Source organism: Eschrichtius robustus, chromosome 3, assembly GCF_028021215.1.
Source record: "Eschrichtius robustus isolate mEscRob2 chromosome 3, mEscRob2.pri, whole genome shotgun sequence".
NCBI lineage: Eukaryota > Metazoa > Chordata > Mammalia > Artiodactyla > Eschrichtiidae > Eschrichtius > Eschrichtius robustus.
Window position 1 is genome coordinate 147,983,953 of NC_090826.1, and position 229,385 is coordinate 148,213,337.

General features: G+C 36.7%; 1 protein-coding gene and 1 pseudogene across 3 annotated transcripts; one reads left to right on the forward strand and one right to left on the reverse strand.

Moving 5' to 3' along the window:
- Positions 1–11,589: 11,589 nt before the first annotated feature.
- RPS6KC1 (ribosomal protein S6 kinase C1) lies at positions 11,590–212,606 on the reverse strand. Of its 3 annotated transcripts, XM_068541439.1 has the most exons (15): positions 212,388–212,606; positions 193,143–193,178; positions 186,838–186,958; positions 153,084–153,199; positions 140,391–140,484; positions 127,723–128,085; positions 95,261–95,376; positions 85,397–85,489; positions 52,766–52,813; positions 51,414–51,546; positions 40,238–41,833; positions 39,877–39,966; positions 22,869–22,951; positions 21,679–21,774; positions 11,590–12,556 (listed from the first exon to the last, which is right to left on the reverse strand). In XM_068541439.1, exons 1-15 carry the CDS (start codon positions 212,490–212,492, stop codon positions 12,446–12,448), a joined length of 3,201 nt encoding a protein of 1,066 aa, XP_068397540.1. In that variant the 5' UTR covers positions 212,493–212,606; the 3' UTR covers positions 11,590–12,445. The 3 variants fall into 3 exon arrangements, with proteins under 3 accessions (XP_068397540.1, XP_068397541.1, XP_068397542.1); XM_068541440.1 differs by lacking the exon at positions 127,723–128,085; XM_068541441.1 differs by lacking the exons at positions 153,084–153,199; positions 186,838–186,958; positions 193,143–193,178; positions 212,388–212,606 and adding an exon at positions 148,344–148,395.
- Positions 185,871–186,618, forward strand: LOC137761508 (NADH dehydrogenase [ubiquinone] flavoprotein 2, mitochondrial-like; annotated as a pseudogene).
- Positions 212,607–229,385: the final 16,779 nt, after the last annotated feature.

Consider the following 229,385-nt stretch of genomic DNA (forward strand, 5'->3'; position numbering starts at 1 on the left):
ACTGACACTATCCAATTTAAAGATTTACTATAAAGCTACTGTAATCAAGACAGTGTGGTATTGGTGAAAGAATGGACAAATAGATTGTTAAACAGAATAGAGACCCCAGAAGTATTAATAGAACCACATAAATACGGTTAACTGATTTTTGACAAAGAAGCTAAGGCAATACAATGGAGTCTTTTCAACAAATGGTACTGAAACAACTGAACATGCAAAAAAATGAATCCAGACACAGACCTTACACCCTTCACAAAAATTAACTCAAAATGGATAACAGACCTAAAGATCAAAAAAAAAAAAAGACTATAAAACTCCTAGAATAAAAACCTAGATGAATTTAGGTATGGCAGTGACTTTTTAGATACCAGACCAAAAGCACTTTCCATGAAAGAAATAACTGATCAGCAGGACTTGGTTAAAATTTCAAATTTCTGCTCTGCAAAAGACAATGTCGAGAGAATGAGAAGACAAGCCACAGACTGGGAGAAAATATTTGCAAAATACATACCTGATAAAGGACTGTTCTCCAAAATATACAAAGAACTCTTAAACTCAACAATAAGAAAATGAGCAACCTAATTTTTAAAATGGGCCAAAAACCTTAACAGGCACTTCACTAAAGAAGATACACAGATGGCAAATAAGCATATGAAAAGACGCTCCACATCATACGTCATCAGAGAAATGCAAATTAAAACCACAATGAGATACCACCACACACCTATTAGAGTGCCCCAAATCTGCAACACTGACAACACCAAATGCTGGAGAGGATGTACAGCAATAGAAACTCTCATTCATTGCCAGTAGCAGTGCAAAATGGTACAGCCACTTTGGAAGACCATTGGACATTTTCTTACCAAACTAAACATACTTTTACCATACAATCCAGCAGTCAAGCTCCTTAGTGTTTATCCAGATGAGTTGAAAACTTATGTCCACACAAAAACCTACGCATGGATATTTATAGCAGCTTTATTCATGATGGCCCAACCATCTTGGAAGCAACCAAGATGTCCTTCAGCAGATGAACGGATAAATAAACTGTGGTACGTCCAAACAATGGAAACTTATTAAGCCTTAAAAAGAAATGACCTGGGGACGTCCCTGGTGGCGCAGTGGTTAAGACGCCACCTGCCAATGCAGGGGACACAGGTTCAAGCCCTGGTCTGGGAAGATCCCACATGCCACGGAGCAACTAAGCCCGTGCACCACAACTACTGAGCCTGCACGCTAGAGCCCACGAGCCACAACTACTGAGCCCGCGTGCCACAACTACTGAAGCCCGCGCACCTAGAGCCCGTGCTCTGCAACAGGAGAAGCCACCGCAATGAGAAGCCCGTGCACCACAACTAAGAGTAGCCCCTGCTCGCCTCAACTAGAGAAAGCCTGCATGCAGCAACGAAGACCCAACGCAGCCAAGAATTTAAAAAATAAACATAAGATAAAATAAAATAAAATAAGTTTTTAAAAAATGAGCTGGGACTTCCCTGGTGGCGCAGCGGTTAAAAATCTGCCTGCCAATGCAGGGGACATGGGTCCGAGCCCTGGTCCGGGAAGATCCCACATGCCATGGAGCAACTAAGCCTACGTGCCACAACTGCTGAGCCTGCGCTCTAGAGCCCAGAAGCCACAACTACTGAGCCCACGTGCCGCAACTACTGAAGCCCGAGCACCTAGAGCTCATGCTCCGCAACAAGAGAAGCCACCGCAATGAGAAGCCCATGCACCGCAAGGAAGAGTAGCCTCCGCTCGCCGCAACTAGAGAAAGCCTGCACGCAGCAACGAAGACCCAACACAGCCAAAAATAAATAAATTTACTAAAAAAAAAAAAAAAATGAGCTATCAAACCATAAAGACATGGAGGAGCCTTATAATGCATATTACTAAGTGAAATATGCCAATCTGAAAGGCTGCATCACATATGGATTCCATCTATGACATTCTAGGAAAAGCAATGGAGACAGTAAAACGTTCAGTGGTTTCCAGGTGTCGGGGGTGGGAGGAGGTAGGGAGGGATAAATAGGCAGTTGCAGAGTATTTTGAGGGCAGTGAAAATACTCTTTACACCATAATGATACGTGTCATTATACATTTGTAATGAAAGTGTGACACCAAGAGTGTGACACCAAGAGTGAACCACGAACTTGGACTTTGGGTGGTCATGATGTGTCAACGTAGGCTCATCCGTTGTAATGAATGTACCGCTCTGGTGGGGGATGTTGATGATGGGGGAGGCTACACATGTGTGGGGCAAAGGGCCTTTGGGAATTCTCTGCAACTTCCCCTCAATTTTGCTATGAATCCGAAACTGCACTAAAAGTCTGAATTAAGAAAAATTGTTTTTTAATTTTTAATTTTCATTTTATATTTCTCTTAAGGCATTATCTGTCGTGTTTATTCACTCTTTTGGTCCTCCCAGTTTAATCTTCATTTCTGAAATAATTGTTTAAATTTTATCTCTAAGTCTTTCCTGAGATGTCACATCATTTCTGAGTTTTCTACTTATGATTTACGCTGTTCTCTCCTGTCTTGTATAATTTTCTTAATGTCTTGCAGTGCATTTTGAAATTGTAAATTAATTTTTAATCTGTTTTGTGAGAACATCTTTCCAGAATGCTTTCATTATCTGTTAAGGATGTTATTCTATTCCTAATTCTCTTTTTTTTCTTATAATGACTTTATATGGGACTTGATTCTTTTCTGTTGTGTATTTTTATGTGAAATTAGTTTTCCTAAACTATGAGAATGAAGCAGGTTAAATTTTAAAATGCTCCAACTTCACAGAGCTCCCTCTTCTGTTGTTTTTGTGAAGTGTTTAAAAAAAAAAAAAAAAAAAAAAGAAGTATGACATCTTGCTTTCTGAGATTTCCTGGCCGCCCTTCCCTTCCTTTGAACTGGACCTTTCCCTTGTCCCTACCCTGCTCCGTTGTGATTCCATTCCCAGCAATTTCTCCTCAATGTAGGGCCCTGTACTAGAAAGCTGTTCTGGCAGGTCAATTTTGAGAGTTCAAGGAGCCCGCCCCTTTATTCTCTTGTATTGCAAGCTCTTTGCACTTTACCAGGTGTTTGAGCAGGCAAAACGCCTTCACCTTCAGCTGCTGTCCTCAACGTGGCCCACTGAGTTTCCTAACGAGTACCAGTTGGCTAGCTAGGATTCTCCTGTTCTCCAGTCCAGTCAAAAGCTGCACTGTTTCTTCCTTTTGTTTCCCACACGGATGTGCTTATCATGCGAGTCTTGTGGTTCTTGGTATCTTGTCCCCAGCTGCTCACATTCTGGGACTCCTAGTATCTTGTTACCTAGTTTTGTTGTAAGTGTCGTCTATGAAGTTTTGACTTCGCTTATCTAACTGCTCTGTACGTATATACATGGGATTATGTGAGTAGTATATGCTGCTGCCATCATTACCACCATCTTCCCAGGATCATCACCATCTTTTAATTCAAGCTAGTTTTTTGCTTTATCCTTCCTCTTGATTCCTTCCTTTAGCCTGTCACAGGAAGAACTTGGCCTCAGTTCGTAGAGTCCTTGTACTAGAGTGAGTGTGTGTGTGTGTGTGTGTGTGAGTGTGTTGAGGTGAGATGTACGGGGACAGGGTCACGAGTGAGCAGAGGTTGCTAATTGGGGGCAGATGTGCAAAAAGTTAAAGACATAGTCCCTGCCCTTAGGCATTTATAACCTAAGGGTCCAACACATATCTGCTTAGTGAAGCGCAAGTACAGCTACCCGGTTTTCAATCACAGCTCTTACTAGCTTGCCATGCCAACCGGGGTAAGGCAACTTCTCGGGACTTTAGTTCCTCCCTTTGTAAAACACAGAGCCTGTCACTGCCCTGTCCAATTGTGTAGGTGTGGGGAAGAAATGAAATAATGGGAGCCTATGTAATCTGGTCACCGGTGGCCTGCATCCTGGGTTGGGGGAGGGCCGCAACTCTGTGTTGTTCTCCATCTTTGTCTCTGCTCCGCAATGCCTCAGACAGTGCTTGACACATTCTGAGTACTCAGTATCTGCACCTTGAGAAAAAGTACTAACAGCCCTATTATGTGATAATTAATTTAAAGAGCTCCTTGGCCTCATCAGTGATGACAAGAGTTAATCAACCCTTGTTTGGGGCTGGAGAGGCTAGCCTCAAAAAAGACCCTTCACGTGGAAGCAATGGCCTTCACTCCGAAAGTCAACCGTCAGAAGACAGGGAAGAGCTGAGTTTTTAAAATGCGTGTTTTATTATTCAGCCTTCAGCAGAAATGTCACCTTTCTAAGGCAAGCTGTTATCACGCGCTCACCGTGCCAAACAGGCGCCTCTGAGGAGCAGGATTTTATCTCAACACTTCTCGTGATTTGTGTTTCTCTTTCAAGGAGCTCCATGCCTTAAGGCACCTGAAACACTAACAGCACAAGAAGGTGAGGTTACAGGAGGTGCAGACTCCAACAACATGAAACGGGGATTTTTGCAAAACAGGTCCAGGATCGGCATCAAAGCTCTAGTCTGCAGTCACCCTGCCCAATAATTCATGTCCTCTCCGCGCAGTTCATTGTTTTCTGGTGGGCTCCTTGGTTGAAACCATATTCTCAAAGAAACTCCGTTTTGTGACAGGGCCCCCATTAGCGGGCTCAGCCACATGACAGGCCTAGAAGCAGCCAGCACAACTGCCGGCAACGCTTGCCAAGAAGCCAGATGCTGCCACACACTGGCATCTGGGTCCTGGAATCGCAACCACGCTCTCAGTCTGGCTAGGGACCCTGACCCCAGCTACGGAAGGAGACAAAGGAAGGGAAGAAAGAGACGGAGCAAGGGGAGGGAGGGCAGGCTGGGGAAGAGTCTCCTGGTAATTTCCCTACCGTGGGTTTAGAGCTTCCACAACAAAAGACTCGTTGGAAGGCTGCTACCAACGCTGCCATGGGCGGGAGAGGTAGCGATGGGGAGCATTCTAAACCCAGCGAGCTATTCTGGCACCTGGGGAATGGGGGTGGCTGATTCTAAAGGAGACAGCTGCAGCGGGCAGCCACCGCTCTCCCCTCGGCTCCCTCACGCCACGACAGCCCACAGCGGAAATAAGCTGCCGGACAGGGCTTCAGTCTGCAGCAGAGGGATAGAGAGTGGCAACGTCAGGAGGGCTGTCGCTTTCTGCTTTCTGAGTGCCAAGACTGACCAGCGTCAGAAAGGCCAAAGAAATGGCCAGGGCGAGATCCAGACTGGCAATCTTCAGGGGATCCTTACAGTCAAGAAAGGTGTGATGGGGGTGTTTTGATCACAGGAACAAGGTGCAGGCAAAAAGAAGCCCTTTGCCTTGAAGTGGCCTTTGATGCTAGGGTAATACGAGCCTGAGTGAACTTTCAGGTCCTGCTGGAGTCACGTTAGGTGGAGGTATGACCTGGAGGGGTGAGTTGAATGAGGAAAGTTTAGGGTTTGAAGTGAGAGGTGAGAGAATAAAAAGCAGGCAGCAGATCTTCTTTCTCAAAATACCAAATTCTATCCAGCACCCCCTTTACCCACATCACGCTTGTCGGGAGTTGCTCAGGGCCTTACACTTGAAACACAGGTTAGAGGAGCAAGCGAATGAGAGAGTGACGACACGGTGGGAAGAGTCCGGCCTCTGCGGCCAGAAGACTCGGGGAAACAGCCCCAGAGGACGCTTACCAGCAGGAGGGCTGCTTCTCTCAGGGGCACAGAGGCTTTTTTCTGTTCACCAGATACTGTATTCCCTAACCAGAATCGTGTGGTGTGCCTCTGCTCATAATCAGCGGGGAGAAGCAGGTGTTGGGGGAACCTCTGTCTACCAGTGAAAAGACTTGTGCAAAGCATGTCCTATCAATGGCGGCTTAAGAAATAGTGTCATTTTGGGGGATAGGGAGGGTGGGAGGGAGACGCAAGAGGGAGGAGATATGGGGATGTATGTATACGTATAGCTGATTCACTTTGTTATACAGCAGAAACTAACACACCATTGTAAAGCAATTATACTCCAATAAAGATGTTAAAATAAAATAAAATAGATAACCAAAAAAAGAAAGAAATAGTGTCATTTTTAAGAAGGATAGCACATTACTATTGAGGCTGAGTCCAGGCACAGCAAGAACACAGAGACACATGAAGCCACTGCCAACACTGAAACCCCACCTACTGAAAACATGAAATTATCTAAACATCTTGCAGATGCTCATGAGAGGTCAATATATATTTGGTCAAAATATACTTTATTAATCATCTCATCTAATAACCTTGGTACCTTATAAACAAAAGAGCCTTAATTTAAAGTGAAAAATAGGAAAATAGTGGGTCACCCACATTTCCCCCCCCCCCCCCCCCCCCGCCAACACACACACACACAAAGCCTTCAGGGAACATTTCATACATTTTACTTTACTCCTGTGAAGCTTGGTGCCCATTTTCAACAGGCCAAACCAAGTCCACCGAGAAAGCATCCCAAGCTAAGTCCCTCAGTTCTAAAGAGAACACTGAGCAGCTCTGCTACCCTTCAGAATGAGATGAGAACATTCTGGCATCTTTCTCAAACTTGGTTTAGATTCTTTACATTCAGATTTTGAACAACGCAGGGACTAAATACTAAATTTCCACTGTGGCTCTGCTTAAGAATGAGCAAACAACCCAGCAGTATACAACAAGTAATGAAAAGAATTATGACTATAATGCTTATTCTACTTCTAAATGGATGAGTTCCTCGGATCTCTCCTCTGTATGCTCACCGTACTCTATTTGTACCCCATAACACAACATTCTGCCCTACTTATTATTTATGCTTTATTTCCCGAGTTTTATAAGATCCTTGAAGACAGGTACCATGTCTTTTGTTCAGTGACCAGAGAAACCCATAGGAGGCAGGGTGGGTAGATGAAGAGGCGATGAAGAGAGGAAGACGGAGAAGAATGAGAAAAGAGTAGGAGAGCACAGGGAGGGGACATGTTCAGTTTTATAGTTTTCTTAGGCATTTAGAATGTTTTTGCTGAAGACAGATCCTTCAGATATCTAACACATTTTCTTTCCAGAACAACCCAGACTGAACAGTTGTATAGATTTTTTGTTTTGCCAACACTACACCTCCTTTTCTTCTTATTTTCTATCTATGTCACAACTGAGTCAATTTCATGTCTGTCTCCCATATGATAAGGGCAACATCACACTGCAGTCATTATTTGGGCACTGAAACAGGCTCAAATCCCTTTACATTTGTCAAATCCCCTTTGACATTTGCCTCTTTGGGTGGGGCTGGTCAAACTCCTGCCTTGTGGATTAGCTTTAGGAGGAATTTGATCAACATTCCCAGAAGAGTTACCTTTTTGATATGAAAATTTTTTGAGACTTACAAAAGCAGGATGCCAGCATCTCTAAGTGTGACTAAAAGCTGGTTCATTTGCCATTCTTCCTTACCCCATTCAATAAGAGGTTTTCCTGCCCAAAGGAATGAAAGCAGCTCTTCGTAGACACTCACCAGCTGTCCTCTGCAAGAAAGCAGAGCTAGAACCAACTCTGGATAAGCGTGTCACTTAATTCTTTCCAAAAAGTTAGTTCAGCATCTTTTTTCCTGGGATAGGAGGAACAGTTTCAGTTTCTGCCTAACTCTTGCTGGGGCAAGAACAAAGAATAGCACTTTAAATCTAGCTCAAAAAAACACGCTCTCTATTGCTCCAGATACCTGGGCCAACATGCCTGACAAGTACCCTGCTTCACTTTCCTAGAGTAACACTCAAGTCACTTTCTCTCTTACACCTCCACACATTTTCTCTGCCGCTATTTCTCCCTGAGATAGATCCCTGGATCAAGGGAAGAAGTCATGTGATAGGGACAAAAAATGCAATGCTATGCCATCTGACTACATATCACCGCTATTGTAAATCTTCCTAAAAAAGGAAACTTGTTCTCCGGTTTCCTATTTACTGTCCTTGAGAGAATAAGTGATGCCGAGGCACAAAAACCTGTAGTACTTTGCTTCCCATTTCCCTACGGCTACTAAGTTTACAACTTTACTTAGAAATAGCTGACTTCACAGCTTTTGCCATTTAGTAACCCTTCAACATGAGGACTTGATATGAAATCCTTAAAATGAGCTGAGTAGACATCAAACACTCAAAAGTCCAAATTACCTAGACTGGTAGAGGTTAATGTTCTACATTAAATAGGAACAGAAAGTATCAATTTTGTACTCTGATTATGCCTGCCCAAGAACTGAGTCAAATAAACACATAAAATATGATAGATGAGGGCAATGGGGGTAGGAAAACCACCACGGTTGTTCAGAAAGGTCTAAGAAGTGGATAAATGTAGGTGTGTCCTACCCTCCTTTCACCTCTGTGTACTTCTATCTGGACTTTCAACTCTCCTTTTCCAGCGTAGAGCTGACTGAGAAATAGCCTTTTAATATTTCAATCTATTTTAAATTTTTATAGCCACATAACCACTAAGGGCTATGCTACTGAGTGGGTAAATGGCAGTAACCCAAGTATCTGGGATTACTAAAAAAAACAATTATAAGAAAACAGTTAAGTACCAATTTAAGATTTTCATTAACCTTGTATTTTTACAATGTTGGTTTATCAAATTAGTTCACTCTGAAAAAGAGAAAGGCCACCGTATACTTGGGAAGCTTAGAACTCAACTACCTTTTCATTCTATAGGTGAGGGAACAGGTCTAGAATACTGTTATTTGATTAAAGTTAAAAGAAAAGGCCAGTTAGTTACAGAGACAGGACCAGACACCACTGGTATAGTGTTTTATATAGTTTTATAGTTTTAAAAGACTAAGACTTTCTATTATATTCCACAATCCTCAGAGAAAGAACTTGAAATACGAGGCTTCATTCATTACCCAGAGCATTTAGAAATACCAAAGGTTAAATCAACTACTCTAAGAAGAAAGATAATGCATCTTATGCCTTGGCCTTTGCTATAAAGTAATCCCTAAGTGAGTCCAATAAAGATGCTAGAAAGGGCCCCCTGAGAGGCAAAGAATCTTTCAGTGCTATAGTCAGATTTCTCTCTATTTAGAGTCATAAATTATGAACAAGTGAATTCAACTAAGGCATATTATGTGTAGGGTCCTAACATAATGTTACTGGTCATAGCATGAATATTATTTATAGATTTTAAATTCTTTATTAAATGCACTATATAAAAGCCAAACTCAATCTTGGTTCACAATGACTCTGAAATAAGATAGGGTAGGAAAAGCCTGAGCATCAAAACACAACAGGAAATATAGCTGTTTAAAAAGGTTTAAAAGGCAGGTTTAAGTATGTTAACAGGAGGTCAGTTATTACAACAAGTAAGTTGAAAGGATATATGTTCCAAAAAAGTATTAATCATATCATAGTTAAAACAAACTGCTAGAATCACGGCATTCTTTTTTACTCTTAGGGAGCTTAACTTACCCTTCTGTGAAACAGAAATGGTAGATTTTCATGCCTTGCCTGAAGATAGGTGGCATTACACCAAGTTATTGGTGACCCACTGGTAAAGCTCTCCTATAGAGAACATAGTAACATAACAGTCAAGGACACTGGTACTTTCATATAAAAGTATAAAATCAAAAGAGAGCAAGGACTCAAACAGATGTTTGAACATCAACGTTCTTAAGGACATTGTTTACGACAGCCAAAAGGTAGAAATGCCCAAATGTCCATTGACTGATGAATGGCTAAACAAAATGTGATATACACATACAATGGAATATTATTCAGCCTTAAAAAGGAATGAAATTCTGATATAGGCTACAGTATGGGTGAACCTGGAAAACCTTATACCAAATAAAATAAGCCAGACATAAAAGAACAGATATTATATGATTCCACTTCTGTGAGAGACCAAGAAGAGTCAAATTCATACAGAAAGTAGAATAGTGGTTACTAGGGGCTAGGGGGAGGAAGAATGGGAAGTTATTGTTTAATGGGTAAAGAGTTTCAGTTTGGGATGATTAAAAAGTTCTGAAATGCATAGTGGTAATGGTTGGGAAAAATGTGAATATACTTAATGCCACTGAATTGTATACTTAAAAGTGGTTAAAATGGTAAATTTTATGTTATGTAAGTTTTACTACAATAAAAAAAATCAGATGAGAAAAAAATAAAAACAAGTTTAAAAAATCAAATGAGAAATACTAAGTGGTAAGTTCTTCTCTGATTTTGATATTTCTAATATACATCATCAAGTAAAAACAGACTAGGGGCTTCCCTGGTGGTGCAGTGGTTGAGAGTCCACCTGCCAATGCAGGAGACACAGGTTCGAGCCCTGGTCCAGGAAGATCCCACATGCCGTGGAGCAACTGGGCCCATGCGCCACAACTACTGAGCCTGCGCTCTCAACTAGAGAAAGCCCACGTGCAGCAACGAAGACCCAGTGCAGCCAAAAATAAATAAATAAATTAATTAATTTAAAAAAAGAAAAAGCTTTTCAAAAAAAAAAAAAAAAGTAAACACAGACTTGGGTCCATCACCCCAAAGCTATTTATCCTGTGTGTTTATTACTAATATAATTCATGTCCACCACGATTATGAATGATGTATTTACATTAAGCACAATTCCAAACACAGAGAGAGAGAGAGAGAGAAACTGAAGCAGTGGAATTCTGTCAACACACTAACACAGCAACCATCTGTTAACACTGCCCTTTGAATCCAAGGGACCCAAATCATGTGGTAGGGCTGGGAGCTTCACCTTAGCTGTGAAGTCCTACTTTCATGTCATAGGGCACTTCTGGAAGGAAGCTCTGTAATGGCCAGCTCTAACCACTTACAGATTTCCTACTAGTCCTACACAGGAAGTCATTCTTGTGTCTCACCTGCATGAGTTCCTGTTATGAGGCCAGGGGGCTGGTGAGTTGAAATCCAGTTCCAGGGAGTGATGTCATCTTGACTGAGCTATGATCCTGCTGACCTGCTCCCCATCCCAGTGTTGTTGCAGCACTTCAGCTGGGGTTCAGGTTATAAGGGGACCAAAAAGGAAAATGGGGGAGTAGGATAATAGTGCTTGCACATTTCCTTTGTGTCACTAAAGCATTTTCTGCTTCCATTTAATTTGATGGGCAGACCTGGCCAACGGCAGCTGGAAGCTGTACAGATGCTCTTGGAGTAGGGATAGGCTCTCACACAGATCTCAAAAATACAAAGAATTAAAACATACAGAAAACTTTCATTATGTTGTGGCTCCTAACTTGAAAATGGTGACTTATTCTTTCTTCTTTGGATAAAGTTTAAAAAACAGACATTAACTTACAAATTTTGTAAATTGTTGTAAACAATGCATGACTACAGGAGCTATCTTAGCAACAGAAAGAAATAACGAATACAAGTGTTGGGAGATGTATAAATACTCATGTTCTTTCTATACAACGTCAAGTAGATTAGGAGGTCAAATCTGGAAATCCTGTCAATACATAATAAAATAGGATTGCCATTCAATCCCATTTAGATGAGATCCTTTGGTTCTTAGGATACTAAGCCAAAAAACTAAAATGAAGTCAAGCATAATACGAAGCAGAAATTGCTAACATTCCAAAATGAAAGGAAGAGAGGCCTTTGAAAAAAAAGAAAAAAAATCTTAAGCAATTAAATGAAAGATTTAAATTTTTACCACGTTTATTTTACATGATTCTTTAGTTCTTATTAAGTTGATACAATTTAGGGAAATAAATACTCCCTTCCCTTTTTTGTTGCATATGTATTAATAGGGGTAGGAAGAACAGAATATGACAGAATAGACAAAGGGTGTAGAAAGTGAAAAAATAAAGATGAAGAGAGAGGGAGAGAGAGAGAGAGTGTTCATATGAACCCTTCTGTTAGTAGTATCAACCAACAAAGTACAAAGTTGACAACATGAAGTGTTTTCTTCTCACGTGGACTTCAGAAAGAATGACTATGGGACCATATTGGACATACATTAATTATATAGCATCGTGGTTCAGTTTTCCTATCAGACATGATGTGTATATTCTTTTTTTCTCACTTTTTAAGCTCCATAGATGACATTATTCATGAAGCACTTTTAGTATATTATTCAGCAAATATTATTTGATCATATTAAACCAATCTTGGTTAGCGGAAAGCACTGTCAGCTGCCACGTAAAGGTCCTCCTTTCAAGTAACACTTCATTCTACACTTGGAGCTTCATATCAGAGGAAGGTCTTGAAGGGCATTCCTCTTTTAGTTGAGTTTACAACTCACCTGCAACACTAAATGCAGATAAAATAAAGATCACACCGCAGTTAAAGGTTTGTACATAACAGCCCCTTGCAAATGTAGCCAATATCTTGTCCAGACAGTAACTGTAAAGGAATTGTTCTCTCTCAGGCTTTTTCTTTCTCCATTTCCTCTAAAGATCTTCATCCCAATGCTTGGTGCCCCATAACTGAGTGTAAGGCAGAGCTACCTCTGTGCTGGAGACGCCTGTCATAGAGAAGATCAGAGCGTGTGCAGAGAACCCTGCATTATGTTCATCTCATTAGTTCTGCCCAATCCACAGGGGTAAAAAATGGATGAGATTTGATATCTTCAACACCAGCAACTCCAGCACCAAGACGCTCCACAGGGTTGAACTGTAAGAGCTAAAAAAGAAGGATTTAGTGAATAGTGGGAATCCAACTAAAGAATCAAAGGAAAAGAAAAATATATGAAAGGAAAGAACTTCTAAATTCAACCCCAGTAACAAATGGACTTGACTGACAGCCAACTGACTATATTTCCTTGAAAGGGAATTATGTCTATGATACCACTCTAGCTGTGGGGTGGTGGGGAACATATCTGAATTTATGACTTTTCAACTGATTTGAAATATGACCTTGAGTAACTCACTTTGCTTCTCATCCTCATATAGTACAATAGGATAGTTACACCTATCAATTTCCTACTCCAAAAGTACAATTATGACATTAATTAGATATTGCACCAAATTCTGAGAGATCCAGTTACTCCTTTCATGATGAGAAAGTTTGGGAGGCACAATAAGTCTTTCAACCCCTAGTGAATTATATATGCACCGGGTCTAAACTTTACCTAAGGTCTGAATAAGCCAATTCATATTCCAGAATTGCTTTCTTTGAAATAGCTGACTCACATGGAACAACTTGATACCATGAGTGAAACGTGTTTCGACTTCTTCACTAATAGGAATCAGGTATAAAATAAGTTAATAAATGTTACACGCAATAGGATTGTTAAGTGTGGGAAAATAAAAGTAGTCATATACAATTATAGACGACCCTGGGCATACTGAAAGAATGTGTCTTAAAACATTCATGCATCCCCAAATTTTTGTTTTAACAGCTTTACTGAGGGATAATTTATACAGCATAAGATTTATCTGTTGTAATTGTACAACTTAATGATTCTTAGTAAATTTAAAGAGTTGTGCAACTTTCACCACAATCCAGTTTTAGAACACTTTGATCACCCTAAAAAGTTTCCTCATCCTGTTTGCAGTTAATCCGCACTTCCGTCTCCAGCCCTAGGCAACCACTGATTTGTTTCCTATCTCTATAAACTTGCCCTTTCTGGATATTTCGTATAAATGAAATCATAAAAATATGTTGTCTTTTGCAGCTGCCTTCTTTCACTTAGCATAATGTTTTTGAGATTCATCCGTGTTGTAGCACGTATCAACAGTCTGTTCCTTTTTACTTTTGAACAGCATTCCACTATTTGCATATAACATATTTTGTTAATATATTCACCAGTTAATGGACATATGGACTTTCCAGGTTATGGCTATAATTAATAGTATATATGACTTCCTGCTGACACATATTTTCATTTCTCTTAAGGACATTCCTAGGAGTGGGACTGGTGGGTCTTGTCTTAAGTTTATGTTTAGCTTTTCAAGAAACTACCAAACTTTTCTAAAGTATCTGTACCATTTTATGTTCCCGCCAGCAATGCATGAGAGTTCCAGTTTCTCTACACCCTCATCGATAATTGATACTATCTTTTTCATTACAGCCCTTCTAGTGGGTATTAGTGGTATCTTATTATGGTTTTAATTTATATTCCCTAATGACTAATGATGGTGAGCATCTTTTCATATCCTTCTTAGCCGTTTATATAGCCTCCTTGGTGAACCTTTGCCCATTTTTATACTGAGCTGTCTGCTTACTGCGTTAAAAGGTTCTTTACACATTCTGAAAACAAATCTTTTATCAGTTGCATGATGTGCATATATTTTGTCCCAGTCTGTGGCTTGTCTTTTCATTCTTTTACTGGTATCTTTTGAAATGCAAAAGTTTTTAATTTTAATGAAGCCCACTTTACCATTTTTTTTTCTTTTATGGATCATGTTTTGGTGTCATATCTAATAATTCTTTTCCTAACCCAAGGTCATGAAGATTTTCTCCAATTTTTTTCCTACGATTTTACAGTTTTAGCTCCCACATACAGGTTTATGAGCTACTTTGAGTTAATTTTTGCATATGATATGAATTAAGGGTCTTAGTTCATTTTGGTTTTAGCATGTGAATATTTGATTTTCCCAGCACCATTTGTTGAAAAGATTATTTTTTCGTCATCGAATTATCTTGGCACCTTTACTGAAAATCAATTGACCATAAATGTAACAGTTTATTTCTGAACTCTCAATTCCATTCCATTGATCTATATTGCCTATCTTTGCTCTAATACCACAGTAAATTAAGTAGTTACTGTGGCTTTATACTGACTGGAAATTGGGAGTGTAAGTACTCCTTCTTTGTTCTCTTTCAAAATTGTTTTGGATACTCTAGGTCCCTTGCCTCTTCATATTCATTTTGAAGTCAGCTAAAGGTTTCCCAATTTTGCTGATCTTTTCAAAGAACCAACTTGTGATTTAATTTTTCTCTTATTTTTCTCTTCTATCCAATGAAGATTTTCTCTTTCATTGATTTCTGCTTGCTTGCTTTCTTCTGCCTGCTTTGGACTTACTTTGCTTTTCACAGTTTCTTTTTCTACCTTCCTCAGTTACAAGGTGAGATTTTTATGTGAGACCATTCTTTTCCTATACAGATGTCTAAAGCCATAAATTTTCCCCAAGAACTGATGTAGCTGCATCCTATAAATTTTGATATATCATGTGTTTGTTTTCATTCCATTAAAAACAATTTCTGGCTTCTCTTGGCATTTCTTCTTTGACTCAGGTTATTTAGAAGTGTGTCGTTTAATATCCAAATATCTGGTATGGATTCACCAGATCTCTTTCTGTTGATGATTTCTAATAAAAAGTTGTTATGGTCAGAGTATGCTGTATAATTTCAATCCTTTTAAATACTGAAAGTTGTTTTATGGCATAGCAAATGATCTATCATGGGGAATGTTCCATGTGCATGTGATAAGACTGTATTCTGCAATCATTGTTCTATATATGTCAGAGTTGTTTGATAATGTTGTTCAAGTCTTCTCTATATCCTTGCTGATTTTCTATTAATTATCAAGAATGGGGTATTGAAGCCTCCATTTATTATTATTGGATTATCTATTATTTCCTTCAATTCAATCAGACTTTGCTTCATATGTTTTGAAGCTGTTATTAGAGCATATACATTTATAATTGTTATATCTTTCTATGTATTGATCCTCTCATCATTATAAAACATCTTAGTCCCTGGTAATTCTCTTGTCTCCACATCTATTTTCTCTGATATTTAATAAAACCACTTCACCTCTCTTATGGTCACTGTTTGCATGGTTTATCTTTTCCCACCCTTTTTCTTTCAACCTATTTGTGTTTTTAATTGAAGTGTGTCTATTGCACACAGATAGTTGGAACTCTTTTTTATCCAGTTAACAATCTTTGCCTTTTGTTTGGCATGTTTAGACATTCACACTGAATGTAATTATTGACATGGTGGGTTTACGTTTGCTAATTTGCTACTTGTTTTCTACGTCTACTGTCTTTTTTCATTCCCCTTTACTGCCTTCTTCTGTGTCAAATACTTCTTACTGTACTATTTCAGTTCCTCTATTAATTTTCCTTTACTATTTTTTTTTAGTGGTTGCTGTCAAGATTATGCTTCTTAATTTATCACAGTCTACTTCAGATTAATTCCAGTGACATGCAGAAATTTTGCTCCACTATAGTTCCATTCCTTCTGTCCTCCTTTGTCTTTTACTGTCATTAAATACTATATGTTACATCTATATACATTATAAACCTACAAGCACAGTGTTACAAGTATTGCTTTGTACAGCCTTATGTCTTTTGAAAGAAGTTGAGCAGAGAAATGAGAAAAAACATATTTAGTATTTTCTATTAACTCATATTTATCATTCCAGCACTTTTCATTTCCTCCTATGAATTTGAGTCACTATCTGGTAACATTTAGCCGAAGGACTTCTTGCATTATTTCTTGTAAGACAGGTCTGCTAACAATGAATTCTCTGTCTTTACTTGGAAATTTCTTAATTTCATTTTCATTTTTGAAGGATAATTTTGCTGGATATAGAATTCTTGGCTGACAGTTACTTCCTTTCAACACTTTAAATATGTCATTCCACTGTCTTCTGTCTTCCATTGTTTTTGATGAGAAGTCAGACATCAATGTTCCCTTGGATACAATGAGTTGTTTTTCTTTGGCTCCTTTCAAAATTTTCCTCTTTGTTTTTGTCTTTCAACAATTGGACTACAATATCTCTATGTGGATCTCTTTGTATTCTTCCACATAAGGTCCACTAAGCTTCTTGGATGCATTTCAATGTTCTTCATCAAATTTAGGATGTTTTCAGACATTGTTTCTTAAACATTTTTTGCTGCCCCTTTCCCTATGTCCTCTTTTTGGAACTCGCATTATATTGGTATATTTAATATCATCTTACAGGTCTCTTTATCCCTGTTCATTTTTCTTCAAATTTTTTAATCTGTTTTTCAGATTGAATAATTTACTATCATGTTGAGACGCTCCAGTGAATTTTTTTTCCTCTACTTAATTCTTCACTTCAATTATTGTAATTTTCAACTTGAGAATTTCTATTTGGTTCTTTTTTTCCTTTTAATGTAATTTCTATCTCCTTATTGAGAATCTCTATTTGTTGATTCAGTATTGTTTTATTTTCCTTTAATTCTTTATACATGATTTCCTTTAATTCTTTGAACATATTTATAATAACTGCTTTGAAGTCTTTATTAAATCCAAAAATCTGGGGACACACAGAGTAATTTCTATTGACTGTTTTTTTCCCTGCCTGTGGGTCATACTATCTTGTTTCTGTGGATATCTTACAATATTTTGCTGAAAATGAGACATTTTAGATAATATATTTTAGTGATTCTGGAGTCTTATTTTTTTCTCAAGAAGACTGTTATCAATTGTTGTTGGTTGGTTTATTCTTTGTTTGATAACTTGTTCAGCTAGATCTGTAAATCTGCTTCCCCCACCCCACTGTAACAAGCAGAGGTTGATATCTCTGCTCATTTTTTTTTCTTTTTTAAGAAAAAAGTTTTAAGTTTTCCTTTTTTAAGCTTGGTTTCCTAAGCGTCACCACTGTGTCTGCATAGCTTAGTGGTCAACCAGTGACTGAAAAGGGGTTGCATTCAAATACCTTAGCTACTAAAGCTTCCATCCTATGCCAATGGGCAGGAGAACATATTCAAAATTTAGGCCACTTTCAAGTCTGTCCTGGTTTTTACTTTCCACTGAGATCTTTCCCTGCACATGCATACAGCCTCAGTGCTGGTCTTCATGGCCTACGCCAACCTGGGAGAACCTTCACACCTGACCAAGCAGGGAAGAGAGAATGCAAGTAGCCCCAGGCAAGAATGCCACAGAGTCCCACAATTCTTTCCCGAAGTTCAGCTATTTTTCAAGCATAAGTACTTTCCAGATTGTTGCATCCCTTTGATCAATTTCCAGAGCACAAAGATGGTTATTTTTGCCAATTCTGTCCAACTTTATAATTTCTTTTTTTGAGAAGAGAATTTTCCATATTTCTCATATGGCTATAGCCGTTCAAATTTGAGAATATTCCTATAGCATATAATTTTTTCCACAGAATTTAGTCAACTGCAACTGAAATATTTGGATGATTACATTAATGGTTCTATACCTATAGGAAATCCCACTATTCAAATCAAACCTAAACTTTTATTTCTTCTTTTTCCTTTATTTCTATTTTTCTACTATTCACTAATAATTAATCATTTATATAAAAGCATCAGTTGATTTCCTATTATGTGCCAATCCACTACTTTTTAGACCTCTTCAACCTGTATCACCAGCAGTTGCCTCACTCTCATGTTAGCAGCCCTATACTATAATCCAACTATATGCTTCATCAAATTATAAATTACTACATGTCGTGAGCTTTCAATGCTGCCCTATCAATAATAATAATACAAAACATTTATGTGACACTTACTGTGTGCCAGGCATTATTCTAATTGCTTAACATAGGTTAATTCATTGAACTCACAACAACTCTATGAATAGCTACTATAAATATCTCTGTTTTATAGATGAGAGAACAGAGACTCAGAGAAATTAAATAACTTGTTTAAGATCATATAGGTAGTAGGTAGCAAGGATATGATCTGAATTCAGGTACTCAGTCTCCAGAATCCCTGCTCTTAATCACAACATTACACTGCTTTATGAGTGCGTGATCTGCAAATGCCCAAGAATCTATTACTTCACTTTGATATCACCAAATCCACAAGGGGAATGAAGCATATACTTCAAAAGACTGTACTCACAGTCTTTTCACTTGAAATTACTGTATCTAGCATTCAAAATGACTACTTTTTATCAAAGTGAACTGCTCAAAGAATTTTTATATTAGAAGTTGCTAAACTGTGTTAAGAGAAAAGCTGCTACTATAAAACAAACAGCATAAGCATATCCTAAACATATCAAATCCATTTTCAAAATCAGACAAGTCACACCCACTGATTGAAATGTGGAAGGCATTAAACATTTGAATACAAATCTAAAATATCAAACATTGGTAAGAATTAACTATAACTATAGCATGTTTTTTAATATTTCAGGAAACATATAAACATATAAGTTCTTTCTTTCTTGTTAAAATTGGCTTTCCCGCCCCCATTCTTTCCAAAACATGACCTCATTATGAAATTCCAATAAAAGTTCATATTTTGACTTTTACTAAAGTCAATTTACCTTAGTTCATGGACTCTTCTATAATTTTGCAAGTGTAAATCTATAGGCAAAAGTATAATTGTTTACCCATGACTGTCTTGCTTATTCTGCCATTTTAAATACTCTCCCAGGCCTTCTGAGAGATCACACAAAGATTCTATTGCTAAAAGAATGTGTCAGCCAGTGGCAAAACCAAGACAGTCACTGCCAACCTCCTTTTTCCTAAAGAATAGGCAATAAAGCTGAGCATTGGAGGCACAGAAATTTGTTCTGAAGGTCTTTTTCTCATATAATATCTTTCAACTGACAAAGCGATTATGTCACAAAGAACTAAATGTACACTGTGAAGTACAAACATCCATGCTCTGAGGATCTGTAAAATGTTAATATCTTTTTTTAAAACTGCATTTAAAATGTAACTATGTTTACTTTAGCACCATTCACTTGGACTGAGATGACTAAACCATGGGTACAGGGAATTATGAAATCTAGGAAGAAAGCAAGGAGTTGAAAAGACCAAAGAGGGGAAAATCTCCTCAAAGTGGAATAATTCTTTCCACATAAATCATTTTGTGATTTTTTAAAATAACCTTTATGAACCATGAGGTAGTGGAAGAGGAAAGTCAAAATGACAAATTGCTAATCATGCCAAGAGACCCCTTTTCCCTTTCCTGATGATGTTTCCTCAACATGAGTGGTAGTTTCCTTAGGCAGGCCAATGACAGAATGCTGCTTTAACTATATAAGCTATACATATCTGTATTTGGGAACTTAACATATCTTAAGCTCAGACTCCTTTACAACATAAATTCTGATAGACAGGAGCAACAGACCTTTATTAATTAATGTGGGGAATTCTATTCTCAATATTATATAATAACGACTACTTCTTTAAGAAAGAGAAACAAAAAATAGCAGTTGCTAGCCTTCCTTAAATTAATAGCCAAAAAAATACTTTGAATTTACCTTGCTGTGCCACAACAAAGAATATGAAATCAAACGAGGAGTTGTCCTTTTTGCCCATTAGAATGAAATGTTTTATGTGTCTTTGCATTACCTCTTAATCCTTTTACAAAGTGCTCAGGGTACTCTCATCTCACTATTTCCAACCTGATTATGTTTCTTTAGACTTTACATACTCTGGGCAAATTAATCTTCCTGAAGCACGACTCTGAGCCTTTCACTCTTGTGCACAAAAACTCCAAATCTCAATTTTTTACTGAGTTAAATACTATCATTCTCCCCTGGTGTTCATGATAAGAGAGCCCCAACTTCTCTTTCCATTCTCATCTACTTACTATTACTCATCCTTATATTCATCCTTGTACTCTAGATAAACCAAACTTTTGATTTCCCAAATTGAGTCTTTCTGACTCCTTCCTTGCCTTTGTCCAAGCTTTTCATTCCACCCAGTTATTCCCCCACATCCAACCTTGCAATGCCAAAATTCTGGCTAAGGCTCTGCAAAAATAACACTTTAACAAAAACATTCCTAATACCACCATTGCATCAATTATTACACCTCTTTATCCTGACTCGCCAAAGTATTTTTTAAACCTCTCTGATAGCCTTTATTAAATCCATCTGTGATATAATTATTTGTGAATCTCAAGTTTGTAGCTTATGACACTATGCCTTACATATATTCGTTGAATGGAACAAAAATCACTGCTCAAGAGAATACTAGGTAATACTCTTCTTAATATATTCTCCCCTCCCCTTTTCTCTTTCTTTTTTTTTCACAAATTTTGTTTTCCCTGATTTAAAAAATAATTCATGTTTCATTAAACAAAAATTTTAGTTCTTCATCTTTTTCAAATAACTTTTCCCTTGATATTTTCCCAAAAGCACAGGGGATCACAGTCCTGACAATTCTTGCTGATTTGCTGTGAGCCTATCACACCTCAATGCTAACAACCCTCAGTGTACTCATCAAAACTTACTCTTCAAAGCTAGATGAGCATTTTACACATGGCGAATCAATTTAAGGAGCTCACTAGAGTTCCAAGCCTACCTCTGGGATACTGAACTTTAATTATCAATAGTCTCTTTCTTCAAAGCCACCAGAAATACACCAACTGACACCAATATTCAAGTTCCATGAATGGATCTACAAGTGATCTAACTTGGCAAGATTTTCTACCACTTCTCTCCTAAGTAGCCCATTCCTATGTTTATAAATATAGCCATTCACCATATACTGTCTCGAGACTAGCTCTAAGGAATAAACTCTTTGAAAAGTTAAAAAAAAGAAAAGAAAAGAAAATAGCCATTCACATATGGTTACAAAATGTAATAGAGCAGCTCCAGACCAGCTAAAAGCAATACTTAAATCTCACACCTACACAGATATATGGAATTGACTAAACATTAGCCTGGATTTTAAATAAATAAATAAATAAATAAATAATACCAACAAGCTTTACCTATTCTCTCTGACATCACCAATACTCAGATAATAGTAGAAGCCTAAAGATATACAGTACTAGTTCTGAATTTGTAATTAGTAAAGGGTCCTTCTTGTCCAAAACTAATTTCTTTAAGGTTTTGGAGCCGTGGGCTCTGCTAATTTGCACGGTTGATATACTTGGCCAATAGGTCAATTAAATTACCTGTTGAATGAGTGAGCGAGCCTCTTCAGAGACACATTCTGGCATGTTCAAAGTAGTGTGAGTATTTATTCCTGCTGGATGGCACTCAACCAGAGTCTGAAACAATCAATCAGGTACACTTCTTATCCCAAACAACATCATATTCTGTTCCATCACAGGGTTTATGGACAGTAAATACAGAAAGCTCAACAACCACCTTAACTGGAGGTGCAGTAATCACCACAGTACCCTCTAAGCAGTTTAGGACAAGGGCTATGAGCCCACAGAACTCTAACTGAAATACAGGTAGTCATCAAAATCACATCATAAGCTTAGGCCACTCACCTTTTCCCTTAGTTATAAAGAGAGTGCCTCATAATAGAAAAACTTCCATTATACCCAAAAACTAAAATGGGATTTGATATCTCAAATCTTTTAATGTTCTTAAAAACCTTCGAAGTTGAAAATTTGTTAATAATAATGCTTTATGTATGTATAGCACTTTATGGTTTAAATGTATGTATAGGTGACTTGTATATTCCACAACCATGTTAGGCGCTCAGTATTAACTACATATTTAAGGTAGATGACTACTTACAAAGGTATGACTGTTCATTTCCTCTGTTTTCATCCCAGGAGGCAAACTGCACAATACTCTATTAAAATCTATTAACTATTAATCTCAAATATCTTACTTAAAAGTTATTGATCAGAGAGTATAAATTCTCTCTGATCAAGAACTCTCCGTTAAGCCAGAATGGACAGGAAAAATTGCAGTATTGAGAAAAAAGATAATACTACCTTTAATATCTACATTAATTTTCTAAAATGATAATTCCCTCCTGGTTTCAGACAGGTATTTAAAACATACAGAGAATTTAAATCCTTACATGGACCTTACAGATTTAACTCTGTTAAAACTGACTCACAGAAAAAGAAGAGAAAGAATGTGTAGTCTTATATCTCGCTATGGACTAACAGTGTGACATAACAGAATTTTACCATCAATTTATTCAGTGTAACAGAAGTCAACTTTTTTAAAAATCTGGAATCTTGATAAACATGCATTTTTCTGCCCATCCCCCTTTTTGGTATCAAGGTTTTCTTACTTAGTACCTGACCTAAAAACTAAAGGCAAAGGCTAAATATTCTCAATTTGAAATCAAGGTAGCATCTGGATAAACTTAATAAACCTCCGGGTCACTGCTTACCTTGCCAGTGAGAAGCTCAAAGAGGACAGCACCCAAACTCCACCAATCACAGGCTTCAGTTTCTTCCGTGATTGCTCCAACCTCTAAACACACCAAGAAAGGTTGATATTAAAATTCCAAAGGTCAATTAAACTCTCAAAATTAACATGTATTAGCAAGGTGACCTTTTTAATGCTGAGAGAGCACATACTAAATACTACTGGGTTTTCAAAATTCCTGAAAGTTACTTATCCTTTTGGTCACCTACTGTGGTTGCATTTTTTTATGCAGTCATATATTAAACTGAGACATTTGTTCTTTAGTTGATAGAGGGACACCTTCAAGATGCTATACTTAAAAGTTACATGAATCTACTAGATCAGCATTTTGCTTAATTTTTCAAATTTGAGAATGTACAGCCAACCCTATCTCAGGGGTCATTTTTTGTTTTAGAAATAAAGACTCTAGGTTTCAGAAAGAACTTCAAAAATTATCTAAACCAGTATTAATTATCCTTTGAGTTACAGACTAGAAACCAGAGAGGTGAAATGCCTTGTCCAATGTCATATAGTAAATCAGAAGCAGAACTAGGACCTATAGTATGATCCCTCTCCTAAATAATCAATTGTTTTCAACTAAAGAAGGAGGATGTGAAATGCAAATTTACCCATTTTACTATTCGGAAGTACAGATAGATATGGTGTTTTAAGCCACAACTGAAACTACTGGCTAAGATGAGGGCTTTTAGAATATCTCCAAATTACAGTTTTATCTGTGTTATCCCTATCTCTCACCAGCACAAGTTCCTGAAATGTAATATGAGTTTTCAGGTGTCATCCTTCAGTTTTCTTCACAAATCAGCAATAACTCCTCATTTCACCGTTTTTGAGGCTTTTAGCTCTTAATTCATGTTTGATGTCTTCTTGTCCTTTCCTAATGACATTCAATTAATCACTAAGCCTGAATATATCTGCCCTTTCATTTCCATTAAACTGACAAAACACGCTTATTATTTGTCTACAGGTAGCCCAAAACTCACAACAATCATGTTGAAAAGGTTTTAAGTAGTTAGGTTGGAACGTGGACAATAATAAGTGGAAGTGGTGCTCAGGCGCCCCAGCCTTTTAACCAATACTTAGTGAATCTACTGTGTTGGAGAACCAAAAAAACTCGTAACACAGCTCGAGTTTTAAGTCTTGAAGCAAAGGTCATATGGATCAGAAAAAGAAAAAAAGAGCCACTCCACTCTTACTCCACTTCAGCAACCTCCTTCTTTATCCCTGCACCTACCGTATTCTGGGTTTCACAAGGCCTATGTACAGCTATACCCTTCACACCAGCTCCTACCCATCCTTCCTCTCCTTATTGTGCTACCTGCCAAATCACAACCTCCATTCTCTAACTTAGCTGTTCTCAGCTAGGTGGTAAAAAGAAAACATAGATATTTAACTAACTCATATTATTGTGTGAATGACCAAAAGTCTTCTAATCCTCCGAGAGCCATCTGCATTCATAAAATAGCAGCTTGTTTGAAAAACTGAGAACTATCTTACTATCTAACAATAGAGGTTTAATTATACATGCTTTGACACATGAATTCAATGAACTATTACTACATAAGCATTTTAAATGATGTATTCACGCAAGGTTTAGGTATGTAAGTAAATGTCTGGATATATTAAATTTAAAAATAACTATAAAGCTATAAAACAATAGAATCCTAATTTTAAAAATACATATATTTTTAAAAGACTGGTGAGAAAATGTAACAAAATGTTTTAGTGCTTTGCCTCTGGGATGGTGAGATTTCTATTTTCATTCTTATACTTATTAACCTACACAAATATCTAAGTGGTACAATTTTAAATGTATAGCAAGATGGCATGAAAACATTCAGGCTTGTTGGAGCAGGAAAGATGAAGCTATATAGGCCAGTCCTCCCTAAGAGTCTGTTTGCCTATAGTTTCCTCTACAACTTTACACTTGATCTTAGCCAAAAGGCCACGAAGCGATCCTCTACAACTTTAATGTATCGTATATTAGAGACAGCAGTGCACTAGGAATCAGAAGTCCTGGGTTAAGAGCCTTGAGGAATTCACTTGATCTCATCCATAACACGAGGGTGAGATCTGAGGACCTCTAGGTTAAATTTAGCTCTATAATCTACGATTCTGATACTTAAGGATTCCCTAAAACAGTGATTTTCTTGAAGGACAATTCCTTGGGGGCTCTCATTCAAAGTACTTATGTTACCCCTACCAGATTCAAATACACTGCCCCCAACCCCATTCCCAAGCTCCCCACAGAAAGCCACCATCACCTTTGGAAGTGTGCTCCAGAAACTTTAAAAAGGATGTGTGTTCTTAGAAACTTCAGAAAAGTAGAAGAAATTTACCATAGTCCTGTCATCAAATATAACCTTTTGCACATTTCCTTCCAGTCTAAGGCAGGCAATGGATTACGTCACTTCCCTGTTCGAAATTCTGAAATGGCTTCTCACTGAACATTAAATAACATTCAAATGTCTTGCTTAACCAGGCATGTATATATATTCAGGCCTCTATAATGAGGTCTCAACCTATCAAGATTCATTCAAACACGTATAAGCAGTACAAACTAGGTCCCCTGCTAGGCACTATTCCTCCACAGAACACTATGTACTCACCACATTGCTAAATGATGTGAAACTAAAATCAGTTTTCAGAGTTAATGGCTTTATTTTTAAATATCTTGCTCAAGAATTTAAGTTATGTCATTTTCTTTAATCATAAAGCAAGCAGTATATACTCCTTAGTTTTAGAAAGGTGTTACATGTTCACAACTCAAGACCCCAAATTATTGATCAGCCACCTGTTTTGAATATGCAACCTGCAAGTCTCACTTTCCGTGTCTGAAGGTTGCTAGTAGGCACATATTGTAATAATGATAGTTGCAACAACAAAACAGTAGCTAACATCCGTTGACTGCTTACTATATGTAAGGAACCGTGTTTAACATTGTACATGAATTATTTAAAATTTCCAAGCATCCTTACGGAGAACTTACTTGGGTAGAATGACTTTGGAGGAGAAAGAATACGTATTTGTGTGTTCAGGGAAAAGAGGAATGCCTGACCCAGTCAGCTCAGAGAACGTTGTGAAGATCAGATGGTTTTATAGGGTCTAATAACACGCCCTGAGGAGCTCTAGACTAGAACCACACCCCAAGCCCCTGCTCACAAAGGTTTCCTGTCAGAATTGAGCAAAGGGTTATTGTGATAAGTCTATGCAATGTAATCAATGACTAATATAATTTATAATGGGAGCTTTCAAATTCACCAAAAGGTCCAAAGTGCCATCACCAGTGTAGCCTAGACCACCAAATGCTACACGTTGTGCCTGCTTCCCATATCACTGCTGGGAATGTGCGCTGGGGGTGAAATCTGTCAGAGCGAGCGAGCGAGCGAGCGAGTGAGCGAGCAAGCGAGCGAGCGAGAGAGGGAGTGTGTGTGCGGGCGCGTGCGTGTGTGCGCGTGGGCGCGCGGTGGGGGGAGGGGGATCTCTGATGCTACCATAATCACAGTGCATCCTCCTGAGCATCAAAGAATTTTATATGTGTGGGAGGTGGTAGGATGTTGTTTTATTGTTAAAAGAAACACAGACCCATTATGGAACAGAATGTAAACCTTGCATGGATCTGCAAGATAAAAAGACTTCAGAGAAACTTCAGGATCATATTATTAGTCTCGGAGGTCCCCATTTCATGTCACCTCTACAGTCAGAAGTACTTTGGTAGAAAAGTTTGAGAGGCACTTCAGGAGACAGACAAGGTGTTATTCCTTTTTTGGTTTCTGTGACCTTGCTCAACTAAGGAGTCTAAGAACTAGGTTCACTGGTTTTTATGCTGCTTTGAAATCCCTCACAATTTTCTGCCAGAGTCCTTAACAGGTAGATAATGACCAACATACTGCTTCAAATGTGGATGCTACAGTGTCTGACAAGCACCAGTCTGAACGTGAGGCAACACAGACAGTAGCAAGAGACCCAAGCAGGCCCTAAAGTTAATTTAATTCCCATTTTCAGTCGGCTCGTTTTCTGGTCTAGGATACGGGGTGCACCACGTGGCACCTGATATAACTGCTGGTGACACCCTAGCACCATCAACCTTAGTCTACTTCATCCACTCCCCATTTCTTTTCCCATCTTTCCTTGATCTCCCCCTCTTCTTTCTTCCACTGACAGCCTGCTTCTTTTCCCCTCCCCTTATTCTCTTTTTCCTCCCCACTCTTAGCTGTCATTGGTTAAGCTTTCTAATGGCACTTGGGCCTAAAGAAACTACTGATCCCATCTAAGAAAAACTGCTTCTGAAAGTCTGAAGACAACTAGGCTGAATGTCATCTTTAATCTGACTGGGCTAATAAAGAAGGATAGCAACTCTGAAAAGTTAATTTTTTTCTCATGGAAATCTGGAAGAAAGACACTGAACAAGTTTTAAATCCATCCCCTTAACAGTGCAGCTTGAATCACTTTAAAATGACTTTATATTAAGGATTCATTAATTAATGTGAAACTGACATCATGACCAACTGTCCTTGATTTTAATAGATGACTCTGAACTACAACAAAGAGTTCTATATTTAGATAAGATACAAAGAAGAACTTCCAAACGGCTAAGGAAACTTAAATATTAGAACAACTGGAAGAAGATACTTACATAATTTCTTCTTTAGGGTTTTAAAATAGAATTTCACTTTCTTTTAATAATCAGAATGAAAGATTTTGATTGTCTTTTCAACATCCCTTATAGATCAGTAATTCTTAGATTAAAATTTTAAAGATATACCTTGAAATTGCACTGCCAAAAAGAAGACTGAGGCTGTGTGGCTGTCAAAAGCAATACTCTAAAACTGCTTTACTTGCAAAATCTATACAAAATTTTAAGCATAAACCAAGAGTACTGATTCATATATAAAGCTACATGATAGCTATTACAAACACCAGGTGAACAGTCAGGTATGTTGTGTCCAAAGTCAAAAGCAGAGAATATAAAGAAATATCAAATAAATTTGTGAGGGTTCTTTTAAAGTATAACATAGTAAAGCTGAGAAATCCCTTTAAACTCCCTACCTTGAATTTTTTAAATCTCTGGTGGGAAAAAAAGCAGAAAAAAATTTTAAAGGATAAATTCTCCACTGCTTTGTCAATTTTCAAAATATTTTCCCTATAAAACCCAATGTATTCAGTTCCCATGCATGCCCCTTCCCCTGACACTACATTCTATATTTGCAGTTTCCAGGGTGGTAAAGCAGTATCCTTATTCTCCACAAGGACAGCAGGGCTATAAAGCATTAAGCAAAGGGATCGGGGGAAAAATAAACTATTCCCTAAGAAAACAAACAAATCCTCAGATTATTCCCACAAAAACTCAAAAAGAGACAGTGATATCGAAGAATCCTGAATTTTTGTCTTTGAGTCAAAGAGATGTATTGACAGGGCTCTAGTTCTGCTACTGTTTGAGCCTGGCTGGATATTTTAGCTTCTCTGAAAATGAGGACAGCCAGACCTCTAGCATTCTTTTTACCTGTAATTTTACGATCCTGAAAGTGTTTTCAAAAGCACTCATGAGCCTTTCTCGTAACGTCTTCTCCCTCCATTAACCTAAGATGCCCAAAGAGTGGGATTATGCTAAAATGAGCCAGCATTCCACATTCGTCCTTCTTCTCCTTTCCACACACAGCCACCCTTCCTTTCCCTAAGAGACCTGGTGGCAAGCAAAATGAATCAGTGTCACTAAATCTAACCGTTACCATCTTTTAATGTAATGGAGACACAAAGTCAGCTCCAGATTAGATTTCAACTCATCCAAAATTTTTGGAGGACATCAAATATGTGAGAACAGTTTAGTAAAATTCTAGAAATCCCATTTTAGCGCTATCAATCCTCATACTCTAACACAATATAGAATTTTATGGATTCATACTAATGATTCAAACTATCATAATTCACAAGTGAATAAACAAGTTTAAATAAAATAATAAAGATACCACAAGATAAAAATGTGTCTTGCCTACCTTTGTTTTACTCATGTTTAACACCTCATAGAACACTCTTCAACAAGCCAGGACATCTCTCAGAAAAATAATGCTGCCTTAGTAACCCATACTGTCAAAGGGCTTGCTAAAACATAGACTAAGAGAGTTTTATAGTCCTATGATAGTCAGAGTTTACTAAGTCTCCCTCTTACAGCCAAAAATAATAATGTTAATCTGACCCCAAAACTGTACTATAATAAGCCTTGCTCCTGAAAAGTAAAAGAGCAAAAAAACAGAAAGCCTGGACTCAGGAAACCGTAAAATGTCTCTATCTGTATGAGAAGTGAAGGGAAAGAAGCAAAGTATACACTCTTAGACTTGAGAAAGTCTGAAAGACACTGGAGAGACCATTCGATCCCAGCATTACTGACATCATGACATATACTATCTACTGGCCCAGGCCCTGCCTTTTAGGGCTATATAGTTTAAGCCACATGGATTTGTCAAAGACGTGACTCAGAAATAACTGTAGATAATACTACTGGTGACATCACTTGATTCTCCACTAAGGGAGACCCACACAGGCCCTCACATCCTTCCTCTTACATCTACTGATCACAACAAATAGCTACCCATCCCCATTCCAAAAATCTTTAGAGACAATTCCATGACCTCCCTCTGGCAGTATGTTCTACTGTTGCTGTCTTCCTTTCAGGATATGATAGGAAATACAGTAAGTTCAGAGTTTTCTTAGAAGAGAATTTCACATATAGAGAATTTCTACTTTAATTTAGAGCAAGTATTTAAATACTTCTCTCAAACTCTTTTCCTTAACTATACTTTTTTAAATAAATAGAATCTTAGATGCCTCATTTCTCTTCACTTTCAAAGCTATAGTAACCGTGGAACTGTTATTAAGAGGTCATATAAAACTCAATGAAAAAGCAACAATTGTTGCAAATCATGTGTTTATATAAGTCAAATTAAACCAACATTTAGATGTTGAAAGAATGTCACATAAACGATAGAGCACTTTATCCAAATATCAGAATGATGGAACAATTTTAAAGCCACAAACCTACAGAATACATTAAAATGATAATTAGCAGTAAGTATACTTTCGGGGGGGGGGGGCAATATAGTTTCTAAATGCACAGGGCTTTTTTTCCAAAACAATATTTAAAATTTTGATGTTAAATACCTGATCTTAAGGATTCCAACTCTCTCTTTTAGGAAAAAGAAAAGAAGTAAGAAAAATACATTAGCTTTTAGAATAAAAGAGAGCTCTTTGGTGAATAAGACAATATAAAAATTAAGCCACATTCTTATAAACCTTAAAACTAAGCACCATATACACTTTTATAGTATCAGAAAAAAAACTGTGGTGTCTAAATTTTCCATAAATTCTGTAAGTGTTCAGTAAGATTTAAAACACTATTACAATTAGTTTGTTACCTTTCTTCCAGGGGAGTCAAGACTTCATTAATGGCCTTAGACAGTTTTGTTTTTTTTTTAAATCTGATCTATCATTAGTGACATACTTGGACCAAGGGTAAAAGAACGTCTTTCTTCTGCAATGAGCATTCCATGTTAGCTAGAGCATGCAAACATTAGTCCTGTGTTCCTACACAGTCTTTCCCTGCAGCATCTGTTGCTAATTGAAAGGGACTAGAATTACAAAATTCTAGTCAATTTCTCTCACCAGCTCTTGCTGTGTATAAAGATTTTCTATGCAGGGGCTGAGCATTAGTCTTCCACTACAGCTGATGACTAAAGAGCTAAGAGAAAGAAACACAGAAGAAAGCATTTCTTTTTTCTTTATATATCCAACAATACATGGAACTAAACTGAGAGAAGAGGGACAGCTAAGCATATCTTATGTTAGCTTAGTAAATTACAATTCTGTAAACATAACTATTCACCTATAAAGTCTATTAATGTCCTAGTTAACCAATTGTGTATGTCTTCTGTTTGGACAGTCTCTTCTTTTTATACACATCTTCAAAAGGAACTGTCAATATTAAACCAATTATGTCTTATTTCTAGCTCCTAGGCATAATGCCTGGCACACAGAAGGCACTTAATAAATGTTTGTTGAACAACTATCTCCATCTTGTGTTTTGTAGCACGGTGCAATCAAAACACCTCCAAAGGCCTCATCACATGCATTTTCTTTAAGTCTACTGAGCACAGAGATCTACATCAAGTCCTTCTGCACCTTTACATGTGGTAGGCCAGAAAGTTTTCAACATTATCTAAAGCATACTCTGGCTGCTGGATGAAACGCAAGAATGGAGGTCAGTCAGCTGAGGACTGCAGGAGTCCAGGCAAGAGATGATGGTGGCTTAAAATGGGGTGGTCGAGTGGACACCTTCCAGGGCTCCCCTCTGCAGAGCACAGTGACTGCTACAGTCTGTCCTGGCACGGACGGCATGTAGTAGAGAAAAGAAGCTAGAAAGACCTGGGAGGAGGAAGAAGACAGGACTGGGAGATAAATCAAGGTTTCCTCTGTCCCTGTTCAATGGAAGGAATCTAGACACACAATTACATAAAATGTACTCCAAGTGGGTAAGCTGGCGATAACATCTGAGTAACTCTAGAGCCTGGAATCTGCATTTCCTAGCCCATCCTTTCAAATGGGCATTTTGCTCCTTTTTTCTTATTTTATATTTATATTCATATAGTTCTATTCACATTTCAGAAAATGCTGGCTGCCCAGTTATCTGTTCCACATTCCATAAAGTCCTTCAGCATTGTTACTCAATCGAAGATTCAAATGCTTTATTGGTCGAGTGGAGAATATGAACTGTTTAAAAGCTGCTGGTATCACATTGCTCTAACTCATGAGAGTGTTATCAGGGAAGACCAGCAACAGGGGCGAGCACTCTCCAGAGGGGAGAACCTGCAGCAGCTGGGGCTCAGCGCTCCTGCGCACGCCCCCCACGGTGATGGGGGAGAGGCGGTGCTGCCCCCCTTTCACACGCCTGCCTTCTTGGCTCATCCCAGTCTCTAGGCTTGCTTCCTGCCACCACCACATGACTAATTCAGTTGGTTTTCAGGTAATCGAATTATATGAAACCCGGGGCCTTGGGTTGTACTGCGGAGACATGAACGTAAGTACTAATTCAGGCGAGGTTTAACAAAATTCTGCTTCTCCCACTACCCAGCTTTTAATTCCTTGTTGTCGTGGTGACCTGGCAACCATGTTCTGAGCTTTCCTGCAATTATCTGCACAACTTGGGTCAAAGATCCTTGACTTAACTAGATTCAGCATTCCAGAGCCAAAAATTACTTGTTCGAGGAAGTTTATAGGTATCATTACTATACAGTTTTCTTGTGAGATAAACTAAGAAACAGCTAACTACCATATGACTTCTGGTTGACTGATTATAATTCTGAGCTCTATACAATCTTGCTTACTCTCACCCTGCATTTCTGGTAGGAAAAAAACCAATAGCATGCTCCATTTTCCATTGATCATATCACAACTCCATTCTGAATAGCCATCGGGTGTCACAGTGTTACCCAACCAAAGCCATTACAGTTGATTGATGAGAAAAAGGCTAACTGAAAATTGTGAAAATGACAGGAGCAGTTTTCTCTCTCTCCCTGCTGCTCTGTTGCTGTGTTAGGCAGGCAGAGCTACATGCACTGCTATTAACGGAGCTTCAGGAATTCTATTTGCTTTATCACCAATTTTTTAAAACCTTAGCATTTTTAAACATTTATTTGAAGGAAGTATTTATAAATAATTGTTTAGACGGAGTCAGCCCTGGTTACTTCCTGGAGATTCAAACTGACAAGATTCTACATGGTATAAAAACTGATGATTTGGTCAAAGTAGCTAGCCAATAGTTCTGGTACATAATGTTGAACTCAGCATTATATCTTCTTTGTTAAATATCACAGGTAAAAGATAGTTCACTTCCTTCTTTATAATAATATGGTGGTGAGACCAATTAAGTGAACAGTTGCCAAAAATCCATTTAGACCTTAAAATTAAGAAGCATTACACTGCAGCTCTTACTTAAAACAGTAAGTATCTTAATGTTGTGTTCCTCTTCTAAAAAAGAAATTTGTCCAAGATCATAAAGAAAAAGATGTAGAGTAAATAAGAAGTTAAAATTAACTTCCTTTTAACAATCTAAAGCTTGAAGTAAACCCCTATTCCCCAATACTAGGTAGTACTAGGAAATGTACAGAGATATTGTTTTTATACAGGAGGGGTGAAATACAGTATCAATTCTTTCACCCTGATCAATTCTCTAGTTCTAACAGCTCAAGAATTTCTTCCCTTGAGAGGAATTAATGTGTCATTCACTAAGGTGCCAAATAACAAGGACTGAATACTCTGCTATTACTCTGTCTCATTCTCACCACTAGAGACAAACCACATTCTGGCCTGATGAGAAGTATGGTTTCAGAATGGGTCTATTTCAATATGGAGTGACCTTAATGCAGAGGTGAAGGTGACTGGCCCATTTTTAGGGGGTTTGTGAGGACTCCAGGATATACCCTACCTAGGGATGGATCCCAAGGTTTCAGACCCTCAAACATGTATAAAGGAACCCTTTAATCTTCTTTCCATCAGAAGGGTCTTGCCCTTCTGGACAAGGTTAAGACTTGACTTGAACCTCTTTTTGCTCAGCCTAATATACTCATGGCACAAGCTTCATCAGTATACAGGGGTGGAGCGCAGCAGGGAATTTTCCTCAGTGTAAAATTTCCGCTATTCTATGGCAAACTTGAAAAGATACTGGCTCTCTCAAAGAAGACATAGAGTTAGTTATATAACATTAGGAACTAAAGGCAAAAGATTAAAAGTACTTGCTAATCATTCGAGGAAAACATTAAAACATTTACTATGTACATGGGAGCTACTGTTGAAGTTTTGCTTAAGGGTAAATCAAACAAAACAGTTCCTGTTTGAAACATAACGTTTAAATATTAACCACAAATATTTTACTCTTTTAAAATTATTTCTATAGCTCCCTCTTGCCTTTTTCTTCCTTCTCCTTTGGCGGGGGTGGGTGGGGGGGAGACTGAACCAGGGATGTAGCCATATTTCCTGGTGATAACATTATTATTTCAAAATATACACCTATATTCATTTGCTTTCTCTAACAACTTCACATGCCTAAAATTAGATTCCTCACGCATGGTGAAGTTACCCAGGACCCAGAAATTCTCAGATCTAAATGATTCTTTCTTCTTTTAAACAGCTTTGTTTGTTAAAAATCTTGGCATTTAAATTTCACCCTACTCAAAAGTTGTCTTGGCTTTTTTCCTGCAAATGAAAATAGTTTCCATAAATTCCTCATTTCCATATTATATACTTTATGTACAAACTATAAATGAGTAAAAAGAGAATACTGAGAAAGTCCTCCAAGTGAAATAATTTTTTTAACCTTACTGATGTTAGACAGGAAATCAGTTATTTCTCGGCAGAAAAGTTCTTGCCCTTAATAAGATGGACTTGAATTTTGACATCTGTGACCTTCTTAATATTCAACAAATCTGTTTCGGATAGATATATGATAAAGCAAATATTATAGGATGTTAACTGCAGAATCTAGGTGATGGGTAAATATGGGTGTACAATTCTTCCGACTTTTCTGTATGTTTGAAATTTTTCAAAATAAAATGTTAAGAAAAAAGTTCTTAAAAATCTATTTTACTACTGGTAAATTAAGGCCTAAAAAGTCTTAAATAACTTGCCCAATGTCATGCAATGAGTTAATGGCTGATGTTAGAAAAATATTGAGTTTTGGTAATTCTCAATTTCATCGTAACATTCTAAATCTTAAACCTACGACGCCCTCATGGTATTTTTAAACCATCCATGGTCTGAGTCCTAGATCTAATTATCAAATACATAACTATCACACAGAGCACCATGCTTAAAAAGCAACTAATCGTGTGTAAAGCATGCGTATGAAGAAAGGCAGGGGAGACTATGCCCCAAAAATATATTCATGGATTATTTGATAAAGTCAGGCTAGAAGAGCAAAGAGTAGTAGTAAATAAATGTTATGCTCTAAAACTGAATTTTGCAGACAGTTATCAGCATGATTTTTCTGTTTCACTTTTCACCGTCAGCTGTGAGCTGTTTCCAAGTGTGAAATCGCCTAAGAGAGGAAGCAAAGCTGTCATTTGACATCTGGGAGCGTGGAGATTGGGCTGCGGTAAAAAGCACTTTGGACTTCTTCAATTTACACACATATTCACCTATAAATTCTCAAGTGTGAAAAGTATTCAATGAGAAATATCAATGTAAATTTCAAGCATTTATAAAGGCTCATAATCGGGTGGAAACTAAAGGTGAAGGACACATTCATAGGATACCATATCAACTTGTTAAGACTAGAATGGGAAACTTAAGTGATTATGTTAGCATAATAACTAACATATAAACAATTTTATTCACTTGTCTTAGATTGCATATTAAACTTTCAAATCCAGTCTTTTGTGTTTTATGTGCTTAATAAGTTCTATTTTCTAGCTGCTTTTTTATGATGAGAGACGAGACTGCTAAGAAAAAAATACTGGTAAAAGAAAAAATAAATACTTTCTTGACATTTTATTTTTCCTTTATACTTAAAATACTATAACAAAAAATTTATTCTATATTATGATAAATTAATAGTTCCAATGATAAAGCACATTAAATCTTCTAAATACATGTGTGTTCGTGTGTATATACAAATTGAAGTAAAATCAGAGTAACTACAAGGAAGTCCTCTGGAGAAGAATAACCAATTAACTCCAGTTATTCTATAATTCTCCAGATTATTCTATAATCTCTCATAACAAAAAAACAGAAGAATCTGTCTAAACATCTCTTAATAAAATATCTAAAACTCTCCTCATACGGAAACTAGACAGTGTTATATTTATATCGTCATGCTATATAATCTATTCCCACTTTGGGGACTATTTCTTTGCTCTTTCTTTCCTGAACTCCGTTCTGTGTTTCTGTCGTATGAAAGGGACCCATTTACCATGAATGATGTTTATTTAAAATAAAACCTTTCTAGAGAATCATCCTAGATAACCTAAGGATACAAAGTGAACCTAAAAGGAACGGCTTCTACTTTGAAAACAGGGCTGGGTTTGATCAGTGAATTCGTATTCTCAAGACCCTCTTGATGGGTCTGCAGCTGCAGCCATTTATTTGCTGGCTTTTTCACAGATGTAGACAGAGAAAAAGCTCCATGGTTTTTGTCTTTTTGTTGTTGGATTTATTTTCCTTAATATAAAAAAGTGGCAACTTTTTTTTAAAAAGTTCTTCATTTCACTGTAGAAACTTGTGAACATCGGACATCCTTGGTAGTATACATCGTTGAAATGACTATGACTTTTAAAATCTAAGATCACAAAGTTGGCAGAAACTACACTTAAATAACAGAAGGTGATCATTTGCATTTCAAAATTTATCTATCTTGCTTTTCCCCTCAATTAGACCAAAACATGTTGATTCACAGGTTTCTGTGTGTGTGTTTTCTTTTTTAAACTTATTTATAGAGCAGAATAATGGCCCCCCTGCTAGTTTGGCATTTGCTCAAGTTTCTGTCCATGTAAATCGAATCTGTTACTGGAAAATTTTCTCAAAATATAAAGGCACATCATCCACAAGATAAAAAGATACACTGCTGATATTATAAAGTACAGGGCAGGTGGATAATGTTTTTAGGACAAATGTGTGATAACGATTCCCAGGAGGGAGGCGTGGTAGGGGTAGAGGTTGCATGCTGTTCAAACAGAAGTGAATCGTTCTCATCATAATCTTGTGACAACTTTACTTTCTAACCAAACATCAGCTGCTTAACAGTTACTTGGACAAAAATACTAAGGTTAGAGTTGGGAAACAGGAGAGCAAGGGGATGTGGGAGGAGAATTACTTCAACCCTCAGTATTGCAAAGGACAGATCAAAAGATGACTTAGTACTCTATGTCCCCGTATGTTCATTGATTTGTGATTTTTAAGCATTGAAACATTAGCTTCTTATCATTGCTCCCACCCCTTTGAGAAGAGGAGCAAAGTCTACTTTTATTTTAATCAGTAGCACTGCTATTCAGTTTTAAAACAAACAGTAATTCACAAATTTTTGTTCCAATTCCCTTTGCATTATAAGCAATGGGCAGGAGTACACACACTTAACTGAGTTCTGCTACTCTAGGTTTAAGACCATCTAAATTAGAACACCAGCATCACTTTTCAATTAAGGTCATTACTGATTGAGTTTTATACTGTTGATAAAACAAATTAATAGGCCCAAGGAATGGAGAGACTTCCCACATTGTTCAATGTATGCCATAATACTAGAACACTTTTGTAACTCACAAAGCTTGAAAGTACAATTCTTTTATGCAAATAATTAAAACAAAGCCCTTCTTCAGACTACAGCTTTTTGCAAATGTTAGTGAAGGACAACCTGGATGATGACAGCAAAAATCCATTAATGGTAGACTGCCACCTGCTGGTAAACTATGAGAATTGTGACTTCTGGGAAAAGGCTTAAAAATTAGAACTTGGAAACTGATCGCTATTAAATTCAGTACACAAAACTGTATTTCAGCACACAAAGTTGAAAGTATGTATTTGCTGATGTATGTAGTATGGTTTTATTCCACATATATTAAAATTCTCAGGAGGTCAACATGCTATGAACGTTAAAGTGAACATGCCTATAGTTTGAAGAAAAATAATCTGCTAGAAAGCCAAAGTACAACCTTACAGATAGTTTTCAACAAGAAACTAAGAAGAAAAATAGGGAAAAAAAAGAGTCAGTTATAAACATTAAACTGCCCCATAAACATTTGGTTTTGATGTGAGGTTTATACTGCACTTGACTTCAGGATTTAACAGGTTTTACTTAAAAGAACTCCCAGATTTAATTTTGATCCTAAAACCCTGAAATTTATTATAATTAACATATACTTATTTACATACATTGGTACCTAAAATGTAATTTATAATCAAATTAGAAAGGGGAAGGGTCTGTTAAAAAATAAACCAGATAACCATAATAAAGTGATTTCACTATGAAATTTTTTTGTTATCCCATTAACTAAATCATACTAATAAGATTTCAAAAGCCAGCATAATATTATCTATTTGAGAAAGAAAAAAATGTAGGCATGCTCTATCACCCCTAGGAAGAAATAAAATCAAACAATCCTAATTTGGGGGACGAAAGAGGAAAGAAAAGAGTATAACAGTAAGAAGAAAATCTAAATCATTGTTTTCAGAAAATAGTTTTAGTATATTTGCTTTGCAGATTGAAAAACTGTGCTATTTCTCAATACAGAAATAATTCTTAACAATGAAAATTGTAACTAAAAACAATATAGCTCTTTGCATCCTAATTATAATCATTTCCCATTATGCAGGGAAATAATGTTAGCATCAATAATAACGCTGGTTTGCTAGTAAGCATTAAATACTGTATTAATCAACAACTAAGCGTATCATGTCAATACAATCAGCTTGAACCTCCTCTGAAAGCCAGAGGGTGACAAGTGAAGCAACTTTGGCCATTCAAAGAGGCTGAATGCTAGGCAAAAGGTGAACAAACTTTGGATTCAAACACAGCCCCATCTGCACTGATGACAGACAGAAACTAACTAAAATCCAATTCATATGCTTAAGAGACCTATAATTATCAGCAAAGGATCTAACACCCCCAGAAATAAATCTCTAATTTAAAAAAACAAAGACAATACAGTAAAAGTAAGAGAAACCTGTTGTGTCAAATATTTGGTTATTTCTAAACAAGAAGAATATGCTTCCTAAAATTTCTCAAATATGGAAAGAACTCTTTAAAATCTGCTCTAAAATGCCAGGATGGCGCATCACTGAAGTCACAACATTGCATTTTTTTTTTATTTCAAATTTTATCCATTTTTAGCCTTAGGAATTTTACTCTTTTAGCCATCTACCTCTCACATCTTAAAAATCATCCATTTACTGGGCTTCCCTAGTGGCGCAGTGGTTAAGAATCTGCCTGCCAATGCAGGGGACAGGGGTTCCAGCCCTGGTCTGGGAAGATCCCACATGCCGTGGAGCAACTAAGCCCGTGTGCCACAACTACTGAGCCTGTGCACCACAATTACTGAAGCCCACGTGCCTAGAGCCCGTGCTCCGCAACAAGAGAAGCCACCACAATGAGAAGCCCGCGCACCACAACGAACAGTAGCCCCCGCTCGCCGCAACTAGAGAAAGCCTGAGCACAGCAACAAAGACCCAACTCAGCCAAAAATTAAATAAATAAGTAAGTAAGTAAGTAAGTAAGTAAGTAAGTAGACAGTCCTCTGTGACTATGAATGGATAAAGAAGATGTGGTACATATATACAATGGAATATTACTCAGCCATAAAAAGGAACGAAATTGGGTCATTTGTAGAGACGTGGATGGATCTAGAGACTGTCATACAGAGGGAAGTAAGTCAGAAAGAGAAAAACAAATATTGTATATTAACGCATATATGTGGAATCTAGAAAAATGGTACAGATGAACCGGTTTGCAGGGCAGAAGTAGAGACACAGATGTAGAGAACAAACGTATGGACACCAAGGGGGGAAAGTGGCAGGGGTGGTGGTGTGATGAATTGGGAGACTGGGATTGACATGTATACACTAATATGTATAAAATGGATAACTAATAAGAACCTGCTGTATAAAAAAATAAAATTCTAAAATTTAAAAAAAAAATCATCCAATTAAAGAGGATACTTAAAGGTCCTTTTAAACACTAAGAAGTTGACATTTCTACGAATTCATGGCCAGTTCTAAGAGAAGTATAAACCCATTTAACATCATATACTAACAAATATACATACACACATATACTATGGATTATATAATGATTTTATCCCCCAAATTATCTTTTGTAAAGGGTTAAAGAGATAACCAAATCCAACATATTGTCAACTGCTAGTGAAAATACAACTTCAATAAAGAAATGAGAGCTGCCAAACTACTTTTCCAAGTGAAACATTTTAGGAGATTGCTCTAACCTGGGGCACAGTACATTCTCTCTATGGCATCGCTGTCACAGGAATCTTCAACCTCACTCCACCTGCTAAAATACGTTAGCTGAATGTGTCCTAAAAACAAAACGACAGGAGAAATCAAAACATTTTTCTCTTCCATTTTCTGCAGAAGTGAACTGTAATTACTCCTTTTGTAGCTAAAAACAGTATCATTAAGAATAATGGCATCATTAAGTACTAGAAGCTATTACTGGGGGTGAATTTGCTGCACTGATAATGAAGCTCTAGACAGGAAATGAAGATACTAATTACAAGATAAAACGCCTACTCAGTTAATTGGAAGCAACAGCGAATAAAAAGAAATGCATTTGCAAAAGTTCCTGACCTCTATCATTCAATAAGATGTTGTTTGGGTTCAAATCGCGGCACACAATTCCCTCTCTATGTAAAGCATCAAGGGCTACCACCATTTCAGCTGCCCATCTTTGAATACAGCCCTCTGGGATGTAAAACCTGGAGTTTAGTGCTAATTTTTTATCAAGGTCCTCAAAAATCTGATGTATTTCCTTGTCTCCTTCTAGTGCTAACCCACTCTCTGCCTTAGTCTCAGAGTCTCTCTGAAATACAGTCGGCTCCTCTTTAGCCAAATCATCAGTTTGATCTGTAAACAGCAATACTTCTTCAGTTTTTAAAGTGTCTGTATTTACGTTATATTCATTAGCACCTGAGAGTGGGTCAGAAATATGGAATAAGCTTTCTTTTGCGTTGTTTGTTGTTACTGCCGATGCAACCAAGCTAAGTCCTTGAAACTTAGGATCTGAACTGTGTAACAAAGACATGTCTCCCGCATTACTATGATCATCAGCTGCTACAAATAACATCCCAAGATCTCCCTGTGCGTAGTGTTTCTCTGTGATACTATGGGATTTAGGCCCACAGGGATCACTCAGTTCCTCTGTGCCTTTTTCTTCACGTGCTTGGCACTGTTCAGTACTAAGCCTGAGGCATAAAACATCAGGGGTTTCCAACAGTTTACTTTCTATTATGCCTATATTAGTCTGTGTGAACTTAGTAGGTCCCATTGCTGCACCATCTTTCATTGGCTCCAATTCACCAGGTAGATTTACAAGAAGATCAGGCCTTCCTTCATCAGTACCACTGACATCATCAAAAGCAGCATCTTTAAAAGAAATAACCGGGACTGAGTCATCTGAGCCCCTGCTAATGGTGTCATGAGCTATAAACTCTACCTTGCTTTCACTAGTACTAAAACTCCTGGAAGTGCTGTCTCCATCAGAAAGAGTGAAGAATGGTTTCAAAGGTTCTGACTTTAGACTATACAATTTTTCTCCAAAATCAAGTCCTAAGAGTTCACTAGTGCTATCCTTACTATCTATTCTAAAGAATTCCATGGGGCTGTTTTTAGATCTACTGAGGGAATCTGATGTTCTTGGAGAACTAACTGCTTCCAGGCCATCATCCTCAGGAAAGAACTTCAGCTCGTGGGCTGTCAGCTGTGTGCTGGGGCTCTCACTGTCAGCAGCAAGGTGGGCTGGGAAGTTTTCTATAGCTTTGGTATCAACATCATTCCTTTCAGTCTTTATGAAAGGCTCCTCATTCAAAGACCCTGGTTCAATCTTTTCTTGCCCATATTCATTGCATAATGTTAAATAACTAGTAGTACATTCTTCTTCTGAACTTGAGCCAGAATCTGGCCATTTTGGAGAGCTGTCTTGCCCATCATCATCTTGGTTGCTATCATCTTGAGAGCTTGGAGTAAGACTGGTCTTCAAAGGCAGAACTTTAAGCATGGCTCCACCATCACTTTCTCTGGATTCAAAGCTGCTGCTGTCCTGAGGACTAGATGTTGGCTGTTGCAGCTGAACTTTAGCAAGTGAAGATTTTTTCACTGCTTCGATGTCAAAGCTTTCTTCAGGACTTCTGTTTAGAAACTTACTGATATATGACCAGAGTTTGCCACCTGTGAATAAGCATAACCAAAAACAAAAAAAAAATTAAGAACACCAAATTAATGGTTATTTATTGAAGCCATTACAAAAAAAAAAGTATTCTAATAATCAATCAAAAGCAAGTCAATGATACCCATTAATGTCAAGTATGCTGTAAGAAGCAATTTAATAAAATGCCTTCTTGAAGAATAGGTGAGCTTGGATTTGGGATTCACGACAACAAAGAGTCTAAATAAAATTTTTGCAATTAAAAAAAGAAACTAAATAACTAAATAAAATGCTTTCTTATTATTGCTGACTGGTGAGTACAGTTTCAAGCATATCTCCTAATATCAATTATTTTTAAAATGACAACCTATTTCTTCCTTTGAAGAGAAATTGGTTATAACAAATACTAATATGAAATTTCACAGCTAAAATTCTACTTTAAAGTTAAACATAATTTACTCTAGAAAAGTCTATGTTCTGCTCTGTTTATTAATAATTTTTTCAAGCATGGCCACCGAAGCTCTACTGACTAGAAAGAGTATTACAAAAAAAAAAATAAGAATAATTAAATTTGATTCAGAAATCTTAAAAACAGTAATTGTGGGAGCATACTTTGTAAAGACATAACTATTGCTCCCCAAAATAGGAAATAATACATCAAAAATGAAACCCTGTACTAATAAGGAGAAAGCAATTTTTTCCAGCACATTTTTAAATGTCATTATTAAACATCATGTACCAAGGAGGACTAAATCTTAGGGGAAATAATCACTGACAGTCAATTATATGTGTAAAAAGGTCAATGGAAGCATCCAAAATATCTTTCTCTCCTTGGCATTTCATTTCATTTAGAGGAACTCAATAAATACATAAAGCGCCCAATACTGTGCCCAGCATAGACTAATGCTATAAAGGGTAACTGCATAATATTAATCCTAGGATACTCAGACATCTTCTTCTATCAGTGATCTAGTTAACAATCTTATCCCATTTTGATAATAGTTAGTGGTATAGAACATTGTGGTGTTTAACTTCCCTCTTGCTTCTTCTTAGCTAACTTTCTGTCATCACTAGATTATACTCAGTATCTCATATTTCTCCATATTCAAACTAAAGTTTAAAGATTCATATATGGCTTTGAAATTCACTCACTCACACACAAAAGAAGCTATGCATCGATTCCATCTTTTTTGATTCTTTTGACAACAATAACCACATTCCTCTTATCACAAATACCTCCATTGTGGCACACTAAGAGTAATGCCTGCCCTGAAGCTGGGGTTCTTGTATGCAGTCCAAATAAAATGATGTATATTGTTCAACTGTCCTACTGTGAGGACAGGACTAAGTCTTTTTCATCTTTATATATCTACTGCCTATACAGTGTGCAGGACATGATAGGCATTCACTCAATGCTTGTTAACTCAAATCATAACTTATCAGAATGGGATACGCCATCACAAAGGAGACACTATCTATAGCTGTAAAGTTCCAGTGATCAGCAAGGAACAATACCTAGTAAAGTTCTAAGAAAAGTTGCATTCATTCTTAGGCTAATTCAACCTGGATGAGCTGCTCAAATCTAAAATTGAATGTGCTAAAATTCTTTATTTTTGCTCCCCAAATCACTTCTTCTTTCTGAATTCAGAGCTACTGAGGCACAAAAACTTGGACTATTTTCTCTCCTTTGTTCTTCCTATATCTGACAAGTTTCCAAGTCCTATAAGATCTACCCATGTTTCCCACAGTCTTCCTCTTCTTTTAATTCCTTTGACCACTCTGTGTTTCTTGGAATAATGTTATAGATACAACTAGACCAGTACTTTCAGTCCTTCCTGTATCACTCTATCATACTAACTGCTGCCCAAGTAATCTTCCATTTTAGCACAGATCTTATCATGTCAGTTCTCCAAGAACCCAAACCCTACCCCCACCCCGCCCACCTACTGAATGACGCACCAACTCCATATAGGCATTTGGACCCTTAGTAATACAGTATCAACCCATAATTTGTTCCTCTCCCTCAACTCATCACAAATTTCACCTGAATAGAATTTCTCCACATATAATCCATGCTGGGCTTTTGCTCAAACTATACCTACCACTTAGAATTGTCTTTCTTATTAGTTTCGCCGATATCTGCTTGTCAAAATCCTACCCATTCTTGAAGGTCCTTCAGAATTTGTTTTCTTTTATCAGTTTTTTTTACATACCCTCACTGTATACAACTCCTATCTTCTCAGAATCCTCTGTATCACTTCATCCCTCTTATGACATTTACAACATTCTATTTCATACTAATATTACTTTTATGCTTTCATTAGCTCTTTTACCATACTGCAGGGTCTTCATAACTGCAAGGAGAGGATTCTGTCTAGCATGTAAAATAATAGGAATTAAATATTTATTAAATTGAGTTATAAAACGATGACATCTTTACAAATTTTTTGAAAACCTTTCAAGGAAAAGTTTATACAAATTAAAAATGTCATTATTTTTGGTCATACTTTCTTCTTATTCTAAAACAGATACATGGTTCTATTATTTTTAAAAAAATTTAATATAGAAAAGGACACAGAACAGCAAAAATATCAGAATATATAAATCACCCATAAACACTATTAACCATTAGTACATTTATCTTCTGACTTTTCACAACTAACATCTTATCATAAACATTTTCTAGGGCTTCCCTGGTGGCGCAGTGGTTGAGAATCTGCCGGCCAATGCACGGGACATGGGTTCGAGCCCTGGTCTGGGAGGATCCCACATGCCGTGGAGCGACTGGGCCCGTGAGCCACAATTACTGAGCCTGCGCGTCTGGAGCCTGTGCTCCGCAACAAGAGAGGCCGTGATAGTGAAAGGCCTGCGCGCCGCGATGAAGAGTGGCCCCCGCTTGCCGCAACTAGAGAAAGCCCTCGCACAGAAACGAAGACCCAACACAGCCATAAATAAATAAATAAATAAATAAACTGAAGTGGAGTGGAGTGATTTAAAAAAAAAAAAAAAAAACATTTTCTAATTTCATGAGAATATGAACTTGAAAGGCTATATAGCATATCCATAAGATAGATAGATATGGTGTGTTTAAATGTTCCTCTATTGTTGAACATCTAAGTTTCTTCTAGTCTTTTACTATTAGAATTAAAATAATGTATACTTTAGCTTACAAATACTTAACACCTCTGATTATTTCATCAGGACACAATACCAGAAATGAAAGTAGTAGGTCAGGAAGTATAAATATCTTTAATGCTTCTGATATGTGTCATTAAATTGCTTTATAGAAAAGCTGTACCAGAATCCACTCCTACAAGCAACATGTATTAGTGCCATCTTCATAGCATCTTACCTATATTGGATATTAGCAAGTTTACCAATTTGATTAATCAAACATGGCATCTTATTTAATTCCATTCTTTTCATTATTAGATTAAAATTTTTTAATGTAATTGTTGGCATTTTCTTTATGGAAATTTGTTACTAGCCTAAAAAAGTACTCTAATGTGAAGTATAAAAACTGTGCATTTTCAAGAGAGGAAAAAAAACTGTTTTAGCTCTTTCCATTCCTTTTTGGGGGCCAAGTTAGATTTAATGCTCAATGTGGAGCTATAGAAACAAAAATTTGGTCCTGTGATATACTTTTTTCAATTACAAAATCATGAAAACCACATAACTTACAAAAATACATAATTCCCATGAAGTTTCTTTCCACAGAAGCTGAGTTCTACTTTCTACAGAGTTAAGATCAGGCCTAATACACAAACTTACACAAATGTCAACATTATTATTGTAACATTAATAATATTAACCTAAAAAAATCCTGTTATTGCTAAATCACAAAATATAAATAGAAAATATCTAAAATATTTATAATTTTTAATACTCTAAGAATATAAATGACACTTTTCTAAGCCCTGTTGAAGCACATAAAATTGCATATATTAGCTACTTTAAGCTATGAAAATAGCAATCCATAAGGTTTAATAAAAACTCTTTTTGTCTCTCTTTAGATTTTCATCTATTGGTTTTCTGCAGGATTACAAAGAAAATCTTTTCAATTTACTTGACCAGAACTGGAATTTAAATTTAATACATATGATAAAATATTGATGGACCCATGATCAAAAATCATCTTTTGACCCAGCAATTCTACTTCAAGAAATTTGTCTGACAAATAATTTTCAAAACAAAACAAAATAAAACAAAAATGCACATATATAGGGACAAGTACTGGAAACAATTTAAACAACAGTAGACAGGGTACTACTTAAATCAATTATGGTAAATCTGCACAACCAAATACCTTGTATCTATTCAAAACTAAACAAACAGAAATATTGCAAACACTTAGTGTTTACCATGTACTAGGCACTATTATAACTGCTTTACATATACCAACTATTTAATCCTCACGTCTACCCTCACATCTACCCTATGTAATTATTACAGTTAATTACATAATTATTATGTAATTCTTATTATCCCTGTTTTACAAATAAGGAAACAGAGGTACAGAAAGGCTAAATAATTTGCCCAAGGTCACACAACTAGTAAATTGTGAGCCAGCCTTCAAGCTAACATAGTCTGGCTCTAAGATCCTTCTTTTTTTTCCCCTTAATTTTTATTTAATTATTTATTTATTTTTGGCTGCATTGGGTCTTCGTTGTTGCTGTGCGCGGGCTTTCTCTAGCTGTGGCGAGCAGGGGCTACTCTTCGTTGCGGTGCGCGGGCTTCTCATTGCCGTGGCTTCTCTTGTTGCGGAGCACGGGCTCTAGGCATGCGGGCTTCAGTAGTTGTGGCGCACGGGTTTAGTTACTCCGCGGCATGTGGCGTCTTCCTGGACCAGGGCTCGAACCCATATCCCCTGCATTGGCAGGTGGATTCTTAACCACTGCGCTACCAGGGAAGCCCTAAGATCCTTCTTTTTAATCACTATACCATACCGCCTCTCTCAGTGGACACCTATATGTACTGATAAGGAAAGATGTCCAAAGTACACTGTTAGGGTGGGGGGAAAGGCAAGCTACAGAACAATATGTAAAATCCATTTATGTTTTTAAAAATCAGGGACTTTCCTGGTGGCACAGTGGATAGGACTCCGCGCTCCCAATGCAGGGGGCGCCAGTTCGATCCCTGGTCAGGGAACTAGATCCCATGTGCGTGCCGTAGCTGAGGGTTCATGTGCCACAACTAAGGAGCCCACGCAATGCAACTAAGGAGCTGGCAAACTGCAACTAAGGAGCCCTGGAGCTGCTACTAAGGAGCCTGCGTGCTGCAACTAAGGAGCCTGCCTGCCACAGCTAAGACCCCATGCAACCAAATAAATGAAAATAAATAAATATTTTTTTAAAAAATCAGACAGGTATGGGGGAGAAGTATATGTTTATATACACAGGAAATTTCTGGAAACGTTCACCCTATTTCTAGAGAATAGAAATGGGCATTAAAGTGAATAACGAGGAAGAATTTTTATTTCTACTTTATATACTTCCATCTAGTATGAATTTCTTTCTATATTAGTTTTATAATTTTTTTTTAAAACTAGTTAATAAAAAGAGAATCGTTTCATCCCTTTGGTCCCCTCTTAACTTGAGGAGAAACTCTTTCCCATCCCCCACCCATTTGCTTGGAAGCTTTTCCAATCACTTTCTTGTAACCTAGTCATTCATCTTTTCTTAGTCAGTATTGAGCAATTATACACTGAGCACCTTCTATGTACCAAGCATTCCTATAAATGTTGGGATATATATATATAGTGAATCATAATCCCTAATCTTAGGAACTTAAAGTTTTAATAACACATATAGCACATATTGACTGAATACATTTGCTTCTCCCACCTTTTCTTCTTCAAACAGAGTTAAAATAAGAAATCCATTAATAGGAACAATAAACATTTTAAACCTCTCTCCTAAAATCCTGTCTGGCATATCCAACTGCCTACTCGACACCACCTGGAAATTTAATAAGCATCTCAAACTCACATGTCCAACACTGAATCTCTGGTTTTTCCCTCTAAATCTCCTCCTCCCACAGTTTTCCTCATCGTAGTAAATGGAAACCATTCTTTCAGTTATTTAAGCCCAAAACCATGGCGTCATACAAGGCAGAATCATGTCAGTTCTACCTTCAGAATGCATTCAGAATCTAATAAGCATTTTCTCACCACCTCCACCACTAATGCTTTGTGGAAGCCAGCGTCGATTTCAACTGGAGTGCTGCAACAACCTCCAAACTGGTCTCCCTGCTTTTGCCTTTGCCTTCCTAGATTCTATTTTCCACCAAGCAACCAGAGTAATCCCTACCTTGTCACTGCTCTGCTCAATATCCCCCAGGGTCTTCCTATCCATTCAGAATAAAAACTATGTTCTTAAAGTGGCCTAGAAGACCATGCCGGATCTGCCCACCTGCCTCCCTGCTTCTCTGATACCATTTCCCACCACTCTTCCCATTCTGCTCCAGCCACACTTAACCTTGCTGTTTCTTGTACAGCAAATACACTCTTGCCTCCAGGCCTATGTACTTGTTCCCTCTTGCCAAGATACTCTTCCCTCCCATGTCCACATCTGCTCCCTCTCTCATTTCCCTCAGGCCATTGGCCAAATGTCTCCTTCTTAATAAGGTGACCACTCTATATAAAATAACAACCCCCAACTCACCCTTCTGGCATTCCCTCATATATTTACTTATATATTTGCTTATTGTCTGTTCTGCCTCTATACTGCAAGCTCCATGTGGGCAGAGTCTTTATTTTGCTCACTGCCATGTTAGAACTAAGCCTGTATCCCAGAGAGCACTCCATATATTTCTAAATGAATGAATTAAAAATGCTACGAAAATTAGTCCAAGAGACTCATGCGAATCATGAATAGTTCTGTTAAGCAAAGGGAAGTTAAAGCCCAAATCATAAATATTCAAGGATTCATATTATGGAGAAAACAATTCTTCAGTGTTTACTTTTTCAGTAATAGCTATTCACGTATATGAAAGTGATGTTTTTATGATATATGCACAACCTCCTAATTCACAGAGGTAACAAAGAAAGTACCACTGACATGTAAAAAGATAACACACTGTCCATCAGCCAGTTCACTTGACTGCTCATGCCAAATCCAGGAAATTATCCTAGATTCTTCTCTCCCTAACCTCAAATCCATCCCAGGTCCCACTGACTACCCTCAGAGCAACTCCACAAGTAACCCAGAAGGCCATGCCATCATCATCTCTTGCCCAGACTACTTTATTACCCTTCATTGCTTCTCCTCTTGCCTTTCTATAATCCATTCCACATACAACAGTCAGAGTGATTTTCTTAAATGTAGATCAGACATTGTCACTGCTTAAAATGTCCAGTGGTCTCCCAATGCACTTGAATGAAAGCCAAAGCCCTTACCGTGCTCCTGCCTGCTTCTCCAATAGCTTCATCTACCACCACTGCCTTCACCTACCAGACTCCAACTGAATGGTCTCCTTTCTTGTTCATCAAACATTGCAAGTTTCTTTTTGCCTTCGATTTCTTACACTGATCCCTATACCTAGAATGGGTTTCCCCCTTACATCCAAACGGTTTCTTTTGTCATTCAGAACTCCTCTTAAATGTCACCTTCTTAGAGCGGGCTTCCTTGACTAGTCTAAAGTAGTCCCCCAGTCATTCTCGATTAGAGCTCTCTGTGTTAAAGATGAGTATGGTCCCTATTATTAGCCAATATTATCACGCTTTTGTTTTTCTGTTTGACTCTCCACAAGAAGAATGTTAAGTTTCAAAAAGTCAGACTCTTTTCCTGTTTTGTTCACCTAAAAGAAAGCCTAATAGATAGTACACGCTCAATAAATTTGCTGAATATTTAATGAATCCAGAGTCCCTATTTACACCATAATCCAATATATTTGTATTATAAAATCTTAAAATTAAACAATAAACACCTGAAATGAGTAGTCAAAAGATATTCCTGCCCACCCCCCCACGTTTAAATAATACAGGATAAATTCTATGGTCACGTAACCATTCAAAGTCAGGCATGGTCAACAATAAAGGAAAGAGACTTGGTAAAGATAATCTAAAACAGTGGAAAACTTGAAAGCCACATGTCTATGGCTTTAAAGCATATTATAAACATTTTCTATAGTAGCAAAGTAAAATCAGTTGAAATATCAGCTTTGGGAAGTATAAGAGAAGGTGAGAAGATGGCCCAAGAAAAAATGAAGTATTGTATTTGGAGAAGGAAAAGGAAAAACAGGAAGAAGAAGCTGCAAATAGCAGAGGTACGCTAGGATTGAAAATTTGCCACAGATAATCTCCAACATGAGTAATCCACACTGGGTAATAGAATATTGACTATAATTACATTCATCCTACTGACCTTGTTCTAAATTATTATGGATTATTACTACGCAAGTTATTTTGTTCCACACCAGAGGTGGCTGTATTTCGCTATCAGATGACATGACCTCTAATTCAATAATGTCTGTAATGCACTGGTATCCTCGGATAAAAGCTGTCTATAATATCTGAACAAAGGTGAATTAGTTATCCAATTCACACACGCAATTAACTCTCTTAATACCTGAGAGACCATGGAGCCCCTTCTGAATTTCCTATCAAATACTACATATGGAGGTCTTCCCTCCATCTGTAGTTATCTTGTGCTGTACTTCATAATAAACAATATTAATAGTTTATTGCCCCCGCCAAAAATCTTACATTAGTTATCATACGAGACCTCATTCCACAAAGCAATGACTCATTTTCCTGGGAAAATGCATTCAATTCAAATGTTATGCCTGTTACTAAAGCACAGTAGTTCTTTATTCTCAGTAATGTTAAAATAATAACAACACCTTCATGAAATATGGAAAATAATTTAATTTTCTTTACTATTTTAAGAACACCTCTCAAAAGCCAAAAGGCAATATTTATTTTGTGGATTAATATTTATATGCTGTGTTCATTCTACATAAAAGACTATGTATTTAAATTTAGGTGTTAAAGGGCAAAAACAAACCAAAATATAGTATTTTTTTGCCACCTGTTCCCTTTACTAAGAGCTGAAATTTCACAGTTTGAAGGCAGAGCACTGTGCCTTTGCTTTGTACCCATATGTGATGCCAATGGCTGTATGCGTAAAAACCCAGATCAGAATAACAGGTAATGTCAAATGTTAAGCAAATACCTATGCCTTCTAAAAAAGGAGGTAATTAATTAATTCTTCAGGGGATGCTCTTCATTTTGTCATCTAACATTAGTGTATCTTCTCAGCAGAAAACAAGAGAAATCCCTAAAATAAAACTTAGTTCTCTTAGCACACATTCGCATTAAAGTTCTCACCATATTGGACCAATCCTAGGAGTGAGTAAGTAGTTAAGTATATCTAAGAATGTTACTACAGTTCAAATGAAATCTGCTTCTCGCCTGGGCTTTCATTCTCCCTCACAACTCCAACTAGGGAGGGAGAGCAGAGGAATAAGGAAACAATTTCTCACACGTGTTTCCTATGTTTTATCCGCTCAAGTAATGACAGAAGTAAGAAGGACATTATAGAAACTGAAAAGCTAAGCAGGTGACATTCTTCACTCCACAAACAATTTAAACTACAAACCAACCTTCCGCATGCTGCAGCACAAGAAATACCGACTCCTCAGAAATGATGTACTTGTGCAGACACACCATGTTGGGCACACAGCGGGGGATGATGGTCTTTCTGTTCCTGCTGTATTCACTGCTTTTCCTTAGACCCTGACAGAGAACAAAAAGGTCAGTTGTACCCTCCGTTGCCTTTGGAGCCTGCTGTGCTCTGTGTTTATCAACCAAACTAATCTATCCGAGTTACCCTGGGCTTCAGAGAAACCACTCATCTGCTGCTCTATGCCCCTCAGTCCCTGGAGGCTCTGCTGATGGCATCTGGCGTGAATCCAGAGAACGGAAGATGCCACAAAGCTGCCATTAAAATCAATTACGTGGGTCAGTGTTTTTATTAGAGATGCTCTCAAACTAAGTCATCAGGATGACACACAGTTATTTCTCTGTGACCTTTTCTTAAGTTTTATTTTACTTATGTATATCTTTAAAGCAGGAGACATCGTGAGATCAATTCAAATTCCTGAGACACAAAAGGCAATCCTAGATTAAACGGGCAGTTTTAAAATTCTATTCCAAAAAAGTACAAAGATCATTTTAAGTTTTCTCCAAAGGAACAAGGTATGTGTAGTTTCTGCTGTCATATCCTGGTTTAAAAATCTGAGAAAATGCCAGTGATAAAGGATACTCATAAAAATAAATTTATTTCAGTATATGTCAATGTGACCAACTGCCATGCTGATAAGTAAAAGAAAAAATATCAGAAAAATATAAAACTAATCTGAAATTCATTAATTCTGGATGCTGTGGAAATGCTTAAATTAGGATACTTTTAGAATATGTACTATCACAATCCACTTCAAATATGATTTTGAAATTACAAAATTGAGGGGGTTTTCTTCCTTTATTCATTTAATTACAAATTGAGTAATACAGAGAATCAAAATTGAATTTAGAAAAAAGACAGGGCCAGGGTTGTAGATAACACTTTCCCAAATACCTGCAACAAAGACTTTAAGGCAAAATTTCAGCTCTTAAGAACTATAATCATAATCAAAGGTATGATTGCGTGTGGTCTTCACATACTATGCAAAATGTACTAGAGATGTACTTAAATTATACACTATACATTTAAACAGCATAAAATGAGTCTTCAACTTATCCAAATTATTTCCTCCATACTCTATAACCTAAGCCTCTTTTTAAATGTATGCTATAGAGTATTTATCCACTGTGATGGAAGGACACAAAGTAAAATACAGATCACTGCAAACATAAAAGAACATTCAAACACCCAGAAAAAAATTAAATATTTTCTTTCAGAAGCATAGTTTGAAAATAAATTTCTAAATTCATTAAACAGAAAAATTCTACTTACTTTTAGAATGAATGTCTGTTCTGTCCTTGTGTCCATTACAAGTAAAACCTACATAAAAGACATGAGTAATAATCTCTTTACAATACAATGAAACATGAACTCATAACTTTTTGAAACTATACTTTAAAGGTTTGGGGGAAGTGCTGAAATTGACTCTGCCAAAATTGTTAATTTCTGAATAGATTTTTTTTTTTAAGTCGCCAAATCACAGGATTAAAACAGTCTTATCTAAAAGTGTGTTTCCTTTCTAAAAATGCCATATTTTAGAAACACTACTACATTTTCCTAAATTTATTTTAAAATATATTTCTTAAAAGGAAGAATTATTTTAGAAAAAGAACTTTTCCTCGTGAAACATATATGGTTTAAAAAAAGTTAAAAAAAAATTTTTTTTACAGAAATTGAAGTCTCAGTTTTCTTCCTAAAACCTATAATGTAGCAACTTGCTACAATGTGATCTCAATAACCCAGGCTCTAACCCAAGGCACCCTTCTGGTGCTACTTCTCCCTCCTGGACTCATCCTTAACTCCTCTTTTCCCATCAGCAAATCCTGCCAGCTCTATCTTCAAATTGTATCCAGAATCTGAACTCACCTCACCACTTCCACAGCTATTACCCTGAATGAAACAAAGATTTACCTGGATTATAACAATGGTGTCCCAACAGATTTCTCTCCTTCCATCTTTGCTGCCCTATGGTCTATTCTCAAAATAGCAGGCAGGGTTTTCTTTCAAAAACATAAGTTATATCATGTCACTTCTCATTCAGAGAAAAAGCACACATCCAAAACAATGACCTCAAGACCCCTCATAATCTCACACTTTGCCCCCTCAAACTATCCACTCCCCCTGCACCCATCCTGGTGAAAAAAAGAGTGAATAGAGATAGGGGATTATGCTACCATATTAATATTTATATTTATAGTTTATATTTTATAAACATTTTAATATTTATATTATGTTAATCTTATCATTTTGGAGACACTATAGCAGAGGTTGGCAAACTTTTCCAGGAAAGATGCAGGTAGTAAATATTTAAGGTTTTGCAGGCCCACACGGTCTCTGTTGCAGCTATTCAACTGCGCCGCTGCAGCACAAAAGCAGCCAGAGTCCGAAATGGGCCATGGCGGGAGAATTTACACCACAGAAATCTGCAAACACTGTAAACAGGGCTTTTTTTCCCCACCCCCTCCAGAGAGCTGGGAGTCGACGGTAAAGGAAGATATTAAGCTTAGAAAAATAAAAGAATGGTCAGAAAGAGAAAAACAAATACCATATGCTAACACATATATATAGAATCTAAAAAAAAAAAAAAAGTGTTCTGAAGAACCTAGGGTCAGGACAGGAATAAAGACGCAGACGCAGAGAATGGACTTGAGGACATGGGGAGGGGGAAAGGGAAGCTGAGACAAAGTGAGAGAGTGGCATGGACATATATACACTACCAAATGTAAAATAGATAGCTAGTGGGAAGCAGCCGCACAGCACAGGGAGATCAGCTAGGTGCTTTGTGACCACCTAGAGGGGTGGGATAGGGAGGATGGGAGGGAGACACAAGAGGGAGGGGATATGGAGATATATGTATACATATAGCTGATTCACTTTGTTATACAGCAGCAACTAATACAACAATGTAAAGCAATTATACCTCAATAATGATGTTAAATAAATACATACATAAATAAATACATAAATAAATAAATAAAAGAATGGTGAGAAGAAACGGGAGTTACAAAGAGGAACCCGTTTAAGACCTGATGAATTTGAAGTAATAGTGACAACTTCATCTTTGACCCCTCTTCTGAGTGCTTGACCTAAACTATTTAACTCCATTTAATTTCAATTGAATATTCCCACAGATACCTCCTAAACTCATCCCTTCCTCTTCCCAAAGCCCTGTCCCCACTAAAACTAAAACAAAACTCCGCTTCACCTCTTACCACATTGAATAATACCACCACCCATGGAACGCCCCAAATCAAAAAGCTCCCTAAGTCTCCGTGAATTCTCCCCTGCCCCCCACCTTCATAACCAGTGACCAAGTCCAGTCAATTCTACCTCCTAAGTATTTCTCTCCTCCACCTTCTACTCTCTTTCGCCTACCATGTTTTAAGTGTTTAATATGTGCTATGTTTTAGTCATGTGTAATCACTGTTAATTCTTTCAATTACCCAATAAGATAGTTTTACCATTCCTACTCCACATGTGAAGACACTATAACTTCATCTGTAGAAGCTATAACGGTAGATAATAATAGTATCTACCATTTGTGAGAATTTCAGTGAGATAATCTTTAAAATTGTTTGGTACAGCCAGTTATTACTATTATTGCTATCACTATTATTGCTTCTTCTCCCTGAAATGTTCACCCAGCCCCTTATCAAACACAAAGCCCCTTATCTTTCCATATTCAGCTCAAATGTTACTGACGCTTTTCTTCCTTTGTTCTCCCACTGTATATGGTACCAGCCTCTTCAATTTGGTTTTATTTGGTCACTTGTCTATATCCCAACCAGATTTCAAGCTTTTTATCAGCATGTTGTAAGCAGAATAACAGTCGCCAAAGACACTCATATCTTAATCTCCATAACTTGTGAATGTGTTATGTTACCAGCAAAAAGGACTCTGCAGATGTAATTAGGGTACAGACCTTAAAACAGATTACCCTGGATATCTGACTGGGCTTAATCAAATCACATGACCCCTTAGAGAACTGTCTCTGTCCAGAACTGGACAGTACAAAAATGATACGGCAGAAGGGGAAATCAGAGGGATTCGAAGTATGAGAGGGACGTGTTGTTGCTGGATACAGAGGTCCACATGTAAGCACTGGAAAGAGCCCTCTAGGAGCTCACAGTAAGCATGAGAAGGAGCAGGCAGCTTCTAGGAACAAAGACCAACCCTTGGCTGAGAGCCAGCAACCACAGTCCTACAACCACAAAGAAAAGAATTCAGCCAACAACCTGAATGAGCTTGAAAGTGGATTTTCTCCCAGAGTCTCCAGTAAGGAATGCAGCCCTGCCAGCACCTTGATTTTAGCCCAGTGCAACCCATGTCAGACCTCTGATCCAAAGAACTTTGACATAATAAATTTAGTTGTTTCAAGCTGCGAAGTTTGTGGTAATTTGTAATGCAGCGATAGAAAGCTAATACAGGGCAGAAATTGTATTTCCTCCAACACATAACCTATCCGTCTCCCACAGTAATTGTTCAATAAACATATGCAAATGAATTTAGGTGTAAAAGTTTGGAAGGTAGACAGCAATTTGGGAATGGAGCTTAGAAAATAAGTCAGGACTAAAGATGTACAGTAACTGAGCAATCTCCATAAAAATAACAGCTAAAGACATGAGGAAGTACCCCAATGGAATGCTCACTTTATAGCAGGTACTGTGATGGGGTTTAAGGAATTAAATCACATAATTCATTCAACAATCCAATGAGGTAGGTATACTTTTTTTTCTTCCTTTTTGGCCACGCCACACGGCATGTGGGATCTTAGTTGCCCAAGCAGGAATCAAACCCGCGCCCCTTGCAGTGCAAGCGCAGTCTTAACCACTGAACAGCCAGGGACGTTCCAAGGTAGGTATACTTTTATTAACCAATATTACAGAGGAGAAAACAAACATAAAACTGTTAACCTGCCCATGCTCACAAAGCTAAGACGTGCTGGAGGTGAAATTTAAACCCAGCAATCTGGCTCCAGGGCTCTTCCTCTTTAACTGCTAAACTATACTATTTATGTCTGTGTATACATAGCTGGAATACTGAGGGTATATAACACAATAACAACCAAAAGTACAGTGAGAAATACACCAAAAACCCCAGAAAATATAGTGGTTCGGACATCAGGAAAAGAGAACGCTTAAAATAAGAGTAATCACCTATGCCAAACAACAAAGACAAGCCATGAAGAATGAGGACTAAGAAGGGACTACTGCCTAAGGCAGTTAGGAAGTCACTGATAGCTTTCAATACTACATTATGCAGTCAACTGGTGGGGACAGAAGCCAACCACTCTGAGTTAGTAATGGGTGATAGGAAAATGGAGGCAACATATACATGTCTTTCCAAAGAGAAGTATGTCAGAAGAAGGAAAAACACTAAAATGAAAGAGTTAGTAGGATCATCAGGTTTGAACTATTTTCAGAGAGGGTAGACCTATTTGCCCATAATTTCCCTCGGAGCTATATTCACCACCCATCTTGAACCTCGTAGGCATGGAAGCACATCCAAAGAACTTGAACCTTGACAGTTAAATTAACATATCATGAGTGCAAAAGGGGGCACACCTCTGTAAAGGAAGGCTCAATAAACATCTACTGAGTCTGTGAAGACATTCAGTATTCCTTAGATCTCATCTGTTTTCACATCAAGTTGTGACTCTTTTAAGCTATTCATCAGATTCCAATCCTAATTTAAATAACATACTTCTATGTGAAATAGAAAACGTTTCACTAGGTAAAAGGTAAGGAAGCTGCACAAAGCAAAGAACTTTTTTCTACCAGAAACTTCTTAATCGACTGAACAGAATGTACCTGCATAAATCAGGAGTGATATCTCTTTGCTGGTCTCACATAGCCGTGAAGCATGAAGTGGATCAGATAAAAAGGCCAAATTAAGATCGATAAACATGGCTGAGAAGGGCTGCTTTGTTTACATTTACTTTCTTCTCCTATCAAGTTTGTCTGCAACTAGACAATGTTCACATTGAGGCAATAAACACAAGAACATATGTGATTTTTTTTAAATGTGCCCTTTGACTGTCAATTTCTCCCAAACAGGTGTTGGCTAAATGATTATAAATTGGCCTCTGGATACACCTCTTCAACTGAGCCGTACAGGGCTGGTGATAATATAATTAGACCTAAAAACATCAGGCTGGTGAATGCTTTCCATCTGTTTGGCAATAATGTTTAGTTAACAGTAGTCTTTAAAAGAAGCACCTTCAACTTCAGTTCTTAAAGTTATTTATAGAGCCATTCTTAACACACCAGCACTCCTGCTAACAAGAGCTTTAGCCACTTGGAAATTATTAGCCATACGGCTGTATACAAAGAGAAACGACTGCATTTAACATCTGTATCTTTCCAAATTTACACGCTTCAACCTCATTTAGAGTCATTTCTTAATGAACAGTGCTACGGCGCTGCATTAATATTATAGTTGCATGCACAAAGATCATAAGGAGCCAAACATTTTTTTAATGCCAACAGTAGGCCGATCTGTAATGAAGCTGTCAGCATAAAGGACAAAATAATAGCTTCTTTAACCCTCAAACAGAATTCGTTCATTTGTGGACTAGAACATATCAATTTAAAAACTGCTTCATGGGTTTGCTCACCTTTATAAAGACAAAAATCTAATTTGGTACTAATTTGATACAATTGTCTTTCCAATAAAAGACTCCTAAAACCATCTTTTATTTCATGATAAAACAAGTACTATAACTAAACCTGTCATGAAATAATTATCTTGGATAGCATACCTTATTGAAAGAATACAATTAATGTATTTTTCCCTTTCAGTTTTCACACTTACTTATCAGCACTATATTAGCATATGGTCTAACAGGAGAGATTACTTCATCTTTGCCCTTGGTAATATATAGAATCACTGCTCCTAACTGGGAAAAAAACCACAAAAAAACAGACAACTTATCCCTTCAGGATTAGCCTCATCTGCTCCTCAACTCCACCAGCACAATGATACTTGCCTACTCTTCTTTCGCAACAGTAGCAGGAAAAGCTCCAATTGATTAGAAGTCAATTTTGTTAACTAGAATGGGGAAGGCCCAATATTTAACTAGGTACCACCTCTGGAAAGATAGCAGAGGTTGGGGAATATATCAAAAGTATCAAATGATGAGGTTTTTTTAAGCATATGAAAAATAAATTTGGAGAAAAGAAAAGAGACAAACAGCAATAAAGACACTATGATTGTGGTGAGGAATCATGGATAGTTCCCTTCAGTGAAGATTATGGGCCACCCATTTTTTAATTTTTTTAGATACTTAATTTAAAGGTTGACATTCAAAGTCTGTAAGTCTCTAAAAGTAAATTCAACTCCAATTCCTTTAAAAAGAAAGACCACCTGGGTTATCTGAGGGAATATGTATCTCTACTTTGGTGCCAGTTACTTCACAGGACTCCAGAACAATTAATAAAAGTGTTTTTTTTAATGTTTAAGAAAAGCTTACAGAGATAGCCATACCAGACAAACAGCGTTTCCCTTAACGGTGTCACAGTACCATTCGTGTTGACGGGATGTCATCTAAATGGACTTCAATTGTGCAAGTTATACTGCTGGGAATTCACACATAAACAAACATACCAGAAAAGAACGGGATCAACATAATAAAGAAGCCAGAGAAAACAGAGAAGCCCAATTCCACAAGTTAGAGAGTCTTTTTCAACATAGTTCCAGATAAATAAGATTATACTTACTGTACTCTCTTTTTTAAAAAAGTCCACACTTAACTTGACCATTATTAGATGAGTGATTAACTAAACTCATCTTGGCAGCATTATAGGAGCTAGTAATGTTATTCTTCTGTAGAAATGGTTTTGAACAACAAACCTAAAGCACTAAACCTTTGCTCTCCCTGTCAGTACCACATGATGATAATCAAATGTTATTTATATTTATTGCTAAAACCCATCTCATTTTATATGCTTAGGATATTCAAAATGTATTTCTACTGTTGATTGTTAATTCCATACCTTATGCTCATGAGACAATCTTATAAAAAATTTAACTACCAGAAAACAAAGAGTACTAGGTGACCTTTAATACCAACAATTCTCCCCACTAGGGTCTAACTTTCTCTTTCTTTGACATCAGAAGGCTAGCAATCAATGTTCCCTGTACCATTGCCCAGCAACTCCAAAAGCAAAAGATACTCAGCCTACCACTTCTGTCCATGAGAAGCTGCAGCATCAGGCGCATCAGCATGAACAGACTGTGTAGAGGAACTTCTCACCTGTTATGCCATGAAATCAATCTGTTCTTAATGGTCATATGCTCACAAAAGTTGTTTCACTGATAAGAACTGAAGTATGAAAAGTAAAATTTGACATGGATACTTACAACTCTATCCTAAAGGACATTTTCATTTACTACTCTCAAGACTCTATTTTCAGCAAAGCATAAAAGGTACCCCTGTGATGTAAAGGGAACAGAAAAAAATTACGTGGAGTCTTACCAGTGCTTTATTTGTGCTAGAACTTCCAACATAGCACAATATCATGAACTAAGTGAACAAACAATCAAAAAGGGTACTGCTTTGTGGACTGATAGCAAAGCCAAAACATCACCGACCAACTTAGAGCAAGGAGAAATATCTTTTTGAAGCGGGCTACGTTCTTTAGGCTTCTATATAACCTAGAAATATCTTCAAAGGTAGGAACAACAGAACTAATCTACTAGGATTCTATGGAAATAGTACGTAAGATCCACATTTCTTTCCAATTATTAAATTCCAAATTACCATAAATCAAAATATACTTTACACACCATTGTAAAGCAATTATATTCCAATAAAGATGTTAAAAATAATAATAAAATAAAGAAATGTAAAATTATATATATATATATATATATATATATATATATATACTTTAAGTGTTTATCCAAACACATTTAACTCCCAAAAACGTCCCAGTTCAGTTTACCTAATTCTTTTATCTGCCTTAACTACAAGCATATTGGGGCAGGGGCAGGGGAAAAGAACCACAGTAGGACTAGCAAGCAACACAAATCTAAGCTGGTGGTAAATAACGAACTCCTGTATAAGAAAACAACTAATTTTAGATTTCTTTAAATGCCCAGACATTTACAAAGGTTTGAGTATGCTAATTTTTTAATTAAAAGATATTTCAGCAGCGAAAGCTCTTTCATATGTACTACTGATTCTTCATCAAACGTTAACTTTCCAACTTAACACCAGTATAGCCGGTGGCAGCCTGAAGGTTCACCATCTGCTGCTACCCAAAGTCACTGTGGCCACCTTCAGAACATATGCATCAAAGCCTGGAGATAAGAGACTGAAGGAATACCGCATAAGTCAGCATAAGGGTGATGACAAACCTAGAGGCAGGCAACAGGCAAGCTACCAGAAAATTCAGAACATCACGAACCATCAGTCACCTCTTCGAACACATACCCAAGGTCACAAGGGACTCTAGTGGCTGAACAAAAAGACAAGAGAAATACTACCTCTAATGGAATTTACTTAAGTAAATGTGATGATTTTTCCTTTAAAAAAAGGGGAGAGGTGGCTAGTTTTTTTAAATCCCCTATAATTTTATACAAAGCAAGCATACAATAAATAAAATGAAATATAAATTGAAGGCGTGTTCAGTCTATGAAATAATAATAAAGGTATATATATTTTTTAGGTAGTCATAAAACAAGGTACGTTGCTTTGAAAGGTTTGTTTTCTGTGTACCATCATATCCACAATCCAAATGTTACCCAAGGTAAATGCACTTTGAGATGAGGTTTTATAAAATCCACAAAATAGCAATTAAAAATCCTGATTTCTGGCTACTCAAAAATGTCATTTATTTAAGGTAATGATTATATTCACCACAGTACCTCATGTAGAAACAAAATACTGCGGTGTCTTTTAAATTACTACAAACAGAGAATCTCAAGAACCTGGCTATATATTCATCTTAAAAGAAATGCACTTATATGAAATTTTCTTATACATCATCTTTGATTCCTGGGTTGTTTTTTTTTTGGTATCTTAAATGTAGTTAGAAGAAAAGCAATATAGAAAGTATTTTTTAGAATATATAAAGCATCTTTTAATTCTTGATTTTAAAATGGCAGCAGATACATTTAGTTTGCATTCATTCTAATCTTAATCCTGATTTTTAAAAATTCTTCCAAGCTTCCACAGCGAATTAGTTATACATTAATTTAAAACTAGGGCATTATTAAACATTCATGTACCCTAAGAACTGTCATAACAAAGCCCATTTGTCCTGACCTCTATTTAAATTGAATACAACCTGTTAAGCACAACTATCTACAGTTTCTATAATCAAATACAATACTGTTGTGAGTGTATGCTCCACGGGAACACAATTCATGCCTCTGTATACTTAGCAACTTCCATAATAATCGTGATGATTTTTTAAAAGATCACAGTTTGTCACTGTGATAGCTAAAAGTAGAGTAAATGTTACCAAAGTAACTTTATCTTCCAAGATGTTATGAATATATTATGAATCACAACGTTAAAAAAAGAAAATAAGCATATTTTGGTGGTGCTAAAAGAGATGTGCAAATACAAGTAATTTACTCAAAATTCAAAGGCCAGTCATTCCCACATTGTTTCATTCCTCCAAGGGGCATTGAAATATGGTTGGCAAAGATTGTTTTATCAGGATCAGAAAAGATAAAAAGGATTTTAAAGATGTTCCTCGGGACTTCCCTGGCGGTCCAGTGGTTAAGGCTTCACCTTCCAGTGCAGGGGGTGCGAGTTCGATCCCTGGTTGGGGAGCTGGGCTCCCACATGCCTTGTGGCCAAAAAACCAAAACATAAAAACAGAAGCAATATTGTAACAAATTCAATAAAGACTTTAAAAATGGTCCACATCAAAAAAAAAAAAAAAATCTTAAAAAAAAAAGTTTCTCTGAAAGTCACTTGGCCAACACCTGGATTATTTATCCTTAGGCGAATAGCTAAATCTAGTCCTGCCCTAGGGCAATGCAAAATACATGTGATTCTCCAGAAAATAATCCAGGGAGTAATTATTTCAACCACAAATATGAATTTTAAATCTCATATTCCTGTTAGCCAAATGTCAATGAATATGAGCCATTCCTCAATGATGTCTCATACTAGGATGTGAGGTTAGTGATTTAGTGAACAATAAATCTATCACAGAAATGTCTTTTTTATATATATGAAAAAAGAGTTTTACTTGGTATAATTTTTCAAATCCTAGGCCTATACATCTATTACTTCATAAAACATGCTTCCAAAGGACATGGTGTGTCTTTGTAAGAAAACAGGATATAAATATAGCAGAAGGCAGAATATAAAAAACAGAGAAATCGAGTTTAAAACAGAAATGCTGAAGAGCTAGGAAAAACATCCACTTAGGAGGCTCTTCTCAGATCCAAATGCTTTAAAAGCTAGATCTCTACACCTTTGTCATCCTCATTTTGATTGTCTGTTTTCTGTTTCTGCAAAGCAACTTGCCCAAGGCCACAAAGAGATTATGCTAAAGAGAGGTAAAAACTCTGAAGTTCTGGGTTTATAGGCCCAAGTTCAGTTTATGTCATTCAATACCATAATGAAACCATTTGTTCTGTTTCTTTGGTTTGAATTCTGAAGTTCACTTGGGATAATGACTTGACACTGTTAAATTTAGATGAAAATTAATTCAATTATAAGTATAGTCCACTGTATTTAGCTTTAGATCCTTCTTATTTGCATTTGCTAGAAACACCTAATACTCTGGTGCTGATATAAACTACGTCCATTCATACTCTGGTTTAATATTTTCATTCTGCTGCTAAGTGTGTTCCATAAATATGCTCAAATAAATTTATAGGCCCTGGAAACTGAAATAAGTCCCTAAAGAGCAGCAAATATGTCCACATAGTTTTTATATAGTGTTCAAAATTGGTGCAGTGTGTACTCAGTAAATGCTACCATAAGGATAACAGACGGACACAGAGGCTACATCTTCAAGTCAATCAATACATATCCAACTAAGTTGCCAATGTCAGAGATAGCCTGATTCCAATTCGGAAGAAAATGCTTCAAGGGCAAGAAAGCTTTATATGTTATTACTTTTAAGTGTTTTAAATGAGTTTTGTAGCAGATGGAGTTGAAATTCTGGTACTGGTCAAAATTTAACAATGTTTTAATATGACTAGAAATTTTATTTAGTAGAAGAATACATTGTGTTGATGTTCTAAAAAATTCCAAAATATTTTAAAGCATATATGAAACACAAAGACACAACACTCACTCTCAAATTGACAATTTCATCGACTGCAACAATTTCCCCGCCAACAATCTACAGGTGTATTCTGTGAGAGAGGGTGAAAAAGGGAGGAGGATGAATGTTTTGACAGTTTTCAAAACTACTCTTCTTGCTCTGATCCTGAACGTGTAGTATATTTTGAGGTACAGGCTCACAGAGTATTTGAAATCTTAAAACACATGTACTATCTCTTTTTGTCCCCTTTATAACTATTCAGCAAGCATTTGTTAAATCCTTACTGCATGGACAGCACTGTATTCAGTTAGGCATTATCAGAGAAAATGAAGAAGGATAAGTTATAGTTTCTGCCCTCTAGGACAGGTTAACAAGATATTTAAGGCAACTAAAGGCATACAAGCTAAAATAATACACAACTGAATGCTAAGTTGTGTTAATTCAAAGAAAGGAAAGACGAGTATTACAGTTAAGGCGGAGATAAGCTTTCAGCTTAAGTCTTGAAGAATGGACTAAACATAGGTGGGCAGGAAGGAAAAAAGGAAGAATTCAAAGAGTTGAAGAAGCTAGAAAGAAAGCATGCTCTGAGTCTCCCACAATTCCTTTAGCCTGAAACACTATTCTAGGAGCTAAACCCTACTCATTCCTCATGTCTTTGCTTTGCTTCTAAGAAGCCTCTGGAGAGCCCCAAGCTAGGCACCCCTCCTACATGTTCTCACAATACCCTAGTGTACTTCCTTCACCCAAAGCAGTTTCACACTGTATTGTAACTGCTATTTCCCACTGAATTATAAACTCTGAGAGGGTAGAGATTAGGTGTTTTATTCACCATTGTATCTCCAGTGGCTATTATCACACTTGACATATAGCAGGAGCTCAACAAATATTTGCTGAATGAATGAATGAATGAATGAATGGGAAAACAGAAATGGAAAAGACCTGGAGAGAAATGGTGAGGAGGCAGGCCAATTAGAATAAATGGTTCCTACCATTTTTAAGATAATGTGAGTAGAGAGGTATCATTCATTCATTCATTCATTTTTTTCAATACATATATATTGAGTATCTGCTGTTTTTAAGTCACTATGCTAAATGTTAAAAATACGAAATTAAATAAGATATAGTCACCAAGCTGGTGTTTGACATGTTATAGAGGCTTATTCTCTAAAGACACATACATATCTTCTGCACAGGATTTAGACTATCTTTTCTAACTAATAGATGTCTGTGAATACTGTACCAAAATATATAAAAATGTTAATTTTTAGGAAAGAAGGAGGAAAATACTTGGTATTTGAGGCATATGAAGGCTTGTTGGAGGAGGCACAGAAATAATATCAAAAACTACCATACAATATGGATGAATGCTATGACAGATAGGTTCAAGGCATTAAAAGGACACAGCAGAAGATATTTACATTAGACCGTAGAGGTAAGTAAGCAAGGGAGCCTTCCAAAAGAAGACAATAATTAAGAATGAGACAAATCAAGCGAAGAAGGAAAGGTAAAGTCACTCCAGGTAGAGGGGTACATCATGTGTAAAACATGACACCTTGTGTAACTTACAAGTTCCACAGGGCTGTAACCAAGACAGCATGTTGAGGTGGTCTGGGAAAGGTCTTTGTAGGCTTAGCTAAGAAGTTTGGACATTATCCTAAAATTCTATGTGAAGGTATTAAAGACTTTTAAGCAAGAGAGTTATTCATTTTAGAAAAATCACTTTCCTAAAGCATCAGTTTTATGAATTATTCTGGCAACAGTGTTGATAATGAACCAGAGGAAAATGAGACTAGAGGCAAATAACAGTATGTCTTAAAAGGGGGATAAAGAGAATAGTGTATATCTTTAAACTTACAAATAACTTGGGATGCCTAAATTTTGATTTGAAACAGCTGAGGGAAAGATGGGTTAGTTGTAACTAGCAGTACCCAGAAGGTATTGGGTCAACCTGAAATAATTATTCTAGCTATATGTCATCTGCAGGATTCTTTGTCCTATTTTCTTGAAAAAAATTTGTTAAAAACTTGAAAAAGGTCAACAAAGACATGTTGATCAAAATTATGGATGCCATGAAGCTGAGAGGACTACACAATGTGTTAAATTTAACATTCTCTGAAATACAGATCACTATCCCCTAGAGAAACTGCATTAAATAACAGTAAAGAAATGTTTAAAGTTATATAATAATGACTACAAAGAAAACAAGAGAGGAGATGAGAAAAGATGGAAAAGTTTCAGAAGACAGAAAACAGAATGAATCAGACAGATACTACAGACAGCTACAGGAGGGACTGAAGAGTGCTACTGAAAACAGGGGCAGTATATGAAAACCTAAATGCCAAATTGATGAGGACATCAGTCCTCCTTCAACCACTGGGCTCCCAGAACGCTGGTTGGTCTAATACTAGATCCCTTGGTAAGAGATTTAAAGGTTCTTTTCTAAGAAAACCAAATAGCCTAAAAGATAAGGCATATAGATACTGACATTATTAGGTCTCCTAATAAAACATCTGGATTATTACCCAAATTGAAGGTCACCAAATGCCCAGCTCAACAAATGAAAAAAAAAAAAATCCCACCAAACAAATCATTGTGAAATTTTAGAACAGTAGGGACAGGGAGAAGAGCCTATAGGCCTCCAGCGAGAGAAAGGGAGGAAGAAAAAAAATGGGTCGGGAACTGGAATGCAAGATATTGGATTGGCCAAAAAGTTTGTTCGGGTTTTTTATGGAAAAACTCAAACGAACTTTTTAGCCAACCCAACAGAAGACTGATGAAGAGAATTCCCACAGTGACAAGAAGTGGAAGTGTGATGAGGAAAGCTAGGCAGAAGGCCAAGAGAACAAACCAATCCATACGTAAGCAGAACAAGGAAGGAATCCAAGAGAAAAGACTATGAGAAAACCACTGATCTAATGTACTATCTGAGGTGTCTGACTGCATTGAGACGTTTTAAAGTTTTATCAGAGAGTTTAGTAATAAATAATGATAGGGACAGAGAAAAAAATAAGCAAATGGGGGGAAACGAGGCAATTTATTAACTCTAAGAAAAAAACCAAAAATTTGTACATGGAAAGTCCAAAGATATTTCAACAGATTGAAAGTTAGGCCAAATTTAAGCAAAATAAAACTAGAAGAAACAAACATAAAACACTATCAATTGGAAAGACAACACACTGTGTTGAAATATCTAAAAACTGGTTATTGGAGAAGGGCAGTACTAAGGACTAAAGAGGCAGCATTCGGCTCAAGAGAAAAAAGGACTTTCTAAGAGTTTCAACTGTGTAAAACGGAATGACTGACTCTGAGACATTAAGTAGCTCTGTCTTTATTCACACTTCTTTACAGTCCCTTCCATGCTGTTTTAGAATTTACATACTGACCTATATCTCTCCTGCTAGACTAAAGAGAAGAACCATGTCTTATATAGCACCTAACACAGTGCCTGCTACATGGTGGCATTCAAAACAAGTTTGTTAAATTAATAAATAAAAGGCCCTGAAAAAAATAATTAATAAATAAATAAAAGGCCCTGAAGCTCAACAGCCATTCAACGGGGCACTACAGATGGGCCACAAGATCTGTAATTCACTGGGTCAGATGACCTTAAAGTCCTTTCTAACCCTGAGATTGTATATCCCAAGCCATTAGGAGGTAAAATGAAACTTGTCCTTTTATTTTGAAATTACTTAGGTTCTCCTATTATAAAACTGACCATACAAATATAATATATATTATACAATCATACTTTAAATACAAAAAGAATTTGACTTCTTTGGAACAAAAATACTCTATTAGCCCAATATATTAACATTAATATCGCAGATAAAGGGTTTTGCAAGCATAGAATTCATTTTATACTCTTAATTATAACTAAGATGTGAATTTCAACAATAGAGACAGAATAAGATATTAAAACACTGAACATTATGACACATAACTAAAACTCATGTGCGTGTGTATCAAACATGTGGTTGTCCCTTGTTTTAAAAAAACAGGTATATTAGATGTGGTTCCTTAAAGATGATATTATTAATTATAATCAAAGCCTATTTTGTTTCCTTATATAAAAACTATGGGTAAACTACATTCCCTTAAATTAAGTTTGTGGTTATTAATGTTATCTGCACAATCTAGCTCTATTGTTTACTATTCCTTATCTTCTTGAAGCAGTTTTTGGTTCACAACAAAATTAAGCAGAAAGTACAGAGTTCCCATATACCTCCTGCCCCCAAACATCCACAGCCTCCACTTCTATGATCATCTTGCACCAGTGGTACATTTGTTGAAACCGATGAACTTATTACACCGACACACTATTATCACCCAAAGTCCAAAATTTATATTAGAGTTCACTCGTGGTGCTGTACGTTCAATGGTTTTTGACAAATGTCCAACACGTAGCCACCATAATAATATCATGCAAAATAGTTTCACTGCCCCCCAAAATTCTATCTCTGCCTATTCATCCCTCCTCCCTCCTCCTAATTCCTTGCAATCACTGATCATTTTACTCTCTCCATAATTTTTTGCCTTTTCCAGAATGTCATATAGTTGCAATCACACAGTATGTACCTTTTTCAGATTGGTATCTTTCACTTAGTGATATACATTTAAGGTTCCTCCATGTCTTCATGGCTTGATAGCTCATTTCTTTTAAGCGCTGAATAATTTTCCATTGTCTAGATGTACCACAGTTTATTTATCCATTCATCTCCTGAAGGACATCTTGGTTGCTTCCAAGTTTTGGAAATGATGAATAAAGCTGTTATAAATATACACATGTAGATTTTTGTGTAGATATAAGTTTTCAACTCATTTGGGTAAAAAACTAATGAGCACGACTTCTGGATTATATAGTAAAAATATGTTTAGTTTGGTAAGAAACTGTCAAACTGTCTTCCAAAGTGGCTGTACCATTTTGCACTCCCAACCAGCAACGAATGAGAGTTCCTATTATTCCACACCCTCGCCAGCATTTGGTGTGGTCAGTGTTCCAGATTTTGGCCAGTCTAATAGATAGGTGGTGGTATATCTCATGGTTGTTTTAGGTTGCACTTCCCTGATGACCTATGATATGGAACATCTTCTCATATGCTTATTTGCCATATGTGTGTATATCTTCTTTGGTGAGGTTCCTGTTAAGGTCTTCGGCCCATTTTGTAATTGGGTTGTGCATTTTCTTATTGTTAGGTTTTAAGAGCTCTTTGTATATTCTGGGTAACATTCCTTATGATGTATGTCTCTCACAAATATTTTTCCCAGTCTACAACTTGTCTTCATTATCTTGACAGTGTCTTTCACAGAGCAGAAGTTTTTAATTTTAATGAAGTCCAGCTTATCAATTATTTCTTTCATGGATCACGCCTTTGGTTATATCTAAAAAGTCACTGCCATGCCCAAGGTCATCTAGATTTTCTCCTATGTTGTCTTCCAGGAGCTTTATAACTTTGTGTTTTCATTTACGTCTATGATCCACTTTGAGTTAATTTTTCTGAATGATGTAAGGTCTGTGTCTAGGTCCCCTTTTTTCATGTGAATGTCCATTGGATGTGGTGTTCCAGTACCACTTGTTGGAGCAACTATCTTTTCTCCATGGTATTGCCTTTACTCCTTTATCAAAGACCATTAGACTATATTCATGTAGATCTATTTCTGAACTCTCTATTCTGTTCCATTGATCTATCTATTCTTTCACCAATCCCACACTGTCTTCATTTCTATAGCTTTATAGAAGTCTTGAATTCAGGTAGAATTAGTTCTCTGAGTTTGTTCTTTTCCTTCAATATTGTGTTAGATTTTCTGGGACTTCTGTTCCTCTATAAAAAATTTACAGTCATTTTCTCAACATCCACAAGATAACTTGCTGTGATTTTGACTGGGATTGCACTAAAGGTATAAATCAAGCTGGGAAGAACTGACATCTTGACAATAATGAGGCACCCTATCCATGAACATGGAATATCTCTCCATTTATTAAGTTCTTCTTTAATTTTTTCATTAGAGTTTTATAGTTTTCCTCATATAATGTTGTACATATTTTGTTAGATTTCTATCTAAGTATTTCATTTTTTGGAAGTGCTGATGTAAGTCATATTGTGTTTTTAATTTAAATTCCCCTTATTCACTGCTGATATATAAGAAAGTGATTGGCTTTTATACATTAACCATGTATACTGCAGCCTTCCTATTATCGTTTATTAGTTTCAGGAGATTTTTTGTGCTTTCTTTATATAGACAATCATGTCACCTTAAAGGAAGTTTTCTTTCTTCCTTTCCAATTTTCATATTTTTATTTTCTTTTCTTGTCTTACTGCAGTAGTGAGAACTTCCAGTAGGATGTTGAAAAGGAGGGATGAGAGAGGACATGCTCGCCTTGTTCATGATATTAGCGGGAAAACTTCAAGTTTCTCACTATTAAGGATGATGCAAACTATAGGAGTTTTGTAAATGTTCTTTACCAAGTTGAGGAAGTTTTCCTCTATTCCTAATTTGCTGAGAGTTTTTATCATGAATGGGTATTGAATTATGTCAAATGTTTTTTCAGTCAATTGATATGATGATGTGATTTCTTCTTTAGCCTTTTGATATGCTGGATTACATTAACTGGCTTTCAAATGTTAAACCACCCTTGCACACATGGGATAAATCTCACTTGGTCATAGTGTATAGCTCTTTCTATACATTATTAGATTCAATTTCCTAATATTTTGATTAGGATTTTTGTATCTATGTTCATGAGAGATACTGGTCTACAGTTTTCATTTCTAGTAATATCTTCAGTTTTGGTGTTAGGATAACGCTGGCCTCTGAGATTGAGTTAGGAAGAATTCCCTCCACTTCTATCTTCTGGAAGAAATTACAGAGAATTGGTACAATGTCTTCCCTAAATGTTTGGTGGAACTCACCAGTGAACCCATTTGGCCTGATGCTTTCTGTTTTAGAAGCTTATTAATTATTGGTTCAATTTCTTTAATAGATATAGGCCTGCTCAGATTGTGTATTTCTTGTGTGAGTTTCAGCAGACTATGTCTTCCAAGGAATTGGTCCTTTTCATCTAGATTATCAATTTTGTGTACACAGAGCTGTTCACAGTATTCCTTTCCTACCCTTTTAATGTCCATGTGTGTAGTGATGTCCACTCTTTCATTTCTGATCTTAGAAATTTGTGTCATCTCTCTTTTTTTCTTAGTTAGCCTAGATAAAGGCTAATTCATTTTATTTATCTTTTCAAAGAATCAGCTTTTGGTTTTGTTAATTTTCTCTACTGATTTCCTGTTTTCAATTCCTATGATTTCTGCCCTAATTTTTATTATTTCTTTTCTTCTGCTTACTTTGTATTTAATTTGCTCTTCTTTTCCTCATTTCCTAGGACGGAAACTTAGATGACTGATTTTATATCTTTCTTCAATTTTAATATATGCATTCAATGCTATAACTTCCTTCTAAGCACCACTTTCACTGCATCTCACAAAGTTTGATAATTCGTTTTTTCCTTTTCATTGAGTTCAAAATATTTTGAAATTTGTCTTCAGATTTTTTATTTGGCCTATGTGCTATTTAGAAGTATGTTGTTTAATCTCCAAGTATTTGGGAATTTTCTAGTTATCTTTCTTTCACTGACTTCTAATTTAATTCCATTGTGGTCTAAGAGCAGATATTGTAAGAATTCTATTCTTTTAAAGTTGTTAAGGTGTGTTTTATGATCCAGAATGTGATCGTGGTCTACCATGGTGAATGTTCCATGTGAGCTTGAGAAGAATATATTTTATGCTATTGTTGCATGAAGAAGTCTGTAAGTGTTGATTATGTCCAATTATGTTGATTGATAGTGCTGCTGAGTTCAACTATGTCCTTAATGATTTTCTGCCTACTGGATCTGTCCATTTCTGATACAGTGATGTTGAAGTCTCTAACTATGATAGATTAACCTATTTCTCCTTGTAGTTCTATCAGTTTTTTGCCTCACGTATTTTGATGATCAATTATTAGGCACGTACACATTAAGGATTGTTATATCTTCTTGGATAACTGATCCTTTTATCATTATGTAATGCCTCTGATAATTTCTAATAATTTACCTTGCTCTGAAGTCAGCACTGTCTGAAATTACTAAAGCTATTCCTGCTTTCTTTTGATGCATGTAAATATGGTAAATCTTTCCCTAACCTTTTACCTTTAATCTAATGTGTCTTTTAAAGTGACTGTCTTATAGATAACATACAGTTGGGTCTTGTTTTTTAATCTACTCTGACAAGTTCTGTCTTTTAAATGGTACATTTAGACCATTGATCTTTATGATTATTTACTTCTATTAATTGTCCTGCTTATTTTTCCTATTTTTTTCCTCCCACTCTTCTTCTACCATGTGTGGCTTTAATTGATCGTTTTATATGATTCCATTTTTTCTCCATTTTAGCAAATAAATTATACCTCTTTTTTTACTTTAGTGCTTGTCCTAGAGTTTGCAATATACATTTACAACTAATCTAACTCCACTTTCAAATAAAATTATACTGCTTCTCAGGTAGTACAGGTATCTTATAATAGCAAAATATTCTTAATCCATCTCTCTCATCCCTGGTATCATTGTCATTCATTTCACTTATACAGAAGTACATATAAGCATATATATACATACATGACTATACATAATTGGATATACTGTTTCTATTAATATTTTGAACAAGCTGTTTTTTCTCTTTCCAGTATTCTGATTATGCTTATATTATGCCTTTTATAGTTTTACCACAGTTCTTAGATATCCTGTTCCATTTTTTTTTTTAGTGTTTTTTTCCCTTTGCTTTTCAGTTTGAAGTTTCCACTTACATATTCTCAAGTTCAGAGATTCTTTCCTCGGACCTGTCCAGTCTACTAATGAGCCAATCAAAAGTACCCTTCATTTCTGTATAGTATTTTTTACCTCTAGTTCTCTTTCTTATTCTTTCTTAGAATAAAATTCTTTCTCTCTGCCTACATTATCCATCTGTTCTTGTATGTTGTCTACTTTGTCTATTAGAGCACACAGTATATTAGTCATAGTTGCTTTTAAATTCATGACCTGATAATTCCAACATTCCTCCATATCTGAGTCTGGTTCTGATTCTTGCTCTGTCTCTTCAAACTATGGGTTTTTGCCATCTAGTATGCCTTGTAAATTTTTGTTGAAATCTGTACAAGATATACTGGGTGAAAGCAACTCCAGTTAACACTGTTTTAGTAATGTGGTGGTAAGATGTCAGGAGAGGGGAGGAATTCTATAGTCCTATGATTATGTCTTAGTCTTTTAGTGAGCCTGTGGCCCTGGACTATGAATTTCACAAGTGTCTATCAGCTTTTCCCCAGCCCTAGACGGAACCAGATGGCTACAGGGGACTGGAGTTGGGTATTTCCCTTCCCCTACACACAAAGCTAGAGCCAAACTGGAGTTTGGTATTTCCCTCCTGCCAAGTCAGTTAGGCTCTAATAAGAATAGAATGCTCTGGTGTATTTCAAAATGTCTACTTTTCCCCTTCCCAGAAGTCTGAAGGGATTTTTCTCCAATATTCACTGTGAGAACCTGCTAGAGCTCCAGGAGATAAAACTCACAAAAGTGAGGGTACACCCCCTGGAATTTTTAGCTCTCAGACTTGTCCCTATTGGAACTCTGGCAATTTGTCAGTTACAGTCCAGTTTTATACCCTGGGACTACTTCCCACAGAGGTTTATGCTGATGGGTTTCTACTTCAGTAACCTGTGATCCTCTGTATCTGATGTCTGTCTCTCCAATGTGGGGGGCAACTATTGGCCCTATGACTTTACCTCTCTGGTAGATCTCAGAAGAGTTCTTACTTTCTCAGTTTGTTTAGCTTTTTACTTGTTGTTAGGATGGAGTGGTCCCTTCCAAGATCCTTACATGGCAGACCAAAAGCAAAAAAGTACTATAGTGATTTTTAAGTATTTATAAACATAGGTTTCAACAGCAACATCATTAGTACTATGCTACACACAAAACCATTGTGATGAATTACTTCATTATAAATACATCTACATCTGTAGTACTGCTGAATATACTATAATATACTGAAACTATGATTATATTGTATTTGCAGGTTCTAATTTGAAAATTGTTACTCTATTTTTGCAATATACTATATATTTGAACTACATACTAAAAATATAGTAGTAAACTATATTGTTGTCTTATATATGTGAAGATTACTCTACATTTACTATAAATAATATTCACAGCAGTGATTTCTTAAAAGTTGCAACAGAATAATAAATTTGTCAAAAACAATATGAAAGCATATTGGATTCTCTCACTTTTGTCGTAATATGCAATCAATAAATTATAGCAATAATTATTAATCCTTATCTAGTTTATTAGTAGTTTTTAAAATGTCTTTATCCTATATTACCTCGATTCGTAAATAGAATGAACTATGGGAAATGAATAAACTAGGAAAAATATAATGTTGTGACCTTAAGGATGATATATAAATGGAATCATAAAACATATATTTGAGATTGACTTTCTTAATTTTTGAATTTTATTTTAATTTTTTATACAGCAGGTCCTTATTAGGCATCAATTTTATACACATCAGTGTATACATGTCAATCCCAATCGCCCAATTCAGCACACCACAATCCCCACCCCCCCATCACTTTCCCCCCTTGGTGTCCATACGTTTGTTCTCTACTTCTGTGTCTCCAGTTCTGCCCTGCAAACCGGTTCATCTGTACCATTTTTCTAGATTCCACATATATGCGCTAACACACGATATTTGTTTTTCTCTTTCTGACTTAACTTCACTCTGTATGACAGTCTCCAGATCTACCCACGTCTCTATAAATGACCCATTTTTGTTCCTTTTTATGGCTGAGTAATATTCCACTGTATATATGTACCACAACTTCTTTATCCATTCATCTGTCGATGGGCATTTAGGTTGCTTCCATGACCCGGCTATTGTAAATACTGCTGCAATGAACATTGGGGTGCATGTGTCTTTTTGAATTATGGTTTTCTCTGGGTATATGCCCAGTAGTGGGATTGCTGGATCATATGGTAATTCAATTTTTACTTTTTTAAGGAACCTCCATACTGTTCTCCATAGTGGCTGTATCAATTTACATTCCCACCAACAGTGCAAGAGGGGTCCCTTTTCTCCACACCCTCTCCAGCATTTGTTGTTTGTAGATTTTCTGATGATGCCCATTCTAACTGGTGTGAGGTGATACCTCATTGTAGTTTTGATTTGCATTTCTCTAATAATCAGTGATGTTCAGCAGCTTTTCATGTGCTTCTTGGCCATCTGTATGTCTTCTTTGGAGAAATGTAAATGTCTATTTAGGTCTTCTGCCCATTTTTGGATTGGGTTGTTTGTTTTTTTAATATTGAGCTGCATGAGCTGTTTATAGATTTTGGAGATTACTCATTTGTCCGTTGCTTCATTTGCAAATATTTTCTCCCATTCTGAGGGTTGTCTTTTCGTCTTGTTTATGGTTTCCTTTGCTGTGCAAAAGCTTTGAAGTTTCATTAGGTCCCAATTGTTTATTTTTGTTTTTATTTCCATTACTCTAGGAGGTGGATCAAAAAAGATCTTGCTGTGATTTATGTCAAAGAGTGCTCTTCCTATGTTTTCCTCTAAGAGTTTTACCGTGTCCAGTCTTACATTTAGGTCTCTAATCCATTTTGAGTTTATTTTTGTATATGGTGTTAGGGAGTGTTCTAATTTCATTCTTTTACATGTAGCTGTCCAGTTTTCCCAGTACCACTTACTGAAGACACTGTCTTTTCTCCATTGTATATCCTTGCCTCCTCCGTCATAGATTAGTTGACCAGAGGTGGGTGGGTCTATCTCTGGGCTTTCTCTCTTGTTCCATTGATCTATGTTTCTGTTTTTGTGCCAGTACCATCTTGTCTTGATTACTGTAGCTTTGTAGTATAGTCTGAAGTCAGGGAGTCTGATTCCTCCAGCTCCGTTTTTTTCCCTCAAGACTGCTTTGGCTATTCGGGGTCTTTTCTGTCTTCAAACAATTTTAAGATTTTTTTTTGTTCTAGTTCCATAAAAAATGCCAATGGTAATTTGATAGGGATTGAAATGAATCTGTAGATTGCTTTGGGTAGTATAGTCATTTTCACAATGTTGATTCTTCCAATCCAAGAACATGGTATATCTCTCCATCTGTTGGTATCGTCTTTAATTTCTTTCATCAGTGTCTTATAGTTTTCTGCATGCAGGTCTTTGTCTCCCTAGGTAGCTTTATTCCTAGGTATTTTACTCTTTTTGTTGCAGTGGTAAATGGGAGTGTTTCCTTAATTTCTCTGTCAGATTTTTCATCATTAGTGTATAGGAATGCAAGAGATTTCTGTGCATTAACTTTGTATCCTGAAACTTTACCAAATTCATTGATTAGCTCTAGTAGTTTTCTGGTGGCATCTTTAGGATTCTCTATGTATAGTATCATATCATCTGCAAACAGTGACAGTTTTACTTCTTCTTTTCCAATTTGTATTCCTTTTATTTCTTTTTCTTCTCTGATTGCCGTGGCTAGGACTTCCAAAACTACGTTGAATAATAGTGGTGAGAGTGGACATCCTTGTCTCATTCCTGATCTTAGAGGAAATGCTTTCAGTTTTTCACCATTGAGAATGATGTTTGCTGTGGGTTTGTCATATAGGGCCTTTATTATGTTGAGGTAGGGTCCCTCTATGCCCACTTTCTGGAGAGTTTTTATCATAAATGGGTGTTGAATTTTGTCAAAAGCTTTTTCTGCATCTATTGAGATGATCATACGGTTTTTCTTCTTCAATTTGTTAATATGGTTTATCACATTGATTGATTTGCGTGTATTGAAGAATCCTTGCATCCCTGGGATAAATCCCACTTGATCATGATGTATGATCCTTTTAACGTGTTGTTGGATTCTGTTTGCTAGTATTCTGTTGAGGATTTTTACATCTAAATTCATCAGTGATATTGTTCTGTAATTTTCTTTTTTTGTAGTATCTTTGTCTGGTTTTGGTAACAGGGTGATGGTGGCCTCATAGAATGAGTTTGGGAGTGTTCCTTGCGCCACGATTTTTTGGAAGAGTTTGAGAAGGATGGGTGTTAGCTCTTCTCTAAATGTTTGATAGAATTCACCTGCGAAGCCATCTGGTCCTGGACTTTTGTTTGCTGGAAGATTTTTAATCACAGTTTCAATTTCATTACTTGTGATTGGTCTGTTCATATTTTCTATTTCTTCCTGGTTCAGTCTTGGAAGGTTATACCTTTCTAAGAATTTGTGCATTTCTTCCAGGTTGTCCATTTTATTGGCATAGAGTTGCTGGTAGTAGTCTCTTAGGATGCTTTGTATTTCTGTGGTGCCTGTTGTAACTTCTCCGTTTTCATTTCTAATTTTATTGATTTGAGTCCTCTCCCTCTTTTTCTTGATGAGTCTGGCTAATGGTTTATCAATTTTGTTTATCTTCTCAAAGAACCAGCTTTTAGTTTTATTGATCTTTGCTATTGTTTTCTTTGTTTCTATTTCATTTATTTCTGCTCTGATCTTTGATTTCTTTCCTTCTGCTAACTTTGGGTTTTGTTTGTTCTTCTTTCTCTAGTTCCTTTAGGTGTAAGGTTAGATTGTTTATTTGAGATTTTTCTTGTTTCCCAAGGTAGGCTTGTATAGCTATAAACTTCCCTCTTAGAACTGCTTTTGCTGCATCCCATAGGTTTTGGATCGTTGTGTTTTCATTGTCATTTGTCTCTAGGTATTTTTTGATTTCCTCTTTGATTTCTTCAGTGATCTCTTGGTTATTTAGTAACGTATTGTTTAGCCTCCATGTGTTTGTGTTTCTTACGTTTTTTTTCCCTGTCATTCATTTCTAATCTCATAGCGTGGTGGTCAGAAAAGATGCTTGATATGATTTCAATTTTCTTAAATTTACTGTGGCTTGATTTGTGACCCAAGATGTGATCTATCCTGGAGAATGTTCCGTGCGCACTTGAGAAGAACGGGTAATCTTTTGTTTCTGGATGGAATGTCCTATAAATATCAATTAAATCTATCTGGTCTATTTTGTCATTTAAAGCTTCTGTTTCCTTATTTTCATTTTGGATGATCTGTCCATTGGTGTAAGTGAGGTGTTAAAGTCCCCCACTATTACTGTGTTACTGTCGATTTCCTCTTTTATAGCTGTTAGCAGTTACCTTATGTATTGAGGTGCTCCTATGCTGGGTGCATATATATTTATAATTGTTATATCTTCTTCTTGGATTGATCCCTTGACCATTATGTAGTGTCCTTCCATGTCTCTTGTAACATTCTTTATTTAAAGTGTATTTTATCTGATATGAGTATTGCTACTCCAGCTTTCTTTTGATTTCCATTTGCATGGAATATCTTTTTCCATCCGCTAACTTTCAGTCTGTATGTGTCCCTAGGTCTGAAGTGGTTCTCTTGTAGATAGCATATATATGGCTCTTGTTTTTGTATCCATTCAGCAAGCCTGTGTCTTTTGTTTGGAGCATTTAAATCCATTTACATTTAAGGTAATTATCGATATGTATGTTCCTATGACCATTTTCTTAATTGTTTTGGGTTTGTTTTCGTAGGTCCTTTTCTTCTCTTGTGTTTCTCACTTAGAGAAGTTCCTTTAGCATTTGTTGTAGAGCTGGTTTGGTGGTGCTGAATTCTCTTAGCTGTTGCTCGTCTGTAAAGCTTTTGATTTCTCTATTGAATATGAATGATATCCTTGCTGGGTAGAGTAATCTTGGTTGTAGGTTCTTTCCTTTCATCACTTTATCATGCCACTCCCTTCTGGTTTGTAGAGTTTCTGTTGAGAAATCAGCTGTTAACCTTATGCGAGTTCCCTTGTATGTTATTTGTCGTTTTTCCCTTGCTGCTTTCAATAATTTTTCCTTGTCTTTAATTTTTGCCAATTTGATTACTATGTGTCTTGGTGTGTTTCTCCTTGGGTTTATCCTGTATGGGACTCGCTGCTCTTCCTGGACTTGGGTGGCTATTTCCTTTCCCATGTTAGGGAAGTTTTCGACTATAATCTCTTCAGGTATTTTCTCAGGTCCTTTCTCTCTCTCTTCTCCTTCTGGGACCCCTATAATGCGAATGCTGTTGCGTTTAATGTTGTCCCAGAGGTCTCTTAGGCTGTCTTCATTTCTTTTCATTCTTTTTTCTTTATTCTGCTCCACAGCAGTGAATTCCACCATTCTGTCTTCCAGGTCACTTATCCGTTCTTCTGCCTCAGTTATTCTGCTATTGATTCCTTCTAGTGTATTTTTCATTTCAGTTATTGTATTGTTCATCTCTGTTTGTTTGTTCTTTCATTCTTCTAGGTCTTTTTTAAACATTTCTTGCATCTTCTCGATCTTTGCCTCCATTCTTTTTCCGAGGTCCTGGATCATCTTCACTATCATTATTTTGCATTCTTTTTCTGGAAGGTTGCCTATCTCCACTTCATTTAGTTGTTTTTCTGGGGTTTTAGCTTGTTCCTTCACGTGGTGCATAGCCCTCTGCCTTTTTATCTTGTCTTTCTGTGCATGTGGTTTTTGTTCCACAGGCTGCAGGACTGTAGTTCTTCTTGCTTCTGCTGTCTGCCCCCTGGTGGATGAGGCTACCTAAGAGGCTTGTGCAAGTTCCCTGATGGGAGGGACTGGTGGTGGGTAGAGCTGACTCGAGATTGACTTTTTTATTCAGCATAATGCCCTTGAGATCCATCCGAGTTGATGTGTGTATCAGTAGTTCATTCCTTTGTATTGCTGAGTAATATTACATGGTATTGATGCACCACAGTTTAACTGTTCACTTATTGTAAGACATTTTGGTTGTTTCCAGTTTTGGGCTATTACAAATAAAGTTTTCTAATAGGTGTATAGTGATGCCTCATTGTGATCTTATTTTGCATTTCTCTAATGACAGGTGATGTTGAACATCTTTTCATATGCTAATTTGCCATCGTTTAATCTGGTGAAATGGCTTTTTGTATCTTTTGTTAATTTTCTTGTTGTATTTTTTGGGTTTTTTAATGGTGGCTTTCAAGAATTCTTTATAGATTCTAGATGAGTCCTTTGTCATATATGTGGTTTGCAAATAATTTCTCCTAGTCTGTAGCTTGTCTTTTCATTCTCTTAATGGGTTTTTCACAGACCAAAAGTTTTTAATCTTGATAAAGTCAACTTATCAATTTTTCCTTTTATGAATCATGCTTTCAGTGTCACGTCTAAAACCTCTATAAACCAAGGCTTAGCTACTGAAGATTTTTTCCTCTGTTTACTTTGAGAAGTTACATAGTTTCACATTTCATATTTAAATGTATGATCCATTTTGAGCTAATTTTTGTATAACGTATGAGGTATAAGTTAAGGTTCATTCTTTTGCCAATAGACATCCAACTGTTCCAGCACTATTTATTAAAAAGATGATTCTTCCTACAAGGTCTGCTTTTGTACCTTTCTTAAAAGTCAGCTGGCCGCATTTGTGGGGCTATCACTGCATTCTCTATTCTACTCCATTGATTTATGTGTCTCTCCCTCTACCAATACTACACTGTCTTGATTACTATATAGCTATATGGTCTTGAAATCAAGTAAACTGTACCCACTTATTCTTCTTTCAAAGCTATTTTAGCTATTATAGTTCCTATACTTTCCCATGTAAATTTTAAAGTAAGTTGGCCTATGTCTACAAAAAAAACTAGAATTTGACAGAAATTGTGTTAAAATTGTGTATAGATTTGGGGAGAATTTACATCATTTCCATCATTTCTATGTTGAGTCTTTCAAGCCAAAAAACATGGTACGTTTCTCCAATTATTTAGACCTTTGATTTTTTTCATCAATGTTTTGTACTTTACAGCATAAAAGTCTTGTACATATTTTGTTATATTAACACCTGAGTAGTTCAATATTTTTGCAGTGATTGTAAATGATATTGTATTTTTAATTCCAGTTTCTATGTGTTCACTGTTAGTATATAGAAATATAACATTTTTGTAAGCTGATTTTATATCTTGCAACCTTGCTGAATTCACTTATTAGTTCTAGTTCTTTGATATTTTCCATGTTTCTGTATGTGTAGAACATCATGTCTCCTTCAAATAGGGTCAACTGTTTGCTTTCTTTCCAATTCATATGCCTTTTATTTCTTTATCTTGCCTAGTAGTACTGTCTAGAACTTCCAGTACTATGTTTAATAGATGTGCTAAGAATATGTCTTGTTCCCAACCTTAGGGTAAAGCATTCAGTCATTCATCATTAACTATGGTATTAGCTGTGAAATTTTTATAGATATTCTTAACCAAGCTGAGGAAGTTCCACTCTATTCCTAGTTTTTAGAGAGATTATTTTTTTAAATCATATATCGGTGTTGAATTTTTCAAACGTTTTTTCTGCATCAATTGGTACACTCATACAATTTTTCCTCTTGTTAATGTGGATGGATTACACTGATTGATTTTCAAACACTGAACCAACCTGGCATCCCTGAAATCAACCCCACTTGGTCATGGGACATAATTCCTTTTACATACTGCTGATTTCTATTTGCTAATATTTTGTTGAGGATTTCTGTATCTATGAATATTGGCCTATAATTTTCTTTTTTGTACCGTCTTTGATTTTGGTATTAGGACAATATTAGCCTCATAAAATGAACTGGGAACTGATCCACCTTCTTCCATTATCTGGAAAAGAATATATAGAATCAGTGTCAATTCTTTAAAATTTTGGTAGAATTCTCCAGTGAAACCAGTTGAGCCCCAAGATTTCATTTTAGGAATTTTTTTTTATTGTAAATTCAATTCCCTTAATAGCTATAGGGCTATTCAAATTATCCATTTCTTATTGGGTGATAGTCTACACTTTTCTATAAATTGGTGCATTTCATCTAAGTTATTAAATTTTTTCCCAATAGCAAGCCAACCCAAGAATTCTACCTAGCAAGCATCAGATAAAGTTGGGAAGCTATCTCAATTACAAAATGCCAAGGCACTTGAAGTAATAGTTTTAGGTTTACACTATGTGGCATCTCTTATAACAGTGACTTATAAAGCATCCCACTGAAGCTGTTTTTCAAGGAGCGGCAATGTATTTGGGCAATCCAACCATACCATCCTCACTGGTTAACCTTGTAAACACCATACACACACCACATGCAGAATGACTCTCCAGCTACACACAAACTAGAAGAGTTAACTGGACGTGAAGGGATCACATCTTGGTATTTTTACTCTGATGTTCAAGTCAGTGTTCCTCCTAGCCTTTTTTTTTTTTTTTTTTTAACTCTGTTTAAAACTCAAAAGAAGTTGCAAAAATAACAGAGTCCCATGTACCGTTCACCCAGCTTCTCCTGATGGTGACATCTTATATAGCTATAGCACAATATCAAAACCAGGAAACTGACATTAGTACATTACTAGATTATGGATTCCTTTATCCTTTTTATAGATAAGCTATGTTATAGTGAACTTTCTCAGAAACTCTCCCAGCACTTGGGCATCCTATTAGCAATCAAACTACCAATCCAGACTTCTAATTCAACTGAAAACTACCTATATATAAACAATCCTTCTACACAAACATATACATACTCTATATATTCATACCTCACAGACAGAAACACAAAAGTTTGCATCCACACATGCACAAACTTATATGAAAACAATAGCAATCCCATCCTTCTTATCTGAGTACCGTATTTCACTAATTTCTACTTTCCTTAGCTATTACTACGTGAAGACTATGTGTAAATGAGTCTGAGGGCTAAAAGAAATCTTTAAAAGTTATCTAACATAAAAATCCATCCAATGCTTGATTCCTTGTACAACATCCTCATCAATGATCCTTCAGCCTTTACTTGAGTATTTCTACTGACAAGAAACAAATAAGATATGAAGGAATCCAATCCACCTTTGGTCAATCCTAATTCTTGAAAGGTATCTCTAATCATTAGCCCAAAACTTAAAAATCTGTACTCATTTACTTCTAGTTGTATCCTTTGGGGGATATGAACAAAAAAGGCTTATCCCTCACTGCCTTTCTCCCAGGAAAGACAGATGCCCTATTTTGCCTAAGATGTCCTAGTTTGCATCTATTGCTCTGGCATACTTAATAACCCCTTTTACCCTCAAGATCTGAACGGAACATTATATATTCACTCTATCTTGTATAGCCCTCAAAAATATGAAGACCACACGTTTTTATTAGGTTAACCTCATTTTTCAGCTCTTCTTTGTATGATACAATTTTGAGGGCCTTCACTAGCCTTAATCATTCTTGCTTCTGAATGCACACCAGCTTATTGATATTCCAAGAGCTTAAGTTCCTTGTCCCATATATATATTAATGAAAGATTTTCTAATCCCAATTAAAGAACAGAAAGTCACTTACACCCCTTTGAATTCTAGACCAAGATACAGCATTGCAATTACTGTGCCTCTGGGTAAAGACATCTGAGTGTCTTGAACCATGATACTAGGTAGCAGTCTCACATTATACCAGTAGGTGTCACTCTATATATGATATATTTAAAGTTATTTAAGTCTCAATTTCATTCATTCAACAAATTTTTATTAAGCATCCATTATGTGCCAGGCATGATTCTAGGTGCTATGAGATTATAGAGGTGAACAAGACACGATCTTATTTTCATGGAGCTTACAGGTTAGATATTAATGAACAAATCTGCTTTATTTACTTTATATATAAAAGTCTATAAAATTCTATTCCTAGGGAAATTTTATTTTCCTGAGTTGTTAGATAATAACACTCAAAATAACTCATGAAGAACATATTAATGAAACAGAATCAGAGCGGTACAGGTGAGATTAATGTATCCAGTGTATTTTCTAGCTGTTTGAATTGATACAACGCTTCTCTTCCAAACTTCAAGTTTCTAAAACCCAAATTTTAGGTATCCCTCCTTACAGTGGGGAGGAATTTATCTTAAAAAACAATTCAAAACTAACACAACATTGTAAAGCAATTATACTCCAATTAAAAAAAAATTCAAATTTTTTAAAAATCTACCTATTCATGTTTTTACAAAGGAGAGACTGGTATACAAATTTTTAAAGATTATTTGTAAAGCTTATTAATTCCCAAGTTCATATTTCCTTGTTTCTACTTAGAAAAGTTAAAACGTCCCCTTCTAAATACCAACATACCCCCCAGGTTAATAGAACAAAGACAGTAATGAATTATCCCTCAGCACAGAATTTAGGAATTCTTCCACTGTCAGCATCCTTATCTGGATACATGTGAGACTCACAGCTATTATCAGGACTTAAAGGTGACCTACTCATGATTAGAGCAGAGCAATGAAAGGTCACACTTTGTCAAAATAAACAGATCTAAGAGAAGGAGGAGACACTGTACATCAAAAAAGTATATTTGCCTGCACAGAAATCCAAGAACCTTTCATTAATCCAAGAACTATTTAATTGCTATTTTACTTCTCTGTATTCTCAAATAGAATGTTCTCTAAACTGGAAAGGCTAGGAAAAACATGGTTAAGGAAATATTTCAGGCTCAAAAGTCCTACTGCTTAGAATTCTTTAACTTCAAAATTCAGTCAAATAAATCTATTTGAGAAAAATGATGCTTATAAGAATTTAATAAGACCTGAGAGCTTCATGCAATATCCAACCTACTGTTTATTTTGAAATACCTCAAACTCTTATTAGTTACTGTTCAAATTACCTGAAATATACTGCATATTGTTCAATTTTAGCATGGACTCACATGCATACTTTAGAACACAAGAAGTACTCAATGAACATGAAGTTATAAATAAACACTAAGGTGCTTCATAAAACATGGTTAACATAAAAAAGATTAATTTATACCTAATATTAAGGCATTTTCTTTCACTTTGAAAGGTAAAGTGGCGGTTGACCAAATATATGCAAAACACAGTTTACTGTGTATGATTTTTTAATTACATTTGTAAACTCTCTGACAGGCTCAGTACTGTTACTGTCTGGCATATCTGAGATGTCACCAAATTTGGGGAAACTCAATGGCAGAGACCTCTGTTATCGCAGTACTTTTATTCCAAATATAAAAATGTGTGTGTGCAAAAGGGGGTTTAGTGTATTGGAAAAAGCATAGCTTTTGGTGCCACAACGATCTACGTTTGAATTTCAGTACCACCCTAAATCACCCTAGCTATGTGATTTCTGGGCAAGTTACTTAAACGGTTCTAAGCATCGCTTTTCCACCAACATGCAAATAACAGGTTGGATAGGATTAATACATTGTTTATATTATATAAATGCCTAATACATGGTTTGATACATAGCAGGTACTCAAGAAATGGTATTTATTAGGAGAATGTCATTTTTTTTGACCATTAGATTGACTATACCAGTTAATGTTGAACAACTACTGACTCACTAGTTTTTATAACTATAACAGGTTTATAAAACCAAACCCCTTACTAGATTGAATGCCAACAAATAAGCACCTTCTCCTTTAACACAAGTATATTTTGCATGACCTTACATGAATTGCTTAGATAAAAGCTTTTTCTCTTCTCTTTTGTTATTTTAAAGTGCAGATGCATTTGAGTCATTTTCTCCTTTTGTTTCATATCCTTAAGATCCAAAGCTTCAAAGACATAATGTCAGCATGCATCGATTTATGACTGAACTCTTGAAGAGACACTGAAGAATTACCTTGTCAATCACCCCAAGGACTCTGAAGGCCTTCAGCTCCTCGGCAGGGCTCCTTAGGTTCCAAGGGGGCCTTGAACTTAGTGATCCTGGAGGCTAATGGAAGATATCAAAGATTATACATCAATCAGGGAGGTGCTTGAAGGAAGACTGCCTGCTGAAGCAAATGCCAGGCCAAAGGAACTAAATTTATCATAAATCAGAGAATGGAAAGATGAAAGGAGGAAGTTTCTATTTGTCTGTAATGTAAAATAAAAAAATAATAAAATCAAAAATGAAGAAAATCAAAAATAAAAATTAAGAAAATAGTTGCAAGTAAATAAATCATAACATTGAAAACCAAATTTTTAAAAGAAAAATTAATGAGCTGATATAGTTTCCAGAGCAAAAATGCAATTCAGAACTGTACAGCTGTAATAAAACTTTGTAACAAATGGCTAACTGAGCCAACAATCAATCACAGCCTCATATTTACCCCAGAAGGCTCAAGCGTAATTTAGAAGGAGGAGACTAAAACAAATGTAACAATAGATAAACTTGGGGAGGGAAGGAATATAAGTCATTTTCTCTCATCATAAAACTATAGTCCTTTAATGTTACTTTATAAATATATACTAGGTATGTTAGGGATTGGCAAATTCAAGTTCAATCAGAATTGCCAATAACAGTAAAAAATTAAGAAACTCTGTCATATAACCAATAATTATTAGAACTGAGATTGTGTAAGCCTAGAAAAGAGATGATTTACAGAAGAAAGAAAATATCTTTTAATATTTGAACATCTGTGATGTGGAAAACTTAGTCTGTTCACCACAAAAAGGAGTCCAAAAAAGATCAGTGAATAAGGAAGGGATATTTCAGTACCACATACAATAAAAGAATAATCCTAACTTTCCATCCATCGGTCTTAGTTTTTCCCTATCAGTAAAGTAAAACATTAGACTAGATAAACTCTAAAGACATCTCCATTTGGCATTTACAACCAGAAAGCAATGCTTTATTAATCCTTATATTAAAATGGTGATGCTGCAAAGGATGACAGGACACAAAGAGCCTTATTATACCCTCAAAGCAGACCTTTTTGTTGTTAAAAAATCTGTTAGAATATATAGGAAACATTTATCATCCCCATGAGTAGACGAGAAATATCCTGGTTAACCAAATGTCATGATTACCAGAGTTACTGAATTACGTTTTTGATACTTCAAGTCCTAGTGCAGCTCAGCATCACTAGACAAGAAGCTCCTTGAGAACAGGAAGTATGCCTTATTCGTCTTTATATTCACAGTGCCTAGCATGTTGGTTAGAAGCAAAGAGAAAGAGCAGAAAAGAGAGGAAGGAGGAAGAGAGGAGGGTAACAAGTGAGGGAGGTTGCATAGACAAATTAGGTGTCTTTTACAAACGGGGAAAACTGTCACTTTGTGAAATTTTCTAAAAGCAGCAATCCTAATTGCTTTCAAAATAATTTCTTTTTGTTTTTAGGTTTAGTAAGCAAATACTAACTTCAATATGCCTAAAGAGGTGGTATTTAATTTTTTTTTAAAAAGACAACTTTTTATTTTTTAAAGAGACTTAACTTGAGAATGCTGGTGACAGTGGCAACTGGACAGGATGATAATAATCTTTTCTTTCTTTTAAAGTACATTGCTCTCTTTTTATGTTTTTTTTAATTTATTTTATTTTACTTATTTATTTTTGGCTGTGTTGGGTCTTTGTTGCTGCGTGCGGGCTTTCTCTAGTTGCGGCGAGCAGGGGCTACTCTTCATTGCGGTGTGCGAGTTTCTCATTGCGGTGGCTTCTCTTGTTGCGGAGCACAGGCTCCAGGCGCGCGGGCTTCAGTAGTTGTGGCATGCGGGCTCAGTAGTTGTGGCTCGCGAGCTCTAGAGCTCAGGCTCAGTAGTTGTGGCGCACGGGCTTAGTTGCTCTGCAGCATGTGGGATCTTCCCGGACAATGACTTGAACCCGTGTCATCTGCATTGGCAGGTGGATTCTTAACCACTATGCCACGAGGGAAGCCCAATAATAATCTTTTTAAATCTATTTAATTTCTACTTCTAGGATATGTTTCCAAAAAATTCCTTTTTAATCTCACTTTATTAGGTGCTGAGCTAGATGACATAAAACAAAGATACATCTCTGCCTCCCTAAAATCCAAGGGGAATTTTTAAGGACAGAAAAACATTTAGCAGAGTATTTTAATAGACATATAACAGAAATAGTCTCTTCTCTCTTAGTCTATATATTATTTTATCTTCATACCTCACACTGGCCTGAGTGTAGTACTTACAAGAAGTTATTAATATAATCCCCATTTTACAGATAAATAAAAGGAAGTTCAGAATGGTTGGGTGTTTACCGTCAGAAAGAGCAGTGAAAGATCCTAGGCTAGACCCCAACTCCTCACTCTATTGCTTGCAGTCCTTCTGCTACACAACACATTCTGATAATTAAGAATTCACCTCCCCCTACTCTATTACCAAGTAAGAAATCACTGCTTGTGATTTTGGTGAAAGGAATGATTAGGAAAAGTTATAGGAGGAAAAATAACACTTTAAGTGATAACTTATCCGTTACATTCATCTTTGAAAATACGGCAAACACGTCCAACATCCCTATCTCCTACTTATCATCCCTCTTATTCAGTGATGTCATTGGATCTTTCAGTTTCCAAAGAAAGTTATCAGTTCACTTTAGCAATCCCAACAGCAAAGACAGCAAACCACAAAATCTCTACTGTGCCTTTCAATAAATTACTGTGTGCCCACTATGTGCATGATAACTGAAAGGGATATAAATCATCAAAAGACACCATCCCAGGACTTCCCTGGTGGTCCAGCAGTTAAGACTCTGAGCTCCCAATGCAGGGGGCTCAGGCTCAATCCCTGGTCAGGGAACTAGATCCCGCATGCTGCAACTAAGAGCCCACATGCCACAACTAAGAGCCCGCATGCCGCAACTAAAGATCCCGCACGCCGCAACTAAAGATCCCGTACGCTGCAACTAAGACATGGCACAGCCAAATAAATAAATATTAAAAAAAAAAAAAGACATGGTCCCTAGCTTCAAGAAGTTTACAACTCACCTGAGGAGATAAGCCAAATACATGAAAAGTTAAGTAACAATAAGACATTTTTTAAAAACATAAGACAATAGAGATAAGTCACTAGCTTATCACATGTATGATAAACTGTGGTCTCAGAAAGAAGTGGAATCAAAGGGGATTTTAAATGTTATGTAGGAATTAGGTTAGGAAAGGATATTATACATAGGATTGGGGGGAAAAAAACTCTCTTGGTGGGGAAAAAAATGTTCAAATTGTAGAACAAAGGAAAATAAAATTGCACTTTTAAGGTTGGTCAGTTTTATTGACTTTAACAGGCCTTGAATGCCAGGGGAAAAAGTCTGGACTATGTTCTCCAGACTCTAGAAAACAAGTTTTTGTATGAGAAACAACCCAACGAAAACAGTGATTTAGTAAGGTTACTTTTGCAAAGACAGGAATGGTGAAATTGTAATGGGGAAAGACCAAAGGCGAAGTGATCATTCAAGTTCTCTTTCTACTTTAACCATCTATAAAAGTTTAAGATCAGAGAAATGAACAAAGAAAGATCATGAAATAAAACCATCAATAAAAAATCCTGTATTTCTGATATGCAGTGTTTAAATTGGGTAGAATCCCTATAGATCTATTCCTTTTTTAGATGGCAAAAGGAAACATAAATCCACAGAATTTTAAGAAAAGAAAGAGACCGAGATCAAGTCCAACATTTTTTTTTTTTCAGATGAGAAAACTGAAAAGCAGCAAGGTTAAGCAATTTGTCTAAGATGACAAAACTAGGTAATAGATAAGAGGGGATTAAATCTTATTTATAAAATAATATAACATTGTTTAGGAAAACTTCAGCCACTGCTATTGGGGCAGGGTGGGGTGGAAATATTTCTAGGCAACATGGCTGATTTCCTTAAAGAAAAAAGTGAAAATTTCACTTATTTGTATTGGCTACTATATCAGAAGATGCCTAGAGAAGCAAGGAGTTCAAAACTTAAATACAGAGGGTGAGGAGAAGGGAAAGGCAAGAATATATGATAATCCAACAACCTTCAAAACCAAAGATGGCAAAGTATATATCACTCAACTGCTCAAGCCAATGGCAGACTCTATTAGTCCCACACTCTGTCTTGCAATACAGCCACTACCAGTGGACTAGAGTTAGCACACTAGTAAAACCTATTTACTATTTCTGTTCAACATTGTCTAAATGGTTAAGTGAACCTTACCTTTGTTTTCATTTTTGGGGTTTTTTAAAGCTGTTGTTTATCCTGCCCAGAGTCTCTTTCACTCGATATTATTACCTTTTCTCAATGAGAGCTATCTCAATTCTTGCCAATCTGTTAGTGAGGTACTTTCAAACTTTAACATGCATGCACGTCACCTGAGGACCCCGTAAAAATGGAGATTCGGATTCAGTCAGTCTTTGGTGGAGCCTAAGATTCTGCATTTCCAAGAAGCTACCAGGTGATGCTGTGCTGCTGGTCCACCAACCACATGTGGAGTAGGGTTAGCTACTCATCCTTGAATAACTTGAGAGTAAGTCAGCATTATCTGGGAGGGAACAAGCAATCAAGGACAAAAGGAAAGCTCTACAAAGAACATATCAAGAATCCACGCTCTGAACCATGATAGCTAACTACACTAGTTTCTGAACTTGGCTTCATCTGTAGATTTTTGGCTTCGCCGAGACTTTCATTGGCAACCTATTAACCCTCAATACTCAGTTTCCTAAAAAAGTCTCTCTTACATCACATTTCAAGCACAACTCTTAACTGCAGTCCTATTACTGATTTGGAACGCACCTGATTTCTATCTTTGCTTTGCCCATGTCTCACTAAGGGTGACACAACACTCATTTTAAAATATTTGCTAAAGAAGAATTGAGAAATACCAATAATACCAGTAAACAAAATGCACAACAGAGAAATATTTTCAACATTATAGCAACTATACTCAAAATCCACAAAATATTCAGGAAAGCCATACATTCTACAGTTGTCCCTCAGTATACACAGGGGATTGGTTCCAGGATCCCCACGAATACCAAAATCTGCAGATGCTCAAGTCCCTTATTTAAAATGGTGTAGTATTTACATAGAACCTACACACATCCTCCCATATACTCTAAGTCATCTCTAAGCTACTTATAATACCTAATGCAATGTAAATGCTATGTCAATAGTTGACAACAGGTGCCAAATTCAAGTTTTGTTTCTTAGAACTTTCTAGAATTTTGTCTCCCCAAATATTTTCCATCTGCAGTTGGTTTAATCCACAAATGTGGAACCCATGGGTACAGAGGGCCAATTGTATTTTCATTTGTACCTTGTAATTGCAAACAAAAAAAGGTATTCGTGCTTTAAAAGCTACACAATCCTTTATGTCCTAAACTTTATGTCCTAAACATTTACTGTCTTTTTCTAAATTTCATTGATCTTAAGTTTTAAATGCCTAGAGCTAAAAATAGCAAATAAGCTATTTCAAGTCTTTTCCAGAGAAATCCCCTCTAATACCAATTTTTAAATCATTCAAAGTCACCAACAATTTAAAAAAAAAAAAAAAAAGGAAAAGAAATCCATGTCCTTTAGTTAAAACTGCACCTTCAGTTCAAATAAAGCTCATTTCCTTTTTTTCTCAGACTTGCTCCTTAAGTTTCCTTGGAGCCTTTTAGCAATGAAGTAATGACGAAAAGAAAGAGTAGGAGAGTACTTTTGCTCCTTTCTGTCCTTTTTTGAAAAGGATATTATCACCAACGACGGGGAAATTCGGAACTTTTTTATTTACCACATAAGAGTCTCAAATAAACTCAATGAAGCAAAAGCTTGAACTACCACAGAAAACTCAGGTAAAGTGAGTCATGACCTAGACTGCACCAAAGGGAAAAACAGTAATCAACAAAAAATTTCAAACCCAAAAAGGATTCCTTTATTTTCTTAATCAACCAGACAAGAAAGAAATATTTGCACATGTATTCAAGAAAGAAATAATATCTGCTCTGCACAGAAGTTAAGATTTGCTAAAAATCATTTATATCATTCTCTCATTGTGTTGGTTGAAATTATTGCCCAAAGATGGTTAAAGAAGAGAAATAATAAATTCACCAAGCTCATCCAGAACCTCTAGAAGACATTTAAGTTAAATTACAGATAAAAAATAATCAACCATATCTCTGACCCAAATAAGGGCCAGATTTAATAGAGTAAAATACAAAAGTGAAAATAAAAAGCAAATCCTTACCCTAAAAGAAAAACATCTTGCTCTATCAAGAAAAACTCTTCTCTAACCTCTTTGCCTAAGAACTGAAAAAAAATCCTAGCATATCAAATTTGATTCACTAGGTACCCTTTTTTAACCCTTCCTGATACAAGTTTCCATTATTCTACATGGCTCTTACAATCCTCTCTAACTTTTGTTTCCTCAATTACGTACATATTTTGGGTCCTCAATTATGCTTTAGGGTTTGCAAGAGCAGAGACTGTGCCATATCTTTAATATAACTCCAAAGTATATCTAGTTTGATACTATATACACGCAGAGCCATAACAGATGCTTAATGAATTTATATAAATCTAATACAATCAGCTTTCCTATACTAGATCTCTTTTGTTTTATTTTCATTTGAAGCTATGCTTGAAGGAAAATTCTGACTGCTATACTTCATGGTTCCTTTCTCCAAGTCAAAAGCTATACAGCAGGCTTTATATATTTATTTGCCTAATAAGTTATTGCTCCATAAAATGATTGTGGGGAACTGTAACAGCGGATGCATAAATAGGGAGTTTGAATGAGTAAGTATAAGTAGAGCATTCAAAGTTAACATTAATAGAAAGAACAGAATACTGCTGATTTTGACTCCCTAAAACTTTTAGAATACGGTTATCCCTTGAATAACACGAGGTTGGGGTGCCAACCCTGCCCACAGTTGAAAATCCTAATATAACTTATAGTAGCCCTCTGTATCCACAATTCCTCCTGTATCCATGGATTCAACCAACTTCAGATTGTGTAGTACTGCAGTATTTACTGCTGAAAGAAATCCACGTGTAAGTGAACCCACACTGTTCAAACCCATGTTGTTCAAGGATCAATTGTATTTATATACAAGATGGATTTAGTAAAAGTTCATACAGGCGCATCCTATTTAATACATTTATGAGTACCGCCAAAAATGGATGGAGAATATACACATCAGGATAGCACACAGGGTAGGCTGCCAACTCCACAGAAAATAAGAATTAGATTCAAAGTAATGTTTAGATAAATATTCCATTTAAAAATGATAAAATTCAGGGACTTCCCTGGTGGCAAAGTGGTTAAGAATCCGCCTGCCAATGCAGGGGACATGGGTTCGATCCCTGATCTGGGAAGATCCCACATGCCGGGAGCAACTAAGCCCGTGCGCCACAACTACTGAGCCCGCGTGCCACAACTACTGAAGCCCGCGCACCTAGAGCCTGTGCTCCGCAACAAGAGAAGCCACTGCAAGGAGAAGCCCGTGCACCACAACAAAAAGTAACACGCGCTCGCCGCAGCTAGAGAAAACCCATGTGCAGCAACGAAGACCCAACGCAGCCAAAAATAAATAAATAAAAAATAAATAAATTTACTTTAAAAAAAGATAAAATAAAAAGATAAAACTTAGGGGGCTTCCGTGGTGGCGCAGTGGTTGAGAATCTGCCTGCTAATGCAGGGGACATGGGTTCGAGCCCTGGTCTGGGAAGACCCCACATGCCGCAGAGCAACTGGGCCCGTGAGCCACAACTACTGAGCCTGCGCGTCTGGAGCCTGTGCTCCGCAACAAGAGAGGCCACGATAGTGAGAGGCCCGCGCACCACGATGAAGAGTGGCCCCCGCTCGCCGCAACTAGAGAAAGCCCTAGCACAGAAACGAAGACCCAACATAGCAATCAATCAATCAATCAATCAATCAATAAATCTTTAAAAAAAAAAGATAAAACTTAAATCCTGCCATTTGCAAAATGAATGGACCTAGAGGGTATTGTATGATTCCACTTGGAATCAAATATTGTAGATTGGAATCTAAAAGACAAAACAAATGAATAAACATAACAAAACAGAAACAGACTCATAAATACAGAGAACAGACTGGTGGTTGCCAGAGCAGGGAGGGGGTGTGAGTGAAATAGGTGAGGGAGATTAAGAGGTACAAACTTCCAGTTACAAAGTAAATAAGTCAGCATAAGGAATATAGTCAATAGTATTGTAATAACTTTATATGGTAACAGATGATAACTAGACTTATATCATGGTGATCATTTTGTAATGTATAAAAATATTGAATCACTATGTTGTACACCTGAAACTAATATAAGTCAATTATACTTCAATAAAAATAAATAGTTTTTAATTTTAAAAATTAAAAATAAAATTCAACAGTGAAGCATTAAAGGAAATAATATAACTGAAACAACGATGAAAGAAAACAGGAAAAGATTAGCAAACAGAATACAGAGAGTCACAGTAATTAACAATCTGAAAATGAGTCAGCAGCTATCTTACTTAAATACATTTATTATGTTAGAACAAGTAACAAAAGTATATTACTTCCAAGTTGGAATATATGTTTTTGTTCTAAAAAGATTGGCCAAATGCTTAACAACAAAATTTCTTATACTAATAAGTACAGTTCTGATAACTGTATGTTTTAAAAGGTCACACAGAAAGTGAAAAGGGCTCAGAAAAGCAGCAAAAAAAGTTTTAGTTGCCCAATGAACCAAGATTAAATAATGGGCTATTTTTAAACTAGAAAATTGAGACATTTTATAATTTTCAGAAAGTATAAAAAGCATTTAAAAATGTGGGAAAAGGTATATAAAGCAATATATGAGGGGAGATGAAAAATAGGGCTAATGCTTATTAAGCTAGTGTTAAAAGCTTGGCTTATAGGCTGGTCTTTTTACGAGGTAGGCACTTGAATGTTTACGTGTGTGTGTGTGCGCGTGTATCCACATATGAGTGATTTTTTTTTAACTCGTTTAATCCTAACTACAACCTAGCAAGGAATTACTATTATCCTCATTATTCAGATATAGAAACTGAAGCTAAGAGGTGGAGTTAAGTATCTTGTCCAATCTTCCATGGCTTCAAGGGACAGAGTTGAGACGTGAACAAGCCTGCCTGCCTCTTAGATCAATTAAGAAAATAAACACTTTCTCCCACCTCTAGAAGGTATAACTCTTAAATTGCATCAGAAAAAAAAACTTAGTTTCATATAAAGAAAAAAAGAAAAAAACAGAAAAATTTCTTCCAGAAATTTGCCAAATCCAGATGGACATAACATAAAAACAATAATGATAAACCAAAATGTTTCTAATGTTTTAAACATTCACCTGCTTTCCAGACAAGACTAGGGGTAGCCCCAAATAACCTATATATCCCTGTCAGAATTATACCTTTATAATTCTAGGTGATCTATAGCTGCTACTTGTAGGACTGATGCTTAAATAATTAGTTTTACCATGAATCAATAAACGGTGCAGGAATGGTATAAGAATCATAACTTAACTTTAAAATTTTCAAATAAAATTCAGTATAAATTACTGTCATTCTACACACGGTGATATTAGGTATGGAGTAAAGAATAAGGGGCTGAGAAAGAGAAGGAGAAAGTGAGTCCCATTTTATTCCACTTTTGGTGGTTTGCTTTAATGCTTTTCTTCCCACCAACACCTTGTAAGAAAATCACTGATAAAATTCCAAAGACCAAAATGCTCAAACATTCTAGTTAGAAATAAAACTGAGCGACAAAACAGCAAAAATGGCTAAAGAAAATACAAAATGAAACATAAGACATACCTGAGATACATCATCAAGTTGAGGTTTCACATAAAGGCTAGAGAGACTCTCTGCTCGCATGAGATATTCTGCGGTTCTTCTCTTCACAGCTTCTCGACGAGTAGGGCTTGACTCTCCTACAAGGAAAAAACAAAAGTCAGGACATGTGAAAAATAAACTTTCTTTTATCCAAACTGTAACTTCCTTTTACCCAATTTACCACTTGTTCACACTTCTAACTGAAAAGAAAAGAGAAATCAAAATTGAAACAGACATCAAAGTTACTAATATCAGCAAGGTCTAAATATTACCCAGATGAATTTCATTTATCTAAATTCTGAAACGCCCCTATTTAAATATGTATAGAGAACTTGATGTATTTTATAAGAAGAGCCGATATATAAAGAATGTAATGTAAAAAGCTCTGTGGACAAGCGACTAGCCTAGTCCAAACAGTATACAGTTGTCCAACTCAACAAATAGGACTAAATGCAAGAGACATTTAATAAAAGCTGTGACATGGATGTGATAGGCTATAAAAGTACCACCAAACTGGAGAATAAAATTATTTAGGGTAACTCTAAATTCACTCTGATTTTTGTAAGCATCAGGGTTTATTCATTAATAACAAATTGTCACCCACCTTACAACTGAAAACAATAATGTGATTTAAATCCTTGTAATATATTATGTGAAAGTGAACAAGGATCATTTACCCTGTCTGGCTCTCAGTTTCCCTAAGGAAAGGGTATTCAAAGTGGCCTCTAAGAACTCAAGATCTCAAAAAGGAGGTGTTACACTCCTGGATCTCTCCTCTCCAGAGTGGGATGATCCTATGCTTTTACCCATCTTATATATATACTTGACTATAATATAACATTTCATTTGAAGAAAGGATTCCATGGCTGAAAGTCAAAAAGTCTGAAACCACTGTACTATATGATGTCTAAGGTTCCTTTCATAAATAATATTCATCAATACTATTCATGACTCACTTTTATCAAAGCACTTAATACACAGTACTGTTTTTATAATTCACCCTATGCATCTTCTGAATGAAGTTAACCAAAATGTAAGTATCACACAATGGAAAGTACCCTGGATTACATGCCAGAAACCCTGGTTATCTGAATTCTGGCTCTGCCTCTTGTTAGTCATGTGTCCGATGATAAGTCATCTCAACTCTGTGAACCTCTTCCTCATTCTCTAAAATGGAAATATATAGCTCAAATGACTGTAGAGATTAAAGGAGACAACATACATAAAAGGTACTACAACAGAGCCAGTGCTATATAGGAAGCAATAAGTTGTAAAGGTTTCCAATCTTGGTTTTTCTCTCAAAACCAAATCCTACATAATAATGTCACCTGGTTTGTTGAATTAGAAGTGAACTGAATTACAATGAAGGAGATATTTTCCCCCAAAAGATTACAGGTGGAAAAACCTCTTCTTATTTCTGCATGGAACAACATCTTCTATTTCTTCTGGGAAATGTCCCTTTCTCCTCCCCTTCATACTCCTCCACCTCTTCCCCCAACCACTACCAACCCTTAACAACGTGGTTTGAATGAAAGCTGCTACCTTACTTCACATCTCAGCCCCTCTAGTCACTACTTGTCAGCCAAGGGTGAGCCTCCCTGTCACAGCAGGGCCAACCATAGAACCCCATCCTCTTGGCCACAGTTGGAGAAGGGAGAAATTGGCCCAACACAAACTGGACCAATCAGTCCTTCTGTGTTATTGACGCTGGAAGTAAGAGAGTGGGAACTGCCAGCAGCCATAGTTTCTGCCAAAGCAAAAAAAGAGACACAAATATGAGAGACCAAAAAAGAAAACCTAATGTGACTGGGGTCCCTGATTTCAGTTGAACCTACAATCCTGCCATTCGTTGCCTAAGGTAGTGGATTTTGTCACATGTAAACCAAAGAACCTGAATGAATACAGACCTCTAAGAAAAAGTGCAGGGACTTCCCTGGTGGTCCAGTGGCTAAGACTGCACTCCCAATGGAGGGGGCCCAGGTTCGATCCCTGGTCAGGGAACTAGATCCCACATGCCGCGACTAAGAGTTCACATGCCACAACTAAAGATCCCGCAAACCACAACGAAGATCCTGCATGCCACAACTAAGACCCAGCGCAGCCTAATAAATAAATAAATATTTTTTAAAAAGAAAAATTGCAACAAAGTTGGGATTGCAATTTTGCTTAAATACCTTTCCTTTCACAGCTTTTATCTTACAATTCCATCTCTTCTCTCCTTTATGAGTAGTAATTCACAAATATAACTGGTCTTGGTGAGGGATGAGGATCTCTACTGCCTTTTAACTGTGGAACAATCTATATTTATTAACCCACCAACTCCTCAAACCTCAAATAAAATGTCAGTATGCTTCCTGCCTCTGTCCTTAAAATTTACTTAATTTCTAAACCCAAGGTTTTTACTCAGTTGAAAAATGGATATAATCTGTGAAAATCACCTAACTATAACATATTTTGAAGATAAAATGTGCCACATAAATAAGAAACATTCACTATTTCGACATACTGCTCGTTCTTAGTTTTGAGCTTATTGCTCATAGACTCCAACTGCTACTCCCATTATCATTAGCTCTTCTCATTGCAGGTTATACCTTTCAAGCCCTAATTTAAATCCCCATTTAGAATTTTTGGTTCTTTTTAGGCTCAACTCTAATAGAAACTATGGCAATTTAGGTTTTTTTTTTCTATTTAATTCAGTGTCATTAAGCTTTAATAAAACTTCAAATTTTTCTTTTTTCAAAAAAATCAACTTGAAATTCAAAAATGTCAATTATAAAACACCTAATTAAAGCTAGAGTTAAAACCATATTTTGTAATCAAATTGCTGCTTTTTAAACTTTTGGTACTTCTGTTGCTTTCGAGGCAGTCACCATAGTAACAGAGAAACAAGAACCGGAAGCCAGCAGCTGAAATGGACTCCTGCTGATGATAGTGGTTCCGCTTCCATGGAAACAACAAGGAAGTGATGGAAATACTGGAAGGCTTTTTAAATGTAACCTTAAATATACATACTATGCCTCCTTCCTTATCAGTCCCTTAAAAGTAGGTCACAAGCACTGCTGATCAATAGCAGCAGCCAAGGATGAAAACCACCTCTTGCAGATTTCTGCTGCAGGATACTTACTGAGGTTTTTGACTACCAGAGAGAAAAGATTCATCTATCAATTTCCAGAATAATTCCAAGTAATCAACTTATTCACAAATATGACTTTAAACAGATTTTACTTGATCAAAATTTTTGACTCTAACCTTCTTAATTTCTTAATCTTCATTTTAAGACACACACGCAGCATATAATGATTATTTTTCAAGGAAACTAGGTTACCTGGAATTCAACTTTTAATCCCATATTAGGTCATGTAGCTATTATTTCTTCAGTAATATATCTAGGTAGACACTTAATAAATGCTTTTTAAAATGGATATGTATTTAACATTCTACCTAGGGACCTCCCTGGTGGTCCAGTGGTTAAGACTTCGCCTTCCAATGCAGGGGGTGTAGGTTCGATCCCTGGTCGGGAAGCTAATATCCCACATGCCTCGGGGCCAAAAGCCAAAACATAAAACAGAAGCAATATCATAATAAACTCAATAAAGACTTTAAAAATGGTCCACATCAAAAAATATTTTAAAAAAATAAAAATTCTATCTGAAGATAAACCAATACCTTCAATAAGTTCTCTACATTTCTGTTAATCATTCAGACAGAACAAGAATTTCCACTGTGCTTTGGCATTCAAAAGAGAAAAACTGCTTCCATTATTTATTTACTAACCTTTATGTCAAAAAGTTCTGGTGTACCATAAAAGATGTCTTATATTTATATATTGTGTCAACCCATATTTCTTTACCTCAGATCAAGAGAAAGAATAGAATTAGGATGATCATAAAGCATGATTCATGAAAGAAGAGAGTGTAGCTGAACAGAAATGAGCAATTTCAAAGTTGTCATTGAAAATTTTAGAAAACTGCTATCCAGCAGTCCAGAACACCAACCCTGACTCAATTTACTAAGAGAAGTTATTGTAGAAGGCACAATCTATAGATAATAGAATTGTGAAATTCTAATTTACCCAAGAAATCATCACCATTTGGTACTCCTTCACTATATCAAATTCATTTAATATATTACCTTCCTTTTATAACTAAGGAAATTGAGGCTCAGGGATGTGAAATGCCTTTCTCAGTCACAAAGTTAAATAACAGCCTAAACCTAAACCAGATCTTATGCTACCACGCTTCAGGTAACTGAATTTGAATTAGATTATTCTACTGTTACTGAGAAGAGCAAGAAAAATACAGAGCACAGGACAAGTACAAGCGAGCATGGGAACAAAGATGAAGAGAAAATAAAGGTAAGGAGTTGAGGCAGGAGCCTATCAGACAAGATAGAGTAGAATCAGAGAGAAGGAAAGACTGAAGAAGATAGACAAGGCACACGAGAAAATCAGAGCTATGAAGAGGTATAAATTTCACACTATGTAAAAGAGAATGGCCCTCTCTGAGAAAACTGGGCTCTCAAACATCCTTGTAACCCAAGGATTTCCTTGGAAAACAAAGGTCCTTATTCATTTACCCATTTAAAAAAAAAAAAAGGCATTTTTATTCACAGAAATAATGAAAATCAGTTTCACGAACTAGAATAAAAAGTTAATTCTTCCAATTCTGTTATTCTACCCTTAGTCACTAAAAAGAATATAGCTACTGCCTCATCACTGATTCAACAAAAGAAAAGCAATGTTAAAGGAAGAATTGGCCACGTCAGACTTCTTGAAAGCCAGTATGTCTACGTTTGTACTTTATGGGAAATTTTAAGGGATTTTCAAGAGTATTTTGACCATACTTGATTGTCTCCACATGCACAGAATTTAATCCCCATATAAGACTCTACTTAGTCACATCTTATATTCCTATCTCTACTCCACACTCTCCAATAGGCCCTATGTCACTTTACTCTTGCTCCAGCATGCTTGGTTTTCATTCAGATTTATCACATTAGAAAGAACATCCAAATCAACCTGGGTTTGCTGGGATAAGTTTTTGTTTGTTGGTGCTTCCTTTTTTTTTTTTTAAACAACTTCAGTCACATAAAAGAATATGCCTGTTTGAGATGGCCTTGGTGGTTAGAGTTTTTTTTTAAGTGCTGATTTATTATATTCAATGGGTTTTTTGTTCTTTTCAGGTAAAGCCTACCATTTCTGACTTATGCTAAGTGTTCTGACAACAAAAGGCAACCTTGAGAAGAACTGTAATTTACGGTTCTACACATCACCCACAAATCTAGAGCCATCAGCCTTTCCGTGAATAACAAACCTGGTCAGTCAGGGAATCTGCTTCCCATTTGCATTTACCCAACCCCCTATTAATGTTTTTTCTAAACTAAGTGTTATGTGAACCCTAGAAGTTCAAAGAGTCACCAAAGAATAGTAAAAGCAAGAGTCACAATAATATTTGTGCCCAGGCATTGCCTCAACTATAATTGCTTTCAATGTTGTTTAAGCAGTTTTTCTGCCATTAAAAAATGAAACAAACAGCCCAAAATGGAGCCACTAAGCCCATGTCACCAAACTTTAGAATACCTAACTTAATCGCAGTTTCAACCTTGCCCAGGACTGGAGTCTTAACCAGTCAGCCTGGAACCTCCTCGTCAGCACCAGGGAGGTAACCAGACAATAAACGTTTTTGTCTCCCAGAGGAAGGTGTCTTGCTCAAAATAATCTTTTTTTGTTTGTGACTTCCTTGTCCCATCCCCTCTCTGGCTTTAAAAACCTTTCCTTTTCTGGAGCTCCTTGGAGCTCCTTTCTACTTGCTAGATGGGATGCTGCCTGGTTCAGGAATCAATAAAGTCAATTAGATCTTCAAATTTACTCAGCTGGATTTTGTCTTTTAACAGATATGGTGTCAGTGTCAGGGTCCAAAGTGAACAAACTTCTGATGGCATTTGAGGACAAGAAAGACAGGTGTGGTACCTGTGAACCCCTTTTTGCGTTCACTGTCTTTCTTTCAGCGGTAAGTTTCTCTCAATTCTGAGCTCCTTTCTCTTTGCATCAGGCTTCAGATATAACTGGTTTTCCTTTACAGGGCAAGACAGCTTGAGCTGGCGGACAGTTCTGCCTGGGACCCAGGCCCCTAGCTTTATCATGGACTGCAATTCCCAGGTTTTTGAGTGGAACCCCCAACCCTTAATTCTGTCCCAGGATCCACTTAGGCACTGTTAGTAGCAATATGCAGTTCCCTATTTATGTGGGGCCCCCAGTCCACAGCCTGCATTTGTTGAGATCTGCTGGTTCAATGCTTTCCCCAGTCCAAGGTCCCACATCCCACATTGGGGAATTGGTATGGTACACACAGGGCCTTTTCTTGGTTAGGACTCAGTATATATTAAGGTACACATTTTTTTGCCTTACTTTATGTAGATAAAGGCTAAATGCTAATAGGAATCTCAGAAGTCAAAACAGCCTCAAAATTGATGCATAAGGGTTGAGCATTTAAGATCTGTTAGAATACCCACCACCTAACTCAAAGACTCCCATGTTAGGATAAGTTGGTCACAGAATGGGTTACTGACACTCAGTCACTTGCCAACCTTAAGAAAATTTCCACGCATAGAGGTACACTGTAAAACACCATATAATCCCTAACCCTATGACACACCCCTCTTAGGTATTAGTTTGGCTCCAAGAGACCCAAAGGCCTATCTAAAAAAATAAAAACAATAATGGGATCCTTAAAATCCAAAGAGTTAAGCACACCCTTCTGGCATACCTGCTTATTTTATGTCTAACAACTGTAATCCTGGAAACTGTAGGTATCTACAAAAATGGCAAAATCTTACTAAAAACAACCTAGAATTACAGTGGCCATTATGGGGAACATTCCAATTAGACAAGATCATTCACTTAAGAAGTGCACTTAAAAGTAAGAGTTCCCCAATTAAACAAACAGAATAGGATACATATTTTAACTGGTATGCAGAAGCTTCCGAAGGCTTCAAAATGCCAAAAGAACTTTACTGAAAGTTTCATTACAAAAAGCTAACAAAAAATTAAAGACACAAGAGGTACCTAAAACAAAGGACTATAAGACAGACACAGGACTTCCCTGGTGGCGCAGTGATTAAGAATCCGCCTGCCAATGCAGGGGACAAGGGTTCGAGCCCTGGTCCTGGAAGATGCCACATGCCATGGAGCAACTAAACCAGTGTGCCACAACTACTGAGCCTGCGCTCTAAAGCCTGCGAGCCACAACCTCAGAGCCTGCGTGCCACAACTACTGAAGCTCACGCGCCTAGAGCCCCTGCTCCGCAACAAGAGAAGCCACCACAACGAGAAGCCCGTGCACCGCAATGAAGAGTAGCCCCCGCTCACTGCAACTAGAGAAAGCCCGTGTGCAGCAGCGAAGACCCAACACGGCCAAAAATAAATAAATAATAAATAAATAAATTTATTTTAAAAAAAGAGACAGACACAACTCCTACTGCCCCCTCTGTCTTCCTTCATCAAGTACTCATTCTAGTAATCCTCTGTTTGAATTGTCTTTCCACTCTGAAGAGACTACAAGGCAATAAACAAAAGTCCGCCAAGTTAATGGCCATACAGGAACCCCTATACCTTTGAAAGAAAGACCCTGTAAGGATCTCTCTCAGAGGTAAGGAGACTGAGGATTTTCTGGTAAATTGCTACATCATTCCCTTAAACAACCAAGGGAAAACTGAAATTAAAAATTAATTTAAAACCTTGCCAAATTCTGGTAAATATCAGAGATACATTCTCCACTTAAACCCCACTCAGACCTTGCAGGTGGGATCCTGGAAAAACTGGCAGAAGCCAGCTGAGGGTGAGAATTATTACCAGAGTCAATTCTGGATCTCTGTCTGTAGTACCCAACAAAGAAAAAAATAAAGTATCTTTTGCACCCAATTCGGGGATGCCTCTTAAGTCCAAGGGGTTGTTCAATACTGCCAGAAATATTTACTGTTTATCGAAGCTGGAAACTGACAAGATTTTTTTTTTAATTTTAAGTAGCTCTGTGGTCAAAAGTTGGCCAAACTGGAAGCTAATATACAGAGTCTGCTAATAACTGTTTTTTAAGGCCTTCTCCCCTAAACTAAAATAATGTACCCAGCAGGAAAGAAAAAACTTCTAAAGCCCTTATAAAAAGACTTATGGGTGGATCAACCTATGATGTCATTTAAATAACAACCCAATTCCTTGTGTAACTGAGAGCAACTGTCCTTATCTTAAAAAATCTTTGCAAAACTAGAAATGCAGCTCTAGAGGCAGTCCAAAATTCACCTATTCCTTTTTCCAATCCCAAAACCTCCTCTATTTATCTTAAAAGACTTGTAACTTGCATTCTTTTCTTGTGCCTTTGAGATGTAAATATTAAAGTACAAGCTTCAGAGAGGTAGTTCTTATCAGTTAAAAAAAAGGGGAGGGGGAAGGGGGACAGAGGGTAGGTCATTTGGAACTTGAGCAATTGAGAAATCCTAAGTGTACAGAAGCTATGAGGTCCCTGTTCACATCTGTCTACGTGTTCACATGTGCCTATATACATGTGTTATAGATATATTTTCTAACTCTGGATAGTATTGCCAAAATTAACTTATAGAAGAGCTCTATTTAACTGGCTTACAAAAAAAATTAAGTGCTTATATAAATCATGTATTCATAAAATTCTTAAAAATATAAGAAAAATTAACCCAATGCTTTTGAGGTTCACTCGATCTGAGATAATCTTTAGTAAATAAAAGCTCATTTTAAGTTTGTTGACTTAATTAAAACAGACATGTCTTTAAAGTTATCATACTAAAAATAATGTTGATATACACTTTTTATTCAGCCTAGGCTAACTAAAGATCAAATAAGTTCATGTTATCTCTTACAAAATTTGTCAGCAAGAAGAATGGCTTGGGATGAAGACTGACATTGTCTAATGTCTCATGAAGTTTTTGTGGGCAGTCTAAACATAATTGTTAAAAACAAGTAAATGAAATAGATGTCAGTAGGATAAAAAGTTTTTAGGTGAACTTTCCAATAGTTTCTCCAAATCTTTTTGGTAACCTGAAATTTTGTTAAGTTAAATTAAAGGATAGTCATTAAGTATCTAGATCACTTCCAAACAAGGTAAAGTACTGAAACATTAATTACTGAACACAGGTTTATCTAATTTTTGCTTCCTTTTACAGAGAAATTAAAGGCATTTGGGTCTATTAATAAGCATGTTTTATGCCACACTGAGAAACTGTCTATGAGAAAACACATTTCTAGAAATAATAAGAAGTATTTATGAATCTGCCAATCCACAGAATGCTAATGTAAAAGATAGTTCATAATTGCTTACTTCCCAGTTTTCAGTAGAAATTAAAGGTTTCTAAGGGTTAAAAATTCTCACGTAGGTAATTAAAACTACTAGAAATAATAAGGAAAAGGAATTTTATGTGTGATCAGGACTGGCTAAGATTAGAATGAATGTGATTAAGTTTCAATACCAAAAGTAAGCTGGTGTAAAATTAGAATTTGAGTTTCTCCCTATTAAAAGGGACAAAATTTTCTTGGACTACTGGTCTGCTTTTGATAGTAAGAGATTATAAAAGGTTTTCTTTTACCTTTTGAACAATCTGCCAGGGCCAGGGAGGAGGTGGGGGACACAAAGATCTTGTGTCCTGTCAAAATAATCACCTATGTTCCCTGTTGTCTTTATCAGGTCTTTGATTTCTTAAACCTAGTCCTCTGGATATTAAAAGAAGTAAGTTTTGCTCAGAACTATGTAACCTATATTTGCCTGTAAAGTCTTTGCCACTTTGGTTAAATACGTAAGCATTGTTTCGTAGTGCCCTATGACCCTATTTGACCAAGTGTTTTTAAACCGTTTGATATTTTTTACAAAATTCCCAAAAATCAAATTCTAAAAGAAGTCTTTCTAACCTCAAACTAACTTTGGGATTTTTCCAGAGGGCCCCTGGCATATCTCAAAAGATTTGTTCTCTCCTCTCATAAAAAGATAGATGTTAAACTAATTAGACTTATTTGATATGTTAAATTACATGTGAAGCATTGAGAAATAAAAATACTAGGCCTTCTTTATGTTCTATTTATATAGGTATATAAGTATTCTAAAAATTGTATGAAGTTCCTAGAAATCTGATATATGTTAATATCTGACAGTGTTATAATAAAAATTATAATACATATAATGACATTATATTTATAATAATAACACAATAATAAATCTGATAATGTTATCATTCATAATTCTAGTTATTGTCCTGGAGTGTTGTGTGTCACAGAAATAACCAAATTTCCTTGTCAACTGCGCTGTAATGAACTCTAGTCAGATCTTTAACCATGGGCATTTTAAGTCTTTTGACATTTACAGACGGTTATTGTTTTACTCTTATGCTTTTGCTAAAGCGTTCCTACAAAAGTGTTTCTTCTTCAGAGAAATTTCTAGAAAGGATTCTGACAAGTACTCTAGGATACTAGTTTCTGGTAACTTTCAGATCATAACACCAACTGGTTAAGAATTTATAGAACTCTAACGAAAAACTGGATTCATAAAACTGCTAACAAAAGATGAAGATCAAGAACTAATTACAGTGTAAAGCAACTATACTCCAATAAAAATTAATTTAAAAAAAGAAATAATTACATAGAACTGGATGAACTGATGAAGATGATTATAATTTTTTATGACTTTTTGCTTAAAACATTGCTGGTTCTTTTGTTTTTCCAGGTTTAAGGAAATCCTTTTATCTCTTCTTTTAAAGCTATCAGCAATTTGGTAATATACATTTGTGAACTAAAGTGGAACATTTACTTTTTCTCCCTACTTGATCCCACCAAAATTCAGAAACTCCTGAGTATTCTCTTCACGGCAATAAAGTTCATTATTTGCATAAGTTCAATAAGAATCTGTTCTCATTATAACAGAACACAATTGGAAACACTGGCTATATTACCAAGACTTTAACTAGAATGTCATATTTGACAGAAATGTGTATACACTCAGATATGACCAGACAGCTTTAAGGAACTGCTTGGAAAAATTGGCCTGGTGCCTTACTTACAGGGTTACCGTCAGCCTTACCAGATGAGTATGGAAGGTTATACTTCCTGACAGGCCCAGGAACCTTGAAAAGAGAGGACTTCACTCAAACTGTAGGTATTGCAGGTAAAATCTAGTGATGACCCTTGGATTGGCTTCCTAGCCTCAAAGGCTTTTAAGAGTTCAATCTGAGATCCCCTATGAAAAGTTCCACCAAAGCAGTCTTACAAAGAACTTATACAATCAATCACTATTCTTGCTGCACTTATGTAAATAAGCAGGCCAAGTCTAATGCAAACTGATTAGTTTTACTGTAATTATCCTTAAAAAAAAGAAGTGGGGATAACTGTAGGGAGGAAAATTATGTCTGCACCTTTGTCTATTTTAGAGTAACCCTGTTAACTGTCTTTGAGGTTTGGTTATACACCTATAAACTGAACTAGATCCTAAATTCTTCTAGTTTCCTCAAATATCTGGCTATAACTCTCCAAACTAACATTTCTAATTTTCTCCCACCCTTCTAATTTAAAGTCACTAAAGCCTCTGTTTTAAAGGCTGCCATTGAATCTCCTGTAAGAGACTACAAGGGACTATAACCAGGTCCTCTTCCTGCCCAGACGGCAGTCAAACTTCAGAGACTTGAGCCTCGGATATACGTCTCACAGCTGAAGAAGGCTCCACCTGACCTCTGGTCCTGTACAGACACTAAGGACCTCTGAACCAAATTGTCAAGGAAGAGAAGTAGCTGACATCAAGGTAGATTGCTTCTGCCCATGATGCTGGATCAAGACTTCATACTTTAACAAACATGAAACCCTTTATTCTTGTCTTTCTTTCATTTACTCTGGAATTAGCCTGGAAAAACATTTCCACATCTCCCAGTCCAATGCTAAGCAGAGTAACATCTCAGACTGCTGGATTTGTCACCAAAGATTCCAATCTATCCATGATACTAGAGATCTGCTGGTCCTCCCTGTGACCAATTTTTCTTCTATTCCCAATGTCACTGGAAACTATGATCAACACCCCACTCACCCCCTCTTAGTAAGAAGTCTCTTACCAAGTTCAACTCTTGTGGCCAGAATATGAAATACCATTTTTTACCTTTCTCCAATTATAACTGTACTTCCTCAATGAGACATAATTACCTACATAATTTAGGTCATTTGCCCCCCCACATTCCCATGATTATCTAGATCAGATCTGTCCCCACTCACTAAGAGATCTCACCAGCAGCACCCATCTTCGCAAAGTGGGTGACTCTTTATTTCAGACTAAAAGATTTTCTTTCCGTATGCACTGAAATCCTAACTGACCCCTGGCTTGAACGGTAAACACAGCAGTCCCTGTGAATGGTCCATTAGCAGCATCACTTTAACGGGAATGGTTTGTGCCCCAATAGGGTTTGTCTTTGTTTGTGGTGGTTATCATTCTCCTTGGACCTATGAGTGCCTAGATGGCTAGCGTACAACTGTGCAATGCCTCTTAGGTTATCAAACTGTACCCCTAACTTTCCACAAATGAACTAGTCACCTCATTGGCCAACTCCCATGGATTCACATCAGAAAGTTAGAAAAGACCTACCAGGAGATGTTCGTGACTCAGAATTCACTTCCTTTGGCAAGGCCATGCTTCCCTGGTCAAAAGTAAATGTAACTGAGAATGTGATTTTAAAATTTTCCTTAATTCGTGAAGATATTCTGTTATCTGCTACTGAAACAATAGCTGCCCCCCAAAAATCCTTAGACTCTCTGGCCAAAATTTTTCCTCATAATAGTATAGCCCTTAATTATGTTTTAGCTGAGCAGGGAGGTGTCTGTGCTGTGGTCAACACCACTTGCTATGCCTGCATCAACACTTCTGGGGAAGCTGAAACTCAATTACATAAAATCACTGAGCAAGCCACTTGGTTAAAAAGCTGAATCCTTCAGCAGGGTTGTTCTTTGACTTATTTGATTTTGATTGGTTTGGATCTTGGGGACCATGGCTCCAAAATGCACCCCAAACATGAGAATTATCCTGCTTTTTTATAATCATAATAATCTTTAAACTTTGATCACATTTCTCAGTTAAGCTAAGAGTTTGATCAAAAGGGGAGAATTTAAAAAAAAAAAAAAAGAAAAAGAAACAACATGTCCAAAATGGAGTCACTTGTGCTAAGCCCATGTCACCAAACCAAGACTTAATACCTAGTCTAACTGTAATTTCAACCTTCCTCAGGATTGGAATCTTAACCAATCAATCTGGAATTTCTCAGTCAGGATCAATGAGATAATATGCATGATAAACCCTTTTGACCCCAAAGGAAGGTGACCTTGCTCAAAATAATCCTTATTTTTATTTATGACTTCCTTTTCCCACCCCCTTTCTGCCTTTAAAAACATCTCCTTTTCTGGAGCTCCTTAGAGCTCCCTGCTACTTGCTAGATAGGATGCTGCCCAAGTCATGAATCCATTAATAAAGCCAATTAGATCTTCAAATTTACTCACTTAAATACTGTGTAATACTGTGTGAAAACTAACACATCGTTAGACCATAGGGTGTTAAATGCCTACAGAGATAGTTTTCTCTTAGATTCAACAATTTCTTTCTGCTCCCTAACCTATTTTTGTTTTGCATTTTTAAAGGGGAGAACCCAAAAGACCAATCATTCAATTCCTTCAAAACAACACTGCTTGGACAGTCTCTTTCTGACAATAAACTCTTCTAAGTAAGAAAGTAAATAAATAAACAATCCCTTAAATGTTCCTTATGATGATTGATGATAATTATCCCCTAAGTGTCCCTTATGTTCTAATCAAATGGCTTCTAAAAGATTAAGATAAAAAGATTAAAAGGAGCTAGAGACATATTGAAGGAAAAAGGAATAAAGAATTAAAACCAAAAAGCTAAATTTTGTCTTATAAGATGGAATAAAAATAAGATAGGGAAAAATCTGGAAAGGAAACTCCACATAAACTTACAGTTTTTTATCTGCCACACAGATAAATATGGAAAGTCCCCCAAACCATACAAAAGCTTTTGCTCATTTTTCACTAGTTTTAAGAGACATCTTAAGAGAAGCAGCAAATCTATGGAAGACTCAGTTCAACAATTGTTTTCTTGATGTCATGATATGGAATCACATTTCCTTTGAGAGGATGTAAAATGATCAACAGAAATACTGATTATAAGCAGTTAATTCTTCTCAATTCCGTAAGTTTCATAGCCTCCATTAATGCGTCCCCACCTTAAAAATTAAATTGCCTTAGTGTATACTAGAATTAGAAAAGACTCCATCCCATCTTTCTTCAGACTGATTTAAGGTGAAAATTACATATCGCCACACTTAAACAATTCAAAGTATGTGTCAAGCACTACTCCCAGAGTATATCACATGTGAAGCCCATTTCAAGATAACAAAGAAAATCCTCCCAGCAACTGGCTTTCTTTAAGTAAGGCACAAGAGTGAAAAAGTTCTCCATACCACTTATTCCTGCCTCTCCTACCCCTTTCAGAAGGAAAGATGTCTAATAGTTACTGAACATCTATTATGTTCCAGACACATAGTCATCTCAATGTTTATGGTCATTTCAATGTTGTCATAGGACATTACATATAGAAGACTATCAATAAAATTTTGTTAAACAAATGAATGGAAAAGTAAATGAATGATTTTTCACCAATATTACACAGTCTGATTACAATACCTTCACGCCTAGAGATGATTCAATTATCTCCTTCTATAACTTAGTGCCTTTCATAATAGTCACGTAAAATACACGTCAGAAAATGTGTATAATTATTGTCTTTATCATCTGTGCAGGTGAAATGCATAAAAAAGGAATATAGCATAGAAGTGGCATGGCTGGACTAAAAAGAGAATCTATATTTGGTTTAATTTTATGAAAAATTATCATAACAGTATCCGTGAGGAAAATACACCACAGATATTCTAAGTAATTATAAATCACTGTATAAAATAAAATGAAGCCTATGAACTCTATCGTTTGACAATTACAATTTTGGAAAATGTGATTCTTAACAATTTGTAAAAGTATGATACAATGATCTGGTTATTTTTCAAATGAAACACACTTTGAGACCACTAAGAGAAATACAGTATAATCTTCTGAGAAAAAGCAGATATACATTTTTAATACCTCCTAAAAGAGAATAAATAAGCTGGACTTCCATGCAATTTATAACTAGCTCAATGTTTAATTAAGCTATAGCTTAAGCTGTAAATTATGTAAAAGTATGTAACTCAAGTAAAAACAAAATAATGATTAAATCCTTGCCCAAGTGCCTAACGACCTGCCAGCACTGAAATAGCAGTAGTTTTTCACTTAGGGTATTTTAGTTTTGTTTGGTTTATTTTAAAATACTCGTAGATATCTACATTTCTTCTGATCAGAATCAAGGTTTTTTTCAATAATCACAGGGATTAAACCAACCCTCTCATTTTATGTTTTTAAACTGTGCTGCTGAAGATATTAAAATGTGGTGATGCTGATGACAGAGACCATCTAATAAAAAACCAAAAAAAAACTCGAGAATCCTCATCTCTCTTTTGCTATAGAGCAGCTGTGCCTCACACAGATTCACATGAATGAAAATATTTAGACGAGAAACCACCCACTTAGTTTATTTTCCATATGACTTTCCTGTAATTATTTTGTAAACTGTTCACACAACAATACATAAAAACATCTGCAAAAACAGGTAATTAATGTGTCAAGCCAAACTAATGCATTTTTTATGGTGTCCATGCTTCGTCAACTGTAATTATAACTCTTTTTTAAGCAAATGATGATGTGTTTGTTGCAATGTGCAAGTGGTTATTTTAGATGCTCTGTTTACTCTTCATACAATCTGAATATAAAACTCCACAGCTACTTTACCCCACATCAATGCTTTACCTAGCTTTTTGCAGAAGCAGGAAAGTGGTTCTCTTTTCCAGGCTATAATTTCCAGTGAACACTTTTGTCATTAAAACATGAAACTCTCAACATAAAAGTCAACACCAAAATAGCCAACAATTCAAGAAACATATGCCAGCAGATGATTCATCCAGACTTTCCTCCTTCAGTTGTAACCATGTGGAAAGGCAGCACTTTATGCCCATCGGCTGCAGTACGTTGAGCCTCCTGATCATCAGAGGTTCAGAAGGTTCATTATTTTTTGAATGTATGATATTCATTCCATCTAGACCACCAAACACATATATCTTTGACATGAGACCAACAAATGAAGAATCAAAACCTGCCCAAAGCATACTGCTTCATATTCAATTTATCCTGCTTGAGTTCTAACTACATGAAAGATCATCTTAATTATCATTATTACTATTATTATACATTAACAATATTGCATACCAATAATCGTCCTCAGATGGATATTATTCTAGGCCCAAGGTATGTGATCTCTAAAGTTCTGTTTCCAGAGGTAACAAAATCTGAAATTAAGGAAGAAGCACAACCCTATAATATTCTTATAGTGTCTCTTCTCTTTCTAAAAAGGGCAACTTTTAAAACATCTATGGTGAAAACCTGTAGTATTAAAAAACTGTGGTAATAAAGAACTCTTAGAAAACAAGGTTTTTCTGTTTATTTTCACAATCAAAATTTTTAGAGATAATGTAGAATTAGCCCTTCTGGGTCCAAGCTTATATAACGCTTTATTTTGATACAAATATTTCTAAACTGAGTTACTCCATTCTTCCCCTGATTATTAGCTACTGTGATATGCTACAGGTGTCTATTCAGATGCTAGAATATAGTATAGGTGTTTGTCTATCCCTACCTTGTTCCCAAAAAGAACATGAGAAAAGTATTAGAGTAAATCGCATGACAGTTTCCCAGCTGCCAAGTTTGCATTTTAGGTCAAATGCTAATTCTGGACAATTTGGGGTTGAGTCTAATCAAAACAGAATAGAGTCCTAGTTCCCAGGATGCTGAAATAGGAAAGACAAGACCAAGACAAGGAAAGGAACCAAGACAGAAGCTTATTTACTAAAGCTAGAAATCAAACTCAGGGTCATATTAGCAAGAAATAACACGGAGTTCCCACTACTTAAATAGCTACAAATATAAATGTAATAATGCATATAATTAATGTCATTTCAAATGGATGAATTCTACACCTTGTCAAACTTTCGGGACAAATATACTGATGTCTATGTGGAGTGCTGATGTGCCTACAGGAGTCATGTTAAGCCTATTTGACATTTTCACAAGCTGCCTTAATGCATACTGGCTATTTACTGCACATACTTTAAGATTTCACTTATTTATCACCTCCTCCAGAAGCCTTCCCTACAAGCTTTCTCCTTCCCCCGGTCAAGTGCCCATTTATATGTATCTATAGAATTATTCTCATTCAAAAATATTTATAGAGGATTTTCTATGGAAAAGCCACTATACTAGAAGATACAATGATGAATGAGAAAATTCCTTGCATTCAAGGACATTACAAGTAAACAAAGAGATATTCATTCAATAAATAATTGCATAAATAATTATTTCATTGTAAATATGATAAGTACTTGAAGCAAAACAGTGTGCAATGACAACAAGATTCAGGAAATCTATTCTGGTCTGAATAGAGGTGAGGAAAGGCTTCACTGAGGAACTGTCATTGAAACTGAGACCTGATGAACAAGGGGATATCAACTGAAGCAACACAGAAAAGCACTCAAACAGAGCACAGCTTATGTGGAAGTTCCAACACAGAAAAGACCTTAGTGCTTGCCAGGAGGTAAAAGGCGGCCACTGTGGCTAAAGAAGAATAACTGAAGAGGAGTGGTTCAAGATGAGCCTGGAGAGGGAGGAAGAAGCCAAATCATTCATAGCCTTGTAGACCATAGTATCTTTGGATTTTATCCTCAAAGCAATGAGTTTAATGCAAGAAACTGGCATGATTAGACTATTTTTAAAAGATCACTCAGACTACTCTACTGGTAGAGATAGAATGGATTAACATCAAGCAAGAGCAGATCAGGAAAAAAATTATAAAGTTGTTAGGAAAGCAACGACAGAAGGTAGGACTTCCAGGATATCAGAGAGAGGAACTGGAGAAAACCTCTTCCCAGACAAAACTGGTCAAAATTATCAAAAAACAACAAGTCTGGAAACTGACTACAGACATAAAAAAAATTAAGAAATATTTATATAAGAAAAAGTACTGAACTGCAATAGAGAAGCAAGGGTGTTTTAACATGCAGCTACTCCTACCCAGCCCTAGCCCAATGTCGATAGCAGATGTGAGAATCAACAGCCTTCCTGCTGCCGACGGGAGGCTAGTCTGATATCCACTGAAAAAGTTCCAGGCTATTGAAATCAACAGCAAACAGTGACAACAGACAAGCCAAAAATTTAACAGGAAAATCTGAGAAACAAGATAGTCACAGCGTGCTTTGCTAAGCTCCCATATATTCGTGGGGATCTTGAAAGTTATACACATGCACAGAAAAGACCACAGAGGGCCACAGCTATCCTCTCACTCTTGGTGAACAGGAGACCATGCAAAAACAGAGAGTAAAAACCAGGCAAGACTCGTAAACCACCTGAATTTTGAATGCCCTAGCCCACACACAGACACTCTCAGCAAATGGCAGAAGCCTCACTGACTGAGGCAGTTTAAGCATAATCTCTAAAGGATCACTGTCTGACCACAAACAACAACAAACAACCCTAGAAAAACAGAGGGGAGGAGGTAGAATCTTACAGTTGCTATAATATATTATCTAAAATATCAAGTTTTCAACAAAAAATATGAGACATGTCAAGAAACAGGAAAAGTATGGCCCATAAACAGAAAAAAGAAGCAGTCAGTAAAAACTGTCTCTGAAGGGACTCATACGTAAATCTTAGTAGACAAACACTTCAAACAATTATTATAAATACGTTCAAAGAACTAAAAGAAACCATGTTTAAGGAATTAAAGAAAGCACAAAGACAATGAATCAACAATACAGATTAACAATGAAAACACGGAAATTGTGAAAAAGAACCAAATAGAAATTCAGGAGTTAAAAAGTACTCAACAGCACACTGAGCTGACAGAAAAAAGAATCAGCAAATTTGAAGATAAATGAGTAGACATTATCCAGTCTGAATAAAACTCAACAATAAAAAAAAAAAAAGAGGGAGGGTGTGGGGGAAGAACCAAATTCAGACATAAAGCACACTAACATACAAATAATGCAGTCCAAAAAATAAAAGAGGGGGGGAAAACACAAGAAATGAATATTTTAAAGAAATAATAGGTAAGGGACTTCCCTGGTGGTCCAGCGGTTAAGACGCTGCGCTCCCAATGCAGGGGGCCCGGGTTCAATCCCTGGTCAGGGAACTAGATTCCACATGCCACAACTAAAACAGCCCACATGCCGCAACTAAATGAGCCCACATGCCGCAACTAAAAGATCCCGAACGCCACAACGAAGATCCCGCACATGGCAACGAAGATCCCGCATGCCACAACTAAGACCCAGCACAGCCAAATAAATAAATATAAATATATATTTATATATATACATAAATATTTTTTAAAAAAGAAAGAAATAATAGGTGAAAATTTCCCCAAAATGATCTACATATCTAAGAAGGTCATCAAATACCAAGGATACAACAAACATTAAGAAGGATAAATGTAGAGATTCACACCCAGATATATAATAGTCAAACTGTCAAAAGCCAAAACAGAAAATCTTAAAAGTAGCAAAAGATAAACATTACTTATCACATACTAGGGAATTTCAACAAAATTTAACACCTGACTTATTATCAGAAAAATGAAAACCAAAAGGCAGTGGTATGGCATATTCAATATGCTGAAAAGGAAAAAAAACAGTCAACCAAGAATCCAATATCCAGGAAAACTATCTTTCAACAATAAAGACAAAATAAACATTCTTACGTAAACGTTAAGAGAATTTGTTGCTAGTAGACCTGCCTTACAAGAAATACTGAAGAAGGAAAAAAAAAAAAAAACCACAAGAAAAAAAGAAAAGGAAGTGACACCAGAGAATAACTGAAATCCAAATTTAAAAAATAAATAAATAAAGAGAGTAAGGAAATTACTTAGGTAAAATTTTAAAAAGACAGCATAAATATATTCTTTTCATTTCTTCCCCAAACTGGTTTAAAAGACAAGTAAATTTAATCAATAATTATAAAACTGCATTGTAGGGCTTTTATATAAAGATGTAACATATATGACAATACTAGCAAAAAGTAGAAGGAAAGGAAGGAAGCTATACTGAAGCAAAGTTTCTCTTTATCACTAGAATTAAGGTAGTTTTACTCTGAAGTAGAATGTTTTAAGTTAAAATGTTTATTACTGTAATCTTCAGAAAAACCACTATGGAAAATCATAGTCAAATCAAAGTCAAAATGAGATAGCCTAGGAAAAAAAACAGATAATAAAGGTACCCTAGAAAAATATCTACTTACCACAGAGGAGGTAGTAAAAACAAAGAAGAAATGAGACATATAGAAAACAAATAGTATGACAGCAGACATAAATCCAATGATATTATTAAATGTATATAGATTAAACATGCCAATCAAAAAGCAGAGGTTATAAGACTCAGGTTTTTTTAAAAAAAAGGATCTAACTACATCCTGTCTACAGGAGACAGACTTTGATTCAGACAACCAGGTTGAAAGTAATAGAATGGAAAAACATATATCATACAAAAAGTAATGAGAGAGGTAGATAGCTATACTAACATCCAACAAAAAGATTTTAAGAAAAAAAAAATTTTACTAGAGACAAAAAAGATTGTAATGTTAAAAAGTTAAATTAATCAGTAAGATATAACAGTTATAAAAAAATTATGCGGCTAATGACGGAGTCCCAAAGTAGATGAAGCAAAAACTGAAAGAAATAAAGGGAGAAACAGACAATTCAACATTACTCAGAGCTGTCTCAATAACTGCTAAAACAGAAAAAATCAGCATTCATTTTTTAAATACACTTTCACTGGGTACAGAATTCTCAATCGACAGGTTTTTTTTATTTCCATTATGTTAAAGATGTTAATCAGTTGTCTACTTATTCGCATTATTTATGACAGGAAATCTGATGTCACTCTTTTCTTTGTTCTTCAGTTCATGTTTGTTTTATTTTTCCGGCCTGCTTTTAACTTTAAGATTTTTCCTTTATCACTGGTTTTGAGCAATTTGATTATAATATGCCTTAGTGTTTTCATGTTTGTTATGCTTGGGGTTTGTTGGGCTTCTTGGACCAGCAGAATGTTTTAATTGAATTTGGAAAGCTTTTAGGCATTACTGAGTTTTGTTCTGGGATAGTTATGTTTCTTGGAAGCAGTTTCATTTTGGCAGGTCTTACTTCTAAAGTTTGTTAGGGTGGGCCTAGAGCTAACTATTACTCCACCCTACTGGAGCAAGACTCTTCTGAGTATTCTACCCAATTCCCCATGGTTGAGGTTTTCAAGACTACCTTTTAGGAACAGACACTATTCCCAGCCCTGTGTGAATGCCCAGAATGTTTCCCCTGATCCTTTCAGGGAATCTTTCCATGACTATGGAAAGTTTCTCCACATCCGTGCACTAATCTGTACTCTGCTAAATATTCCAGGGGACACTCTGTAAATCTATATACGGTCATCTCTTCTCTAGATAAAACACTAGACATCAAGTAATGACCCTGCAAGCTCTAACTGCAAACTCTAGCTTTGGCCTTTGTGGACTCTCAGCTCCATCACTTCAACTCAGAGGTTTTGCCATGACCCATCTGGCTTCCCTGTTCCCTGTCCTTGAGCCTGGAAACTCAACACAGTAAGCTGGACAATCATAAGACTCATCACATTTATTTCCTGTACCTCAGAAAACACTGCCCTTTATTACTTAATATCCAGTGTCCTGAAAACCATTGTTACATATACTTTGTCTGGTTTTTTAGTTCCTTCATGAAGGAGAGTAAATATAGTTACCCTGTTACCCATATTGGCCAGTAGTGGGAGTCCTAGTTTTAATGCGGCTAGTGGAAAAATTTAAATGTGTCTTACATTATATTTCTATTATACACTGTTACTGTAGATAGTCTCCAAAACTATGTAATGCCGAAATCATCTAAGAAAGCAGGGTAAGGAGCTTAAGAAGGTTAACAACCAAGAATCAACAAACTTCAACTGTTAAATGCCAAATGGAAAAGAAGGAGCTGGCAAAGTAGATTAGAAAAGGCAACCTAAGAGAGAAAATGAAGAAAAGTGCGGTGTCACTGGAAAAGTAGAAGAGATTTAGGAAAATCAGAGATTGTATGAAACACAATCACTGCAGAGTGTATAGATGTGAGTTAACCAAGGAACATCAAGGATAAGTAACATTATTGAGGGCCCAGTTAAGATTAGTAACAATGAATTCATTTTGGTTAGCAACCTCTGTAAACCAGAAATATGGGAAATTCATGGATACTCCAAAACAAGTGGATAACTTAATCCATAGCTGGGGATCTGCCAGGTAAAAGTGATGTAAGGTCAAAAAGCAAGGGAGATTAAGGTATCTGCCAAAAGACTTTTTGAAATGATGGCTCATGAAAACTAAGATAAATACAGAAATAGAAACAACTGAGAGGTGCTAGAAAGAAAAAGTGGATAGGTTAGCCATCAAGAGGTACTAATAAAAGTAATTTGAAGACTAGGAAAGTACAAAGTAATGGCATTTTTTAAATTGATTGTTTGCCATTCTCTGCCCTCTAATAACTCATCTTTGCCTCTTCTCATTTTTTATTCCTTCAATTATTGCTTCTTGTTGCTTGGATAAAGATGGGCCTTTTATTAGCACTGCAAGTCAAGGCACTGTTCCCCCTCCAAGTACCAAACCAATCAACTACAACAAAAAATCCAATTTGGGGTACTTTGTTTCTAATCTCTGATCCAGCAAACAAGTTTATCCTTTGAGCTTCCTGATACTTGAGTAACTCTCATTCAAAGGAATAAATCAATGGTCAAAACTGTTTTCTAAAGCACTTGAGTATATGTCATTATGACTGCACAGAGACTAGCCACATTCATAGAGCCTGGACATGTTCTAGAACCAACCCTACAATTCTGAGCTAATCAAAGTGACTCAAAGGAAACCTAGAAGTGTATGTAGGTTTATGGTTTCTCCAGGAATTCTATTCCTCACTGTGGGAAAGAAAAATAGTCAAGACCCAATAAGAGACGAAGAATGACATAGCAGTAGTACCACAGCACACTAGGTCAGCTTTTGAAATATGTCTGAACATCCCTGAGAGCCCAGCACACATAGACCCAGGTATGGGGTAAACTACAAAAAATGGTTTGGTACTGCTTATTATACCATTTACCAGGATGAAAATTGCAGAAGATGGTTTGCATCTCTCAGCTAAGTAGCAACATCGTAAGTAGGCTCACAGGTCAAAAATATCAACAAGTTTGACAAAAAATTAGATACCAACAACATCCAGAAACTCTTTTCATCGTGATATTCATAATGTATGCAGGAGATTTAAACAGAAACAGGAGAGGGGAGGGATGGAGAGGGGAAGGGAACGGAGAAGAAGGGATGGGCAGAGAGGAGAGGAGGTCTCATTGTTCAATTTTATATTTTTATAAAAAAACACTGTATATTCACTATCACAGTACCTGCTACATACAAGTAGTAAAAGCTTGTTGAATGGTCAACTGAATGATAGATGGTTGACTGAGCAAAGAAATAAATGGGTAGAAGGAAAAAGAATAAATATGCAAAGTTTTAAAGACACAAGTCTTCTCCAGGAAACTGGAGAAGACTTGTGTTTCCATTTTAAAAAGCTCATTTAATTATGTGTGCGAAGTAGCATGGCAGAGTGGAAAGAAGGCAAAATTTGAACTCAGACCTAAATTTAAAGCCTGGCTGAAACTTTTACTGGTTTGTGTTGCTGAGCAAATTGCTTACTTTATATAAGTCTTAGTCTTCTCCATGTGTAAAATGGGGATTCCAGTATCCACCTTACAAACACAATAAACCAGCAATGTTGGCACCTAGAACAAACTGAACAAAACCAGCTCTCAAATCAACTCTGTAATTCATAATGTAGCCCACAGATGGGTGTTACTAACAATGCTCGCCATCTGGTAGCTTCCTGTTTTAAATAATTATTCTTGCTAACTAGGTGCCAAGCTTTTAGAATCATTATATTAAATGTCTGCACCCTCTAAGTTTTGGTGTCCTTAGACAAAGCCCAGCATGACCAGCCATAGCTCAGCTTATAGGTTTGCTCTGAGGATTAAAAATAACGTTAAGAAAAACCCCTTGTACAGTGACAGGCATGTATTAAATAATAAATTATTGTTATTTAAATATTTTGTTAATACCTTTTGTCATCCATTTGCCACTCTACATTATCACAATTATTCCAATAAGCCCACACTAAGAATACAGATTAGTCATATCAGCCACTTGCAGAATATATAAATAAAACAGAAATGAAAGGTTATGTACTGAAACATTCTCTTCAAAGATTCAAGTTGATTCCTCCAATCTTGACTTTTGGATTTTCCCTCTTAAATCCATAAAAATCTCTTCTGGACTGAGAAGAGTAGAGGGCACCTTAATTTCAAGAGCCATTTCTAGACTGAGGAAATAAGTGTCGGATTCAAAAGGAGAATTCAAAGTTACCACTATCAGGGTATGCTTTTTCTCTGCTGGATGGGCAAATAGAACTGCTGCTACTGTGTTTTGCATCTAACCTCAGCTGTGCAAACACGAATTAAGTAAGAAAAACATCAAGCCATCTTTATCAGATCTCCAAACAACCTAGACAAATTCCTTTAAATGAATAGTTTAGTTAGGATGAATAGTTAGTATGCAGAATAAAAAAATTTGCAAACTCTTAAGAACCCCTTTACAAAGCACTTCTACTTAGCTCTGAAAGATTATTTCTCTGGATTATCAGATATCCAGAAATAGTTATTTTATTAGAAAGCATGCCAATCCAATCTAAGGTCACAGGTAACAATTCTCACAGCAAGAGTTAAATCAAAATGACTCATAGGTATAACTGGTTATAGTGATGTCTCAATAACAGTTGCTCCAAGGACATCTCTTCTGCTCCTAAATGTCAAGTTAGCTCACAAGCTGGAGCCCCCAATTTCCCCACAAATTAAAGAATAAAGTCCATTATACTCAACATCACTCGACAGTGATACGCTGAAACATTCTCCTCTAAGATCAGGAACAAGACAAGGATGCCCACTTTTGCCACTCTACTCAACATAGTACTGGAAGTCCTAGCCAGAGCAATTATGCAAGAAAAAGGGAAGAAAAAAAAAAAAAGGCATCCAAATCAAAAGGAAGAAGTAAAACTCTCTCTTTTTGTAGATGACATGATATTAGATAGAGAAAATCCCAAAGACTCCCCCAAAAACTGTTAAACTAATAAACGAATTCAGTAAACGTACAAGATACAAAATCAATATACAAAAATCAGTGTTTCTACGCACTAACAACAAATTATTAGAAAGAGAAATTAAGAAAACAATCCCACTTCTAAACGTATAAAAAAGAATAAAATACCTAGGAATAAATTCAACCAGGAAGGTGAAAGATCAGTACACTAAAACCTACAAATAACTGATGAAAGTAATTGAAGAGAAAAACAAAAGATATTCCATGCTCATGGATTGGGAGAATTAATATTGTTAAAATATCCATACTACTCAAAGTGATCCACTGATTGAAAGCAATCCCTATCAAAATTCCAATGGCATTTTTCACAGAAGTAGAAAAAAAATTCTAAAATTTGTATGGAACCTCAAAAGACCCTGAGTAGGCAAAGCAATCTTTATTAATCTTAATTTCAAACTATATTACAAAGCTATAGTAATCAAAACAGTATGGTAAGCCAAAGCAATCTTGAGAAAGAAAAACAGAGCTGGAGGAATCAGGCTCCCTGACTTCAAACTATACTACAAAGCTACAGTAATCTAGACAGTATGGTACTGGCACAAAAACAGAAATATAGATCAGTGGAATAGAATAGAAAGCCCAGAGATAAACCCACACACATATGATCACCTAATTTATTACAAAGGAGGCAAGAATATACAATGGAGATAAGACAGCCTCTTCAATAAGTGGTGCTGGGAAAACTGGACAGCTACATGTAAAAGAATGAAATGAGAACACTCCCTAACACCATACACAAAAATAAACAAAATGGATTAAAGACCTAAATGTAAGGCCAGACACTATCAAACTCTTAGAGGAAAACATAGGCAGAACACTCTATGACATACATCACAGCAAGATCCTTTTTGACCCAGCTCCCAGAGAAATGGAAATAAGAACACAAATAAACAAATGGGACCTAATGAAACTTAAAAGCTTTTGCACAGCAAAGGAAACCATAAACAAGACCAAAAGACAACCCTCAGAATGGGAGAAAATATTTGCAAATGAAGCAGCTGACAAAAGATTAATCTCCAAGATTTACAAGCAGCTCATGCAGCTCAATAACAAAAAAACGAACAACCCGATCCAAAAATGGGCAGAAGACCTAAACAGACATTTCTCCAAAGAAGATATACAGATTGCCAACAGACACATGAAAGAATGCTCAACATCATTAATCATTAGAGAAATGCAAATCAAAACTACAATGAGACATCATCTCACACCGGTCAGAATGGCCATCATCAAAAAATCTAGAAACAATAAATGCTGGAGAGGGTGTGGAGGAAAGGGAACCCTCTTGCACTGTTGGTGGGAATGTAAATTGATACAGCCACTATGGAGAACAGTATGGAGGTTCCTTAAAAAACTACAAATAGAACTACCATACGACCCAGCAATCCCACTACTGGGCATATACCCTGAGAAAACCATAGTTCAAAAAGAGTCATGTACCAAAATGTTCATTGCAGCTCTATTTACAATAGCCAGGACATGGAAGCAACCTAAATGTCCATCGACAGATGAATGGATAAAGAAGATGTGGCACATATATACAATGGAATATTACTCGGCCATAAAAAGAAATGAGATGGAGGTATTTGTAATGAGGTGGATGGAGTTAGAGACTGTCATACAGAGTGAAGTAAGTCAGAAAGAGAAAAACAAATACAGTATGCTAACACATATATACGGAATCTAAGGAAAAAAAAAAAAACGGCCATGAAGAACCTAGTGGCAAGACGGGAATAAAGACACAGACCTACTAGAGAATGGACCTGAGGATATGGGGAGGGGGTGGGGTAAGATGTGACAGGGTGAGAGAGTGGCATGGACATATATACACTACCAAATGTAAAACAGATAGCTAGTGGGAAGCAGCCACATAGCACAGGGAGATCAGCTCGGCGCTTTGTGACCACCTAGAGGGGTGGGATGGGGAGGGTGGGAGGGAGGGAGATGCAAGAGGGAAGAGATATGGGAACATATTGTATATGTATAACTGATTCACTTTGTTATAAAGCAGAAGCTAACACACCATTGTAAGGCAATTATACTTCAATAAAGATGTTTAAAAAAAAAAAAAAAAAACAAACAAACAAACAACCCAATCCAAAAATGGGCAGAAGACCTAAACAGATATTTCTCCAAAGAAGATATACAGACTGCCAACAAACACATGAAAGGATGCTCAACATCACTAATCATTAGAGAAATGCAAATCAAAACTACAATGAGATATCACCTCACACTGGTCGGAATGGCCATCATCAAAAAATCTACGAACAATAAATGCTGGAGAGGGTGTGGAGAAAAGGGAACCCTCTTGCACTGTTGGTGGGAATGTAAATTGATATAGCCACTATGGAGAACAGTATGGAGGTTCCTTAAAAAACTACAAATAGAACTACCATACGACCCAGCAATCCCACTACTGGGCATATACCCTGAGAAAACCATAGTTCAAAAAGAGTCATGTACCAAAATGTTCATTGCAGCTCTATTTACAATAGCCAGGACATGGAAGCAACCTAAATGTCCATCGACAGATGAATGGATAAAGAAAACGTGGCACATATATACAATGGAATATTACTCAGCCATAAAAAGAAACGAAACTGAGTTATTTGTAGTGAGGTGGATGGACCTAGAGTCTGTCATACAGAGTGAAGTCAGAAAGAGAAAAACAAATACTGTATGCTAACACATATATATGGAATCTAAAAAAAAAAAAAATGGTTATGAAGAACCTAGGGGCAGGACGGGAATAATGACGCAGATGTAGAGAATGGACTTGAGGACACGGGGAGGGGGAGGGGGAAGGGTAAGATGGGACGAAGTAAGAGAGTGGCATGGACTAATATATACTACCAAATGTAAAATAGATAGCTAGTGGGAAGCAGTTGCATAGCACAGGGAGATCAGCTCGGTGCCTTGCGACCACCTATAGGGGTGGGATAGGGAGGGTGGGAGGGAGACACAATAGTGAGGAGATATGGGGATACATGTATATGTATAGCTGATTCACTCTGTTATAAAGCAGAAACTAACACACCATCGTAAAGCAATTAAACTCCAATAGAGATGTTAAAAAAAAAAAAAAACAGTATGGTATTGGCATTAAAAAGACACAAATATCAGTGGAACAGAATAGAGAGCCCAGAAATAAACCCATGCATGTACAGTTAACTAATTTTTGACATAGGAACCAAGAATATTCAATAGGGAAAGGATAGGCACAATAAATGGTCCTGGGAAAACTGGGCATCCACTTGCAAAGGAGTAAAACTGGACTCCTATCTTACACCATACACAAAAATCAACTCAAAATGGATTACAGTCCCGAATGTAAGACTTGAGACCATAGAACTCCTAGAAGAAAACATAGAGGGTAAGCTCCTTGACATCAGTCTTGGCAATAATTTTTTGGATTTGAAACCAAAAGCAAAGGCAACAAAAGCAAAAATAAACAAGTGGGACTACATCAAACTAAAAAGCTTCTTCTGCACAGCAAAGAAAACCATCAACAAAATGAAAAGGCAGCCTACCAAATGGGAGAAATATTTGCAAATTATATATCTGATAAGAAGTTAATATCCAAAATACACACAAAATTCTCACAACTCAATAGAGGAAAAAAAATTAATCAGATTTAAAAATGGTCAGAGGAAGTGAACAGACATTTTCCCAAAGAAGAGATACAAATGCTTAAAAGGTATATGAAAAGGTACTTAACATCACTCATCGTAAGGGAAACCCAAATCAAAACCACAATATCACCTCACACCTGTCAGAATGGTTACCATCAAAAGGACAACAAATAAATGTTATCAAGGATATGGAGAAAAGTGAACTCTTGTGCACTGTTGGTGGGAATGTAGATTGGTGCAGCCACTATGGAAAACAATATGGAGGTTCCTCAAAATATTAAAAATAGAACTACCACATGATTGAGCAATTCCACTTCCAGGTATACATCCGAAAGAAACAAAATCACTACCTCAAAGATACATTTGACCTCCATGTTCGCTGCAGCATTATTTACAATAGCCAAGACATGAATCAACCTAAGTGTCCATCAGCAGATGAATAGATAAAGAAAATGTGGTGTATATATACAATGGAATATTATTCAACCATAAAAAAGAAAGAAAGAAATTTTTCAGGGTACTATGCTAAGTGAAGTGAGTCAGAGAAAGACAAATACCATATGATCTCACTTATATGTGGAATCTAAAAAGAACCAAACTCATAGAAACAGAGAACAGACTGGTGGTTGCCACAGGCAAGGGGTGAAGGTGATCAAAAAATACAAACTTCCATTTATAAGATTAGTAAATCCAGGGGATGTGACATACAACATGGTGACTATAGTTAACAACTGTATTGTATATTTGAAAGTTGCTAACGGAATAGATCTTAAAAGTTCTCATCACCAGAAAAAAAAAATTTACAACTATGTGAGGTAATGTATGTTAACTAAACTTACTGCAGTAATCACTTCACAATATATACATATATCAAGTCATTATGTTGTACACCTTTAATACAATGTCATATGTCAATTATATCTCAGTAGAACTGGAGAAAACATTTTTTTAAAAATAATGTCCATGGGGGCTTCCCTGGTGGTGCAGTGGTTGAGAATCTGCCTGCCAATGCAGGGGACACGGGTTCGAGCCCTGGTCTGGGAAGATCCCACATGCCGTGGAGCAACTAGGCCCGTGAGCCACAATTACTGAGCCTGTGCGTCTGGAGCCTGTGCTCCGCAACAAGAGAGGCCGCGATGAGAGGCCCGCGCACCGCGATGAAGAGTGGCCCCCACTTGCCGCAACTAGAGAAAGCCCTCGCACAGAAACGAAGTCCCAACACAGCCATAAATAAATAAAGAAATAATTTTTAAAAAATAATAATAATGTCCATGTGTGGTGACTGGTATACTTTTAAACAGAATCCACAGACTAGAAGCACTGCCCTGACATTACATTTAACAACTAGTTAAATGTATAACCATGGGCCTCAAACAGAAGTTATTTTACATTTTGGTTAAAATTAGAATCCTGTGATTGTGGTTCCCACAGTTTGTATGAATAAAATTGAACACATTATGAATAAACAATAGAAGGTTACAAGCAATTAGTTGATTATAACTTTTTAGATTTGATGGCATATTAACCACAAAAACTAATCCCGGCAGAACTGGAGATTGTGCTTTCAGAGAGACAAGCGTAAGTTAAATAGGACAAATATGTTTAAATAGTAACACTCCTTAAGCTAGAGGTTTAGTAGGTTTGGTATCAAGTTCCAGTGGAGAAATAATTCACCACCATAATCACAAAGTAACTAACTAAATTATGTACTTTTTTTGTTATTGGCTGACATGCATCCCTAATTCTCATTTTGAAGCAAAGATTTTTATTTTTCTGGTGCCATCAAGTGGTGACATTATGAAGTGTTCTAAGGTTAAATGCAAGTAACTTTTAGACAGAAAAGTATCACACTGATGTGTTTTATATCAATATATATCACTTTTGTGTTTCAGCACAAAATTATATAGAAAGAAAAGGGCAAAATATCAGAGCCAACTGTTTGGAACTCATCCCCATTTTAAACTCCCAACCGCAAATGAAATTTAAGACAAAGAAGAAAAATGAGTAGATCATTAAGACCAAAATGCTCCACTAGCAGACAAAAAAAAAAAAAACGCAAAAGACTATGAAACTATTTGAAAAACAAAAATTTATATCAAAATGATATATCAATCAAACCATAAGAGATGCTCCCTCCTGAAGTTCCATTAATGTGGCAGTAAAAAAAAAAATTATTTTTAAGGCAAAACCCTGTAAGAACAAAGAGGCTGAGAGAGAAAATAGCAGCAACAAAATTTTAGAAGCTAAAAAGTAGATGGATGAGTGGTTATTGACTTGGGCAACTCAAGGAAGCTGCTTGACTTACACAGCACTTTAAATCTGTCCAAAATTTCAGGAACTAGTGGTTTTAGGTAGCTGTGGAAGTTGAGTGTGAAGGCTAAAAACAAGAGAATTCATCAAAATCCTGGTTAAGAAGTAATTAGGACACTACTACACACACTCCCTCTTCCACTCTATACAGTCAAGTATTCATCTTTAAACTACATTAGAAGACGGAAAGTTTATACTCTAGGAAGAGTAAACAGAAGTCTTCTAGACTATAGGACACCAGGCATAGTGAGGGTGGGAGTACTGTAGTAAAAAAGTATTAGTAATCCAGGAGACTGTGGTAATCTAAATGGTACTAACAAGTCAAAGACTACAGAACAACAATGACAATGATGATTTTTTGGACAGAAAACCACTGGAAGAAGGTCCTATCAACTTTTGATTACTGTGTCCAGAAAGTCAGGTAACGAATTGAAGTATGCTTCAATCTGCTTCCATAAAGAAAAGGCAAATGATAAAAATTGACGCTTAAAAAATAAGTAAATAAAATGCTAAGTTCTACTTACAGACATTCAGCAACATTCAGCTCTACATGTCCCATATCACCCACATTAATTAGCTGAGAATTTATCACAACTAACAAAAACAGAATAGTAGGCAAATCCAAGAACCCTTTACACTCTCAGTTTAAAAGCTCATTTCATCTTGTCTCTTCGGGCCGAGAGTAGATGTACTAAAGAATCTCTGTGAATACTCCTGAGATAGGTGAAGGCTGGTGAACATGTCAGAAAAAAACATTATTATTCATACAAAAGACTAAGAGCCTTCATTTTTTTTAATTGTTTTTGCTGATTAACTGATCAAAGCAGAACTTAACTACCTCTGATACTGTCCTCCGTTTCATGTAACTAAAAGTGTATGTCCGTATTTAAGTCATTTAATCTCCAGTAATTTCTCTTTTTCAGTCTTGTTTTTACATAGGATTATACACAAGCAACAGTTATACATCACATACTTTTTCTTCCCCAGATACCAACACAAGAACATGCCAAAACACATCAATACAGATAAAATTGTACCTTGAACACCTTCTAGGAGTAAGTCAACTCCCTTCCTATAAAAATCAGAAGCAGCTTCATAGTCATTTTCTTCTTCCTTTTTTAAAGCCAGCTTTATTAATTCTCCTGCTTTCTCCAAATAATCTCTCTTGCCAAGCTTGGATTTTAAACTGCCAGGAAAGAGGCCACGACTTTCCCGTTCTTCTTCTGTTTTACTCTGTTCACTGTCAGAAGCAACAGCCCCTAGTGCTGAAGAATCCGAAGAAAGACTGAGACCAAAAGTTCTAATGGGAGAATTTTGATTGGAAGCCATTCCATCATCCAACTCAGCAAGAGAATCCACATCAACAGTAAGAGATATTAGATCACTGTCACTGGAGAAGCCTAGAAATATGATCACAATAGTAAACAGATATTAAACTGAGAATCAGCCAAAAGAATACAAATCATACTGACTATTCATTTTTTCATACTACCCATGTCAATCAGGAAGGGTGTAATTTACTGATGGAAGTCAGTGTCTAGCAATTTGTTTCAGCTTAGTTCATTCATTTTTTTTAAATATCTTTATTGGAATATAATTTCTTTACAATGTTGTGTTAGTTTCTGCTGTATAACAAAGTGAATCAGCTATACATATACATATATCCCCATATCCCCTCCCTCTTGCGTCTTCCTCCCACCTTCCCTATCCCACCCCTCTAGGTGGTCACAGCACCGAGCTGATCTCCCTGGGCTATGCAGCTGCTTCCCACTAGCTCTCTATTTTACATTTGGTAGTATAGTCAATGCAACTCTCTCACTTCGTCCCATCTTACCCTTCCCCCTCCCCGTGTCCTCAAGTCCATTCTCTACATCCACGTCTTTATTCCTGTTCTGCCCCTAGGTTCATCAGAACCATTTTTTGTTTTAGATTCCAAATATATGTGTTACTATACGATATTTGTTTTTCTCTTTCTTAGTTCATTCATTTTTGCGCTGTCTCCCTACAGCTCTAGAAGACAGTCTCCTTGCCTTAATCATCAAACTAAAACTGAGACAAGTCTTTATCTAGCCTTGTTGTCAAAAAGAGCCCTTACCACAAGATCTTGTAAACTATTTATAGAAGGCTGATGCTTGTATACACAGCTGCTGTGAACAACAGCATTATGATAAAAGGAAGAGTAAGAGCTTTAGAGTAAGACAAAACAGAAGTGCCTGAATCCCCGCTCTTTAAAACTTACCGTGTGACCAACAGCGAGTTACTTAATAATATAACTTATCACGCAGGGCTTTAAATGAGGAAAAGAGTTAATGGATGTAACAGCCTATCATTAAATTATAACTATTATAGCAATTACATAATAATTATTTTACAATAATATAATGTATCCTCAGAGGTGTGCTTTTAAGTAACCATCCATATCTGGAAAATGTATGCCACTTACGGTTTTTTTTAACTGAAGTATTTTGAAATTTACATTTCAGCCTCTTCCACAAGCTTTTGGAGGAATCTTTGGTCTGTATTTGCATCTTAGTTTTCTGACATAAAGTGAATAATGGGTGCTACTGAAACATTTAAGCAATGAAAATTACTTCTTCCATTTCATATAACTGACTTCATGGTAAGTGAAGTCATTCTTAAAAATGATTAAGAACCTCAAACAGCTTTTGTTTATATGGATTGTATCTGTAAATATTTACCAATCTTGATATTTTAAAAACAGACTGAATTTTTTTTAACACTAAAGCCCATTACATGTTAACATACTGTTTTTTCCTTTTTTTTTTTTTTTTTTTTTTAATTCATTCTCCTGTTACAGGACCTTTTTATCATTTCAAGTTTGTTTTTTTTTTAATTTATTTTTGGCTGTGTTGGGTCTTCGTTGCTGCACACTGGCTTTCTCTAGTTGCGCCAAGCAGCGGCTACTCTTCGTTGCGGTGCGCGGGCTTCTCATTGAGGTGGCTTCTCTTGTTGCGGAGCACGGGCTCTAGGCACCCAGGCTTCAGCAGTTGTGGCACGCAGGCTCAGTAGTTGTGGCTCGTGGGCTCTAGAGCACAGGCTCAGTAGTTGTGGCGCACGGGCTTAGCTGCTCCGTATCATGTGGGATCTTCCCGACCAGGGCTCAAACTCGTGTTCCCTGCACTGGCAGGTGGATTCTTAACCACTGTGCCACCAGGGAAGTCCCAACATAATTTTTATAAAAATAACTAAGAAGTGCCATTGTGTTACATTTTTGCAAATCTTGTTAACAGAAGATGGCTGCAGTCTCATGACTAATTCTGCACTCAGTCTGTTGTCAGATGTTTTTCTGGTTGGAAAATTTGAAGAAAATGTCACATGGGTAAGTAACTGAAAATGAGGTGAATATTTTAATAGCCTTTTCAAATAATTGTGGCTATTGCTTTTTTGATACTACCAGAAAACTTAACAAAGAGTAGTTTCTTAAAGGTTAGTTTACATGTGGAATATAAATTTCTATCAATGTAATTTCTGTTTCTGTTACATTCAAATCCATGGGTCTGTCTTACACACTGAATGGATCTTTTATCATGCATGAGTTTGTAACATCACACCCTGGTCATTTTGAAAATATTAGTTCCCTGAGTTACACAGATCCTCCAAATGGTGACAAATTTCATTATTACAATATCTCCAAGAAAATCATATTTGCTACTTACCACCACCAACATCATCAGAAAATTCTTTAAGTATTGGAAACTGTCAGGCTCAAAGTGGCTGATACAGGTTCTCCAAAATTCTAATTTGGGACTGAAAACTAGAATTTTATCAGTATTTGGCAACAAATACTGTTAGCTGTTTTGCTCAAAGTGGCTGATACAGGTTCTCCAAAATTCTAATTTGGGACTGAAAACTAGAATTTTATCAGTATTTGGCAACAAATACTGTTAGCTGTTTTCCTTGAAGTGTCAGCTCACTTCATTCATTTTCAAAAAAAAACATTTGCTAAATACCCAAGTCTGAATAATGATAGTTTGTATGTCAATCATTCTTTCAAACAAAAATGGGGTCCCCAGGAAAAAGTAGCTAGTTTATGGCTCAATTGCACAAGTGCTTTTTCTCAAGGCAACCATGGTAGTTCAGTATGCAAAGTGTTTTATGTATACTTCCATGTCATCACACAGAATACCAAGAAGACATGTACCCAAGGGTTGAGATTTAATAAAATTAACAGTTTTTACTGCTTTATCAAGGCTTTAATTCCTAGGTGAAACTACCATTGGTATTACTGCAAGTATGTGCAACAATTACTGTTACAGTCTCATATCACTGTCTTGATTCATGCTCAAGTACATCAGTTTTATCCACCATTGCTTTTGGATCATCAAATGTCAGCAGAGTGGAAACAGCAAATAATTTCCTAGATTATTATGAAAATAGTTTCTGCCTTGGGCATCCCCTGAAAAACATATCAGGAATACCCAGGGGTCTGAAGACCATACTTTGAGAGCCACTGATTTATATCATTAAATAAGATTGACAATAGGGTTAGGCAAAACTTAGGTCTGGGAACAACTATGAGATCTGCATCTCCACTGAATACTGACTGCCAAGTTTCTCATAAAGGAAAATATATTAAGAAGAAAATGACCTCCCCAGGATCATATACTAAGTCAAAATTAAAGGTGGATTTGAGTGTACAATTCTAGATCAGGGACCAGCAAACTTTTTTTCTGAGGGCCACAGGGTGACTATTTTAGGCTTTGTGGGCCATATGACCTCAGTCACAACTAATCAACACTGCTGTTGTAGCATAAAAGCAGCCACAGACAATGCCTACGTGAAAAGTGTGCCTGCGTTCCAATAAAACTTCTTATATGGATGTTGAAATCTGAATTCCATATAATTTTCACATGCCACAAAATAGTATTCTTTTGAATTCTGTCAACCATTTAAAAATGTAAAAACCATTCTTAGCTTGTAGGTCATATAAAAACAGGTGGCAGGCCAGACTTGGACCATGGGCCACAGTTTGTCAACCCCTATTACAGACTCAAATTGCTTACTTCATACGGAATAAAGTAAGTTAGGGTAAAAACATTTACTGGCAGCTAAGCTCAAATTTCAAATCAGCTTTAGACACTACTTTGGCACTCTGTCAATATATCCTGTTTTCAGGGATTTTGGGGTTTTTTTTAATCCTTAGAATGCTCATAAAGTACTAATTTTGTTCCCTAAAAGCAACAGATTTCATTAAATCCACAATATCAGATGAAATTCACTGGACCTAGTGGAAATCTTTTCAATTCTCTGACATTTCAACTGTACAGACAGCACTTAAAATCAAAATCTCTTTATAGCAATCTACAAAATTATTTATCCACTGCTCTGAGCAATATATAAACTTTACAAGAGATTTTTTAAGATAATTTTTAAATATTTTAGATATTCAATACAAATTTATTTCCTTAAATAGTTATCATTATATAACCTGGTCCACTGAAATTAATAAACAGACAAAGAAAAAAAATGTTGTTTATACAGCTAATCACAAAACAAAGGAAATGTTATAGATCTTTTGTCTGCTCTCTGATGTCTTGTCACTATAACCTCCACATCATCTATCACATTGCACTGTTTCATGCTTTGCCTGATTTTCCTTCCTAACAAGAACAATAATACCAAAGGGTAAGAGGGTAAAGTTATGTGTATTCAGTTTCTTGGCTTTTGACCATAAACATCTAGTCACATAGTCATATTTCCTCTTACTTTTCCAACCTTATTTTATTAGCAAAGGAAATTATGATTAAATGAAATTAGATCAGAAAAGTAAGACCATCAAAACACCTAGGGAGAAAGTCAGATAGTAAAATAAAGTAAAAAATAAGTATTCTATACAAATTGTTTCCTTTTCAAATTCTACCTAATTCTAAATGAGTGCTTTTTTTTTTTAATAGATCTTTATTGGAGTATAATTGCTTCACAATGCTGTGTTAGTTTCTGTTGTACAACAAAGTGAATCAGCCATATGCATACATATATCCCCATATCCCCTCCCTCTTGAGCCTCCCTCCCACCCTCCTTATCCCACCCCTCTAGGTGGTCACAAAGCACCGAGCTGATCTCCCTGTGCTATGCAGCTGCTTCCCACTAGCTATCTATTTTACATTTGGTAGTGTATATATGTCACTGCTACTCTCACTTCGCCCCAGCTTCCCCCTCCCCACCCCGTGTCCTCAAGTCAATGCCCTACGTCTACATCTTTATTCCTGCCCTGCCACTAGGTTCATCAGTAACATTTTTTTTTTTTTACATTGCATATATGTGCATTAGCATACGGTATTTGTTTTTCTCTTTCTGACTTACTTCACTCTGTATGACAGACTCTAGGGCCATCCACCTATAAAGGAGGAATGTTTCAAAATAAGCAAACATAAAAACTAGCAGGTTAGGAAGAGGAAATTTTTTAGCCTAAACAGGAGAAGCAAAAGGAAACAAAAAGACTTGTTCTGGTTTAACCTTTTTGGAGGACAACTTGGCAATGCATACCAGATGCAAAACATGCTGGTATCTTTGGCCCAGAAATTCAGCAATTTATACCAGAAATAAACAGAGACATGAAAAAAAGATCCATACATAAGAATATCCATCACAAAAATTAGTGCAATTGGAAATAACAAATTCCTAATGATAGGAGATTATGGCACATCCTTATGATAAAATATTATACAGTTATTAAAAATTGTGTTATAGAAGAATATTTAATGCTAAAGCATTCATGCTCTATTAATCAAAAACAACAAACTGCAAAGCAGTATATATATACTATAATTCTAGTTTAAAACCACAAACACAGAAAAAAATTCTAGGAAGGTACACTAAACATTAACAGTACTTTTCTCTGTATGCTGGGACTGCAGGTGACTCTTATCATATTTGCTGTATGTGTATGACAAGTTCTTAAGGCTCTGTATGTGAAGGATATCAAAGAAGATATAGCAAGAGCTAAAACTGGGAATTTGTTTGTAAATAAAGATATGTTATACAGACATAATTTATAAAATGTAGGCCTGTGTGAATCATGGCCAGCAGCCAGTGCCAAGAAACATCTAACTTAAGAGAGAAGACAGACATGATTATAAAGACAGATCTGTATAAAGCAGACTAACCCCTGACACTTCTTCCTTGCTTATTTTCTTCCTTTAATTCTCCTCTTAAGATGTACCCTAATATACCTGAAAAACCTAACCTTATCATATTTCCTCAACCATACACTGCAACTAATCTAGTATTATCTGATATGTTTCTCTTCCATATTGAAGCAATTTCTACCTTCCCTTCCTCTCAATGAAGGGACTTCCCCAACCAGCTCAAGAAGAACACTCCCCGTCTACCACCTCAGCAATGAATATAAAAATATAGATAGAGGTATGCAAATACTCAGTACCTAGTTTATTCATCTTATATCCTTAATAAATCTACTTAATACAGTGCTTGCTCAACTCCTTGAAATCACAGTCCTGTCATTTAATCTGTTTTTTTACAAAGCTACACATATAAATATCACATGAAATGGACACTAGCTCCCTGAAACCCAGAAAGTTAACAAGTAAGATAGAGAGCTGCAAGCAAGAAAGAGGTTCTCAGTTAAGGTGAGTAGGAAGAACACTGTGGATAAGGCAGGGCAACAACTGACAATACAGAGACTATTTGTCAAAAGTTAAACCAACTTGAAGTCAATCCATGTTTAAAGGGGCCCTCTGGGCCATCATGAGAGTAAAAGGTGCATCCTTTACCAACATCATCAAGTCAAAAACCTAAGCCTTTTTTGGAAAGGGTGGGGGGTGGAGGGGAGTCAAAGGTTCTATGAAAGCGTTCTGCCTCCAGGTTCATATCACAGAGATTCAAGTCTCAGGGCTATTAGAGGGCCCCAGGCGACTGGTTAAAAAGCAGCTACAACAGTTCACCTACCTACCCTCACCTTCTGTGCTTTGAACTGCTCAGAGTAGGGCAGTGTAGTGTAATCTGTCTAGGACACCGTCTCTGAAAGACAGGCACCAGGGGAAAAGGCTGAGTTGCCATAGAATAAATCTTTATACTATAAGCTATCAGAAATCTGTATTTGAAGACCATCTGCAAAAAAGAGATCAGTTTCCTTTAGAACAACAGGTGGTCTCTCATGGCCGACTATATATAAAATACATGGCCTCATTATTATTAGCTGATAGCTTTCACTGAGCCCTGAGGTTCAAGTATTGCCATAGTCAATGAAAGGGAATTTCTACTTTTCCTGGCAGCAATGACTCAAGCTTCACACACAAAGCAAGATTTCTCACGAGCAGAACAAAGGTCACCCTGAGGTAGAAGACATACATATCAATCTCCATTAAGAAACGAGCCCTTATAAATATGATTTTAAGTGAATACCTAAAACTAAAAGTTGATGTTAGTCAAGATTCCTGTACTTGAATAAAGACGCAGATGTAGAGAATGATCTTGAGGACACGGGGAGGGGGAAGGGTAAGCTGGGACGAAGTGAGAGAGTGACATGGACTTATATATACTACCAAATGTAAAACAGATAGCTAGTGGGAAGCAGCTGCATAGCCCAGGGAGATCAGCTCGGTGCTTTGTCACCACCTAGAGGGGTGGGATAGGGAGGGTGGGAGGCAGACGCAAGAGGGAGGGGATATGGGGATATATGTATATGTATAGCTGATTCACTTTGTTATACAGCAGAAACTAACACACCATTGTAAAGCAATTATACTCCAATAAAGATGTAAAAATAAATAAATAAATAAAAATTAAAAAAATAAAAACACCCACAATAAAAAAAGTCTGTACCTGATTACCAACTCATCATTCGATAATAGCTATTGTTACTAAAAAGAACCATTCCTTTGACATTTCACATTTTTATAATGTCCTCGATACATGTCTTTGCTTCACCGTTGAAATTTTATAAAAAGAACATCAGAATATCTACTGCATATTTGCTTTAAAAAAAGAGTAAACTCATAAAACAATAAATCAATCACAATTACAACCCTAATACTGTTACCTTATCATGAACAACAAAGATCTATGAGTTCGCTTCCATTTCTACCTAATGAACTTTTTCTGCTGCTACTCTCCATAATCTACTCTGCAAATCAAACCTGTTACCAGCACATAAGTAACTCGCACTGAGCTTTCTGTACCAAATATGTATTCTCACTGCCTTCCCCTACATAAAATTAAATCTCATTTCAAAATACAGTTCTGTGATTGCTATTAAATATCAGGAGTGCCGTGACTGCCTTACGCACCTGGCTTAACTTCTCTGAAATTCCAATTTTTAATTGCAAGATAAGAGATTTACCTATATCATTCCCAATGTTCCTTCTATTCTAAAACCCATTCCCACAACATATTAATATCATGAATTTTTTATTTGCCCCACCCGACTGCTAAACTCTTAATAGCCAACGTTATCCTCAATAGCCCTAGAGTTGTTAAGGGTCAATACTTAAAATTTGTGTCATTTGTTTTATATGCACACATAACCACAACGACACATTCTCATTTGTGCTTATCTTGAGAATAATAACTTATTCTTTTTTTTCCTATTTATTTTCAACTTCTCCACCAAAGGAAATTCAACTAATAATGGACAGTGAATAAGAGTTAAGTAGATAAGCACTTAAGAGAAAAAGGAACTTCAAACTGAATAAGCACACTCGAAAGTAATACAGGAGGGCCTAGAATTAGCCCAGTAACAAGATTTACAGTTCTCATGGTGCCACCTAGTGGACATTTGCACTAAATTCTACTTTAAATTTAAATTACTTTTAATTAGGCTTTCTATATTTTGTCATCTTTGTGCTTACCTACATAATAGAAATTATTACCCTGCCACCAAATAAATACACAAATCTTGAACTGAAAGTTATTTTAAGAGGTCCCTTACATAGACTAGCAATAGATGCTATTCTCAAAATATACATCTCATTTACTCTAAAAATAGTTAATTCAAGACCGCTTAACAGATCCTTTCTTGTGTCTACAATTGTTACAGTGAGCACTTAGGGAGCTCTTACTCCACAACTTACAGGCAAAAAGAAAAAAAAAGGTAAATTTGACTACTCCAGGAGACATTTAAGAATATTTATTCTTAAAGATACGCTACATATAAAAAGCGGATCTCTCCAGTGGTTATGATCACCTAATTATTTTCTCTTATTTGCTGCATACACCTGGAAAATGTCCCTCCCAAAACTGCAAAAGAAGCCAAGTAATGTACTAGGAAGAGGAAATGACACAGTTTACCAGATGAGCTTATACCAACATCAAAGGCTCCAATACCAAGGCCAACATGGCAGTAAAGCAACCTACATCCTTCCAACAGGCCAACAGATGAGAGAAACATATCAAGAAGCTCAATTCCCATGCACCATTTTGGCCAGGTTTCCACTAATGTCACAGTAACTTTATAGCTAAGTTTAATTCAACAAAAAGATGGAATTTTAAAAAGGAAATAAGATGTTAACAATCAATTAAATCTTCTTTCATCTTTGAGAAAATATAGTTTAATTTCACTGAACAAAGGAGATAAAGAGCAACCAGCATTTCATTTTAAAAACATAAAACATTAACATTTTATCTAAAAACCTACTGAGTAATTTTATAATTTTCAATTTCATATTAGATAAAATACATCTAGCAGTTAATCACCAAATTATTGGTTTTATGAAACCTTAAAGAGGTTTCTTCTATCATACTATACTATAAAATAATGAAATTTTTTTTAAATCCACTAACCCAATTCTTTACGTTTTCCTTAGAAAACTTTCTTTCAAGGTAAATTAAGTAAGACCTGTTGATTGCATTTTATGATACTAATAAAAATGATGATCACTTAGCCTCTACATATGTTCTCTGTCACTCTAACTCTAACTGAAGGACCTTGGCACAGCAGACTATATATTAAGATTTGCCCTTCTGGCTCATTCCACTGGCAAACTAAATCACAAGTATGAAAAATGAATCCACCTTCAAAACACCATTTAAAATACCACACTCAGAGGAGCTGTTATGGAGAAAATCACCTCCTCACATTTTGGCTCTGAATTCAAATCTCAAGCATTTGCCACCACAATCCCTCTACAACCTTCCATTTCACTGCATACCTGTGGGGCTTGGCTGGCTGCCAGCTTTCCCTGCTCTTTTCCTACTAGAGGCCCTCTGCCTTGGTTGTCTCTGTGGTTTGCAGACCTTTTGGTATGAAAGTAAATCTTCCACTTGTCTAGTATGCCAGACAATCTCATGATATTTAAAAGTCATTTTTCCTCTCAAATAACAATGAATTTGCAAGTTGTCTGACACTCCAAGCTGTATTTGTCAACAGGTATCTTTCAGCAGGATTAATTAGCCAGGCATAGAGGCTTTTAAAGGGAGGGGGTAAAAAACATATACATTAACAGCATTTCCAGTTCCATGTTTTTCATTCTTCAAGGATCACAGTGTGTTTTAGAGATGGTAATATAGTTAGAAAACTAAACTATGCACTGAAAGGATAAAATTTCAGTATTACTTTTAGGTACCATTAAGTCTTTTTCTGTGTTTTTAACAGAAATGTTGCCCCCAATTTCCCTCATAAAAGCATATTCCTAAATGATAACTGCTTCCAAGGAAAACTCATCTTTTTGAAGCGTCAAAGATAAACCCTGAAACAAATATACTCTACCTCTGCTGTAGGAAGGATGGCCCATTCACCCAGTTTGCCCAGCTTGTTGGTTTATGCTTGTTGTCTTGGCGTACAATAAGTACAGTAGCATCTTCTTTAATTCTCAGAAGTGTCTCAGTTTGGACAATAAATTATAAGCTCACTCTAGCTTATAAAGTTAGAGCTATAATCTACCTTAGGTTATATCTCCTTTAATATCAATACAGCCACCTTTTTATTCCGAACAGCTTCCACATTTTACAACACCATCCCAAGGAAAGTCATCCTAATAATAATGCTCCTCCCCGTCTCTCCTAAACTAAGGTAAAAGACCTCTGCACCACTCCCATCCCTGATTACCTTATACTCAAATAGGTTTCTGGGACACCCTTCTCTCACCATGGTTGACTCCTACCTAGGTAATAAAGACTTATCAAGGATATCAAAGAATATAACCATCCCCAAATCAAATACTCTTCAATTTCTGCATCAAAAAACAAAGAGAGAAAAGAAACATTCTGTAATTTTCAAGAACTGTACTCCTCACTGAATACTCTCCCACAAATCTTTCTAACTCTCCTACTTGTCCTCTCTTGGACGTCACCAAATCAGCACATTTACAGGCAGAAAATGCCCTCTCCCTCTTTCTCAGGAGTAGGAGTGTATCTCTGAGGCAACACCCAGATCAGGTTATCCCAGGAAAGTCACCCTCCAAGGAAACTAGTTCTAGAAACAGAGTCACCTTAGGAACTCAAGCAGTGATTAGATTTTCCAAAGCCTAGCAAGGATCTCAGATCAAAATAGGTCGTGGAGAATAGACTTTTTTCCCCCCAACAAACCTGATGGACTATAAAATAAAATTACTATCAACAATGTTTTTCTATGACCTTAGCTGATTCAGGACGGAGTCAAAGATATTGAGGACCCAAGGGAGACCCCTGGGCCTAAGGTCCCCCATACATTTCACAGAACAGTAGGTGTAAGTTAATGGACTGTGCTTTTAAGTCAATGCGAGCCATCGTGAAAAATAAGAAAAGCTAATCACTTCTCAATGTGGTACCACCAAAAGAAAAATAAATTTTAAGTGCATCAGCCCACACAATGGATGGGAACTTGTTGTTCCTACCAAAACATGATGGGAATTACTGCAATAGATCTATGTCAATGTGTCTGTCACTGTATGACATCAGTACACATCCCCACAAAAACATCACTACAATGAGATCGTGGCTACCTCCCATGTTAGAGTCATACACCATTCTCCTCTACCATAAATTCTTACTCATGAAAGAGATCAAGAAATATTATCTAGTCTATGATTTTTCTTTTATATAAACCAAACCTAAGCCACCTCAAACAAATCTAATTACGTATTTTTAAAGACTCTCCCCACCCTATCCCCAAGTCTCTCTCTTTTTTAATTCCAAAATATTTTCTGGAAGAAAACTAGCTAAGGAAATTCAAAGACCAAAATATGTATTTTAAATCTTCATAAAAATTCAAAGATGGCTTAATAGAGGAATAAAACAAGAGATTAAGCATTCTTGAATTAAAGTGATTAAAAGTACAAAAATTGCTTTGGTTTAGACTCATGTTATTATAAAATATACCAAAAACACTAAAACTGCCTTAGATTTATTCTTTCTGGTGCATGACTAAACTTTTAAAGCCAGTCTTGGAATTTACTGTCTGATAGTCAGATGCTGCTAAATAAACTTTAGCAAGGCATTCTTATACTAGACAACACAAATTCTGAACACTCATTATACCACATTTCATCAAATCTAAGAAGCCATTAATTGTAGGACAAATCATTATTTTATACATCACTAAGAAAGAAAAAAGCTGTCTATTAAATGTAAGATATCATCAACCCAGTATTATGTACTCAATATCAGTGACGTTAAAACATGAGGTACCTTAGAATTAGTGAAATACTCTCAAATTCCTATATCCATCTAATTGTGGCAATGTAGCTATGATTTATAGTCTGTTGCAATCAAAACCACTGAAATGGAAAAAAAAATTTAAATCTCTTACCTTCTGTAGTACATTCAGGAAAGCTATCAATGAGGGAATCCGAATAAGCTTCAACGGGACCAATCAATTCAGAACCATCATTGATTATTCCACCCTAAAAAGACCAAAGTAACTGTTCTTCATTGTCGATATGAGTATTTTAAAAAATCAGTAATGAGAACAATGGTTATCTCATCTATGTACAAGAATTACAAAAATGTTCATCTATTAAACTAGATTACAATTGCTTTTAAAAAATCAATAGGAATATCAATATTGGTTCATCAAATGTAACAAATGTACCACACCAGGGAAAGATGTTAATAATAGGGGAAACTGTGAGGGAGAAAGGGGAATCTATGGGAAAACTCTATACTTTCTGCATAATTTTTCCGAAAACCTAAACTGTTCTAAAACATAGCCTATTATTTAAAAATTCAACAGGAATTTTACAATGTTTTTAATAATGTGTGGCTTTTTATAAAAGCATGTTATTTTAAATCTACCAAAAGTACTCATTAAAAAAAATGCAGAAAAAGAAAAAGCCCACCAGCTAAAGTGGTGGGTATTACTCAGTATCCTTAGTAGTCACTAGTCTTTCTAATTAATGATAAATGATGGACCCCATTAGGAAGTCATTTAATTTTACCAAATTAAAAACTACAACATACAACACAGCACCTCAAGTGATCCGAGAAGTGCCTTATATTCGAGAATCATTTGAATGCAATGTACATAAGACTAAATAAATTTAAGATATTTTATTAAAGAGATACATTTTTAATAAATATAAAACTGATTTATCCATGTGACCATCATTTTAATTCTATATTTAAGTTTGAAAACTCAGGCCTGAAAAGATTATTTTCTCTTACTCTGTGTGCAACTAGAGAACGCTCTATCAGGCAAGTGGTGTGGTGTGATTTTGTGCTGTGGCTTTATGGACTGAATGCTCCAATCACATATATGAAGGTTTATAACCCTTAAATAACTATAACTAATTAAAATAATAGCTCTTCTGCTCTTTAACATATTTCCTTTTACCTTCCACCAACAGTTCTATACCCCCAAACACTATTACCAGGATAGCAAAACCCAAGAGAAATACAAGACCCCTATTTCCTCTCTGTGTCAGAACAAAGAACTCAACAACTATCCTTCCCCCGCCCCTAACAACTATATTTACCTAATCAAGTCTCCCTGCCAGTTCATCTTTAAGGAAGAGAAATTTGAAATGGTCCCTCTCAAATGATCAAATTTTACTTCCCTGAGTTTTAAGTGAATTGAAACTTTGAAAACGATTATTTTTAGAAGAATTTTTATCACATTATTCTATTTTTTTATTAAAATATTCAAATCACAGATTGCAACTGAATTTTTCTCCAAAAAGAAGAGTATCTATTCTAGACTAAGCCATCCTTTAAACAATATCCAAACCAAACCCTAAGAAAATGTAAAAGTATTCCTGAGAATTTTAATAGGCAAATTTGATTTTAGGTATAATCTCACGTAGTAGAAAGTGCCTTTCAACTACTAACTACCTCTTCCACTAACAGGTATGTGACTTTAAGTTACCTACCTATAAAATGGAAATAATATCTACATAACTAACTCAAAGAGTTGTTAGGACTAAAAGATTTCACAGATGTAAAGTGTTTAGAACAATGTAATAAGCACTCAAATTTTTATTTGTTATTACTAGCTGATACAAGATCTGCTCATAAGATAAAAACAAAATACTGAAGAATGCAAGAAATGTTTTAGCTCATAATCCTACAGAAATTTTACTTACCTAATTTAATAAACAATATTATACAAAATAGATAATAAAGAATAAATCTTTAACGAAACAAAATAATAACAAAAACTGTTCCAGAGGAACTTAAGGGAAGTAGTAGGAAAATATGCCACAATTCTACTTTAAATCTCTAGTTCAAAAACATTAACCTTTTAGTGTTTCTGAGTATGCAGTAAAAAGAAACTCTTATTACACAGCATCTCAAAGGTTTTGATTAATGAAGAGTCAATCTGGGGGGGGAAGGAGTTCAGATATGCTGGAACATCCAAATATGGTGGTAAATCAGCAAATGTCCCCCAAAAGGCAATGATGAAACTAGAGAAAACTGTCAAAACAATTTTACATTTCAGAGCTCTGGAAATTAACCAAAAACATAAAGCAAATGAAAAAGTGGCTATTCATAAAAACCACAGAAGCCCGGGTGAGAACTGTGGGGGTCTGTGACATTCTTGCCTGAGGTTGTTCCCATATTCCCTCCCAGCTGGATTGCCATGGTAATTATACAAGGAAGACAAGCCTTAAAAACAAGTAGATTCACTTGCAGAAGAGGCTGGCATGATTTAGACTTAAGCACAGAAAAAAGTACCCCCCCCAAAACAGTGTTATCAATAATAGTAGCGATCTTAGTGCCAAACAAATGGCAAGAACAGTGGCTCAGCAAGCATGACGTTGTAGTAAGCAAAGGACCAGCACGTTAGCCAGACATTTAGCAGGAAGATCCAGAAAATAACATGGCCATAAGGGTTCTTAATAAGTTCTCTACCTATCCATGCAGGAAAAACCAGAGACAGATCAAGCTATCTGCAAATCCCTGGCAAACCATGAGAGGGTGCGCATGCAGAGAAATGCAAGAGATCCCAAAGGAAAACAAAAGCCAGGGCAAACTTTAAAACTGCTTGAACCTTGAAAACACACAAAGAATCATCAGCATAAGGGAGAAGCATTTAATGAAACAAAGTGTACAAGCAAAGGCCAATCACTGGCTGACCCAAGCTATGCTTATACAAGGCACCTAGCCAGGTTTAAAAATACAATAAAGATTTTAAGCTGAGCAGAGATATTAGCAGTCACACACTGTACATCAAACAGACTACACAGATTTAGTACAGACATGTTACTGAACACACTAATAAAACAATGGCAACAACCCTCAGGGGAAAAAAATTAGAACATAGAGTTGCTATATTATCCAAATTTTTCAGTGTTCAACAACAAAATTATGAGACATACAAAGAAAGAGTAAAGTGTGATGATGAATGGATACACAGAATGTGGTATATTCATATCCACTTAATGGAATATTATTCAGCCATCAAAAGGACTTAAGTACTGATACATGCTACAACACAGATGAACCTTGAAAACATTAAGCTATGTGAAACAAGTCAGATGCAAAAGGCCACATACTGTATGATCCCATTCATGTCCAGAATAGGCAAATCCATCAAAACAGAAAGTAAATTAGTGTTTGCTAGGGGTTGGGGCAAGTGGGGTAGGAGGGGCGAATGCTAACGGATATAATGTTTCTTTTGGGGTGATAAAAATGTTCTGAAATTAGATAGTAATAATGGTTGCATGATCTTGTGAACAAACTAAAAAACACTGAACTGTACGCCTTAATTGGTGCATTTTATGTAATGTGAATTAATCTCGATTTTAAGAAAAAAAGAACCATATGAAAATCCTAGAGGTGAAAAGTATAGTAACAAAATTTTAAATTCACTAGAGAAGTTCACCAATACATTTGAGAAAGAAGAATAACCAAAGAACTTGAAGATCAACAGAAACTATCCAATATGAACATCATAAGAAAAAAACTGAATAATAACAGAGAACCAGGGAGAGCTGTGGGATAATAACAAGCATACCAACTTACATGTAATAAGAGTACCAGACATGAGAGAGGAAAAAGGGCTGAAAAAAAATATTTGAAGAGGTGAGGGCAGAAAACTTCCAAAATTTGACAAAAATATTAATCTACAAACACAAGAAGATAAATTAAACCCAAAATAAAATAAACAGAAACAGATCACCAGCTAGTCACTGTTGAAAGACAAAGGCTAAATTCAGAAAGAAGCAACAGAAAAAGACTTACAGAGTGGAACTACAGTATAATTAACAGCTGACTTCACATAAAAAAACAATAAAGGAAAAAAGACAGAGGAATGATAAATTCAAACTGTTAAAAAGAACTGTCAATCAATAATTCTATACATCCAGCAAACTATTCTTTTAAAATGATGAGTAAATAAAAACATTTCCAGACAAGGACTGGGAGACCCTATTGCTAGCAAACCTGCCTTGCACAAAAAAAGAAACTACAATCCTTCAAGATGAAAGGAGATGACAACATATGGTAATTCAAATCCACCTGAACAAATAAAGAACACCAAAGAAAGGAAATATGAGGGTAAATAAAAAGACTACATAAATATATGTTCTTCTTTTTCCTCCCTTAACTCTTTGAAAAGACATCATAACACTGTATTGTTCAGTTTACATTTGAGGTATACGATAATATAACAAAAAAGGAGGAGTAAATAGAGCTCTATGGAGCAAACTTTCTATATTTTACTGGAATTAAGTTAGTATTCTTCTCAAGTAAATTGTCATAAGTAAAAGTGCATAATTTAATCCCTAGAGCAAACAGTAAGAATATAACTTTTAAAAACACACACCTAAAAAAAAAGAATTTAAGTGGTATAATAAACAATATCTATTTAATACAAAAGGTGGTATAAAGTAGAAAAACAAAAGAACAAAAAATATGAGACATATAACAAATAGCAAAATGGCAGACAAAAATTCAATCTTATCAATAATTAAATATAAAAGGACTAAATACCACAATCAACAACAGCAATTTGCAGACTGAATAAAAAAACAGGATTAAACTATATATAGTGCACATAAGAGTACCCTTTAGATTCAATAATACAAACAGACTGAAAGCAAAAGAATAAAAGAAAGGTACCATGCAACTGTAAGAAACCTTGGGTCTTACTACTAGATATAATATTACTAGAAAGAGGGGCATTTCATAAGGTTAAGAAAATCAATTCATCAGGAAGATATAACCATTCTATGCCAAAAAAGCCCCAAAATAAAGTAAAATTTAACATAACTGAAAAGAAAAATAGAAAATTCAACAATAATAGAGACTTCAATACTTCAATCTCAATAATTGCTAGAACAACTAGACAGAAAATTAACAAGGATAAAGAAGACAACACTATCAAGTAACCTGAATTAACAGATATTTACATAAAACTCTACCTGACAACAAAATATATGCTCCTTTCAATGTTGCTAGGAAATAAATCAAGTCTCAGTAAATTTTAAAGGAATGAAATCATACAATGTATATTTTTTTTTCTTTTTATAAATTTATTTATTTTTGGCTGTGCTGAGTCTTCATTGTTACGCGTGGGCTTTCTCTAGTTGTGGCGAGTGGGGGCTACTCTTCATTGCGGTGCACAGACTTCTCATTGCGGTGTCTTCTCTTGTTGTGGAACACAGGCTCTAGGCACGTGGGTTTCAGTAGTTGTGGCATGTGGGCTCAGTAGTTGTGACGCACAGGCTTGGTTGCTCCGTGGCATGTGGGATCTTCCCAGACCAGAGCTCGAACCCATGTCCCTTGCATTGGCAGGCAGATTCTTAACCCACTGAGACACCAGGGAAGTCCACAATGTATATTTTCTGACCACAACCACAAGAAAACAAAATTAGAAATCAACAACAGATGAAACTTTAAGAAATCCACAAATATTTGGAAATTAAAGAACATGTTTCCAAATAACCAATGGGTCAACAGAAAAATCATAAAAGTAATCAGAAAATACTTTGAACTGAATAAAAGTGAAAATAAAACAAAAGTTTATGGGATGAGGCTCAAACAATGCTAAGAAGAAAATGTATAGCTGTAAATGCCTATGTTAGACAAGAAGAACCATCTCAAATCAATAACTTAAGCTTCAAATTTAAGGAATTAAAGAATTAGATAAAGAGCAAAGTAAACCCAAAGCATGCAAAAGGAAGGAAACAGTTTAGAACAGAAATCAATGAAATGAAATAGAAAAATAGAGAAAAAAAATCAATGAAACCAAGTTGATCCTTTGAAAAGATCAACAAAAATATCAAACTTTTACCTAGACAGGTCAAGAAAAAATAGATAAGACACAAATTACCAAAATCATGAATGAAAGAGGGGACATCACTACCATACCTATAGAAATTAAAAACATTGTAAGGAACACTATGAACAAAGTACAGAATTTAGATGAAAACTCCTAGGAAAATACAAGTTAACAAGCTGATTCAAGAAGAAAGAGAAAATTAGAATAGACCTACAACAAGAAAATGAACTGAATTAGAAATTTAAAATCTTCCCACATCAATTCCACTCCTAGGTATATACCTAAGAGAAATGAAAAAATATGTCCACACAAAAACTTATATGCCAGTATTCATAACAGCATCATTCATAATAGTCAAAAGGAGAAGACAACCTATATGTGCATCAACTGATGAATGGATAAACAAAATTTGGTATATCCATGGATCCATACAAAGGAATATTATAAGAAGTATAAAAAAAGGAATGAAATATGGATACTGGCTATAACATGGATAAACCTTTAAAGTATAATGCTAAATGAAAAAATACAATTCCATTCATAATAGCCACAAAAGAATAAAATATTTAGTAATAAATTTAACAAAAGAAGTGCCAGACTTATACCTGAAAATGGCAAAACATTGCTGAGACAAATTAAAGAACACAAATAAATGGTGAGTTATTTCATGTTCATAGATTAGAAGACAATATTGTTAAGATAACAATTCTCCCCAAACTGAACTACAGATTTAATACAATTCCAATCAAAATTTCATCAGAATTTTCTGTTGATATGGACAAGCTGATACTAAAACATTTTATGAAAATTCAAAGGAATCAAAATTGCTGTAACATCTTTGAAAAAATACAAATAAAGTGGGAAAACTTACACTTTCTGATTTCAAAACATATTATAAAGCTACAGTAATCAAGAGAGTATGTACTGGTAAAAGAACAGGCACATAAATCAACAGAAGATGTCAAAAGTCCAGAAATAAAGCGTTACATGTATAGTCAATTCTTTTTCAGCAACAGTGCCAACATACTTCAATAGGGAAAGGATAGTCTTTTCAACAAACAGTGCTGAGACTATTTGATATTCAAGTGCCAAAAGATTAATTTAGACTGTTACTTCACACTATACACAAAAATTAACTGAAAATGGATCACAGACTTCCAGAAAGGAATGTAGGGGAAAATTCTCTTGACTTTGGGTTAATCAAAGAGGTCTTAGATATGACAACAAAAGCATGATTCAAAAAAGAAAAAAAATGGTAAATTATACTTCATCAAAACTAAAAAATTTTGCACATCAAATGACACCATTAAGAAAATGAAAAGACAAGCCATACATTCGGAGAAAATATTTGCAAATCACGTATCTAATAAAGAACCTGTATCCAGATTACATTTGGAACTCATTAACAAACAACTCAACCAAAAGATGGACAGATTTTAATAGACATTTCACCAAAGAATACATATAGATAAGCACATGAAAACATGTTCAACATCATTAGCCAAACTGAAATTAATACTACCGTGAGATACCATTATACACATACACATAGTTATGATTTAAAAATCACACAGGGACTTCGCTGGTGGCGCAGTGGTTAAGAATCTGCCTGCCAATGCAGGGGACACGGGTTCGATCCCTGCTCCAGGAAGATCCCACATGCCACGGAGCAACAAAGCCCAGGTGCCACAACTACTGAAGCCTGCGTGCCCTAGAGCCCACGCATCACAACGAAGAGTAGCCCCCGCTCGCCGCACCTAGAGAAAGCCTGCACCTAGCAACAAAGACCCAACACAGCCAAAAGAAAATTAAAGAAAAAAAAAAAAATCACACAATACCAAGTGTTGGTGAGGTTACGAAACTGAAATTAATACAACAGTGAGATACCATTATACACATAGTTATATTTTTTAAAGCACACGATACCAAGTGCTGGTGAGGTTATAAAAGAACCAGAGCCTTCATACATTGCTGGGGAACGTAAAATGGTAAAGTCACTCTGGAAAACAGTTTGGCAGTTTCTTAAAAACATAAACTTACCATAAGGCTCAGCAATTCCACTGCTCAATATCTATTTGATATATGTTTTCTTTTTTTTTTTTTTTTTTAATAAATTTATTTATTTATTTATTTTTGGCTGTGTTGGGTCCTCGTTGCTGTGCGCGGGCCCTCCCCAGTTGCGGCGAGTGGGGGCTATTCTTCGTTGCGGTGCACAGACTTCTCACTGCGGTGGCCTCTCTTGTTGTGGAGCACGGGCTCCAGGCATGCAGGCTTCAGTAGTTGTGGCGCACAGGCTCAGTAGTTGTGACGCATGGGCCTAGCCGCTCCGCAGCATGTGGGATCCTCCCGGACCAGGGCTCGAACCTGTGTGCCCTGCGTTGGCAGGCGGATTCTCAACCACTGCACCACCAGGGAAGCCCCTGATATATGTTTTCTATATGAAATGAAATTAGAACATTTTCTCACATCATATACAAAAATAAACTCAAAATGGATTAAAGACTTAAATGTTAGACTGGAAACTATAAAACTCCTAGAAGAATACACAGGTGGAACATTCTTTGACATAAATCATAGCAATATTTTTTGGATCCATTTCCAAAGGCAAAGGAAACAAAAGCAAAAATAAACAAGCGGGACCTAATTAAACTAAAAAGCTTTTGAATAGCAAAGCAAACCATCAACAAAACGAGAAGACAACCTACTGACTAGGAGGAAACACTTGCAAATGACATGACCAATAAGGGGTTAACATCCAAAATACATAAAGAGCTCATACAACTCAACATCAAAAAAACAGTCAACTCAATTAAAAAATGGGCAGAAGACCTGAATAGACATTTTTCCAAAGACATACAGATGGCTAACAGGCACATGAAAAGATGCTTAACATCATTAATCACGAGAGAAATGCAAATCAAAACCACAATGAGACATCACCTCACCCTGTCAGAATGGCTATCATCAAAAAGACCACAAATAATAAATGTTAGCAAGGATGTGGAAAAAAGGGAACCCTGTGCACTGCTGATGGGAATGTAAATTGGTGCTGCAACTGAAGAAAACAGTGTGGAGGTTTCTCAAAAAACTAAAAACAGAACTACCATATGACCCAGCAGTTCCAATACATCCAAAAAAAACAAAAACATAATTCAAAAAGATACATGACTTATGTCATAGAGTGTTCTGCCTATGTTTTCCTCTAAGAGTTTTATAGTGTCTGGCCTTACAATTAGGTCTTTAATCCATTTTGAGTTTATTTTTGTGTATGGTGTTAGGAAGTATTCTAATTTCATTCTTTTACATGTAGCTGTCCAGTTTTCCCAGCACCACTTATTGAAGAGGCTGTCTTTTCTCCATTGTATACTCTTGCCTCCTTTATCAAAGATAAGGTGACCATATGTGTGTGGGTTTATCTCTGGGCTTTCTATCCTGTTCCATTGACCTATATTTCTGTTTTTGTGCCAGTACCATACTGTCTTGATCTGTAGTGAGGTGGATGGACCTAGAGTCTGTCATACAGAGTGAAGTAAGTCAGAAGAGAAAAACAAATACCATAAGCTAACACATATATATATGGAATCTTAAAAAAAAATGGTTCTGATGAACCTAGGGGCAGGACAGGAATAAAGACACAGACATAGAGAATGGACTTGAGGACACGGGGAGGGGGAAGGGTAAGCTGGGACAAAGTGAGAGAGTAGCACTGACATATATACACTACCAAATGTAAAATAGCTAGCTAGTGGGAAGCAGCTGCACGGCACAGGGAAATCAGCTCAGTGCTTTGCGACCACCTAGAGGGGTGGGATAAGGAGGGTGGGAGGGAGATGCAAGAGGTAGGGGATATGGGGGTATAAGTATGCATATAGCTGATTCACTTTGTTATACAGCAGAAACTAACACAACATTGTAAAGCAATTATACTCCAACAAAGATGTTTAAAAAAAAAAGATATATGCACCCCAATGTTCAGAGTAGCATTATTTACAATGGGCAAGATATAGAAGCAACCTAAGTGTCCATCAACAGATGAACAGATAAAGAAGATGTGGTGTATATATACAATAGAATACTACTCAGCCATAAAAAAGGATGAAATTTTGCCATTTGCAACAACATGGATGGACTCGGAGGGTGTTATGTTTAGTGAAATAACTCAGAAAGAGAAAGACAAATACTGTATGATATCACTTATATGTGAAATCTAAAAATAAAGCAAACTGATGAATATAACAAAAAAGAAACAGACTCGGATATAGAGAAACAGTGATTATGACTGGGGAGAGGAAAGGGGGGAGGAGCAAAATAGGAGTAGGGGATTCAGAGGTACAAACTACTATTTATAAAATAAATAAGCTACCAGGATATATTGTACAACACAGGGAATGTAGCCAATATTTTATAATAGTTATAAATGGAGTATAACCTTTAAAAATTGTGAATCACTATGTTGTACACCTGAAACTTATATAATGTTGTAAATCAACTATACCTGAATTTTTAAAAATATATATATGTGGAAAAAGAAACTTTGTTGTATGAGACAAATAAACCCTTTTCTTGTTTAAGATAATATGGTGAGTTTTGCTGTTGTTATTGTTTACTTGGAGCTAAATAACCTTCAAAGACCATATTTACTGATCTCTACGTAAAGAAACTAAGCATCACTGTTGTGATATTACCAAATCACTATCTCTCTCCTGCCAAGCACACTGCTTAAGATATTTCCAAATATTTTCCAAGACTAGCTTGACTTCTCTTAAACTGCCCAATTTTTTCTTCCTTTCCTTTTGTTTCTCATTCCACAAAGCCTAAAAATAAGTGTCTTCCAGCAACAGTTACAATTAGGAATTCCCAGACCCAAAAGAAATAGAATGAGCAGCTAGCTTTCATTTAAATTGTTCAGTCTATGATCTGACCCCTATATCCCTTTTATAGCCCTTGGCATGTGTTAATTTCCGAGACTGCCTTTCACAATTTCTATAGAGCAATATTCTTCTTGCTTAGTAATGCTGCCATGGGATTTCCCTGGTGGCACAGTGGTTAAGAACCCACCTGCCAGTGCAGGGACACGGGTTCGAGCCTTGGTCTGGGAAGATCCCACATGCCACAGAGCAACTAAGCCCGTGTGCCACAACTACTGAGCCTGCGCACTAGAGCCCAGGAGCCGCAACTACTGAGCCCGTGTGCTACAACTACTGAAGCCCGCGCGCCTAGAGCCCGTGCTCCGCAGCAAGAGAAGCCACCACGATGAGAAGCCCGCACACCACAATGAAGAGTAGCCCCCGCTCGCCACAACTAGAGAAAGCCCACGTGCAGCAACGAAGACCCAATGCAGCCAAAAAAATTAATTAAAAATATTAATAATAAATAATGCTGCCTTTTTCTAGAAGCATAGACTCGCTGCCACATAGAAACAGCTGTATTTAGTAAAGAGCTAAATACTGTATCAATTTGACTTGGCCTTTTATCCTAAATATCTGCATTAGGTCATGAGCAGAAGCCAAATTTATCATCTCAGCCGTGTTTGCAGAGTAATGAAAAATTAAGCAATGAAGTCAATCAGCAAGAATCTTATTGCTACTACAAACTTTTCTACTACTCTTTCTATTTCTAAGTCATAAGTTTATGATATCTTTCAAAAGATCAACTTCCTTCAGTAAACTAAAATAGGTCATAAAAAATAAATTCCTTTTGAAGATCCTTTGGTATATCCTTTTGTAAGATCCTCATATACCTGGCTGCCTATATGGTCTAAGAAATGACATATATACAACTGAGTAGATTTTTAGTTAAAGAAGGGAAAAAATAATTATGGCACAATCATCTAGCTTTTTTCTAGAGAGCTAAATGCAATAGGAAAAGACATTAATATTATAAATAAAGACATTGATATTAACCGACAACTAGCACAGGTTCAATACAAAATAAGCTAGAAAATTATTATTTAAAATGATAATGAGGGCTTCCCTGGTGGCGCAGTGGTTGAGAGTCTGCCTGCCAATGCAGGGGACACGGGTTCGAGCCCTGGTCTGGGAAGATCCCACATGCCGTGGAGCAACAAAGCCCGTGAGCCACAACTACTGAGCCTGCACGTCTGGAGCCTGTGCTCCGCAACAAGAGAGGCCGCGACAGTGGGAGGCCCGCACACCGCAATGAAGAGTGGCCCCCGCTCGCCGCAACTAGAGAAAGCCCGCGCACAGAAACGAAGACCCAACACAGGCAAAAATAAATAAATAAAATGATAATGAACTCAGAATGAAGGCATTACGTGTCAAGAAACTTAAAACACTACTATCCAAACATCTGTGGTAATACAACTTGTACTAGTCTACCTCTTTAAGTTGTACGGTGACTATTTTTGTTCTATCTTTACATAGCTTAGTCTAATTAGAACAAATTTAATATAGACTAATAGAAAAGAAGTCTACTACTGAAAGACACCTCAAAAAGTGAAGATAACTACTGGAGTTTCATCATATTTAAACATTTTAATGTATTTGAATTATGATGGAGTGAATTAGATAACCTCTAAACCCTCAGCATCAATTTTTTTTAAATCTGTGAATCGAAAATTATATACAGTTCTACATGAGAAATAGAAGACATGCCATAGACATTGTTATTTAGCTATTAACTTCTACTTATTTCAGTGAATAATGAAATTCAAAAGTAAATGATATTTTGTTTTAAAAAAACCTTGAATCTTGCTTTACTACAAATTAGAAAACAAAGACATTTAATAAAATACAAAATATTCCAGAAAGAACACCAAACCTTGAAAAAATCTTCAAGCTGTTTACTGTTATAAAGAGCAGGAATATTGGCAGAGAACTGTAGCAGATCTTCAGCACACTGTCTCCTCTCTTCAATAACAGTTTCATCAAATCGTCCTAGAATTAAATAAGAATCAACACTTAAGGAAAGAAAGATCAAACACTGATTTATGTTAGTTTACGTTCACAATTTAGAAAGCAGCAGCAGGCCTATCACTGCCTACTTGCTGTGCTTATCAGGCAACCTCCTGAAGTCAAATCTAGTCTCTACAACTGGAATCAGTAGTGCTCCCACCAGAAAAGAAAATAATGTTTCTGATAAAACAAGAGGCAGAGGTGTCAACTAGCAAATAAATAATGCAGTCATAATCTAAAGCCTGTCAATATAAAAAACTTACCATTTAAGAAACTGGTAATTTGAAACTAAAGTTGAAAGGAGAATTAATAAAGAACTCAAATGGTTTTCTATAGTAATTTAATACTGTCATTACTCATATAATTTTCCCTTTCCCACTCTTTTTTGATTTATAAACGGAGCTGAAGAGAGAAAGTTACGAGAACATCTGTATGTCAGTGGGGTCAAAAACCTCAGCTTGAAGCAAAAAGCTTTCAAGCCAAACTCCATGTGTGATGCTGTCAGTGTACATGAAAGCACAGTTGTGAGAAAAAAGAGAACACACACAGCACAGTGAGCTCTGGTTTGCAAGGTGATCGAAAGGTGGTTTTCAAAGAATTTTTTTTAATGATATATACAATTTGAATGCTGATAAGACATTTTCAAATATGACCATTTTGTACTACTCTCAGATAAGATTACCGGTTGGCATCTGTCACATGCCATGTATCATACTGATTGCAATTTAGGTTTAAAAAAATACAAAATCAAAAGAGTACCACATCCCATACTTAAGTGGCTTTGCAAAATCTTAATAGAAAACTGAGGTATAAAGAGATTCCTAGTTATAGGCACCACAACTTATTGGAAATAAGTCAACTTCTTTGCAGTTATCACTACAAAGAAGCAAATGAAAGAAAGGGAGGAAAAAAAGAAACAGATGGATTAAAACAGAGCCCTCACTTGCTTTAGTCAAAGCATTAAACTACATCTGAGAGTACAAAGAGAAAAGAGGTTACTTTTGCAGTGCCACACTTCTTGCAGTAGCTCAATAAGTATTTAATATAACTATAAAGTACGGAAATTTATTTTTTACTAACTTTTTAAAATATCACCTCTATTTTCCACCCACTCAGAAACACAATTAATGATTAAATTTTGGTGTGCTAACTAAATTTGTGCCAACTCTCTACTCTCCCTTGTTTATGGGGAAATCTGTTTCAAAATGCTCAACTCTATTATGAAAGTACATAATTACAAAAAAGATGTTCTAAACTAGGAAATGTCACATCTAATCCAACATACTTTAATTTAAAACCAGTCCTTATGTGTAAGATTATACTATATCCCAGCTAACAAACTTGACATAATAATTAGACTTTGTGGAAAATAATAGATTGAGGTTCAAGCATTTTGATTTTAATCATGCTATCACCTTAAAGTGGTTAACAATGTTTTATAGAAAGTGAACAGGTTTTTAAAAGTCTATGGAATGCAAATAAGCAAGGTAGCATGATCACATTAAAAATGCTTGTCAACCTAAAGATAAAAAAGAGAGAGAGAGAGATTCCTAGTTATATACCCACGGAATTTGAAACTGAACCACTAAATACCTCAGCTCAATGTGTCTCATGCTTATGGTGAAATGTCTACTTCATGATGACTAAAATAAATGGTTTTAGAGTTAGACCTGGGTTCAAACTACTTGCTCTATCTATCATTCACTAGCTATAAAATCTTAGGCAGATTATTTCCTAATTTACAAAACGGAGAAAATGAGCAATGTACTTAAAATGAGCAGTTCCATACCAGGCACATAGTAAGCACTTAATAAACCAATCATGGTGTCTTTAAATCTTCAAGGACCATCATAGTGTTTGGCATACAGAACATGCTAATATATTTTTGTTGACTGTATGAGTGAATAATAAAAATGTAGAAATACTTTCTAACACAAAGAACTATCTTACAGTGGAACATTCTATCCTAAAAGATAGTCATCTTTCACAGATAAGAAATTTTAGGGACTTCCCTGGTGGTCCAGTGGTAAAGAATCCGCCTTCCAATCAATCCCGGGTCAGGGAACTAATATCCCACATGCTGCAGGGCAACTAAGCCGTGTGCCACAACTATTGAGCACGTGTGCCACAACTAGAGAGCACGCGTGCCACAAACTACAGAGCACATGCGCTCTCGAACGCGCGTGCCAGAACTACAGAGCCCACGCACTCTGGAGCCTGCGTGCCACAACCAGAGAAGAGAAAACCTGCACGCCACAACTAGAGAGAAGCCTGCACGCCACAAGAAAGATCCCAAGTGCCGCCAGACCCGACATAGCCAAAAAAAGAAAGAAAGAAAAAGAAATTTTAACAGTGCGTCCATAAACAACCCCCTATGCTTAATGGATGGGTTACAACAATCCTACAAAACTCCACACATATGTCCACACGTACATTTTTCTAGGGAAAAGATCTGTAACTTGTATCAGCATCCTCAAAGAGCCCAGGCCCAGTAAAGGTTAGCAGGCAAGTGGCAATCAATTAGAGGATTCCTAACATTCAGTATGCTACTTTATTTACTTTGGGATAGCCAGTTGCTATCCTCATATCTGTTCTCGCCTTCTTTCTAAGTAAAATAATCCCCAATTTCTAACTAGGTACATAGCGGCCCAGGGGAAAAAAAAAAAGACTATAATTTCCAGCTTGCCTTGCAGTTACATGTGGACACGGACTAAATTCTGGCCCATAACATATAAACAAAAGTTATTTTGCAGATTACCAAAAATCTCTTCAAGAGACAACTGATATACACCCTCACCTCCCCACCTCCCGCTTTTTCTTCTATCTCCTTTTCCCTTTCCAAGAAGGACTATGATGTGGGAGGTTAAAAATGATAAAGCAACAAGGCAGGAGCTTGGATTCCTAATTACTGTGGAGCTGCCCTGCCTCCTATGCTGCCCTGCATAGGCTACCTCCAGAGCTTATGCCACGAGAAAAAAATTGACATCTATCTGGTTTTAAGTTTTGTAACAAGTAACCAAACCTAATATAATCCATTATGCTAAATCTGTTTTCCTATTAGTTCCCAGTTCATATGCAACAATTACATTACATTAAATTCTTCCAATGACAAAAAACACATCTAAAATGACGCTGTTAGCATACCTATCAATAATATTATCTGGAAACAAACTTCTAAGAGCCCTAACACGTAAAGCAAATCCTGTGTCCTGAAAAGAATCTAAGATATTCAATCTTGGGAAAAAAACCGTAGGCCAAACACGTTAAAATGACAGCTAAATGTCCATTATTCCTTGTTTTGCCTAAATAAGAAATTAAGTATGCATCGGTGCTTATGATTACTGTCCAACATATTTATCCTTTAAACAAAAAAGTAAACTGCAGTACCTGGAAATTAGTATTTATGTGAGCATCTGCAATCTCAGAACAGAAATCCAGAAAACACACACATTATATTATGCTTCAACCCACAAGACCACCTGATATTATCTTTAAATGAACTAACAACATGTTGAAAAATTTTAATGAAAAACTTCCTAATATTTGATGACATCCTAAAAAACTCTCATTTACTGGCTGAAACAAATACATAAAAATTTAGCTGCTTTAATCCTAGTGTGATCAATGACTCATCCCACCTCCCTATTAAACTAGATTTAAATGCTTAGGCAACAAGCATATCACTTCTAAATAGAATAAACATGTCAAAAGTGTGTCTGTTATATTTCTATTGATCTATGCATTTCTATTCCACTAAACTTGGACAAGCAGAGATGAATTAGAACATTTTTCAGAATGGAGTAAAACCAAAATTAAAGGCTAATGCATTAAAAGGTTCAATTACACTGAATCCTATCATCAGAACTAATATGATGAAAGATCATGCTCACTTCTTTGTTCCTAAGATATTTCAAAATAACAACAACAAAAAATAGTATTGGCAGCACAAAGAGAAGCAGATGAATTTTAATGCAGTAACTACTGGCCCTAATATATGTTACAAAGCCACCTAATTTGAAAATTAGGTTAAGAGTTAGCAAGATCCTAATGGTAGATAACACACTAGTGGCTATTCTCAAATTGTTAATCTTTTAATATCATCAACCTCCCTTAAAAGGCAACAACAATGAGAAATTAATAAACAGGTGCTTCTCTTATCAGTGCTTTAAATTTCCATTCACAGGAATGGAAGTTTTTTTTATCTTCCAGTGAACAGAGTAGAAAATTTATAGGTAATTGTGATAGAAAATATAAAACAAATTTTTCCTGAGGTTTATTATACAATATTACATATTACATACTATATTATTTGTGTGTGAGTATGTATATATTATCTTTAAGCCACTCCACCACCTCCAAATTACTGAACAATGGTTTGCTACTAAAAGCTGCAAAAGGAAAATTAAACCAAAACCTTCTAACAAAGCTGGTAAAGCGTCGGAAATAACGTCTCTCTCTTTGATTTATAAGCTGCCTTTGAGATTTTTCTCTATGTTTTTTTAATTACGTAGAACAACTCCTGAAAGCAGCGTTCACAACTTTTTAAAATGCAAATGTCGATGACCATAAACTGATTATACAAAACTAAAAGTTATCCTTGACCAGTAAGAAACTAGCCAGAAAAGCTTGGTGCTAATTCTTAACTGTATTAAAAATTCATTCACAGAGGAAAAACAGGGAGGCCAACGTTCTCAGGTGTGAACTCCCTCTAGTCAACAGCACCAAGAACATACCTCTAGTTAAACAAGCTGGATTTAAGACTCCGAGAAAGTATACTATGCGGAACCCTGAGGCATTTCACTAAGAGGGTGTTAGAAAGGACTTAACAGGATCTGAGCTTGTGTTAGGTGCTTTGGGGAAAGATTCAAAGAAGTGGGGCTTTGTTTGCCCTGGCTTGGATGCTGTCAGGAAGTGGGAGTAATTCTATGATTCTGTTAATTCTATCTAATTCTATGATTCTATGATTTTAATAAATCTTACTATAAGGCAAGAAGAATGAAGAGAGGCTATAAGGCTGTGATTTATAAGAAAAAAAGCTGTAGTCATCACGATAGCCAGGATGAAGATACGCTTGATCATTTTTGTGACTTGAAAAATGTTTTTGTCTGTGTTCAGACATGATTACAGAGTGGTCTCGTTTTAGTCTTGATCCAAGGACACAGCGTGGCCTTGTCTAATGTTCCTGTTCTGTGAAACTGCTTACGTTCAACAGAAGAACAACACAGCTTAGCTGTGAATGCCAGGCCAACTTTAAGAAACACCAAAGTCAAACAAATAGGTAGTGTCGGGCCAGTTCTTTCTTAGATCTGTCAGGAACTGCTTTGCCTTTCTCACAGGAAATCATACTGTGAGGAGAGATGTAACAAAGCAAACAAAAAACAATGATCTAATCATGAGAAAACAATCAGATCAAGATTGTGAAACCTAAAAACAACTGTCTCACACACTTTAAAAATGTCAATGTCATGAAAGACCAAAACAAATGCATAAGAAATAGTCTAGATTAAAGAAACAAACCTAGAGGCATAATCCTGGATCCAAAAAAGAAAAAAATCTAAAAAAACCATTTTTAGAATAAATGGAAAAATCTGGATATTGACTACATATTTGATAATAGTATTATATCAATGCTAAATTCCTTGAGTGCTAAATTCCTTGAATAATATGGTATCGTGACTATAGGGGAAATATGGGAAGTAGGGATGAAATGTCACAATATCTGCAACTTATTCTCAAGTGGTTCAGTAAAAAAATGATACACACACACACACACACACACACACAGAGATACAGGAAAATGTGGCAAAATGTTCATCAGTGAACTTGGACAAAAGGTATGTAAGTGTTCACTATTCTTTAGGGTCTTCTGGTAAATTTGAAAATTTTGCAAGTTAAAGAAGTTGGAGAAAAATAAAATGAGTTAAGTGTCATATTGGTGAGATGTAGAACCACAAGGGGAAAACAACTAACTCAGCCTAAAGGAAACAGAACTTCCTAGAAGATGAGACAGCTAAAACTCTTAAAGGCTAACCAGAACGTTCTCAGTGGAACAGTGCAACACTGAAGAAGGAGACAGAGAAAGTGTGGTACATTAGAGGAAAGGCAGACCGAGCAACAGATGAGAGCTAACAGTAGCTGACGTGTGTCAAGCACTGAGCTATACACACTACGGATATGATCCTCAGAACAGGAAGCTATAATCCCTAACTCACCAACAACAAAATAGGCTCAGATGTTAACTTGTACAAGATCACACTGCTAAGTAAATAATGGAGAGAAGATTTGGGCCTAAATCTATCTGACTGCAAAAGGCATGTTCTTTTCACTGTAACACTAGAAGAGTAACTACATATCCAATGGTTCTGTGAATTACAATAGGACTCTCTTTTGCAGCTGAGGCTTATGTACTAAAAATGTGAGAATAGGTAAAAGACAGATGATTAACCAACACTTCCCTCCACACAACCACAGCTGCTGCCTGCAAGGTTCACTGCAACTATAAGTATTACAAATGGACTGTACCATTTATTGAAAGAGATAAATTGCTCACTTACTAAGATTAATAAGAAAATTTCACTCTTTAATATACAAGGATGTGGAGAAAAGCTGAAAATAATCCACTAGCAACAGACAATAATAGCTAAGAACCTCAACCAATTCAGAAGCCACTCCCTTTCACCCAGTGACAAGCTTATTGTTTAAGAAGCCGGGCTGTACATCTCCCAACATTAAAGTTACAGCTACTTGGGTGCAGTTGAATTCCACAGTACAGAACGTATAAGGCAGAAAGTAAAAATATCCCTCCACCCACATCATCATAGGTTATACACATTAGGTATGACTTCACACAAATATGTATGTCTATTTAAACACAGATGGGATCTTACTAAACATATTGCTATGCAACATTTGTTTTCTGTATCTTAAAAGTATATCTTGGACATCTTTCTATATCAGTGTATCTCAAATAGCTGTAGAATTCTATTAATTGGCTAAATTATGGCACATCCATAGAATCACACAGTGAGAAAATTCAGTGTCAGTATTGAAAATGCTGCCAAGGAAACCCATGTGTATATACATATAAGTGTGTTCATATATGTGCTGTGTGTTCTCAAAGTTTGGTCCACAGACTGCTGGGGGTCCCCCCGAGGGCCTTTTAAGGTATCAACAAGGTCAAAACCATTTTCATAATAATACCAAGACAGCAGGTGCATTTTTCACCACATTGACATTTGCACTGATAATCTAAAAGCAATGGCAGTAAAACTGCTGACCTCTTGGCATGAATCAAGACAATGACACCAAACTATACTTATAAGTACTCATCATATTCCTTATTGCCACTCACTCATATTAAATTTTTTTAAATGCCAGTTTCACGTGAGAATGTCCTTGATGAAGCAGTAAAAATTATTAACTTTATTAAACCTCAATCCTTGAGACCATTTCTATTTTTTTTTCTTTATTTTTGGCTGTGTCGGGTCTTAGCTGCAGCGTGCAGGCTCTTCGTTGTGGTGCGCGGGCTTCTCTCTACTTGTGGCATGCAGGTTTTCTCTTATGTAGTTGTGACGTGCGGGTTCCAGAGGGCTCTGCAGTCTGTGGCACGTGGGCTCTAGTTGAGACGTGAGAGCTCAGTAGTTGTGGCACGCGGGCTTAGTTGCCCCTTGGCATGTGGGATCACAGTTCCCTGACCGGGGATCGAACCTGTGTCCCCTGCATTGCAAGGCAGATTCTTTACCACTGGACCACCAGGGAAGTCCCTGAGACCATTTCTTTTTAAAAGTCTATGGGTAAAAATAAACTACTCAGACTTGGATATTTGACAGATATTCTCAAAAATAAACAAACTGAGCCTAACATTTCAAGTAAAACAACCAATGGCATTGTTTTCAGTGATGAAATTCAAGCTGTCAATTCACTATAAGCTTGACAGCTTCGCAATACTTAAAAAATTTCCTTTAGAGATCTGTGATGATATTAACAATTTTTGATATTATATAATGAAATGGGTCAACATTTTCAAGATCTGCATAACTCGAGGAACCAATCTTTTTCAAATGATCAATGCATGATGTTACAAGCTCATGCATAAGTAAAATACCCATTCAAATCTAAGACAGACCAGATGGATTTTTTTTTAATTTTTTACACTTTTTTTTTTTTGCCTGTATTGGGTCTTCGTTGCTGCACATGGGCTTTCTGCAGTTGTGGTGAGTGGGGGCTACTCTTCGTTGAGATGTGCGGGCTTCTCATTGTGGTGGCTTCTCTTGCTGAGGAGCACGGGCTCTAGGAGCGCGGGCTTCAGCAGCTGCAGCACGCAAGCTCAGTAGTTGCGGCACGCAGGTCCTAGAGCGCACGGGCTTCAGTAATTGCAGCGTGTGGGCTCAGCAGTTGGAGAGCACGGGCTCTAGGGCATGTGGGCTTCAGTAGTTGTGGTGCGTGGGCTCAGTAGTTGTGGCTCACAGGCTCTAGAGCGCAGACTCAGTAGTTGTGGCCCACGGGCTTAGTTGCTCTGCAGCATGTGGGATCTTCCCGGACCAGGGATCGAACCCATGTCCCCTGCCATGGCAGGCAGATTCTTAACCACTGCACCACCAGGGAAGTCCCCAGACCAATGGATTTTAATACAACAAAGTACCAAAGGTTCAATGATAGGGTTTCAGATTCCATAATGCAATTAAACCTTTAAGAAATTACTGCTGTGGGGGGCGGAGTCAAGATGGCAGAGTGGGAGGACGCAGAGTTTGCCTCTCTCCACAACTAGGGCACCTACCAGATGCTGGTGGGGGACCTCAACACCCAACGGGACAGGAGGAACCCCCAAGTGACAAGGTAGGACGTAGAGGGGAGCAAGGGGGGAGGAGAAGTAGAGGCCAAACGGGAACAGCACCCCTGAGGCGTGGCTGGGGGAGGGAAGGGGTTCCCAAGCCTTCAGAGACCCTTGGGGGTTCGGAGGATCAGAGGGGAAAGCGGCTAGCATTACCCCTGCCCAATCGGGCCCTGGGAAGCCTGCTGGGGTCCCAGGCCGGGTCCTCTGCCCTCTGGGGCCCCTTCTGGCCATGCGGATCCTGGGGGCATGGGAGGGACGGGGGGAAAGAAGAGGAGAGGCAAATGGGGAGGGACCCTCAGGGATCAGAGGATCAGGGAGGGAACGCAGCTTGCGTTTCCCCCACCTAGGCAGGCCCCGGGAAGCCTGCTGGGCTCCCCGGCCTGGTCCTCTACCTTCCAGGGCGCCCTCCGACCGTGTGAGTCGTAGGGGCATGGGAGCAAAGTGGTGCGGGGGAAGGAGAGGAGGAAGACAAGGGACCCTCCAGGAATGGAGGATCGGGGGGAACGTGCCTAGCATTTCCCCTGCCCACTCGGGCCCGGGGAGCCTGCTGGGGTCCCAGGCCTGGTCCTCGATCATCCAAGATCCCCTCCAGCCATGTGGGTCCTAGGGGTATGGCGGGGGAAGCGGGGGAGAAGAGTAGAGGCGAACGGGGAGGGACCCTCTGGGATGAGAGGATCAGCGGGGAGAAGCGCGGCTAACATTTCCCCAACCAATCAGACCCCAGGGACCCTGCTGATGTCCTGGGCCTCATCATCCACACTCCGAGGCCAGAGGCACTCCAGGGCCCCTCTGGCTGCACTGAGCCTATGCCCTGCCCCCATCCACCCAGGGCCCTTGGGTCCTAAACCTAGACCCCGCCCCTGCCTAATCCACACCCCTGCCTAAGACCCACCCCCACAGCCAAGGCCTTTTCTGGTTGTTTTTCTTTTCCCTCTTTCTTGCTACTGTGGTTCTGTCTTACCTTCTTGTTATTGTTTCATCTATATTTTTATTTTTTCTAACACATCTGTTAGTTTCCTAATCTTATTTTATTTTTTACTCTTTGTTATTGTCTCCTCCCTTTTTTTTTCTTTGCCACCCCGCATGTCTTGCGGGATCTTGGTTCATGGGCCAGGGGTTGGGCCTGAGTCCCTATGGTAGGAGCTCCGAGTCCGAACCACTGGACTAACAGAGAACCTCAGACCCCAAGGAATATTAATCAGACTGAGGTCTCCTGGAGGTCCTCATCTCACCACCAAGACCCAGCTGTACCCAACAGCCTACAAACTCCAGTGCTGGAAGCCTCAGGCCAAACAACCAGTAAGACAGGAACACAGTCCCACCCATCAAAAAAAAAAACAAAAAACAAAAATGAGACGACAAAAAACCATGTTACAGATAAAGGAGCAAAGTAAAAACATATGACCAAATAAATGAAGAGGGGCTTCCCTGGTGGCGCAGTGGTTGAGAATCTGCCTGCCAATGCAGGGGACACGGGTTCGAGCCCTGGTCTGGGAAGATCCCACATGCCACGGAGCAACTGGGCCCGTGAGCCACAATTACTGAGCCTGCGCGTCTGGAGCCTGTGCTCCGCAACAAGAGAGGCCGCGATGGTGAGAGGCCCGCGCACCGCGATGAAGAGTGGTCCCCACTTGCCGCAACTAGAGAAAGCCCTCGCACAGAAACAAAGACTCAACACAGTCATAAATAAATAAATAAATAAAAGAACGTGAATTTCTTAAAAAAAAAAAAAAAATGAAGAGGAAATAAGCAACTTACCTGAAAAAGAATTCAGAGTAATGATAGTACAAATGATCCAAAATCTCAGAAACAGAATGGAGGCACAGATCAAGAAAATACAAGAAATATTTAAGAAAGACCTAGAAGAACTAAAGAACAAACAGAGATGAACAACACAATAAATGAAATTAAAAATACACTAGCAGGAATCAACAGCAGAATAACTGAGGCAGAAGAACAAATAAGTGAGCTGGAAGACAGAATGGTGGAAATAACTGCCGAGGAGCAGAATAAAGACAAAAGAATGAAAAGAATTGAAGACAATCTCAGAGACCTCTGGGACAACACTAAACGCACCAACATTCAAATTATAGGGGTCCCAGAAGAAGAACAGAAAAAGGAAGGGTCTGAGAAAATATTCAAAGAGATTATAGTCAAAAACTTCCCTAACGTGGGAAAGGAAATAGCCACCCAAGTCCAGGAAGCACACAGAGTCCCATACAGGATAAACCCCAGGAGAAACACACCAACACACACATTAATCAAACTATCAAAAATTAAATTCAAAGAAAAAAATATTTAAAGCAGCAAGGGAAAAGCAAAACATAACATACAAGGGAATCCCCATAAGGTTATCAGCTGGTTTTTCAGCAGAAACTCTGCAGGCCAGAAGGGAGTGGCAGGGTATACTTAAAGTAATGAAAGAGGAAAACCTACGACCAAGATTACTCTACCCAGCCAGGATCTCATTCAGATTTGATGGAGAAATTAAAACCTTTACAGATAAGCAAAAGTTAAGAGAATTTGGCACCACCAAACCAGCTTTACAACAAATGCTATAGGAACTTCTCTAGGTGAAGAAAAAGACCCACAGAAACAAACCTAAAATAATTAAGAAAATGGTAATAGGAACATACATATCGATAAATACCTTAAATGTAAATGGATTAAATGCCCGAACCAAGAGACACAGACTGGCTGAATGGATACAAAAACAAGACCTGTATATATATGCTGTCTACAAGAGACCTACTTCAGACCTAGGGACACATACAGACTGAAAGTGAGGGGATGGAAAAAGATATTCCATGCAAACGGAAATCAAAAGAAAGCTGGAGTAGCAACAGTCATATAAGATAAAATAGACTTTAAAATAAAGACTGTTACAAGTGATAAGGAAAGGCACTACATGATGATCAAGGCATCAATCCAAAAAGAAGATATAACAATTATAAATATTTATACACCCAACATAGGAGCACCTCAATATATAAGGCAAATGCTAACCATAAAAGGAGAAATCGACAGTAACACAATAATTGTAGGGGGCTTTAACACCCCACTTACAGCAACAGACAAATCATCCAAACAGAAAATAAATAAGGAAACACAAGCTTTAAATGACACAATAGACCAGATAGATTTAATTGATATTTATAGGAGAGTCCACCCGAAAGTGGCAGAATACACTTTCTTCTCAGTGCACACAGAAAATTCTCCAGGATAGATACATCGTGGGTCACAAATCAAGCCTTGGAAAGTTTAAGAAAACTGAAATCGTATCGAGCATCTTTTCCAACAACAAGGCTATGAGATTAGAAATCAATTACAGGAAAACGACTGAAAAGATCACAAATACATGGAGGCTAAACAGCGTGCTACTAAATAACCAAGAGATCACTGAAGACACCAAAGAGGAAATAAAAAATACCTAGAAACAAATGACAATGAAAACACGATGACCCAAAACCTATGGGACACAGCAAAAGCAGTTCCAAGAGGGAAGTTTATAGCAATTCAATCTCACCTCAAGAAACAAGAAAAATCTCAAATAAACAATCTAACCTTACACTTAAAGCAACTAGAAAAAGAAGAACAAAGAAAACCCAAAGTCAGTAGAAGGAAAGAATTCATAAATATCAGAGCAGAAATAAATAAAACAGAAACGAAGGAAACAATACCAAAGATCAATAAAAGTAAAAGTTGGTTCTTTGAGAAGATAAACAAAATTGATGAACCTTTAGCCAGACTCATCAAGAAAAAAAGGGAGAGGGCGGAAATCAAAAAAATTAGAAATGAAATAGGAGAAATCACAACTGACACCGCAGAAATACAAAGGATTATAAGAGACTACTACAAACAACTATACGCCATTAAAATGGACAACCTCAAAGAAATGGACAAATTTTTGGAAAGGTACAATTTTCTAAGACTGAACCAGGAAGAATTAGAAAATATAAACAGACCTGTAACGAGTAACAAAATTGAAACAGTAATTAAAAATCTTCCAACAAACAAAAGTCCAGGACCAGATGGCTTCACAGGCAAATTCTACCAAACATTTAAAGAAGAGCTAACACCTATCCTTCTCAAACTCTTCAAAAAAATTGCAGAGGAAGGAACACTCCCAAATTTTTTCTATGAGGCCACCATCACCCTGATACCAAAACCAGAAAAAGATATCACAAAAAAAGAAAATCACAGACCAATATCACCGATGAACACGGACACAAAAATCCTCAACAAAATACTAGCAAACAGAATCCAACAACACTTTAAAAGGATCATACACCATGATCAAGTGGGATTTGTCCCAGGAATGTAAGGATTCTTCAATATACGCAAATAAATCAATGTGATACACCATATTAACAAATTGAGGAATAAAAACCATATGATCATCTCAATAGGTGCAGAAAAAGCTTCTGACAAAATTCAACACCCATTTATGATAAAAACTCTCCAGAAAATGTGCACAGACGTAACCTACTGCAACATAATAAAGGCCATATATGACAAACCTACACCAAACATCATTGGTGGAAAACTGAAAGCATTTCCACTAAGACCAGGAACAAGACAAGGATGTCCACTCTTGCCACTCATTCAACATAGTTTTGGAAGTCCTAGCCATGGCAATCAGAGAAGAAAAAGAAATAAAACGAATACAAATTGGAAAAGAAGAAGTAAAACTGTCACTGTTTGCGGATGACATGATATTATACATTAAAAATCCTAAAGATGCCACCAGAAAACTACTAGAACTAATCAATGAATTTGGTAAAGTTGCAGGATACAAAATTAATGCACAGAAATCTCTTGCATTCCTATACACTAACAACAAAAGATCAAAAAGAGAAATTAAAGAAACAATCCAATTTACCATCGCAACAAAAAGAATAAAATACCTAGGAATAAACCTACCTAAGGAGGCAAAAGACCTGTACTCAGAAAACTATAAAACACTGATGAAAGAAATCAAAGATGACATAAACAGATAGAAGAAATATACCATGTTCTTGGATTGGAAGAATCAGATTTGTGAAAATGATTATACTACCTAAAGCAATCTACAGATTCAATGCAATCCTTATCAAATTACCAGTGGCATTCTTCACAGAATTAGAACAAAAAATTTTACAATTTGTATGGAAACACAAAAGACCCTGAATAGCCAAAGCAATCTTGAGGGAAAAAACATGGAGCTGGAGGAATCAGGCTCCCCGACTTCAAGCTATACTACAAAGCTACAGTAACCAAGACAGCATGGTACTGGCACAAAAACAGAAATATAGATCAGTGGTACAGGATAGAAACCCCAGAGATAAACCCACACACATATGGTCACCTACTTTATGACAAATGAGGCAAGAACATACAATGGAGATAAGACAGCCTCATCAATAAGTGGTGCTGGGAAAACTGGACAGCTATATGTAAAAGAATGAAATTAGAACACTCCCTAACACCATACACAAAAATAAACTCAAAATGGATTAAAGACGTAAATGTAAGAACAGACGCTACAAAACTTTTGAGGAAAACATAGGAAAAACACTCTTTGACATAAACCACAGCAAGATCCTTTTTGACCCACCTCCTAGAATAATGAAAATAAAACCAAAAATAAACAAATGGGAACTAATGAAACTTAAAAGCTTTTGCACAGCAAAGGAAACAATAAACAAGATGAAAAGACAACCCTCAGAATGGGAGAAAATATTTGCAAACGAAGCAACAAAGGATTAATCTCCAAAATATACAAACAGCGTGTGGAGCTCAATATCAAAAAAACAAACAACCCAATCAAAAAATGGGTGGAAAACCTAAATAGACATTTCACCAAAGATGACATACAGATGGCCAAGAGGCACATGACAAGACGTTCAACATCACCAATTATTAGAGAAATGCAAATCAAAACTACAATGAGGTATCACCTCACACCAGTCAGAGTGGCCATCGTCAAAACATCTACAAACAGTAAATGCTGGAGCGGGTGTGGAGAAAAGGGAACCCTCTTGCACTGCTGGTGGGAATGTAAATTGGTACAGCCACTATGGAGAACAGTATGGAGGTTCTTTATAAAACTAAAAATAGAACTACCGTATTACCCAGCAATCCTACTACTGGGCATATACCCTGAGAAAACCATAATTCAAAAGGACACAAGTACCCCAATGTTCATTGCAGCTCTATTTACAATAGCCAGGACATGGAAACAACCTAAATGTCCAATGACAGATGAATGGATAAAGAAGATGTGGCACATATATATACAATGGAATATTACTCAGCCGTAAAAAGGAACGAAATTTGGTCATTTGTAGAGATGTGGATGGACCTAGAGTCTGTCAGTCAGAATGAAGTAAGCCAGAAAGAGAAAAACAAATATCATATAGTAACGCATATATGTGGAATATAGAAAAATGGTAGAGACAAACCTATTTGCAGGGCAGGAATAGAGACGTAGATGTACAGAACGGACATGTGGACCCAGGGGGTGATGGGGAAGGTGGGACGAATTGGGAGATTACAACTGACATATATACACTACCATGCGTAAAACTGATAGCTAGTGGGAACATGCTATAAAGCACAGAAAGCTCAGTTCGGTGCTCTGTGACGACCTAGATGGGTGGGATGGGAGGGGGGAGGGAGGTCCAAGGGGGAGGGGATACAGGTAGACACACAGCTGATTCACTTCATTCTACAGCAGAAACCAACACAACGTTCTAAAGCAATTATACTCCAATTAAAAAAAAATTTTAATAAAAGAATAAGAAATTACCGCTGTCTACTCAGTCATAGAAAAGAATAAAATTTTGCCATATGTAACAACATGGATGGACCTGGAAAGTACTATGCTTAGTGAAATAAGGCAGAGAAAGACAAATACTGTATATTTTCACTTATATGTAGAATCTAAAAAATAAAACAAGCAAATGAGTATGACAAAACAGAAACAGACACACAGATACATAGAACAAACTAATGGTTACCAGTGGAGACAAGGCTGAGGGGAGGGGCCATATAGGGGTAGGGGATTAAGAGGTACAAACTACTAGGCATAAAATAAATAAGATACAAGGATGTAATGTACAGCACACAGAATATAGCCAACATTTTATAACTTCAAATAGAGTATAATTTATAAAAATATCAAAGCACTATGTTGTACACCTGAAACTAACATAATATTGTAAATCAGCTAGACTTCAATAACAAAAAAAGAAGGAATTTACCACTGTCAAGCTCTGATGTATCAAAGAATATCTTCAATTATCTGAAGAGCTATTAAAATACTCCTCCCTTTTTCAACTACATCATCTGTGTGACCCTAAATTTTCGTCATATACTTCAACCAAAACCATCACCACAGACTGAATCCAGAAGCAGATACAAGAATCAGCTGTTGGGACTTCCCTGGTGGCACAGTGGTTAAGAATCCGCCTGCCAAGGTAGGGGGCACGGGTTCGAGCCCTGGTCCAGGGAGATCCCACATGCCGCAGAGCAACTAAGCCCATGCACCACAACTACTGAATCTGCGCTCTAGAGCCCGCAAGCCACAACTACTGAAACCTGCGTGCCTAAAGCCCGTGCTCCGCATCAAGAGAAGCCACCGCAAAGAGAAGTCCACACACCGCAACGAAGAGTAGCCCCTGCTCGCCGCAACTAGAGAAAGCCCGCACACAGCAAGGAAGACCCAACACAGCCAAAAATAAATAAATAAAATAAATAAATTTATTAAAAAAAAAAAAGAATCTGCTGTCTTCTTTTAATACAGACATTGGAGGTTTGCAAAAGTAAACTAATACTACTCCTCTAGATTTTTTGCTTTGGAAAAATCATTTTTCATAAAAATATTAACATGTTAAGTGTGTTTTTATTCTTAATTTAGTACAATAATATTTTTAAACTTCTAGTATGGTAAATATTAAGAGATACAACCAAATAAACAACAGTTCTTCAAGCTTCAGTAATTTTTAAGAGTGTAAAGGAGACTTCTGAAGCCAAAGCGTCTAATAATCTGATAAATATCTCCTGTGTAGACATGAGAATAGATGTGTAGTAAAATTTACCAAAAACAGGAAAAGGTATATTCCAAATTGTCCTCCCCAAACTGGTCAAATTTCTACTCTTCCTATATCTATTTCCCTATAGTAGCTATAATCAAACTTTTAAATTTCTGCCATGAGACTGACTTTTTTTTTTCTTTTTTGGGCTTCATTGGGTCTTCGTTGCTGCACGCGGTCTTTCTCTAGTTGCGGCAAGCAGGGGATACTCTTCGTTGCGGTGTGCGGGCTTCTCATCACGGTGACTTCTCTTGTTGCAGAGCACGGGCTCTAGGTACGCAGGCTTAAGTAGTTGTAGCACGCAGGCTCAGTAGTTGTGGCTCGCGGGCTCTAGAGCGTAGGCTCAGTAGTTGTGGCTCATGGGCTTAGTTGCTCCGCCGCGTGTGGGATCTTACCGCACCAGGGCTCAAACCTGTGTCCCCTGCCATTGGCAGATGGATTCTTAACCACTAGGCCACCAGGGAAGCCCATGACTGACTTTTAATATCATTGCCTATAACTACTCCAACTCTTAAATCTTAACTCATTTTCTTTTTGCTCAATTTATTTTTCAAGCATTTATATGTTAGGCATGGTCCTACATGCTGAAGATATATCCATAAGTAAGAATAAAGCAGTCTCTAAACAACACAGCTTAGAGTTGAAAGGGGGAGGAAAAGACAATTAAGTACAACATGAGGGAGGTTTCTTTACTTTCAGAATACAAAAAAAAAAAACTTTTTGATGTGGATTTAGAAGTATGATTCTTAAAACTCCTCAGATTAGTCAATTTTTTAAATTATTTGCATCTTCATAATAAAAGTAGAGTGTCACAAGATTTAAAAACTTGACAGTAAGAATGCCACATCCTAAAGCACTTCTGGATCATGATGCTCACTTCAACTATGAGACTCTAAGTTTCTTAGAAGACAGAGATTGAGTCATTGTATCCACAGTGCTTATTTCTAAAATGTTTCTTGAATTAAATGTGCCTATAAAATTTCCAGATAATTAAGAGCTAAACTGAAATTAATCAGAGAAGACTCCACTAATAACAGATTTGTGGCATGTAACCAGCTACCACGTTAATCAGGACAGGTGTCAAGAAAAAAAGTAGGGAACCATAGATCCTGGATAGTAACTATGAACAAAAGGCAACAGAAATGTGGAGTACCAACGGAATGACTGGACTCAAAGGCCAAAAGCAAGCAGTCAAAGGTTAATAGCCTACGATAACAAAGAGTTTGTGGATCCCCCTAATGCTTAGTAGGAGAAGGGAATGAATGGATGGACCCATCAGGACTAATGGTTCTACTGCTAGTGACGAGTTGCCCACATCCCTCAATTGTTTTTCACCTTTTTAATTATGCATCCAAGATACTTCTTGCTATTACTTATATTTCAAAATATCACTATATATCATAAATTGTTAATATTTAGTATTTATTAAAGTTAAAGAATTGTAGCAAGAAGCTTTCGATGACCACTTTATTCTGGCATAAATGCCACTGATGTTGCTATACTATATAAGATTCTCTGCATCTTGTGCCCAGATCTCAAGGAGCTGTTAAAACGTGCTGAATATCCTGAGGAAGCAGGTGTGAAGCTCAGTTAGTACTGTGGTCCTGCAATCAAATCAGAATGAAGAAATCCCTGTGCCACGTGGACTCTTAGCCAATGGAGACAAGATAACGTCAGATCATCCAGAATTCTTCTAAAATGAAAAGACAGACAGTAGGGTTCAGTCAAGAGATCAAAACCACACAGTAATTGGAACAGGAAAAGTTTAATATAAAGAATTATTAACCATGACAATGGAAAAATGAGAAACTCTAGAGTGAAAAGAGAACTCTAAAGAATACCCCAGGGGGAAAAAAAAAAAAGAATACCCCAGGGTACCCAAGGAAGAAAAAAATTGGAAGGGGGAAGCCCTCTCCAAGGTTAGGACTCAGATCTTCTTGGAAAAGGTATGGTTACAGCCACTGGATGGGGGAGACATTTGCTGGGTTCCCCGGGCCAGAACTGGTCCACAGTTGCCAGGAAAGACCCCTGCAGACTTCAGAAGGGACAAGTCTGGCAGGTGGGCAACGAGAGAGTCACAGTGCTGGGAGCCCACTCACAAGCAAGGTAATGCAAGGCCTGGGGGACACAGTGGCAGTGTCGGGAAGGCCACAGGAAATGACTTTCTGAAGTAATAAAGGCAGGCCAAAGCTGTCAGACATGCATGGAGAAGGAGAGGGGCATCAAGAATCTGTTTGCCTGCAGGGCAACAAGGCCTTAGGTCTACAGTGGCCCTGTCAGGAGGGGTACAGGGTGCTAGCAGGCTGAAGCTGAGAGGCAGGTACACAGAGGAAGTCAGAGAGTCTGAAGCCCATTCTCCAATAGGTCTGGGGGACCTTGGTGTGCTTAGCTAAATGGCCATCAATTGGCTGGGGCTGCAAGCTTATCAGGAGCCTGGGCTCTAGGTATACAGCTGAGGCAGATGCCTCTGGCAACGGTGCAGCAAAAGCAAAATGAAAAACAAAGCCCATAGAACACTGGAAAGAAGAAGAAAAGACCTGACCCTCCCACAATGCCCCTCCAGTGTCCTCTACTGTGAAGCTTAACTGCATACTCACTGTAAAGGAAAATGCTTACGGAGTCCAACCCATTAATGCAGAACGGAAAATGAAAGAAGGGACCTGAAGGGAACTCCCTGGAGGTCCAGTGGTTAGGACTCTGCGCTTTCACTGCCGAGGGCACGGGTTCAATCCCTGGTTGGGGAACTAAAATCCCGCAAGCCGCGCGGCATGGCCAAAAAGAAAAAAGAAAGAAGGGACCTGAAGCTAAGAGGTAATAAATGGATAACTGGCGTGGCTTCTTAAAACCAAGAAGCACCAATGTAAGAGCCCCAGGAATTCCAGGATGATCTTGAAAGGCAGCAATTTCTCCAATGTTGATGAGAAATATAGCTGGTATCAGAACATACTCTATAAAGCCATTATACGAAAATCAACATGGTATAGAAACAGGAATTAATGTAAGAATAGACAAATAAATGCCACAAAAGAAAAAGACCTTTAATTCATGGCAATGCATATGAAAAGTATAACAAAGATTTCACTAGGAAAAATACGGATTACTTAATAAATGCTCTTATAACAGATACCTAACCATCTGAAAGAAGAGTAAAATGAAGCATTGTCTGACATCCCATTCAAATATAAATTCCACATGGATATTAAAAAGAACTTTTTAAGCTATAAAACTCATCTTACAAGCAAATGTAGGTATGGGAGACCTTTCTAATCAGGACCAAAACTGAAAAATCTTGGCAGGGAGGTTAGTGGAGGGGCATGCAAGAATAGACCTGAACATATAAAAATTTGTTTGGCAAAAGCTATCATAAACAACTCTGAAATATGTATATGTATATGTACATGTACATGTATATAAAAATATATGTGTACATATACATGTATATATGCAGGTTTGTATATGAATGGAAGTATGTATTATGTATGCATTGTAATACGTATGTACATAAATACATTGTGTTTCCCAACTATAGCAGCTGAAAGAGCCTAAAAGCAAGCGACCATGAGCTTATCTACTGCCCAGGCAGTCGTCTCTTTCGTCTCTGTGGCAGCCAGAGTCCAGCCAAAAAATGGAATCCACACAGCGATTTGAACAGGAAAAGTCGTATAAAGAATTATTAACTATTTACACAGGATTAACTACTAAGAAGGAATAAAAGAGAACTGTAAGGAATATCCTAGGGTGGAGAGAGAAAACCAAAGGCAGTACTAGTAAGGGGTGCCTCGTCCCCAAGGCTGGACTTCAGATCTCATGGAGACAGTGTGGCTGCAGCACACTGGGTAAGAGAAGTTAGCTGGGCTGCCCGAGCCACACCTGTTCCATAGTAGGAGGGCCAAAGTCGGTGTGCAAGGAACTGCAGGCTGGAACTGACAAACAGGAAACTTTGCTGTGGTGTCAGCAGGCCAAGGGTGGAAGGCAGGAAGCCCCAGATAGGAAATGGCAACAAAATTTGCTAGAGGGTGAGCACACTGGGCAGCCCACACACGCACATGCCACTGGCAACACAGCAAGCAGGAACAGAAGTACACCCAAACCCTATCTCCCACAGGGTCCCTCCAACACCCTCTGCGGATTAAGTTTATACATGCCAGTTGGAAAAGTAGGTCCAATAAGGCAATAAAAGGTGGATTTGGAGCTAAAATGCAATAAATTGATAACTAACATAGTTTCTAAAATCACTCCCCACAAAAAGCAACCAGGGCTCTGTGAAAAGATGGCTGATTCCAGGGCTGGAGCATAATAAATTCAAGATGAGCAATGAACATCTTCTTATGCCTAAAAGTAAGAAGTTCTTTAAAAAAAAAAAAAAAAAAAATTTGATAGGAAGAAGTTACAAGGACAGAAAAGCCAGAGTAAAAGGTCTCCTACTGGTCAAAACTAGGACAATTTGAGCATCAAAATAATTAAGTACATTAATGAATTCTAAACTATTAGGGGAAAACAATAGGTATATGTGTCCAAATAAATAATGGATAGATGGATAAATATACAGACAGATACAATACACAGACATATAGCTGTATAGACAGATAAACAGATACAAGTAAAAAGAAGAATAGTTAACAAAGATACACAGATAAAGTGAGAAGGGAGGATAATCATTAATGTGGAAGGGGTGCTGGAACTGGAAAAATCATTATTTTGTAGCCATCATGCAAACATTGGTTCATGCAAGAATCAATGGATGCTAAATCTAAGAGGCAATTTTGTAGAAGAGCAGGATATATTCATGATCTTAAAAGTTCTGGAAGAAAGGAAGGAAGAAGGAAGGGAGAGAGGGATGGAGACATGGAGGGAGGAAGGAAGGTGAATACATGCGATAGTCTAAAAAATGACCCCAAAGATACCAGGTCCAAATTCCTGGAACTTGTAAATGATATGTTATTTGGACAAGAGTCTTTGCACATTTGATTAAGGATCTTGAGATTATCCTGAATTATCAGGGTGGGCACTAAATGCCATCACAAATGTTCTTATAAGAGAGAAACAGAGAGAGATTTCACAGAGAAGGCAATATGAAGATGAAGCAGACAGAGGTTTGAAGATGAGGGCTTTGAAGATTGACATGATGCTGGCACAAGCCAAGGAACACACCCAGTCACCAAAAACTGAAAGAGGCAAGGAACATATTCTTCCCTAGAGGCTCTAGGCCCTGCTGACGCCTTGATTTCTGCCCAAAGATAACTTATTTCAGACTTCTGGCCCCCAGAACTGCAAGAAAATAAAGTTCTATTGTTTTAAGCCACCACAAAAACAATCCTTCCTTTAATTTCTCCCTCCTCTCACATTTTACTAAAAGCAACAAGAAGAAACCACACCATACTTATTAAACACTCTGGTTGGAAATCTCCTTAGCTACACTACCCTCTTCTTTGGTACATTTTCTACTTTCCAAATAACTGTATGCAACCATGTGGCTAAACTTTCTGCAACTACATAAGAAGGATCCACTACCTTCCTCTAATTTCCAGTAATAGTTACCTAATTTTCCTGCAAACTCTCACCTGCAGTCTTATCAACGACCATGAGGCTTCTATGAATAGCTTCTTCAAGACACTTCAGGCCCTCACACTCTCCTCAAAGCCCATGAGGAGCCACTCTCCACATTTTTTGGTTTTTGTCATAACAGTACTCTACTTACAGGTTAAAAAAAAAAAATCTATTAAGTAGTCATTGCTATGAAACAAACTACCCCCAAACTTAGCAGCCTACAACAATAAACATTAGTATCTCACACAACCTCTGATAGTTAGGAAGCCAAAAGTGGCTTGGCTGGATGGTTCTAGCTCAAGGTCTCTCATGAGGCTGCAGTCAAGCTGTCAGTCAGTGTTGCAGTCACCTCAAAGTTCTACAGGGACTGGAGAATCTGCATCTAAGTTCATTCACATGGTTGTGCCAGGTGTCAGATGCCTGCAGGGTGTTGGCTGTTGCCCTCTGTTCCTCTCCATGGGGGCCTCGTCATAGGCTGCATGAGTGCTCTTACAATATGAAAGCTGGTAAACCTCAGAGCAAGTAATGAGAGAGAGAGAGGGAGGGAACATCCCCAGGAGAGCAGCCATGGCCTTTATAACCTAATCTCAGAAATGACACACTGTCACTTTTCCTTATGCTACTGGTCACAAAGACCAGTCCCTGGGAAGAGAATACACAAATGTGTAACTAGCAGGAGAGGAGGATTACAGGTGGCCATCTTGGAGACTGTCTACCACAAAAGGCATGGTCCAAATATTTAGCAAACCAGCATGCAGCATGAATTTGACTTATCTATGTAGTATAAGGAAAAAAGACTCCATTAAAACTACATTGTCCTAAACGTAAGGCCAGGCACTATAAAACTCCTAGAGGAAAACATAGGAAGAACACTCTTTGACATAAATCACAGCAAGATCCTTTTTGACCCACCTCCTAGAGAAATGGAAATAAAAACAAAAATAAACAAATGGGACCTAATGAAACTTCAAAGCTTTTGCACAGCAAAGGAAACCATAAACAAGACAAAAAGACAACCCTCAGAATGGAAGAAAATATTTGTAAATGAAGCAACTGACAAAGGATTAATCTCCAGAATATACAAACAGCTCATGCAGCTCAATATCAAAAAAACAAACAACCCAATCCAAAAATGGGCAGAAGACTTAAATAGACATTTCTCCAAAGAAGATATACAGATGGCCAACAAACACATGAAAGGATGCTCAATATCACTAATCATTAGAGAAATGCAAATCAAAACTACAATGAGGTATCACCTCACACAGGTCAGAACGGCCATCATCAAAAAATCTACAAACAATAAATGCTGGAGAGGGTGTGGAGAAAAGGGAACCTCCTTGCACTGTTGGTGGGAATGTAAATTGATACAGCCACTATGGAGAACAGTATAGAGGATCCTTAAAAAACTAAAAATAGAACTACCATATGACCCAGCAATTCCACTACTGGGCATATACCGTGAGAAAACCATAATTCAGAAAGAGTCATGTACCACAATGTTCACTGCAGCTCTATTTACAATAGCCAGGACATGGAAGCAACCTAAGTGTCCATCAACAGATGAATGGATAAAGAAGATGTGGCACATATATATACAATGGAATATTACTCAGCCATAAAAAGAAATGAAATGGAGGTATTTGTAATGAGGTGGATGGAGTTAGAGTCTGTCATACAGAGTGAAGTAAGTCTGAAAGAGAAAAACAAATACTGTATGCTAACACATATATATGGAATCTAAAAATAAAAAAAAAAAAGGTTCTAACGAACCTAGGGGCAGGACAGGAATAAAGACACAGACGTAGAGAATGGACTTGAGGACACGGGGAGGGGGACGGGTAAGCTGGGATGAAATGAGAGAGGGGCATGGACATATATACACTACCAAACGTAAAACAGATAGCTAGTGGGAAGCAGCTGCATCGCACAGGGAGATCAGCTTGGTGCTCTGTGACCACCTAGAGGGGGTGGGAGAGGGAGGGTGGGAGAGAGACACAAGAGGGAGGGGATATGGGGATATATGTATACATATAGCTGATTCGCTTTGCTATACAGCAGAAACTAACACAACATTGTGGAGCAATTATACTCCAATAAAGATGTTAAATAAAAAAATTTTTTTAAAAACTACATTGTCACAGTAGTCATCATAATTAAACTTAGAGAACAAAATGTAATTCTGGCACACTACCTGACATAATAATGAACAATATTTACATAGTCATAATAATACAAATGTTACAGATGATGTCTATTAAATTCCAGATTTGAAAATCATTCTACAGATTAAGTATGGAATCTTAATAATGATTATTGAACAGAATACAAATACTATCACCTTTGACAAACGTTAAAATACGCTGAGTGGTGAAAGGGGCTAAAGAAGTAAAAGAAAGGACAAATATGCCCTTAGATTCATCTTACAGAGACAAATGGTATTGTCCATAGTTATGGAACAAGAAATAGAGATGCAGTCAATAGAGGAACTAAAAATATTATGTAATAATACAAGGGAACAGGGTAAGTCAAATTCTTACCTACCAGAGTAAAAAGTCAAAAGACATGTCATAAGCTGTTATGTCAAAGAAAAAAAAGGTATAAACTTACTATTATAGATATGGAATACACACTTAAGAAATGAAAAATAAAAAAGATAAAAGTCAGTTCTCTCTAGAAGCAAAACTGGAAGATGGGTAGAGCGGAAAATTAGGTTTTTTTTTTTTTTTTTTTTGAGGTAACGTTGGTTTATAACAATAAATAGGTTTCTTGTGTATAACATTATAATTCAACTTCTATATACACCACGTGTGCTCACCACAAAAGCCTGTTTCCATCCATCACCATGCATTTGATCCCCTTTACCCTTTTGGCCCTCTCCTCACTTCCCTTCCCCTCTGATAACTGCCAATCTGTATCTATGTATTTGTTTATGTTTCATTTAGTTCCTTTTGTTTTGTTTAGATTTCACATGAGTGAAATCATACAGTATTTGTCTTTCTCCATCTAATTTATTTCACTTAACATAATACCCTCTAGGCCGATTCATGCTTTTGCAGATGGCAAGATTTCATTCTTTTTTATGGCTGTGTAGTATTTGATTGCATATATATACCACATCTTCTTTATCCATCCATCTATCAATGGCATTTGGGTTGTTTCCATATCTTGGATATTGTAAATAATGCAGCAATAAACAAAGGTCTGCATATATCTTTTCAAATTACTGTTTTCATATTCTTCAGATAAATACCCAGAAGTGAAATAGCTGGATCATATGGTATTTCTATTAATTTTTTGAGAAATCTCCACACTGGTTTCCACTGTGGCTGCACAAATTTACCTTCCCACCACCAGTGTATGAGGGTTCCCTTTTCTTCACATCCTCTCCAACACTTTTGATAATCACCATTCTAACGAGCATGAGGGGGTATCTAATTGTGATTTTGATTTGCATTTCCCTAATAATTAGTGATGTTGAACATCTTTTATGTGCCTGTTGGACATCTGTATGTCTTCTTTGGAAAAAGATCTATTCAGATTTTCTGCCCAGTTTTTAATCAGGCTGTTTGGTTTTCTTTGTTGTTGAGTTGTATGAGTTCTTTATATATTTTGGATATTAACCCTGTATCAGATATACGATTTGCAAGTACCTTCTCCCACTCAGTAAGTTGTCTTTTCATTTTGTTAATGGTTTCATTTGCTGCGCTGAAGCTTTTTAGTTTGATGTCATCCCATTTATTTTTGCCTTTATTTCCTTTGCCTGAGGAGACATATCCAAAAAATTATTGCTAAGACTAATATCAAAGAGTGTACTGCCTATGCTTTCTTCTAGGAATTTTATGCTTTCAGATCTGACATTCAAATCTTTAATCCATTTTGAGTTAATTTCTGTGTATGGTATAAAATAGTGGTCTAGTGTCATTCTTTTGCATGTGGCTATCCAGTTTTCCCAACACCATTTATTGAAGTGACTTTCCTTTCTCCACTGTACTTTCTTGGCTACTTCGTTGTAATTAGTTATCCATATATGTGTGGGTTTATTTCTGGGCTCTCAATTCTGTCCCATTGATCTGTATGTCTGTTTTCTGCCAATAACACGCTATTTTGATTCGTATAGCTTTGTAGTATAATTTGAAATCAGGGAGTGTGATATCTCCAGCTTTGTTCATTTTTCTCAGGATTATTTTGGCTGTTCTGGGTCTTTTGTGATTCCATACAAATTTTAGGATTTTTTTGTTCAACTTCTGTGAAAAATGTTGAGATTTTGACAGTGATCACATTGAATCTGTAGATTGCTTTAGGTAATATGGACACTTTAACAATGTTAATTCTTCCAATCCATGAACATGGGATATCTTTCCATTACTTTGTGTCTTCTTCAATTTCTTTCAACAATGCCTTACAGTTTTCAGCGTACAAGTCTGTCACCTCCTTGGTTAAGTTCATTCCTAGGTATTTTATTCTTTTTGTTGGGATTACAAATGGGACTGTTTTCCTAATTTCTCTTTCTGCTAGTTAATTGTTAGGGTATAAAAATGCAACAGAGTTTTGTACTTTGATTTCTTACCCTGCAAATTTACTATATTCATTTAATATTTCTAATAGTTTTTTGGTGAAATCTTTAGGGGTTTCTACATATAAAATCATGTCATCTGCAAATAGTGACAGTTTTACTTCCTCCTTTCCAATCTGGATGCCTTTTATTTCCTTTTCTTGACTAACTGCTCTGGGTAGGACTTCCAATACTATGTTGAATAAGAGTGGCAACAGCAGGCATCCTGATCCCACTGATAGAAGAATACCTTTCAGTTTTTCACCACTGAATATGATGGTAGCTATGAGTTTGTCATATATGGCCTTTATTATGTTTAGATACGTTTATGTTTAGGTACATTTCTTCTGTACCCATTTTATTTTATTGAAAGTTTTTATCATAAATGGATATTGAAAACTGTCAAATGCTGTTTCTGCATCTATCGAAGTGATCATATGATTTTTATCCTTCGTTTCATGAATGTGGTGTAGAACGTTAATTGAGTTGCAGACACTGAACCATCCTTGCATCCCTGGAAGGAATGTCACTTGATCTTGGTGTATGATCCTTTTAATGTATTGTTGTATTCAATTTGCTTAATATTTTGTTGAAGATTTTTGCATCTATGCTCATCAGAGATACTGGCCTGTAATTTTCTCTTTTGTGTGTTGTCCTTATCTGGCTTTGGTATCAGGGTAATGGTGGCCTCATAAAATGTGTTAAGAACCATTCCCTTCTTTTCAATTTTTTTGGAAGGGTTTGAGAAGGACAGGTATTAAATCTTCTTTGAATGTTTCATAGAATTCACCAGTGAAGCCATCTGGTCCTGGACTTCTGTTTTTTGGGGAGGTTTTTGGTTACTGTTTCAATCTCTTTACTAGTGATCAGTCTATTCAGATTTTGTATTTCTTCATGTTTCAGACTTGAAAGGTTGTACGATTCTAAGAATTTATCCAATTCTTATAGGCTGTCCAATTTGTTGGCATATTTGTTCATATCAGTCTCTTATATAATCCTTTGTATTTCAGTGTAACTTCACCTCTTTCATTTCAGATTTATTTGAGCCTTCTCTTTTTCCTTAGTGAGTCTAGATAAAGATTTGTCAATTTTGTTTACCTTTTCAAAGAACCAGCTCTTAGTTTCACTGATCTTTTCTGTCATTTAGTTCTCTATTTCATTTATTTCCACTCCGATTTTTATTATGTTCTTCCTTCTACTGACTTTGTGCTTCATTTGTTCTCTTCTTCTAGCTCCTTTTGCTGTAAGGTTAGATTATTTCAGATTCTTCTTGTTTCTTGAAGTAGGCCTATACTGCTATAAACTTCTGTCTTAGAACTGCTTTTGCTGCATCCCACAGATTTTGGTATGTCTTATTTTCATTTGTCTTTTTTTGATTTCTCTTTTGATTTCTTCATTGACCAATAGCTGTTCAGTAGCATGCTGTTTAGTCTCCACATATTTGTGACCTTTTCCAGCCTTCTTGTGGTTGATCAATCTTCTTAAAGAGACTTGATATTTGTCCCAACATATGGTCTATCCTTGAGAACACTCCATGTGCACTTGAGAAAAATGTGTATTCTGTTGCTTTTGGATGGAATGTTCTGTATATATCTATTTAATAAGTCTAGTCTAATGTTTCATTTAAGGCCAATGTTTCTTTGTTGACTTTCTGTCTGGATGATCTATCCACTGATGTAAGTGGGGTGTTAAAGTCCCCTACTATTATTATGTTGCCGTCAGTTTCTCCCTTTACAACTGTTATATAATTGCTTTATATATTTTGGTGCTATGTTAGATGTATATATTATTAGTAAATGTCATGTCTTCTTGACGGACTGTTCCCTTTATCAATATAATGTCCATCTTTGTCTCGTTATTTTTTTGACTGGAAGTCTATTTTTGTCTAAGTATGGCTACACCTGCTTTCTTTTGGCTGCCATTTGCTTGGAGTATCATCTTCCATCTCCTTACATTGAGCCTGTATTTGTCTTTAGAGCTGAGTATCCCAGAGGCAACAAATAGTTGGGTCTTATTTTTTAACCCATCCAGTAACTCTTTCTTTTGATTGAATTCAATCCATTTACATTTCGGATGATTAGTGACATATGAAGACTTAGTACTGCCATTTATTTATCATTTTCTGGTTGCTCTCTATCTTCATTGTTTCTTTTTTCTTGTGTTTGTGTCTGCCATTTTAGTTTGGTGTTTTTGGGGTTATTTTTTTAAGATTTCTTTATTTTTAATATTTATTTATTCATTTATTTGGTTGCAGCTCGCCGGCTCCTTAGTTGTGGCATGCGAACTGTTAGTTGTGGCACGAATGTGGGATCTACTTTCCTGACCAGGGATCGAACCCAGGCCCCCTGCATTGGGAGTGCAGAATCTTATCCACTGCACCACCAGAGCAGTCCCAGTTTGGTGTTCTTCTGTGATGTTTTGCTCAGTTTCCTCTTTTTTATGTTTCATGTTTCTGCTCTAGATTTTTTGTTTTGTGGTTATCATAAGGTTTGTATAAAACATCTCATAGATAAGATAGTCCTTTTTATGCTGATAGTATCATATCTTCATTTGCCTATACAGTTCCATCCTTTCCCTCTTCCCCTTTTATGTTTCTTTTTTCCCCTTTTATGTTTTTGTTGTCACATATTATCCCCTTTTATGTTGAGTTAATTACCAAGTTGAAGTAGCTAGTTATTTTTAATGCTTTTTTCCCCTTTAACCTTTATGTCACAACTGTGTTTAACAATCTATTCCACCATAGAGCTGTACTTTCTGATTCTATCTATTTATCACCTTACTCGAAGTTTTGTGTACTTTTGCCTTTTCATTTCAGGTAGAAGAGCTCCTTTCAACATTTCTTATAAGACAGGTCTAATGGTGATAAATTGCCTTAGCTTTTATTTGTGTGGGAAAGCCTTTATTTCTCCTTCATATGAAGGACGACTTTGCCAGACAAGCTATTCTTGGCTGACATTTTTTATCTTTCAGTATTCTGAGTATGTCATCACACTCTCTCCCAGACAATAGAGTTTCTGCTGAGAAATGTGCTGAAAGCCCAATGTGGGGGGGTACCTTTGTAGGTTACTATCTTTTTTCCCCTGGCTGTCTTTAAAATTCTTTCCTTATCATTGACTTTTGACAGTGCATCAGTGGGATCACATGCCCTGCTGCATGGTCCCCTGTGGCTGCAGGTGCCATTGCAGCTGGAAGGCCAGAGCCATGTGCACTGCCTCCACTGCTGTTACCGCATTCTCTGGGGCTGTGGACTCAGCCACCATGGCCAGGGGGCTGGAGGTGCAGGTACCACCTCCACTGTTCCCCTGGTTCCACCTCCTCTATGTGCTTAGTCCACTCACCTTCAGATGTAAAAATGTGTGGATCTCTCCAGCATCCTGTTCTGTTAGGCAGAGGAAACTTTGTTGAGTTGTTTTACTAGTTATAGACTGAAGGGGAAAGAAGGGATCATCTCATGCTGCCATGATCCTGACACTGCTCTCCAGGAAACTACTGCTTTTTATTGAACATTCTTCTATTAGCTTTGTTTTGTGCTTTGTTTTTCTATTTTCTTAGCCATACACCTGCATTACTTTGACTTCTAAAGTTATTCCAATGTATAAAGAATACTGATGTTAAAAGTATTTGAAAACAATAATGCAATATGCATCAAAAGTCACAAAAATATGCATACCCTTTGACCAAGCAATTTTGCTCCCACAAATTTATCCTAATTAAATAATTGTATATCTGCATAACAGTGTACAAATAAGAATATTAAGTAGTGTTGTTTATAATAGCAAAAAAACTAAAAATAATATATGAGTAAAAGTGGTTAATAAATCATGGTATATACAAAAACTGAAATACTATGCATCTATTAAAATTAATAATGTAGATTCTTTTTATTGATATGAAAAGACAATCACAATATACCACTGTATGAAAAAGAGGTTTCAAGACTACATTTAGCAAGACTTCAATTTTGAAGTTTATATGTACAGAAAGGTAAAGAAGCATGTGCATACTCAAATGTACACACAAGCACAAGCACACATAGACACACACACACACACAGAGTCTAAAAATTACGCTAAAATGTTATACCATCTAGGAAATGGTATTAAGGTTGAATTTTTATTTTACATAGTTTTCTGTAACATCTGAGTTATTTGCATATGGTACTTTATAACCTGAAAAAAGAACTGTCTAGTTTGAAAAATAACGTCCATATACTTTGACTCTACAACTCCACATGCAGAAATTGATTTTTTAAAAAAACAGGATGGGACTTCCCTGGTGGCGCAGTGGTTAAGAATCTGCCTGCCAATGCAGGGGACATGGGTTCGAGTCCTGGTCCGGGAAGATCCCACATGCCATGGAGCAACTAAGCCCGTGCGCCACAACTACTGAGCCTGCACTCTAGAGCCCACGAGCCACAACCGTTGAGCCCGTGGGCCACAACTACTGAAGCCTGCATGCCTAGAGCCTGTGCTGCGCAACAAGAGAAGACACCACAATGAGAAGCCCGTGCACCGCAACAAACAGTAGCCCCCACTCGCCACAACTAGAGAAAGCCAGCGCACAGCAATGAAGACCCAACACAGCCAAAAATAAATAAATTAATTAATTTTTTTAAAAAATAACAGGATGAATATAAAGCTGTCCATACAAGAAAATTTATGGTAAAGTTATAGAAAAAACAAGAAATAACATTCTGTACTCTATTGGTCAAGGTCCAGTCAAGGGATTAAAAAACATATCAATTATTTTAACAAAGAGAATTTTTCTAACAAAGCATTTAATATAAAAAAAGTAAACCAAGTATGTGAAAATGAAGGCAAAAAAAGGAACACCAAGGTATCAAAATAACAGAAAATAACAAGTGTTAGCAAGGAGGAAGAGAAACTGGAACCCTTATGCACAGCTAGTGGAAATGTAAAATAGAGCAGCCACTATGGAAAACAATATGGTGGTTCCTCAAAAAATTAAAAATAAAATTACCACATGATCCAGTAATTCCACTTTCGGTATATACCCAAAAGAATTAAAAGCAGGAATTGAACTGATATGTGTACACTCATGTTCACAGCAGTATTATTTTTAATAGCCAAAAGGTAAAAGCAATCCAAGTGTTCACTGATGGATGAAAAAATAAACAAAATGGTGTCTACACACACAATGGACTATGTTCAGACACAAGAAGGAAATTTTGACACGTGCTATTGATACAACATAGGTGAATCTTGAGAAATTACGCTAAGTGAAATGAGCCAGTCACAAAAGGACAAATACTGTATGATTTCACTTATATGAGGTGCCGATCCACAGTTGGTTGAATCCATAGATGCAGAACCTGCAGATCCAGAGGGCTGACTGCACAACACCATTTTATATAAGGGACTTGAGCATCCACAGATTCTGGTATCCACAGGGGGTCCTGGAACCAATCCCCCACAGATACCAAGGGACAACTGTATATGAATAATTCAATGTCACCTCATGTTTCTATAGGGTTTTTCTATTTGCTTCATCGGTTAGAGTTTGAGTTGTTGTTCTGGTGCTGTTTTTTCATGAAAGAAAGGAGTAAATGCATTCTGAGTTAACAAAACCACAGCAAGAACATGAAAAAACAGGCGACCTGAAAGGCATGCAGTTTGGCCTGCCATGTTCCTCTCCATGGCACTCAGGCCCACGTGGCCAGCCTCACCGCCCAGTGGGGAAGACATATAAGGAATTTGCATAAGACAGCCATGCAGAATGGAGCTGGAGGAGCCTTATTTGTGCAGAGAGATACTCCTGAGAAAAACCCATATACTCCATTTGATTTCACACCAGAAAACTATAAGAGGATAGAGGCCATTGTAAAAAACTACCCAGAAGGGCATAAAGCAGCAGCTGTGCTTCCAGTCCTGGATTTAGCCCGAAGACAGAATGGATGGCTGCCCATCTCTGCTATGAACAAGGCTGCAGAAGTTTTATAAGTACCTCCAATGAGAGTATATGAAGTAGCAACTTTTTATACAATGTATAATAGAAAGCCAGTTGAAAGTATCATATTCAAGTCTGCACTACTATACCCTGCATGCTTCGAAATTCTGACAGCATACTGGAGACCACTCAGAAAAAGCTTGGAATAAAGGTTGGGGAAACTACACCTGACAAACTTTTTACTCTTATAGAAGTGGAATGTTTAGGGGCCTGTGTAAATGCACCAATGATTCAAATAAATGACAACTAATATGAGGATCTGACACTTAAGGATATTGAAGAAATTACTGATGAACCCAAAGCTGGCAAAATCCCAAAACCTGGGCCAAGGAGTGGACGATTCTCATGTGAGCCAGCCAGAGGTCTTACTTCTTTGACTGAACCACCTAAAGGACTTGGCTTTGGTGTGCAAGCAGGCCTTTAATTTATATTCAACAGTAAATATGTCACTGGAGAAATAAAATAGGAATCTCCTATCTTAAAAAAAGAACATGAAAAAACAACTTCAATTGCTTGAGGCATGATAGGAATTATCTTAATAGGGGCTTCTGACTTCATGGTACAGTATTTCAGTGTTCAGTATATATACATAATTAGCTAATCATCACTTTTCAAAATCACAATTTCAAAATAATTCACTTACCAAACACTATTCCTTTAGCAAATGGAGGAAACAATTCTGAACATCGGAATAAGTTTTTGTGAATTTGCCATAGTTCTTTGTGTAGTTTCTTAAAGTCACTATATCTCTTCCATACAATTATCTAAAGAGAGAAGATAATTAAATGTGTAACTCACAGTGAAACCACAGATATCTGAACAACAATCTTTTTATTAAAGTGCTCAAAATTGTCATGCAAAGGCAAACATATATGTTCTAACCAATATGGTTAACTGTCTAAAATTAACCAATAATATTTGATTTAAAAATATAAAGCAGCAATTCTTCCTCAAACTGTTCTGTTTGGGTTTTTAAATTTCATTTTAAACAAGTACTGTTCTCTTCATACTAGAAAAATATCAACCTGGTACAAAAAAGGTTTACACTACATAAAATGTCACTTAACCTCTTCAAACATTAATTACTATTACCCTGGAAATGAGTTAGATGTCAAAATATATATTCATCTCAAAATATATATATATATATATATTCATCTCAAAAACAGCATGTTTATAAACACAAAGTAGTTTAGACAATTTTTAAACATAAAAAACATACTCAGCACTTGCCTAAAAGGATAAATAATCTGAAAAACACTGAAAAAAAAATGGCTTTGTAGCAAATAATTAACCTAAACTTTTGCATTTCATAAATCTCAATAAAAATAGTAACAAGATTTCTGGACGCAAGGTAAATCCTGATCAGAATACCACTAAAATTAGGATATTTCAAAAAACAAAATGACAATCATTTAGATTATATAACATGTAAAAGTTTACCTTCATTAGTTTAAATTATTGTCTAAACTTATTTAGATTAAATTAGAAAGAAAAAAACATTTAATAAAGAAAAAGAATTTGACACATGGCCTTGATGTCGCTGATTCAGCCCCTCAGTTGCCACAAAATAGGGTAAAACTGAGTTTTAAATTCCATTACCTGGTATATTGGGGCCTTTACTTCTGAAAAACCTAATTATTTCACTTCTAACAAACTCAACAGTGTAATGCTAATAAGCAAATCTTAGGCCAAAGAGGTAACCAAGTATGATTTAAGAGACTTGTCAAAAAATCTACTCCTGCATATAAGAAATTCTTCACTAAACTCTGCCATACTATCAAAAATTCTACCATGATTACTAAGTGTCTTGCTTTAATACAGGAGACTTGTTTTTAATCCTAGGAGACTAGTCAGACTATAATATGAATTAATTTAAACAAACTGCTTCCTCCTGATCCTTCCTTTTATTCACTTACTTGACAACAAAAATAGTCATCAAAACAAATATTTTCATGAGCCTACTTTATGCTAGGCACTGTGCTGGCACAAAGGATGAAGAAATGAGAAACATAGTCCCTCCTTTAAAGAGTTCCCTGTCAAATTAGGAAGAATAAGCCAACACAATAACTACATCACAAGACAGCATGATAAATGCTTAAAACCACAGCCCAAGCGTATTATGGAAGGAGCACCTACACAAAGTATTGCCTTAGGTGGGCATACTGAAGGTACATAATAGCTAGAACAAAAAAAAAAAGAGAGAGAGAGAGAGAAGTGGTTGGGAATGAAGTATTTAAAAGGAGAGTGCGATGCCAAATATAATTACTAAAATTTTGGCTTTTGCAACTGGATAAATGGTAGTGTTATTCCCTAAGGTAAAGACCAAAGGAGAAAAAGCTGTTTTGAGATAAGAACGAAGTTCAATTTTAGACATATTTTATTTAGGTGCATGTGAGGCATTTAATTGGAGTTGTCCAATAGAAAAGACAGGTTTGGAGTTCAAGAGCAAAAACTAAACAAGATGTATTAACTGGGGAGTCATCGGGAGAGAGGTGGTAATCACTCAGAAAACATTTCTCAGCATTTGTAACAAGATGAGGAATCTAACAACTGAATGATGGGGGTCAGCCAGAAGTAAGGAAGAAACCAAGCACAAAGTAAGTATTTAAGAAGCTCAGCTATGCCATGACACAGGACACCTGGATGCAAGAAGAGATTTTATTTTAAATGGGAGTAAACAAGACAAATGCTGACAGCAGAAAATCAACAGTTCCAGTAAAAGACACAGTAAGAGGAACTGAGAGAGCCAAACCAACACTCGAAAAGTAAAAGGTCTCAGGACAGTCAGTGAGATTACAAGTGATTTTAATTTTCACATCTTGCTTCTCTGCAGTTTCCAATTTTGATATATTAACATAATTTTGTCATGGGAAAATAGTGTTATTTTTATATTTTTTAAATAGATCAAATTATGGTGCTACCACATTTGCCAAGGGCTTAAGGGGGAAATGGGTGGTGGGCACATGACAGTAATCTTTTTTTTTTTTTTTTTTTTTGGCTGTGTTAGGTCTTCATTGCCGCACACGGGCTTTCTCTAGTTTCAGTGAGCGGGGTCTACTCTTTGTTGTGGTGCACGGGCTTCTCACTGCAGTGGCTTCTCTTGTTGCAGAGCATGGGCTCTAGGCGTGGGGGCTTCAGTAGCTGCAGCACGTGGGCTCGGTAGTTGTGGCTCGCAGGCTCAGTAGTTGTGGTGCACGGGCTTAGCTGCTCCACGGCATGTGGGATCTTCCCGGACCAGGGCTCGAACCCGTGTCCCCTGCATTGGCAGGTGGATTCTTAACCACTGCGCCACCAGGGAAGTCCTCATGACAGTAATCTTACATAAGGGAAATGCAATCCTTAAAGCCATTATAAACTAGACACAAGAGCTATTCAAAAGACTGAAGCTCATGGAAACAACTAAATCTGCAGATGAAATTTATATTCTAGTTAGGGTCATTTTCAGATAAAGTCAGAGAAACTTAAAGGGCAGAAGTTAACAACTGAATCACAATAAGAATAATAATACCATGGCATATAAACCAGTAGAGAGTCTGTCATAGCAAAAATTAGAGAATCTGTGTTTCTTCGCCATGCCCTAATTTATTCACTCATATAGTCCTTATTTTGGACTCTAAGACTGTAGAAGTGAAATACCTAAGAGCAAATATAAACCCTCAAAAAAGGCAGGAAATCAAAGCATCCCAAAAATGTCACCGTCTACTGCCTCCTTTCTTCTTACTCCTTTTGAGCTTGGACATTTCTAGAAATCTTCAAAATGGAAATGTGAACAAAAGCACACGTCCATTACATCAGCAAGTATGGATGTCTATAACTGGACTATACAAAGTCCCAAAAGATACATGCAAAACATATTTTTTCTAATAATCAATTCTTTCCTATCAGGAAAAAAAGAAAAGTTATATTAACAGCTATTACTCTGCAGAACCAACCCTGCAGAAATTTCCTATTTATTATAGTTACTCTGAATAAAATTCCTCAATTAAATATTAATTCAGTGACAATCATAATAGATTACAAATTTAATAAAGGCTTAATTTTCATTAAAAACACTGCCTTAAATACTTTTTACATAAAACAAATGCTTTCTTTTCAGATAATTTCTCTTAACGATACCAAAAAAACTTTAGATCTTTTACAAAACCACTCAATTCAATTAACTTTGTCCTTTTTACTCTCATATAGTATTTAAGACTAGCTGGATCATCTTTTCCTGTAACATCACTACCATACTATCTGCTTACAGATTTTCTTTCCTCCCCTTTTGAAGAGCCTTTTCTTTCCCTTGACACATTTCCGAATGTGCTCAAATAGCTTTTCTAAAACTATTTTATTTATGAAATGACTTCAACGTTAGAGATTTCTGACATGATACATAAAGAGTTCTATTTTGGTTCTCCTTTCCCACATTTCCCCAGTGAAATTTACTACCTAGAGAGAAACAGAGCTATAGGTTACTTTTTTTTTAAAAAGGTGGGGGGAGGAGGGCACAACATCTCCATCTTTTTCTTTACCTTCTGCAAGTGTTCAGAGGAGCGGTCCCTAACCTTTTTGGCAACAGGGACCAGTTTTGTGGAAGACACTTTTTCCACAGACTGGGGTTGGGGGTTCATGCGGTAACGCGAGCAATGGGGAGCGGCAGATGAAGCTCTGCTCGCTCGCCTGCCACTCACCTCCTGCTGTGCGGCCCAGTTCCTAACAGACCACGGACCAGTACCAGTCCGTGGCCCAGGGGGTTGGGGACCCCTGCTCTAGAGAATCTACTGAACAAGAGGCCACATTAACTATTGCTGTCCCCCTTAAGATTCACCCATGCTGCTCTTAATAAATAAAAATTTAGAGGGAATTCTTAAAAGATAAAAAGAAAAAACTATCCTGGATAAATTTAAATTATTTACTCCATGTGAGTATTTTGGCATCCTTAGGAAGAAAACAGAACTATCTGGTAGCATGCACCAAGGGGTGTGTGTGTGTGTGTGTGTGTGTGTGTGTGTGTGTGTATAAAAGAGCTAAATTTTTCCACTTTTATGAGGATACCATATTATTAGCCCTATACTTGCTTAGACAAGCAGTACATCTACTGACCTTCAATAGCACTTGTGAAGCATGACTAAATTCTAAGCAATAACTAAATGAATCTGTTAACAGAGAAAGAAAGTGAAAAGAAAGGAAACAGAAACAAATTCTAGGTGGTAAAATTCCTCTCCTAAATAAGAATTCCAATGTTTAAATGAAATACGTGGGAAACTAAAAAATGTTGCCATAACTTCAAGGTTATTCTATACTTCAAGAAGCAAGCTAGACAGAAGACATTCTTTTTAAAATTTTATACCATTTCTAACAAAGGACCATGCAATCATCTAACTAAAGGACACTTACAAGAGTTTTCTGATGAATGGTTCACCAACAGTTGTTATTATAAAAGAGATTTCCCCAAAAAAGGATTAAGGAAATGGCAGAGAGTATGTTCATGGATAGGTTGGTTCAGGATTCTCCCTGGAAAAGGGGAACATCAAGCTACAAACTACAGCACAGCAATCAGACAATGTATTCAACGGAAACACAACCCATTTTCAATTCTAACAGAGTTGTAAATTTTCAAAAGCAGAATAGCCTGGTATTGACTATTAATTGAACATAATTAATAGAATTCTAAGGAATAGTTCATACTAATCAACTGACACTTAAGTAGAAAGAGTACTTTATCAATCAAAGGTACAAGTTATTTTCACTGCCATTTTGAAAGGAAAGAGATACATAGATACAGATCTAGACATAGATACAGATATAGCCTTTTCTTCCTAAGTAACAATATTACAATATTCTCTTCCTGGCTATTGGTGGGGGGGTGGGTGAGATATCTTAAAACCCCTAAGGAAAAAGTATGAAATCGTTTTAAAATGTGTCTTTTATTGAACTCTTTTTAACAACAGGACAAAAACAAGTATCAGATCAGATATAGCAAGAAATGGTAATATATAAAAGTTAAAATATTATCTAAACATGTGTCACAAATTCAAACCAACTGGTAGCAAACAATCAACTTAAATCTATGAATCAAGCCAGGTATGTACAGTAAGGAGTAGTGGGGCTTGTGGCTAAATAGATAGTATATAGCCCACCTGAAGACATTAAAATGCAATTAAAAAAAATAACTTGCAGAATCAAGACTGCCAATTTACAACATCTGTTTTAAACACTTTAGTAGGAAGAAAAAAATATAGAGAGATATAGATATATGCTCTTCTAATCCTACTGTAAATAAGCAAGGACCAAAATGAAAGTAAATTTTAAAATGTTAAAAAAAAAGCTAACTCCTCACAGTTAGGATTCCTAAAGGTATATAACAAGGATAAAGTAATTACAAATAGAGAATTCCACAGTTTTAAGCAAAAATATAACAAGCTGTTATTTTAGAAAGAGGGAAATAGTCTGTAAAAGAACTACAAAATTTTAAAAAGAAACATCTACACCCAAAGCAGTTTTCCAACATGTCAACATGCCAACTCAGTATAAAAATGAAAGTAGACAGAAACACATAATTTATTATTATGATCTTTAAAATTAATACTAGTTACCAAATACTTTCTTTTTTTTTTTTTTTTAACCAAACAGCCATCATGATTTTGAAATAGGTAAAGAGGGGCCCTTAACTGATACTGAAATCTTATGAGTGGTAGTTATCAGAAAAATTATCACATTATTAAACGGCACTACAATTCCTGAAATTCTTATTTATATAACTTAACACCTACTGAAACTTAACATGTACTTAATAGGTCTGAAATAAGATACTTCAGCTATTGTTTAATGAATTGCAGACAATCTCCAGACAAACATACAAATACAAAACTGACATACAAATAATTGTTTCCTCAATAAAGCATTTAATTAAATTTTTGTCAAATACATAAAATAAAATTTTCATATGGATAAACATGTTACCTCCTGGACATCCTCTGGATTTCTTCGTGAAACAACCTAAAACAAAGCATACACATAAATCATTGCATTACTTTCAACAGCATTTGTATGAAAAATTCAATTTGCTTAAAGAAAAAGAAATACTATATTATATCACTTACACAGAACTCAGTTATATAATAACTTCAGCATCTGAAACACATACTAAAAAATTAAGCAAAAAGGCAACTAAAATAAAGTCCACACGCTAAAGTTCATGTACTATTACATTCACAAGAGAATGCCTCATGTTTTCCCTCTTACTTGACATAATTCTAACAGCTTGTCTATCCCCCTTTCCAGCCTACATATAAATCAGAAGCATAAAAAGCAACTGCACCTGGACAAAGTATAAAAAGGATAGCACTGTTTTATTTTTTTTTCTTTTTTGTTTTTTTTCTTTTTTTCTGTATTATTTCTTACAACTGTATGTGAATCTACAATTAGCTCAATAAAAATTTCAAGTAAAAAAAAAAAAAACCAGCAACCACAATGCTCCCATACACCACTATCTGTTAGAAGTAATCACTGACCTCCTAATGGTGAAGAAGAAAACAAAAGTAACCCATAAAAAATTATATACATCATCCTCATCCTTAAGGAGCTCCTGGCTGAAGGCATAAAACAGTAAACATGATACGATGGCCATTCTGTAAGTACAGACTGAGATAGGAACAGGGATGGAGGTGCAAATAAATCAGACAGAAAAGGGAAAACATCAAAGATGAAGGACGAGGGGGAGGAGAGGATTCCAGACACAAGAGAAGGAACGCTGGACAAGCTGAAATGGAAGGAGATTTAGGGTCGCTTGCGAGCTGCATTTTACAGTTAAATTCAAATTTAAATTCATAAGACTGACTGCATATGGGCCTTTAAGGTGTGATTGGCACCTGGCATCATCCCTTACTATCCTGCAAGGCCCCAGGACCTGTCCCCATTACCTCTTGGACCCCCACCCCATCTTTCCAACCACACAGATCTCTTTCCCAGGAGGTCAAATTTATCAAGTGTATCCCCACCCCTACCTGAAGGCTACCATGCTCACTGTTCCCTTTGCCTGAAATGCTTTTCCCCTCAGTATTTTCATGGGTTGTTCCTTCATCTCTTTCAAATCTTTACCCAAATGTCAATTTCTCAGCGAGGACTTTTCTGTCCTTCCTATTTAAAATACAGCTCTACTCACACCTGGCATTCTCTATCCTTTTCCCCTGATTTATGGTTTTCAAAATATTATGCCATGTATTTTACTTGTTATCTATTTTGTAACCTGTGTGTGGGCAAGGACTTTTGTCTGTTTTGTTCACTGCTATACTCCCCTGGCCAGTAATTGACTTGTGGTAAATATTCAGTAAATATTCAAGGATTAAATTTTAAAAATTATATACATCATTCGGGGACAAATAATCCTATCAATATTCCCTGAGCAAGGGGGGTGGGGGGGTGAGGCGGTGGATTCTTTCAGACTTCTCTAATGACAAAAGCCAAAAAGTCTAACACCATTTACAAAGAATTCCTCACAAACTTTACAAAAAAGAAGAAGGCTGGGTGCTTAAATCATCAAACAGCATTGCAGAGTGGGAAAATCTCACATTAGATACATAGTACCCTCTATGCAAATGTAAAAATCATGAATTTGATGCTATAACATGTATTTTGCAGAAACAAACAAAAAGATACATCAAACATATTAAAATGGTTGCCTGTGGATGAGAGGAAGAAAAGTCCTTGATGACTGGTGACAATGAACTGGGAGATTACGATCAACAGCACTACTCCTGAGGTCCAAAACAAAAACAAAAAGTATACTATTTAAAGTCAGACAAACCTGGGTTCAAATTATAGTTGCTCCACTTACAGGTTTGATCTCCTCTGTAAAATGAGGATAATACTCCCTAGGTTTGATCTCCTCTATAAAATGGGGATAATACTCCCTGCCTGGCCTGGCTGTAATTGACATCAAATAAGAACAGAGCAAGAACTCCATAATTAAAAAGTCATCTCCCTCTCTCTCTTACTAGATAATTTAACACAAGAATGCCAACAGAGGGACCTCCCTGGTGGCAGAGCGGTTAAGAATCTGCCTGCCAATGCAGGGGACACGGGTTCGAACTCTGGTCCGGGAAGATCCCACATGCCATGGAACAACTAAGCCCGTGCGCCACAACTACTGAGCCTGCACTCTAGAGCCCGTGAGCTGCAACTACTGAGCCTGCATGCCACAACTACTGAAGCCCACATGCCTAGAGCCCATGCTCCACAACAAGAGAAGCCACCGCAATGAGAAGCCCATGCACTGCAACAAAGAGTAGCCCCCGCTCGCTGCAACTAGAGAAACCCTGTGCGCAGCAATGAAGACCCAACACAGCCAAAAATAAATAAATAAATTTATAAATAAATAAATTAAATTAAAAAAAGAATGCCAACAGAAAGGTTTTCAATTTCTTTCCACTCTATTCTCCAATTTTCAGGATATAAAATTTGGTGAAATCTCTTAACAATTTTCATTAATTTACAACAGTGCTGTCCAATAGTACTTTGTCTGGTGATGGAAGGAAATGTTCCCTATCTACACTGTTCAGCACAGTAGCCTCTGGCCACATGCTTCTGTGTGGCTCCTGACCACCTGAAATATGGCTACTGCAACTGAAGAACTTAATTTTTAATTTTATTTCATTTAAATTACATTTAAATAAAAGTAGCCACATATGGCTAATGGCTACCATATTAAACAACAGAGATTTAGAGTAAGAGGTTAGAAAGGTAACTAACAACCATATATTATTCAAATACTGGATTTTAGCTATTACTTTCAAATTCCAACCCTCCCCGAAAAAACTTTCCAAAAGTTTCTGGAAACACACACACCTTTCCAAAAGTATGGTGTTTCACATAACTAAATGATTTAATTTTGCCTCCTATAATTTTTTCTTATATTTTTGTAAAATGTGGTAACGAGAAGAAAGTTAGAGATAATCAATCCACTAATATCCACCCACCAAAAATAATCAACATATGATCACTGGCAATAAGATTTATTCAGGTGTTCCTTACATTCTAAGATGTACCTTTCTGAAAATTTACTAATTTCCTGAATTTACAACTCAATCATTTTATAAACACACTAAAGTACCTTGCTATTTTAAATAATCTTTTTTTACACATGCAAATGATCTTTTTGTGACAAAAGAAATTATTTCCTGGTTTGGTGTATGTATCAGAAGTATCACATTTTAGATTTTCCTCAGGTAAGCCATTCCAGAAATCAAATATATGTGTACTGCAATAAGCAAAAATACATTAGTAATCCCCTAACGATATCCACAATTTTAAAACCATTTCATCAGAAATAACCAATCTGATTATGATTCCTCATCCACACTCTTACTGGCTCACATACTTCTGCTGTGTGCTGGGGCTACAATGGAGAGCAAAAGAAAGTCCCCACCTTCACACCTCCCAGAGCTCACAGTCTGGTGGTGCGCAAGACTGTAGCGTGCTAAGCAACAGAGTAAGAAGTGCTTCATCCTAGACGCTTCCCATGATACTGAATGCTTGCTGAATTCTCCTTGTCCAGACCACAGTGGCATCCCAGAAGCAAACATGAACAGTTTAGTGACTTAAGACTTCCAATGTTTTCATAGTAAGTTACTCATGGTTATTACAGAAAATCAAAGCCTAAGTACTCAAACTACCTAAGTGAAGGTCTTTTTTTTTTAATACTTATTTACTTATTTACTTTATTTTTGGCTGTGTTGGGTCTTAGTTGCAGCACATGGGATCTTTGTTGCAACATACGGGATCTTTCACTGTGGCATGCAGGCTCTTCATTGCAGCGCGGGGGCTTTTCTCTAGTTGTGGCAAGCCGGCTCAGCAGTGTGGCGCATGGGCTCCAGAGCACGTGGGCTCTGTAATTGCGGCACATGCGCTATCTAGTCGTGGCTCGCATGCTCAGTAGTTGCAGCATGCGGGCTTAGTTGCCCCGCGGCATGTGGGATCTTAGTTCCCCGACCAGGGATCGAACCCACATCCCCTGCACTGGAAGGGGGATTCTTAACCACTGGACCACCAGGGAAGTCCCAAAGGTCTTTAATTTTAAGCTCCCAAAAGGAACTTCTCTTCACCCTCACATACTTCTCATATGAAGGGGGGAAAATTTACTTAGGTAGAGTTCAGAAAACTAAGTCAAAAGCTATTTCCTGAGCATTAATTATCCATTTCCCAAACAGCATAAACAAAGCTTAGTGAAAATCATGTCTGGAAAGTAGAGGGCCTGATTCTCCTCTTTCCTCTTTGGTTTTTTTGCTTCTCTCCTGTAGGTTCTTCTTCCTCCTTCTACCCTCAACACTCTGTAATCACTCCAAGAATCAGTCCTAACTCTGCTTCTTAGCCTCCTTTTTAGTATTAAGAGAGAAAGTCCATATCCGTGCTAATACTGTTCAAGGCACTGTGCTAGGCATGTGGTGGGGGGGGGGGGACCTTGACTTTGTACATTTACATTTGCAAAGCATTTTATTGATATATCAGTGTTTCATGTTACTCTCTCAGCAACCTATGAATTAGGCAGAAGTGCTTATTATGAGTCCCCATTTTACCCAACAAGGAAGAGATCCAGAAACTTGTGCAAGGTCGCATGGCTATTCACCTTCAGATTGGAATGAGAACTCGGAGAGTCTGACTCCTGGTTCAGTGCTCTTTCTGTGGTACTCTACTGCATCTGTCCGTTCGTCTGCAGTATTTTTAGCAATAACTAACTTTACTTACTTGCAGAACACCCTTCACTATTAGGTTTTATTTATTCTTTCTCTTACTCATTCAACAAATATCAGTGCCTACTCTGCTGCTAGGTACTGAAGCACAGTGGTGAAAACACTGGGTCTGATTCCTACATCACATTATAAAAATATAATCACTTGCCAAATACATTACCAAGTTCAACCACTTGGTATCCCACTATAAGGGTTCAGTATTCCCATGTGTGTAATCTCACTTAAATGAGTTAACAATGTGTCCTCTGAAATGAAAACCAAAAACACAAATGTATTAGGATAACATGAGTTAAGCCCAAATATCCTTTAGTAGTAACTCTAACTAAATAATTCTCTTCAGCGGGACTGCCAAACTGACAAAAAATAAGAATATCAAATCAGAATCTAAAGAAAAATATGATCATACTGAAAATGAACAAAACTGAGTCCTCAGACCCAGATTTCTATAACTCTTAAAACTATATTAGCAATTATCTCAACAAGTAATATCAATTTCAAAACAAAAATACTGTAATTTCACCCTGATATAGATTGCTAGCATTTAGTAATTTTTTTCTGGGAGAATTTCAATATTTTGTCATAGAATTCAGCCTATAATTTCACAAAAGTTAGAATTTAAAGCAGTGATTGTTTTCATTTAAAGTTCATAAATTTCCATTGCAAGCATTAGCTACCACTGGCTCAGTAAGTACTATACATATCTTGAAGAGCCTTTTGCTATAGAGAATTATATCACCAAGTCATCCTGAAAATTATTATGCTAAAGCTGTGCTTCACAAGCCATGCTGCCACGGAATACGGATATTCTTTAATAATCAGTGCTCTCAAAGAGGCTTAATGGTCAACTCAGTTTACCTTTGTTTTAAAAAAAAATTTTTTTTTTTACAGCAGAATTTCTCAAGGCCTGTAACACATTATTATGCCTAGTAAATCTCCAAAAGGAAAATATATAGTATTCCCCAAGGTCATTTATCCACTCAACTTTTTATTTTTATCATAGGTTGTTTATTTATTATTATTTGATTTATTTAGTGCAACACCTACTAAAATTTGAAACACAGTTGGGAAATGTTACTGCAACGTTTGTAGTCCATCTGCCTCGGTTAATGCCAACGACAAGTTCTGAATTTAGGAAAACAAACAAGGGCTCACAGTGAAGGTTAACTCTCTCTCACTGTGCTAAGAAATTAAATACTTTATTTCATTCAATCAACAAGACAATCTTGCCTGGTAGAATGAGATAACCAAGGACCAAGAGCATATATTAGCATACTAATACTAATCACATTAATCAGTAACAGACAGGAATGGATCTCACAACTCTGTGATTCCAAACAAAGTGCTCTTTCCAGGACATAACAGATCTACCCTCCTAGAGATTAAAATTCCAAGTAATAGTCCTAATGCCTGTTAGGTAAACCCATTTGTCTTTCACAAAGAAATGCAAGTAAACCAAAAAATAGACATTGAAGAAGCACTTCGGCAGATCAGAAGGATCAAAGAAGAGAGTCTGAATACCAGCTCTGGCACTAGCTATAAACTGCTTTCTTGCCAGTTCAGCGATAAACCAAAGAAAAGCAACCTTAAAATGAGCCCTCTTGCCCATCTTTAAAAAAAAAAAAAAAAAAAAATCAATGTTGTGGCTTGGCCTAGCTAAGGCCCATAATAAACAACAAAGCATGCTGTCATTAGGTCCTCTAAATCCTTTCCAGTGCTAACTTACTTTATATACTTCTGAATAAGTTTTACCTAGTTTCCTTAAAAGTCAAGTGAAAAGCACTCTTTTATCTAATTATTATCATCATAATTCATAAGAATGATTTGAAATCAACCACTTAACTCAGACATACACAAAAGAATTGTCTTCTTCATAAGATTAAGAGTAGCTACTGGAAAATAAAACTATAAAATTTATTCAAATCTAGCTATTGTATTTCCTACCAAAAATGATCACAAAATAAGTCCCTTTAGAAACAAATGGAAATCAGTTAAATATAAATTTTAAAAAGCTACTTTTCTGAGCAATTTATTATAATCAAGTCTTCTGATGGCCACTTCACTATTACTATTCAGCTGCTAGTTTACGGTAATAGCAGATCTAAGAGGATAAAATATTAACAAAAGTAACATATTAAAAAAAAAAAACTAACTGTCAAGATACAAATAATCAAACACAACGAAAAAAAAGAGACATGCCCACTCTTTTCATTTCTCAAAGATGTGACTTTCCACACCTACGAATAAACCTGACCAAGGAGGTGAAAGACTTATACTTGAGAACTGTAAAACATTAATAAAGGAAATTAAAGAGGATTCAAAGAAATGGAAAGATATCCGATGCTCTTGGATTGGAAGAATTAATACTGTTAAAATGGCAATGCTACCCAAAGCAATCTACAGATTTAATGTGATCCCTATCAAATACTCAAGACATTTTTCACAGAACTAGAACAAATAATCCAAAAATTTATATGGAACCATAAAAGACCCAGAATTGCCAAAGCAATCCTGAGGAAAAAAATGCACAAAGCAGGAGGCATAACTCTTCCAGACTTCAGACAATACTACAAAGCTAGAGTAATCAAAATAGTGTGGTACTGGTACAAAAACAGACATATGGATCAATGGAACAGAATAGAGAGCCCAGAAATAAACCCACACACCTCTGGCCAATTAATCTTCGACAAAGGAGGCAAGAATATAAAATGGGAAAAAGACACTCTCTTCAGCAAGTGGTGCTGGGAAAGTTGACCAGCTGCATGTAAATCAATGAAGTCAGAACATGCACAAAATAAACCAAAATAAACCAAAAATAAAATAAACCAAAATAAACCTCACACCATGCAAAAAATAAACTCAAAATGGCTTAAAGATTTAAATCTGACACCATAAAACTCCTAGAAGAGAGCACAGACAAAACATTCTCTGACATAAATTGTACCCATGTTTTCTTAGGTCAGTCTCCCAAGGCAATAAAAATAAAAACAAAAATAAACAAATGGGACCTAATCAAACTTACAAGCTTTTGCACAGCAAAGGAAACCATGAAAAATAAATGAAAAGACAACCTACAGAATGGGAGAAAATATTTGCAAATGATGCGACAGACAAGGGCTTAATCTCCAAAATATACAAACAGCTCATAAAACTCAACAACAAAAAGAACAAACAACCCAATCGAAAAATGGGCAAAAAGACCTTAATAGACATTTCTCCAAAGAAGACATACAGATGGCCACTGGGCACGTGAAAAGATGCTCAACATCACTAATTATCAGAGAAATGCAAATCAAAACTATAATGAGGTACCACCTCACACCAGTCAGAATGGCCATCATTAAAAAGTCTACAAATAACAAATGCTGGAGAGGGTACAGAGAAAAGGGAACGCTCTTACACTGTTGGTGGGAATGTAAATTGATACAGCCACTGTGGAGAACAATATAGAGGTTCCTTAAAGATCTAAAAATAGAGGAAACTTCCACATGCCTCATAGAGAGCCTCATCCACCAGAGGGCAGACAACAGAAGCAAGAAGAACTACAATCCTGCAGCCTGTGGAACAAAAGCCACATTCACAGAAAGATAGACAAGATGAAAAGGCAGAGGGCTATGTACCAGATGAAGGAACAAGATAAAACCCCAGAAAAACAACTAAATTAAATGGAGATAGGCAATCTTCCAGAAAAAGAATTCAGAATGATAGTGAAGATGATCCAGGACCTTGGAAAAAGAATGGAGGCAAAGATAGAGACGATGCAACAAATGTTTAACAAAGACCTAGAAGAATTAAAGAACAAACAAACAGAGATGAACAATACAATAACTGAAATGAAAAATACACTGGAAGGAATCAATAGCAGTATAACTGAGGCAGAAGAACGGATAAGTGACCTGGAAGACAGAATGGTGGAATTCACTGCTGAGGAAAAGAATAAAGAAAAAAGAATGAAAAGAAATGAAGACAGCCTAAGAGACCTCTGGGACAACATTAAACGCAACAACATTCACATTATAGGGATCCCAGAAGGAGGAGAGAGAGAGAAAGGGCCCGAGAAAATATCTGAAGAGATTATAGTCAAAAACTTCCCTAACATGGGAAAGGAAATAGCCACCCAAGTACAGCAAGCGCAGAGGGTCCCATACAGGATAAACCGAGGAGAAACACGCTGAGACACATAGTAATCAAAGTGGCAAAAATTAAAGACAAAGAAAAATTATTGAAAGCAGCAAGTGAAAAACGACAAATAACATACAAGGGAACTCCCATGAGGTTAACAGCTGATTTCTCAACAGAAACTCTACAAGCCAGAAGAGAGTGGCATGATAAAGTGATGAAAGGGAAGAACCTACAACCAAGATTACTCTACCCAGCAAGGATCTCATTCAGATTCAATAGAGAAATCAAAAGCTTTACAGACAAGGAAAAGCTAAGAGAATTCAGCACCACCAAACCAGCTCTACGACAAATGCTACAGGAACTTCTCTAAGTGAGAAACACAAGAGAAGAAAAGGACCTACAAAAACAAACCCAAAACAATTAAGAAAATGGTCATAGGAACATACATATCGGTAATTACCTTAAATGTGAATGGATTAAATGCTCCAACCAAAAGACACAGGCTTGCTGAATGGATACAAAAACAAGACCCATATACATGTTATCTACAAGAGACCCACTTCGGACCTAGGGACACATACAGACTGAAAGTTAGGGGGTGGAAAAAGATATTCCATGCAAATGGAAATCAAAAGAAAGCTGGAGTAGCTATACTCATATCAGATAAAATACACTTTAAAATAAAGAATGTTACAAGAGACAAGGAAGGACACTACGAAATGATCAAGGGATCAATCCAAGAAGATATAACAATTATAAATGTATATGCACCCAACATAGGAGCACCTCAATACATAAGGCAACTGCTAACAGCTATGAAAGAGGAAGTCGACAGTAACACAATAATAGTGGGGGACTTTAACACCTCACTTACACCAATGGACAGATCATCCAAACAGAAAATACATACGGAAACACAAGTTTTAAAAGACACAATAGACCAGATAGATTTGATATTTATAGGACATTCCACCCAAAAACAGCAGGTTACACTTTCTTCTCAAGTGCGCATGGAACATTCTCCAGGATAGATCATATCATGGGTCAAAAATCAAGCCACAGTAAATTTAAGAAAACTGAAATCATATCAAGCATCTTTTCTGACCACAATGCTATGAGATTAGAAATGAATTACAGGGAAAAAAACATAAAAAACACAAACACATGTAAGCTAAACAATACATTACTAAATAACAAAGAGATCACTGAAGAAATCAAAGAGGAAATCAAAAAATACCTAGAGACAAATGACAATGAAAACACGATGATCCAAAACCTATGGGATGCAGCAAAAGCAGTTCTAAGAGGGAAGTTTTTAAGTATACAAGCCTACCTCAAGAAACAAGAAAAACCTCAAGTAAACAATCTAATCATACACCTAAAGGAATTAGAGAAACAAGAACAAACAAAACCCAAAGTTAGCAGAAAGAAAGAAATCATAAAGATCAGAGCAGAAATAAATGAAATAGAAACAAAGAAAACAATAGCAAAGATCAATAAAACTAAAAGCTGGTTCTTTGAGAAGATAAACAAAATTGATAAACCATTAGCCAGACTCATCAAGAAAAAGAGAGAAAGGACTCAAATCAATAAAATCAGAAATGAAAAAGGAGAAGTTACAGCAGACACCGCAGGAATACAAAGTATCCTAAGAGACTATTACAAGCAACTCTATGCCAATAAAATGGACAACCTGGAAGAAATGGACAAATTCTTAGAAAGGTATAATCTTCCAAGACTGAACCAGGAAGAAACAGAAAATATGAACAGACCAATCACAAGGAATGAAATAGAAACTGTGATTAAAAATCTTCCAACAAACAAAAGTCCAGGACCAGAGGGCTTCACAGGTGAATTCTATCAAACATTTAGAGAAGAGCTAACACCCATCCTTCTCAAACTCTTCCAAAAAATTGCAGAGGAAGGAACAGTCCCAAACTCATTCTATGAGGCCACCATCACCCTGATACCAAAACCAGACAAAGATACTACAAAAAAAGAAAATTACAGAACAATATCACTGATGAATATAGATACAAAAATCCTCAACAAAATACTAGCAAACAGAATCCAACAACACAGTAAAAAGATCATACAGCATGATCAAGTGGGATTTATCCCAAGGATGCAAGGATTCTTCAATATATGCAAATCAATCAATGTGATACACCATATTAACAAATTGAAGAATAAAAGCCATATGACCATCTCAATAGATGCAGAAAAAGCTTTTGACAAAATTCAACACCCATTTCTGATAAAAACTCTCCAGAAAGTGGGCTTAGAGGGAACCTACCTCAACATAATAAAGGCCATATATGACAAACCCACAGCAAACATCATTCTCAATGGTGAAAAACTGAAAGCATTTCCTCTAAGATCAGGAATGAGACAAGGATGTCCACTCTCACCACTGTTATTCAACAAAGTTTTGGAAGTCCTAGCCACGGCAATCAGAGATGAAAAAGAAATAAAAGGAATACAAATTGGAAAAGAAGAAGTCAAACTGTCACTGTTTGCAGATGACATGATACTATACATAGAGAACCCTAAAAATGCCACCGGGAAACTACTAGAGCTAATCAATGAATTTGGTAAAGTTGCAGGATACAAAATTAATGCACAGAAATCTCTTGCATTCCTATACACTAATGATGAAAAATCTGAAAGAGAAATTATGGAAACACTCCCATTTACCACTGCAACAAAATGAATAAAATACCTAGGAATAAACCTACCTAGGGAGACAAAAGACCTGTATGCAGAAAACTATAAGACACTGATGAAAGAAATTAAAGATGATACCAACAGATGGAGAGATATACCATGTTCTTGGATTGGAAGAATCAATATTGTGAAAATGACTATACTACCCAAAGCACTCTACAGATTCAATGCAATCCCTATCAAATTACCAATGACATTTTTTACAGAACTAGAACAAATCATCTTAAAATTTGTATGGAGACACAAAAGATCCCGAATAGCCAAAGCAGTCTTGAGGGAAAAAAACGGAGCTGGAGGAATCAGACTCCCTGACTTCAGACTATACTACAAAGCTACAGTAATCAAGACAATATGGTACTGGCACAAAAACAGAAACACAGATCAACTGAACAAGATAGAAAGCCCAGAGATAAACCCATGCACCTACAGTCAACTAATCTATTACAAAGGAGGCAAAGATATACAATGGAGAAAAGACAGTCTCTTCAATAAGTGGTGCTGGGAAAACTGGACAGCTACATGTAAAAGAATGAAATTAGAACACTTCCTAACACCATACACAAAAATAAACTCAAAATGGACTCGAGACCTAAATGTTAGACCAGACACTATAAAACTCTTGGAGGAAAACATAGGAAGAACACTCTTTGACATAAATCACAGCAAGATCTTTTTTGATCCACCTCCTAGAGTAATGGAAATAAAAACAAAAATAAACAAGTGGGACCTAATGAAACTTCAAACCTTTTGCACAGCAAAGGAAACCATAAACAAGACGAAAAGACAACCCTCAGAATGGGAGAAAATATTTCCAAACGAATCAACGGACAAAGGATTAATCTCCAAAATATATAAACAGCTCATGCAGCTCAATATTAAAGAAACAAACAACCCAATCCAAAAATGGGCAGAAGACCTAAATAGACATTTCTCCATAGAAGACATACAGATGGCCAAGAAGCACATGAAAAGCTGCTCAACATCACTAATTATTAGAGAAATGCAAATCAAAACTACAATGAGGTATCACCTCACACCAGTTAGAATGGGCATCATCAGAAAATCTACAAACAACAAATGCTGGAGAGGGTGTGGAGAAAAGGGAACCCTCTTGCACTGTTGGTGGGAATGTAAATTGATACAGCCACTATGGAGAACAGTATGGAGGTTCCTTTAAAAACTAAAAATAAAATTACCATATGACCCAGCAATCCCACTACTGGGCATATACCCAGAGAAAACCATAATTCAAAAAGACACATGCACCCCAATGTTCATTGCAGCGCTGTTTACAATAGCCAGGTCATGGAAGCAACCTAAATGCCCATCGACAGACGAATGGATAAAGAAGTTGTGGTACATATATACAATGGAATATTACTCAGCCATAAAAAGGAATGAAATTGAGTCATTTGTTGAGACGTGGATGGATCTAGAGACTGTTATAAAGAGTGAAGTCAGAAAGAGAAAAACAAATATTGTATATGAACGCATGTATGTGGAACCTAGAAAAATGGTACAGATGAACCGGTTCACAGGGCAGAAGTTGAGACACAGATGTAGAAAACAAACGTATGGACACCAAGGGGGGAGAACCGCGGTGGGGTGGGGATGGTGGTACGCTGAATTGGGCGATTGGGATTGACATGTATACACTGATGTGTATAAAATTGATGACTAATAAGAACCTGCAGTATAAACAAACAAACAAACAAAAAAACTAATACTAAACTTTCTTTGGGTTATTTGTATGGAAATATGTTAATATAAATGTTTCAGACATTACATGAAATTTCTAAAAATCTTATATGTTCTGGTTTAATGTTATAAGTCATAATTCTAGTTATTACTTTAAAATGTATATCTCAGAAATAACTAAATTTCCTTGTCAATTGCATTATTATGAACTTTCATCAAATCTTTAACTGTGGTCATTTTTAAGTCTTTTGTCATTTACAGACAGTTCTGGGTGTACTCTGATGCTTTCGCAAAAATGTTCCTATAAAAGGGTTTCATCTTCAAGGAATTCATGGAAAAGACTCCGACAAATACAGGTTTCTGGTAACTGACTATACTGCTGAACTGAATGAATAAGCATTTTCAGAACTCTAATGGAAAACTGATGAATTCATGAAAGTGCTAACAAAAGATCAAGAGGAAAAAAAAAATTAATTACATGGGACTGAGTGAACTGATGAGAATGATTATAGTTTTTGTGACTTTCTGTTTGAATAAAAAAAACAAAAAAAATCCCACAAGGACTCAGAGGTAAAAAATATACAAATCAATTTTCACTGCAAAGGAGCTGTTACAGTGGAGGATTACTGGACTGAATGTCAATATTATGACATAGTATGAGTGTGTTTCGTGTTTGGTAATTGCAATCATTGCTGATTTTGTTGTGGTCATCCATTTACAATGCTTGGTGTCAGTTTATTTATCTCTTGTAAAAATAAAATACAGTGTGTGTGTGTGAGTTGTGGGGGAAAAAAAAAAAGGAAACTTTTAAATTCCTGATTCTGGTTTTGTACAACTGTATAATTAATGGTGATGATCATACTATAAGGGCAGATTTATATGTGTGGGGGAGGTGGTGGTGATGGGGAGGCCCAAATAGAAATTACAAATAAAGGAAATAAAATTCAAAAAAAAAAAAGAAAAAGAAAGGCTTCCTGTAGAACACAGGGCAGGAGCTAACACTTGAGATGAGCAGGGACTGCCAAGACAAAAGGAAAGAGCATTCCAGACAGAGGAAACAGCATCTAACAGAGAGGTATGGAAGAATGCAGGGTGCCAGCATACTTAGAAAACTACAAATAATTATCTTCCCAAGCACAAGCAGGCCATACAAGAATGTGCTCAGGAATTGAAAGCAGGTTCCCTCTAAGCAATACAAATAGTGCTTGAATATGAAGCTTTGGAAATGGCAGCTTTCAGATTCGAGTCAAGCTGAGTACTTCTATTCATTCCTTGCTCCCCTTTGTTCACATCATCCTAATCACTGTAGTATACTTGCATCTATCACTTTTGCCAAGCTACAGTACAGCCACAGCCTCTAACGAAATATGTTTAGGTATTCAGCACAGCACTGGGATTAAAAACCCAGTCTACCAGGGTTCAAATCTAGACTCCACAATTTGCTAGTTGTGTGACCCTAGGCAAGTTATTTAACCTCTCTGTGCTTCAATTTTCTCACAATAAAGTGAGAATAATAATTGCAGCTGCTCATCGGGCTGCTATGAAAAATGTGCTAATTTATATAAAGTGCTTAGAATAGAGCTTGACTCATAGAAAGCACCACAGAAGTGTCTGCTATTTATACTCAGTAAACATTAGCTATGTAAAATAAAGACATGTATTCTCACAGTTTGAAAACAAACCCAAATTACTTTAAGTATGTGCAAGACCTGCACACTGAAAACTAGAAAATATGGTTCAAATTAAAGAGCTAAATACATGGAAGATGTGCGTTCATGGATCAGAAGATTCAATATTGTTTAAAGATATCAATTTTTCTGAAATTGATCTACATTCTCAATGTAATCCCAATCAAAATCTGCGTAGGCATGTTTGTAGAACTTGACAAGCTGATTCCAAACTTTTTATGAAAATGCAAACAATCTAGAATAGTCAAAACAATTTTGAGAAAGAAAAAGAAAGAGGACTAAGACTACCAGATTTCAACTTAGTATAAAGGTATAGTAAACAAAGCTGTGTGCTATTAAGAGAAATAAAAGCCCACATTTGTACAGAGACTTGTATATAAATGTTCATAATAGCTGTATTAACAGCCAAAAACTGGACACAACCCAAATGTCCATCAACAGGTGGATAGATTAATTGTAGTATAACCATACAAGGGAATACTGGTCAGCAATAAAAGAGAATAAAAATACACAACATACGGGACTTCCCTGATGCCGGAGTGATTAAGAATCCGCCTGCCAAGGCAGGGGACACAGGTTCGAGCCCTGGTCCGGGAAGATCCCACATGCCACGGAGCAACTAAGCCCATGTGCCACTACTGAGCCTGCGCTCTAGAGTCCGCGAGCCACATCTACTGAGGCCCGCGCCTACAGCCCGTGCTCCACAACAAGAGAAGCCACCGCAATGAGAAGCCTGTGCACCGCCAACGAAGAGCAGCCTCCGCTCGCCACAACTAGAGAAAGCCCACAGCAACGAAGACCCAACGCAGCCAAAAGTAAATACATAAAAAATAAATTTATTAAAAAAAAATACACAACATAGATGAATCTCAAATAATCATACTGAGTTAAAGAAGTTGGATCCCCCCCCCCAAAAAAAAGCACTGTATATGATTCCTTTTATATAAAATTCTAGAAAATACAGCCTAATCTACAATGACAGAAAACTGCCTAGTGGTTGCCTAGGGACAAGGGGTGGGGAGAGGGGACTGACTGCAAAGGAGCATGAGGGAACTCCTGCAGTGATGTCTGTGGTGGTGGTTACACAATTATAGACATTTGTCAAAACTAAACAAACTATACACTTAAAATTGGTGAATTTCACTGTATATAAATTATGTCTCAATATAAACAACATAAAGTCATAAGGCAAACCGTCTTTTAAAAATAAAAGCGTACCTTTTTCTTTCCATGATACAGGCAAGAATTAACATTCACTTAATATTGTTGAGAAATCTATATTACATTATGAGAATTTTGTAAACTTAGCATGATGAAACAACCAAAAACACTGCTAATGGTTCTTTCATATCTGTGTCTCCTTTAACTAAAGAATCAATGGAATTCTACAAGAGAATTTTCCAATCCTGAACAGAAGTACTTATTCTAGTTGAAAATTAATAAGCAACACAGAGTTTAACTAGGAAATCCATTAGCAAGTTTGTAACTGGCCATAAGGTTATCTAAGCCTGACAGGTTCCAGAGAATTGAGAAAAAAAAAAAAAAAAAGGATAAAGGAGATTTAAGAACATGAAACAGCTCTTATGCTACTCAAAATTTAGCAATGGTACTCCGCATGACTCTAATTCTACTCCTACATAAAGAACCCTGCAAGGATCAAGAATATAGAGATTGTTCCTTAAAGCTAGAAGTCAGTCAGTAATAGGAAACATAAAGAAGACATTTTTATCTCATGAAGTTCTCTCAGGGGAGCACTACTTACCTGATTAATTCTCCTGAGTTAAGCTGTTTTTCTCCTTAAGTCTCAAAAAATAACAAATATTTTACTTATTTTATAATACTAAGTGGTTGTTTTTTAAGTATATATCAGTATTAACCCTCAATCCTTAAAATTAAAAACAAAATCTGTACAATAAGTAATAAATGACGTAAATATTTACAAGGAGAAAAAAAGGCAGTGTAAGCAATTTTCAGTTAAACAACCAAAGCAATATGTAGCATGCATATTATATGGATTTGGTTAAAACAGGCAATGTGCTACTTTACCTTCTAATTTATGTTGTCATGTAAGTTAGTTCACAGCTTAAGGTATTTAAGATCTCAATTAGGTTAACCTTTCCTTTTGTAAAGTAAGAATACAAGTAATAATCATACTCAGTGCTTCCTATTCAAGTTCCACACACATTCACACCTTCAGGCCTTAATGGGCTCTATTCCTTCTACCTACCCTTCTACCTACGAAGCCCTCTCCATTTATCCCACCCATCTAGATTCTTCCCATCTCTCACCACCTATCTTAATTGGTACATGTTCCCTGATCCCTTGAGCCAGAAGCAATCTCTCTGTCTTCTAAAATCCCATAGCTCTTTTCTGTAGTCTCTTCTGGCATTTAACACTTTCTACCCTGTACTATACTTCTTTTAAGTCCAGCAGGAGTATCCTTTTCTACTAGGAGTATCCTTGAAAGGAAGGTCCACACTTTATTCAGCCTTGTATCCCTAGGAGCACGTAGTGCCTGAAACTAAACATTTATTGGGTGTGTTTAGAGAAGAAATAGAGAGGAAAACATTCAACAATATTTTTTTAGGCATTCTGTGCCCCACTGCCTTAGGAGATATAAAAGGAAACAAATACCAATGATAGAGACCTGCTCTAAACCTACTAAGAGACACAGACATGTAAAAAGATTAATACAATATAACTGTGATAAGTGTTATAATAAGAGATAAACAGGGTGCTGTGAGGGGAACATTACGTATGTTGAAGATTGTTCTAATTCCACAAACTATGTTAGGAAACCAAGTCTAGATTTTTGAAGGGCCCAAAGACTAGAAAGGTTTCAAGAGTGGTATAACAAGAGCCCCCTTAATCTTAAAAATTTTTCTTAACCTGAAACTAACACTCCACCTATATAACAACCTTACTTGCAAACAGGGAGTAACAAATTTCTCTCTATTCTTGGTACAGCCCTCTGCAATAACCAGGCCTGGTCTTATTATATTTACACAAATTTGCTCATCTCATCTTCTCACACTTGTCTGAATTGTGCACCCTTTCCATAAGGCATGTGCCATTCCCATGCCCCAAACTCTGCTTATCTAAATCTATTTAACCTTTAAGGTTCTTCTGAAAGCCCACTTCCTAAGCTATCACCCAAGATTACTACATCCCCCAAATGTATATTGTACCATTACTACTATCTATACCTCTCTTTTTTAACAATTAATGATAATGATAAAGTTAATTCTTAACATTTTATACAACTTGGAGTTAAACAGAACTGATCTCAAACCTCTTTTGTGCTACCACCTTCCAACGTGAATTTGGACAAGCCACAACACTCTCTTGAACCTTAGTTTCCTCATTATTAAAATTAGTATTAAATTGGGTGATGTGTACAACATATACAACAATATACACATACATTCATACTACATACATGTATATAGACATTTAATTTTAATATTCTTATTTTATATTTAATATTCATATTTAACTTTATTACTATTATTTTCCAAGAAGGGAGATGCAAACTGTCTCTAAAACTCAAGGCAAGAGCAATGAAACATGAACAAAGTGGGTACTAAAAACTGGATCAATTAGTTGATGTAAAGGAGCCTCACAACTTTTAAATGTGCCCTCAAGACAACTCACACAAGACACCGTCAGCAGAATTTCTCATGTCTCCTACTGAAAACCATGAAAAACTCAGAGGCAGAAAGACATAGACAGATACATAGGTCTTACGACGGTGGCCCTACCAGACATACTTCCCAAGAGTTTACCTTCCTCAGTGCAACCCTGAAGCTGTATAAAAGGTCAAGGGAAGAAATATCTTCTATTACGTAAATCAAATAGCACATAAATTTAACATTTTTTTTAACCTGCGTTATCCCTCGGAGGCAAGCAAAACCACTTCTGCAAATTTCAGCCTCAGAAGAGAAAGTCCAAGTGGGATGGGGCTGAATCATCAATTTAAAATGATCAACGTTTGCCCCACCCTGGAATGGGGACACTACCGCGACCGTTTCCAGCGTTGTCCGGGACATCCCACGCTCTGTCCCCACCCCATCCTTCCTTAAGTCCTCACCTCCGACGCTTGTCCGGGCACTAGGCGCAGCCAGTCCCACCCTCGGCTCTGACCCGGTGTCAGGCATCCCCACACCAGGGTCCACACCCGTCTCTCGTCCCAATTCAGACTCTTACCCCAGCCAGACAACTGCACTCACCCGGGCGGTGACCTTATACACCGTGTAGCCCCTCGGGTGTCGCTGGGGCTCGGTGACAGTGTAGAAACGGGCCAGGTCGGCACCCCGCTCTCGGGGAGAGGTCATCCTCCCGCCGCCTCTGCCGCCGCCGCCTGCCGGGGATCATCAGTGCAACCCGACACCGCCGCGGCCCGGATTCTCTAAGAAGCTCCCAGGCGGCGAGGGGGCGGTAGCTCTGCGGCGGCACTTCCGCCGCAGGGCTCTGCTTCCGGGTTGGCGGGAAAGCTTCCGGGTCAGGCCGGGGCCCCAATCCTGGGGAAGAAGAGATTTCACCTGAGATACGGATCCTAATTAGGGCCTGACCCTGGTAAATGGGCTGGAATCAGGCAGTAGAACCGCCTGTAACGGGATGGAGGGATACCCGAGCCTAGCATCTTCTTTCCTTCCCTACTGACGATCCATCGGTTTAAATACCCACAACACCTGAACTCTCTCCCTGACATAACTCTTCCTTCTTTCTAAGACAAATCCCGTCCACCTGTGCATAGGTCTTTATACCACCACAGCAAGCCCCCAAATGTTAAAAAAAAAAAAAATAGAGCCTGCCTGTTAGAGTTTTACAAGGATTAAGTTGCGACCCACTGCAGTAGCCCACTGACAGTACGCCCTGCGGGGAATTCAAGCTGGGGAAAATTAGAACGTATTCCCTGCTTTGGGTATACTAACCCTTAGATAGTTAAGATGCATATCCAAGGGAAAATTTCACAGGTTCTTGCACCTTTCCATACATAGAAAAGCACTAAAATCATTAACTTGAGATAGCTGTTCTGTGTGATTAGCAGTAATCTTTTGATGCTTGACTTCATGTTTTTCCCAGCAAAAAAAAAAAAATCATATATAACCTGGCTCCTCCCTTACCTCTTTGGAGCAGTTTCTCAGAGCTATCTGAGAGGCTATCTCCTGAGCTATAGTACTCAAAGCGGTCCCTGAATAAAGCTGAAACTCATTATTCTCACATTGTGCGTGTTTTTTAATTGACACAACCCTATATCAGTTTTAAACTTCATCCCCTCATATTCTAAAAGCTGGAATCTGTGTCTGGCTGGGGGGGTGGGGGGGAGGGGGTGGGAATCACCTGACCTCAGAAAGCTACTAGGAAGATAGTTTCCTATCTCAATTCCTTGCTATCCACTGCTTGGCAGTTATTCTACCTTCCCTTGATCAAGATTTTCTCATTCCCCCATAACATTCATTCCAAGCGTTTCCCATTCTCCTCAACTCTCTATTCCTCTTCGTCTTGCCTCCCTACCCTTTGGCCCCTCCATCTTTACAGGGGGAAAAAAATTCTTAGTACAAACCCCTCCATCTTGACACATTTCTATTCCAATCTGAGATATAGACATATCCCTACCTCGTTTTTCAGGACTAATCACTTTTCCTGTGCCCTGATATCCATCCTCATTGGCAGACCTAAAGACATTGTTCCATCAATGACATCCCAACTCTGCTCTCTGTACCTTTAATCTATTCCTTATCACTGGCTCCTTCTTCTCATCCCATGTATGCCTAAATCTATCTATCATTCATTCATTAAACCTGAATTCACCACCTACTATATGCCAGACATCATGCTAATTAGGCATTGGAGTTACAAAGTCCCTGCTCTTAAGAACCATCTAGTAAGAAAAAACAGAGAATAATTAAACTATATTGTTATAAATAGTATAACAGATGTATATATGGAGTGCTACAGAGCACATCTAATTAATATTGGAAGATTAGCTAAGGTTTTTCTGATACAGGGGAAACTATGGTTGAATCTTGAAAGAGAGATAGGAATTAGCCAGGCAGAGAAGAGAATAAAGGACATCATTCTTGTTGTCTTTTCCCCTGCTTCTTTCTTTCTCCTTCCCCTCTTTGTCAAAGTTGTTTAAGTTGTTTTCAAAGTAATCTGCATCAATAGTCGAGTATTCATCACACATTCATACATTCATGAATATCATACATTCATTCCCATATTCACTTCACTACTACACTGCTACTGTGAAACTGCTTTGAAAAAAGTTTCTAATGACCTTATCTTACCCAATATTTCCAGACTTTGAACGTTTCTGATCATTTCCACCTTTTCAAAACTCTTCTATGTCCTTAGTATAGGAGTCAGCATTCTCTTGCTTTTTTCTTTTACACTCTGAGTCATTCACTCCTTTTCAATCTCCTTTGTTGATTTCTCCTCCTTCTGGGAACCTTTAATGTTCTTGTTCCTCAGAATTTTGCCTTTGATCCTTTGTTCTTTATTCCCATTGACTTACAAATCTATATCTCAAGGAGTATCTATTTTCTAGGATTTGACACATTTTCTGCACATCTTTACCTATATATCCAAATACCACTAAAAAAAAACAGATTAAAATCTGAGCTTTTTTCCCTCAAAAGCCTGTTCCTGTCTCAGTGACTGGCTTTACTCTCCATTTAGTTACATTAGCCAGGAATCTAGGAATCACCCTTAGCAACTTCCTCTCCCACTTTCTCCAAATTTGTTTAATTCAGCAACTGCCATTGGTTAAAACTAAAAGAATGGAAAAAGATATATCATGAAAGCACTACACAGAAGACTTTAGAAGAAGACACATTACCAGGTATAAGGAAGAACAAAACTTAATGATAAAGGGTTCAGCTTGTAAAGAAAAAAAAAATGTTGCCTGCCATTCCAGTTCTACAAGAATCAAGCCATTTGCCACTGCAGTTGCCCACTGACAGTGCACCCTGAGGGGAATTCAGGATAGAGAAAAACTGGAAACATTCAGCAGTGCTTTGGATATACAGGCCCTTAGATAGTTAAGATGCATATCTAAGGAAATTTTTCAAATAACCCCAGATTCTTACATCTTCCCATACATAGAAAAACACTAAGATCATTAACTTGAGATGTTTATTCTTTGTGATTAGCAGTAACCTTTTGATGCGTGACATCATGTTTTTCCCAGCCAGAGAAACTCATGTATATCCTGGCTCCTCTGTTACCTCTTTGGAGCAGTTCCTCACAGGTATCCTAGAGGTTCTCTCCCAGTCAATAGTCCTCAGTAAGGTCCTGAATAAAACTTAACTCACAAGTTTTATGTTGTGCATTTTTCTTTCAGTCGACAAATTCATCAAGAAGGCATGATGATTTTAAATGTGCATGTGCCTAATCAAAGAACTTAAAAATGTATAAAGCAAAAACCAGTAGAACTAAAAGAAGAAAAGGACAAATCCATGATAGTAGTTAAGACATTAACACTCCTCTCTCAGTAAGTGATAAAACAGGTGGACAATAAATGATATTTTTAATTTAATTTTTTTTTTTTTTTGGCCGTGCTTGGGATCTTAGTTCCCTGACCAGAGATCAAACCTGTGCCCCTCACAGTGGAAGCATGGAGTCTTAACCACTGGACCACCAGGAAAGTCCCAAATCAGTTTTTTTTATCTCCAGGCATATAAGAAAATCTCTGTCCAGTCATTAGCTGACCACTAAGCTAACAGAACAGAGACTTCAGTGGCCACACACAACAACTAATAGACTTTACAAAACAGTTCAGAAAATGTACTAAACAACAACTACTACAAGCAGTAACAATGAACTCTGAGGAGGGAAGAGAATCTGGTTTTCAGAGTTGTCACATTATGATACTCAAAATGTCCGATTTTCAATAAAAAATTATGAGGTATCCTAAAAAATAAGAAAGTATGGCCCCTACACAGTGAAAAAAGAAATCAATAAAAACCAAGTCCATGAGGAAGCCCAAATGTAAATAAACTATTTTAAATATGTTCAAAGAGCTAAAAAACAAAACAAAAAATGTCCAACCAAAACTGGCTCAAGAAGCAACAGAAAATGTGAATAGACACATAATGAATAAAAATGTTGAATCAGTAATTTTAAAACTTGAACAAATAAAAAGCCCAGGATCAGATGGCTTCACTGGTGAATTCTACCAAATACTTAAAGAAAAATTAACAACAATCTTTCTCAAATTCTTCCAAAAAAATAGATGAGAAAACAATGGCTCATTTTATGAAGCCAGTATTAACTGAGTATCAAAGCCAGACAAAGACATACCAAAAAAAGAAAACTGCAGTCCAAAATCTCTTAGGAATATATGGAAACATCTTCAACTAAATATTAGCAAACCAAATCCCACAGTATATTAAAGGAATTAAATAACATGACTAAGTGGGATTTATCCCAAAAATGCAAGGTTGGTTCAACATATGAAAATAAATGAATGTAATACACCATATTAATGAAATAAAGGGGGAAAACACATGATTATCTCAATAGATAGATACAGAAAAAGCATTTGACAAAATCCAACACCCTTTTGTGATAAACACAAAACAAAGTAGGAATAAAATAGAATTTCCTCAACCTGATAAATGGTACTGATGAAAAAATCACAGCTAACATCATACTCAGTGGTGAAAGACTGAAAGTTTTCTCCCTAAGATCAGCAACAAGACAAAGAGGTACACTCTTTCCACATCTATTCAACATTGTACTGGAAGTTCTAGCCAAGACAATGAGACAAGAAATAAAAAGCAACCAGAGTAGAAAGGCAGGAGTAAAACTGTTTTTTTTGCAGGTGACATGATCTCATATACAGAAAACTCTAAACACACACAGCTGCAATAAAACTGTAATTGCAGGAAATAAGATCAGCACAGAAAAATCAATTTTATTTCTATACACTAGCAATAAACAATCTGAAAATAAAATTAAGAAAATAATTCCATTTACAATACCATCAAAAACAATAAAATATTTGAGAATATATTTAAACAAGGAAATGTAAGACTTGTACACTGAAAACCCTAAAAACCTCATAGAGAGAAATTAAAGCATACCTAAATAAGTAGAACGTCATCCCATGTTCACGGATTAGAATATTGTTAAGATGGCAATACTCCCCAAATTTATCTACAGATTCAGTGTAATCCCCATTAAAATTCTGACCGCTTGGTTTTTGGTTTTTGTTTTCTTTTTTCGGAAATGGAAACTGTTCCTAAAATTCATTTGGAAATGCAAGGGATGCTGAATGGCCAAAACAATCTTGAAAAAAAAAAAAAAGGAATAATTTCCCGATTTCAAATTTTACTACAAAGCTACAGTAATCAAAAGAGTGTGGTCGTGGCATAAGGGTAAACATATAGACAAGTGGCATGGATTTGAGAGTTCAGAAATACATCCATACATTTATAGTCAAGTGATTTTCAACAATGATCCCAAGACCATTCAATGGCTGAGAAGGGTGGAGGAGGGTGGGGAGGGGTAGTAGATAGTCTTTTCAACAAGTGGTGCTGGAAAAACTAGATATCCACATGCAAGAGAATGAATTTGGATCCCTACCTTACGCCATATACTAAAGTTTTTTTAAAAATTAACTCCTGCTACATGCATCAAAAAGGATAAATCTGGGAATTCCCCGGTGGTCCAGTGGTTAAGACTCCATGCTCCTAATGCAGGGGGCCCAGGTTCGATCCCTGGCCAAGGAGCTAGATCCCACATACCGCAATTAAGAGCCCGCATGCCGCAGCTAAAGATCACACATGCTGCAACTAAAAAGACCCTGCGTGCCACAACGAAGATCTCACACACAGCAGTGAAGATCCCGCATGCCACAGCTAAGACACTGCATAGCCAAATAAATAAATTTTTTTAAGAGTTATTCTCTTAAAAAAAAAAGGATGAGTCTTATGCACGTAATGTTCAGCATAGAAGCCAGACATAAGATAATGTACATACTCTATGATTCCATGGATATAAAGTTCAAAAACAGTTAAAGCTAATCTATAGTGATAGAAGTCAGAATAGTGGCTATCCAAAGACGATGGGGATGGGAGGTGCAAGGTACAATGGGTATTGCCTGAGAACCACGTGAGAAACTCTTCTGGGATGCTGGAAAGGACCACGATCTGGTGGTTAGTAGTTATATAAGTGTATACATATGAAAACACCAAACTAAACATTTACGATTTATTCACTTTACTGTACGTATGTTGTACCCTAATCAATAAGTTAAAAAAAAAATTTAAGGAAGTAAAAGTCCCCTGGTCTCCCTAGTCCCTTCCAATCCACCTTTCATATTCCCATTAAAATCATCCATTTTAAAAGCTATGGCATTATGTCACTCCTCTGTAAAATTCTTCAGTGGGTCTTACTGTCATAATTTCTCTGTCATAGATCTTTAGGATCCATCATGCCTCGTCCCTGCTCACCTGTCAGTTTCATTTCTCTGCGTTTCAACCAAATCCTTTGCAATTTTACACCTCCAGATCTTCAAACCATTTGTTTCTCTTGAAATCCCCACCACTCCCAACCAGCCTTCAGGAATCAGCTCACTCAATGACTAATGACTTTCTGAAGCCCTCTTTCACAGTAACTATCTTCCTTTTCAAGGAGTAGTAGGTGCTCCTTCTTCTTTGCTACCACATCTCTATTCTTCATCTGTACTACACACCTATTGCAGGGTAGAGATATGTTGTGTGGGTTAATTTAGGGTTGAAATGTTTTTATCCCACTACACCGTGAACTCCTTAAAGGCAGTCTTCTTTACATTTCCTATTACTGACTGACTTCTAGCTTTAAGGAACAATCTCTATATTCTTGATCCTTGCAGGGTTCTTTATGTAGGAGTAGAATTAGAATCATGCGGAGTACCACTGCTAAATTTTGAGTAGCATAAGAGCTGTTTCATGTTCTTAAATCTCCTTTATACTTTTTTTTTTCAATTCTCTGGAATCTGTCAGGCTTAGATAACCTTATGGCCAGCTACAAACTTGCTAATGGACTTCCTAGTTAAACTCTGTGTTGCTTATTAATTTTCATCTAGAATAAGAACTTCTGTTCAGGATTGGAAAATTCTCTTGTAGAATTCCATTGAGTCTTTAGTTAAAGGAGACACAGATATGAAAGAACCATTAGCAGTGTTTTTTGGTTGTTTCATCATGCTAAGTTTATAAAATCCTCATAATGTAATATAGATTTCTCAACAATATTAAATGAACGGTAATTCTTGCCTGTATTCTTTCCATGAATATAGAAAGAAAAAGGTATGCTTTTTATTTTTAAAAGACAGTGTTGCCTTATGACTTTATGTTGTTTATATTGAGACATAATTTATATACAGCAAAATTCACCAATTTTAAGTGTATAGTTTGTTTAGTTTTGACAAATGTCTATAATTGTGTAACCACCACCACAGACATGACTGCAGGAGTTCCCTCATGCTCCTTAAAGGCAGGTGCTCTTCTTCCTTTGTATTGTATTTGTACCCGGGTATTTGTTGCAGTGGCTAGAAGATAAGAGCTTCAGAGTTAAGCTAGAAGATAAGAGCTTCTGAGTGCTTTAACTCCCGGGCTCTAAAGATTTTTTCCTGCCAATCCAATTAAATATATTAAGTTATAATTACTTATCTTCTTGCCAAAATCATCGACTTATACTGATCTGAGCATCTGACCAGAATGTAATAAGAAATGTACCCATAGGAGCACCTCAATACATAAGGCAAATGCTAACAGCCATGAAAGGAGAAATTGACAGTAACACAATAATAGTAGGGGACTTTAACACCCCACTTACACCAATGGACAGATCATCCAAACAGAAAATAAATAAGGAAACACAAGCTTTAAATGACACAACAGACCAGATAGATTTAATTGAGATTTATAGAACATTCCACCCCAAAGTGGCAGAATACACTTTCTTCTCAAGTGCACACGGAACATTCTCCAGGATAGATCACATCTTGGGTCACAGATCAAGCCTCGGAAAATGTAAGAAAATTGAAATCATATCAAGCATCTTTTCTGACCAGAACGCTATGAGATTGGAAATCAATTACAGGAAAAAAACTGTAAAAAACACAAATACATGGAGGCTAAACAGTGCACTACTAAATAACCAAGAGATCACTGAAGAAATCAAAGAAGAAATAAAAAATTACATAGAAACAAATGACTATGAGAACACGACGACCCAAAACCTATGGTACGCAGCAAAAGGAGTTCTAAGAGGGAGGTTTATAGCAATTCAATCTCACCTCAAGAAACAAGAAAAATCTCAAATAAACAATCTAACCCTACACTTAAAACAACCAGAGAGGGCTTCCCTGGTGGCACAGTGGTTAAGAATCTTCCTGCCAATGCAGGGGACATGGGTTCAAGCCCTGGTCCAGGAAGATCCCACATGCCGCAGAGCAACTAAGCCCATGTGCCACAACTACTGAGCCTGCGCTCTAGAGCCCACATGCTACAACTACTGAACCTAGTGTGCCTAGAGCCCATGTTCCGCAACAAGAGAAGCCACCACAATGAGAAGCCGGCACACCGCAAGGAAGAGTAGCCCCTGCTCACTCAAACTAGAGAAAGCCCGCATGCAGCAACGAAGACCCAATGCAGCCAAAAATAAATAAATTAAATAAATACATTTAAAAAAAAAGAAAAAACAACTAGAGAAAGAAGAACAAAGAAAACCCGAAGTCAGTAGAAGGAAAGAACTCATAAAGATCAGAGCAGAAATAAATGAAATAGAAACAAAGAAAACAGTAGCAAAGATCAATAAAACTAAAAGCTGGTTCTTTGAGAAGATAAACAAAATTGATAAACCCTTAACCAGACTCATCAAGAAAAAAAGGGAGAGGATGCAAAACAATAAGATCAGAAATGAAAAAGCAGAAATCATAACTGACACTGCAGAAATACAAAGGATTATAAGAGACTACTATGAAAAACTATATGCTAATAAAATAGACAACCATGAAGAAATGGACAAATTCTTGGAAAGGTACAATTTTCCAAGCGTGTACCAGGAAGAAGCAGAAAATATAAACAGACCAATCACAAGCACTAAAGTTGGAACTGTGATTAAAAATCTTCCAACAAACAAAAGCCCAGGACCAGATGGCTTCACAGGCGAATTCTGTCAAACATTTAGAGAAGAGCTAACACTTATCCTTCTCAAACTCTTCCAAAAAATTGCAGAGGGAGAAACACTCCCAAATTCATTCTACGAAGCCACCATCACCCTGATTCCAAAACCAGAAATGGATAACACAAAAAAAGAAAATGACAGACCAATATCACTGATGAACATAGATGCAAAAACCCTTAACAAAATACTAGCAAACAGAATCCAACAGCACATTAAAAGGCTCATACACCATGATCAAGTGGGATTCATACCAGGGATGCAAGGATTCCTCAATATATGCAAATCAATCAATGTGAGACACCACATAAACAAATTAAGGAATAAAAACCATATGATCATCTCAATAGATGCAGAAAAAGCTTTTGACAAAATTCAACACCGATTTTTGATAAAAACTCTCCAGAAAGTGGTCATAGAGGGAACCTACCTCAACATAATAAAGGCCATATATGACAAACCCACAGCAAGCATCATACTCAATGGTGAAAAACTGAAAGCATTTCCTCTAAGATCAGGAACAAGACAAGGATGTCCACTCTTGCCACTCTTATTCAACATAGTTTTGGAAGTCCTAGCCATGGTAATCAGAGAAGAAAAAGAAATAAAAGGAATACAAATTGGAAAAGAAGAAGTCAAACAGTCACTGTTTGCAGATGACATGATACTATACATAGAAAATCCTAAAGATGCCACCAGAAAACTACTAGAACTAATCAATGAATTTGGTAAGGTTGCAGGATACAAAATTAATGCACAGAAATCTCTGGCATTCCTATACACCAACAACGAAAAATCAGAAAGAGAAATTAAGGAAACACTCGCATTTACCACTGCAACAAAAAGAATAAAATACCTAGGAATAAACCTACCTAAGGAGACAAAAGACCTGTATGCAGAAAACTATAAGACACTGATGAAAGAAATTAAAGATGATACCAACAGATGGAGAGATATACCATGTTCTTGGATTGGAAGAATCAACATTGTGAAAATGAGTATACTACCCAAAGCAATCTACAGATTCAGTGCAATCCCTATCAAAATACCAATGGCATTTTTCACAGAACTAGAACAAAAAAATTTACAATTTGTATGGAAACACAAAAGACCCCGAATAACCAAAGAAATCTTCAGAAAGAAAAACGGAGTTAGAGGAATCAGTCTCCCTGACTTCAAACTATACCACAAAGCTACAGTAATCAAGGCAGTATGGTTCTGGCACAAAAACAGAAATATAGATCAATGGTACCAGATAGAATGCCCAGAGATAAATCCACACATTTATGGGCACCTAATTTATGACAAAGGAGGCAAGAACATACAATGGAGAAAAGACAGCCTCTTCTATAAATGGTGCTGGGAAAACTGGACAGCTACACGTAAAGGAATGAAATTAGAACACTACCTAACACCATACACAAAAATAAACTCAAAATGGACTAAAGACTTAAATGTAAGACCAGACACTATAAAACTCTTAGAGGAAAACATAGGAGAAACACTCTTTGACATAAATCACAGCAAGATCTTTTTTGACCCACCTCCTAGAGTAACAGAAGTAAAAACAAAAACAAATGGGACCTAATGAAATTTAAAAGATTTTGCACAGCAAAGGAAACCATAAACAAGACAAAAAGACAACCCTCAGAATGGGAGAAAATATTTGCAAATGAAACAACAGACAAAGGATTAATCTCCAAAATATACAAACAGCTCATGGAGCTCAATATAAAAAAAAAACAAACAATCCAGTTAAAAAATGGGCAGAAGACCTAAATAAACATTTCACCAAGGAAGACATACAGATGGCCAAGAGGTACATGGAAAGATGCTCAACATCACTAATTATTAGAGAAATGCAAATCAAAACTACAATGAGGTATCACCTCATGCCAGTCAGAATGGCCATTATCAAAAAATCTAGAAGCAATAAATGCTGGAAAGGGTGTAGTGAAAAGGGAACCCTCCTGCACTGTTGGTGGGAATGTAAATGGATACAACCACTATGGAAAACAGTATGGAGGTTCCTTAAAAAACTAAAAATAGAACTACCATATGACCCAGCAATCCCACTACTGGGCTTATACCCTGAGAAAACCATAATTCAAAAAGAGACATGTACCACAATGTTCATTGCAGCACTATTTACAATAGCCAGGACATGGAACCAACCTAAATGGCCATCGACAGATGAATGGATAAAGAAGATGTGACACATATATACAATGGAATATTACTCAGCCATAAAAAGAAACGAAACTGAGTTATTTGTAGTGAGGTGGATGGACCTAAAGTCTCTCATACAGAGTGAAGTAAGTCAGAAAGAGAAAAACAAATACCATATGCTAACGCATATATATGGAATCTAAAAAAAAAAAAAAAAACATGGTACTGATGAACCTAGTTGCAGGGCAGGAATAAAGACGTAGACAGAGAGAATGGACTTGAGGACACGGCGGGGGAGGGGGAAGCTGGGGCGAAGTGAGAGTAGCATCGACATATATACTCTACCGAATGTAAAAAAGATAGCTAGTGGGAAGCAGCAGCATAGCACAGGGAGATCACCCCAGTGCTTTGCGATGACATAGAGGGGTGGGATAGGGAGGATTGGAGGGAGGCTCAAGAGGGAGGGGATATGGGGACAGGTGTATGCGTATGGCTGATTCAGTTTTTTGTACAGCAGAAACTAACACTAACACTAAAAGAAACTTGATGTTTTGTCAAAGCTTTGCTACCTTGTTGTAGACTTTTCTTCAGTTTCTATTAGATTTTTCAAAATATTGTAATAATTCAAAGATTCTCTTAAATATTTTTGACCTCTAGGATCCCAAACCTCCCAAGTTTAGATAACTATTTATGAACTAAAGATTAATTAAAGAGAATAATGTGAAACAACTTATACCTTGACGTTAGCCTTCATTAAAGGCACATACTGCTTTCAGCTAAATATCTAGTTTGGGCATGGCAGAGTCAAAATACTTGGCAAAATACCATAAAATATCCATGTATTTACTCATTATTTAGACAAACAAAAGACACGGTTTCTGTCCTCAAATGGGTATCAGACAACCACAAAGAGCATTTTTGCTTTTTCTTACATGTAGCTTCCTCATGCGGTCCTCTGCTGTTCCATTTCTCAGCCTCTTCCTTCTTCTCTGTGTCCAAGGAACCCCTGCTGAGATCCGTCCTTGCTCTTTCATAGCTTCCCAGAAAGATAGCTGTAGGAGTCTAAAAACAGACCAAGCCAGGCAGCAAGTTCATCTGTCAGAGCTGAGTTCAGTTCCATAACATTCACAAGTATCTGCACTACAGGGACTCACACACCTGCAAAGGCCTCATTCTGGGACTGAGGGATCGGAATGGGAAAGGGTTTGGGGGTCGAGGGAAAAGATGAGCTAACATGAGTTTTACATCCTGACTACCAAATTTCTATCATTGTACCTCTGTTTTGAAAGCCTGAACATCAAGAGTTCTTCATTTAATCCTCCCATTTACAGGTTAGGAAAGAAATGAGAAGTTCTAGCAAGGACTGGATGCTGTAAAGTTTTCATCAAGGACCACTGCAGAACATATCGTTATGGAGAATTCCATCAGCTTTCCAGTCCAACTTACTGGATATTGTGAGACCGTTTGTGAAATCTGGCCTGCTCCAAATTAAATCTTTAATAAGCCACCACTCTGGCAGGTCAGATATAACTTAGGCTGGAAAAAATTAGAAACAGCATGAAAAAAAAGAAAGGTAAGATTTCATAACCATAAAGAGTTAGGAAGCCACTGTACCAGACTACAAGGTTCTGCAGGGGAGAGAATTATGTCACCATGACAACACGAGATATTTTTATTAAGAGAGTTGGTAGGCTATACTGAAACATGTTCCAGAATTTGGAGGTTGAGAGTGAAGTATAAGAACATGTGTGGGAGTTGAAAGACAAATTTCAACTTTATTTGGATTTTCATCTTTATTTTTTAGCTTTTCCTTGCAATCTACATATTGCCAAATCTTGTTTTTTAAGCACAAAAGGGCAAAAATAATTTTTGTATCCCATATTAATATATGTTATGTACATGTATATATGACTATGTAACTTCACGAATTGGGAGGGGTATTTTTAGCAAAGCATACAAGGTTTCTTGAAGAATTGGACACATTTATATCATCAATAGTTCAAAATAGGTTATTATACAAAATTTTTTATAATTAATTTATTTTTATTATTTATTTATTTATTTTTGGCTGTGTTGGGTCTTCATTGCTGTGCGCAGGCTTTCTCTAGTTGTGGAGAGTAGGGGCTACCCTTCATTGTGGTGCGAGGGCTTCTCGTTGCAGTGGCTTCTCTTGTTGCAGAGCTCGGGTTCGAGGTGCACGGGCTTCAGTAGTTGTGGCATGCGGGCGCAGTAGTTGTGGCACGTGGGCTCAGTAGTTGTGGCTCGCAGGCTCTAGAGCCCTGGCTCAGTAGTTGTGGTGCAAGGGCTTGGTTGCTCCATGGCATGTGGGATCTTCCCGGACCAGGGGTCGAACCCGTGTCCCCTGCATTGGCAGGTGGATTCTTAACCACTGCACCACCAGGGAAGTCCCAAAATAGGTTATTATACATTAGTATACCCATCCTTGTCTTAAAAAACCTGAGAGTATCAGGTGGATACCTTATGTATTGAATTTATACTATATTACTTTTCATTTGATTTTATAACATTTTAATCTTCTGTGTTTAATTTCCTCTGTACTGTTTCCCAAACTGCCTGCATAAAGCTCTGTTACATGTGTATTATCTACTCAGTATATGTAGTTTATTTAACCAAGTTTATGTTCCAGTTTGTTTTGCATACAAAGTTGATGCAAAATAAACATTTCTGCCTGTGTCTTACAACACATACTTCACAGCTATCATTTTATTTAATCCTCACAATATTTCATAAGTATTATTATCCCCTTTTAGAGATGAGCTAACTGTAATCAAAGAGGTGATATATTTGCCCCACGCCACATCTGGAAGTGTCAGGTCTGTTAAATCCCAGGTTTATTTGACACTTACAAGTCTTTCCATTTCCTGTGCTACACTGATTACCAACGTCCTCATGATTCTGGAGGCATATACTTTGAGCTTATAAAGAAATTGTTTCTGATATTACATAAAACAATATGTTTGTACTTCCAGCTAAGATATAAGTTCTTGCATTGAAATGTCCTCTGCTCCAACACATAGCAATGAGAGATAAAATATAAAAACAGAAATTAACAAACAAAACAAAGCCAAGAAACAAACTACCATGCTTGGAACCAATATAAACCTCTCTGAGGCCCAGAAACACCAAAGTTGAGGCCTGCAGCGTTCTCCATCTAAGAATTTTGCTCCTGCTTGTTAACATGGACCAAAAGTCCTCCCATGAAAGACAAGAGATGGATGCAGTCTCACTGCTGAAACTAGGGGCTTCTGCACCTATGAAAAAAAACATTGAAAAGCGCTGCAATGACTGCTTCCAGAGCCATGACAGTGGCTAGGAGGTAGGCAGGAGAAAGGTGACTGTTTCATATCCCGGACCTGGTCAAGTGGTCCACTAGCTCAAAGCCTGGATCTGCAGTGTTTCTTAATAGCACAGCTAGATAAGCTTAAACCACCAATATAAGACCTGATTCTGGTCTGGGATTACTTGGGGGGAAATGGAGGCAAATAAAACACAGTTTGGTAACTAAGTGTCACTCACAGAGAAACCAAAATTGAAGATATTATCAGTGACACAAAAACAAAAAGATTTTATCACCCACAGACATTTGCTAAAAAGAGAAACAATGTTTAAAAAAAGACACAACGGGCCCAAAATGGATTCGCTTGTGTTAAGCCCCACATCAGCAAATCAAGACTTAATACTTAACCTAATTACAGTTTCAGCCTCTCCCAGGAATGTAAACTTTAACCAGTCAATCTGAAATTACCTGGTCAGCACTAGCAAGGTAGTCTGCTCAATAGAACCCTTCTGTCCCCCAAAGGCAGGTGACCTTGCCTGAAACAACACACTTTTTGCCAGAAACTTCCTTTTCTCATCCCTTTCTGCCTCCAAAAGCCTTCCATTTCGTACAGCTCCTCAGAGCTCCTTTCTGTCTGTTTGATGGGATGCTGCCTGATTCATGAATCCTCGAATAAAGCCAGTTAGATCTTCAAATTTCCTCAGTTGAATTTTGATTTTGAACAATAACAAAGAGGCAAAGAAGTTGTTATAAATATGTTGGTGTTACTATTAAAAAACTAGTGTTGAGGGAACAAAAAAAAAAAATCAAGAAATATGGGCAGCAATGTTTAATGAAAAAGTCTGCTAAAGTTCTTGTCTTAATCATGAAAAGGATAGAGATAACAAAATTCTTATTAGAAATTTTGTTAGGAATACAAATGAAATTAGTATTTGGAGCAATAGAAATTTTTATACATGCCAAGTGAAAGTACAACCACTTTGGAGAGCAATTTGTCAATATGCAGTGAAGATGAGGATGTATTTCCTACCATCAGCACAATTCCACCCCTAGGAACATGTAAAGAAACATCACAGATGTGAACAGGGAGACATATAAGAACATTTATTAGTAATTATAGCATTAGTAATAATAGCAAAAACAGTAAACAGCATAAATGTATATCAACAGAATAAAAGATTAATAAATTGTGACTTGTAGTTGGAATAATGTACAGTATTGCAAAATGAATGAACCAGAATTAGAGGGATAAACATGGGTAAGTCTTAAAATATAATGTTGAGTTTTAAAAGCAAGTTGCAGAAAGATACAGAGTGTGCCATTTAGATATAGTTTTAAAATATGTTACATAAAACATTATATAATGTTTGGAATACTTATTATACAGAAAAATATAACAGCATATATGGGAATGGAAATCAGGACAGTAGTTATATCTGGGGAGATGAAGGACTTGTGGGTGAAGTGCCAAGAGGCTTCAACCACATTTTTAATGCTTTATTTCTTAAGCTGGGTGTTGGGATAAATGAAAAAACGAAAGAGTGAATGAACTTTAACTGCAAATGTCATTGGAGTCCACCTGGTATAGGGATATAACAATAATAATATCTGGAAAGATTATTTAAATTGGAACTTAACAAACTACAAGTGCTACACTCTTGTTATGGCATTAACTTGAGGTATGATTAACAAATAAAAATTGTACATATTAAGGTGCGGAACATGTTTTGATATATATAAACATTTTGAAACGATTATCACAAGTTAATTAACATATCCTATCCATCTCCTCACTTAGTTACCATTCTGTGTGTGTGTAGGGTAAGAATACTTATCTTAGGAAATTTCAGGTATACATTTTTATTAACTATAGTCACTATGCTATACTTTAGGCCTCAGAATTTATTCATCTTATAACCGAAAGTTTGTACCTTTTGACCAATATGGTATAAATTTCTGATTCCTCCTGTCCTCTAGTAACTAGTGAAGGTCTTCTCCAGATGTGTAATGTTTCTCTTTCAGTCTGTTCTGGATTTTTCTTCTCTCATAATCCTGGCTCTGCCTTGTTTGCTGATCCAGTCTGGACATCCCAGACTAGACAGCTGAAATGGTCAAGCCCCTGATCAGGGATTTGAAAACAATTTTCAGATAATTCTAAGTCTCTTTGCTATTGTTCAAAACTCATATTTTTAAAAACATTTTTATTAGCATATAGATTTATAGATTTATAATGTTGTGTTAGTTTCTGTACAGCAAAGTGAATCAGTTATATATATATCTCCACTCTTTTTCAGATTCTTTTCCCATATAGGTCATTACAGAGTATTGAATAGAGTTCCCTGTGCTATACAGTAGGGCCTTATTAGTTATCTATTTTATATATAGTAGTGTGTATATATCAATCCCAATCTCCCAATTTATCCCCTCCCCCCTGGTAACCATAAGATTGTTTTCTACAGCTGTGACTCTGTTTCTGTTTTGTAAATAAGTTCATTTGTACCATTTTTTTAGATTCCACACATAAGTGATATCATATGATATTTGTCTTTGTCTGACTTACTTCACTTAGTGTGACAATCTCTCA

What these genes read in the sequence shown, in the direction of transcription:
- RPS6KC1 (XM_068541439.1), bottom strand. Translation starts at nt 212,492, where the DNA reads ATGACCTCTCCCCGAGAGCGGGGTGCCGACCTGGCCCGTTTCTACACT. An exon ending in TGCTAAAGGAATAGTGTTTG is followed by an intron (nt 153,200 to 186,837) that starts GTAAGTGAATTA and finishes ATTTAATTCTAG; the next exon opens with GACGATTTGATGAAACTGTT. An exon ending in TGTGCTGCAGCATGCGGAAG is followed by an intron (nt 41,834 to 51,413) that starts GTTGGTTTGTAG and finishes GCTTATTCACAG; the next exon opens with GTGGCAAACTCTGGTCATAT.